The 235,000-nt window shown below is 42.8% G+C and overlaps 3 protein-coding genes and 3 long non-coding RNA genes across 10 annotated transcripts; 2 read left to right on the plus strand and 4 right to left on the minus strand.

Moving 5' to 3' along the window:
- Positions 1 to 16,763: 16,763 nt before the first annotated feature.
- Positions 16,764 to 22,206, minus strand: LOC138371608 (uncharacterized). The gene is made up of 2 exons (XR_011230547.1): positions 22,069 to 22,206; positions 16,764 to 20,971 (listed from the first exon to the last, which is right to left on the minus strand). It is a non-coding gene; the product is annotated as an uncharacterized lncRNA (long non-coding RNA).
- A 13,327-nt stretch (positions 22,207 to 35,533) lies between these two features.
- Positions 35,534 to 159,022, minus strand: LOC123756149 (uncharacterized). Of its 5 annotated transcripts, none has more exons than XM_069336554.1 (10): positions 158,895 to 159,022; positions 135,696 to 135,898; positions 134,723 to 134,864; positions 124,895 to 124,945; positions 124,458 to 124,580; positions 124,012 to 124,134; positions 104,515 to 104,631; positions 104,024 to 104,197; positions 103,474 to 103,560; positions 35,534 to 35,993 (listed from the first exon to the last, which is right to left on the minus strand). In XM_069336554.1, the coding sequence occupies exons 1-10, from the start codon at positions 159,010 to 159,012 to the stop codon at positions 35,956 to 35,958; spliced, it is 1,176 nt and encodes a 391-aa protein (XP_069192655.1). In that variant the 5' UTR covers positions 159,013 to 159,022; the 3' UTR covers positions 35,534 to 35,955. The 5 variants fall into 5 exon arrangements, with proteins under 5 accessions (XP_069192655.1, XP_069192654.1, XP_045595166.2 ...); XM_069336553.1 differs by having other exon boundaries at positions 124,422 to 124,580; XM_045739210.2 differs by lacking the exon at positions 158,895 to 159,022 and adding an exon at positions 158,509 to 158,664.
- On the plus strand, positions 118,705 to 120,377 carry LOC138371609 (uncharacterized). Its single transcript, XR_011230548.1, has 3 exons — positions 118,705 to 119,655; positions 119,792 to 119,918; positions 120,299 to 120,377. It is a non-coding gene; the product is annotated as an uncharacterized lncRNA (long non-coding RNA).
- A 10,895-nt stretch (positions 159,023 to 169,917) lies between the features above and the next one.
- Positions 169,918 to 176,168, plus strand: LOC123756148 (uncharacterized). The gene is made up of 4 exons (XM_069336556.1): positions 169,918 to 170,072; positions 171,727 to 171,932; positions 172,752 to 172,860; positions 174,287 to 176,168. Exons 1-4 carry the CDS (start codon positions 169,970 to 169,972, stop codon positions 174,634 to 174,636), a joined length of 768 nt encoding a protein of 255 aa, XP_069192657.1. The 5' UTR covers positions 169,918 to 169,969; the 3' UTR covers positions 174,637 to 176,168.
- Positions 176,169 to 179,236: 3,068 nt separating this feature from the next.
- On the minus strand, positions 179,237 to 184,603 carry LOC123756147 (uncharacterized). Its single transcript, XM_069336557.1, has 11 exons — positions 183,795 to 184,603; positions 183,346 to 183,450; positions 182,961 to 183,190; positions 182,577 to 182,755; positions 182,128 to 182,245; positions 181,801 to 181,892; positions 180,750 to 180,957; positions 180,446 to 180,616; positions 179,981 to 180,165; positions 179,493 to 179,728; positions 179,237 to 179,340 (listed from the first exon to the last, which is right to left on the minus strand). Exons 5-10 carry the CDS (start codon positions 182,207 to 182,209, stop codon positions 179,501 to 179,503), a joined length of 966 nt encoding a protein of 321 aa, XP_069192658.1. The 5' UTR covers positions 182,210 to 182,245; positions 182,577 to 182,755; positions 182,961 to 183,190; positions 183,346 to 183,450; positions 183,795 to 184,603; the 3' UTR covers positions 179,237 to 179,340; positions 179,493 to 179,500.
- A 244-nt stretch (positions 184,604 to 184,847) lies between these two features.
- On the minus strand, positions 184,848 to 186,828 carry LOC138371610 (uncharacterized). Its single transcript, XR_011230549.1, has 3 exons — positions 186,699 to 186,828; positions 185,537 to 185,608; positions 184,848 to 185,069 (listed from the first exon to the last, which is right to left on the minus strand). It is a non-coding gene; the product is annotated as an uncharacterized lncRNA (long non-coding RNA).
- Positions 186,829 to 235,000: the final 48,172 nt, after the last annotated feature.

Below are 235,000 nucleotides of genomic sequence, written 5' to 3' on the forward strand. Positions count from 1 at the left end.
GTAGCAGAGAACTTGAAGCCATGATTGGTGGCCCAAGACGACACGGCATCAATCGCAAGTTGAAGCCGCCGCTGAAGGAGATGCAAACCATCACCCTGACAGCAAAGGGTAAGATCGTCGACATAGAGCGCTTAGAAGATGCCAGAGGGAAGGGAGTTAAGAAGACCATTGAGGGAAACAAGGAAAAAATAGTAGTGCTCAGAACAGTACCTTGGGGTACACCGTATTGCTGAAAAGAGGCAGAGAGAGTGGTACCAAGCCTCACCTAAAGGAACGACTAGAAAGGAAGCTTTGGAGGAAGAGAGGGAGATTACAACGAAGGCCAAAAGAACGAAGTTGTGACAGAATATGGTATCTTGTTATCTTGAGGTTATCTTGAGATGATTTCAGGGCTTTAGTGTCCCCGCGGCCCGGTCCTTGACCAGGCCTCCACCCCCAGGAAGCAGCCCGTGACAGCTGACTAACACCCAGGTACCTATTTTACTGCTAGGTAACAGGAGCATAGGGTGAAAGAAATTCTGCCCATTGTTTCTCGCCGGCGCCCGGGATCGAACCCGGGACCACAGGATCACAAGTCCAGTGTGCTGTCCGCTCGGCCAACCGGCTCCCCTATCAACAAGTGGTGTCCTATGCATTTTCTAGGTCAAAAAGAACAGCAGCAATGGAGGTCTTCGCAGCAAAAGCAGTACAAATATAGACCTCCAAGTTCACCAACACATCAATCATGCTGCGGCACTTGAAAAAACCAAACTGAGAAGGGCAGAGGTGGTGATACTGTAGTGTTCTAAGAGCCACATCAGACGGACATTGACCATACGTTCAAAGTGTTTGCAAACGCGACTCGTGAGGGCAATGGGGTGGAAGTCCTTAGGAGATATCCCCAGAGACCCCAGTTTCCGAACAGGGAGAACAACTGCATCGAGCCAGCCCTTGGGGACTGACAACACCTCCCAGACATGGTTATACAGATTAAGTAAATACTGAGATGTGCACGGAGGGAGATGACGAAGCATCTCATAATGAATGTCATTCGAGCCCGCTGCCGTAGAACCGCAGTGGGCCAGAGCAGACTGAAGTTCAAAGAGAGAGGAGAGATCATTATAGGGAAGTCGGAGATGAGTGCAGAAATCGAAGGGGTAAGATTCAAGGATGGGCTTATGAAGAAGGAGGGATTAAGGAAGGTGAGAACTGGAGCTAACAGCCGAAAAGTGGGAACCAAGGTCAGTCATGATCGTCACTGGATCCGCCATAAGAATACCACAGATGTGAAGGACCGGCGAGACATCGGGAACAAACTTATCCACTATCTTGCAGATTTTCTTCCAGATTTGCAACAGAGGAGTATCGAACATAATGGTAGAAACATGAGATTTCCAACTCTCATGTTTAGCTGTACGAATGGTCCTACGGGCTGCCGCACTTGCCTTCCTAAAACAAAATAAAAGAATCAGCCGTCTGCCGGCGTCGGTATTTCTTCCAGGCTGCATGCTTACAGTGGACAGCTCGAGCACAGTCTGCAGTTCACCAGGGAACACACTTCCGCGTGCCCCGGGAGGTAGAGCGAGGAATAGAGCGGAGGGCAGCATCGAAGACGGTGTTATGAAAGAGGAGGAGGGCTCCAGGGAGAGGCAGAGTGGAGAGGTTGGAAAAAGTAGCACGGAGGATTAATAGATTCCAGTCAGCCGAGACAAACTGCCACCTAGGGAAGGAGAGGGGTGGGTGAAAAGAGAAAAAGGTAACAAGGATGGGGAAATGGTCACTGTTACGGAGGTTATCAAGAACCCGCCATGTGAAATCTAAGTAAAGAGACGACGTGCAGAGAGAAAGATCAAGACAGGATAGGGTGCGAGTGCAGGAGTCCACATGAGTGGGTTCACCAGAATTCAGAAGAGACAGGGAAGAAGAGAGGACAAACGGTTCGAGAAGGCGGCCTCGGGTGTTTGTCAGAACATCACCCCAGAGGGAATGTCGACAGTTGAAATCACCCAGCAGGAGCACAGGCTCCGGTAAGGAGTCCAAGAGGTGCTTAAAATCAGGAAGAGAAAGCAAGACATTTGGGGGGAGATAAATGGAACAGAACGTATGTCTTTACTCACAAAGATACAGACTGCAGAACATTGGATAGGCGACTGGAAAAGTAGGGGGACGAAGGGAATATCAGTATGAATCAAGAGAGCAGTAGAGTTATGGGCCCCAGCAAAAGGCGAGGGGAGGGGGAAGAGAGAGAAAGGAATAACCACGAAAGTGACCGGCACAAGCACCAAGCATTGGCTCCTGGAGACATACACACAGCGGTGAAAACTGTGTAATCAGAAGTTAGAGTTCATGGAAGTTGGCATAAAATCCCCGAATATTCCATTGAAGGATAGACATTATCAAAAGGAGAGAGGACAGCAACAGAGAACAATGAAGAAACAAAGGTAAAGAAGAACACAGCATATTAAAGAAGTTCAGGATCAGGATCAGGATCAGTGGGCATGGGTAAACTTAGTAAGGACGATGGGGTTAAGGGAGCAGGAGGACAGACCAAGATGGATGGACAGGGTCCGGAGTAGTAAGAGACAACGGAGAGGGGCGGTCAAGGACAGCAGGGGGAGGGGGGGGGGGCTGAAACAGGGGATCGCTCCTCAGCAAGGGCAACAACCGAGAGAGAATTGGAAGCTAAAAGAACCTCCATAGCTGGGACAGGGGGCCCAACCTCTGAAATAGGAAGGGACGTAGTGACAGAGTCGGAGGTGGGGGGGGGGGCGAGGAAGAAAGCGACGCCGTCTTACCCACCGGGGAGGAGGGAGAGGAGCTAGGTGTGCCAGCAACAACATACTGGGCGACAGACTCAATTGTCTCAACAGGAGAGGAACGGGAGCGAACAACATGAAGACTGCTGGGAGAATGATGGACAACAGCCTGGACAGACAGGCGGCATGGAAGGTCAAGGGACAGGTGGGAGGGCTGGGAAGAACATAAGAACAAAGGCAACTGCAGAAGGCCTATTGGCCCATACGAGGCAGCTCCTATTTATAACCACCCAATCCCACTCATATACATGTCCAACCCATGCTTGAAACAATCGAGGGACCCCACCTACACCATGTTAGGCGGCAATTGGTTCCACAAATCAACAACCCTGTTACTGAACCAGTATTTACCCAAAGTCTTTCCTAAATCTAAACTTATCCAATTTATACCCACTGTTTCGTGTTCTGTCTTGTGTTGATACTTTTAATACCCTGTTAATATCCCCTTTGGTATGTCCATTCATCCACTTGTAAACCTCTATCATGTCACCCCTAACTCTTCACCTTTCTAGTGAATGCAACTTAAGTTTTGTTAATCTTTCTTCATATGAAAGATTTCTAATTTGGGGAATTAACTTAGTCATCCTACGCTGGACACATTCAAGTGAATTTATATCCATTCTATAATACGGCGACCAGAACTGAACTGCATAATCTAAATGGGGCCTAACCAGAGCAAGATATAGCTTAAGAACCACACCAGGTGTCTTGTTACTAATGCTGCGATTAATAAATCCGAGTGTCCGATTTGCCTTATTACGAACATTCATGCATTGATCCTTTTGTTTTAAATTCTTACTAATCATAACTCCCAGATCCCTTTTGCAATCCGACTTCGCAATCTCAACACCATCTAGTTCGTATCTTGTAACTATCATCATTACCTAGCCTTAGAACTTTACATTTATCAGCATTAAACTGCATCTGCCAATCCTTTGACCATTTCAAAACCCTATGTATATCAACTTGAAGTGATAGTGAGTCCTCCTCCGAATTAAGAATGAATGGGGAATGGGGAAAGACGGGAAATAAGACACAGGAGACACGGCAGACTGGGAAGGAAGGAGGGGAAACACCAGATGGAGAACCAGGAGGATCCCGTGGTTCATAACGGAAGGGAACAGGTGAGGGGGTGGTGGGCGTATCTGGGTCTAAGGCCTGGAAACGGTTGTGGGACTGAGAAAGGAGGGAAGGGCGAGGAGAGGTGGAACGCACAACATGAGCATAAGATACGTTAGCAAAAGTGGAGTCACGGCGGACTTGGTGCCTTACTTCAGGAAAAGACAAACGAGTGCGGTGCTTCAAATTTGTAGTGTATACACTTGCAGGAGAAGGTAAGGTGGGCATCACTGCAATTAAGGCATTGAGCCTGAGGAAAAGAGCACTCAGCCTTAGAGTAACCCAAGTCCCCACACATGGGGCATAGACTCAACACACTTGTGCATTTGAAGGCACCATGCCCAAATTTCCAGCACTTATTGTAAAGCCTAGGAGAGGGAATGTACTCCTGAATCTCGCACATCACGCACCAGTAAGAATTATAGAAAGCGGAAGGGTCCCTGCCATCAAAAGTGAATTTCACAACTCGAAGCAGTTGACGACCACGACTACGAGGAGGTCGAGAATCAACCTGGAGGACACCCTTGAAGCCTTGGGCTTCAAGGATATGTTTAATATCCTCGTGGCAGTATTTCAGGTCCCGAACACCAGTCACAACATGGTGCGGGAGAATAATAGTGCCAATACTGGCATTTAACCGGGCTTTTTTTGAGATCCTAACGAGGGGTCTCTACAATGCTGGACAATGCGGCTAAGCGGGCAGCTGCTTACTGAGAAGGAGCAGCAATGACACATGTACCAAATTGGGAGGGGTTAAAAGAAACAGAGGCATCCCCCAAATCAACAAAGTGTTTATGGAGAAAGAAATCGTCAGGAAGAGTAGAATCCATATGGGTGTGATCAAAGTATTTAGTCCATGTAGTAATAAGTTGTAAGTTGTAGTAATAAACCATGTAATAATAAGTTTTACGAATAAGTTAAGTTTTACGAAACGCGTTCAAGTGTCGCGTCAGACTAGAAATAAAAATTAATTTTGGAGAATTGATTTTTCAGTTACCATCAACAGTGAAAAGAAATATTAGAAACATTGAGAAAATTCGTGTTAGAATTATTAATCTTACTCTTTTGGTCATATTTAATAATATATGTCTACAGGAAAGACTGCTACCAAAATATACTTTAATATATATATATATATATATATATATATCACCCTTCCCACCTCACTCAAATGTAGATATAATATCAGAGAGACGTAAGTTCTAATCAGTTGTGTATTTGTGAAGTCTTTGAAAATGTAATAAGTTTTACGAAACGCGCCCGTGTCGCGTCAGACTAGAAATAAAAATGAATTTTGGAGAAGTGATTTTTGATTTACCTCCAACAGTGAAGCGTAATGTACGAAAGATTGAGAAAATTCGTGTTAGAATTATTAATCTTACTTTTTCGGTCATATTTAATAATATATATATATATATATATATATATATATATATATATATATATATATATATATATATATATATATATATATATATATTATTAAATATGACCGAAAAAGTAAGATTAATAATTCTAACACGAATTTTCTCAATCTTTCGTACATTACGCTTCACTGTTGGAGGTAAATCAAAAATCACTTCTCCAAAATTCATTTTTATTTCTAGTCTGACGCGACACGGGCGCGTTTCGTAAAACTTATTACATTTTCAAAGACTTCACAAATACACAACTGATTAGAACTTACGTCTCTCTGATATTATATCTACATTTGAGTGAGGTGGGAAGGGTGATGTGGCATTAACACAAGACAGAACAGGAGGGGATATTAATAGGGTATTAAAAGTATCAACACAAGACAGAACAGAAACAATGGGTATTGAATAGAAGTGTTTGTAGAAAGCCTATTGGTCCATATTTCTTGATGCTTCTATATTGGAGCGGAGTCTTGAGGTGGGTAGAATATAGTTGTGCAATAATTGGCTGTTGATTGCTGGTGTTGACTTCTTGATGTGTAGTGCCTCGCAAACGTCAAGCCGCCTGCTATCGCTGTATCTATCGATGATTTCTGTGTTGTTTACTAGGATTTCTCTGGCGATGGTTTGGTTATGGGAAGAGATTATATGTTCCTTAATGGAGCCCTGTTGCTTATGCATCGTTAAACGCCTAGAAAGAGATGTTGTTGTCTTGCCTATATACTGGGTTTTTTGGAGCTTACAGTCCCCAAGCGGGCATTTGAAGGCATAGACGACGTTAGTCTCTTTTAAAGCGTTCTGTTTTGTGTCTGGAGAGTTTCTCATGAGTAGGCTGGCCGTTTTTCTGGTTTTATAGTAAATCGTCAGTTGTATCCTCTGATTTTTGTCTGTAGGGATAACGTTTCTATTAACAATATCTTTCAGGACCCTTTCCTCCGTTTTATGAGCTGTGGAAAAGAAGTTCCTGTAAAATAGTCTAATAGGGGGTATAGGTGTTGTGTTAGTTGTCTCTTCAGAGGTTGCATGGCTTTTCACTTTCCTTCTTATGATGTCTTCGATGAAACCATTGGAGAAGCCGTTATTGACTAGGACCTGCCTTACCCTACAGAGTTCTTCGTCGACTTGCTTCCATTCTGAGCTGTGGCTGAGAGCACGGTCGACGTATGCGTTAACAACACTCCTCTTGTACCTGTCGGGGCAGTCGCTGTTGGCATTTAGGCACATTCCCATGTTTGTTTCCTTAGTGTAGACTGCAGTGTGGAAACCTCCGCCCTTTTCCATGACTGACACTACAGCCGAATTAAAAGCAAAGGTCAACAAACTGATCGAAACTGTGAACGCCAAGAAATCCGGACTCCACCTGCCAAAGATCATTGGGGAATATAAACCTGGATATGCGTATGGAAATGTCAAGACGCACAAGCCTGGAAACCCACTTCGGCCAATCATTAGCCAGATACCCACACCCACGTACAGACTGGCGAAGCGACTCAACGGCCTGCTGACTCCTTATGTTCCTTGCGCCTTCAGCCTGAAGTCTCCAAAGGAATTTGTGGACTTACTGCGGGGCACACGGGCCACAGGGATAAGAGCCTCGTTGGACGTAGAATCGCTGTTTACCAACGTACCTGTGGACGGGACAATCGGAATGATAGCCGACAGAGTGTATCGTGATCCAGCCTGTACTCCTCTTGACATGCCAGAAAGTATTCTGAGGAAACTACTCCAAGCTTGTACTAAAGAGGCACCCTTCTTGAGCCCGGATGGGCACATGTATAAGCAAGTAGATGGGGTCGCCATGGGTTCTCCCCTAGGTGTCCTGTTTGCAAACTTCTACATGGGTACCATCGAGCAAAAAGTCTTAGTCAACATGAACTTGAAACCGGCCATATACTGCAGGTATGTTGACGACATTTTTACACAGTTACCTGATGTCAGACATCTGCAGGAGCTGAAGGAGGCATTTGAGCAGAGTTCCGTGCTGCGTTTCACTTACGAGACGGAAAAGGATGGGAAGCTGCCTTTTCTAGATGTAACAGTCATGGAAAAGGGCGGAGGTTTCCACACTGCAGTCTACACTAAGGAAACAAACATGGGAATGTGCCTAAATGCCAACAGCGACTGCCCCGACAGGTACAAGAGGAGTGTTGTTAACGCATACGTCGACCGTGCTCTCAGCCACAGCTCAGAATGGAAGCAAGTCGACGAAGAACTCTGTAGGGTAAGGCAGGTCCTAGTCAATAACGGCTTCTCCAATGGTTTCATCGAAGACATCATAAGAAGGAAAGTGAAAAGCCATGCAACCTCTGAAGAGACAACTAACACAACACCTATACCCCCTATTAGACTATTTTACAGGAACTTCTTTTCCACAGCTCATAAAACGGAGGAAAGGGTCCTGAAAGATATTGTTAATAGAAACGTTATCCCTACAGACAAAAATCAGAGGATACAACTGACGATTTACTATAAAACCAGAAAAACGGCCAGCCTACTCATGAGAAACTCTCCAGACACAAAACAGAACGCTTTAAAAGAGACTAACGTCGTCTATGCCTTCAAATGCCCGCTTGGGGACTGTAAGCTCCAAAAAAACCAGTATATAGGCAAGACAACAACATCTCTTTCTAGGCGTTTAACGATGCATAAGCAACAGGGCTCCATTAAGGAACATATAATCTCTTCCCATAACCAAACCATCGCCAGAGAAATCCTAGTAAACAACACAGAAATCATCGATAGATACAGCGATAGCAGGCGGCTTGACGTTTGCGAGGCACAACACATCAAGAAGTCAACACCAGCAATCAACAGCCAATTATTGCACAACTATATTCTACCCACCTCAAGACTCCGCTCCAATATAGAAGCATCAAGAAATATGGACCAATAGGCTTTCTACAAACACTTCTATTCAATACCCATTGTTTCTGTTCTGTCTTGTGTTGATACTTTTAATACCCTATTAATATCCCCTCCTGTTTTGTCTTGTGTTAATGCCACATCACCCTTCCCACCTCACTCAAATGTAGATATAATATCAGAGAGACGTAAGTTCTAATCAGTTGTGTATTTGTGAAGTCTTTGAAAATGTAATAAGTTTTACGAAACGCGCCCGTGTCGCGTCAGACTAGAAATAAAAATGAATTTTGGAGAAGTGATTTTTGATTTACCTCCAACAGTGAAGCGTAATGTACGAAAGATTGAGAAAATTCGTGTTAGAATTATTAATCTTACTTTTTCGGTCATATTTAATAATATATGTCTACAGGAAAGACTGCTACCAAAATATACTAATATATATATATATATATATATATATATATATATATATATATATATATATATATATATATATAATATATATATATATATATATATATATATATATATATATATATATATATATATATATATAATATATATATATACTGTATATGTATGTATGTATGTGTATATATATATATATATATATATATATATATATATATATATATATATATATATATATATATATATATATATATATATATATATATATATATATAACTGAAAACTCACACCCCAGAAGTTACTCTGAAGTGACCAGTTGCGTTGCTCCTGGGAGTATGGGTTCGAGTCACTTCTGGGGTGTGAGTTTTCAGTTGCATATTGTCCTGGGGACCATTCAGGCTTGTTCGCATTTGTGTTCCTCACGTGTGCCCCAAAGAATGAGGTGATTTGGTAAAATGCTATGCCCAAGATTACCATCCGAGTGCCGGCGGTGGGGTGGTTCAAATAGCTTCGGCTATCACCTCATTATGTCCGGTCGTGATGGTCAAGTGGATTAAGGCGTCTTGTACATACCAGTTGCGTTGCTCCTGGGAGTATGGGTTCGAGTCACTTCTGGGGTGTGAGTTTTCAGTTGCATATTGTCCTGGGGACCATTCAGGCTTGTTCGCATATATATATATATATATATATATATATATATATATATATATATATATATATATATATATATATATATATATATATATATATATATATATATGTCGTACCTAGTAGTCAGAACTCACTTCTCAGCCTACTATTCAAGGCCCAATTTGCCTAATAAGCCAAGTTTTCCTGAATTAATATATTTACTATAATTTTTTTCTTATGAAATGATAAAGCAACCCTTTTCTCTATGTATGAGGTCAATTTTTTTTTATTGGAGTTAAAATTAACGTAGATATATGACCGAACCTAACCAACCCTACCTAACCTAACCTAACCTATATTTATAGGTAAGGTTAGGTTAGGTAGCCAAAAAAAAGTTAGGTTAGGTTAGGTAGGTTAGGTAGATGAAAAAACATTAAGAACGCACTTCTCGGAATACTATGCAAGGCCCTATTTGCCTAATAGGCAAAGTTTTCCAGAATTTATATAATTTTCTTTTTTTTTTTTCTTATGAAAGGATAAATCTGTCCATTTCATTATGTATAAGTTAATGTGTTTAAATTTGAGTTAAAACTAACATAGATATATGACCGAACCTAACCAACCCTACCTAACCTAACCTAAGCTATCTTAACCTGACCTAAACTAACATAACTAAGTTAATAAATTATGTTCCTATTATAATAATAATATTTAAAATAAACCAATAGTAAACAATTTATTGAAAATAAAGAAAATCACTTGGCCTATTAGGCAAATCGGGCCTTGCTTAGTAGGCCGAGAAGTGTGTTCTGGCTACCAGGTATATATATATATATATATATATATATATATATATATATATATATATATATATATATATAATATCAGTCTCCGTGGTGTAGTGGTAAGACACTCGCCTGGCGTTCCGCGAGCGCTATGTCATGGGTTCGTATCCTGGCCGGGAAGGATTTACTGGGCGCAATTCCTTAACTGTAGCCTCTTTTTAACGCAACAGTAAAATGTGTACTTGGATGAAAAAACGATTCTTCGTGGCAGGGGATCGTATTCCAGGGACTTGCCCGAAACGCTACGCGTACTAGTGGCTGTACAAGAATGTAACAACTCTTGTATATATCTCAAAAAAAAAAAAAAAAATATATATAATATATATATATATATATATATATATATATATATATATATATATATATATATATATATTAGTATATTTTAGTAGCAGTCTTTCTTGTAAACATATGTTGTTAAATATGACCGAAAAAGTAAGATTAATAATACACAAATTTTCTCAATATTTCTTATGTTTCTTTTTACTGTCGATGGTAATTGAAAAATCAATTCTCCAAAATTCATTTTTATTTCTAGTCTGGCGCGACGCTTGAACTCGTTTCGTAATAACGTATTACATTTTCAAAGGCTTTAGTTTACAAACACACAACTTGTAACCTGAAAACACTTAACAGAGTTTTACTAATTCTAACGCTAAACAGCTTGTCTTATATACTCGCATTTGGGTGAGGTGATATGTTGAAACAGTTTTGGATGAGGTGAACAAACTTTTGACCAACACAAGACAGAACACGGTTGAAGGGGTATAAATTGGATAAGTGAAAGGGAAGAATTGAAGTAACTGCAAAGGGCCTATTGGCCTATACTTCCTCTTGATGCTTCTATATTGGTACGAAGTCTTGAAGTGGGTAGAATATAGTTGTGCATTAATTGTCTGTTGATTGCTGGTGTTGACTTTTTGATGTGTATTGCCTCGCAGATGTCAAGCTGCCTGCTATCGCTGCATCTATTGATGATTTCTGTGTTGTTTGTCAAGACTTCTCTGGTGATAGTCTGGTTGTGGGAAGAGATTATATGTTCCTTAATGAAGCCCTGTTGCTTATGCATTGTTAATTGCCTGGAAAGAGATGTTGTTGTCTTTCCTATATACTGTACTGAGTTCGTTGGGGCTTACAGTCCCCAAGTGAACATTAGAAGGCATAGACGACGTTGGTCTCTTTTTAAGGCATTCTGCTTTGTGTCTGGTGAGTTTTTCATGAGTAAGTTGGCCGTTTTTTTGGTTTTATAGTAAATCGTCAATTGTATCTTCTGATTTTTGTCTGTAGGGATAACGTTCCTATTAACAATAACTACTGCATTTGATTTATCAGCTTTGGTAATGTGTAATGAACTCTCTTTTTTGAGATTTTTGAACGCATAATAAATCAAATGATAAATCAAATTTGATAAATCAAATGCAGTAGTTATTATGAATAAGGATGACTATGTCCGAAAAATGTTGTTACTCCTGGAAGACAGGGATACTTAATTATTGATTAATAGAGATCCTACTGAAAAAGTGATTGCACATTTTAACAAAACTCTTAAAACTGTGTGTAAAGGCGATAAAGTGTTGATATCTAGGCTAACAAGTCGATCCCCCTCTCTACCTTACATGTATGGTCTTATAAAAACTCATAAGCCACATAATCCGGCAAGGCCGATTATTAGTTCAGTTGGTTCGGCGGCTTATAAACTCTCTAAGTGGTTAGTCAAAGTTTTGTCCCCTATAGTTGGTACTATTTCCAACTCACACTTGACAAACAATGTGGACTTAGTTAATAAGCTATCCACACTGAATTTAAATTTTGATTTTAAACTAATAAGTTTCGACGTGACCTCTTTATTCACTAAAGTACCTGTTGATGATCTGTAAGAATTCCTACGTGAGGAACTGCCCAAATATAATTTGAGCTTGCAGACCAACAAAGTATTGGAACTTATCAAATTGTGTATAAAAGACAATTATTTTAGTTTTAATGGAAAATTTTTCAATCAAACATTTGGAATGGCGATGGGCAATCCTCTTTCCCCAGTTTTCAGCAATTTGTACAGTATATGGAATTCTTCGAAACAAAAATCTTATTCAGGATTATCCCTGCCAATGTTGTTTGGTTTAGGTATGTTGTTGATATTTTGTGCTTATGGCCGTGTGACAAAGACCTGATAGTTTTTCTTAATGAACTTAATTCTTTGGTACCTTCAATAAAATTCACTTGTGAGACTGAGGAGAATGGTACTCTTCCGTTTCTGGACATTATGATTCATAGTCACTAGAAAGTTCAAATTTAATGTGTATAGGAAACCTACCAACGTGGGGTCGTATGTTCATTTTCATTCCAATCATCATAGTAAAGTTATACAGGCAGTATTTTCAGGAATGTTTCTACGAGCTTTGAGGGTATGCAGCCCTGAGTTTTTTGATGGAGATTGCTAAAATATATGAAATTGGGAAGAGTTTACAATATCCGAAGAGGTTTTTGGATTTCTCGTTTGAACAAGCCAAGCGTACGTTTTATAATCACGGCCCCAAGGCGAAACCAGAAATTATTAACTCATTGGTGGTACCATATGCGAGTGGACTTGAAAAATTGTCTCTGATTTTTAAGAAACTTAATATAAATTTGGTGTTCACTAATAGTACGATCAAATCCAATTTAATAAAAAACTCCCCTGATACAGCAGGTTGTATGTATTCAATTCCCTGCAATGATTGTGATTTTATGTACCTTGGACAAACAGGAAAGTCCTTACAATTGCGGTTGTCACAACATGCTTATAGTATTAGAACTGCCCAAATGTCTAATGCATTGTATCTGCACACGAGTTTATGCGATCACAATATTAACTGGAATGGGGCGAAAAGCATTACCAATTGTGGTGGTTTTGTGGAACGGAATTCGATTGAGTCTGCTCTAATCAGTCAATGTCCAAATCTTCTTAATGTTAGTACTGGTATGTACAAACTTGATCCATTTTTAAGTTATAATATTGCACAACAGTTTAAGAAAAAACTCTGATATTGAAGCTTACAATGTCTCGTTACAAATTTATATTCATATATTGTGTGTTCATGAGGCTTTTCTTTAATCTTTCATCCTTATTCTCTGACCGCTTAATCCTCTTTGACCATTCTAAGCTAAGCTATACCTGTTTCTGGTTAATTCTTTCCCTAGAGATGGGTGGTCAGGTTCCAGGTGTTGGCCTGTATCCTCTCTCTTCCCTTAGTTAGTCTGGTGTTGACAAAGGCTTTAACAGGCCGAAACATTCACTTTCTTTCATATTTCTCTGTGGATTTTCCATATTATATATATATATATATATATATATATATATATATATACATATATATATATATATATATATATATATATACATATGCGAACAAGCCTGAATGGTCCCCAGGACAATATGCAATGTTAGTACTATATATATACATATTATATATATATATATATATATATATATATATATATATATATATATATATATATATATATATATATATATATATATATATATATGGCACAACTCTCCTAAACACGAGAGTGAAGTATACAACTTTAGAACACTTAAGTGTTAAAAGTGTTTAAGTGTTCTAAAGTTGTATACTTCACTCTCGTGTTTAGGAGAGTTGTGCCTTAAGCATAGACACAGTGTTCTCCCATATTAACAGGGACTTGATGAAATAAACGTATAAATGACCCCTCACTTGCTCTAGTGCTCTTGGGAGGTGGTGATCTTTGGGGTATATAAATACTCCGAAATTACCATCTCTTTTAAGGGTCTGAGCAGGTGGTGGAGCGGGTTAAGGCGTACCTGTTATGCCAGTTGCTGGAAGGCTTCTGTGCTGGCTAGGGTTCGAGTCTCCTGGTGGGAAAGTGTTCTAAAGTTGTATATTATATATATATATATATATATATATATATATATATATATATATATATATATATATATATATATATATATATATATATACTGTATATAATATTATATACATTGTGTATGTATGTATATATATATATATATATATATATATATATATATATATATATATATATATATAGATAATGAAACAATTTTGTTTTGTTTTGACTGCTATTGTATTTACTGTCCTGCCACAGAACCTTAAAAGCATAAGACCACCTGTATGTGTAGCCAAACAATACATGTATCAGAGATGTGTAGTTCAGTGGTCTACTCACTATCGAAAATCCCAGGTTCTATCCCTGGATGGGACAAATGGTTGGAACTTTTCCTTTCACCTGATGCCTCTGGTCACCTAGTAGTAAATCAATACCCAAATTATGCAACTGTTTTAGTTTGCATCTTGGAAAAGGTCAAAAGTCTTGGGGCAAGAGGAGACCTCAGTACAAGCCTAAGCGCAGAATCCTATTCCCGACAACTTGAATTATTACACAAGATTGCTGTTTAGTATATTCAACAAACTTGAATTAAATAAATTAAATATTTTTATTTATCTGCTAGAAGCTAAATATGATTAAGGTGCAAAAATTTCAGACATTTCATTTTTTACATCCAAATGAGTTATGTCATGAAACATAAGTTTAGATTCACCTGTACACTATATATCTCTGAATGGCTCAATTTTCATACAGTGTAAGATGTAATGATCTGTTATGTCCCTGTCTTTGTCCACACATTTTGGTAGATAGGAGTTAATAAGGAAGCTTGCATAATAAGAAATATTAGTGTGGTATTATGGTCAGGAAATTAGGTGCTTCTTGCTTTACTTTTTATGGAGTACAAGTTGAGCATATATAATTAATTTTGGAGGTCTATATTTAAAGAAGTCTTAGTTACTTAACTAAGGCAAAGTGACTATCAAAAATATTTCGGTTTTGGGTGTTCATTTTTATTTATATATACAAGAGTCCTTACATTCTTATACAGCCACTATAGCACCCAGTGTTTAAGGCAGGTGTTGTAATCCACAAGTTAGTAGGGATTATTAGCTAGAGGATCATTACTACAACACTTAACGAATGATGATTGGAAGTACATGTTAAGTAGACAGACTATGGATCACATATCTAAGAAAGGTCAAAGGGATTAAGACCGCAGTTGTTAGCCAAACTAATAATTCCTGGAAAGAGGACTCAGGCTTCTAGGAACAAGGTTACCACTTCTAGGGATAAGGATAATCGGATTATACCTTCCTTGAGAGGCTTGGTGAAATGTTTGAGGCCATGGTTGACTGGAGGCAGTCTTGTTGTGGGAGTGGAACTGGCAAGTCCTCCGAGGTCTCCGTTTGTGGCAGCAGCGAAGTGTAGCAGACAGCTATGCGAGAGCCTGATGTGATCTTAGTGACTAAGTTAAGAGTCACTATGATGCAGTATGTGAGTATTGAATGAAAGACTAACCGGGTGTGTGGAGCGTTGTAGTAATCATTCCGTATTAGGGACTTAGGCGGAAGTTACGAGTGCAAGTGGTGACCGTGGAGGTCAAGTGGTCTATGGGGATTGGAAGTGTATTTACCTAATAGAGTATGTTAATGTTATTATTTGTCAGAGTCTATTCTTTGTAATTAAATGACAAAACCCGACGGCCTTTAAATACCTTCCATATGTTCACTCATTGTGTTCCAGTACAAACCTAGTGATATGCCTCAAGGGTCTGGTGTGTGTAGGAGTACACAGTGGTAGTAATGGTTGCTGAGGCAAGGTGTTGTGTTGTGTAATCGCTGTGTTCGGAATGAACCGGGGTTCAGCGTCACGACACAGGTCCTTAATCCTAATTTGTTCCCCAGAATACGACCCGCCAAATCTTTTAACAACCTGGCACCATTTCACTACTAGTTGAACATAGGCTACAGTTAAGGATTGGCACCCCCAGTCAATCTTCTTCGGCCAAGATATGAACCCAGGCCAAAGCGCTCGCAAAATCGAGTGGTTTACCACTATGCCATAGAGACTGCACTTCATATGTTCAGTAACATCCTTGTATGAAGCATGTTCAGGAATTTGAACAAAGAAGCTGAAGATTGAATTTGTTAATGTTTAGATAGCCGACTTGTGCTGGGTGATGCTGTAAGAGATGCTGTCAGTTGGTGGTTCACTCACAGGTCTCTTAACTACTTTAATCAGTTCTCCATTGTTCATCCAGTAAGTTGCCTCTTGATTTTTATTTCCAATATTTATCACCTGCTCATAAATAAGTGCTACATAGCCTTCCTGGTTTGGTGCCTTCTTTTGATAATTACTTGCTTGCTCATAAATCAGCACCACATTCACTACCCCTCATTATTCAGTTACAGTACTCTGGTATCAATTGGTGGTCATCTAGGTTCTGAAGCTAAATTAGGTATTAGTTATAATGTTGAGCAATGCAAGGTAGTACTACAAATGCTTGTTTATAATCTTTTCAAAGATTTCATAATATTGGTAGATTTGATTTAGGTATTTAATTGTTTTTATCAGAAATAGCACATGCCTCAAATACTGAAATTAGCCTTGTTACATTTTTAATATATCAGAGAATATTTGTGATTGAAGAGAGTTGAAGGGCAAAGTAATGGCTCATGCACATGAGTATTTGTTTTATAAAATTATAATATGCCTACTGAAGCAGACACTTTGCTTCAAAGATTATAGACTTTAGGTGTCTTGTGTTTGATATCTGATATGATATCTTGGAGTAAATGTTCTCAGGAAAACTATGCAAAGTAGTGGAACTGTTTATTGCAGTTTCATTTATGAATAGTGTCACTTACCACTTAATTATCAAAATGGACATCAATGAACATTAATATCTACAAAAGAATTGTCTATAGATCTAGATGCAGAGCCCATTTTCAATCCATGTTATCCATACCAACACAATGAATTATGGCTTTTAACATTATTGATTTCGTGCCATATTAGCCCAGCAAGATATTTAAAATGTGTTACAGGGGCACCAGCATCCCTACGACTGGCAGTGTCTGAGGAACTGATCGGCAAAAGGCATAAGGTGGGGACAGCTACCAATGAGATATGCAGTATGTGTCAAGGTCGGTTTATATCTCATAAAAAGTTAGTCCCAACTGATGAAAAGAAACAACTGAATGTGGAGATATGAGACATAGAATAACATGAGAGAGATAGCATTACGACTTGTGTACTGCCTTACTTTTCTTGACTGATGATATGACTCCTAATACAACAACACGAAGACTTCAGAGGTGTACAGAAACACTATCTCTTCACATCCAACCAAATGCCTCAAAAGAATTTTTCTCAGGGCTGAAAAGTATAATGTTCTTCACAGGAAAGATTAGTATTCTTTGCACTCTGCCCAACTGCTCCCATTAACCTTGTGCAGATGATTTGTTTCTTGGGACCAATATTAGCCAATTTGATACTGAAGCTTTATTCTTAACAAATATGTACAAACCATTACAATTCTTTGTGGACTGTACAGGTGTACAGCCATAAAAGACTATCAGAATAATTCATGCTTAATTTATTTTTTAGGATAACTATTCACAAAAAAAAAGCTAACACCTAAACAGTTTACTTGATGCCTAATATAAATGATTAACGATGTGATCTTTGATACAGCCTTGTTGATTGTGCAGTCAGATGCTTTGAAAGAGATGTTTTTCCTAAATACTGAGAGCGCTGAGGCTGATTGTCCCCAAGTGAACATGAAAAGGCATAGATGATAGTCGTCTCTTTCAAGGCATTTTGCCTGGTATCGGGAAACTTCATGAGTAAGTTCGCAATCTTCTTGTTCTTGTAGTAAATTGTGAACTGTACTTTCCAGTTAACATACAACAACAATCTTAATACACAGACAGGACAACAACACAAAGACAGGGATCATCATTTCTACACAATCAGACCATCACCAGAGATATCTTAACCATCAACAACAAAATAATGAACAGACACAATGACAATGCGAGATTAGACTTAGCCAAGTCACTACGTATCAAGCACTCGCATCCAACCATCAACTAGCCTACTCTTAGGTACACCTTACATTCCTCAAGACCAAGAGAGACCATCCTCCTCACACAACACCTACTGCACCAGCTCACATTGACTATGTATTCTCACTTCACATCATCCTACTTGGTATATATAATGTACAGTGGTATGTCGGTTTAAGAGTTTAATCCGTTCCTGGAGACAGCTCGTATTCCGAAAACTCGTAATCTGAAGCTAATTTCCCCATAAGAAATAATGGGAAATGAATTAATCTGTTCCTGACTACCCCAAAAATCTCACTTCAAACTAAATTTTATACCTAATTCATCTAAATAAACCTACAAAACTATGTTCAAGTTATTACTTACCCTTGCTGATGAATGCTGTAGGCGTATGGAAGATGGTAAGGAGGGGGGAAGGAGAGATGTGGTGGATATGGATGACACTATGGATACCACTTCTTTTTCTAAATTTTTCAAACCATCCCCTGCTTGCCTTAAAGTCTATCGTATCTGCACTCGTTCCAGGGGTTTTCTTTACAAGGTCTTCATGCAATACCCTGGCTTTCTCACAAATGATGGCCTCTGAAACACTATCGCCCGCTAACTCCTTGTTGTGTATCCAAATTAATAACAACTTTTCCACTTCAAGTATTTGTGGTCTTTATTTTGTGATCGTTCTTACGCCTTTTGCCAATATAGCACTCATAATGTCCTTTTTCTTGCTAAGTATAGTGCATATCGTTGACATGGCTTTGTTGTACTGCCTACAAAGTTCAACAACACGTGTACCATTTTCATGCTTCCGAACGATCTCTCGTTTTTCCTCTATTATCCTCACATGTGCTTTCTTGCCTTGATCCTTACCACTGGCTTTCTTGGGACCCATGGTGAGATATATAATAAAAACTTTTATGGTCAAATGACCATAAATCCAACAAAACACTGAAAATCCGGGTGAAGAATTGACGTGGGATAGTCACTGGGCGCCAGGCACTGATAAACTGAGAGGTGAGGGGCGACGATCGCCGTACCACCACGCACTAGTTCGGCCTGTATGGGTATCGACAAACTCGGATTCCGAGGTAACCCTCGCCTTCCGAGGCACATTTTCCGTGGAAATCCTGCTCGTATTCCGAAAAACTCGTATACAGGGACACTCAGGGAGGCCAAGACCGTCAGTAGTTTCAAAGCGTTATATGACAAAGAGTGCTGGGAAGACGGGACACCACGAGCGTAGCTCTCATCCTGTAACTACACTTAGGTAATTACTCGTATTCCGAGGTACCACTGTACTTTCATCAGTTATAAATTTTATTCAGGCCAAGTTACAGCCCCGCTCCTGTGCCAGATAAGTCCACTACGGGTTCACCATAGCCCGTGCTACTTGGAATGTTTTGTGCCCAGTAGCTGAATCTATAACAACAACAACAGTTATAAATTCACTGCCAAGTATATGTTGGAGAGAACTTCAATGAAAGGCATTTTACAGTGACACATGTCAGACCAAATAAAATGTAAAATGAACTTTAACCCTTAAAATGCAGCTATTGAAATATGGCCATACCTGCCTATGCACAATAAAAAAAAATGTATGTATATATATCTTCTTACAATTGTGTACAAAATGGAAATAAATAATTATAAAAGAAGGCGCTAAGCCAGGAAGAAATCGCAAGTTATTCAAAAGGTTACGCTAAATATCACTCAAGATGAAAATACAAGAGAAGGACAAAGTGAATGATATAAGAGGTATCGGATTCACCAATGATTTTAAGACAGAGACCCAACCCCTGATGACAATAGGAAAACACTACACATGAACATCCTGAAAATGAGGTCAATTGGCAAGGTGTTAAAGACAAAAGGACTAAGTGGGACAAAAGGGAGGAGTATATTGGTCCATTAAATAACGATGGGGTCAGGCGGGTGTAACCAATATGTAACCTAGCCAAAGCCAACTCTCAAAGTGTATTACAGTGGTAAGAGAAAGGTCACCCTTTCTCCTTCCTCCAAGGTCACAGTTTATTACCTGTAACACCATCCCAATGATCTTGCCAACAGTTGCGGATAGCAACATGAATAACCAAGAAGAAATATGAATATGGAACCCCATTCCAGGATATGTTGCTTCCTTAGCAATGGCGGCATCGGTGAACTCATTCGAGCGAATCCTAATATGGCCACAAATCCAGCAAAATTTGACTGTCTTGTATCTAGGGTCGCGGTAGTACATTCTCGATGCACAAACGAGAATTCCGGGTGGGACAGAAATGGTTGGGTACATTTCATTTCACCTAATGTCTTTGTTCACCTAGCAGTAAGTAGGTACTCAGGAGTTAGTGAGCTTGTTGTGGGGTTGCATCATGGACGGGGTCAGTAATTCGACATGGGGGGGGAGGAAAAAGAATCTCAATATAAGCCTAATGTGTATGAATACACTCTGGCTTCATGTCTCCAGACACAATAAATTACAATAAATTATCTGCCAGAGATAAGAAACAGCCAGTATTGGATTTCAGCTACCACAGGATGCAAATGACTATAAGATTCCAGAGCCATGCGAGCACTCCGAGAGTCAACAGCAATGACAAAGGAGTATTGACAGAAAGCAACTAGCTATTCTCCAGAGTTATATGGCACATATAGGTCCAATCAGGAAAAATAATGGAGTACCTGACACAGTCAGCCAGCTTAGTCCCATCAGTGAACAGAGCAACAGAGTCTGAGCAAGATGAAAAATGTTCCAAGGAAATGGCTTCTCAAGATAGTAGAGAATATATAAGCTTTCACCAAGTGGGTCAGGGTCCTACAAAATTTCACCAGACGGACCCTCCACAGAGGCAAAGCAAGAACAACACAGGTGAGACAATGCTAATGCAAACTGAGAGAATCTTGCAAACAAGCCATGCTTGTAGTGAGAGGAAGGCGGGGGAGGGGGGGGGGGAAGAGCCAAGTACCTACCTACCTTGAGGCTACCTTGAGGTGCTTCCGGGGCTTAGTGTCCCCGCGGCCCGGTCGTCGACCAGGCCTCCTGGTTGCTGGACTGATCAACCAGGCTGTTAGACGCGGCTGCTCGCAGCCTGACGTATGAGTCACAGCCTGGTTGATCAGGTATTCTTTGGAGGTGCTTATCCAGTTCTCTCTTGAACACTGTGAGGGGTTTGCCAGTTATGCCCCTTATGTGTAGTGGAAGCGTGTTGAACAGTCTCGGGCCTCTGATGTTGATAGAGTTCTCTCTCAGAGTACCTGTTGCACCTCTGCTTTTCAACGGGGGTATTCTGCACATCCTGCCATGTCTTCTGGTCTCATGTGGTGTTATTTCTGTGTGCAGGTTTGGGACCAGCCCCTCAATTATTTTCCACGTGTAAATTATTATGTATCTCTCCCGCCTGCGCTCAAGGGAGTACAGATTTAGGCTCTTTAGTCGGTCCCAGTAATTTAGATGTTTTACTGAGTGGATTCTAGCAGTAAAGGATCTCTGCACGCTCTCTAGGTCAGCAATTTCTCCAGCTTTGAAAGGGGCTGTCATTGTGCAGCAGTACTCCAGTCTAGAGAGCACAAGCGTTTTGAAAAGTATCATCATCGGTATAGCATCTCTAGTGTGAAAAGTTCTTGTTATCCAACCTGTCATTTTTCTTGCAGTTGTGACGGCTACTTTATTGTGTTCTTTAAAGGTAAGGTCTTCCGACATGAGTACACCCAGGTCCTTTACATTGCCTTTTCGTTCTATGTTATGATTTGCCTGCGTTTTGTACGTGGTTTCTGTTTTTATATTTTCAATTTTTCCGTAGCGCATGAGCTGAAACTTATCCTCGTTGAATACCATATTATTTTCTGTAGCCCATAGAAAGACCTGATCTACATCTGATTGGAGGTTTGCCGTGTCCTCTATGTTGCCAACTCTCATGAAAATCCTAGTGTCATCTGCAAAGGATGATACAGTGCTATAGGTTGTGTTCTGGTCTATGTCCGATATGAGGATGAGAAAAAGTACTGGAGCAAGCACAGTACCCTGGGGGACTGAGCTCTTCACGGTTGATGGGCTGGATATTACCTAAGGAGTAATGGCCAAAGAAAAGCACAAGTGGGAGTGGGGACGTTGGAAGAACCACACAAAGTAGCGAAGATAGTAACAATCATGACGATCCCATAGAGACAGGATGCCAGTTTCAACATAGAACTCTGGGTGGGGTATAAATGAAAGGCACCAGAGCTGAGGCTCATCCCAGTATGGTGTAGAGCATCATGACGATGAAGGGTCGAGGGAGAAGCTGAAGAACAGGTAAGGTAGCCATAATTGAGTTTAGACAGAACAGGAGAGGAGTGTAAATAAAGGAATGTGCACCTATCAGCTCCCACGAAGTATAGGAAAAGACCTAAGTAAGGTAAGGTCTTAGAGCATTTAACTTGAAGGTGAGCAACATAGGGTGACCAAGATAAATGGGTGTCAAAGATCAACCTAAAGTGTTTGGTAGTATCCTTATATATAAGGAGATTACCACAGTGTGACAACAGGGGGACGAGGGATGGTATGCCTCCAAGTAAAAGTTATAGCACAAGCCTTAGATGTAAAGAACTTAAGAGTTAAGACTTGTGGCCCAGGAAGACACATTATCAATTGCAAGTTGAAGGTGACTGTAGGAAAGAGGGGTCATCACCATGACAGCATAGGGTGAGATCGTCAATATAAGGGGTTGAAAAAATGACAAGGGGAAGGCAGAAAGATCATTCAAAGCAACCAGAGTAGTAGTGCTCACAACATGACCTCGGGGAAAACCATTAAAATTTGAAAAAAAAGTTACAGTAAGCAGCACCAACCCTCACTTGGAACGAGTGACATGAGAGGAAACCTTCAAGGAAACGCAGGACATTGCCACAAGGTTCAAAATAATTTATCTGGGCTAGAATATTGTATCAGGTGGTGTCATAAGCTGTCTTCAGATGAAAAAACTGCCACAACATAGGAATTCACAACAAAGGCTGTATGAATGTAGACCTCAAAGTCCACCAAAATATTTATCATGCTGTGACCCTTGCAAAAATCAAATAGGAAGGGGAAAAGGTAGCCATGTTGTTCCAGAAACCACATGAGATTCACATTAATTATACGCTCAAATAGTTTGCAAATATACATTTTAAGACAGTGGGATGAAAACCATTAAGGAAGGAAACCTGGAAAAGGATCATTTACCTGGAAAAGATCAAGGAAAATGGGGGTACCTTTGACAAGCCACCAGCTTCCTGTCCTCATTGAGGTAACTAGGGTTAGTGGCCCTCAGGTAAGGTAAATCAGGAAGGTCCCTGAAGTATCAGGCATCCTAATAGGAAAAACAACCACCATGAGTCAGTCATCATGGACCAAAGAAGATGCCTAAATATCATTAAAACCTTGCAGCAAATACTGCAAGGAGCACAGAGGGAGATGATGAACATTTCATGATGAACACCATCCAAGCCTGCCGCTGTACACTTGCAGAGGGACAAGGCAGACTGGAATTTGGGAAGGGCAAAAAGATCATTACTGGGGAGGTGGAGGCGAGTGTCTGAATCCAAGGGTTGAGAGCCAAGAATTAAGGGGCTTACAGGTAAGACGCTTACAGGTAAGGCAGGTAAGGAATGGAGGATGCCGGAATTAACCTATGAGAAGTGCGAGCTTAATTTGTTCGCGACTAGCATTGGATCCATCACAAATGAACGACAGGCGACAAGTATGGAACAAATTTCTCTGCAATCTTATGGATCTTCCTCCAGATGCAAGGGAAAGGAGTGGTAATGGAGATATTGGATCTCCAACACTTATGTTTAGCCATACGGCTAGCCCTATGGCCACAGCACTCACCTTCCAAAGCAAAAGACTGAGGTATATTCCAGCACTATGCCTCTTCCAGGCTGCCTGCTTACAGCGCACATCCTGAGCACAGTCTGCATTACACCGAGGAACACACTTCCACACACCACAAGAGTCACAGTAAGGAACAGAGCGGACTGCAGTGTCCAGTATGGCATTATGTAAAGGAGACAGCAGCATGAGGGGGAGAGATCAGATGGGCAGGGAAGAGAAGCATGGAGAGAGAAGAGATTCCAGTGTATTTTATCAAACTGCCACCGAAGAGGAGAGAGGAGAGCAGAAGGAAAAGAAACAAGGATGAAAAAATTATCACTATTATGAGTGCCATCAAGGACTCTCCAAGCCTCGTAGATACAGGTAAATAGGAGGAGGAGCAGCAGAGAATGGTCGATGTAGGAAAGAGTGCGAAAGCTGACATGAGTCGACTTGCCAGAATTCAGAAGAGACAAAGGAGAAGGGCAAAAGGTTCCAGAACGCGGCCTTGGAAATTTGTAAGCGACGTCGCCACAGAGGGTGTAACCACAGTTAAAATCACCCAATCACAGGCTCTGGCAATGAGAATAAAAAGATCCTTGAGACCAGGACACCCTATCAGAACATGAGGGAGATACTGTATATGGAATACCAGGAATCTTCCTTTCCAGGTGGGCAAGGTTTGCCCTTTTCCTTCTCCCATCCCTTGCATCCGGCTCCAAAACATCTGAGGGTCATACTGCATGTATAACCCTGCCTTGACCCACCTTGCCTTAGCATGTATAATCCTGCCTTATTCCACCCAACCTTGTGAGAGAAGGCAGGGTGGGACTTTAGCTGATGCAATGAGCTGGGGTGAACAGAAATCTCTTCTAGACTGGTCAGGGTCACCACACAAAGGGCAAATGGACATCTCTCTTCTGCACTTCAAGAAACTTTGTCCATAATATCCAACATCTGTTGCAGATGTATAGAGCAGGAATGTATTCCTGACTTGGGAGGGGGGGGGGGTGTTGGTGGCCTTGGTCCACACCCCCTCGTTCTTCCCCTGCTGTGGTACACCCTGAATGTAGCATCGGGCACTGGCAAGAAATATGGAAAAGGGAAGGGTCCCACCATCAAAAATGATCTTAACTATGATCACATAAGTTATCAGTATGATCACACACAACCCCTAAGGGATTGATTTAATGTTAATGATGACGAGTGAACATGTTAACCTGGAGGACAGAATAATTCTGGGCCTTGAGGATATATTGAGCATCCTCAGGCAGTTATTTGAGTTCACTAGCTCCAGTCACAACATGGTACAGACTCCCAATGCTGACATTTAATTATACATTTTTGAAAAGAGAAACTGGTCTCACCAATGCAAAACAAAGTAGCTAGGCAGGTAGTTGCCTCCTGAAAAGGCTGCAATGATGCATGTTCCATTCAGGATGGGGTTAAAAATACAGATATCTATAGTCAACAGGGTGCTTATGCATGTGCAAATATATCAGGGCATGTACGTTCAACATGACAAACATGAAAATACTTAGGCCGTGTAGTGGAGGCCAAATTGATAATGGAATGTAGCAGTGTTTGAAGGAATCGTGTGTGTTTGAGAGCGATGATGGCATTGTGATTCCCCATTAAGGGGATGAAAGGCGCAACTGTCATAACAAAAGATGGAGCCACACAACAGGGTAGTCACCACTGGGCACTTGGAGCTCAACCCTACCAAGGAAGAAAGGATCCATTAGAGTAGATAAAAGCAGCAGCTTGGTTCAAGCCCAATGTAGCCAGGGATACAGAGCCTGATCTTCAATCACTTTCAGACTCGGTCTGGTCATCCTCCCCACAAGCCTGTGTTTGATAATTCGTTTTAGTTACCTTGCATCACTGTTTCCAAAGTTTGGGCTCCATAATCAAGGAATACCAACTACCACCCAGCAAGCAAGGCTGAACGCTGACCATTACATGAAGGAGTAAGCCGTCACAAGAAGGGGCGGGCCCCCCCTATTTAACATGGGAATCCTACTGCATCGTATATCTCCTACACTGGTTCAATGACCTCTTTCTCCCGTCTGGACACCCAAATAGCCTTCAAGGGACAGCCGTTTAAGGGCGACTCTTCCAGTGGGATGTCCGGTGATGAAAACCAGAACTGAGGTAACCTCACCAGCCCTAGGGAGTACTGTACAGTGGCACCTCCATTTACGAATTTAATCCATTTCCACAGACAGTTCCTAACCCAAAAATTCATGACCCGAAACAAATTTTCCTAAACGAAATAATGTAAATTGAATTAATCCGTTCTACACTTCCAAAAATTTTAACTTCAAATACATTTCATACCTAATTCACACAAATATTTAGTACTATAGTATGTACAAGTTACAGCTTACCTTTACTGATGACTCTTGTTGGCGTATGGAAGATGGTGAGGCAGGGGGAAGGAGAGGTGTTAAGTGTTTGGAAGGGGAGTCCCCTTCCATTATAACATCAGGTACTGATGATTTCTCTAGGGTACTCTCTCGCCTAGTTTTGCAGGAATACCACTGGGAACTTGTTTGGCTCACTGCTTGCTTGTCTTACTAAGAATATGTCTAAAGACATTTGTTTTTCCCTACAATATAACATTTGTCTGTAGTGAGACTTCACATTGTCTTTCATAAGGTCAATGAAATGGCCGGCTAAAGCTTTATCTCAGCGAGTCTTTTCAGCAAAACTTTTCAGTTCTTCCCATACTGCACACATTTTCTTTAATAATGAGGAAGAGACAACCTCTACTTCTTCCTCCTCCCTTGAAGATTTGTTGTACTGCCTAGCTAGTTCAACAACCCATATACAGAGCACCACTTGGTTTCCGAACCCCTTGGAGAAAAGACCCGTCGGTTAACATGTAAGTTCGTATACAAGAAATGGAGGAGAAAAATATAAAAAATTCATGTCAAAACTCTAGGGGAAAAATCGACAGGTTCATAACGTAAATGCGACCATATTTTGTTTGTACTCACCAATAATTGAAGTCTTGATCCACTTATGTTGATGATCGATGTTGATGAAGCATAGTTATTTACATGGAAGAGGTGGGTGGTGGATGTTGGTGGTGTTGGGTTGACTGGGTCAACATGCGATGAGTCAGGTGCAGGTGATGCAATGCGAGCTTTCTTGGAAGCCATTGCAAAAGACTCTGTAATTGACATTTGTTTCATTCCCTTGACTTTTGTTTTTAAAAACTTCATATACAAATTGTACCGAGTCATCATGTCCTTAATTTCAAACTCGCTGTTACTCGTGTCCATAAATGCCAGAATGTCTTAAAAATTTTCTGAATTTTTTCCATATTACATTTTTCCTTTAACGTTTCTTCATCCTCTTCCTCTCCATCTTCTTCATTGCACTCTTCTGGCTTTTTTTTTTGCTGTACTTACTAATTCTATAATTTCATCATCAGTCATGTTTCGATTGTTTGGGGCTTCTTCATCAAAATCTATCCATCTATGTCATCTTCTATTGTTTCAGTCACCAGTTCTGCTCTCAGCTCAGGGGACTTAATCCCCTTGACATTGGCTAGGAGTTCCACTCTTAATTTTTTCCTCTCGCTAACTTTCTTCACCGCAAATCCTTCAAAATCTGCCTCCTCATCTTCCTCAGGAAACAGACTTGACGTGGGCCAAAGTTTTTTCCAACCATTTCTTAGTGTTGTCTGCTTTACCTCATTCCATGCACTAGTAATAGTCCAGATAGCTGACTTTATTGTGAAGACTTTATAAAAGTCCTTAATTGTTCCAAGCTGATTATTAAGACGTCTGGCAAACATCCTCTTGTTGTGGTGTTTAAGGTTCTTAACACTTTCGCGCTCTCGGCGCTCAAAAAAAATCAATACCCCAGATGCTTTCGGCACTTCGCGCGCCTACGCGGTAAGACCGAAAAGTGTACACTCTTTTGACTGTCCTGACAATAATTGAAGGCGCACGTATTTAAATTTGGTATCACTGTGTTTGCAATGAAATTGTCTATAAGAGCATACCTATAAAATGCCGCCCAAGCATAAGGAGTATCAACACCAAATAAAAAACTATGCAGATCACTCGACGAGAGCGCCAAACAGCAACAAAATGTTTCCACTCTCTTAATGGTTGCGAAGCCTACAGTTGTCTTACATCGCTAATTTTGGTATCATTGGAATCGCAATAAAATTCTCTACACGGACATATGCATATGAATGTTTAATATAGGTAATTGCCCACCCGCAAGAGTGTGTGAAGTGGAGAGTAGTTAGCCGCGAGCGCACTAGCGAAAACACAGGGGGGAAATCATGCTTGGAAAGTTTATACGTTTCCTGACCCTACTTTTCTATGTACGTATTTCTTTTTTATACCAATGTGTTCACAATAAAATTTTCTATAAGATGAACTGTATAACATTTGTACAAAGCATGTGTAAGAGAAGCGCCAAATATAGAACCACGTCGCTCAGTATGCGTTCGCGGCAGAAACGAACGCATTGTTTTCGTTCGTTTGATGTTTGTCATGTTTATACTTGTTGAAACATTTTATAATTTGTATGACAGTGATCGCAGTAAAATTCCCTACACAGACATATACATAACACATACAAATATTTCCCACGTGTTGGATATATCAACGGCTAAAGGGAACCCACTGCCACACGCTCACCACACCCCCAAACATACTTTGTGTATTTTTTTTTTTACTCATAGAAGTTTATGTGATATAATATTCATTCTGGTACCAAAAAATTCGCAAATAAATTCTCTACAAAACAAAAGTATCCCCATCCATTTCGGTTAAAAAATGGAATTTATAGAAATATTTTTACGATGGACGAGAAAAGTAGGCTGTTATGCGGAATCGTAAGAAAAAACGGCGACGAGTTACAGTGGTACCTCGGAATGCGATTGTCCCTGTATGCGAGGTTTTCGGAAGGCGAGGTGTATTTACTCCAAAAATTTTTCTCGGAAGGCGATGGTTACTTCGGGAGGCGAGTTTGGACGCGTGTTTGTTGATACGCGTACAGCCGACCTAGCGCGTGGTGGTTCGGCGATCGTCGCCCCTCCGCCCCTCAGTTTATTATTGTCTCGCGCTCAGTGACTACCCCCACATCAATTCTTCTCGCGGATTTTCAGTGTTTTGTTGGATTTTTGGTGATTTGTCTATACAATTTGTTATTATATATCTCACCATGGGTCTCAAGAAAGCCAGTGGTAAGGATAAAGGCCAGAAAGCTCATGTGAGGATGACAATAGAGGAGAAACAAGAGATCATTCGGAAGCATGAGAACGGTACACGTGTTGTTGAACTATGTAGGCAGTACAACAAAGCCACATCAACAATATGCACTATACTTAAGAAGAAAAATGAGATTATGGGTGCTAAAGTGGCAAAAGGAGTAAGAACATTAACGGCACAAAGACCACAAATACTTGAAGAAGTGGAAAAGTTGTTATTAATTTGGATACACGACAAGGAGTTGAGGGGTGATAATGTTTCGGAGGCCATTATTTGTGAGAAAGCCAGGGTGTTGCACGAAGACCTTCTAAAGAATACCCCTGCAACGAGTGATGCAGATAAGAAAGAGTTTAAGGCAAGCAGGGGCTGGTTTGAAAAATTTAGAAAGAGAAGTGGTATCCATAGTGTTACAAGGCATGGGGTTATGTGATGTGATTATGGAAGGGGACTCCCCTTCCAAACAGTAACTCCTCTCCTCCTCCCCCCTCCTCCTCACCATCTTCCATACGCCTACAGCACTCGACAGCAAGGTAAGTAATAACTGGAACACAGTTTTGTAGGTTTATTTAGATGAATTAGGTAAATTAGGTATAAAAATTTAATTTGAGGTGGGGTTTTTGGGGTAGTCAGGAACGGATTAATTCATTTCCCTTTATTTCTTATGGGGAAATTAACTTCGGAATGCGAGTTTTCGGAAGGCGAGGCGTCTCCAGGAACGGATTAAACTCTTATTCTGAGGTATGCCTGTATCTCTAATCTAAAGCGCGAAAGTGTTAATTATTCCTTGATCCATGGGTTGGATCACTGAAGTTGTATTGGGTGGCAAGAACGTTCCAATAATATTGCCATTTACAAGCTCATCACCTCGTGGATGCGTTGAACTTTTATTTAGCAACAGCACAACTTTGCTGTTTTGCGGGAGACCAACACTTTTCAGGTGCTCCTTCACCTCGGGTACAAAGTTCTTATTAAACCACTCGACAAATATTACCCGAGACATCCACGCACTTGGCTGGTCCTTATAAATCACAGGGAGGCACCTGGCTGACTTTAAAGCCCTGGGTTTATTACTAATTCAATCAAGTAATTTTAATTTGTGTGTGCCAGCTGCATTTGCACAGCACAACAAAGAAATTCTGTTTGTTCTGTTTATAACCATCTGAAGGATCGTCCTCACCACTATGAGCCATCATGTCTGTGGGTAGCATACGCCAGTACAAACTCTGTCTCATCAGCATTATAAATTTGCTCTGGAGATAAATTTTGTTCCTGTACCATCTCCACAAATTTACTTACATACTCATCAGCACCAACAATATCAGCAGATTGTCTTTCACCATGCACTTTAATGAACCTAATGCCATGACGGGTTTTAAATCTTCTGAACCATCCATCACTGTATACACACTTTTGAGTAATTTTCATTGCTTGGTGAAATTCACGCATCTTTTCCACGAGCAGCCAGCCTGCCACTGGCTTCTTCGTCACCTCACATCTCTGTTTGTACCACTCCCACACTGCGTTATCAACACACTCCACTTTTGCTTTACTTACTACCTTTCTATTTTGTATTGCCTTATCACTTTCACTTCTAGAGAAATAGTAAAAAAATGATAGGCTTAGCCTTAAAAAGATCAAGAACAGTACTTTTACTAATGCAATTAAAATTACAATTAAAATTATAATTAACACTTTCCGGCTCTTGGCGAATGTAAAAAAAACAACCGTAAGTGCTCCCGGCGTTTTGCCGCGTAAGCGTAAAAACAAAAATGTGTATACTCTTTTTACTCTCATGACCTTAGTTCTCGAGCTACGTATTTCATTTTGGTACCAACGTGTTCGCAATAAAATTCTCTAGAAGAACATCAGTAAAAAAAGTCACGAAACGTATAGGGATACCAGCACCAAATAAATAACTACGAAGATGACTCGCCGTGAGCGCCCAACAGCAACAAAATGTTTTTACTCTTGGGATTGTTATCACCTCCACACTTGTCCTACAGCGTTAATTTTGGTATCAATGGACTCGCAATGAAATTCCCAACACAGTGATGTGAATATAAGCGTAGAATAATGATTGCGGCCCGCCCGCAAGAGTGTGGGAAGTGGTGAAATTGTTACCCGGTGACGGGACGACGCACGGCGCTTTGAAAGTTTATACTTATTTCATTCTCATGACATTATTATTCTATGTACGTCATTCATTTTTGTGTCAATGTGTTCGCAATAGAATGTTCTATGAGCCCATAGGTAAAAAAGATCAACAAAGCGTAAGATAGAATAGCGCCAAATATAAAACAACGCTGGAACATATCAGTGAGAGTCAAACACACACGAAATGTTTTTACTTTTGTTATGTTTGTGAACCTTTCATGAACTTATTGTACCATGCAGCCTATTGGTGAGAAAGAGAGCCTCATGGCGCGCAGTTTGAAACAAACCCAAAGTAAATCGGATAAAAATTGAATTTTATACAAATATTTTAAAAGAGCACATAAGTTTATGTCCACTATGCGGGAGCGGGTAGGCGACAGGACGCCGGGGTGTGTCCTCATCCCGCGAAAGTGTTAAATTCAGCGCACACGACACTTCTCGGGACACCGCTCTCCACTTTCTTAATTATTTCAACTTTCTTCTCAAATGTCATCACTGACCTCTTTCTTTTATGTAACCCGTTTGTAGATGCTTTCACTGACACTATGCGTGCATTTGGAGTCGACATGCTGATATGTAAAACAAAGTCACAGAATGAACACTCCAGTCTTGTGACAAATTCAAACAATGGGAACAATAGGCCATGAATCTGTGACGTCACAGGTTTGCCCACTGACTGTCAGGCGGCGCCTGACACAGTCAGTGGGCAAACTAAACCATCTCCCACCCACCCACCACCATGGGCCGGCACGACGCTTGGCAGACCTCTTCCTCACCCGAACTTGGTTCATGTAGGGTAACCCCAACCCCAGCCGGCTTGAAGCTTGGCGGACTACTTCCTACCTGAACTTAGTTCGTGTAGCGTGGCTCCCAACCCCAATCGGGAAACTGGAAGTTTCGGATAACTAAAGTTCGGGAACCAAGTGGTGCTCTGTACCATTTTCATGTTAACAAATGATGTCTTGTTTTTCCTCTAAGGTCATCCTCACATGTGTTTTCTTAGGTTGAACCTTACCACTGACTTTTTTGGGTCCCATGGTGTGGTATATAATAATTACTTTTATGTTTAGAAACCAAAAAAAGCTGAAAACAATTAAATTCTTTACATAGAATTCAAGCGCGATCGTCACTAAGCGAGAGCCACTGGCAAACTGAAACACGAGCAACCGTGCCACAAGGAAGCACACGCTCGGTCGCCCATACGCGTATCAACAAACTACATAACTCGAGGCAAAGTTCATAACCCGATTCAAATTTTACTTAGAAATTGGGCTCGAACCCGAAAAATTCATAAAGAGGGGCATTCGTAAGATGAGGTGTCACTGTAGTATATATGCACCCTCATCATAGCAAGACATAGCTCTAGAGGAAGTCGCAGGTACAATGCCTGGAGAGGGGCAGTAGAGGGAGCTGAGGCAACCCTACTGACCACAGGGAGTTGTACACGAGTCCTCTCACCATTACAAGAAGTAAAACTCTCGAGAGGGGCTTTCCAAGTGAAGGCCAATAATAATAATAATTAATAATACAGTAATAATAAAAAAAGAGAAGATTCATACAAGAATCATTGATCTAACTCAGTCATTCATTTTTAATAACATGCCTACAAGAAAGACTTACTAAAATATACGAACTATATCTATATATGTATGTATGTATGTATGTATGTATGTATGTATGTATGTATGTATGTATGTATGTATATATATGTATATATATGTATATATATATGTATATATATATGTATATATATGTGTATATATATATATATATATATATATATATATATATATATATATATATATATATATATATATATATATATATATATATATATATATATATATATATATATATGTCGTACCTAGTAGCCAGAACGCACTTCTCAGCCTACTATGCAAGGCCCGATTTGCCTAATAAGCCAAGTTTTTCTGAATTAATATATTTTCTCTAATTTTTTTCTTATGAAATGATAAAGCTACCCATTTCATTACGTATGAGGTCCATTTTTCTTAATTGGAGTTAAAATTAACGTAGATATATGTCCGAACCTAACCAACCCTACCTAACCTATCTTTATATGTTACGTTGGGTTAGGTAGCCGAAAACGTTAGGTTAGGTTAGGTAGGTTAGGTAGTCGAAAAAACATTAATTCATGAAAACTAGGCTTATTAGGCAAATCGGACCTTGCATAGTAAGCTGAGAAGTGCGTTCTGGCTACTAGGTACGACATATATATATATATATACACAGTGGTGCCTCGATTAACGAATTTAATCCATTCCGGCACCGAGCTCGTCATGTGAAACACTTGTCTTGCGAAACAACAACACTGTCGTCGAAGGCATTCGAGAACCAGTGGGAATGCTAGGAAGCACCAGTGTGGTTTGCTCGTTAATCGAGCGAAAACTCGTCAATCGAGACGAATTTTCTTCGAGTGGCTCACTCGTTACTTGAAATGTTTGTAACTGGATTCGCTCGTCATTCGAGGTCCCACTCTCTCTCTCTCTGTTTGTGTGTCTGTGTGTGTGTGTGTGTGTGTGTGTGTGTGTGTGTGTGTAATTAACTAAGTGTAATTACCTAAGTGTAGTTACAGGATGAGAGCTACGCTCGTGGTGTCCCGTCTTCCCAGCACTCTTTGTCATATAACGCTTTGAAACTACTGACGGTCTTGGCCTCCACCACCTTCTCACTTAACTTGTTCCAACCGTCTACCACTCTATTTGCGAAGGTGAATTTTCTTATATTTCTTCGGCATCTGTGTTTAGCTAGTTTAAATCTATGACCTCTTGTTCTTGAAATTCCAGGTCTCAGGAAGTCTTCCCTGTCGATTTTATCAATTCCTGTAACTATTTTGTATGTAGTGATCATATCACCTCTTTTTCTTCTGTCTTCTAGTTTTGGCATATTTAATGCTTCTAACCTCTCCTCGTAGCTCTTGCCCTTCAGTTCTGGGAGCCACTTAGTAGCATGTCTTTGCACCTTTTCCAGTTTGTTGATGTGCTTCTTAAGATATGGGCACCACACAACAGCTGCATATTCTAGCTTTGGCCTAACAAAAGTCATGAACAATTTCTTTAGTATATCGCCATCCATGTATTTAAATGCAATTCTGAAGTTAGAAAGCATAGCATAGGCTCCTTGCACAATATTCTTTATGTGGTCCTCAGGTGATAGTTTTCTATCTAGAACCACTCCTAGATCTCTTTCTTTATCAGAATTCTTTAAAGATTTCTCACATAATATATAGGTTGTGTGGGGTCTATGTTCTCCTATTCCACATTCCATAACATGACATTTATTAACATTAAATTCCATTTGCCAAGTGGTGCTCCATATACTTATTTTGTCCAGGTCTTCTTGAAGGGCATGACAGTCATCTAAATTTCTTATCCTTCCTATTATCTTAGCATCATCAGCAAACATGTTCATATAATTCTGTATACCAACTGGTAGATCATTTATGTACACAATAAACATCACTGGTGCAAGAACTGAACCCTGTGGTACTCCACTTGTGACATTTCTCCATTCTGATACATTGCCTCTGATTACTGCCCTCATTTTTCTATCAGTCAGAAAATTTTTCATCCATGATAGAAGCTTACCTGTCACCCCTCCAATATTTTCCAGTTTCCAGAACAACCTCTTATGTGGAACTCTGTCGAAAGCCTTTTTTAGGTCCAGATAGATGCAGTCAACCCAACCATCTCTTTCCTGTAATATCTCTGTGGCTCGATCATAGAAACTGAGTAAATTCGATACTGTGTGTGTGTGTGTGTGTGTGTGTGTGTGTGTGTGTGTGTGTGTGTGTGTGTGTGTGTGTGTGTGTGTGTAATTAAAATAAAATAAAAATTATATATATATATATATATATATATATATATATATATATATATATATATATATATATATATATATATATATATATATATAATATATATATATATTATATATATATATATATTATATATATATATATATATATATATATATATATAATATATATATTATATATATATATATATTATATATATATATATATATATATATATATATATATATATATATATATATATATATATATATAATATATATATATATTATATATATATATATATTATATATATATATATATATATATATATATATATATATATAATATATATATATATTATATATATATATATATTATATATATATATATATATATATATATATATATATATATATATATATATATATATATATATAATGAAATTTTCAATATTTACAAAATAATAATTAAACTTGGACACATAATAAACAAGTTTACATCCTTAATGTTCTCAATTTACTGAATTCTCTTTATATTTGTACCTAAACAATAAATTTTTGCCATAGTTTATTTGAACTTAAAAGCCATCAATTGATGGTAACACTTCACATCTGAGCTGCTGTATGCTGCTGGCAGGCACATGCTAACACAAAATATTACAATGCCTGCAGTATTATTGACCATGCTTTAGAAACGTTTACAATTAAAAATTATGATATTTTCTTCTAGGTCAAATCCAGTCCTTTGGCAAAACTTGTCATTATCTTCCTTCCTGACTAGGTGTTCTATACGCCTTGCCAATCTTGATGAACAGCTCCCAGACTTCTTTCAACCATGTCTACCATCTGGTTCCAGTCCATTCATGTGTTTATCATCTCACAGATTGAGAAGGCATTTTTAATTTTGTTGTCAACTCTTTGCAGTCTCATCCTGAATACCAGTACATGCTGAAAATTATGAACAAAATATATTTTTACTTAGATAAATTAAAGGAATGTCAAATAGATTAATATTGATTATTGCTGCGAGTGGCAGCTGGTTGATAGTAAACCCCAATATTAAACATGTTAATGATCTAACTCTTTGTGGTCATATTCAATGACACATCTACAACAATGCCTGCTTCCAAAATGTACTAATATACATACATACACACACACACACATACACACATACATACATACATACATACATACATACATACACACACACACATGGAGAAGTCAAAATCTAAACACCACTGTTGAATGTAATGAAATGCCTCCTCCTGGGGGAGCCTCGGTGGCACCGAGATAGCGCCATACACACATCAAATCAGCCTTGGGAGTCCTTAAATACTCTATCATGAGACCAGAAGCCAGAAAACCTGGCTCTTTACAGAGGCACAGGGAGCAGTGGATTTTCCAACAAAACAAACCCCAGAAAGGAAGTGAAGCAAAACAGACATCAAGGTTTAAAGTAAACAAACAAACAAACAATGCAGCAAAATCAGCAAACACTCCATCCAGGTGATAACACCAACAGAGCTGCTCATTGCCGATGTAAATAATAATCAGACTGGAGCCCAAGAAAAAATTCTTCACCAGGAAAGGAGAAAATTGCAGATGAAGATACTGCCCATGGAGCCAAAACAACAAAAACCCCTGCTTCCAGAGGAGAGCATCAAGCATCCCAACCCTACAACAGGAAGCAAGGGCCAAGCAAAGCCTTGAAAAATTAAACAAGAACCTAAGACATGAACAACAACCAAGGAGGCAAAATAAAACAAACACCTAATTCAAAGTTCAAAATGGATCAGGAGGAGAAAGCACAGACTGAAGGTGACAAAATATGCACAAAACAACTTACAAAAAGAGATGGAGCCGTAGAAAGACGCCCAGGTTCAGATACTGAGCCAGAAAGGCGGAAAACTAAGGAACCGGAAGGATCACCCTATCAACATAAGGCTCCAGTCTGGACAAAATTTGGAGCAATAGCTAAACAAGAGGGAATAAATGGAAGAACCCCCACCACGACCAATCCAGCTGAAGGGCATCATCAACGAGAGCTTCGCAATCAAGAAATGGAGCCACTTAGCCAGATCCAAGCCAATATGAAGAGGTCCACTTCCAAAAATAACTTGTAGAGCCAAAAGAAAGACACATAGAAGTTTACTCTGTGGAAATGAAACGCAAACTGTTAAAAAATGAAACGATTGTTCAAAAGAATGTTGAACACATCCCTGTGAACTGCATGGAGAACCAAACCTTGAGAATCCAGAAGAGAAGCGACTTGCTGAGCCCAGCTACAAAAACGAAAGGACCAAAGCAAACCCTCTGCGATTCAGACACCGAGTCATCAGGAAGCAGCTGGAATGGAGCCAGAGAATGGGACCTGGAGGGATATGAACTTGCTGCATGGCCCACCATACTGCCTCAAACTTGTGAGCCATATTGTGCACCTAAAGGATGAACTAACCCATTCACCCTGGGAAGCCTAGGGTAATGCACATCACACAGATCCAACCCTGAGATGAGGCATCCGTAAACATTACAAGCAATAGAGGAGAAAATCCCTAGAACCTGTCACAGAGGTCGAGGGACACCGACCAAGTAATAACCCTACTACACTAGGCAGACCTGAGCCAGTGAGATCACGTGAAAGATCAGACCTGGATGGGAAAAACCATACCTTAAACAGCAAAAACACATAGTATAGCTTATGAGTCTCCATACACGAAGAAAAATTAGGACACCCAGGAAAGATAGGTAATCTAACCATCCCAGACTCCAACCAAAATGCAATGACTGAAAAGAGCTGCAGAGCAGAAACAGATCCAAGATTCCCAAAACTAGAGGAGTGGCTGAGGAACCCCACCATAGTAGGTCCAGGGAGACTACCCAAAGGAAACCAGAAATGCAGGACCAGGAGCCAGCTACCGAGAAACTGACCTCTCTGTATTTCTACCTCACAAAGCAAAAAAAAAAATAGAGGGGGCCAAACACGACAGTGTTTGCCCCCCTCCCCTCATTTTAAATGAGCTGAAGAGAAGTCTGCCATTTCCTTCTGAAAAAAACAGCGTTGAATGTAATGAAACGCCATTTTCTGGGTGAGTCCCAGAGGCTCCCCGGAGCTATCCATGGCTGATATGGATACCCTAACTATTTTGCATCAGTCAATGTGGGTGGAGTTCTAGACCTACCGGGGACCACGAGCCAGAACCTGGCCCCCTCAGAGAGGCACAGGAAGCAATGGCCCATAGAATTGCACATGTGAGTTGGAGCATTCTATATCTGCCATCGACCAGGACAGGCACCCAGAAAGGTAAGCGCCACAAAACGAACCCCTATTCTGGTTAACAACAAAATTCGACAAACGAGTGGACAGAACTCCCCCAGAAAAACGAACTAACAAGCATGATGTCACACGACATCATGCTTGTTAGTTGGAGGGTCAACACTTGCAGGGTCATCATTGGAGGGTCAACACTTGCAGCAGAGGAGCTCCAGCATATTTCAACAATCCTAAGTATTGTAGTACAGGTTGATGGTAGTGAGTGGTGTCCCAGAGAACATAAAGGTATAGTGCTCTTGAAAAATAGGTGAGATAACAGGAAAGTGCTAAGGGAAGTGAAAAATCGGATGAGAAAAAGTTGCCCTAGTGTTTACAGTGCAGAGAAGAACATTCAAGATGGCCACTGGCAAGGGGAAAAACAAAACAGAGCTTGATTTTGAGGGATTCAATGAAGAAAGCATTGATATTAGTAGTCTACATAACAAGTTGGTAAATTTAGATACTATAGTGAACTCTCATGTAGAAATAATTAGTAAATTGAAAGAAAGTAATGACCATTTGAATAGCAAAGTTTTATGTCTTGAGGGTTTAGTGAAAGACTTGCGCAAGGATAAGAATCAATTGGAAACAAATTGCAAAGCCATGGAAGAAGAAAATAAACTCTTAAAAATAGCTTTGGAAGAAGTTAAAGTAAATTTAAACATAAATGACTACAATAGGTTAGGCAAGGAAATTCAACAGGAGAAACAGCTTTTGTCAGCACAGATGGAGGAAGTTACACAGGGAATAGAACAGTGCAAGAAAGATATGCAACTCACTTATGCACAAGTGGCCAAGGAGAAGGAAAAAATAGAAGAAGCAGTAAAGGAAGTCAAACACTGCAGCAACCAAGATAAAACAAACATTAGGCTAGAAGTGAGGAAAGAATTGGCATCTAACCCGAAGTTGTTGCAAAACACAGTTGATCGGAGTAAGTCCCTGATCATTTTTGGCTGCAAAGAAAAGGCGATAACATCTAGGTCAGAAAGAGCTGTAGAAGAAGCTAAAGTAGTAGATAAAATTGTTGGCCTCGTGGAAGGTCTTACAAACAGAGAAAATGTGTGCGACTACAGGAGAATAGGCAGGTACGTAAAAGGGAAAGATCGACCTTTGAGGATCACCCTAAACGGTGCCAAACAGATGGAAGAAGTACTAAGGAATGCTAGAAAATTGCAAAGGGATGAGGATGGGAAAGGGTGGTCGTTAAGACGAGATCTTTCAAAAGAAGATAGAGAGAAGCTGAAACTGAACCTCGCCGAGGCAAAACATTTAAATGAGAGCAGGAATGAAGAAGAAATAAATTATTTTTTCTACAAAGTGATAGGGGTAGGCAAACCAGTAAAGTGGTACATAAAGGCAAACCAACAAAATCAATAGAGAGAGGGGGAGTGAAGAATAAGGAGAGGGGGAACAAGTTCCTGAAGATTGCATACACCAACATAGATGGAGTGAGATCGAAGATACTGGAGTTAAGTGATGTAATACAGCTGCAGACACCAGACATTGTTGCACTCACGGAGACAAAACTTGAAGATGTAATTTTAAATGAGGTCATATTCCCAAGGGGCTACTCAATTTGGAGACGGGACAGAAAAATTAGGAAAGGCGGTGGCGTTGCTGTGCTGGTAAAAGAACACCTAAAGGTGAAGGAAATAATGACTGCCAATCCACAAGAAGTTGACATAATAGCACTAGAGATCTGCTATGAGGATGATAAACTAATGATGATAAATGCATATAGTCCACCGCCAAGCAGCACATGGTCAAAGGAGGAGCTAGATAGTAAACGTGAAGGTCTTATAACAATAATGAGAGAGATTATAGCGAGAGCGGATAACGATAGATCACGACTGTTGATAGTCGGTGACTTCAACTTGAAATCCATAGACTGGGAAGCATATGAAGCTAAAACAGAAGATTTTTGGACCTGTAAATTTGTAGACCTCATCCTGGAAACATTCTTGTATCAACATGTTAAACAAGCTACGAGGATGAGGGAAGGGGACGTTCCCTCCATGCTAGATTTGATATTTACCAGGAAGGAGGAAGAGATATTTGACATTCAGTACCTTCCTCCCTTGGGTAAAAGTGACCATGTCTTTTTGGGAATAAAGTATGCAATGCGTTATAAGCTGGAAGAAAATAAGGAGGTTGAAGCAGTTGAAAAACCAGACTTCAGGAGAGGACATTATGGTGACCTTAGAAATTTTTTTAGTGAGTATAATTGGACAGACTTGATGCTAGGCAAGGAAGTGAATGAGATGTATGGCAAGTTTTGTGAAATATATGATAAAGGCACAAAAAAATTTATACCAAAACAGAGATGCAGAACTAGGAAACAGGATTGGTTCAATAGAAATTGCGAGAGGGCTAGAGACCGAAAGACACAAAAATGGAATCAATACAGGAAGAGGCCGAACCCCCAAACATACCAGCGATACAAAGATGCGAGAAACAACTACACGGCAGTGAGGAGAGAGGCAGAAAGAAATTTTGAAAAAGGGATTGCGGACAAATGTAAAACAGAACCAGGTCTATTCTATAAATTCATAAACAACAAATTGCAGGTAAAGGATAATATTCAGAGGTTGAAAATGGGAAATAGATTCACGGAAGATGAAAAGGAAATGTGTGAAACACTAAACGAAAAGTTCCAAAGTGTGTTTGTACAAAATGAAATCTTTAGGGAACCAGATACAATAAGAATTCCAGAGAACAACATAGAACACATAGAGGTGTCTAGAGACGAAGTGGAAAAAATGCTCAAGGAGCTCGGTAAGAACAAAGCAGCTGGCCCAGATGGCGTTTCACCATGGGTTCTGAGAGAATGTGCATCTGAGCTCAGCATTCCACTTCACCTGATCTTTCAGGCATCCCTGTGTACAGGAATCGTAGCAGACGGGTGGAAACAGGCTAACATAGTTCCAATCTACAAAAGTGGCAGCAGGGAAGACCCCCTCAATTATAGACCTGTATCATTGACAAGTGTAATAGTGAAAGTATTGGAAAAACTAATCAAAACTAAATGGGTAGAACACCTAGAGAGAAATTATATAATATCAGACAGACAGTATGGTTTTCGATCTGGAAGATCCTGTGTATTGAATTTACTCAGTTTCTATGATCGAGCCACAGAGATATTACAGGAAAGAGATGGTTGGGTTGACTGCATCTATCTGGACCTAAAAAAGGCTTTCGACAGAGTTCCACATAAGAGGTTGTTCTGGAAACTGGAAAATATTGGAGGGGTGACAGGTAAGCTTCTATCATGGATGAAAAATTTTCTGACTGATAGAAAAATGAGGGCAGTAATCAGAGGCAATGTATCAGAATGGAGAAATGTCACAAGTGGAGTACCACAGGGTTCAGTTCTTGCACCAGTGATGTTTATTGTGTACATAAATGATCTACCAGTTGGTATACAGAATTATATGAACATGTTTGCTGATGATGCTAAGATAATAGGAAGGATAAGAAATTTAGATGACTGTCATGCCCTTCAAGAAGACCTGGACAAAATAAGTATATGGAGCACCACTTGGCAAATGGAATTTAATGTTAATAAATGTCATGTTATGGAATGTGGAATAGGAGAACATAGACCCCACACAACCTATATATTATGTGAGAAATCTTTAAAGAATTCTGATAAAGAAAGAGATCTAGGAGTGGTTCTAGATAGAAAACTTTCACCTGAGGACCACATAAAGAATATTGTGCAAGGAGCCTATGCTATGCTTTCTAACTTCAGAATTGCATTTAAATACATGGATGGCGATATACTAAAGAAATTGTTCATGACTTTTGTTAGGCCAAAGCTAGAATATGCAGCTGTTGTGTGGTGCCCATATCTTAAGAAGCACATCAACAAACTGGAAAAGGTGCAAAGACATGCTACTAAGTGGCTCCCAGAACTGAAGGGCAAGAGCTACGAGGAGAGGTTAGAAGCATTAAATATGCCAAAACTAGAAGACAGAAGAAAAAGAGGTGATATGATCACTACATACAAAATAGTAACAGGAATTGATAAAATCGACAGGGAAGACTTCCTGAGACCTGGAATTTCAAGAACAAGAGGTCATAGATTTAAACTAGCTAAACACAGATGCCGAAGAAATATAAGAAAATTCACCTTCGCAAATAGAGTGGTAGACGGTTGGAACAAGTTAAGTGAGAAGGTGGTGGAGGCCAAGACCGTCAGTAGTTTCAAAGCGTTATATGACAAAGAGTGCTGGGAAGACGGGACACCACGAGCGTAGCTCTCATCCTGTAACTACACTTAGGTAATTACACTTAGGTAATTACGACACACAAGGGTGTCCCAGAGAACATAAAGGTATAGTGCTTTTGAAAAATAGATGAGATAACAGGAATGTACCAAGGGAAGTGAAATAGTGGATGAGAAAAAGTTACCCCTAGTGTTTACAGTGCAGAGAACAACATTCAAGATGGCCGTCTGCAAGAGGAAATACAAAACAGAGCTTGATTTTGCTGGATTCAGTGAAGAAAGCATTGAGATAACCAGTCTATACAACAAGGTGGTAAAATTAGATACTATTGTGACCTCTCATGTAGAAATAATTAGTAAATTGAAAGAAAGTAATGACCATTTAAATAGCAAAGTTGTATGTCTTGAGGGTGTAGTGAAAGACTTGCGCAAGGATAAGATTCAATTGGAAACTAATTGCAAAGCCATGGAAGAAGAAAATAAACTCTTAAAAATAGATTTGGAAGAAGTTAAAGTAAATTTAAACATAAATGACTACAATAGGTTAGGTAAGGAATTTCAACAGGAGAAACAGCTTTTGTCAGCACAGATGGAGGAAGTTACACAGGGAATAGAACAGTGCAAGAAATATATGCAACTCACTTATGCACAAGTGGCCAAGGAGAAGGAAAAAATAGAAGAAGCAGTAAAGGAAGTCAAACACTGCAGCAACCAAGATAAAACAAACATTAGGCTAGAAGTGAGGAAAGAATTGACATCTAACCCAAAGTTGGTGCAAAACACAGTTGATCGGAGTAAGTCCCTGATCATTTTTGGCTGCAAGGAAAAGGAGATAACATCTAGGTCAGAAAGAGCTGTAGAAGAAGCAAAAGTAGTAGATAAAATTGTTGGCCTCGTGGAAGGTCTTACAACCATAGAGAATGTCTGCGACTACAGGAGAATAGGCAGATATGTAAAAGGGAAAGATCGACCTTTGAGGATCACCCTAAATGGTACCAAACAGATGGAAGAAGTACTAAGGAATGCTAGAAAATTACAAAGTGATGAGGATGGATGGGAAAGTGTGGTCGTTAAGACGAGATCTTTCAAAAGAAGATAGAGAGAATCTGAAACTGAACCTCGCCGAGGCAAAACGTTTAAATGAGAGCAGGAATGAAGAAATCAATTCTTTTTTCTACAAAGTGATAGGGGTAGGCAGGCCAGTAAAGTGGTACATAAAGGCAAACCAACAAAATCATTAGAGAAAGGGGGAGTGAAAAATAAGAAGAGGGGGAACAAGTTCCTGAAGATTGCATACACCAACATAGATGGAGTAAGATCAAAGATACTGGAGTTAAGTGATATAATACAGCTGCAGACACCAGACATTGTTGCACTCACGGAGACAAAACTTGAAGATGCTATTTTAAATGAGGTCATATTCCCAAGGGGCTACTCAATTTGGAGACGGGACAGAAAAATCAGGAAAGGCGGTGGCATTGCTGTGCTGGTGAAAGAACACCTAAAGGTGAACGAAATGGTGACTGCCAATCCACAAGAAGTTGACATAATAGCACTAGAGATCTGCCATGAGGATGATAAACTAATGATCATAAATGCATATAGTCCACCGCTAAGCAGCACATGGTCAAAGGAGGAGCTAGATAGTAAACGAGATGGTCTTTTAACAATAATGAGAGAGATCATAGCGAGAGCGGATAACGATAGTTCACGACTGTTGATAGTCGGCGACTTCAACTTGAAATCTATAAACTGGGAAGCATGTGAAGCTAAAACAGAAGATTTCTGCACCTGTAAATTTGTAGACCTCATCCTGGAAACATTCTTGTATCAACATGTTAAACAAGCTACGATGATGAGGGAAGGGGACGTCCCCTCCATGCTAGATTTGATATTTACCAGGAAGGAGGAAGAAATATTTGACATTCAGTACCTTCCTCCCTTGGGTAAAAGTGACCATGTCTTTTTGGGAATAAAGTATGCAATGCGTTATAATCTGGAAGAAAATATGACGGTCGATGCAAATGAAAAACCTGACGTTAGGAGAGGACATTATGGCAACCTTAGAAATTTTTTTAGTGAGTATAATTGGACAGACTTGTTGCTAGGCAAGGAAGTGAATGAGATGTATGTCAGGTTTTGTGAAATATATGATAAAGGCACAAAAAAATTTATACAAAAACAGAGAAGCAGAACTAGGAAACAGGATTGGTTCAACAGAAAGTGCGAGAGGGCCAGAAACCAAAAGACACAAAAATGGAATTAATACAGGAAGAGGCCGAACCCCCAAACATACCAGCGATACAAAGATGCGAGAAACAACTACACAGCAGTGAGGAGAGAGGCAGAAAGAAATTTTTAAAAAGGGATTGCAGACAAATGTAAAACAGAACCAGGTCTGTTCTATAAATTCATAAACAACAAATTGCAGGTAAAGGATAATATTCAGAGGTTGAAAATGGGAAATAGATTCACGGAAAATGAAAATGAAATGTGTGAAACATTAAACGAAAAGTTCCAAAGTGTGTTTGTACAAAATGAAATCTTCAGGGAACCAGATACAATAAGAATTCCAGAGAACAACATAGAGCACAGAGGTGTCTAGAGACGAAGTGAAAAAAATGCTCAAGGAGCTAAATAAGAACAAAGCAGTTGGTCCAGATGGAGTTTCACCATGGGTTCTGAGAGAATGTGCACCTGAGCTCAGCATTCCTCTTCAACTGATTTTTCAGGCATCCCTGTATACAGGAGTTGTAGCTGATGTGTGGAAAAAGGCTAACATAGTTCCAATCTACAAAAGTGGAAGCAGGGAAGACCCCCTTAATTATAGACCGGTATCATTGACAAGTGTAATAGTAAAAATATTGGAAAAAATAATTAAAACTAAATGGGTAGAACACCTGGAGAGAAATGATATAATATCAGACAGACAGTATGGTTTTCGATCTGGAAGATCCTGTGTATCGAATTTACTCAGTTTCTATGATCAAGCAACAGAGATATTACAGGAAAGAGATGGTTGGGTTGACTGCATCTATCTGGACCTAAAAAAGGCTTTCGACAGAGTTCCACATAAGAGGTTGTTCTGGAAACAGGAAAATATTGGAGGAGTGACAGGTACGCTTCTAACATGGATGAAAAATTTTCTGACTGATAGAAAAATGAGGGCTGTGATCAGAGGCAATGTATCGAACTGGAGAAATGTCACAAGTGGAGTACCACAGGGTCCAGTTCTTGCACCAGTGATGTTTATTGTCTACATAAATGATCTACCAGTTGGTATACAGAATTATATGAACATGTTTGCTGATGATGCTAAGATAATAGGAAGGATAAGAAACTTAGATGATTGTCATGCCCTTCAAGAAGACCTGGACAAAATAAGTACATGGAGTGCCACTTGGCAAATGGAATTTAATGTTAATAAATGCCATGTTATGGAATGTGGAATAGGAGAACATAGACCACACACAACCTATATATTATGTGAGAAATCTTTAAAGAATTCTGATAAAGAAAGAGATCTAGGGGTGGTTCTAGATAGAAAACTATCACCTCAGGACCACATAAAGAATATTGTGCGAGGAGCCTATGCCACGCTTTCTAACTTCAGAATTGCTTTTAAATACATGGATAGCGATATACTAAAGAAATTGTTCACGACTTTTGTTAGGCCAAAGCTAGAATATGCAGCAGTTGTGTGGTGCCCATATCTTAAGAAGCACATCAACAAACTGGAAAAGGTGCAAAGACATGCTACTAAGTGGCTCCCAGAACTGAAGGGCAAGAGCTACGAGGAGAGGTTAGAGGCATTAAATATGCCAAAACTAGAAGACAGAAGAAAAAGAGGTGATATGATCACTACATACAAAATAGTAACAGGAATTGATGAAATCGATAGGGAAGATTTCCTGAGACCTGGAACGTTAAGAACAAGAGGTCATAGATATAAACTAGCTAAACACAGATGCTGAAGAAATATAAGAAAATTCACTTTCGCAAACAGAGTGGTAGACGGTTGGAACAAGTTAGGGGAGAAGGTGGTGGAGGCCAAGACCGTCAGTAGTTTCAAAGCGTTATATGACAAAGAGTGCTGGGAAGACGGGACACCACGAGCGTAGCTCTCATCCTGTAACTACACTTAGGTAATTACACTTAGGTACACTTAGGTAATTACGAGCCACGCCGCATGTCTGTGCAGCTCCCCCCCCCCCCTCCACGGGAGGGGGGAAGGGGGAGCCCCAGACCCCCGTGCCGGCAATCCCCGCCCCAGTTCTGAGGCTGGATATCAAAACCGCGAAAAAACCCGCCGACCAGAGGGCAGGAGGGTGCCGGGAAACCTCTGGGACTCGCCCAGATATTGGCGTTTCATTACATTCAATGCTGGTTTTCTGGGGGAAGCTCCTACGGCTCCCCGGAGCTACTTCACCAAAGACTACCTAAGAACACAAGGGGAAAAACCCGGGAGGCGGTCGGTGCACCACTCCTCAACACGAAGTAGAGACAACAACCCATGGACCCCTCCAGAAGCAGCAGGCACAGTATGCACCAGAAAAAGGGAGAATGGCTGCAGACAAAGAAACCTATGACCACGACCATAGGAGCCAAAAACCACTGCGCCTGAAAAGAGCATGAAGCTCTGCCACACGACCCCCAGAGGCCAATGCCAACATAAAATGAGAGCCGAAGCAAAGCAAACTTGAACCGAAGGGGCCACAACAACCAAGGAGAAGAAAAACAGGAGAGCACCCTGTCCAAAGACCAGGACGGCACAGGCAGTGCATGAGCAGGCCGGAGGTGAAACAACGCATGAGACAGCCTGCGAATGGTGCAGAAGGAACATCAATACCGAAAGCTAGCAGCAGAAACCAAGGTGCCAGATCCAGGAACGGCCCCAAATGCCTCTACATCCTCCGCAAGCCAATCCTATGACAGCCCCAGGAGGGAAAAGAAACGCAGGACCAAAACCAAAATGCCACTAGCGTGCAATACCACCGCCACAAGTGCAGCCGACAGGGAAGGAACCCGCAAAAGGAGCCACCCCGCACCAACATCCCGCAGAAGGGCAGGAGCGAAAAGACTCATTAAGAGGAGCAAAATCGCCCCCAGGAAAACGAGTAGCGCCGAGACAGCGCTAAGATATATGAACAAACGAATAAGGCCAAACACCCAGAAGCTGCCTGGAAGAGGACCCACAACCCCCAGAAAGGACCGGAGGGAAGCTCAACCGAATGACTACAGACGTACCAGAAAACGGGAAGGAGCAAAACCATCCCGAACCTTCGAGAACAAAAATAAGCAAACACAAAGGACGAAGGCACAAAAACCCCGTCGCACCCGAGACCAAAAGGCATGCAGAAACCCCAAGAAGAGGAGGACATGACGGAGAAGGCCCGTCCCGGAAAAAAGGGGCGAAGACCGTAGAAAAGCACCCACCAACAGGAAGGAAGCAACGGGCACAATGGACAAGGAAACCGAGCCCAGGGAGGGGCCGACACCCACAAAGCACGTGCGGAAAGGGGGAACGGAAAAAACCCCACACCACAAAACCGCAAGCCCCGCCCAGAGGGGTAGAAATACCCCGGCGGGGACCAACGGGGCCTGAGGCCCCTCACGTTAGCTTTCCCCCCCAGCCCCGGGAAATCACCCTGCAGGCCCCGGGGCCGAGCTGACCCCCCCAAGCCCCATCGTCAAGGAAAACCCCGGGGCCGAGCTGACCCCCTAAAGCCCCAGCGTCAAGAAAAACCCCGGGGCAGCGCTGAAAAACACTAAGGAAGGGAGCCCACTAGGCTCCCTTCCGCTGTTCTGGAGTGCTGCTATGGGGAAGTCACGAGGTTTTTCCCTGCATTTTAGGGTGGGGAGCCTCCTTCGCCGCTCCCCTCCTCTCCAGCATGGGCGCCCTGGCCGCCTCCGGCTGCTACGTTCTCATAGGCTTGCGTCATGGCCCTTCAGCGCCTATGTTCTGCAGGTGAGTTGGTGCGGTCTGGCGTCTCCTTAGTCCTGACGCTGTTTTTGTTTTTGGAGGTAGGAATCGGTGTACATACGTTCAGGGCCCCGCCCTGAACGTAATGAGTTCGGGGCCCCGCCTCCACCTTGTTCCACGGTGCAACGGGTGCGGGTGCCTGTTCGGTGGTACGTTTTCCTGTGTCGAGGGTTTTTGTGCTCTCCTCCTTGTGCTTGTAGGATTGGGTTCTGGCTCTTTGGTTCTGCCTCTCCCCTGTCGTTCGCCTGACGGGTGGATTCTGTGCTTCATGGGCGCTCTCTTCTCTGCTCTTGGGGCTGTGTATGGGGTCAGCCCAAGTTGGGCTGCCTAATGTGTTCCTTCGATTGCCTGTTACACTGCACACGTTTCTTCTACCGTCTTTGTGGCTCGGTTAGGTACAGTGGTACCTCGGAATGCGAGTGTCCCTGTATGCGAGTTTTTCGGAAGACGAGCAGGATTTACTCCAAAAATATGTCTCGGAAGGCGAGGGTTACCTCGGGACGCGAGTTTGTTGATACGTGTACAGGCCGACTGGCGCGTGGTGGCATGGCGATCGCGCCTCAGTTTACCAGTGTCTCGTGTCCAGTGACTATCCCACCTGAATTCTTCACAAGGATTTACAGTTTTTTATCGTTTTTTTGGCCATTTGAGCATAAAAGTTGTCATTATATATCTTGCCATGGGTCTCAAGAAACCCATTGGTAAGGTTCAACCTAAGAAAATAGCTGTGAGTAGAGGCAGTAGAGGATGTCCCTTCTTGATTTAGAAAATGTGTTTAGTATGGGAAGAACTGCAAAGTTTTGTTGAAAAAACTCACCCAGATAAAGCTGTAGCAGGCCGTTGCATTGACCTTTTAAATGATAATGTGATGTCTTACTACAGACAAGTGTTAACATGTAGGGAAAAACAAGTGTCATTAGATAAATTCTTAGTAAAACAAGCAAGTCCTAGTGGTATGCAGGCAATATGTGCCAGAGTGTGCATACCAGTGAAGTCCTCACTGCCTGATGTGATAATGGAAGGGGACTCCCCTTCCAAACAGTAACTCCTCTCTTCCTCCCACCTCCTCACCATCTTCCATACGCCTACAGCATTCAACAGCAAGGTAAGTAATAACTTGAACATAGTTTTGTAGGTTTATTTAGATGAATTAGGTATAAAAATTTAGTTTGATGAGGGATTTTTGGGGTAGTCAGGAATGGATTAATTCATTTCCCTTTATTTCTTATGGGGAAATTAGCTTCAGAATGCGAGTTTTCGGAATACGAGGCGTCTCCAGGAACCAATTAAACTCTTAAACTGAGGTATGCCTGTACTCTGTTTCCACCTGTGTCCCCTTGTGTGCCACTCGTGTTACGATTTATCTTTATCTTCCCTGTCGCTTTCTCGGAGTGTGGGGTGACGTTTTGCTGCGGATTTGGTACTGTGGCTGCGTGAAGGGGTTGGTTGTGGCTTTTTGTTCGGCCCTTCCGTGCTCCCTCTGGTGCCCTCCTTCCTTGCCGGTCTTGCTGTGCCGGGCCTGGTTTTTCCATGTTATTTGGATTTTCTGTCCTGTCTTCGTTGTCCTCGCCTAGTTGTGCTGGCTGGGGATGAGCTTGGGGTCTTAGTCTCGCCCCTCGCCTATCCTCCGGTTTCGGTTCAAGTTCCAGAGCCCTGTGGGCTTCCTTCCTTAGTGTTTTTCACGGCTGCCCCGGGGTTTTCTGGGGGGAGCCCCTACGGCTCCCCGGAGCTATCCATGGCTGATATGGATACCCTAACTATTTTGCATCAGTCGATGTGGGTGGAGTTCTAGGCCAACCAGGGACCACGAGCCAGAACCTGGCCCCCTCAGAGAGGCACGGGGAGCAATGGCCCATAGAATTGCACATGTGATTTAGAGCATTCTATATCTGCCATCGACCGGGACAGGCACCCAGAAAGGTAAGCGCCACAAAACAAACCCCTATTCTGGTTAACAACAAAAATCGACAAACGTGTGGACAGAACTCCCCCAGGAAAACGAACTAACAAACATGACGTCACACGAGCCGCGCCACATGTCTGCGCAACTCCCCCCCTCCCCGGGAGGGGGAAGGGGGAGCCCCAGACCCTCGCGCCGGCGATCCCCGCCCCAGTTCCTCGGCTGATGGGATAATGCACGGTCGTGTGGCTCCAGCTCCAGTCTTGTCTCAGTGCTGTGACTTGTTTGCAGTGCTGCTCTTACAGTGGTCGTGTGAGCTGGGAGTAGTATTCTCAGGTACTCGGGCTGCATGTGCTTAGGGTCACCTTCCCTGAGTGCCCTGTAAGTACCCCCCTTGGGGCTTGGGGTTGCCTTCCACAAGTCACCTTGGGTCTACCTCTGTTGGCTTTTCGCTGCTTTGTATTTGGCTGCCCCGAGTGTTTGGGGGTTTTCCTCCCTTGTTTACCTTGGGGTAAGTGGTAGTTATAGCACTGGTGGGGCGCAGGGTACTGTGTAGCTAGTTTTCACCTATAACAGCGGCCGGCTCTGTTCCCTCTGGGTACGTTGTCCACTTGTGTGGTTTTTCTTTTATATTTGTTTTTGCCTGATAGGGGGTCTGCCTTGTGTCCCCCCCCCCCTTTATATTAGGGTCGTTTGTGTGGTGGCTCCCCCTGTTTCGCCCTCACAGGTGGACACGTCCCGTGGGTTCAGCTTTAGCAGTTTGCTTGGTAGTTTGGGGCGCCGGTTAGCAGTGCCCTGCCTGGGATAACCCTTAGCAGACCCAGTCTAGGAGCTCTGGGAAACCCCCCGGGGGCTCTCGGGTCCGATAGTGGAGACCCTTGCGTCCCCTCTCGCTTTGTGTGAGTTGAGGGTTGCTCTGTCCCCTTGTCTCAGGGCGACTCTCATTGTTTTTGCCTCCATCATGCTGCCTGTTGGGTCAGTGACACATTCGACCCTATTACAATTAGTGAACATGGTGAGTACAATTTGAGTACAATTAGGTGAGTACATGGAGGGTATGCATACCCTCCCAGAGGGTATAGACTCGTTTCTCTCAATGTTTGCTGATGATGCAAAAATTATGAGGAGGATTGACACAGATGATAGTAGGAGGCTACAAGATGACCTAGACAGACTGAGTGAATAGTTCAACAGATGGCTTTTAAAGTTCAACCCGAGTAAATGCAAAGGAATGAAACTAGGCGGTGGAAACAGGCGGCCAGACACAGGATACAGAATAGGAGATGAAGTACTTAATGAAACGGACAGAGAGAAAGATCTAGGAGTTGATATCACACCAAACCTGTCTCCTGAAGCCCACATAAAAAGAATAACGTCTGCGGCATATGCGAGGCTGGCTAACATCAGAACAGCCTTCAGGAACCTGTGCAAGGAATCCTTCAGAATCTTGAATACCACATATGTAAGATCAATCCTGGAGTATGCGGCCCCAGCATGGAGCCCGTACCTTGTCAAGCACAAGACGAAGCTGGAAAAAGTTCAAAGGTATGCCACTAGACTAGTCCCAGAAATAAGAGGCATGAGTTACGAGGAAAGGCTGCGGGAAATACATCTTAAGACACTGGAAGACAGAAGAGTAAGGGGAGACAATCACTACCTACAAAATTCTCAGAGAAATTGACAGGGTAGACAAGGATAAACTATTCAACACTGGTGGTACGCGAACAAGGGGACACAGGTGGAAACTGAGTACCCACATGAGCCACAGGGATGTTAGAAAGAACTTTTTCAGTGTCAGAGTAGTTAACAGATGGAATGCATTAGGCAGTGATGTGGTGAAGGCTGACTCCATACACAGTTTCAAATGTAGATATGACAGAGCCCAGTAGGCTCAGAAATCTGTACACCAGTTGATTGACAGTTGAGAGGCGGGACTAAAGAGCCAAAGCTCAAGCACAAATAGGCGAGTACAAATAGGTGAGTGTACACACATAATAAATTATGTGAGAAATCTTTAAAGAATTCTGATAAAGAATGAGATCTAGGGGTTATCTTGAGGTTATCCTGAGATGATTTCGGGGCGTTTTTTTTAGTGTCCCCGCGGCCCGGTCCTCGACCAGGCCTCCACCCCCAGGGAGCAGCCCGTGACAGCTGACTAACACCCAGGTACCTATTAGGTAACAGGGGCATAGGGTGAAAGAAACTCTGCCCATTGTTTCTCACCGGCACCTGGCGAGAAACAATGGGCAACTCAAACTCGACCGACCGGGTGGTTCTAGATAGAAAACTATCACCTGAGGACCACATAAAGAACGTTGTGCAAGGAGCCTATGCCACGCTCTTTAACTTCAGAATTGCTTTTAAATACATGGATGACAAAATACTAAAGAACTTGTTCACGACTTTTGTTAACCTTAAACTGCGCATGGCATATATATACGCCATGAGTAACATGTCCCACAGTGCGCATGGTCTATATATACGTCATAGGGTGCCGGGCACGATTCGAATGGCCCGCGGCTAGATGGGGTTCACATCAGCTTCCTCAGGGCTCTTGTAAACAGACTCCATGTTTAAAAAAAGTTGTGGGCAATATTCACCAGTGTGAGAGCCACAGTACCGTTGGAACAACCAAGGCTGGCGCATGCAGCATGAGCTAACAGCATTGCTGTTCAGCTTGTGACCACAGCAATCGCCTAAAAATGTCAAAATAAATATGTAACTGCTATTATTTAGCAATGACAATATTACAGATGACTCCTGACTGTGATAAAAATGACCAGGATTGTGATAATAGCAGGATAATTAGCACTGTGTGGTAGTAGTAATGCTGTCGGGGAGGGAGGGAGATAGCGTCGTTTACTGACTGTGTGACCACCTGTTATTGTCTGCATTCACCATACCAGCTCAGTGGTTATCTATGGTGAACACAAATGTAGATTCTTATATATAATGTGTGAATTAGTGTAAAAACAGCAAAATGATTATGTTGGGAGGAGCCATTTGGGTGACGGAGGTGGCGTCGTCTGCATGACTTGTCTAGCTGTGTAAAGGGTGGCCACTATGCACCCTACAAGCTTAGGTGTCCAGTTACGGTGCATACAACATGTAGATACTTACATATAATGTGTGTATATAGTGTAATAACACCCCAAACAGTATTGTTGGGGAAGAAATTTAGAGCGCCTGACCTTGAATGAGTGAGGGAGGCAGCTGCCAGCTGACTGTGAGTGTGGCGATGTCTCTTAGTTCCTGAACTAACTATATCAGCTTAGGTGTAAAGTTATGGTGAACAAAACATGTAGATACTTATATATAATGTGTGTATATAGTATAAAAACTGCAGAACTATTTGTTTATTGTTTTATGAACGTAATAATTGAACCACTAATATGAACACCATACTTTTGAGTATAGCGATGATTCACACATTTTATTATATAAATCTATCATACTACACACTATTGAATAATACTACAACAAAAAACTAAGAAAAAATAAATCAGAGACATTGAAATAATTAGGTAATAATATCTTTGTGGCAACTCCCACCTGTCAGCTCGGGTGACGCTGACCGCCGCTGACGACCGCTCTGCCAACGCCCACATTTTACCAGACTTTCTTAGCCTATTGCGCCCAAAATATGTCGCCTACAATTTGTTTTTTTCCCGGGCTCAGGAAACACAAATTAACATTTTTAGAAAACAAAAAAAAATTTAGAATTTTTTTTTTTCTTGAGCACAGGGGTGTAAATCTCCTCAGGACCCCTTAGCAGCTTAAGGGTTAAACAATGTTGAGCCTGGCAACATTGCTTGGACAGACTGCCTGTGAAATAATATAACTCAAAGCAAAGCATGGTTTACACAGGAGATCTTTCTTGGTTTCATGACGCGTTCTGCAAGGAAGTTCGTGACGAAGTTAACACTATCGGTCACCGGACAGGCGCGTGGACAACTTAGGGGTCATGCACCCGACGTGCGGGTGAGCGTGCGGGTAAGCTCGTGGTGACACCTAAATGTGTATACTCGTTTCAGCTTTCTCACCTTAATTCTCGTGCTACGTCGCTCGTTTTGGTATCATTGTGTTCGCAATTAAATTCCCTACAGGTGTGTATAAATATAATGTCCAAAAGCCTGGCGTGACTCCCAATAGCAAAGCCTAAAGTCGGCAAAAGTCACCCGTGAGTGCACAAAATCAGTAAAATGTGCATACTCGTTCCATTTTTCTCACCTTAATTCTTGTGCTATGTTGCTCGTTTTGGTATCATTGTGTTCACAATTAAATTCCCTACAGATGTGTATGAATATAATGTACAAAAGTTTGGAGTGCCTCCCCGCAGAAAAGCCTAAAGTTACCAGTGAACGAGCACCAATTTGTACACTGCAACCTAACCCTTAACATGCTCGGGGTTTAACCCTCAAACCGCGCTTATCATATATAAATGATATCAGTGACAAAACCGAAACCGCGCACATCATTTATATATGATTTCGTGTCTAGCGCTATAATTTAAACGCCCCGCCTGGGATAGGGGCAGCTATAGTACAGCCAGAACCGATAGTTGCCAGATGCCATCTAGAAAAAAAATCCAGGCCAATATTCTTGGGTGTTACTGCGTCAGTATTGAGCAAGCCACCAAGGCTGGCGCACGTAGCACGAGCTCACAGCACCGCTGTCCAGCTTGTGACCACAGCATCGCCTACAAATATCATAATATAAATGATACTGCTATTATTTAGCAGTGATAGTATTACTGAAGCCCCTTGACTGTGATAAAACTGACCAGGATTCTGATAATAGCAGGACTGTGGTGATATTTAGCGCTGTGCTCCATGGAGGGAGGAGTAATGCTGTGGGAGGGAGGGTTGTGGCGTCGTCTTCTGACTGTGTGTGGCCACCATTTATTGACTGCACTCGCCATACCAGCTTAGTGGTTCGCCATGGTGAACACAAATGTAGATACTTATATATAATGTGTGTATAGTGTGAGATAACAGCGAGAGGAGTAGGTTGGGAGCCGCCATTTTGGTGAGGGAGGAGCGTCGTCTGCACGACTTAGGATGGTGTTTACTGATGGCCACTATCTTGAGATGATGTTATCTTGAGATGATTTCGGGGCTTTTTTAGTGTCCCCGCGGCCCGGTCCTCGACCAGGCCTCCACCCCCAGGAAGCAGCCCGTGACAGCTGACTAACACCCAGGTACCTATTTTACTGCTAGGTAACAGGGGCATAGGGTGAAAGAAACTCTGCCCATTGTTTCTCGCCGGCGCCTGGGATCGAACCCAGGACCACAGAATCACAAATCCCGCGTGCTGTCCGCTCGGCCGACTGGCTCCCGACCGACCAACTATGGTCTTTGGGCACCATACCAGCTTATTTGTTTAGGTATAGTGAATAAAACAGGTAGATACTTATATATAATGTGTGTATATAGCGTAATAACACCACAAACAATATTGTTGGATGACAAATATTAGTGCGTCTGGCCTTGAGGGCGGCCACCGATCAGCTGACTGTGTGAGTAGCTACGTCTTATGGCCTTCACTCACCATACAAGCTTAGATGTACAGTTATGGTGAACAAAACATGTAAATACGTATATATAACATCAGTGTATAGTGAATAAATACAAAAGAGTATTGTGGGAGGTGAATGAGGGTAAGTGAGGTGGTGTTGAGGGAGGGAGTGGCAGTGAGTGGCTCGCTGGTGTTTGGTGTTTCACTCCTCGTTGCTTTTTGACTCACAAGACCAACTTAGTAGTTCGTTATGGTGTACAAAACATGCAAATACTTATATATAACCCGTGTATATAGTGTAACAACAGCAAAACTATTTGTTTATTGTTTTATGAACATAATAATTGAATCACTAATATGCACACCATAATTTTGAGTACAGCGATGGTTCACACATTTTATAATATAAATATACCACAATTCACTGTATGGAATAATATTACTGCAAAAAAAACTAAGAAAAAATCAATCAGAGACATTGAAATAATTAGGTAATAATATATTTGTGGCAACTGCCGTCTGACAGCTCGGGCGGAGTAGACCTCGTCTGGCGAAGGCTCTGCCAACGCCCCTTTTTTGCCACACTTCCCTACCCTATTGCGGCTAAAATATGCCACCAACGATTTTTTTGTTATTTTTTCCGTGATCAGGGAACAAAAATGAACACTTCTATAAGACGAAAGAATTTTTGGGAATTTTTTTTTTTGTTACGCCTGTGGGTGTGAATTCCATTTGGGCCCCTAGCGGTTTGAGGGTTAATATCCTGTCATCCCCACAGGCGCATGTCATTTTGAAAAAAGAAAAAATAATTTTTTCTTCCTAACCTGTTAATTTGTGTTCACTGATCACGGGAAAAATAATAAAAAAATCGTAAGTGGCATATATTGCCCGCTATAGGGCGAGGAAGTCTGGCAAATTATAGGCGCTGACTCAGCATGCATCCCAGGCGGTCTGTTGCTCGCCAGCTGTCAGGCCGGAGTTGCCACAAAGAGATAATTCCGTAATTATTTCAATATGTCTGATTGATTTTTCATAGTTTTTTTGCTGTAATATTATTCAAGAGTGTGTAGTTTGATATATTTATATAATAAAATGAGTGAATCATTGCTATACTCAAAAATATGGTGTGCATATTGTTGATTCAATTATGTTCATCAATCAGTGAACAAATACTTTGTCGGTTATTACACTATAAGCACAGGTTATATATAAGTATCTGCATGTTTTGTTCACTATAACGAACCACTAAGTAGCTATTATGAGTCAAAAAGTAATGAGGAGTGACCGCCGTGTACCAGCCAGCCACTCCTGCCCTCCTTCCAGTCATCTGACTCACCCACATTCTCCTCCCACAATACTGTTTTTTTTATAATTCACTATATACAGACGTTATATATAAGTATCTACATGTTTTGTTCACCATAACTGTACATCTAAGCTTGTATGGTGAGTAAAGGCACAAAGAGTAGGACCTCACACAGTCAGCTGATGGCTGCCGCCCTCAAGGTCAGACGCACTAATATTTCTCCTCCAACAATACTGTGTGGTGTTATTACGCTATATACACACATTATATATAAATATCTACCCGTTTTATTCACCATACTTGTACAAATAAACTGGTGTGGTGCCCAAAGACCATCGTGGTAACCAGTAAACAACACCGTCGTCTGCACGGTGGCGTCGTGCAGACGACACCACCGCCCTCACCAAAATGGCGGCTCCAAACCTTCTCTTGCTGTTTATACCCTCTATACACACGTTATATATAAGTATCAACATTTGTGTTCACCATAGCGAACCACTAAGCTGGTATGCTGAGTGCAGTCAATAAAAGGTGGCCACACACAGTCAGAAGACACCGCCACCAGCCTCCCTCCCACAGCATTACTCCTCCCTCCATGGCGCACAGCACTAAATATCACCACAATCCTGCTATTATCAAAACCCTGGTCACTTTTATCACAGTCAGGGGTCTTCTGTAATAATATCATCGCTACATAATAGCATGAACAAGTATATTTTGGCATTTTTAGGCGATGCTGTAGTCACAAGCTGAACAGCAGTGCTGTTAGCTCATGCTGCGCGCGTCAGGCTTGGTTGCTCACTCAATACTGAGGCCAATAACACCCGAGAGTTTGGCCCACGATTTTTTTTTAAAATGGTGTCTGTTTACAAGAGCCCTGATGAAGGTGTGGTGAACCCCGTGTATCTGCGGGCCGTTTAAATCTTGCGTAGTACTCCAACACTTCATATGACGTGATGCGCAGTTGACTGGAACAACGTCCAACACGTCATTTGACGTGATGCGCACTTTAAGGGCTAATGTGTATACTCGTTCAGTTTGATAACATCAATTTTCGTGTTACATCTTTCATTTTGGTATCAAATTGTTCGCAATAAAAAGGCGCGTATTTTAAAACTAGTCCCATAATAATAGAGCAATAACTGGAATTTTAACAAATATTTTAATTCTGGAAGCTCATCATCACAAAATTATTTATATCTTTCCAGTGTTCTGACAAATTTTTGTGTTACATCTTTCATTTTGGTATCAAATTGTTCGCGACGTAAAGGCGCGCATTTTAAAACTAGTCCCAACATAATAGCACAATAAATAGAATTTTAACAAATATTTTAAAATTTTGACCAAAAACCTATTTATAATCATACAAGTGTTCGGACAAAGTTTCATGTCACATCTTTCATTTTGGTATCAAATTGTGCGCATTCTAAAGGTGATTATTTTGATACTATCCCTAGGTCGATTGGATAAAAAATGAATTTTATACAAATATTTTTGTAGTGGATGCAAGTCCAGTCCAAAGTTAGGATTCAAGAGAAAAATAATGGATGAGAGTCCGGTCCAAAGTTACCGATAGTGTTAAGAAACTCAAAGTGATGCCAAGCGAAGTTCGGGCTTTACTGTTGCTTGATAATGCGCCTGCCCACCCCAGAATTGACACGTTAACCTTCAACCAGTGAAGCCTCATAGGCAATCCAAGAGCCTTCAACCAGTAAGGCTTCAACAGCTGGTAGTCAAAACTAACTTTGCCTCATGAACTGTACAGTAATTTTAAGTTTTAATTTCAGTGTTGTGTTAGAATAGGTTACGTAAATTGTCAAGAGTTCTTAATTTCAAGATGTGTACCATCAATCAAGAGGATGAACTACAACAAGGTAAGTTGAGGTTTCTAGCTGCATATTTTATATTTGTATGTGGCAATTCAAATTATGTTGTTTGTGGTATAAAAATGTTTGGAAATGGTCACTTATGGACTTCCGCGGTGAAAAAGTATGTTAATCTGGAAAACGTGCTAATCCGGCTGGGGGCCCTTCCCATATAGTTCGGATTAGCGGGTTTATACAGTATAGTGTATATCAGTCCGATAGGTCCAAGGAACCGGAGGGGCTCCCCACAGAAACAACACCTTCCAAAAGCAATCCCTAACCGAAGGGGCCACAACAAAGCAAGGAGAAGATAGAAAACAAAGAACACAGTCCAAAGACCAAGATGGCTCAGGCGCCGCATGAGCAGGCCGGAGCAAACATGCACATGAAAGTTTGCGCAACAGAGCGGAAGCAACATCCACCCTGAAGGCAAGCAGGAGCGGCTCTGCCAACGCCGTGCGATAAGAATCTGACAGTATTAGGCATGAGATGCCGATCCAGAAAAAGCCAAGAAAGAAAGAACAAAACAACCTGGTTCGAAATCAACGAAAACCACCGAAGATAAAGAAAGTGATGGAAAGACCACCAAGAAACATCGTACTATTGCTGGGAAGAAGACTGCAGATGGGACTCCATCAAAGAAGCCACTGATAACCCTATCAATGGCAATACACATGCGTCAGAATGTGTCTGACTACACACTAAACATCTGAAAGACCAGATGCGTAGTGCAGAGCAGTAAGGTGAACCAGCAAGGTACCTCACTGGTCCGATCTGTTGGAAGAGGAGGAGCCACGGAAAAATGCCTGGGTTCAGACACCAAGCAAGCAGTACCTGAAACCAAGGCTGGGCCAGCCACCATGGAGCCAGGAGAACCACCCTTCCCTGATAGGATTCCAAGTGAACCCAGGACCTGGAGCAACAGCTGGACTGGGGACAAGAGGTACAGGAACCCCCCACCTCGACCATTTCTGCTGGAAAGCATCTACCACGACAGCCTCGCAGTCAGGGACCAGTGCCACGTACAATAGGAGATGCCAAGACCCCACTGACATGAAGAGGTCCACCTCTGGATGCCCGAATGTCCGGCAAAGCCATAGGAGGCTCCTTGGAGGCGGCATTGACCATCTACTCCGTGAAAAGAAGAATGAAGTGTAACAGACCATCTGCCAGAACAATGGACACACTCTGAATATGAACAGCACGGAGAGCAAAACCCCAAGAACTCAGCAGATGAGCCACCCGAAGAGACCAGTCCCAAAGTACAGACTGAAAGGACATCCCCCCTTCAGTTTGAAGGGGGAGGTCCGAACACCCTTGTCTATGAACACATCCGAGCTGAGAGGTATGAGCTACGAGGAGAGACTACGGGAATTAAACCTCACTTCGCTGGAAGACAGAAGAGTTAGGGGGGACATGATCACCACATTCAAGATTCTCAAGGGAATTGATAGGGTAGATAAAGACAGGCTATTTAACACAAGGGGCACACGCAAATGCATTAGGAAGTGATGTGGTGGAGGCTGACTCCATACACAGTTTCAAGTGTAGATATGATAGAGCGCAATAGGCTCAGGAATCTGTACACCTGTTGATTGACGGTTGAGAGGCGGGACCAAAGAGCCAGAGCTCAACCCCCTCAAGCACAACTAGGTGAGTACATCGAGCAAGAGAAGAGGTAGGCACCATGGCAACAAACCCTGAAAAACCCGACGAGGAAGCTGGTGACGTAGGAACTGATACAAGGACACCAGGGATCGAACCCAGTGATCGCGAGAGTGGCAAAAGAGGCTGCCCCGAAGATACCAAAACAGCCTCTGAAGCCAAATCCTGCCCAGCGGCTAAACCACCAGAGCAAAGTTCAGGCTCCCCCACAGCTGCTCAAGTAACCTCCAAGTAACCCGAGTCTCCCCTCAAAAATACCTGAAGGTGGGATTGCAGCCAGAGCAAAGCTACAGAAGGGAGAGAAAGGGACACAGTCCGAGAATCCCATACTAGGTCAGCCAAGTTCGAACCTAGGATAGAATCCACTGGGACCTCCGCTACTTTATCAGGAACCCGAACCTGGTAAGCTGGGAAAGAACCAGACCCTTGGCTGGCAGACAAGCAAACCAGCTGGGACCCCACATCAACTAGTTGTCAAGGCAGGCTACCAGCCAGGAAGACACCAAAACCTCGAAACACACCCGATCAGTGTAAGAGGAACCGAACTAAAAAAGAATAAAACGACATCAAAAAACCAGCGTTGAATGTAATGAAACGCCATTTTCTGTGTGTGACCAGGAGGCTCCCCGGAGCTTACTAGGCTGATATGCTGATGTCAGACTTTGGCATCAGTCATGTGTATGGAGCTCTGTGGGCCTACCGGAGACCATGAGTCAGAACCTGGCCCCCTCAGAGAGGCATGGGAAGCAATGGCCTATAGAAACCCCATGTGGTTGGAAGCATTCTATGTCTGCCATCGACTGGGTCAGGCACCCAGAAAGGTAAGCATCCCAAAACAAACCTCTATTCTGGTGAAAATATTGCTACCAAAAGTCGAATAAGTGGATAGAAACTCACCTAAAAGAACGAGCAAACGTGCATGACGTCACACGTCACCGCGCCGCTGTCTGCGCAGCTTCCCCTTCCCCCTCCCGGGGAAGGGACCCCCGACATGGGGGTCCCAGACCCCCATGTCGGCTATCCACCCGTCAGTTCTGAGGGTGGATGTCAAAAACACGCGAAAAACTGCCATACGGAGGGAGGGAGGGAGGGATGGATGGATGCCGGGGAGCCTCCGGGTCTCACCCAAAAAATGGCGTTTCATTACATTCAACGCAGGTTTTCTGGGGGGAGCCCCTTCAGCTCCCCGGAGCTAACTACCCACAGAGGAAAAACATAGGGACTTACCCAGGAGGTGGTCGCTGCTCACTCCTGAACTCGAAGTCGAGACAACTGGCTGCAGCCACCGACCCAAAGCGACACAGGCAGGACTAGGCCCAGGAACGTTCACGAGGTAACAAGCAGCCAGGACCCTGTTCGACCGCAAAAAGCCCCGTGCCCGAATGTCAGCCCAGGACATGTTGCCAAAGACAGCAGAATGAGCAGCGAACTTACAAACATCATGGGCACGGGGATAGACCACAGGCTGGCTGGACTTAGCCCTTAAACCGCGCAAATCATATATATATATGCTTTCAGTGGCAAAACCGAAACCGCGCACGTCATATATATATGATTTTGTGTCTAGCGCTATAATTTAAACGCCCCACCTGGGATAGGGGCAGCTATAGTGTAGCCACGACTGATAGATGCCAGATGCCACCTAGAAAAAAATCTGGGCCAACATTCTTAGGTGTGAGAGCGTCGGTATTGAGCAAGCCACCAAGGCTGGCGCACGCAGCAAGAGCTCACAGCACTGCTGTTCAGCTTTTGACCACACCATCGCCTACAAATGCCATAATATATATGATCATGCTATTATTTAGCGATGATAGTATTACAGAAGACCCTTGACTGTGATAAACCTGACCAGGATTCTGATAATAGCAGGATTGTGGTGATATTTAATGCTGTGCTCAATGGAGGGAGGAGTAAGGCTGTGGGAGGGAGGGTTGTGGCATTGCCTTCTGACGGTGTGTGGCCACCTTTTATTGACTGCACTCACCATACCAGCTTAGTGGTTCGCTTTGGTGAACACAAATGTTGATACTTATATATAACGTGTGTATAGAGTGTAATAACAACAATAGGAGTAGGTTGGGAGCCGCCATTTTGGTGAGGGAGGTGCATCGTCTGCACGACTTATCATGTTTACTGGTGACCACTATGGTCTTTGGGCACCATATCAGCTTATATGTACAGGTATGGTGAATAAAACGGATAGATACTTATATATAATGTGTGTATATAGTGTAATAACACCACAAACACTATTGTTGGAGAAGAAATATTAGTGCGTCTGGCCTTGAGGGCGGCCGCCACCAGCTGACTGTACGAGTAGCTACGTCTTCGTGTCTTTACTCACCATACAAGCTTAGGTGTACAGTTATGGTGAACAAAACATGTAAATACTTATATATAACGTCTGTGTATAGTGAATAAATGCAAAAACAGTATTGTGGGACGAGAAGGAGGGCGAGTGAGGTGTTGTTGAGGGAGGGAGTGGCAGCAAGTGGCTGGCTGGTCTGTGGGTGTCACTCCTCGTTGCTTTTTGACTCACAAGACCAACTTAGTGGTTCATTGTGGTGAAGAAAACATGCAAATACTTATATATAACCTGTGTATATAGTGTAACAACAGCAAAACTACTTGTTTATTGTTTTATGAACATAATAATTGAATCACTAATATGCACACCATAATTTTGAGTACAGCGATGGTTCACACATTATATAAATATATCACAATTCACTGTATTGAATAATATTACTGCAAAAAAACTAAGAAAAAATCAATCAGAGACATTGAAATAATTAGGTATTAATATATTTGTGGCAACTGCCTCCTGACAGCTCGAGCGGAGTAGACCTTGTCTGGCGAAGGCTCTGTCAACACCCCTTTTTTGCCAGACTTCCCTACCCTATTACAGCTAAAATATGCCATCTACAATTTTTTTGTTATTTTTTCCGTGATCAGGGAACAAAAATGAACACTTCTATAAGATGAAAGAATTTTTTGGATTTTTTTTTTTTGTTGCGCCTGTGGGTGTTAAATCCATTTGGGCCCCTAGCGGTTTGAGGGTTAATAACCCTGCGGACGACTTGGGAGACCCGCACCCGCGGTCAGGGAAGAAGGGGAACCGGATCAACCCAAAGCGCGTCCCTGGAAACAGAAGCCGTTGCGCGCAAATAACGGTGAAGAGCCACAACCAGACACAAAGCATGATGCACCCACGATTTGACCAACCAAGCATCAACAACCCACGGACCCCTCCGGAAAGCAGCAGTCTCATTCTTCGCCAGAAAAGAAGGAGATGGCTGCAAATGAACAAAACCATCATGAAGACCGAAGGAGCAGAAACCCCTGGGCCGGAGGAGAGCATGAAGCTCCCCAACCCGCCCCCCAGAGGCCAATGCCAACAGAAAAAGAGCCTTGGAGAAACAATCCTGAACCGAAGGAGCTACAACAAACCGAGGAGAAGAAAGAAAATGGAGCACTCTGTCCAAAGACCAGGACGGCTCAGGCGGTGCATGAGCAGGCCGGAGGTGAAACAAAGCACACGATAGCTTGGAAAGCGGCACAGAAGTAACATCAATACTGAAAGCAAGTTGAAGCGGCTCCACCAGCACCACGCGATACAAGGCGACAGTGTTAGGCATAAGGTGACGGTCCTGGAACAACCAAGAGAGAAAAGACACCACCCTAACAGAAAGTGAAGTACAACGACGAAGACGCAAGAAGAAGAAGAAACAGAAGGACAGCCAGGAAACTGCCGTACTGCCGCCGAGATGAAGCCCGCAGGTGGGACACTAACTAGGAAGCCACCTGATCACCATAGAAATGATGATTAACTCGAGTCAAAAATACCATATGCGAAGACAAGGAGAATATCGAACCAGCCACACGACATTCCGGTCTGATCTGCTGGAAGAAGCGGAGCCGCGGAAAAACCTCCGGGTACGGACACCGAGCAAGTAACACCTGAAACCACAGCTGGGCCGACCACCACGGGGCCAAGAAGACAACTCTGCCCTGGTAAGTCTCCAAGCAAGCCAGGACCTGGAGCAACAGGTGAACCGGGGAAAAGAGGTACAGGACCGACACCTCGACCAGTTCTGCCGAAAGGCATCGACCCCAACGGCCTCGCAGTCGGGGATGGCGCCACATACAGGGGAAGGCGCCGCGACCACGCTGATGCGAAGAGGTCCACCTTGGGGTGACTGAACGTCTGGCTGAAGGAATCTGCGTCAACCGTCCATTCCATGGAGAGGGGAACAAGATGAAACAGGCCATCGGCCAAGACGTTGGACGCTCCCCGCACGTGAACTGCCAGGAGAGCCAAACCACGAGAACTCAGCAGACGAGTCACCCGAAGCGACCAGCGCCTAAGAGCTAAGGACCGCATCGAACCCCCTTGGTTCAGACAATGAACCACCAGGAAGCAGTCCAAATGGAGCCAGATCGTTGATCTGCGGGAGACCCGAATCCTCCGAAGAGCAAACCACACTGCCGCGAACTCCCGCACTGTCCTGCTGCAGTGGGCTCGACGGAAGGATGGACCCCACTGTCCCTGGCCGGCCTGGTGAGGACTGGTCACAAAGCCCCGGCCAAGAGATGACGCGTCCGTGAACACATTGAGCGAGGGCTCGGGCAGGCGCCAAGACACTGAACCCCGAAAAACCCAAAGAGGAAGCCGGTGATGCAACAGCTGACGCAAGGACCCCGGGGGACCGAATCCAGCAATTGCGAGAGAGGCGAAAGGGATGTCCCCGAAGGAACCAGAACAGCTGACGAAGCCAAACCCGAACTGGCAGGTAGACCATAATCGCGAAGTTCAGGCTCCTGCACAAACCCTCAAGCAACCGCCGGGTGACCCGGGAGCCCCCCAGATACAGGTGCAAGTGGGCCCGCAGGCACAGGAGAGACTCCAGAGGGAGAGACAAGGAAGCGGTCCAAGAGTCCCACACAAGACCCAGCCATGTCCAAACCCAGGAGGGAACCAGATGGGACTTCCTCCAGTTCACTAATAACCCGAACCCAGCGAGCTGGGAAAGAACCAAATCCCTGGCTAGCAGACAACTGGACTGGCTGGGAGCCCAAACCAGCCAGTCGTCGAGGTAGGCCAACACCCGAATACCTAAGACACACAGACGGGCCACTATGACCCATGTAAGGTGTGTGAACACGCGAGGTGCCAGGTTCAACCCGAATAGGAGACAACAAAAGCGGTAACCTTGATGCCCCACAACAAACCCGAGCCAGTCCCAAAACCCCGGATGAATTGGGACGTGCCAATAAGTGTCCCAGAGGTCCAGGGACACCATCCAAGAGCCCGGCTCCAACAGGAGGCTAACCTGGGATAGCGTAGTCATCCGAAAGGAGGGGCAATGAACCCAGGGGTGCAGACGGGACAAGTCCAGAATGAACCGCAGGTCCGCACAGTCCCATTTCGGCACTGGGAACAGACGAGAAACCCATCTGAGGGATGCCGTCGTTTCGACCACGCCCAAGCGAACCTACTCCAAGATGAGGAGACAGAGCGCTGGGGAAGAGGCCTGCCCCACCAGCCCCGAACCTCCTGAAGGAGGAGGGGCCACCCAACGCCACCTCAGGCTGAGAGAAATGACCCAAAACGCCCACAAATCGTGGGACCAAGCGTAAGTGAACAGCGCAAGCTTCCCCCTATCGCCCTGCCTGTGGGGCGAACATCTAAACGGCTGGCACCCCTTACGAGATCCAGAACCTCGCACAGAGCGAACACCGCACTGACCAGACGGAGGCGGGTCCGAAGGTAGGGTTGAACCCGAACCCGGCACCTGTGGCCTACCACAACGAGAAGAACTCCGAGCCCTGACACGACCCCTCCGGGAAGGTCCCCCTCGGGACCCCCGGAGAACCAACAAGTCAGACATAGGCCTACAAGTAGCCAAAGCAGCCTGAATTTACTGCGCCACTGCAGAATCCTCAAAAAGCAGAGGACAAAAAGGCGAAGACATCCTAAGAGCCACAGCCTAAGCCAATTACAGGGAGGAGGCAAGCACCGCCTGCAGACACGCAAACTGGGAAGCATAGAACAGGGAAACTGCGTCCTGCAGAATCGGCGCAAACAGCTTCAGCAAGGCAGACGATGAGCGAGGCGCCAAGCCCAAGACACCGGACCCCGGAATGGCCCCAAGCGTCCCCACATCCTCTACAAGCCAGTCCGAAGTCAGCTCCAGGAGGGAAAAGAAATGCAAGACCGAAGCCAAAAGGCCACAGCCACGCATGTCTCCAGCAACCTGAACAGTCGAAAGGGAGGGAACCTGCACATGGAGCTGCAGAACGCCAACATCCTAGGGAAGGGCAGGGGCAAACAAGCACTCATTGAGGTGCTCAAGTTCACCCCCCCCCCCCAAGGAAAACCTGAACCACAGTCAAAGCCTTGCACCACTCAAATGTGCGGGAACAACAGAAGGAGTGTTAAACCTCCAAAGCAAAGACAGGACAGTCCACCAGCCAGGACGACTCTGGAACCTCGTAATGGACCCAGAAAGAGAACAAAGTCTTAAACCTGAAAGACGACGAATCCATCACCGAGGCATAATCCGGGTCAAGCAGGAGGTAAGCCACCGTCTGCACCGCAGACGGTTGGATGCGGGAAGCCAAAATCCTCCAGAAAGACAGAACAGATGCACCCGAGGGGACACAGAACCGAACCCGGGGAGGAGCAGACACCAAATCCAACTCATACGCAGAGGGGGAAAAAGAGAGCCCCCCTCCTTGTAACAAAAAGCCCCACTCCGAGGGTAGAAAACCCCAGGCGGGGTCCAGCGGGGCCCAAGGCCCCCAAGTCAGCCCCTCCCCAGCCCCAAGATCCCCCTCCACGAGACCCGGGGCCGAGTCGTCCCCCAGAGCACCGGCCCCTAAAGAAAAGGCTGGCACAGCCAGGAAAGCCGAAGAGAAAGGGGCTCACTGGTCAGACCCAGAGGCTTCAGCAGGGAGATCGGACTCGAATGCCTCCGTCACTACACCGGAAGGGGCATCCCCAGAAACAGCCCGAGACTCAAGACCATCTAACCCCAGCCTGACTCCGAAACCCTTAGACATTTCGGAGCCGGAAGCAGGGGGGGGGGGGGAAGGGGACCAGAATGAACTACAACAGGGAAAGGACGAGGGGACGCAGACTGAACCAAAGTCAAAGCGACCCCGACCCCCAAGTCCAGGTCCCTATAGGCAAAACGGGATAGCCTCGGAGGCATCCAGGTGAGCAACCAACCTAGCGCGTTGCAACAACCTAAAGCGCACATGCAACACCTGCACCGCCTATACCCATAGATCATCATCATGAGACTGGGTAAACTGAGTCACCAGCAAGCAACAGAACTTGCAGAACTCCGGGTCGAAAGTGTCACCGACCCAACAGGGCGTGACGGAGGCAAAAAGGGTCACCCTGAGTCAAGGGAACCAAGCAACCCTCGAACTCGCACGAAGTGAGAGGACCACCATCGGACCCACGTGCCCCCAAGGGAATTCCCAGGGTCCTGAGCACTTAACGTAACTCACGCCCAGGTAGACCCAGGCAGGGTATTGCTAACCAGTGCCCAAAAATACCGAGCAATTTTCTAAAGCTGAACCCTAGGGACGTGTACACTCACGGGAACCTAGCAGGGGGGCTCCACCAGAAGAGAACCGTGTGCAGGTCATGCACAAAAATGTGGGAAACAAGGCAGACCCCCCAACAAGGCAAAAAACCAGCGTTGAATGTAATGAAACGCTATTTTCTGGGTGAGCCCCGGAGGCTCCCTGGAGCTTATCGGGCTAATGTATGTTATATTAGACCGGGACATTAGCTAGGGAGTTCAGACCTACCAGGGACCAGTGCCAGAACCTGGCCCCTTCAGAGAGGTTTCAGGAAGCAATATCCCTGGAAAACCCCTTTGTGGTTGGGGTTTTCCCTTATCTGCCATCGACCGGGGTTAGGCACCCAGAAAGGTAGGCATAACAAAACAAACCCCACATGGTAAAAAACTAAAACAAAAAACCGAACAGAGAGGTAGAAACTCCCTACAATAACAAGGAAACAAGCAAACATCACACTTTACTGCCGCGCTGATCGTCCGCGCAGCCCTCCCCACCCCGAGAGGGGGAGGGGGAGCCCCGGACCTACCACGCCGGCTGCCAAGCTTCAGTTCGGAAGCCAAGCTTCAACCAAAGCGAAAAAAATGCCGACCAGTGGGAGGGAGGGTTGCCAGGGAGCCTCCGGGGCTCATCTAGAAAATAGCGTTTCATTACATTCAATGCTAGTGTTCTGTGGGGAGCCCCTACGGCTCCCTGGAGCTTCATACCCAAAGAGAAAGAAAAGAAAGGGCTAACCTGGGAGGCGGCCGCCACAAACTCTGCAACGCGAAGCCGAGACAACAGGTTGCAACCTGCGACCCAAGGCAACAAGAACGCACAAGAGCAGACGCATAAAGAATGGGCGGCCAAGAACCTGTGAGACACTCAAATCCTTGCGCCCGAAAAGAGCCCTAGACATTTCTAACACAGCAGCAAAGCTGCAAACGTCTGAACAGCACAGGCGCAAAGACAGACCGCAGGCTGGAAGAACGAAAAACTCTGCGGACGACCTGGGAGACCCGAGCCCTGAAAACAGGGAATGAGGGGAACCGGATCAACCACAGCGCATCCCCAGACACGGTACGCAGGCAACGGCAAAAAGCACAACCGGACAACACAGGACGCACCCCCGGCCAAACCAATCAAGCATCAATAACCCAAGAACCCCTCCGGAAAGCAGCCGTCTCGACTGTCGCCAGGACGGAGAAAGGCTGCACACGTTCAAATCTACCACCAGTACCAAAGAGCAGAAACCTGAACCGAAGGGGATACCACAAACTGAGGAGAAAATAAGAAGGCACCCTGATCAAGGACCAGGACGGCTCAGGCGACGCATGAGTAGGCTGGAGGTGAAACAAAACACGAGAAAGCGTACGAAACGTCATACTGTCGCCACGACGAAGCTCGCAGGTGGGACTCCATCAACAAAGCCACCTGAACACCACAGAGATGGTGATACCCACGTCAAAATACCAGACGCGAAGAGCCGAGGAGAAGGCCGAACCAGTCACGTACAGGACTGATTCGACCTGCCGAAAGAGACAGAGCGGCGGGAAAACGCCCCGGGTTCGGACACCTATCAAGCAGCGTCTGAAAATAAAGCTGGGCCGGCCACCAAGGAACCATAAGGACTGCTCTCGTGGGAATGGGCTGCAACCGAGCTAGAACCCGAAGCAACAGCTGGACCGGGAGAAGAGGAACAGGTACCCCCACCTCGACCAGTCCTGCCGAAAAGCATCCACCGTGAACGCCTCGTAGGTGGGTAAGGGCGCCACATAAAATGGGCGACGCCTAGACCACGCCGACTCGAAGACGTCCATGGCCAAGAGTCCATACGTCCGACAGAGCCAACAAAACGAGTTGGCGACGACTGGCCAATCCGCGAACAGAGGAATGAACCGAGACAGCTGTCCACCAGGACGCAGGACACACCCCGGACATGAACCTCACGGTTAGCCAAACCCCGAGAATCCAGCAAATGAGCCACTACGGTACCAACCCCAAAGGTCAACACCTAAGAGAAACCCTGTGGTTCCGGCAAGAACCGCCAGAGAGCAATCCGAACGGAGCTAAATGGTAGTGCACCAAGTGACCCAAACCCTCCGAAGCGCAAACCAGACAGCCACGAACTCGAACTGTGCTATCAGCCCAACGGACGGACAGACTCCACCATCCCTGGCCGACCTGGTGAGCACTGGTCACAAAGCCCCAGCCAAGAGATGACCCGTCTGTGAATACATAAGGCGAAGGCTCGGGGAGGTGCCAAGGCACGGAACCCTGAAAACCCCAAAGAGGAAGCTGGTGACGCCGCACCAACACAAGATCCCCGGAGAAACGAACCCAACGAATGCAAGAGGCGGAAGGGGAGTCTCCGAAGGAACCAAACAGAGGCCGAAGCCAAACCCTACCCTGCGGGCAGACCAGCACATCGAAGTTCAGACTCCCGCACAACTGCTCAAGCAACCACTGAGCAACCCGGGACCCCCTTATGTACAGCCGAAGGCGGGACCACAGCCAGAGTAACACTTCTGGAGGGAAAGACAATGAGTGGCCCAATAGCCCTAAACAAGGGCCAGGTCCGAACCCGGGACGGAAACAGATGGAATGGCTTCCAGATCACCAGGAAACCAAACCTAGCGATCTGGAAAGAACCACACCCCTGGCGAACAGGCAAGTGGACTGACTGGGAGCCCACACCAGCCAGTCGTCAAGGTAGGCCAAACACCGAATCTCAAGCAGACTCAGACAGGGCACTAAGAACCGGTAAAGATGCAAAAAATACACCAAGTGCCAATTACAAAATAGGGAAGGTAACAAAAGCAGCAAGCCTGAAGCCCCACCACCAACTGTGCCAGTCCCGGAAAACTGGAGAGGAACGCGCCAAGAAGTGACCTGGAGGTCCAGGGCCACCATCCAGGCACCCGGCCCCAACAGAAGCCAGACAGGAGACAACAGTCCTCCGAGGAGGGCATAGAATCCAGGGCACAGACTGAAGAAGTCCAGAAGAACCGCAGATGCGAAAGGCCCATGACTGCAAAGAGCAGACGGGAACCCCAGAAGGATGGGGCGGATCGACCACGTCCAACGCACCCACTAAGATGACATGATGAAGCGCATGGGAAGAAGCCCACCCCGCCAGCTCTGAACCCCCCCAGAGGGGGAGAAGCCGTCCACCAACACCACCAGAGGCCAGAAGACAACCAAAAGCGCCCACCAACAGCGGGACCATGCGAGAGACAACAGAGTAAGTTGCTCCCCCAGCGCCCCGTCAACAGAGAAGGGAACAGAACCCCTTCCGAAAGAAAAAGTACACACACACATATACACATTCTGTATATACACATACATATACATATACACATACACACAAGGTATGTTACACACATGTGTATACACATGTGCACACACACACAGCATACACATACACATGCGTACACATACACGAGCGGCAGAAGAGATGAAAATCATAGAGAAAATAGTAGGTTTAGGAGAAGGCTCAAAGGAAAATGTCAGTGATTTTAGAAGAATAGGAAAATATGAGAAAGAAAAGAACCGCCCCTTAAGGGTGACCTTTAATGGAGTGAAAAACATGATGGAAGTGCTAAGAAATGCCAGGAAACTGCAGAGTGATGAGGTTGGCAAATTTTGGTCAATAAGACAAGACCTATCCAAGGAAGACAGAGAAAAGCTGAAAATGAACTTAATTGAGGCAAAACGTCTAAATGGGGATAGAAATGAAGAAGACAGAAATTCTTTTTTTTACAAAGTGACAGGGACTGGAAAGCTTGTGAAATGGTACATAAAAACAAAGCAACAAGATCAGTAGTGGAAGGGGGAGTAAGGAGCAAAGGAAAAGGGAACATGTTTCTGAAAATTGTATATACCAACATAGATGGAGTGAGGTCAAAAACTTTGGAGTTGCAAGATATAATAAACCGCTTAGGGTCCCAGATATTGTTGCATTATCAGAAACGAAACTTGAAGGAAATATAATAAATGAAGTCATATTACCAAGAGGCTACTCAGTTTGGAGACGTGACAGGAAAACTAGGAAGGGAGGAGGAGTGGCTGTACTGGTGAAAAAACACCTGAAGGTAAAAGAGTTAATATTTGAAAACCCTCGAGATATTGACATAATGGCATTGCAGGTCTGGAATCAGGATGATAAGCTGATAATTGTAAATGCCTACAGCCCACCAGCAAGCAACACGTGGACAAAGGAAGAACTGGATGACAAACGAGAGGGCCTCATAGTGGTTATGAGAGATATTATTGTACAAGCAGATAAAGATAAATCACGACTGTTGATACTGGGGGACTTCAACTTTAGAGCAATAGACTGGGAGGCCTATGAAGCAAGAACGGAGGACTTTTGGACATGCAGATTTGTGAACCTCATTCTGGAGACATTCTTGTATCAACACATAAAGCAAGCCACAAGAATGAGGGAAGGAGATATACCGTCAGTACTGGATCTAGTATTCACCAGGAAAGAAGAAGAGATTTTTGACATCCAGTACCTTCCTCCATTGGGAAAGAGTGATCACGTCCTGTTAGACATTAAATATGCTTTAAGATATCATCTAGAAGAAAATGGGGACATTGAAACAGTTGATAAACTCGATTTAAAGAGAGGCAACTATGGGGAACTTCGAAATTTTTTTAATGAGTGTAATTGGACAGAATTGTTGCTAGGCAGGGAAGTAAATGAAATGCCAAATTTTTAAAACTATACGAGGAAGGCACACAAACATTCATACCAAAACAGAGATGCAGGACCAGAAAACAGGATTGGTTCGACAGAAATTGTGAGAGGGCAAGAGACCAAAAGACACAAAAATGGAATCAGTATAGGAAGAGGCCAAACCCCCAAACATACCAGCGATACAAAGATGCGAGAAACAATTATACAGCAGTAAGGAGAGAGGCAGAAAGAAATTTTGAAAAAGGGATAGCAGATAAATGTAAAACAGAACCGGGCCTATTCTACAAATTCATAAACAACAAATTGCAGGTAAAGGATAATATCCAGAGGTTGAAAATGGGAAACAGATTCACGGAAAATGAAAAGGAAATGTGTGAAACATTAAATGAAAAGTTCCAAAGTGTGTTTGTACAAAATGAAATCTTCAGAGAACCAGACACAATAAGAATTCCAGAGAACAACATAGAGCGGATAGAGGTGTCTAGAGTTGAAGTGGAAAATATGCTAAAGGAGCTCGGGAGGAACAAAGCAGCTGGCCCAGATGGCGTTTCACCATGGGTTCTGAGAGAATGTGCATCTGAGCTCAGCATTCCACTTCACCTGATCTTTCAGGCATCCCTGTGTACAGGAATCGTAGCAGACGTGTGGAAACAGGCTAACATAGTTCCAATCTACAAAAGTGGCAGCAGGGAAGACCCCCTCAATTATAGACCTGTATCATTGACAAGTGTAATAGTGAAAGTATTGGAAAAGCTAATCAAAACTAAATGGGTAGAACACCTGGAGAGAAATGATATAATATCAGACAGACAGTATGGTTTTCGATCAGGAAGATCCTGTGTATCGAATTTACTCAGTTTGTATGATCGGGCCACAGAGATATTACAGGAAAGAGATGGCTGGGTTGACTGCATATATCTGGACCTAAAAAAGGCTTTCGACAGAGTTCCACATAAGAGGTTGTTCTGGAAACTGGAAAATATTGGAGGGGTGACAGGTAAGCTTCTATCATGGATGAAAAATTTTCTGACTGATAGAAAAATGAGGGCAGTAATCAGAGGCAATGTATCGGAATGGAGAAATGTCACAAGTGGAGTACCACAGGGTTCAGTTCTTGCACCAGTGATGTTTATTGTGTACATAAATGATCTACCAGTTGGTATACAGAATTATATGAACATGTTTGCTGATGATGCTAAGATAATAGGAAGGATAAGAAATTTAGATGATTGTCATGCCCTTCAAGAAGACCTGGACAAAATAAGTATATGGAGCACCACCTGGCAAATGGAATTTAATGTTAATAAATGTCATGTTATGGAATGTGGAATAGGAGAACATAGACCCCATACAACCTATATATTATGTGAGAAATCTTTAAAGAATTCTGATAAAGAAAGAGATCTAGGGGTGGTTCTAGATAGAAAACTATCACCTGAGGACCACATAAAGAATATTGTGCAAGGAGCCTATGCGATACTTTCTAACTTCAGAATTGCATTTAAATACATGGATGGCGATATACTAAAGAAATTGTTCATGACTTTTTGTTAGGCCAAAGCTAGAATATGCAGTTGTTGTGTGGTGCCCATATCTTAAGAAGCACATCAACAAACTGGAAAAGGTGCAAAGACATGCTACGAAGTGGCTCCCAGAACTGAAGGGCAAGAGCTACGAGGAGAGGTTGGAAGCATTAAACATGCCAAAACTAGAAGACAGAAGAAAAAGAGGTGATATGATCACTACGTACAAAATAGTAACAGGAATTGATAAAATCGACAGGGAAGGATTCCTGATACCTGGCACTTCAAGAACAAGAGGTCATAGATTTAAACTAGCTAAACACAGATGCCGAAGAAATATAAGAAAATTCACCTTCGCAAATAGAGTGGTAGACGGTTGGAACAAGTTAAGTGAGAAGGTGGTGGAGGCCAAGACCGTCAGTAGTTTCAAAGCGTTATATGACAAAGAGTGCTGGGAAGACGGGACACCACGAGCGTAGCTCTCATCCTGTAACTACACTTAGGTAATTACACTTAGGTAATTACATACACTTTAAAAGAAAAGTACAAGTCGCCGACCAGTGGGCAGAGAGCACCACGCCGGCCAGGCAAAGAAGGCACAAAACTGCATCAAAAGGCCCACCTTGACAACAAAACCTCAAAGTCCCAGCACGATCACAACATGTGCCAAGACCCAAAAAGATCAGTCTGCAAGCCAGGAAGACCCCGGAACTCCAGAAGGCAGAACCAGGTCACACAAGGAAACAAAGCCCTCTGAACCCACAAAGGGGGCCCAAGAGGAAGAAACCTCTGGAACGAAACCAAAGAACCCAAAGGAACCCAGAATCGAACCAGGGGGAGCCGAAACAACCACATTTGCCGGCGGAGAACACCCCAGAAAGGCAAAGCACAGCCCCCAGACAGAACCCCCAGGGAAACGGTCATAACAGACCAAAAACCGAGGGACAAGGTGTTGGAGCAAGCATAACAGCCAGGGACACTGAGCCCAAACCCAAGGGCCCAGACCCAAAACAGACAAAAAGGGAAACCCGGCGTAAAATCAACACCCAAACGTTCCCAGAGGAACAGGAAACGGGCAGAAAACACCAGAAAAGCAATGAAACAACAACAGGAGAATAAAACCCCTGAAAAAAGGTGAAAACTCACCCAAGAAGCTCGCTCGCACACCCAGATGCATGTAAACAAACCGTAACGCCGCCCTGGTGGCCACGCCGGGAAACCGGCAGACGAAAATGGCCACCAGACAGAGGGCTGTGACCGACACTTAAGATACGAAAACACGCCAGCAAAAGTGGGAAGCAAGCAGACTGGATGGGCAAAAAACTCCGCCCAAAAGCAGAAAACCCAGGCAGGGGCAAACCGCCCCAGAACTGCTAGCAGGCATCCCCACAGCCCTGGGAACCAGCAACAGAGGCCCCTGGGGCAGAGCCGTCCTCCAAGCCCTCCGCCCTTAAAGAAGAGCAAGAGTCCATGGGAAAGGCAGCAAGAAAGGGCCGCTGGTAACACCCAGAAGCCTTGGCAGGAGGAACAGGCTCGAAAACCTCCGTCCCCCAACCCGAACGGGGCAGCCCCTGAAAACCGCCCGAGTTTCGGCCCCAACTAAACCCCGCCCCGACCCGGAAACCCGCAGATGGTTCGGAGCCGGAAACAGGGAGGGAAAGGGGCGAACATCACCTAACCAAAACGGGGCGGCCTCGGGGCATCCGAGTGGGAAACCAACCTAGCATATTGCAGCAATCTAACCTAGCTTGCAACACGGATGCCGCCTGTACTCTGAACAGTAATAACATCAGGAGAGTACTGGAGAACAAGTAGAGAATCTCTCGCAAGACTCCGGGTCAAGGTGTCAGTGACCCAACAGGCAGCATGATGGAGGTAAAAGTGGCGACTGTCACCCGGAGACAAGGGCACAGCAACCAACGATCCCATACAAGACGGGTTGGAATCCGGAAGACACATTCAATGGTCCCCCGAGCCCAGACAAGGGTTTCCAGGGCCCGTAGGCTGACTGCTACGGGAGGCCCGGGCAAAGTGTTGCTAACCGGTTAAGAAACCCAAACATAACAAGAGGGTAGAGGATAGCACTGAAAACCCCTGCGACGTGCACAATCACGGGGCCCTAGCAGAGGACCGCCAAACACTACCAGTGGAACTATAGCCACACTAGGCAGACCTCCACCAGGCATGAAAATAAAAACAAAAGAAAAACCCCGCAAAAGTACACCGTCTCCAGAGGCAACAGGAACCGGTCGCCGCTTAGATGGCAGGCTGTGCAACACCTTGACACCCTAACCAGCACAATACCAATCCCTACCCAGGGCCAAACAAGGGGCCCCAGCTGCCCCAAGGGCAAGGGAAATGCCGAGCAGCAAGAACCTCTACGGGAATGGTTCCCGAATGCCCCAGGCAAGATAACCCCGTTATGCAAGGGCAGTACTCACAGGGCGCTTAGGGAAGTCAGCCACTAAGCGCATGCAGCCCCAGCACTGATGAGGTACTCCTGGCCACCGCACAACACAACACACGGCAGTGAACGCCACACAAGGCAAACACCGCCTAGGAAACTGAGGCCAGAGAAGCGTCTATCCCAGATGACATTAGCTTACGAACTGAAGCTTGGCAGCCGGCGCGGTAGGTCCAGGGCTCCCCCCCCCTCCCCCTCTCGGGGCAGGGAGGGCTGCACGGACGATCGGCGCGGCAGTAAAGTGTGATGTTTGCTTGTTTCCTTGTGATTGTAGGGAGTTTCTACCTCTCTGTTCGTTTTTTTGTTTTAGTTTTTTACCATGTGGGGTTTGTTTTGTTATGCCTACCTTTCTGGGTGCCTAACCCCGGTCGATGGCAGATAAGGAAAACCCCAACCACAGAGGGATTTTTCAGGGCCATTGCTCCCTGAAACCTCTCTGAAGGGGCCAGGTTCTGGCGCTGGTCCCTGGTAGGTCTGAACTCCTTATATTAGACCGGGACATTAGCTAACATACATTAGCCCGATAAGCTCCAGGAAGCCGTAGGGGCTCCCCACAGAAACACACACAAAAACAAAATCCTGCAAGAGGACAACGCACCCCAAGGAACAGAGCCTCTCGCTGTGAATGGTGACAACTAGATGCGCAGTACCCTGCGCCCTGCACCAATGCAAAACTGCCTTTTACCCTAAGGTAAACAAGGAAGACAAAACCCCCAAGCACCCAAAGGGCAGCCAAAAAACCGAGCAGTGAAATGCCCCAGCAGAGGCAGGCCCCGAGGAACTTGTGGAAGGTAACCCCAAGCTCCAAGGGCAGTACTTACAGGGCACCTAGGGACGATAACCCTAAGAGCATGCAGCCCGTGTACTGTAGAAGGATTCCTGGCTCTCGCACACCTGGAAAACAGCCACCACACTCAAAGCACAGTGCTGGAATCATTGGAGCCAAGCACATGACCTTTGCCTCTAGCATCAGTCTTAGAACTGACAGGTGGATAACCGGCGTGGGGGGTCTGGGGCTTCCCCTTCCCCCTGTTGGAAATAAACCAACATTTAATTACCATTGTATGCTAGGCATAGTATATACTAATTCTAATTTGTAGAATTAACATAAATTAATATTTTCCTATCCGCGCATCATTTACCAAATTCTTCCCACATAGAGGGACCGTATTGCATCAGATAATACACAGCAGAGGTACAGTGGCACCTCGACTTACGATTGCCCCTACTTACGATAATTTCGAGTTACGATGTAAATTTCATCGAAAAATGCGACTCGACATCCGATGGTGTCGTCGACTTCCGATATTTGTTGGTACACATTCGGGTCGACCGAGCACGTGGTTCCCGGTCATGCGGTCCGACCTGCCTCAGTTTACTACAGCTGCCTGCTTAGTGACGATCGCCCCTATAAGAAATTCCGCGTTTGTGGTGATTTTTTGCATTTTGAACATTAAAGTAATTATTATATATCACACCATGAGTCCCAGGAAAGTCAGTGGTAAGGCTCAACGTATGAAAACCCATGTAAGGATGACCATAGAGCAGAAACATGAGTACAGAATGTCTCTTCCTCAACAATTAAGAAAATGTGTACAGCATGGGAAAAATTGCAAACCTTTGCTGAAACGACTCACCCAAATCAAGCTGCAGTAGGTCGTTGCCTTAACCTACTCAATGACACTGTGATGCATCATTACAGACAAATGTTAAAACGAAGGGAAAAACAAATGTCTCTTGACAAATTTGTAGGGAGACAGACAAGCACTGAACCACAACCAGGTCCTAGTTGTATTCAGGCAAACGTAGGAGAGAGTAGCCCAGAGAAAACATCACTGCCTGATGTGATAATGGAAGGGGACTCCCCTTCCAAACAGTAACAACTCTCCTCTTCCCCCCTCATCACCATCTTCCATATGCCATCAAGAGCCCTCCATAAAGGTAAAATCAACTTAGGTACTGTATTGTAGTTAGAAAAAAACATTGTATTCAGTAAAAAATGTATTTGTATGTTAATATTTTGGAGGGTGGGGAATGGATTAATTCAAATCCCTTTATTTCTTATGGGAAAAATCGCTTCGACTGACGATATTTCAAGTTACGATCCGTCTCTGGGAATGGATTAGCATTTTAAGCCGAGGCCCCATTGTATAAGTATTGTCAACATGCCAGAGAATTGAATAATATTCTCGTCTTTTGTCAGTATTCTTTACAAGAATTAATACCTGACAATATAACAACTAGTGATCTAATAATAACGAGTTATCAACTAAAGGATCACTATATAACAGTTTATCTGTTATCTTAAACTAACATGGAGGCAGCAGAAAATTCTCTCCATTTCTCTATTAATAAGAATACTCTCCATTAATAAGAACACTGTTCATATTAATTATTATTTGACGAGAATTGAAATAATATATAACTCCCTATAATTGCAACCCTATTCTCATTAATTTATTAAGTAGAGCAATTACAAGGAAAAAGAATTTTCTGTTTCTACTGAAATATGTTGCGCGTGCACGGCGAGACAGGTTGAGGGAGGAGGAGGGGAAGTCTTTGACCACGAGACACCGTGACAGCCACAAGCACAGAGAGAGGGGTGACACTTTCGCAAGCTACGCGATCGGCCATTGCTATTAATCGGCCCCGGAGTGCATAATTACTCCATTAGCGATCCAAGGATTGCATCAGCGGACAACAATTACATTAAGTGGTTTGGTTTTAGTGTTCAGAGCTCTTAACATGTAAACTTTATCCTTAGTACGTCATTACACCACACACACTCCCTCCTCTAAACACAAGTACGTTCCCAGTGAACCTAATTTAACCCTTCTATTAATCCATAGTGACATTATCTACTGTGTGTAAACAATTTTTACACCATATTGGGTTTCCAGCGTGTGTTGAAGCAGCCCGAGGTGAGACAAATTCCCACGCCACGCTAGAAGGTCACGTGTTCCAGCAGGTTCTAGATGACGCCGTCGCCCAACCACGCTACCGTTCACTGTTACAGCTAAGCAGCTGATTTTTTGTTAATTTACTAATTAACTTCTCATAGATTATTGAGATTTAATAATACTGCGAATTTATATTTCATTTATGAGAGCTAGGAATTTAATCATATTTCTTATAGCCTCATGAATTTTTAGATAGGAACAATTTTCTTGTCTAACATTTATTACAATATAATCTTGTCATTAACCAAATTATTGAATACTTATACAAATTATATTTCTTAGTAAATCTTACTAATTTCTTTCAAGGAAGAACCAGCCTCGATTAAGTGTACTAGGAGTAATTCAGCTTCTAGTATTAACCCCCAATTGTGAAGTTTGGGAATGTTCAACTCTTCAATAATAATTATCCTTACAGTCCATTAATGTCTAACAAATAATTCTTGATAATTACATTATCCACAGGCACTGGTATCTCAGTCCATTTTATTACACTAGTTATCTGTTTCCCTTTTCAGTAAAAATAGGGTGGTGCTTCGAATAATTCGAATCAATCAACTAAATATCATTATATTAACCCTTAACATGCTCGGGGTCTAATATCCTGCCATCCCCACAGGCGCATGTCATTTTGAAAAAAAAAAAATGTTATTTTTTTTTCTAATCTGTTAAGTTCTGTTCACTGATCACGGGAAAAAAAAAAAAATTCTATTGTACTGTACTTACTTTTGTTGCAATAGAGCCGGAAAGCTCAGTGATGACGTCACAATCTGCATGTTCGCTCATGCAGTACACGCCCCAGAGGCGTTGCGCGCGGTCCTCAAACAGCCAGTTGCCACAAATATATTTTCGTGCTATTTATTTACAATGTCTAAGCGCATTTTATCCAATTTTTTTCACTAATTGTGTTTCAAATACTGTTTGAACATATTTTGTATCAATAATTGTTGCATATTTGAGTATACACAGGCGCACACAAATGTTTTCAATTACGGCAATATAATATGTCATTACAGTCTATTATATTGTATGTTCTGCTTATATTTGTATATATTTACACACACGCACACGCTATCTGCTTATATGTTTACATATTTACACACTCGCACACGCTATACACACTTTGAAGCACACTTAGAAGTTTTCTAGACTGTGGTAGTCATTGAAGCAGTCGACAGCACATAATGGGATACCACACGTTTCACACCATGTTTGCACAAGCTTCCGTTTCTTGTCTCTACGTGTCGTTGTTTTACACACCAAGCAATCACGTTGGGCTATTGCACGCTTCCCAGCTGGTGGCAAATACTTGAGTCTGTGTGCTAGGAAGCCTTCAGTATGAGCGAGGCGTGGAGTACCAGCATGCTGTAACAGTGGGTTTATGATGGGCCGCTGAATACCTGGGACATCTTTTGCAAACTTTCCTAATAACTGTATTGCAGCATCAAATACAAAGTCACGGAAAGTGGGCTTACGTCCAGTTCTCACAAGGTACATGTTGAAACAGTTCAGCATGCTCATGTCCACAAGATGGAAGAACACTTTTTTCGTCCACCTACATGTCTTCTGCACACACACTGCAGTGCCAATCATCATGTCTGATTTATCAATCAACCACATGTTGATATTATAGTCTAAAACACAGTCTGGCTTATATAGTGGTGCGTTTGTTTTATGGCTCACTTTCCCACTGTTCACCATTGTTCCATCATGAATTGTTGTCAACAAGTTCACCTCTCTTTTGTCTTTCCACCGAACTGACAGAATGTTATCACTTTTCCTTCTCTGACACTCACCAACTGCAATGTCGTTGTCAAACACAGGCATTTTCCTTCGTTGTGGCTTTACTGTACCAACCAATCCGGTTCTATTTTCTAGCAAGAACCGAGCTAGCAAGGGACTTGTATAGTAATTATCCGTGTATAAAATGTGTCCCTTGTTCATCCACGGAGCCATGATTGTCTTCACTACACTCCCCGAGAATCCATGTTCGTCGTTACCGGGAATGTCTACATCACTAGCCGAGTACAGAATCATGTGTAACACGTATCCTGTCTCACAATCACAAAGAACAAAAAATTTCAGGCCAAATCGGTTTCGTTTTGAGGGAATGTACTGTTTGAATGGAACACCTCCCTTGAAAAGTACGAGAGATTCATCAACCACCAGCTTCTGTGCTGGTATGTAAAAATCTCTGAATTTTCCAATAACATCGTTCATGTAGTGCCTCACTCGCCACAGTCTATCATCAGGTGTTCGGTCCTGAAAACTTCCAAAATGTAGACACCTGAGGAGTATCTGAAACCTGTCTCGTGACATATATTTCCCGAATAAAGGTGTTGGTATTGTCTTGTCCTTGCTCCAATAGTCACTTATTGCATGTTTGTGATGGTGCTTCATCAACAAACAGAGTGCCAAAAACACATACATTTCCGCAACTGTGGTATTTTTCCAACGCTGCAGTCGTGAAGATTCTGTGATTTCCCTCTCAATCAGGTAAGCAGCATGCAGATTCGTTTGGTGTACAATGTATTCCATGAGTGGTTCATCATAGAATGCTGTAAAATATTCCATCTCAGCCATGTCCTCAACTTGATTAGGGAAAAGGTTTGTAATCCCTACATCTTTATCGTCAAAGTGAGGAATATTAGGAATAAAATCGTCACCATCACTCCACTCAAGTACACCAGGCGTCCTGTGAGATGCAGAGGAAAGACGGCGAGGAAGCGATGCATACCGGCGACCAGGAGCTGAATACCGTCTGCGAGAAGCACGGCGGCTACGTGCACGTGAGGTGGGTGCACGTGAGGTGGGTGCACGTGAGGTGGGTGCACGTGAGGTGGGTGCACGTGAGGTGGGTGCACGTGAGGTGGATGCACGTGAGGTGGATGCACGTGAACACGAGGGTCTTGGTCCCTCATGTGGTGCCATGCGGTGGCGCTTGGCTGGGCGAGATGCTGCTGACGCGACAATTTCTCGCCCAGTTACACCACTGGTACCAGCCACAGGCTCAATAAAACTATTATCTGAGTCACTAAACCCAGAAAAGGAGTCACCTCCCTCTGACTCGTCACCCTCAAACAGAAAATATCCACAGGAACTGTGAGGTCGTGGTAGAATTGGGGTAGAAACTGGCCGAGGAGGCATGGGTGAGCGTAGAGGCCTCGCCATGGCATGGCGAGCATTGTCACTCTCACTGCTGCTGCTACTATCACCCGACAACTGTGTATAATCCTCATCGTTGTCTGAATTATCAAACACACTTTCTTCACCTTCAGAGAATAATTCGTGGGCTATTTGCTCTGGGGTGAGGGACTGAGTGGTGCGTGCCCGTGAGGCGTTTGACCGTGCGCTCGCCATGGTGACTCTCGCTAAACTGAGGCCTCCCGTGCCTTCGGTTCGTGAGCGGGAATTTTTTTCAAAATGACCGCTGTTTACTAGAGCCCCTGGGCAGCATATGGGACCCCCAGCTACACCGCGGGCCATTCAAATCGTGCGCGGTACCCATAATCGTCATATGACGTGAAGCGCAGTTGACTGGTAAAACGATTTACACTTCATATGATGTGATGCGCACTTTAAGGGTTAAGAGTTAGCTTTCCTTCACAACACCCCCTCCCGAGGAGAGGGGAGCTGCACGGACAGCGGCCTGGCGACGTGTGACGTCATGCTCGTTTCTTTTAGGGGAGTTCCATCCACTTGTTTGGTAGCAATATTTTCACCAGAATAGGGGTTTGTTTTGGGATGCTTACCTTTCTGGATGCCAGACCCGGTCGATGGCAGGCATAGAAGGGTCATTCCATCTCAAATCACCAAAAAGTCACCTATGGCTCCCACTCAATCCTCTCCAAATGCCATGAAATTTTGTAGTAAGATAGCCTTAGACCCCAAATGACACTTTGCAAAATATTAAGAGCTGAATCTGGTTTGGTTCTTAAATAACAGGTCTGTATTCAATGGGCTCTTGTCCCGTTAAAGCTTAACACTTTCGGCCACGAACGACGCAGCATTGTGTAGTTTTTTTATTAGACGGAATTCCACGAACGACGCAGCATTGTGTCGTTTTCGGCGGCAAATTGGCGGCGGCTTCGTGAGGGGCACGGTTTTGGACATTATACGCATATACTCTGGTAGGGAATTTCATTGCAAACACAATGATACCAAAATGAAAGACCTAGGACCAGAATTGAGGTAAAAAAGTTGAAAAGAAAACATTTTATTGCTCTTTATTAGCGCTCACTGGGGTAACGCTTCGTCACTTTCTCTGTTTGCTGTGGGTGGTATGCCTGGCTTTTGGATTTTATATATGCATATAGTCCTGTAGGGAATTCTATTGCGAACACAATGATACCAAAATGAAAGACCTAGGTCGAGAATTGAGATGTCCAAAGTGAAGAGAGTGAACATATTTTATTGCACTTGCGCGCTCCCGGGTAACACGCTCTCACTTTCTCGGCGAGCTTCATATGCATTTAGTTCTGTAGAGAATTCTATTGTGAACACATTGATATCAATTTGAAAAACCTAGGACGAGAATTGAGATGACAAAGTAGAAAAGAGTAAACACTTTTCAGTATTACCACGCTCTCTAATGTAAAGAGAGGAGCCTTGGGGGTGGCGCAGCACTCTCTTTCTGGTAACCTTGGCCCACTTTCATCTTGTCGACGAGGCATTATATGTATATACTCCTGTAGAGAATTTTATTGCGAACACAATGATATGAAAATGAAAGACCTAAGACCAGAATTGAGGAAACAAAGTTGAAAGGAGTATACCATTTTATTGCTCTTGATTAGCCCTAACAGGGGTAACGCGCTGTCACTTTCTCTGTTTGCTGTGGGTGGTACACCAGGCTTTTGGAGTTTAGATGCATTTACACATTTAGAGAATTCTATTGCGAACACAATGATACCAAAATTAAAGACCTAGGATGAGAATTGAGGTGACCAAAGTGAAAACAATGTACACATTTTATTGCTCTTGCGCGATCCCGGGTAACTCGCTCTCACTTTCTCTGTTTGCTGCGAGGGGTAAGCCGGGCTTTTGGAGTTTATATACATTTACGCCTCTAGAGAATTCTATTGCGAGCACATTGATACCAAATTGAAAAACCTATGACGAGAATTGAGGTGACAAAGTTGAAAAGAATATACACTTCGCAATAGTACCACGCTCTCTAATGGAAGGCCTGGAGCTCTTTTCTCGGAAACTGCGGCCTGCTTTCATCACGTCGGCGGGTGGAGCACCCTACATTTTTTTACATTATATGCATATAACCCTGTTGGGAATTCTATTGCGAACACATTGATACCAAAATGAAAGACCTAGGACCAGAATTGAGGTGACCAAAATGAAAAAAATTTACAAATTTTATTGCTCTTGCACGATCCCGGGTAACTCGCTCTCACTTTCTCTGTTTGCTGCGGGTGGTAAGCTGGGCTGTTGGAGTTTATATGCATTTACGCCTCTAGATAATTCTATTGCGAACACATTGATACCAAATTTAATATCTTAGGACGAGAATTGAGGTGACAAAGTTGAAAAGAGTATACACTTTTCAGAATTACGGCTCTCTCCCTCGCCCTCCCGGGAAACGCCTATCCCCACCTGGGGTAATGTGGTGCTCGCGGGCCCAAAGTGCGAAAGTGTTAAGTACCACAAAAATTACCAACTTTAACCCATTTGTTAACCCTCAAACCGCTAGGGGCCCAAATGGAATTCACACCCACAGGCACAACAAAAAAAAAAAATTCCAAAAAATTCTTTCGTCTTATAGAAGTGTTCATTTTTGTTCCCTGATCACGGAAAAACTAACAAAAAAATCGTAGGTGGCATATTTTAGCCGCAATAGGGTAGGAAAGTGTGGCAAAAAACCAGCGTTGAATGTAATGAAACGCCATTTTCTGGGTGAGTCCCGGAGGCTCCCCGGAGCTATCCCAGGCTGATATGCTAATGTCAGACTTTGGCATCAGTCATGTGTATGGAGTTCTTAGGCCTACCGGGGACCACGGCCAGAACCGGGCCCCCTCAGAGAGGCAAGGGGAGCAATGGCCTATAGAAGCCCCCGTGTAGTTGGAAGCATTCTATGTCTGCCATCGACCGGAACAGGCACCCAGAAAGGTAAGCGCCCCAAAACAAACCCCTATTCTGGTTAAAATTGCTACCTAATACCGAACTAGTGGATAGAACTCCCCAACCGAAAACAAGCAAATTAGTGTGACGTCACACACTGCCGCGCCGCTGTCTGCGCAGCTCCCCCCTCCCCGGGAGGGGGAAGGGGGAGCCCCAGACCCCCCGCGCCGGCTACCCACACCTCAGTTCTTGAGGCTGGATGTCAAAAACGCGAAAAACCGCCGACCGGAGGGAGGGAGGGATGCCGGGGAGCCTCCGGGACTCACCCAGAAAATGGCGTTTCATTACATTCAACGCTGGTTTTCTGGGGGGAGCCCCGTCGGCTCCCCGGAGCTAACTACCCACAGACAGAAAAAGAGGGACTTACCCGGGAGGCGGTCGTCGCTCACCCCTCAACTCGAAGCCGAGACAACTGGCTGCAACCGCCGACCCAAAGCAACACAGGCCCGACGAGGGCCAGGGACATTCACAAGGTAGCGAGCAGCCAGGACCCTGTTCGACCGCCAAAATCCCCGCGCCCGAATATCAGACCAAGACATATTCCCAAAGACGGCAGCAAGAGCCGCGAACTTACGAACGTCATGGGCACGGGGATAGACCGCAGGCTGGCTAGACCTAATAACCCTGCGGACGACCTGAGAGACCCGAACCCGCGAACAGGGAAGAAGGGAAACCGGATCAACCCACAGCGCGTCCCCGGACACAGAAGCTGTGGCGCGCAAATAACGGCGAAGCGCCGCAACCGGACACAAAACATGATGCACCCCCGGCCTGACCAACCAAGCATCAACCACCCATGGACCCCTCCGGAACGCAGCAGTCTCATTCTTCGCCAGAAAAGAAGGAGACGGCTGCAAACGAACAAAACTATCACCACGACCAAAAGAGCAGAAACCCCTGCGCCGGAGGAGAGCATGAAGCTCCCCTACCCGACCCCCAGAGGCCAAAGCCAACAAGAAAAGTGCCTTGGAAAAACAATCCTGGACCGAAGGGGCCACAACGAAACGAGGAGATGAAAGGAAAGCGAGCACTCTGTCCAAAGACCAGGACGGCTCAGGCGACGCATGAGCAGGCCGGAGGTGAAACAATGCACGAGACAGCTTGCGAAACGGCGCAGACGTAACATCGATACCGAAAGCAAGCTGAAGCGGCTCCGCCAGCGCCGCACGATACGAAGCGACAGTGTTAGGCATAAGATGACGGTCCTGAAACAACCACGAGAGGAAGGACAAGACCACCCGAACAGACAAGGAGCTAACACGACGAAGACGCAAAAAGAAACGGAAGGACCGCCAGGAAACTTCATACTGCCGCCGAGAAGAAGCCCTCAGGTGGGACACCAACAAGGAGGCCACCTGATCACCATAGAGATGATGATAGACTCGAGTCAAAAAACCATACGCGAAGACTCGAGGAGAAGATCGAACCAGCTACGTGACGTACCGGCCCGATCTGCTGAAAGAGGCGGAGCCGCGGGAAAACCCTCGGGTTCGGACACCGAGCAACCAGCGCCTGAAACCAAGGCTGGGCCGGCCACCAAGGGGCCAGAAGGACAACTCTCCCCTGGTAAGTCTCTAAGCGAGTCAGGACCTGGAGCAACAGCCGAACTGGGGGAAAGAGGTACAGGAACCCCCACCTCGACCAGTCGAGCCGAAAGGCATCGACCCCGACGGCCTCGCAATCGGGGAAGGGCGCCGCATAAACGGGAAGACGCCGCGACCACGCCGACGCGAAGAGGTCCACCTCGGGGCGCCCGAACGTCTGGCAAAGCCAACGGAAGGACTCGTCGTCGACCGTCCACTCCGTGGAGAGGGGAACGAAGCGAGACAGGGCGTCGGCCAAGACGTTGGACACGCCCCGTACGTGAACCGCCAGGAGAGCCAAACCCCGAGAACTCAGCAGACGAGTCACCCGAAGCGACCAACCCCAAAGAGACAAGGACCGCATCGAACCCCCGCGGTTCAGGCAATGAACCACCGGAGAGCAGTCCGAATGGAGCCGAATCGTCGATCCGCGGGCCACCCGAATCCTCCCCAGAGCAAACCACACTGCCGCGAACTCCCGCACCGTACTGTGAGCTCGACGGAAGGACGGATCCCAACGCCCCTGGCCGGCCTGGTGAGCACTGGTCACAAAACCCCAGCCGAGAGACGACGCATCCGTGTACACATCGAGCGAGGGCTCGGGTAGGCGCCAAGGCACTGAACCCCGAAAAACCCGAAGAGGAAGCCGGGGACGCAGCAACCGACGCAAGTCCCCCGGGGGTCGAACTCTGCGATCGCGAGAGAGGCGGAAGGGGGAACCCCGAAGGAACCAGAACAGCCGTCGAAGCCAAACCCGACCCGGCGGGTAGACCACCATCGCGAAGTTCAGGCTCCCGCACAGCCCCTCGAGCAACCGCCGGGTGACCCGAGGGCCCTCCAGAAACAGACGAAGGCGGGACCGCAGCCGCAGGAGAGACTCCGGAGGGAGAGACAAGGAGGCGGTCCGAGAGTCCCACACGAGACCCAGCCAAGTCCGAACCTGAGAGGGAACCAGATGGGACTTCCTCCAGTTCACCAAGAACCCGAACCCGGCGAGCTGGGAAAGAACCAAATCCCTGGCTAGCAAGCAAGCTGACTGGCTGGGAGCCCAAACCAGCCAGTCGTCGAGGTAGGCCAACACCCGAACACCTAGGAGACGCAAACGAGCCACCACAACCCGTGTAAGGCGTGTGAACACGCGAGGTGCCAGGTTCAAACCGAACGGGAGACAACGAAAGCGGTAACTCAGACGCCCCACTACAAAACCGAGCCAGTCCCTGAACCGCGGATGAATCGGGACATGCCAATAAGCGTCCCGGAGGTCCAGGGACACCATCCAAGCACCCGGCTCCAAGAGGAGCCGAACCTGAGACAGCGTAGTCATCCGAAAGGAGGGGCAATGAACCCAGGGGTTCAGACGGGACAAGTCCAGAATGAACCGCAGGTCCGCGCAGTCCCGTTTCGGAACCGGAAACAGACGGGAAACCCATCTGAGGGACGACGTCGTTTCGACGACGCCCAAGCGTACCCACTCCAAGACGACTCGACAGAGCGCAGGGGAAGAAGCCTGCCCCGCCAGCCCCGACCCCCCAAAGGGGGGAGGGGCCACCCAACGCCACCGCAGGCCGCGAGACACGACCCGAAAGGCCCACGAATCGTGGGACCAGGCGCGGGCGAACAGCGCAAGCCGCCCCCCCATCGCCCCGTCAAAGGGGCAAACCGCGAAAGGGCCGGCGACCCTTACGAGACCCAGAACCCCGCACAGCGCGAACACCGCGCCGACCAGACGAGGGAGGGTCCGCAGGAGGAGCCAACCCCAAACCTGACACCAGAGGCCTACCACGACGAGAGGAACCCCGAGCCCTGGCACGACCTTTCCGGGAAGACCCACCCCGGGACCCCCGGAAAACCAACAAGTCCGACATCGGACGACAAGCCGCCGACGCAGCCTGAATAAACTGCGCCACGGCCGACTCCCCAAACAGGAGAGGACAAAAAGGTGAAGAACGCCTAAGAGCCAGAGCCCAAGCAGATTCCACGGAGGAACCCAGCACCGCCTGCCGACACGCGAGACGGGAAGCATAGAACAGGGAAACCGCATCCCGCAAAATCGGCGTGAACAGCTTCAACAAGGCAGCCGACGAACGCGCAGCCGAGGACAAGGTGCCGGACCCCGGGACGGACCCAAGCGTCCCCACATCCTCCACGAGCCAATCCGAAGACAGCTCCAGGAGGGAAAAGAACCGCAAGGCCGAACACAAAAGGCCCCGAGCGCGCAAGTCCTCCGCCACGAGCGCCGCCGAAAGGGAGGGAACCTGCACATGGAGCTGAATAACGCCCACATCGCGGGGAAGGGCAGGGGCAAACAAGCACTCATTCAGGTACTCAAGTTCACCCCCCAGGAAAACCGGAAGCACCGTGGAAGCTTCCCGCCACTCCAGCGCGCGGGAACGACAGAAGGAATGCCAGGAATCCAGACCAAACAAGGGGCAGTCCGCTAGCCAGGATGACTCCGGAACCTCGTAACGGAGCCAGAAAGGGAACGAAGTCCCAAACCTGAACGTGGACGGATCCATTTCCGAGGCATAATCCGGGTCACGCAGGAGGTAAGCTGCAAAGGCCGCGCGCACCACACCAGGTTGGATGCGATAAGCCGAAAACCTCCTGAAGGACGGAACCGACGTACCCGGGGGAACACGGAACCGTACCCGGGGAGGGGCCGACACCAAATCCAACTCGTACGCAGAGGGGGGGAAAGAAAACCCCACTCCTTGTAACAATAAGCCCCGCTCAGTGGGAAGAAAAACCCAGGCGGGGTCCAGCGGGGCCCAAGGCCCCCAAGTCAGCCCCTCCCCAGCCTCGAGGTCCGTCACCACAGGACCCGAGGCCGAGTCCTCTCCCCAAGCCCCGACCCCACAAGACAAGGACGGAGCAGCCGGAAAAGCTGGAGGAAGGGGGGCCCACTGGTCAGACCCTGAAGCTTCGGCCGGGAGACAAGACTCGAATGCCTCTGCCGCCCCCCCGGAAGGGGCAACCCCCGAAGCTGCCCGAGTCTCGAGATCAAGTAACCCCTGCTCCGACCCCGAAACCCTCAGACGCTTCGGGGCCGGAAGCAGGGGCGGGGGACCAGAACGAACAGAAGGGGAAGGACGAGGAGGTGCGGACTGAACCAGGATCGAAGCGACCCCCACCCCCAAGTCCGGGTCTCGAAAAGCAAAGCGGGGCAGCCCCGGGGCATCCGGGGAAGCAACCAACCGAGCGCGTTGCAACAGACGAAACCTAGACTGCAACGCACGTGCCGCCTGTACCCGAATAGAATCATCAGAGGATTGGGTAAATTGAGTCACAAGCAAGCAGCAACACTCACAGGACTCAGGGTCGAAAGTATCACCGACCCAACAGGCAGCGTGGCAGAGGCAAAAACAATGAGGGTCACCCTGAGACAAGGGGACCGAGCAACCCTCAAACTCGCACACAGCGAGTGGGGACTCCGGGGTCACATCCATCGGACCCACGCGCCCCCTAGGGGATTCCCAGGGTCCTGAGCGTTTACTTTAAGAGGACTCGCGCTCAGGTAGTCCCAGGCAGGGTGCTGCAAACCGGCGCCCAAAACTACCAAGCAAACTTCTAAAGCTGAACCCCAGGGACGTGTACACTCACGGGGACCTAGCAGGGGGCGCCACCGAGGAGAACAGTGGAAGGGCAAAAACAAACTGAATAAAATGACAGAACCCCCCACCAGGCAAAAAACAAAAAGAAAAACAAAACCCCGCAAGAGGACAGCGAACCCCAAGGAACAGAGCCGGCCGCGATGTCGGGAATTACAAGCTGAGCAGCACCCTGCGCCCCTACCAGTGCAAACTGCCTCTTACCTGCCGGTAACAAGGGAGAACAGAACACCCAAGAGCCCAACAGGCGGCCGAAAAACCGAAAGGTAAAACGGACCAGCAGAGGCAGACCCCGAGGAGCCTGTGGAAGGTGGCCCCAAGCCCCAAGGGCAGTACTTACAGGGCACCTAGGGAAGGCAGCCCTAGGCGCATGCAGCCCGAGTACTGAAGATAACTCCTGGCTCTCGCACCCACAAAACTAACACCACACTCAAAGCACAGTGCAGTAGCGACACCGGAGCCAGAGCACACGACCACCGCCAATAGCATCAGCCTCAAGAACTGAGGTGTGGGTAGCCGGCGCGGGGGGTCTGGGGCTCCCCCTTCCCCCTCCCGGGGAGGGGGGAGCTGCGCAGACAGCGGCGCGGCAGTGTGTGACGTCACACTAATTTGCTTGTTTTCGGTTGGGGAGTTCTATCCACTAGTTCGGTATTAGGTAGCAATTTTAACCAGAATAGGGGTTTGTTTTGGGGCGCTTACCTTTCTGGGTGCCTGTTCCGGTCGATGGCAGACATAGAATGCTTCCAACTACACGGGGGCTTCTATAGGCCATTGCTCCCCTTGCCTCTCTGAGGGGGCCCGGTTCTGGCCGTGGTCCCCGGTAGGCCTAAGAACTCCATACACATGACTGATGCCAAAGTCTGACATTAGCATATCAGCCTGGGATAGCTCCGGGGAGCCGACGGGGCTCCCCCCAGAAAAGGGGCGTTGGCAGAGCCTTCGCCAGATGAGGTCTACTCCGCCCGAGCTGTCAGACGGCAGTTGCCACAAATATATTATTACCTAATTATTTCAATGTCTCTGATTGATTTTTTCTTAGTTTTTTTGCAGTAATATTATTCCATACAGTGAATTGTGGTATATTTATATTATAAAATGTGTGAACCATCGCTGTACTCAAAATTATGGTGTGCATATTAGTGATTCAATTATTATGTTCATAAAACAATAAACAAATAGTTTTGCTGTTGTTACACTATATACACAGGTTATATATAAGTATTTGCATGTTTTGTACACCATAACGAACTACTAAGTTGGTCTTGTGAGTCAAAAAGCAACGAGGAGTGACCGCCAAACACCAGCGAGCCACTCACTCCCTCACCACCACCTCACTCACCCTCATTCACCTCCTACAATACTCTTTCTGTATTTATTCACTATACACAGACGTTATATATACGTATTTACATGTTTTGTTCACCATAACTGTACATCTAAGCTTGTATGGTGAGTAAAAGCCACAAAGACGTAGCTACTCACACAGTCAGCTGATCGGCAGCCGCCCTCAAGGCCAGACGCACTAATATTTGTCCTTCAACAATACTGTTTGTGGTGTTATTACGCTATATACACATATTATATATAAGTATCTACCTGTTTTATTCACCATACCTGAACAAATAAGCTGGTATGGTGCCCAAAGACTATTGTGGTCACCAGTAAACAACATGATAAGTCGTGAAGACGACGCCACCGCCCTCACCAAAATGGCGGCTCCCAACCTACTCCTCTTGCTGTTTATACCCTATATACACACGTTATATATAAGTATCTACATTTGTGTTCACCATATCGAACCACTAAGCTGGAATGGTGAGTGCAGTCAATAAATGGTGGCCACACACAGTCAGAAGACGACGCCACAACCCTCCCTCGCACAGCCTTACTCCTCCCTCCATGGAGCACAGTGCTAAATATCAGCACAATCCTGCTATTATCAGAATCCTGGTCAGTTTTATCACAGTCAGGGGGCTTCAGTAATACTCTCACTGCTAAATAATAGCAGTATCATATATATTATGGTATTTGTAGGCGATGCTGTGGTCACAAGCTGAACAGCGGTGCTGTGAGCTCGTGCTGCGTGCGCCAGCCTTGGTGGCTTGCTCAATACTGACGCTCTCACACCCAAGAATGTTGGCCTGGATTTTTTTTCTAGGTGGCATCTGGCAACTATCGGTCGTGGCTGTACTATAGCTGCCCCTATCCCAGGCGGGGAGTTTAACACTTTCGCGCTCTCGGCGCTCAAAAAAAATCAATACCCCAGATGCTTTCGGCACTTCGCGCGCCTACGCGGTAAGACCGAAAAAGTGTACACTCTTTTGACTGTCCTGACAATAATTGAAGGCGCACGTATTTAAATTTGGTATCACTGTGTTCGCAATGAAATTGTCTATAATAGCATACCTATAAAATGCCGCCCAAGCATAAGGAGTATCAACACCAAATAAAAAACTATGCAGATCACTCGCCGAGAGCGCCAAACAGCAACAAAATGTTTCCACTCTCTTAATGGTTGCGAAGCCTACAGTTGTCCTACATCGCTAATTTTGGTATCATTGGAATCGCAATAAAATTCTCTACACGGACATATGCATATGAATGTTTAATATAGGTAATTGCCCACCCGCAAGAGTGTGTGAAGTGGAGAGTAGTTAGCCGTGAACGCACTGGCGAAAACACAGGGGGGGAAATCATGCTTGGAAAGTTTATACATTTATGCGTTTCCTGACCCTACTTTTCTATGTACGTATTTCTTTTTTATACTAATGTGTTCGCAATAAAATTTTCTATAAGATGAAATGTATAACATTTGTACAAAGCATGTGTAAGAGAAGCGCCAAATATAGAACCACGTCGCTCAGTATGCGTTCGCGGCAGAAACGAACGCATTGTTTTCGTTCGTTTGATGTTTGTCATGTTTATACTTGTTGAAACATTTTATAATTTGTATGACAGTGATCGCAGTAAAATTCCCTACACAGACATATACATAACACATACAAATATTTCCCACGTGTTGGATATATCAACGGCTAAAGGGAACCCACTGCCACACGGCCGCCACACCCAGAGCCACACCCGCCACACCCCCAAACATACTTTGTGTTTTTTTTTTTTTTACTCATTGAAGTTTGTGATATAATATTCATTCTGATACCAAAAAATTCGCAAATAAATTCTCTACAAAACGTATATAATATAACTTCTTATAGATGATAAAAAATTCCAAATAGGTGTACTTACCCTGTCTATGTTGATTGAAGATCAACAGTTGAGCATTTTTTCTTCACTCCACCATCTTCAGGCTTCTGATCCTGAAGTTGCTCATCTGATGTTTCTTAGGTGGAGTGAAGCTGTTGCCGGTGGTTATTTTTTCTCCACCCAAAATATCTTTCTTCGGTGGTACCTTGTGTAGCAAGGCGCAGCGCACAGTGCCACATCAAAAGTTTTACATCCATATATCACGTCCCTCCTTTTGCCAGACTTGAAACAAACACGGCATCTTCTTTTTTTAGCCAAGTGCACGAGTTCATGCGTCAACTTGTAGTTGAGACGTTGTTCTGAATCTATAATTCTTGTATTTCTTGGATGCACTGAGGAATATTGTCTTCTACAGGAACCACCAAACTTGTAGTAGAATCTTCTATGAAATCAGAAACATCAAGTGGTTCTATGTCCTCAATGTCCATTTCAGAATTTGTGGTTGATGAGTGGGCTTGAGGTGTTGAGGTGAACAGAGGACGCCTTGCACCAGATGGCCCGGGTGTTGAAACTGCCGCGTCAGCAGGAGGAGCTGCGCTGGCATCTATGTCGGGAACATGTGGTATGCTTGTTGTTGTTGGCCATTCCTCGCTGTTTCACGCCAACCTACCTACCTTATGCTGAGTCATAAGGCTAAGGCCAATCTGAGAGTATCCCCATACATTTCGGTTAAAAAATGGAATTTATAGAAATATTTTTTTGATGGACGAGAAAAGTAGGCTGTTATGCGGAATCGTACGAAAAAACAGTGACTTGTTATCTCTAATCTAAAGCGCGAAAGTGTTAAATTATAGCGCTAGACACGAAATCATATATAAATGATGTGCGCGGTTTCGGTTTTGTCACTGATATCATTTATATATGATATGCACGGTTTGAGGGTTAAATCACTTCTATTGCCTGTAGGAGTGTGAAATTTGAAATACCAGGACAACTTTTGGTGTAGAATAACGTAGTGTAATCAAAAAAGCAGTATGGGTGGCTATTCAGCTATCTATCCATGCTAAAATCACTGTCAAATTTTGTCACGAGAAATTTGGACCCCAATTTGGAGACTCATCAGCAAAAGGTCTAAACGCCATGATCTTTTGCAACGATGTATATAACAAGCACAATATTATGCAGTGATGCAATAGCAACTCTGTTGTATCCATATGTCCAGAGGTGGCCCACTTGAAAGTTGGCCAAAAAAAATATATGTGCAAAACTAGCCAACTTTCAAGGCAAAATATCTCAATATGCGTCATTCCCAATTTGGTTTTGAATGACACCATTGGATAGAGCAGATTTTTCTGTACTAGAGTAACTTTTATTTAGGTTGGGATTTGAATTCCTAGTTCAGCCAGAGGACTCTGAAAATGACATACCTTGGTGCGATATCGAAAAAATGAAATTATGATTCTCCATCTTCTTTGTGTACTGATCATGATTTTTTCTTTCCATTCTTTCCGGGACACATTCGACTAAATTTTTCATCCTCAAAAAACTGTACTACCCTTTCCTTCACTTTCTCAGGAACTGACTTGCCCTGCATTTTCTTAGGAATTGCTAGTATTCCCTGTTCTTCTTTCAGCTTCCTAGCTTTGTGAACCATGTATTCTGAAACTTTGAATTGCTCCATTGTCTTTTTGATAGACCAGCTTTGTGGCACGAGGGTTAGGATTTGTATTTTTTCTTGGCGCTTTGCTACATGGAATTTTAGCTTCATTTCTTCAAAGAGTTTATTGAAGTCTTGGCAATTTGTGCACTGTTGGCTAGAGCTTGGTACCAACAGGTTTTGGCAATCAATATTTCCAATTGCAGCAATCTGCTCGGCAATTATTTCCTGTGCTTGGCTAATCTTACGCTTTGCATAACCATGCTTATCCCTTGCACTAACTCATTGATATTTAATAGGTAAGATGCCTAATACTGATAAACTTGTGTTTACACTTTCACAGATTTCTATATTATCAGCTGGGCCATCAGATTCAGCAGAGCTGGACTCACTTACCTGCTTACTGTCGAACTCCTTTCAGCATGATGTGCACAACTTTTGACCAGGCTTAATACTGACTTTCAGCATATCTGACATTTTCTCTGCAGTAGCTACTGTGATTTGTCGCAAATCTTTTCGCTTTACATTGCATTTCTTCTCTAAGAGATTGCAGCAAGTTTTTGCAAAAATTCAAATTTCATCAACAGCAAAGCTTCATGATGGAGGCATACTTGAGATTCTCCATCCAAGTTCAGTTCACTTTGCTTTGCAATCAGTTTTTTATCTTCTGCACTATACTGATTTAGAAACTTCAAGCCTTTGTTGGGAGTGTAGGTTGTCAAGTGACATTCAGAAGAGCCACACTCATGGCTAGCAATAGCACATGCCAATAAACCAATGGAATCCTGATTCATGACATATCTGTAATCGAATTCAAATCAAATTATTAAACTAACTGAATACAGTAATTTCAAGTGAGACCTGTAATACATTAATATTAACACTTTCGCGCTCTCGGCGAAGGTCACTCAGCCAACCGTATGTGCGCGCGGCGTTTTTATCGCTTAAGCGTAAAAACAAAAATGTGTATACTCTCTTTACTTTTCTGACCTTAGTTTTCATGCTACGTATTTCATTTTGGTACCAACGTGTTCGCAATAAAATTCTCTAGAAGAACATCAGTAAAAAAAGTCACGAAAGCTATAGAGATACCAGCATGAAATAAATAACTACGAAGATGAGTCGCCGTGAGCGCTCAACAGCAACAAAATGTTTTTACTCTTGGGATTATTATCACCTCTACAATTGTCCTACAGCCTTAATTTTGGTATCAATGGACTCCCAATAAAATTCCCAACACGGTGATATGAATATAATCGTAGAATAATGGTCCCGGCCCACCCGCAAGAGTGTGGGAAGTGGGCGCACTGTTACCCGGTAACGGTGACCGGACGACACACGCGCGAAACGTTGCTTTGAAAGTTTATACTTATTTCACTGTTCTGATATTATTATTGTATGTATGTATGTCATTCATTTTAGTGGCAATGTTTTCACAATAGAATGTTCTATGAGCTAAATTATACTACACAAACTTGGACCAAATAGGTGTACTTACCAAGGGAAGGCTGGTTGTGGAACAGTAAGTTGAGCATTTGTTCTTCACTCCACCTTCTTCAGGTTCTTCATTCCTGAAATTGCTCAACAGATGGTTTGTAGGTGGAGTGAAGCTGTTGCGGGTGGTTACTTCTTCACCACCCAATACACCTGTTTCCGGTGGTAATTGGTGTAGCAGGGAACAACACAGAGTGCAACACCACAGGTCTTGCATCCATAGTTCGTGTCCTTCCTTTTACCGGACCGTGCGCATGCATGACACTTGAGACGTTTGGGCAGTCTGTAAATTTCATGTTTCAGTTTGTAGTTCATGCGATTTTCTGAATCAACAATAGGGCGGCCAGGTCCTCTCGCTGGAGGTGTAACAGGAGTTGCAGGAGAGTCAGATTCATCTGACAAAACAGTTTCGTCAACTGGCAGTGTGGCAGACATGTCAGGTTCAGATTCGTTGTCTGCTTCATCTTGAGGTGGTGTAGTGAACAAAGGCCGCCTCACACCAGATGGTCCGGGAGTTGGCATGGCGTCAGCATTGGCAGGAGCTGTGTCATCATTTATGTCTGGAGCGTGCCGCAAGTGTTGAGATGATGATGTTGTTTTAGGCCACTCCTCTGTGTCCCAGTGCAATAGGGCCCAGATTGCCACTTCGTGGAACTGTAGCAATGTTAGCTTTTTTCGATCAGTTGTGTTGTATTTGTACAAAACATAGGCATTATGCAATGCCATTTGCAGGAAATAAAAGGTAATCTTTTTGGTCCACTTGTGAGTTTTCCTGGTAAAATGGTAATATTTAACCATTTGATCGAAGTGGTCCACACCTTTCATGAACTTATTGTACTCGCAAATTGCAGTCGGTTTGTTCACTGTTACCTGTTGTATTCCACTTGTTCCGTCTCGGTTGCGAATTCGCTTCCTTCGCTGAACTCGCTGAGTGTCTGCATTGTGGATGTTGGTAATGATTGAAACCACTCGCTTGTCTTTCCACAGGAGAATGAAGGTATTATCTTTGCGGCGGTATACTGTGGTATCCAGTGGAAGTTTACCCTTGGCTAGAGCTTGCAATACCTTTGGGGCGCCACGTAGCATTCTAATTGTGCCACATGTGTACACCCCAAGTTCTCTCAATGTTTCTGTTAGGGTAACCGAGTTGTAGTAATTATCCATGTACAAATGGTAACCCTGGTTCACTAAAGGCTGCATCAACCCCGTTACTGTATCCACTATCGTCTTACCAATACCTGAGTATACGTCAAAGTCATATATGTACCCAGAGACAGATTCAGCAAGCATATAAATTTTCACACCATACTTGTCTGGTTTGTTTGGATTGTACACTTTGAAGGATAGTCGGCCTCGCCATGCCATTGTACCCTCATCCAAACACAACTCTTTCTTGGGAATGTAAACTTGAGCAAACCTCTCTTTCAAGTAATCCATCACTGGTCTCACTTTTATCAACTTATCACGATTGTTCGCGGGCACTGCATTGGTATTGAATGTGTGGAAAAACTGGTTTATATGCTGGAATCGTCTGGACGGCATGAACAAGCTGAAGAAACGAGCATGCCATGGCTTTGCTGTTTGCCAATACATCCTCATAGTTGGGAGCCTAATTATGCCCATCAATATGAACAGTCCTAGGAATCGCACCATTTCACTCACCTTCACTGGGGTCCAAATATCTGATACATTTTCATTGGCCATCCGGAATAACTGTGAGGCGTACAAATTTGTTTCAACGGTAAAGAACTCAAGGAGGGCACGCGTGATGAACAATTGAATATAAGCCAGTGCACTAGTAGGCTTGGGAATTTTCAGTCCAGGATTTCCAGTAAAATCATCAACAACTGGAGAAGTATTGCTACGACTCCAGCCCTCACCAGCCCCAGCCTGCCGAGTACGTACTGTACGTGTACGCCTTTCAGCAGGCTCGAATGAATCCTCATCACTTTCCTCATCACTTATACTTTCAGAATCACTTGGCGCAATTTGTCGTGTGTTCCTACGACAAGTAACATGTCTGGTAGCTACTTTTCTAGGTAGCCTAGATGCACCACGTGTGCGCCGAGATGGAGGAGGAGGGGGTCGCGGTGCCTCCTCTTTCTCGGTGAGGGCCTCAGTCTCCTCATCACTCGTTGCCGTATCATTCCCTCTAGCTCTAGGTACACTATAATCGTTGTGGGTTCCAAAATCTTCCTCCAATACCTCTACATCACCTTCAGCTTCTGATAAATCCTCCACAAGGCCTGGAATTTTCGTTGGTGTGAGCTTCACTCCGCTCCACTTCTTAAAAATTTGGGTTATTTTGTCCACTCTCGATGACCTGGAGGCTTCCTTGGGCGTAGAAGTGCTTGGGCCTTGACTTTGATCCATTTTTGATGAAGTAATTGGGTATAATCCACACGGAAACGGGTAAAAATGCTCGAGTTTGGCGCGCGAGGGGAGCGTGATCGACTCACGACACGTGACACGAAAACAATGGGCCCGTCACGTGACCGGGTAGGCCGACGCGCCAGGCGGCCTAGTGGTGAGAAAGAGAACTTCATGGCGCGTCGTTTGAAACAAACCCCAATGAAATCGGATTAAAATTGAATTTTATACAAATATTTTAAAAGAAGACTAACTTTATGTCCACTATGCGTTTACGTTAGACGAAACCGGACGCGCCGGCGCGTCCAGATAGCGCGAAAGTGTTATTGCTTTATTTATTTGTGTAATTATTGCAAGTAAATACACAAATAAGTAAACAGTAATGTTTGACCTGCTGATACGATACTACAAAGATGTAAAGTACTCCAAATGTACTCACTAGAAAGAAGACGAGAGAGATATCAAATAATATACACCTGGAAGATACTGGAGGGCCAAGTACCAAATCTACACAGTAAAATAACAACGTACTGGAGTGAACGATATGGAAGAAAATGCAGAATAGAACCAGTGAAGAGCAGGGGTGCCATAGACACAATCAGAGAACACTGTATAAACATCAGAGGTCCCCGGTTGTTCAACACCCTCCCAGCAAGCATAAGAAATATTGCCGGAACAACCGTGGACATTTTCAAGAGGAAACTAGATTTATTCCTCCAAGGAGTGCCGGACCAACCGGGCTGTGGTGGGTATGTGGGCCTGCGGGCCGCTACAAGCAACAGCCTGGTGGACCAAACTCTCACAAGTCAAGCCTGGCCTCGGGCCGGGCTTGGGGAGTAGAAGAACTCCCAGAACCCCATCAACCAGGTAACCAGGTAAAGATAAATATAGAACAGGAACCTAAAATAGCACTGATTGTGTAATAATAATTCTGAATCCCACACCCAAAAATGTTCTACCCATTGAAGCTTAAAATTTTTCCAATCAGTCTGGATATCAATTTGCTAGCAGTTATGATCAGTGCACAAAGAAGATGGAGAATCATAATTAGATTTTTTCGATATCGCACCAAGGTATGTCATTTTCAGAGTCCTCTGGCTGAACTAGGAATTCAGATCCCAACCTAAATAAAAGTTATTCTTGTACAAAAAATCTACTCTATCCAATGGTGTCAATCAAAACCAAATTGGGAATGATGCATATTTTGATATTTTGCCTTGAAAGTTGGCTAGTTTTGCAGAAATTTTTTTTTTGGCCAACTTTCAAGTGGGCCACCTCTGGACATATGGATACAACAGAGTTGCTATTGCATCACTATATAATATTGTGCTTGTTATACATTGTTGCAAAAGATCATGGCGTTTAGACCTTTTGCTGATGAGTAAGTGGTCTCCAAATTGGGGGTCCAAATTTCTCAACAAAATTTGGCAGTGATTTTAGCATGGACTGGTAGCTGAATGGCTACCCAAACTACTTTTTTGATAACACTGCTGTATTCCACACCAAAAGTTGTCCTGGTATGCCAAATTTCACACCTCTCTGGGCACTAGACATGATTTGATAAAGGGTCAAAGTTGGCCTTTTTTACGATGTGTACGCATTAACAGGATGAGAGCCCATTGAACATGGACCTATTATTTAAGAACCAAAGCAGATTGAGCTATAATATTTTGCACAATTTCATTTGGGGTCTAGGTCTACTTTAATACAAAATTTTATTAGATTTAGAAAGTGTCGAGTGAGAGGCCTTTGGTGAATTCACATGGAATGACCCCCACTGCGGAGGTAGTCCCAGAATAACCTATGGAAGATAGCCCTAAACTGCAAGGATAGCACTTACAGGGCACCTAGGGAAGATGACCCTAGGCACATGCAGCCCCAGTACTTCTGGAATTACTCCTGGCTCACACACCACAAGGTACAGCACTGCTCAAGGAATGGGGCCAGAGTCGATCGACCTCTACTCAACACCACAACCTCAGAACTGGGGTTGGGTAGCTGGCATGGTAGATCTGGGGCTCCCTTTCTCCCCTCCCGGGGAGGGGGAAGCTGCGCGAACAGCAGCGCAGCAGCTGTAGTAACGTCATGCTTGTTTGCTTGTTTTCTGATTGGGGAGTTCTGCTTGCTACTTTGGCTTTTGGTTTGCAATTTTTAACCAGCTGTAGTTTGTTTTAGGATTCCTACCTTTCTAGGTGCCTGACCTGGTAGATGGCAGACATAAACTGCTTCCAACCACATATGGATGTCTAACGGCCATTGCTCCTTGTGCCTCTGAGGGGGGGGCCAGGTTCTGGTTCGTGGTCCCCGGTAGGCCTAGAACTCCATCGATTGACTGTGTCCACGGTCTAATATATATTCACATCAACCCAGTATAGCTCCGGAGAGCCGGAGGGGCTCTCCACAGAAAAATTATACAGTATTCATTTTTTTTTTTTTACCAGTACAAAACATCCATGCAAAAGACGGATGCATCTGATGTGAGGGTGCATAAATCACGCCTGCAAACACGATAAAACGAATTCAAAAAGGGAAGGAGGGGACAAAAACCCTTTCCATGAAACAACAATCTCTGCCCAGAAGGCACAAATGCCCAAGCAGGGGCAAAAGTAGCCCAAGCGTTCCAAGCAGACTACCCCAAAGCCCCGGAAACAACTGACACAGCCCCCGGGGCAGAGCCCCCTCTTCCACGTCCACCACCCTTCAAGAAAAGGCAACATCCAGGGAAAAAGCTTCCAAGAAGAGAGTCTGCTGGGTTGACCCAGAAGACTCGGCAGGAAAATTGGGCTCAACCACCTCATCGCCCGAATCAGAAGGGCGTGGAGGAGGTTGCTTAAACTGTATGAATGTATTGTATATTATATGGCATGGTATTATTGCAGGACATAACTGTACTGTAATTATTTGATCAATAAAGCCACAAGTCTGGCAAGGCATTTGATTATCTAACTAGCCAACAGGGATCACACTGTTCAGTCCTTCCAGAAAACTAATGTTGGAAGACTTCCATCCCAATTCCATCCAGACCTGTCATCTGGACAAGATTCTTGTATCATTAATCTTCTATAATTGGAAATTTCCTTGAGTATTTTTTGTTAGGGTAAAATATATGACATACATATTCATATAGTCATCATATTTTTTAAATCCCTGCACTGCACACCTGTTTCATGTGGCAACTTCATGGTACAGGGGGTTAATAATGAATGATATACATTAATTGAAATCATATAAAAATATGAAACTATCAAAATGAAAACTATCAGTGAAAATTTTAAAAACATTAAAATATTGATAAATTCAATTTTTTTTCCACCTCCCATCAAGCATCTTAAGGCACTATTTGCACCTCAGAGGTTAAACCCTTAAGAATGTGACATACCATTATAATTTTTGGGAAACATCTCTGCAGCAGGCATGGGAGACTCCACAATTAAAGAATTGACAGGGAAAGGATTTGAGGGTGTGCCTAGTAATAGAAACAAATAAATGGTATGTTATTATCACTAGTTATTAACTATCACATTTAATAATAATAATAATAATAATAACAATAATAATAATAACAATAATAATAATAACAATAATAATAATAATAGAAGTAGTAGTAATAATACTGTAATTCATTGTATCGGGGGACAGACAGCCAGTGTGTTTACATGCGTTAGGTCCCCCTTTCCGAGGTCAAATTACTGACCTACCAGGATGCAACTCCACAACAAGCTGACTAACTCCTGGGTACCTACTTACTGCTAGGTGAACAGGTGCATTAGGTGATAGGAAATGCTCCCAACCATTTCTGTCCCATCCGGGATTCGAACCAAAAATTCTCAATTGTGAGTCGAGAATGAACAATCACATTTAAACATAGCCCTTAATAATATTATTGAAATGTCATTCAATTAGTCAAGTGACATATATCTTGCCATTACCTTTAGCTCTGCTTTTCCGACCACTTGAACTGCCACTGTATTGCAACACCGCTGTTCGCGGCTTTTTCCCTTTGTTGCAGGCGTCGTACGAGGCCTGCAGCTTTGCTATCTCCTCTTCAAACTGTTTCATTTTCTGTTTGTATTGTAACTCTTGTAGACTTTTATAGAAGTCATCTGAAGAGAGATACAGAATAACATGTACTGTACATAGAATGTTAATGAAAATATATATGCCAATAGAGTGAATGCTGCACTTTAAATGCAGAAAAGACAGGAAAAAATTGCTCGTTTGCAAATATTGGTGAGCGAGTTGGAAAGATTTCAATAATGTGAAAGGCTACTCTGTGATAATAGGCTATAAGAGGAAACTTTGTCTTAAGTATATTTATTATAAAATATGATTTGCTTTAATAAATCATGATTAATTAATCAATTATATCAATAATATTAATTTTCAAGATTTTGTATAAAAAATATATAATTGAGCCTACCGGGCAAACCAGAACGATTATCAGGATCATTAGTTTCTTCGTGATTATTTTTTTCTCGTCTCTTCCTTTTTGTCGGCTGATATATCGGTGCAATATCTTCCTGTTGAATACTGTGTGCTGAAAAATATAATACAGTAAAATTTTTAAAATATTATACAGTACAAATACAGTAAAATTTCCCCATAAGAAATAATGGGAAGTGAATTTCCATTCCTGACTCCCCAAAAAATTCATTTCAAACAAATTTTATACTTAATTCACCCAAATCTTCACTACAAAAGTATGTACAAGTTATTACTTACCTTTACTGATGACTCCTGTTGGCATATGGAAGACGGTGAGGAGGGGGGAAGGAGGAGAGGTGTTACTGTTTGGAAGGGGCGTCCCCTTCTATTATAACATCAGGCAGTGAGGACTTCTCTGGGGTACACACTCTAGCACGTTTTGCCTGCATACCACTAGGACCTGCATCTGGCTCACTGCATGATTCTCTCATGGTTTTTCTTGAAGATAGTTTTTCCCTTTTTTGCAACACTTGTCTGTAGTGAGACATCACATTGTCATTAATAAGATCAATGCAACGGCCTACTAAAGCTCCATCTGGGTGATTCTTTTCAGCAAAACTTTGCAGTTCTTCCCATACTGCACACATTTTCTTAATTAATGAAGAAGGGACATCCTCTACTGCCTCCTCCTCCTCCCCTGAAGATTTGTTATGCTGCCTAGCTAGTTCAACAACACGTGTACCAATTTTCATGTTTATGAATGATCTCTTGTTTTTCCTCTAAGGTCATTCTCACATGTGTTTTCTTGCCTTGAACCTTACTACTGCCTTTCTTGGGACCCATGGCGAGATATATAACAAATTTTATGTTCAAACAGCAAAAAAATCCAAAAAAAGAAACTGTAAATCCTTGCAAAGAATTCAGGTGGGATAGTCACTAGGCGGGAGGCACTGGAAAACTGAGGCATGATCGCCGTGTCACCATGCGCTAGGTCGGCCATATGTGTATCGACAAACTCGTATCCCGAGGTAAAGTTCGTAACCAGATTCAAATATTCCGAAGAAATCCGGCTCGTAACCGAAAAGTTTGTAAAGAGGGGCATTCGTAAACCGAGCTACCACTGTACAGTACTTCTAAAAGTTTTAACACTTTCGCGCTTTAGATTAGAGATAACTCGTCGCCGTTTTCTCTTACGATTCCGCATAACAGCCGAGTTTTCTCGTCCATCGAAAAAATATTTCTATAAATTCCATTTTTTAACCGAAATGGATGGGGATACTTTTGTTTTGTAGGGAATTTATTTGTGAATGTTTTGGTACCAGAATGAATATTATATCACATAAACTTCTATGAGTAAAAAAAAAAATACACAAAGTATGTTTGGGGGTGTGGCGAGCGTGTGGCAGTGGGTTCCCTTTAGCCGTTGATATATCCAACACGTGGGAAATATTTGTATGTGTTATGTATATGTCTGTGTAGGGAATTTTTCTGCGATCACTGTCATACAAATTATAAAATGTTTCAACAAGTATAAACATGACAAACATCAAACGAACGAAAACAATGCGTTCGTTTCTGCCGCGAACGCATACTGAGCGACGTGGTTCTATATTTGGCGCTTCTCTTACACATGCTTTGTACAAATGTTATACAGTTCATCTTATAGAAAATTTTATTGCGAACACATTGGTATAAAAAAGAAATACGTACATAGAAAAGTAGGGTCAGGAAACGTATAAACTTTCCAAGCATGATTTCCCCCGTGTTTTCGCCAGTGCGCTCGCGGCTAACTACTCTCCACTTCACACACTCTTGCGGGTGGGCAATTACCTATATTAAACATTCATATGCATATGTCCGTGTAGAGAATTTTATTGCGATTCCAATGATACCAAAATTAGCGATGTAGGACAACTGTAGGCTTCGCAACCATTAAGAGAGTGGAAACATTTTGTTGCTGTTTGGCGCTCTCGGCGAGTGATCTGCATAGTTTTTTATTTGGTGTTGATACTCCTTATGCTTGGGCGGCATTTTATAGGTATGCTCTTATAGACAATTTCATTGCGAACACAGTGATACCAAATTTAAATACGTGCGCCTTCAATTATTGTCAGGACAGTCAAAAGAGTGTACACTTTTCGGTCTTACCGCGTAGGCGCGCGAAGTGCCGAAAGCATCTGGGGTATTGTTTTTTTTTGAGCGCCGAGAGCGCAAAAGTGTTAACATTTATGCTTAAAACATTCGTAATGTATTCCTCAGGGCAGTGATTCTCAACATTTTCCAACATAGTAGCCACTTTATTAAGGCTTCACAGTCCAGCACTTGCAACACTAATACAAGGATAAAGTGTAGTACAGCATTTCCTTTACCACATGAAATTGATTTCAGCACCCCCAGACTAAGAAATGCTGCATAAGGGTAAAGGTTGCATCATTCATGACAGTTTGCAAATGGATACTAACTCCTAACGTGCTGTAATGAGTTGAAATGGAGAACACTAATGTGAATACTTCTCAACACTAAATACAATGCGTTGACAAATGAATACAGTACACTACTTGAACACTGGTGTTGACGGACGGACGGACGGCCTGACTGACTGACTGACTGACTGACTGACTGACTGACTGCACTGACTGACTGCACTGACTGACTGCACTGACTGACTGCACTGACTGACTGACTGCACTGACTGACTGACTGCACTGACTGACTGACTGCACTGACTGACTGACTGCACTGACTGACTGACTGCACTGACTGACTGACTGCACTGACTGACTGACTGCACTGACTGACTGACTGCACTGACTGACTGACTGCACTGACTGACTGACTGCACTGACTGACTGACTGACTGACTGACTGACTGACTGACTGACTGACTGACTGACTGACTGACTGACTGACTGACTGACTGACTGACTGACTGACTGACTGACTGACTGACTGACTGACTGACTGACTGACTGACTGACTGACTGACTGACTGACTGACTGACTGACTGACTGACTGACTGACTGACTGACTGACTGACTGACTGACTGACTGACTGACTGACTGACTGACTGACTGACTGACTGACTGACTGACTGACTGACTGACTGACTGACTGACTGACTGACTGACTGACTGACTGACTGACTGACTGACTGACTGACTGACTGACTGACTGACTGACTGACTGACTGACTGACTGACTGACTGACTGACTGACTGACTGACTGACTGACTGACTGACTGACTGACTGACTGACTGACTGACTGACTGACTGACTGACTGACTGACTGACTGACTGACTGACTGACTGACTGACTGACTGACTGACTGACTGACTGACTGACTGACTGACTGACTGACTGACTGACTGACTGACTGACTGACTGACTGACTGACTGACTGACTGACTGACTGACTGACTGACTGACTGACTGACTGACTGACTGACTGACTGACTGACTGACTGACTGACTGACTGACTGACTGACTGACTGACTGACTGACTGACTGACTGACTGACTGACTGACTGACTGACTGACTGACTGACTGACTGACTGACTGACTGACTGACTGACTGACTGACTGACTGACTGACTGACTGACTGACTGACTGACTGACTGACTGACTGACTGACTGACTGACTGACTGACTGACTGACTGACTGACTGACTGACTGACTGACTGACTGACTGACTGACTGACTGACTGACTGACTGACTGACTGACTGACTGACTGACTGACTGACTGACTGACTGACTGACTGACTGACTGACTGACTGACTGACTGACTGACTGACTGACTGACTGACTGACTGACTGACTGACTGACTGACTGACTGACTGACAGAACTGACTGACTGACAGACAGAACTGACTGACTGACTGACAGAACTGACTGACTGACTGACAGAACTGACTGACTGACTGACAGAACTGACTGACTGACAGAACTGACTGACTGACAGAACTGACTGACTGACAGAACTGACTGACTGACAGGATTGACTGACAGGACTGACTGACAGGACTGACTGACAGGACTGACTGACAGGACTGACTGACAGGACTGACTGACAGGACTGACTGACAGGACTGACCGACTGACTCTCTCTCTCTGTTTCTGTGTAATTACCTAAGTGTTACCTAAGTGTAGTTACAGGATGGGAGCTACGCTTGTGGTGCAAGCGTAGCTCCCAGCTACCCGTCTACCCAGCACTCTTTGTCATATAACGCTTTGAAGCTACTGACGGTTTTGGCCTCCACCACCTTGTCACTTAACTTGTTCCAACAGTCTACCACTTTGTTTGCGAAAGTGAATTTTCTTGTATTTCTTCATCATCTTTGTTTAGTTAGTTTCAATCTATGACCTCTTGTTCTTGAAGTTCCGGGTCTCGGGAAATCTTCCCTATCGATTTTATCAATTCCTGTTACTATTTTGTACATAGTGATCATGTCACCTCTTTTCTTCTGTCTTCTAGTTTTGGCATATTTAACCCCTTAACTGCGTTGCCTCCAAATATGACACGCATAGTGCGCAGAAAATAAATTCTCTGGAAAAAATTCTTTTGATTTTTTAAAGTGTCAAAAACCCTTCCCTCAGTATGGGAATGTAAAAAAAAAATTGAAATTGTACTTACTTTGGCTGCTATGTGGTCCGTAAGTTGGCACGTGACGTCATCATTCCCCATTCGCCTGTGACGTACACTCCCGGGGCCAGTAGGGCACCTGGGGCGGGGCGCATGAGTTGCCGTGAATATATTTTTGTTCATTTTTTGTGCACAGTTCCAAATACATTTTATTTGTTTTTACGTGCTAATCCTATGTATAATGAACACGTTCACTATATTATGGCAGTAAAACATCCATATTGTCCAAAGACACTGTGTTACGTGCATGACACTTATGTACACATATGCTGCACTTATTTACTATGTATCATGCTAATTTATGTATATATACAATCTATTTACGCACTATACACTGTCACACACTATATACATTCACCATCAACACACTCAGAACACCTCGAGTGAGAGATGCCACACCCAGCCAGTCTCCCTCGCTCCAACATCTTACTCGCCAACATTGCTCCTCCCACCATTCTGTTATTGTTCTTATTACACTAATTACACATGTTATATATACCTATCTACATGTTTTATTTACCAGAACTATGCAAGTAAGCCGGTATTGTGTCCAAACAGTACATTTGCCACCATACACTGCATGAAAAATCATACAGCAGACGACGCTATGATTACTACATAACCTCCCTCACCAAAATAGCTCCTCTCAACATTCTCCTGTTGCTGTTATTACACTATATACACACTGTATATACACATGTACATATGTGTTGCCCATAGCAAACCACTAAGCTAGTATGGTGAGCAAAACAAGAGTGGCTGCCACACACACACACACACACACACACACACACACACACACACACACACACACACACACACAAATGAAAAGTTCCAAAGTGTGTTTGTACAAAATGAAATCTTCAGAGAACCAGACACAATAAGAATTCCAGAGAACAACATAGAGCGGATAGAGGTGTCTAGAGATGAAGTGGAAAATATGCTAAAGGAGCTCGGGAAGAACAAAGCAGCTGGCCCAGATGGCGTTTCACCATGGGTTCTGAGAGAATGTGCATCTGAGCTCAGCATTCCACTTCACCTGATCTTTCAGGCATCCCTGTGTACAGGAATCGTAGCAGACGTGTGGAAACAGGCTAACATAGTTCCAATCTACAAAAGTGGCAGCAGGGAAGACCCCCTCAATTATAGACCTGTATCATTGACAAGTGTAATAGTGAAAGTATTGGAAAAGCTAATCAAAACTAAATGGGTAGAACACCTGGAGAGAAATGATATAATATCAGACAGACAGTATGGTTTTCGATCAGGAAGATCCTGTGTATCGAATTTACTCAGTTTCTATGATCGGGCCACAGAGATATTACAGGAAAGAGATGGCTGGGTTGACTGCATCTATCTGGACCTAAAAAAGGCTTTCGACAGAGTTCCACATAAGAGGTTGTTCTGGAAACTGGAAAATATTGGAGGGGTGACAGGTAAGCTTCTATCATGGATGAAAAATTTTCTGACTGATAGAAAAATGAGGGCAGTAATCAGAGGCAATGTATCGGAATGGAGAAATGTCACAAGTGGAGTACCACAGGGTTCAGTTCTTGCACCAGTGATGTTTATTGTGTACATAAATGATCTACCTGTTGGTATACAGAATTATATGAACATGTTTGCTGATGATGCTAAGATAATAGGAAGGATAAGAAATTTAGATGATTGTCATGCCCTTCAAGAAGACCTGGACAAAATAAGTATATGGAGCACCACTTGGCAAATGGAATTTAATGTTAATAAATGTCATGTTATGGAATGTGGAATAGGAGAACATAGACCCCACACAACCTATATATTATGTGAGAAATCTTTAAAGAATTCTGATAAAGAAAGAGATCTAGGAGTGGTTCTAGATAGAAAACTATCACCTGAGGACCACATAAAGAATATTGTGCAAGGAGCCTATGCAATGCTTTCTAACTTCAGAATTGCATTTAAATACATGGATGGCGATATACTAAAGAAATTGTTCATGACTTTTGTTAGGCCAAAGCTAGAATATGCAGCTGTTGTGTGGTGCCCATATCTTAAGAAGCACATCAACAAACTGGAAAAGGTGCAAAGACATGCTACTAAGTGGCTCCCAGAACTGAAGGGCAAGAGCTACGAGGAGAGGTTAGAAGCATTAAATATGCCAAAACTAGAAGACAGAAGAAAAAGAGGTGATATGATCACTACGTACAAAATAGTAACAGGAATTGATAAAATCGACAGGGAAGACTTCCTGAGACCTGGAACTTCAAGAACAAGAGGTCATAGATTTAAACTAGCTAAACACAGATGCCGAAGAAATATAAGAAAATTCACCTTCGCAAATAGAGTGGTAGACGGTTGGAACAAGTTAAGTGAGAAGGTGGTGGAGGCCAAGACCGTCAGTAGTTTCAAAGCGTTATATGACAAAGAGTGCTGGGAAGACGGGACACCACGAGCGTAGCTCTCATCCTGTAACTACACTTAGGTAATTACACTTAGGTAATTACACACTAAAAAATTCAAAAGGTGACACCCCTAGGGTCAACACTTGCAGCAGAGGAGCTCCAGCATATTTCAACAATCCTAAGTATTGTAGTACAGGTTGATGGTAGTGAGTGGTGTCCCAGAGAACATAAAGGCATAGTGCTTTTGAAAAATAGGTGAGAGAACAGGAAAGTGCTAAGGGAAGTGAAAAATCGGATGAGAAAAAGTTGCCCTAGTGTTTACAGTGCAGAGAAGAACATTCAAGATGGCCGCCGGCAAGGGGAAAAACAAAACAGAGCTTGATTTTGAGGGATTCAATGAAGAAAGCATTGATATTAGCAGTCTACATAACAAGTTGGTAAATTTAGATACTATAGTGAACTCTCATGTAGAAATAATTAGTAAATTGAAAGAAAGTAATGACCATTTGAATAGCAAAGTTTTATGTCTTGAGGGTTTAGTGAAAGACTTGCGCAAGGATAAGAATCAATTGGAAACAAATTGCAAAGCCATGGAAGAAGAAAATAAACTCTTAAAAATAGATTTGGAAGAAGTTAAAGTAAATTTAACCCTTAAAGTGCGCATCACGTCATATGACGTGCTGGACGTTGTTCCAGTCAACTGCGCATCACGTCATATGATGTGTTGGAGTACTACGCAAGATTTAAACAGCCCGCGGATACACGGGGTTCACCACACCTTCATCAGGGCTCTTGTAAACAGACGCCATTTTTTTAAAAAATCGTGGGCCAAACTCCCGGGTGTTATTGGCCTCAGTATTGAGTGAGCAACCAAGCCTGACGCACGCAGCATGAGCTAACAGCACTGCTGTTCAGCTTGTGACCACAGCATCGCCTAAAAATGCCAAATTATACTTGTTCATGCTATTATGTAGCGATGATATTATTACAGAAGACCCCTGACTGTGATAAAACTGACCAGGGTTCTGATAATAGCAGGATTGTGGTGATATTTAGCGCTGTGCGCCATGGAGGGAGGTGTAATGCTGTGGGAGGGAGGCTGGTGGCGATGTCTTTTGACTGTGTGTGGCCACCTTTTATTGACTGCACTCACCATACCAGCTTAGTGGTTCGCTATGGTGAACACAAATGTAGATACAGTATCCACTCAATTTAACGGCCTCTTTTATACCGATCTGCCGGTATTAACGACCGGTTTGGGAGACCGGTATCTGGAGCCTGCTATACCGGTCTGCGGTCGATATTACCGACGGTCGGTATTGGGTTTGTTGTGGCATCAGCGTCCCCTCACATGGTGACCAGGCCACCGACCTGGACCGTCCAGAGTCATATATTACATCTTAATTTTCTTTTAAAATGATTCACTTTAATGAAGAAAATTGTAAATTATTGTTAATAAAATATTTTGAAACAGTTTTTATTAAGCAAAAGTCTTTGTTTTCTTATTAAATACCTTTTATAGTATAGGCACTAGGTATTTTTTTCCCCACGGACCTAGAATGTACTCCGCCGGGCCATGTGTTCCCATTGTTTACTGTGAACTCGCGCGGCTAGCTTCAATTGTGATGGATATTACTGTACTGTAATTATGATCTTCTTTTTAATTTACAAAATGCCAAAAGTTACCCAAAGGAAGCGCCTGACGGTTGCACAGAAGCTGGAGTTAATTAAGAAACTTGATAAAGGATATTCTCATGCACGAGCAGCAGCAGAGTTTAACATCGGGAAAAGTACAGTAAGTGACATCAAGAAACAGAAGGATACTCTATTAAAATATGCCTGAAAATAAGTGTACATACAATATGTACCCTGTATACAATATAAACAATATAAAACAAGCGCTGCAGAGGATGACGTAATCTTCACAGCTTCGTAATCTTCAGCTTCATTAAAAGTAAGTTAATTTACCAATTTTATTATAGTATTACAAGATATTAATTGTTTTTTTTCAACAAAAGCTACATATTAGTCTCTGCAAATGTATATTCTATCGTCAGCAGAGAAAAGGTGAGCTCAAAATATTTCGTCTTGGCTAGCTCTCAGTGACAAGGCTCGATCGCCATTGTTATGGCATGGCCGCCACAGCCTGTGTTGTAACATTAAAAATACATTACCTGCACTGTTCAGGGTAAATCAAAACACATCTCTAAAATATTATTGAGAAAATATTAACTTGCTGATTGGTACATGAAATATTTTGCAATACAAAGGAATGAATCAATTTTTTCTCACCCATCTGGGCTTGATCAGACCGTGTTCACACATCATCCATGCAGCAGCCAACAACTGGCTTAATCGTCGGTGTGGCACTAAATTGGAATGCAATTACACAATGAACTTTATTTAATTTTAGTTATACAGTATAAAATATATCCTACCTGAATGTTACTTGAAAAATTACCCGACCCGACTTAACTTCGGAAATAACGGAGCTCCGGAAATAACGACTAGGGCTCAGCCCCATATAGGCCGTTAAATTGAGTGGATACTGTACTTATATATAACGTGGGTATAGAGGGTATAAACAGCAAGAGAAGGTTTGGAGCCGCCATTTTGGTGAGGGCGGTGGCGTCGTGCAGACGACGCCACCGTGCAGACGACGCCACCGTGCAGACGACGCCACCGTGCAGACGACGCCACCGTGCAGACGACGCCACCGTGCAGACGACGCCACCGTGCAGACGACGCCACCGTGCAGACGACGCCACCGTGCAGACGACGCCACCGTGCAGACGACGCCACCGTGCAGACGACGGTGTTGTTTACTGGTTACCACGATGGTCTTTGGGCACCATACCAGTTTATTTGTACAAGTATGATGAATAAAACAGGTAGATATTTATATATAACGTGTGTATATAGCCTAATAACACCACACAGTATTGTTGGAGGACAAATATTAGTGCGTCTGGCCGCCGATCAGCTGACTGTGTGAGTAGCCACATCTCTGTGCCTTTACTCACCATACAAGCTTAGATGTACAGTTATGGTGAACAAAACATGTAGATACTTATATATAACGTCTGTATATAGTGAATTATAGCAAAAACATTATTGTGGGAGGAGAATGAGGGTGAGTCAGATGACAGGAGGGAGGGCGGGAGTGGCTGGCTGGTACACGGCGGTCACTCCTCATTACTTTTTGACTCATAATAGATACTTAGTGGTTCGTTATAGTGAACAAAACATGCAAATACTTATATATAACCTGTGCTTATAGTGTAATAACCGACAAAGTATTTGTTCACTGATTGATGAACATAATTGAATCAACAATATGCACACCATATTTTTGAGTACACCAACGATTCACTCATTTTATTATATAACTATATCAAACTACACACTATTGAATAATATTACAGCAAAAAAAGTATGAAAAATCAATCAGAGACATTGAAATAATTCGGTAATTATCTCTTTGTGGCAACTCTGGCCTGACAGCTTGCGAGCAACAGACCGCCTGGGACGCACGCTGAGTCAGCGCCTATAATTTGCCAGACTTCCCCGCCCTATAGTGGGCAATATATGCCACTTACGATTTTTTTATTATTTTTCCCGTGATCAGTGAACACAAATTAACAGGTTAGAAAGAAAAAATATATTTTTTTTTTTCAAAATGACATGCGCCTGTGGGGATGACAGGATATTAAACCCCAAGCATGTTAAGGGTTAAACATAAATGACTACAATAGGTTAGGCAAGGAAATTCAACAGGAGAAACAGCTTTTGTCAGCATAGATGGAGGAAGTTACACAGGGAATAGAACAGTGCAAGAAAGATATGCAACTCACTTATGCACAAGTGGCCAAAGAGAAGGAAAAAATAGAAAAAGCAGTAAAGGGAGTCAAACACTGCAGTAACCAAGATAAAACAAACATTAGGCTAGAAGTGAGGAAAGAATTGGCATCTAACCCGAAGTTGGTGCAAAACACAGTTGATCGGAGTAAGTCCCTGATCATTTTTGGCTGCAAAGAAAAGGCGATAACATCTAGGTCAGAAAGAGCTGTAGAAGAAGCTAAAGTAGTAGATAAAATTGTTGGCCTCGTAGAAGGTCTTACAACCAGAGAGAATGTGTGCGACTACAGGAGAATAGGCAGGTACGTAAAAGGGAAAGATCGACCTTTGAGGATCACCCTAAACGGTGCCAAACAGATGGAAGAAGTACCAAGGAATGTAAGAAAATTGCAAAGTGATGAGGATGGGAAAGGGTGGTCGTTAAGACGAGATCTTTCAAAAGAAGATAGAGAGAAGCTGAAACTGAACCTCGCCGAGGCAAAACATTTAAATGAGAGCAGGAATGAAGAAGAAATAAATTCTTTTTTCTACAAAGTGATAGGGGTAGGCAAACCAGTAAAGTGGTACATAAAGGCAAACCAACAAAATCAATAGAGAGAGGGGGAGTGAAGAATAAGGAGAGGGGGAACAAGTTCCTGAAGATTGCATACACCAACATAGATGGAGTGAGATCGAAGATACTGGAGTTATGTAATACAGCTGCAGACACCAGACATTGTTGTACTCACGGAGACAAAACTTGAAGATGTAATTTTAAATGAGGTCATATTCCCAAGGGGCTACTCAATTTGGAGACGGGATAGAAAAATTAGGAAAGGCGGTGGCGTTGCTGTGCTGGTAAAAGAACACCTAAAGGTGAACGAAATAATGACTGCCAATCCACAAGAAGTTGACATAATAGCACTAGAGATCTGCCATGAGGATGATAAACTAATGATAATAAATGCATATAGTCCACCGCCAAGCAGCACATGGTCAAAGGAGGAGCTAGATAGTAAACGTGAAGGTCTTATAACAATAATGAGAGAGATTATAGCGAGAGCAGATAACGATAGATCACGACTGTTGATAGTCGGTGACTTCAACTTGAAATCCATAGACTGGGAAGCATATGAAGCTAAAACAGAAGATTTTTGGACCTGTAAATTTGTAGACCTCATCCTGGAAACATTCTTATATCAACATGTTAAACAAGCTACGAGGATGAGGGAAGGGGACGTTCCCTCCATGCTAGATTTGATATTTACCAGGAAGGAGGAAGAGATATTTGACATTCAGTACCTTCCTCCCTTGGGTAAAAGTGACCATGTCTTTTTGGGAATAAAGTATGCAATGCGTTATAAGCTGGAAGAAAATAAGGAGGTTAAAGCAGTTGAAAAACCAGACTTCAGGAGAGGACATTATGGTGACCTTAGAAATTTTTTTAGTGAGTATAATTGGACAGACTTGATGCTAGGCAAGGAAGTGAATGAGATGTATGTCAAGTTTTGTGAAATATATGATAAAGGCACAAAAAAAATTTATACCAAAACAGAGATGCAGAACTAGGAAACAGGATTGGTTCAATAGAAATTGAGAGAGGGCTAAAGACCAAAAGACACAAAAATGGAATCAATACAGGAAGAGGCCAAACCCCCAAACATACCAGCGATACAAAGATGCGAGAAACAACTACACGGCAGTGAGGAGAGAGGCAGAAAGAAATTTTGAAAAAGGGATTGCAGACAAATGTAAAACAGAACCAGGTCTATTCTATAAATTCATAAACAACAAATTGCAGGTAAAGGATAATATTCAGAGGTTGAAAATGGGAAATAGATTCACGGAAGATGAAAAGGAAATGTGTGAAACACTAAACGGAAAGTTCCAAAGTGTGTTTGTACAAAATGAAATCTTTAGGGAACCAGATACAATAAGAATTCCAGAGAACAACATAGAGCACATAGAGGTGTCTAGAGACAAAGTGGAAAAAATGCTCAAGGAGCTAAGTAAGAACAAAGCAGTTGGTCCAGATGGAGTTTCACCATGGGTTCTGAGAGAATGTGCACCTAAGCTCAGCATTCCACTTCAACTGATTTTTCAGGCATCCCTGTGTACAGGAGCTGTAGCTGATGTGTGGAAAAAGGCTAGCATAGTTCCAATCTACAAAAGTGGAAACAGGGAAGACCCCCTTAATTATAGACCTGTATCATTGACAAGTGTAATAGTCAAAATATTGGAAAAAATAATTAAAACTAAATGGGTAGAACACTTGGAGGAAAACGACATAATATCACACAGACAGTATGGTTTTCGATCTGGAAGATCCTGTGTAACGAACTTGCTCAGTTTTTATGATCGAGCCACAGAGATTTTACAGGAAAGAGATGGTTGGGTTGACTGCATCTATCTGGACCTAAAAAAGGCTTTCGACAGAGTTCCCCATAAGAGGTTGTTCTGGAAACTGGAACATATAGGAGGAGTGACAGGTAAGCTACTAACATGGATGAAAAATTTCCTAACTGACAGAAAAATGAGGGCCATAATCAGAGGCAAGGTATCGGATTGGAGGAATGTCACGAGTGGAGTACCTCAGGGTTCAGTTCTTGCACCGGTAATGTTCATTGTCTACATAAACGATCTACCAGTGGGAATACACAATTACATGAACATGTTTGCTGATGATGCTAAGATAATAGGGAAGATAAGAAACTTAGATGATTGTCATACCCTTCAAGAAGACCTGGACAAAATAAGTATATGGAGCAACACTTGGCAAATGGAATTTAATGTGAATAAATGCCATGTTATGAAATATGGAATTGGAGAACATAGACCCCACACAACCTATAAATTATGTGAGAAATCTTTAAAGAATTCTGATAAAGAAAAGGATCTAGGGGTGGTTTTAGATAGAGAAATGTCACCTGAGGACCACATTAAGAACATTGTGCGAGGAGCCTATGCTACACTTTCTAACCTTAGAATTGCTTTTAAATACATGGATGGAGAAATACTAAAGAAATTGTTCACGAGTTTTATTAGACCAAAGCTGGAATATGCAGCGGTTGTATGGTGCCCATATCTTAAGGGGACATCTATGCTCAAATCCGAAAATTTCCGAAAATTTCCGAAAAATTCTGAAAAATACTACAACATTCTGGCAACACTGTGGTCCAAACCGTTTTATATTATCTTGAAAAATAACGTAATTAGAGTCAAATTTCCCGCTGCAAGATTCTCCATTCCGGTTCTTGCGGCCTGGGTGCGCCGTGGGGTATTGCGTCTTATGTTGTAGCTGTCTAATATTTCGTAATAGCGTTGAAAATAAAGTGTGATGCATAAAACAAATATAAACTGACTCATTGGCAACAGTCTCGTGTGAGAGAGGGCTGGGATTACTGGCATACAGTCAGTCACTCTGTGTGTCCCTCAGCTGGCGGATCTATCGTGGACACGCGCTCACAATATCTCCCAGAATTATCAGTATTTGTGCTATTTTTACTGCAAAATGACGTACAAAACGAAGATGAGGAAAACTGAAAGCTAAAAGCATGCTAGCTGCCCATAGAAAGTGCGAGCTGGCTAGAATCCGTGGATTACGCACTTTGACGAGTGAAGATCGAGGAGGCCTCTCAGCCGCGAGTGTGAGGAACTTGTCGCAGCCCGCTACCCCCCCCCCCACAATCCCACCCTCTGCCACCGCACATTCTCCACCTTCTACTCCAGGTCTTGCACCTGCTACTCCAGATGTTCCACCTGCTACTCCAGATGTTCCACCTGCTACTCCAGGTCTTCCACCTGCTACTCCAGGTCTTCCACCTGCTACTCCAGGTCTTCCACCTGCTACTCCAGGTCTTCCACCTGCTACTCCAGGTCTTCCACCTGCTACTCCAGACGTTCCACCTGCTACTCCAGACGTTCCACCTGCTACTCCAGACGTTCTCGCTCTTGATGTTGCAGGGCCCAGCACCTCAAGTGCTGTTGCAGTCGTGTAATGGTAGAATTTGCCATGGCAATGACAGCTGTCAACTATAACGCTGGGAATGTGATGGGATCACTGAACAACCTCCTCGGTCTACCACAAAGTGACGTACGGGACTGGTACTTGAACAAAAAGGACAAGGATATGCAGAGACCAACGAGACCCACAACCAAACCAAGAAAGGCCCCTGAGGGAGCTGACCCCGGCTATGGCGCAGGTGCCTACTAGTGCCACTTCAGTGCCACCTTGAGGACCCATATTTCTGACCAATTATATTAGGTTAGTATGTTTTAGTGTTATATTGCGATATTACTTCATATATATTTGTACATATAAAACTGGTGGCAAATATATATATATATATATTTATTATTTTTTTTTTTTTTTTAATATTTTTTTTTTTTTTATTTATTAGGCGATCTGCATGGAACTTGCACACCTTACTGAACTCATGCCTATCTACAAGGGTGCAAATTTTGAATGATATCGGTCAACATCAACCTCAGCTAAAGGTGGCTGAACTTTAACCTCCGTTTGTGCAGGTAAATATTTTACAATTTTATCTGATTTCACAGACTTTATTTATTATTCAATTTACATGAAACTTGCACATTATATGTAGAGTTTATGCCTCTAAAACATTGTGGTGGCTTTTCTTTCTACGCAGATTTATTGATTTTATAAATGTTTATAAATATCATATTCTTGCATAGGATTTTTGGGAAATTTACAAAATCTGTATTATTGCACTAAATACATCTGGGATAAAAATCCACCAGACAAATCTTTATTATATAGTAAGGTCATAGCTAAGTGTCATAGAACTGATTTCGGTTCACAATTGTGGGCTGTGAAATGATTTGAACATTGTTACAAAATTGTCTAAAAAAAAATTTTTATTTTTTTCTCCCTCTCTATTTAGGCTGCGATGCTGAAACTTGGCCCAGTTGCAGCACCTTTCACATGTATCAGAATAATAAATTTTCAATGCCCTAAAACAACTTTTAATTTTCATCTAACAAACCCCTTAAGAAGCACATCAACAAACTGGAAAAGGTGCAACGACATGCCACTAAGTGGCTCCCAGAACTGAAGGACAAGAGCTACGAGGAGAGGTTAGAGGCATTAAATATGCAAAAACTAGAAGATAGAAGAAAAAGAGGCGATATGATCACTACGTTCAAAATAGTAACAGGAATAGATAAAATTGATAGGGAAGAATTCCTGAGACTCGGAACTTCAAGAACAAGAGGTCATAGATTTAAACTAACGAAACAAAGCTGCCGGAGAAATATACGAAAATTCACTTTTGTAAACAGAGTGGTAGACGGTTGGAACAAGTTAAGTGAGAAGGTGGTAGAGGCCAAAACCGTCAGTGGTTTCAAAGCATTATATGACAAAGAGTGCTGGGGAGACGGGACACCACGAGCGTAGCTCTCATCCTGTAACTACACTTAGGTAATTACACACACAGAGGCTACCTCAATTCTCTCCCTCCCTCACCAAAATTCCTTCTTCCACAATACTTCGCACAACGCTAATTATAACCACAATCCTGGTCACTAATTCCTGTAAATGAATAATTGACCACACGTTTATTTTGAAAAGGAACCTAAGAAATCATTTGAAGATTCCTAGATGGACGAAATAATGCTGTGGTGCTGTGGCTAGCGCTGTGAACATCGTGAACAGCATTGAATCACTGATATTTGAACATTGTACCCAGTCATTATCACACTCAGGCTCTTCTATAACACTATCATGGCTAAATAATACAAGTTATATATATATTTTGACATTATTAGGCGATGCTGTGGTCACATGTTGAACAGCAGTGCTGTGCGCTCATGCTGCGAGCGCCAGCCTTGGTTGCTCACTCACTACTGAGGCTCTGACACCCGGCAATGTGGACCACGATTTTTTTTAAAGATGACGTCTGTTTACAAGAGCCCTGAGGAAGCTGATGTGAACCCCATGTAGCCGCGGGAGTTTTGAATGGAACGTGAAAAATACAAATATCCGGAGGCACGTTGCGCAAACCAGACATGAGCCTGCAGGCGCGTTGCGCAGTTTAAGGATTAATGCCTCTAACCTCTCCTCGTAGCTCTTACCCTTCAGTTCTAGGAGCCACTTAGTAGCATGTCTTTGCACCTTTTCCAGTTTGTTGATGTGCTTCTTAAGATATGGGCACCACACAACCGCTGCATATCCTAGCTTTGGCCTAACAAGTCGTGAACAATTTCTTTATGTAGTCCTCAGGTGATAGTTTTCTATCTAGAACCACCCCTAGATCTCTTTCTTTATCAGAATTCTTTAAAGATTTCTCACATAATATATAGGTTGTGTGGGGTCTATGTTCTCCTATTTCACATTCCATAACATGGCATTTAACATTAAATTCCATTTGCCAAGTGGTGCTCCATATACTCATTTTGTCCAGGTCTTCTTGAAGGGCATGACAATCATCTAAGTTTCTTATCCTTCCTATTATCTTAGCATCATCAGCAAATATGTTTATATAATTCTGTATACTAACTGGTAGATGATTTATGTAGACAATGAACATTCTTGAGGTTATCTTGAGATGATTTCGGGGCTTTTTAGTGTCCCCGCGGCCCGGTCCTCGACCAGGCCTCCACCCCCAGGAAGCAGCCCGTGACAGCTGACTAACACCCAGGTACCTATTTTACTGCTAGGTAACAGGCGCATAGGGTGAAAGAAACTCTGCCCATTGTTTCTCGCCAGCGCCTGGGATCGAACCCAGGACCACAGGATCACAAATCCAGCGTGCTGTCCGCTCGGCCGACCGGCTCCCCAGTACATTACCTGTACATGTACTGTGGTATTCCACTTGTGACATTTCTCCAGTCCAATACATTGCCTCTGATTACTGCCCTCATTTTTCTATCAGTCAGAAAATCTTTCATCCATGTTAGAAGCTTACCTGTCACCCCTCCAATATTTTCCAGTTTCCAGAACAACCTCTCATATGAAACTCTGTCGAAAGCCTTTTTTAGGTCCAGATAGATGCAGTCAACCCAACCATCTCTTTCCTGTAAAATCTCTGTGGCTCGATCATAGAAACTGAGTAAATTCGATACACAGGATCTTCCAGAGCGAAAACTGAACTGTCTGTCTGATATTATATCATTTCTCTCCAGGTGCTCTACCCATTTAGTTTTTATTATTTTTTCCAATATTTTCACTATTACACTTGTGAATGATACAGGCCTATAATTGAGGGGGGTCTTCCCTGCTGCCACTTTTGTAAAATGGAACTATGTTAGCCTTTTTCCACACATCTGCTACAATTCCTGTACACAGGGATGCCTGAAAGATCAACAGGGATGCCTGAAAGATCAGTTTAAGTCGAATGCTGAGCTCAGATGTACATTCTCTCAGAACCCATGGTGAAACGCCATCTGGGCCAACTGCTATGTTCTTACTTAGCTCCTTGAGCATATTTTCCACTTCATCTCTAGACACCTCTATATGCTCTATGTTGTTCTCTGGAATTTTTATTGTGTCTGGTTCTCTGAAGATCTCTTTTTGTACAAACACACTTTGGAACTAATGTTTCACACATTTCCTTTTCATTTTCCGTGTATCTGTCCCCCATTTTCAACCTCTGAATATTATCCTTTACCTGCAGCTTACTTTTAGTGAATTTATAGAAAAGGACTGGATCTGATTTACATTTGTCTGCTATATCATTCTCAAAGTTCCTCTCTGCCTCTCTCCTTACTGACGTGTAGTTGTTTCTTGCACCTTTGTATCACTGGTATTTTGGGGGTTTGGCCTCTTTCTATAATGATTCCATGCTTGTGTCTTTTGATCTCTGGCCCTCTCGCAATTTCTGTTGAACCAACCCTGTTTGCTAGGTCTGCATGACTGTTTTGGTATGAATGTTTGTGTGCCTTCATCATATATTGTGCAAAATTTGGCATATCTACATTTGAAACTGTGTATGGAGTCAGCCTCCACCACATCACTTCCTAGTGCATTCCATTTATTAACTACTCTGACACTGAATAAATTCTTTCTAACGTCTAATGTGTCTTTCTTTCCAATGTGATGTCTTACTACAGACAAGTGTTAAAATGTAGAGAAACACAAGTGTCTTTAGACAGATTCTTAGTAAGACAAGCAAACAGTGAGCTACAAGCAGGTCCTAGTGGTATGCGGGCAAAACATGCCAGAGTGTATCTCAGAGAAGTCATCACTGCCTGATGTTATAATGGAAGGGGACTCCCTTTCCAAACAGTAACACCTCTCCTTTTCCTCCCTTCATCACCATCTTCCATACGCCATCAAGAGTCCTCCATAAAGGTAAGATACACTTATGTACTGTATTGTAGTTAGAGAAAAAAAATTGTATTCAGTATAAAATGTATTTGTAAGTTAATATTTTGGAGGGTGGGGAACTTATTAATTTAATTTCCTTTATTTCTTATGGGAAAAATCGCTTTGACTAACGATATTTCGACTTACGATACGTCTCTGAGAACGGATTACCATCGTAAATTGAGGCCCCACTGTACATACATAAGTGATTATTAATGTTAATTAATATTAATTAATTAAGTGATTATTAATTTGTATATAAAGGATTATGCAGAAGCCAATTTGCTGTACCTTGATCCAAACTGCAACTGCTTGTGTCAACAATTTCCAGGAAGTGTAACGGGTCTCGATCAGGAAGGCAGTTTTCATCTTGTTGATAATTCATTGATGTCTCATCCTCACCACCAGCACATACTGAACATTACAAGAAAAAAAATTACTTTTAATATATAAAATGTATATTAATTAATGTCATACTATCAACTGAATTTGAAACATGACAATAAATGCACCAGAGTCTGACACTTGCCTATTGAAGTGATATACCAGTTCTGTACTAAGCATAAATGCAACGAGAACAGTGCCTTTATAATTTAATAAAAATTAAATGCTGTACAAGAGAAATGTAATTGTGTAACCCTACAATATTTATAAATAACATATATATAATTATGAGTAATGCAGACAGAATTTGTTATTACCATTATCACAACTATTGCTATTCATCCTTTGTTCACCTTTACTTCCATTTGTCTTCCTCTTGTTTTTATTTATGCTCGAATCTTCTTGTGGTTGAGAAATGTTAAACATGAGACTGTCTTGAGCGCCTTCCTCCCTCTCATCTCCGTCCAGAATACACGCTGAACAACACATTTTGATTATTTAAAACACAAAAGATTTTCTGCAATATGTGTTAACATATGCCACAACATCAACTGAATGTGTTTTATATATATATATATATATACAGTATATCATAATACACTAACTAGGTCAGCAATTTCAAGGTGCAGGTGCTCATGTAGTTTAGCTTTGTTCCCTACTCTAAAACATTTCATATCACTTCTCTAGTAAAGTTGGAAAATTAAAAAAAAAATTATATTAGACTAATTTCGGATCACTACTTTTGATTACCATGAGCACCACAGACTATTCATCCCATTAATTCCATTACCTGCATTCCGTTTAGAACTGTTATCATTTGCTTGCTTCTCCTGAGTATGTGCTGAAAAATATGAAAATCATGGATTATATATATTTTCATTTGACTCCCAAAGTGCAGCTATGATTAATGGTAACACTACCTGTCTGCAAAATAAAACAAAACAGTGTTGACTGTAATGAAATGCCTCTTTCTTGTAGAAGCTCAGTGGCTCCCTGAAGGTAGCTTATCAAGAGTGCTCCCCTACAGTTACATCAGCCATAAGGAGTCCTGTTTGGCCTACCAGGGATCAGTCACAACCTAGCCCCTCAGAGGTACTGGGAACAGGGGATTGTTACAATCACCCTGAGAAAACGTCCAGAAAGTATGCCAAGCAACACAGACAACTGCAAGATTTAAAGAAGATAAAGCCCTGAAACAGCCAAACGACTCTTGCAAACGATTCATTCAGAAACTAGCACCAACCCCTTAAAAGTTATGAATGGACACCAACAGGTGCCACCACGACTGAAAGCTCCTGGCTTCCATACCATCTTGGCCTCAGTTCAGAGCTGAAGCATCATAAACTGATGCCCTGGTAGAGAAAAAGGGAGGGGAAGGGAATGGAATTAGGCAGCCTCCGAGGAACAACCAGAACGATTCATTTCCTTACATTCAATGCTGGGTTTTTGGAGGGGGAACCCTTGGAGACTTCCTGCAGCTAACCAAACACACAACAAGAATAGGGCTTACAGGAATGAGAGGCCGCAAACACTAGGAAAAAGAAGAGAACCCATGTCAAGAGACAAGGCCCTCAGCAATACATGACCGATTGGAGCCAGGAATACTGACTAAATATCAGGATACCAAACTCCTGTTAGAAAGCCAAAACCCCAGAGCCTAAGTATCATACCAGGACATGCTGGAGAAGATTGCAGCAAAAGCTGAGGATTTGTGACTATCATGGGCCTAAGGGCAGACTACAGGTTGGCTAGATTTAATGAGACTGAGGACAAACCTGAGAAATGCAAGGCATGGAACAGGGAACAAAGGAAATTGGCTCAACCAACAAGTCATATACCAAAACAGAACCAGTGACACAAGTAGCAGCAAAGATCCACCATCAGATGCAATAAATGATGCATCCCAAGCCGACGCACCATTTGCCTAAGCATCAATCACCCAAGGAACCCTCCAGAAGCCTGCTGTCTCGTTCTTTGCCAGAAATAGAGAAGGCAGCAAACAAACCACCACCAGAATCAAAGGAAAACAACCCCTGCTTGCAGAGAAGAGCCTGAAGCTCCCCAGCCCTAAAGCAGAGGCGAAAGCCAACATGACAAAGATATCACAAGCCGAAGGGGAAACCGCATACTGAGGTAAAGAGACAAAACCAGAACCAAGTCAAGAGACCAGGATGGCTCACGAGCAGAATGACTGAAGTCATTCTGACTGAAGTCCCAAACTAGGCGCAGCCAAGTCCAAAACCGAGATGGAACCACTCAGGAAGAGAAAAAGAGAAAGCACCCAGTCCAATGACCAGGACAGCTCAAGCGGCGCAAGAGCAGGCCGTAGGTGAAAAAACTCATGAGATAGCTTGCAGAAAGGAGCAGGATTGACATCCTCCTTGAACGCAAGATGAAGCGGCTCCACCAGAACCGCACGATACGAGGGGACAGAATTCAGCATAAGATGATGGTCCTGCAACCCGTTCTCGCAAATTTAATAAGTCAATATTGACTTATTAAATATGTGCATAGGTGACATACTTAACATAATAGATACCCTTAAAAAGATTCATAGAAAACACCGACCTTACCTAACCTTGTTAGTATCTTAAGATAAGCATCTTATTGCTTCATAATTACAATTATTACCTAACCTATAATAGGTATAGGTTAAGTAATAATTGTAATTACGAAGCAATAAGATGCTTATCTTAAGATACTAACAAGGTTAGGTAAGGTCGGTGTTTTCTATGAATCTTTTTAAGGGTATCTATTATGTTTAGTATATCACCTATGCACGTAGTTAATAAGTCAATATTGACTTTACGAATTTGCGAGAACGGGTTGGGTCCTGACACAGCCAAGAGAGAGAGAGAGAGAGCAAAACAATTTGATCAGAAATTGAAGACAACCTACGAAGAGACAAAAAGTGATGAAAGGACCAACAGGAAACTTCATACTGCTGCCAAGGCGAGACACGCAGGTGGGCCACCATCAACGAAGCCACCTGCTCACCATACAAGTGATAATAAACACGTGTCAGAAAGACCAGACGTGAAGATCAGAGGAGAAGAGCAAACTAGCCACATACCGGACTGAACCAGGCTCTGCTGAAATAGGCGGAGCCACAGAAAGAACCCCAGGTTTGGGCGAGCAATGCCTGAAACCAAGAGTCCAACAGGACTACTTTTCCCTGGTATGTTTCCAACCGACCCAGAACCCAAAGCAACAGCTGGACCGGAGGGAAGAGGTACAGGTAACCCCACCTTGACAAGTCCTGCCAAAAGACAACGAAACCGATGGCCTCGTGTCAGTCGGGGAAAGACACCACATATAACAGGAGATGCCACGACCACCCTGACGCAAAGAGGTCCACCGTTTGGTGCCTATACATCCAGCAGAGCCAACTAAAGGAGTCGGTGTCAACCGTCTATTCTGTGGACAGGAGAATGACCTGAGACGGGCCGTCCGCCAGGACATTGGGACACTCACTGGATATGAATCACTCGGAGAGCCAAATCCCAAGAATCCAGCAGACAAGTCATCTGAAGAGACCAGCCCCAAATAGCCAAGGACTGCATTGAACCCCCGCAGTTCAAACAATGAACCACTGGGGAGCAGTCCGAATGAAGCTGCATCGTCGATCCACGGGTGACACGAACCCTCTGAAATGTGTCACCCGCCACATTTCCCGTAATGAAAGCCACGCCGCTGCGAACTCCTGCATCGTGCTGTGAGCCCAATGGAAGAATGGACCCCACCGACCCTGGTGGGCATGGTGAGCACTGGTCACAAAGTCTCAGCCGAGAGATGATGCATCCATGAACACATCGAACGATGGCTCAGGTAGGCACCACGGCACTGAACCCCGAAAATACAGAAGAGGAAGCCGGTGACGCAGCAGCTGATGCAAGGCCCCCGGGGAACAAACCCAGCGATCGTGAAAGCGGCGGAAGAGACGTCCCTGAAGGAACCAAAACAGCCGCCAAAGCCAGATTCGACTCGACGGGTAGACCAGCACGGCGAACTTCAGAGTCCCGCACAACTGCTCGAATAACCGACGAATGACCTTGGTGCCCTCCAGAAACAGCCGAAGGCAGAAATGCAGCCTTAGCAACGCTGCTGGAAGGAGTGACAAGGAAGTGGTCTGAGAGTCCCACACAAGACCCAACCAAGTCCAAACCTGAGAGGGAACTAAAAGGGACTTTCTCCAGTTCATCAAGTACCCGAACCCAGCGAACTAGGAAAGAACCAAATCCCTGGCGAGGAGACACATGGATCGGCTGGAGGTCCAAACCAGCTAGTCGTCAAGATAGGCTAGAACCCGAACCCCTAGCAGACGCAAATGGGCAACCACGACCCAAGTAAGGCATGTGAAAATGAAAGGAGCCAGCCTTCCATTTAAGCCAAATGAAAGGCAACGAAAGCAGTAAGCATGCCACCCCACAACAAAACCAAGCCAGTCCCTGAACCCCGGATGAATCGGGACATGCCAACACATCCCGATTCTAGACGTCAACACCTCTGGGTCCGATCCAGGACCCAGAGGTCCTGACACACCATCCAAGTTCACACCATCCGGCTCCAAAAGCAGCTGGACCTGGAACAGAGTGGTCAACCGAAAGGCGGGGCAAAAGACCTAGGGGTTAAGACGGGCCAAGTTCAGAATAAACCTCAGATCCGCACAGTCCCCTTTCAGCACTGGAACAGGCACGAAACCCATCTGAGGGTTGTCATCATTTCGACCACGCCCAAGCGTACCCACTCCAGGATGACCTGACAGCAAGCAGAAGAGGCAGCCCCGCCAACCCCGAACCCCCCGAAGGAGGAGGAGCCGCCCAACACCACTGGTGGCCGGAAAAAACGACCCGAAACACCCACGAATCGTGGGACCAGGCATGGGCAAACAAGACAAGCCTCCCCCTCCCCCCCCATCGCCCTGTCAACAGGGCACACCACAAAAAGGCCGACGACTCTTATAAGAAGCCAAACAACACGCAGAGCAATTACTGCACTGACCAGACGTCTTCAGCTCTGAAGGGGGGACCAGCCCCAAATCTGGCACCACTAGCCCACCACGACCAAAGGAACCCCGAACCTTGGCACAACCCTTTTGGGCAGGACTCCCGCGGCCTTCCTGGAGAACAAACAAGTCCGACATGGGACGGCAACTAGACGAAGCCGCCTGCAAATACTGCACAACCTCAGACTCTGCAAATAGTTAACGGGCAAAAAGAAGCCGAAAATCGAAGAACCAGGGGCCCAAGCAGATTCCAAAGAGTGAGCAAGCACTACCTGGCGGCATGTGAGCCAAGAAGCAAAGAACAGAGAGACCGCTTCTTTCAGAATTGGTGCAAACAACTTCAATAAGGCAGCCGGCGCCTGAGCTACCGAGGCAAGCGCACCGGACGCAGGCCCAGATGCAGAAAAGGGGATCCACAGTGCTTCCACATCCTCCTTAAGCCAATCCGAAGACATATCAAACAGGGAAAAGAAGTGCAAGGCCGAAGCCAAATGCCCATGGGCACGCAAGTCCTCAGCTACCAAAGACGCCGAAAGGAGGGAAACCTGCACGTGAAGCAATAGCTGACCAATATCTTGAGGAAGAACGGGCAAACAAGCACACATTGAGATGCTCAAACTTGCCCCCCAGGTAAACCTGAACCACAGTAGTAGTAGTTTCCCGCCACTCAAGCATGCGGAGTACGACAGAACGCATGACACATCCACAACAAAAAGGATGGGCAGTCTGCCAACCAGGAAGACTCCAGCACCTCGTTATGCACCCAGTAACGAAAATAGGAACCAAACTCAAACGAAGAAGAATCCATTATCGAGGTGAAATCCGCGTCTGCTTGATGGGGTTCTGGGAGTTCTTCTACCCCCCAAGCCCGGCCCGAGGCCAGGCTTGACTTGAGAGTGTGGTCCACTAGGCTGTTGCTTGGAGAGGCCCGCAGGCCCATATACTCACCACAGCCCGGTTGGTCCGGCACTCCTTGGAGGAAACAATCTAGTTTCCTCTTGAAGATGTCCACAGTTGTTCCGGCAATATTTCTTATGCTCGCTGGGAGGATGTTGAACAACCACGGACCTCTGATGTTTATAGTGTTCTCTGATTGTGCCTATGGCACCTCTGCTCTTCACTGGTTCTATTCTGCATTTTCTTCCATATCGTTCACTCCAGTACGTTGTTATTTTACTGTGTAGATTTGGGACCTGGCCCTCCAGTATTTTCCATGTGTATATTATTTGGTATCTCTCTCGTCTCCTTTCTAGCGAGTACATTTGGAGAGCTTTGAGACGATCCCAATAATTTAGGTGCTTTATCTCGTCTATGCGTGCCGTAAATGTTTTCTGTATTCCCTCTATTTCAGCAATCTCTCCTGCTTTGAAGGGGGAAGTGAGTACTGAGCAGTACTCAAGACGGGACAACACAAGTGACTTGAAGAGTACAACCATTGAGATGGGATCCCTGGATTTGAAAGTTCTCGTAATCCATCCAATCATTTTTCTGGCCGACGCTATATTTGCTTGGTTATGCTTTTTTTTTTGTCTCTCAGGAAGTACGAAGCAATAGCCTCCCAGTTATCCTCAGGTGTGATGCGGGAAGCCGAAAACCTCTGGAAAGAGGGAACCGAGGAACCCAAGGAAACCCGGAACCGAACTCTCATCAAACTCGTACAGGGAGGGGGGAATAAGAAACCCCTCCCCCCTTCCCCCTTCAACAACAAGCCCTGTGCTGAGGGTACCAACACCTAAGCGGGGTCAAATGGGGACCATACTCCTCCCCAGCCAACTCCTCCCCAGCCTCCAAGTCAGATGCAGGTCAGGAGCCGGGGCAGAGCCAGCCTCCAAACCCTCTGCCTCTGGAGAAAAAGCAGAGTCCACCGGAAAAGCAGGGAAGAAGGGGGCTCCACTGGTCCAATCCAAAAGCCTCGGCAGGAGGAACCAGTTCATATGCCTCTGCCTGAACCGGAATGGGCAGCCCCCGAAACCGCCCGAGTCTCACCGAAATCAATACACACAGAAATCACAATAGCACGATGTATCAAATGAACAAATAAACAAATATCAAGGCCCTTGTCAAGGCCCTTGTGGATTTGTTTATTTGATATATCATGCTATTGTGATTTGTGTATAATGAAGTAGGGGCATAGAGGTAGAACATTTGGTTGACAGAGTATTCCCCCATGCATTCCCCAAATGCACGGGGGAATTGTGTGAAACTGACATTGTGCTTCGGAAAAGCTTCAGGATCCTAGTGAGGGTAGCAGCGCTCCAGGATGCAATTCTTTTGACCATGTGGTAGTACAATTGACTAAGGTGCGTCTGGGAACATGCCGTACGTAAGTTCGAACCCTCATCAAGGCCCTTGTATATTTGTTCAGATTCAGGAATTCTGGAAGAGATTCAGCTATTCTTTAAAAGATCGGTTTGTAAGGTAGGATTGAAAAAATCCAGATATTCTTGGAAGGATCTAGGAAAAGCTCAATGACAAAATTGTCCTGGTATCACTCATATTACACCTGTATATGGGAAAGTGGGTGCATCTATAAAAATTGGAAATAACAGGGTGGGCATGGGTGACGCTCAGCTACTATTGGATACGCTATTGTATCTGCTCGCTGTATTGTACTCATTGTTGCTCTATCACTTGCATCCGACCCTTGTGTAAGGTCCTTATTGTGCCCAGCTTCTTTAATATCATGACCCTTATTTTCTTTAACAATAAGGTCTGAGTTTCAAGGACAGAGAGCGATGTTTCAACACCGTGTCAGACAGGAGTTGGGAGCCAGAGGCACGTGCACCACCCATGGTTGCTCACTTGAAACTGATCCAGCTAGCAGCCCTAGGGAATTCTAGAAATTTTTTCCAAGATGGTTGCCTCTCACTGGAGGTCCCAGGAGTCCATTTCGTACTCAACCAACAGCGCTCCCATTTTGAATGGGCACGAGATCTTGAATTGGTGTTTTTTCGGTTTTAGCCGAACGAGTTTTCACAGCCAGTGCAGCAAGAGAGGTTAAGAGGCATTAAATATGCCAAAACTGGAAGACAGAAGAAAAAGAGGTATTATGATCACTATATACAAAATAGTAACAGGAATTGATAAAATCGATAGGGAAGATTTCCTGAGACCTGGAACTTTAAGAACAAGAGGTCATAGATATAAACTAGCTAAACACAGATGCCAAAGAAATATAAGAAAATTCACTTTCGCAAAAAGAGTGGTAGACGGTTGGAACAAGTTAGGTGAGAAGGTGGTGGAGGCCAAGACCGTCAATAGTTTCAAAGCGTTACATGACAAAGAGTGCTGGGAAGACGGGACACCACGAGCATAGCTCTCATCCTGTAACTACACTTAGGTAATTACAGTGGTTAAAAGCAAATAGCAGGTAAAGGATAAAATTCATAGATTGAAAACTGAAAACAGAAACCTGTTTTCCTTTTTCATTCTTGAAAAATGAAAAAAAAATATGTGAAACACTAAAGCAGTTCCAAAATTGTGTGCAAAATGAGTTTTTCAGTGAACCAGACAATAGAATTCCAGAGAACAGAGTACATATAGGTCTCTCGAGAAGAAATAGAAAAAATGCTCAAAGAGCTGAGTAGGAACAAAGCAGTTGGCCCAGATGGAGTTTCACCTTGGGTTCTGAGAGAATGTGAATCCGAGTTCAGCACTCCACTTCAATTTATTTTCAGTCGCCTTTGTCAGAAACTTCAGACAGCATATTACTAACCCCTACATACCAGATTGAGTAGTTATGTCAGGCAATTACTAACTTTGCGAAGAAAATGTTCCTAGAGACTCTTCAGAAATAATGGAGGAGTATTGCATCAGCCAATGTCGACGAATCTAATAAACTTGTTAGTGAACGTAACTCTTCCTGTATACAAGTTAAATTTACTAGAAAACTCTTATTAAAATCAGATTCAATATCAATATCACAGATTTTATCTGTGAATAAATAAATATCATCCTTCCCCCACAGATAATAAATTTAGCTGAAAATTAGACGCTACCAGAATCTTGAGGAAGGAGAGGCGGGTGACGCCACGGTACGCCAGAGCTTACACAGACCTCCAAGCCGTGCAGACATGTCAGGATGCGTTCCTGATTACAGGTGCATACATAGTATTTCCTGCAATTCGTCCTTCAGTATCTTCAGAATCCATCTAAGCCACAAATTCGCTACTTGGGGAGTATTGTACCCTGGACCAATAGTAAGACTGATATTGCTTTGGCCATAGTAATATATAGTTTTTGTGGTTTCAGTTATGAAGCTGGCGAGGGACCTATCAAAAGTAAGCTCATTTCTCGCTAGAGACAATCTTTTCTGTTAATAACGCCTTAGTTTACTGCTGGTATTATAATCTAACCATTTCAGAGGTAAAATTTGGGAGGAAGAAGAGACTACCTACAAGCATCAATTCGACCCTAGTACCCTGATGCCATTATATTCTAGAATCTTCGACGTGGCTTCTCTTGATCAGGTCGGGTGTATGAATGCAGTACTAATTAGCCTGATGCTACATCCATAAGAGAGGGGATTTCTTGAGCCTGTAATCAGGCCATTCCTACGTTTAAGCTAAGGCCTTAAATTCTCCGTACTAATAAGTATATTAACAAGTAGAAGAAGTAGTAGTATTCTATTGTTACTCAATTTATATTGATATAGACTATATACATACATAAATAATCCCGCAAATTATGTGCAAAGGGTAAACCCAGTAGGAGATCAGTTAATATATTCTACTTTATCATAAAGTCCACTTAATCCAATAAATAAATACAATAACCACCTGCTGGGAAAATCCCCACAGCCTTTGTGTGTAAGTCTTGGCAGACATATGGAAAAAGGCTAACAAAGTTTCAATCTACAAAAATGGTAGCATGGGAAACTCTAAATTACAGACTTGTATTGTTGACAAGCATAGTACAGTAGTCAAAATATTAGAAAAATAATTAACACCAAATGGCTAGAACACCTGGAGAGAAATTACATTAACAGACATTTTGGTTTTAGATCAGAAAGATCCTTTGTGATGAATCTGCTTAGTTTCTATGACAGACCCAGAGAGATTTTACAGGAAGGAGATAGTTGGGTTGACTGCATTTATCTGGACTTGAAAAAAGGCTTTCAATAGAACCCCACAAGAAGAGGTTGTTTTGGAAACTGGAACATGCTGGATGAGTGACAGACTTCTGACATGAAAATGAGGGCAATAATCAGGTAATTTTTCAGACTAGAGAAATTATACCAGTAGAGTACCACAGGATACAGTTCAAGCACCAGTAATGTTCATTGTCTACATAAACAATATTCAGAGGGAATACAGAATAATATAAATATGTTTGCTGATGATGCCAAGGTACTAGGGAGGATAAGAAACTTCAACATTAGTCTTGCCCCTACAAGAAGACCTGGACAAAATAAGTGTATGGAGTAACAACACTTGGCACATGTTTCATGTGTGAAAGTTGGGTGAGGCTAGCCCCAGGCATCTGGCTTCTTACTATGAACAATGGCTTCTTACTATGAACAAACAGGCATTCTGTTTTATACACAAAGGGATACACATATATGAAGAAAACTAATGAAGAGGTCAATGCAAAATAAACAAAGGAAATATTTACCAAGGTAAAACCAATCGATTAAATTTTTTTCCGTCTCTTTTGACAGGCCACTCCCTGGCAAGATACTTTTAATTGTTCTTTGACCGCAGGCTTTATAATATACCGTAGCAATATGGTAGCCGCCGCCTCTCAATTTGGAGCTCTGAAATAATATAACAGTTCACAAATTAGAATAAATGTTGTTCTCTTCAGAAAACAGTGAGAGACAGATGAAATCAATTAAAAGAGAGGGCAATATTTTCTAGTACTGTACAGTACAACAATGAATATAACGAGTGATCACATGACTTTAGCTCTCATCTTGTAACTATACTATTTACATATTTATTAAAATGAATAACAGCCCCCTAAACCCCCTGATGTCCCGGGTTGGTTATAATCAGTATATTAAAGACCTCGGCACATCTGGTTCATTTACTTACTTGTGAGTACTTAAAGGAACCAGGCGAAGGTATTACCTCCATAGTAATCACCTCGATACATATATATTGACCTATGTGATGCTCTGAAGGCTTATAAGTTTCTAATAATAATGTATTGGATGCTTGTTTTGAACATTGGTTTACTAACTAATCTGAGGACACGTTGCTAAACCCATTCTCTTGGTCCTCTCCCAACTATACAACAATATTAACTTATTACATACTTGTTTGACCAAAAATTTTATTGAAAAATAGTTTATTCATAACTTAGTTTTCCTCTACATATCTTTTTACATACGTTGTTAACTATGTAAATCATTAATATTTATATGGCATTACAGTATAGTACAGAACCTAATGAAAATTAAAAATATATAGTATACATACATTTTTAGTACCAAATAATAAAAAATACAAATGAATGCATTATCATCATTTAATGACTATATCTATAACTATTATTCTGCTATAAGTTCAGCATCAATATATTTTGAAAACAATTTGGTATGCTTCTAATTCCTAAGACAGTACTGTATACGTGCCATACTTACATGTTTCTTAATAGCCGTTAGTGATCTGCTCAGAATTTTATAATTAGCAGCTCTTTTCCCCATCTCCTCTTGACGAGCCTCCTTTTCTTGCTCCGCTTTAAGTCTAGCCTCAAAAAAGCTGTAGCCACAGTTACAAACATGTCTACGAACATTTACGAGATCACTACAATTTGGACAATACCTCTGGAAGCGTTGTTTCAAGCCTGAAAAATTAGAGTTATTTGAGGCATCATAGAGACAACTTTTAGTGAACACTGCAAAACTTAAATGATTTTAATTATAATGAATATTTAGCCATTATTGGGAAAAACATTTATTAAACTCTTTAGGGAATGTAAAGGCACTCTCATAGCAATAGTCACCAGTTACAGAACATTATGTTAAAAACTCAACACAATGTAATACAACACCTCTTTCTGGTGAGCCTAAGTCCTTTCAACATGCCTGAGTCCAGCCATGTTGTGATAACCCAGTTCATACACCAAGAAGACTCCCGACCTGCGAGCCCAGACACCTAGAAAGTGGGGAGGGACCAAACAACTCCACTGCAGACAGAGGGAAATGACCAGAAAGGCCCACAAAGCATGGGGCCAGAAGTCGGCAAAAATGGAGCAGGCCAAGAAGCATGCCACTACCACCTCCCGAAGAATACAGGCTGGCACCATGGGAAGGCCATCAACGTAAGCACTTCTGGCCACAAGGCCTTCACACCCAAGACTGAATCCTGCAAATCCGTCCCCTCATAGAGCTGGCCAATAACTCCATGAGCCAAAAAAAAAAAAAAAGTGTTGAATGTAATGAAACGCCATTTTCTGGGTGAGTCCCGGAGGCTCCCCGAAGCTTTCCCAGGCTGATATGCTAATGTCAGACTTTGGCATCAGTCATGTGTATGGAGTTCTTAGGCCTACCAGGGACCACGGCCAGAACCGGGCCCCCTCAGAGAGGCAAGGGGAGCAACGGCCTATAGAAACCCCCGTGTGGTTGGAAGCATTCTATGTTTGTCATTGACCGGATCAGGCACCCAGAAAGGTAAGGGCCTCAAAACAACCCCTATTCTGGTTAAAATTGCTACCAAAAGCCGAACTAGTGGATAGAATGCCCCAACAGAAAACAAGCAAACTAGTGTGACGTCAGACATCGCCGCGCCGCTGTCTGCACAGCTTCCCCCTCCCCAGGAGGGGGAAGGGGAAGTCCAAGACCTTTCACGCCGGCTACCCACCTCAGTTCTGAGGGTGGATGTCAAAAACACGAAAAAAACACCGACCGGAGGGAGGGAGCCTCTAGGACTCACCCAGAAAATGCCGTTTCATTTCATTCAACGTTGGTTTTCTGGGGGGAGCCCCGTTGGCTCCCCGGAGCTAACTACCCACAGAAGGAAAAAGAGAAAACTGGCTGCAACCGGAGACCCAAAGCAACACATGCCCGACGGGGCCAAGGGACATTCACGAGGTAACGAGCAGCCAGGACCCTGTTCGACCGCCAAAAACCCCGCGCCTCAATATCAGACCAAGACATATTTCCAAAGACGGCAGCAAGAGCCCCGAACTTATGGACGTCATGGGCATGGGGATAGACCGCAGGCTGGCTGGATTTGATAACCCTGCAGACAACCTGGGAGACCCGAACCCGCAAACAGGGAAGAAGGGAAACCGGATCAACCCAAAGCGCGTCCCGGGACACAGAAGCCGTGACGCGCAAATAACGGTGAAGCGCCGCAACCGGACACAAAGCATGATGCACCCCAGCCGGACCAACCAAGCATCAACCACCCACGGACCCCTCCGGAACACAGCAGTCTCATTCTTCGCTAGAAAAGAAGGAGACGGCTGCAAACAAACAAAACAATCTCCACGACCAAAAGAGGAGAAACCCCTGCGCCAAAGGAGAGCATAAAGCTCCCTGACCCGACCCCCAGAGGCTAATACCAACAAGAAAAAAGCCTTGGACAAACAATCCCGGACCGAAGGGGCCATAATGAAACGAGGAGACGAAAGATAAGCGAGCACTCAGTCCAAAGACCAGGACGGCTCAGGCGGCGCATGAGCAGGCCGGAGGTGAAACAAAGCACGAGACAGCTTGGGAAAGGCGCAGACGTAACATCGATACCGAAGGCAAGCTGAAGCAGCTCCGCCAGCGCCGCACGATACGAGGCGACAGTGTTAGGCATAAGATGACAGTCCTGAAACAATGAAGAGAGAAAGGACAAGACCACCCTAACAGACAATGAACTAACACAACAAAGACGCAAAAAAGAAACAGAAGGACCACCAGGAAACTTCATACTACCGCCGAGAAGAAGCCCCCAGGTGGGACACCAACAAGGAGGCCACCTGATCACCATAGAGATGATGATAGACTCGAGTCAAAAAACCCATACACGAAGACTCGAGGAGAAGATTGAACCAGTCACGTGACGTACCGGCCCGATCTGCTGAAAGAGGCGGAGCCGCGGGAAAACCCTCGGGTTCGGACACCGAGCAAGCAGTGCCTGAAACCAAGGCTGGGCTGGCCACCAAGGGGCCAGAAGGACAACTCTCCCCTGGTAAGTCTCCAAGCAAGTCAGGACCTGGAGTAACAACTGAACTGGGGGAAAGAGGTACAGGAACCCCCACCTCAACCAGTCGAAAGGCATCAACCCCGACGGCCTCGCGATCGGGGAAGGGCGCCGCATACACGGGAAGGAGCCGCGACCACACTGACACAAAGAGGTCCACCTCGGGGCGCCCGAACGTCTGGCAAAGCCAACGAAAGGAAGCACCAGAAACAGACAAAGGCGGGACCGCAGCCGCAGGAGAGACTCCGGAGGGAGAGACAAGGAGGCGGTCCTTGAGTCCCAAACGAGACCCAGCCAAGTCCGAACCTGAGAGGGGGACCAGATGGGACTTCCTCCAGTTCACCAAGAACCCGAACCCGGCGAGCTGGGAAAGAACCAAATCCCTGGCTAGCAAGCAAACCGACCGGCCGAGAGCCCAAACCAGCCAGTCGTCAAGGTAGGCCAACACCCGAACACCTAAGAGACGCAAATGGGCCATCACGACCCGCGTAAGGCGCGTGTACACGCGAGGTGCCAGGTTCAACCCAATCGAGAGACAACGAAAGCTATAACTCAGATGACCCACGACAAAATCGAGCCAGTCCCGGAACCTCGGATGAATCGGGACATGCCAATAAGCATCCCGAAGGTCCAGGGACACCATCCAAGCGCCCGGCTCCAAGAGACAACGTAGTCATCCGAAAGGAGGAGCAATGAACCCAGGGGTGCAGACAAGACAAGTCCAGAATGAACCGCAGGTCCGCGCAATCCCGTTTCGGGACCGGAAACAGACGGGAAACACATCTGAGGGACGACATCATTTCGACGACGCCCAAGCGAACCCACTCCAAGATGACCTGACAGAGCGCAGGGGAAGAAATCTGCCCTGCCAGCCCCGACCCCCCAAAAAGTGGGGGGGGGGCCACCCAACACCACCACAGGCCGACAGACACGACCCGAAACGCCCACGAATCATAGGACCAGGCGTGGGCAAACAGCACAAGCCTCCCTCCCATCGCCCAGTCAATGGGGCAAACCGCGAAAGGGCCAGTTCCCCTTACAAGACCCAGAACCCCGCATAGAGCGAACACCGCGCCGACCAGACAAGGGCGGGTCCGAAGCAGGAGCCGAACCTGACACCAGTGGCCTACCACTACGAGAGGAACCCCGAGCCCTGGCACGACCCTTCTGGGAAGATCCACTCCGGGACCCCCGGAAAACCAACAAGTCCGACTTTGGAGGACAAGCCAACAACACAGCCTGGATAAACTGCGCCACGTCCGACTCCTCAAACAGAAGAGGACAAAAAGGCGACAACAGCCTAAGAGCCAGAGCCCAAGCAGATTCCACGGAGGAACCCAGCACAGCCTGCCAACACGCGAGACGGGAAGCATAAAACAGAGAAACTGCATCCCGCAAAATCGGCATGAAAGGCTTCAACAAGGGAGCCGACGAACGTGCTACCGAGGACAAGGCGCGGACCCCGGGACGGACCCAAGTGTCCTCACATCCTCCACGAGCCAATCCGAGGACAGCTCCAGGAGGGAAAAGAACCGTAAGGTTGAAGCCAAAAGGCCCCAGGTGCGCAAGTCCTCTGCCTCAAGCGCTGCCGAAAGGGTGGGAACCTGCACATGGAGCTGAACAACGCCCACATCACGGGGAAGGGCAGGGGCAAACAAGCATTCGTTCAGGTACTCAAGATCGCTCCCCCAGGAAAACCTGAATCACCGTGGAAGCTTCCCACCACTTCAGCACGCGGGAACAACAGAAGGAATGCCAAAAATCCAGAACAAAGGGGCAGTCCGCTAGCCAGGAACACTCCGGAACGTCGTAAAGGAGCCAGAAATGGAACGAAGTCCCAAACCTGAACTCGGACTCCATTTCCGAGGCATAATCCAGGTCATGCAGGAGGTACACTGCAAGGGCTGCCCGCACCACACCAGGTTGGATGCGATAAGCCGAAAACCTCTGGAAAGACGGAACCGATGCACCCGGGGGAACACGGAACCGAACCCGGTGAGGGGCCGACACCATATTCAATTCGTACGCAGAGGGGGGAAAAGAAAACCCCACACCTTGTAACAACAAGCCCCGCTTAGAGGGAAGAAAAACCTAGGCGGGGTCCAGCGGGGCCCCAAGGCCCCCAAGTCAGCCTCTCCCCAGCCTTGAGGTCCTTTACAGCAGGACCCGGGGCCAAGTCCTCTCCCCAAGCACCAACCCCACAAGACAAGGATGGAGCAGCCGAAGAAGCTAGAAGAAAGTGGGCCCACTGATCAGACCCAGAAGCTTCGGCCGGAAGACAAGACTCGAATTCCTCTGCCGCCCCCCGGAAGGGGCATCCACCGAAGCTGCCCGAGTCTCGAGATCAAGTAACTCCTGCTCCGACTCCGAAACCCTCAGACACTTTGGGGCCGGAAGCAGGGTGGGGGGTGGGGACCAGAACGAACAACAGAAGGGGAAGGACAAGGAGGTGAGGATTGAACCAGGATCGAAGCGACCCCCACCCCCAATTCCGGGTCTCGAAAAGCAAAGCGGGGCAGCCCCGGGGCATCCGGGTGAGCATCCGGGTGAGCAACCAATCGAGCGCGTTACAACAGACGAAACCTAGCTTGCAACGCACGCGCTGCCTGTACCCGAATAGAATCATCAGAGGATTGGGTAAATTGAGTTACAAGCAAGCAGCAACACTCGCAGGACTCAGGGTCGAAAGTATCACCGACCCAACAGGCAGCATGGCAGAGGCAAAAACAATGAGGGTCATCCCGAGACAAGGGGACCGAGCAACCCTCAAACTCGTACACAGCGAGTGGGGACTCCGGGGTTACATCCATCGGACCCACGTGCCCCCAGGGGATTCCCAGGGTCCTGAGCATTTACTTTTAAAGGACTCCCACTCAGGTAGTCCCAGGCAGGGTGCTGCTAACCGGCGCCCAAAACTACCAAGTGAACTTCTATAGCTGTACCTCAGGGACGTGTACACTCACGGGAACCTAGCAAGGGGCGCCACCGAGGAGAACCGTGGAAGGGCAAACACCAGTGGAATAATAGGGCAGAACCCCCCACCAGGCAAAAACAATAAGAAAAACAAAACCCCGCAAGAGGACAGCGAACCCCAAGGAACAGAGCTGGCCGCTATGTTGGGAATAAAAAGCTGAGCAGCATCCTGCACCCCTACCAATGAAAACTGCCTCTTACCTGCAGGTAACAAGGGAGAACAGAACACCCAAGAGCCCAACAGGCGGGCAAAAAACCGAATGGCAGAATGGACCAGCAGAGGCAGATCCCGAGGAGCCTGTGGAAGGTGACCCCAAGCCCCAAGGGCAGTACTTACAGGGCACCTAGGGAAGGCAGCCCTAGGCGCATGCAGCCCGAGTACTGAAGATAACTCCTGGCTCTCGCACCCACAAAAACAAACACCACACGCAAAGCACAGTGCAGTAGCGACACCGGAGCCAGAGCACACGACCTTCGCCTATAGCATCAGCCTCAAGAACTGAGGTGCGGGTAGCCGGCGTGAAGGGTCTGGGGCTCCCCCTTCCCCCTCCCGGGGAGGGGGGAGCTGCGCAGACAGCGGCGCGGCGACATGTGACGTCACACTAGTTTTCTTGTTTTCTGTTGGGGAGTTCTATCCACTAGTTTGGTTTTTGGTAGCAATTTTAACCAGAATAGGGGTTTGTTTTGAGGCGCTTACATTTCTGGGTGCCTGATCCGGTCGATGGCAGACAGAATGCTTCCAACCACACGGGGGTTTCTATAGGCCGTTGCTCCCCTTGCCTCTCTGAGGGGGCCCAGTTCTGGCCGTGGTCCCTGGTAGGCCTAAGAACTCCATACACATGACTGATGCCAAAGTCTGACATTAGCATATCAGCCTGGGAAAGCTCCGGGGAGCCGACGGGGCTCCCCCCAGAAATGCATGACTGTTGTAAGGTGCACATGATACAAGTGGTCACCTACAATAAGGGATCCAGAAAGCACAAGTAGATGTGCATGGAGCTGCCACTTACCCACATCCTTGGACAGCGCCAGAGCAGTCAGTCAGTCCTCAAATGGAGAATAAGGAACCCTGCCCAAGAACACATGAAAGACAGTACTGTACTTACCTTCCCATCATGATGAATGATGCAGCAGCCAAGTGCAATAAAGACTATGTACAGAGTTCAGATATCAGTAAACACAATGCTGGTTATGATGTTCACAGCAAGAGATGTTCACAGCATGTTATATCTATGTATCTACATTCGTGTTCACCTTAACGAACCACTAAGATATTTACAACACATAGCCATAGTCTCTTGCATCTTTGCCTACCTGCCAAACCCATAAATGCCAAAACTGTTTTTAAGTTTTAAAATCTAACTGAAAAGATCATCAAGGCAAATGGGGGGGGGGGGGAACCTTCGACAAGCCATCTGCTCCCTGTCCTTGTTGAGGCCAATAGGGTTAGGAGCCCTCAGGTAAATCGGGTAAATCTACACATGAAATGTGACCTTATGTTCAATTAGAAAATAAACTTGTGGAAAATTATTTATATTAATGATTTAGTGTCCACAAATCTGTTAATAGCAGTGTATGTGTCTAGAATTAGTCATGTGCATAATATACAGTACTGTACATCATAATGCCATCTGTTGCATCCGGTTGCATTGTCTGCTGACATCGTCTACCAGTAGTGTGTGTATGTGGCACTACGCTGTGTTTGGATTTCATTACCACACACCCACCAGAATTGCTTACTGCTTCATTATGGTGAATAAAAATGTAGTTATATATAATGCATGTACAGTACATGTATATAGTGTAATAATAGCAAATACAGTACAGGTACAGTACTGTATATATTGTTCAAAGAATATAATATGGTGCGTATATTAGTTACATAAAAAATCTATGCACACCTATGATCTGTATGTTCTGTGATACATTATTGTCAGTTCATTGCACCACTGAACTTTAAAAAACCAGCGTTGAATATACTGAAATGCCAGTTTCTGGGTGAGCCTCCGGAGGCTCCCTAATTTAGCGCTATCTGAACTGATATACAGTGGTACCTTGGGTTTGCGAACGCCCGTTTATGAACTTTTCGAATTACGAGCTCGATTTGTTCGGAAAACTTGAATCGGGATACGAACTTTACCTCGGGATACGAGTTTGTTGATACGCATACGCCGACCTAGCGCATGGTGGCACGGTGGTCGCGCCTCAGTTTACCGGTGCCTCACGCCCAGTGACTATCCTGCCTGAATTCTTCGCAAGGATTTACAGTGTCTTTACGGATTTTTGGCTATTTGACCATAAAAGTTGTTGTTATATATCTTGCCATGGATCCCAAGAAAGCCAGTGGTAAGGTTCAAGGCAAGAAATCACATAATATCAAATTCTGCTTTCAGACAACACACAGCCCCCTTGTTTAACTCCCTAAAAATGCTAAACATAATCTCACTCCATAAATTCTCTTGTGTCAACTACATTTACAAAACCCTGTTCTTAAATGCAAATCCTGCTCTGAAACTCTTCCTGGACAGATGTAATAGGACCCATTATCACCACACCAGAAATAAATATCTCTTTGATATCCCCAGAGATAAACTTAATCTGTGTAAACACTCTATGCAAATAAAGGGACCCAGTTTATGGAACTCACTCCCTACTGAATTGAAAAGCTGTCCAACTTTTACATCATTCACAATCAATACTAAAAAGTACCTAATTTCATCTTCATAGTTTTTCACTTTTTGCCTTAAAATTGCACTGTATCTATTGCTACCCAATCTCCCAACCTTTATGTTCCCAATTTGAACATCTTTACGATTGTGATCATTGCTGTCTTCTTATATGTGCTGCCAATCTGTGGTATGGTGTTTATAAATCTTGTTTATCTGTATCTTTTGCTACCCAGTCTCCCAATCTTTATGTACCCAATCTGAACATCTTTACCATTGTGATCATTGCTGTCTTATATGTGCTGTCAATCTGCTGTATGGTGTCTATTAATCTTGTTTAAATTACTAATCAAGCTGTCAATGTAATCAATCAGAGCTTTAATATAACAATGTGCTTTAATATACTTACTAAGCTCTCTCATCTCATTTTTCTCTTGCAATGTATCTTTATCATTTATCAATTCTGATAGAAATTACCTACTTGAAATTATCTGTTAGATTAACCCTTAACATGCTCGGGGTCTAATATCCTGCTATCCACACAGGCGCATGTCATTTTGAAAAAAAAAAAAATTTTTTTTTTTTGCTAATCTGTTAAGTTCTGTTCACTGATCACGGGAAAAATAAAAAAAAAATTCTATTGTACTTTTGTTGCAATAGAGCCGAGAAGCTCTGCGATGACGTCACAATCTGCATGGTCGCTCATGCAGTACACGCCCGGGAGATGTTGCGCGCGGTCCTCAAACAGCCAGAGTTGCCACAAATATATTTTCGCGCTATTTATTTACAATGTCTAAGCGCATTTTATCTAAATTTTTTTCACTAATTGTGTTTCAAATACTGTTTGAACATATTTTGTATCAATAATTGTTGCATATTTGAGTATACACAGGCGCACACAAATGTTTTCAATTACGGCAATATAATATGTCATTACAGTCTATTATATTATATGTTCTGCTTATATGTTTACATATTTACACACTCGCACACGCTATACACACTTTGAAGCACACTTAGAAGATTTCTAGACTGTGGTAGTCATTGAAGCAGTCGACAGCACATAATGGGATACCACACGTTTCACACCATGTTTGCACAAGCTTCCGTTTCTTGTCTCTACGTGTCGTTGTTTTACACACCAAGCAATCACGTTGGGCTATTGCACGCTTCACACCAGGTGGCAAATACTTAAGTTTGTGTGCTAGGAAGCCTTCAGTGTGAGCGAGGCGTGGAGTACCAGCATGCTGCAACAGTGGGTTTATGATGGGCCGCTGAATACCTGGGACATCTTTTGCAAACTTTCCTAATAACTGTATTGCAGCATCAAATACAAAGTCACGGAAAGTGGGCTTACGTCCAGTTCTCACAAGGTACATGTTGAAACAGTTCAGCATGCTCATGTCCACAAGATGGAAGAACACTTTTTTCGTCCACCTACATGTCTTCCGCACACACTCTGCAGTGCCAATCATCATGTCTGATTTATCAATCAACCGCATGTTGATATTATAGTCTAAAACACAGTCTGGCTTATATAGTGGTGCGTTTGTTTTATGGCTCACTTTCCCACTGTTCACCATTGTTCCATCATGAATTGTTGTCAACAAGTTCACCTCTCTTTTGTCTTTCCACCGAACTGACAGAATGTTATCACTTTTCCTTCTCTGACACTCACCAACTGCAATGTCGTTGTCAAACACAGGCATTTCCCTTCGTTGTGGCTTTACTGTACCAACCAATCCGGTTCTATTTTCTAGCAAGAACCGAGCTAGCAAGGGACTTGTATAGTAATTTTCTGTGTATAAAATGTGTCCCTTGTTCATCCACGGAGCCATGATGGTCTTCACTACACTCCCCGAGAATCCATGTTCGTCGTTACCGGGAATGTCTACATCACTAGCCGAGTACAGAATCATGTGTAACACGTATCCTGTCTCACAATCACAAAGAACAAAAAATTTCAGGCCAAATCGGTTTCGTTTTGAGGGAATGTACTGTTTGAATGGAACACGTCCCTTGAAAAGTATGAGAGATTCATCAACCACCAGCTTCTGTGCTGGTACGTAAAAATCTCTGAATTTTCCAATAACATCGTTCATGTAGTGCCTCACTCGCCACAGTCTATCATCAGGTGTTCGGTCCTGAACACTTCCAAAATGTAGACACCTGAGGAGTATCTGAAACCTGTCTCGTGACATATATTTCCCGAATAAAGGTGTTGGTATTGTCTTGTCCTTGCTCCAATAGTCATTTATTGCATGTTTGTGACAGTGCTTCATCAACAAACAGAGTGCCAAAAACACATACATTTCCGCCACTGTGGTATTTTTCCAACGCTGCAGTCGTGAAAATTCTGTGATTTCCCTCTCAATCAGGTAAGCAGCATGCAGGTTCGTTTGGTGTACAATGTATTCCATGAGTGGTTCATCATAGAATGCTGTAAAATATTCCATCTCAGCCATGTCCTCACCTTGATTAGGGAAAAGGTTTGTAATCCCTACATCTTTATCGTCAAAGTGAGGAATATTAGGAATAAAATCGTCACCATCACTCCACTCAAGTACACCAGGCGTCCTGCGAGATGCAGAGGAAAGACGGCGAGGAAGCGATGCATGGAGCTTCATGGAGCATGACCAGGAGCTGAATACCGTCTGCGAGAAGCACGGCGGCTACGTGCACGTGAGGTGGGTGCACGTGAACACGAGGGTCTTGGTCCCTCATTTGGTGCTATGCGGTGGCGCTTGGCTGGGCGAGATGCTGCTGACGCGACAATTTCTCGCCCAGTTACACCACTGGTACCAGCCACAGGCTCAATAAAACTTTGATCTGAGTCACTAAACCCAGAAAAGGAGTCACCTCCCTCTGACTCGTCACCCTCAAACAGAAAATATCCACAGGAACTGTGAGGTCGTGGTAGAATTGGGGTAGAAAATGGGCGAGGAGGCATGGGAGAGCGTATAGGCCTCGCCATGGCATGGCGGTCATTCTCACTTTCACTGCTGCTGCTACTATCTCCCGACAACTGTGTATAATCCTCATCGTTGTCTGAATCGTCAAACACACTTTCTTCACCTTCAGAGAATAATTCGTGGGCTATTTGCTCTGGGGTGAGGGACTGAGTGATGCGTGCTCGTGAGGCGTTTGACCGTGCGCTCGCCATGGTGACTCTCGCTAAACTGAGGCCTCCCATGCCATCGGAGCGTGAGCTGGATTTTTTTTCAAAATGGCCGCTGTTTACTAGAGCCCCTGGGCAGCGTATGGGACCCCCAGCTACACCGCGGGCCATTCAAATCGTGCGCGGTACCCATACACTTCATATGAAGTGAAGCGCAGTTGACTGGTAAAACGATTTACACTTCATATGAAGTGATGCGCACTTTAAGGGTTAAGGACCTGCCCGAAACGCTGCGCGTACTAGTGGCTTTACAAGAGTGTAATTACTGTACTATCCAATGTATTCTCACAAACCCAATGTACCTTCTAGTATATATATAAATAAATAAAACAAATAAATAAATAAATAAATGTGAGAATGACCATAGAGGAAAAATAAGAGATCATTTGTAAGCATGAAAGTGGTACACGTGTTGTTGAACTAGTTAGGCAGCATAACAAATCTTCAGGGGAGGAGGAGGAGGCAGTAGAGGATGTCCCTTCCTTATTAATTAAAAAAAATGTGTGCAGTATGGGAAGAACTGCAAAGTTTTGCTGAAAAGAATCACTCAGATAAAGTTTAGCAGGCCGTTGCATTAATCTTTTCAATAAAAATGTGATGTCTCACTACAGACAAGTGTTGCAAAGGGAAAAACAATCTTCAATGGAACGTTTCCTTGTGAGAAAATCAAGCAGTGAGCCACAACCAGGACCTAGTGGTATGCAGGCAAAACATGCCAGAGTGTACTCCAGAGAAATCTTCACTGCCTGATATTATAATGGAAGAGGGACTCCCCTTCCAAACAGTAACACCTCTTCTCCTCCCCCCCCACCTCACCATCTTCCATACGCCAACAGGAGTCATCAGCAAGGGTAAGTAATAACTTGAACATACTTTTGTAGTGAAGATTTGGGTGAATTAGGTATAAAAATTTACTTTGAAGTGAAGTTTTTTTTGGGGGGTCAGGAATGGATTAATTCATTTCCCATTAAGTATTTCTTATGGAAAATTCGCTTCGTTTTATGAATTTTCAGGTTACAAACAGTCTCCAGGAACGGATTAAATTCTTAAACCGAGGTACCCCTGTAGTGCTAAATTAGTTGGGGTCATCAGTGAGAGAGTCCTTTAGCCTACCGGAGACCACGAGCCAGAACCTGGCCTCCTCAGAGAGCCACAGAGAGCAATGGCCTATGAGCACTTTACATTTAAAGTGTCATAATTGCCATCGAACGGGAAAGGACCCAGAAAGGTAGGAGAATCAAAACAGACCACTGTCTGGATAACAATGCAAGCTGTGGTCTCAAAATAGCAAAATATTCCCTCCCCCCCCAGAAAGAAAACCAAACAAGCAACATATCATCCAACTAGCCCCCACTCATTAGCGCTACCCCTCCTTTCCCTTGCAGGCAGGGGGAGCTAACCCGGGTGAGCTGGCAGCCCCACCCCAGTTCTTGAATCATGAAAACCGCCGACCGAAGGGATGTTGGGTGTCAGGAAGCCTCTGGGGCTCACCCAGAGACTGGTATTGCATTACATTCAATGCTAGTTTTCTGGGGGAGCCCTGATGGCTCCCTGAAGTGAACTACCCACAGAGAAGACAAACAGGGACTGACCAGGAAGGCGGCCAAATCGCAGGTCTCAATGTGAGGAAGAAAGATACGGCTGTAACAGGCATCCCAAGGCCACACAAGGCCGTGAAGGAACAGGGACGTTCACAAAATATGTGGCGGCCAGAACTCTGTTCGACCTCCAAAACACCACACTCGAATATAATCCCAAGACATACTGTATTACCAAAAACAGCCAAAAGAGCGGCATACTTTCTCACCTCGCCAGTGCGAGGGTAGACTACAGGCTAGCTAGATTTAATAACACTGCAGACAACCTGAGAAATACGAGCCCTGGAACAGGGAACCTGGGAAACCGGATCAACCCAAAGCGCGTCCACAGACAGAACCAAGGGCCTGCTGGTAGCGACGTAGAACTGCAGACGGCTGCAGACAAATAAAATAACCAAGAGGACCAAACAAACAAACTACCCGGTACCGGAGAAGAGCGTGAACAAATCCACAAGGGCTGTAATGAGGGTTGAAACTTACACACGGGATGTTCAAAGATGTGCCTTAGTCAACGGTACCACGACATGGTAAAAGAATTGCAACCTTGGGGGCTACTGCCCTCACTAGGATCCCGAAGCTTCTCGAAGCCCAATCAAGGTTTCACATAATTCTCCCATGCACCCGGGCTCTGTCAACCAGATGTTCTACCTCTTTGACCTTACTTCAATGTACACAGAAATCACAATGTGATATCTCAAATGAACAAATTCACAAGGGCAAATCCACGTTATATATGGCTCTTGTGGATTTGTTAATTTGATTTATCACGTTATTGTGATTTCTGTGTGTAAGGGCATGAAGCTCCCCAACCCGACTACCCGAGGCCAAGGCCAACAAAAACAGAGCCTTCCAAAAACAATCATGAACCAAAGAGGCAACCACTAACCAAGGAGAAGAAAGAAAAGCAAAAACACAGTCCAAAGACCAAGCAGGATCAGGCGGCACTTGAGCAAGCCGAAAGTGAAAAAATGCATGAGAAAAAACAAATCCACAGGAGCCATAATAGGGTTCGAAGCTATGCTCTGGGTGTTCCCATATGCATGCTCTAGTCAACTGCGCCACAACATGGTAAAAGAATTGCAACCTGAAGTACCTCCAAGTAGAACTACTGGACGACAGAGCCCGAGTGCATGGAGAAATTGTGTGAAACCCCGGTGTGGTTTCAGTGGAAGCCTCGAGATTCTAGTGGGTGCAGTAGTACACCAGATTGCAATTCTTGCACCAAGTCGTGGCACAGTTATCTTGAGGTTATCTTGAGATGATTTCGGGGCTTTTTAGTGTCCCCGCGGCCCGGTCCTCGACCAGGCCTCCACCCCCAGGAAGCAGCCCGTGACAGCTGACTAACACCCAGGTACCTATTTTACTGCTAGGTAACAGGGGCATAGGATGAAAGAAACATTGTTTCTCGCCAGCGCCTGGGATCGAACCTAGGACCACAGGATCAGAAGTCCAGCGTGCTGTCCGCTCGGCCTACCGGCTCCCCCAGTTGACTAAAGCGTGCATATGGGAACACCGAGCGCATTGCTTCAAACCCTCATCACAGCTCCTATGGATTTGTTCATTGATATACCACGATAATGTGATTTCTCTGTGTACGAGAAAACTTGTGAAGCGGGGCAAAAGTGACATCCACCCCGAACACAAGCTGCAACGGCTTTGCCAATGCTGCACAATAAGAAATGACAGTATTAGGCATGAGATACCAATCCAGAAAAAGCCAAGAGAGGGCAAAGCCAGGTCCGACACAGAGGAAAACCGACGAAGAGAAAGAAACAAACACCACCAACCTCATACTGTCGCTGAGATGAAGACCGCAGGTGGGACACCATCAAAGAAGCCACCTGATCACTATACAACTGGTGATACACACGCGTCACAAAAACCAGATACGTATTGCGGAGCAAGAAGGTGAACCAGAGAGGTACTTCACCGGCCCGGCCTGCTGAAAAAGACAAAGCCTTGGAAAAATTCCCAGGTTCAGACACCAAGCAAGCAGTGCCCGAAACCAAGGCTGGGCTGGCCACCATGGGTCCAGGAGAAGAACTCTCCCTCGATAGGATTCCAGCTGAGCCAGAACCCGAAGCAACAACTGGACTGGGTGGGGAAAAGAGGTACAGGAACCCCCACCTCGATCAGTCCTGCCGAAAAAGCATCCACCATGAGAGCCTCGCAGTCGGGCAACTGTGTCACATACAATACGAGGCGACACAACCATGCTGACACAAAGAGGTTCACTTCTGGGCATCGGTACATCCAACAAAGCCAAAGGAAGAAAGAGCCGTCAACCGTCCATACCGTAGAAAGAGCAATGAAGCATGACAGGCCACTCGCCAGGACCTTAGACACACCCTGTACGTGAACGGCAGAGAGAGCTAAACCCCGAGAAATTAGCAGAAGATCTACATGCAGCAACCAGCCCCAAAGAGCCCCAGCTTAGAAATGCCAGGAAATTGCAGTGATGAGGATGGCAAACTTCGGTCAATAAGACAAGACCTGTCAAAGGAAGATAGAGTAAAGATGAAAACAAACCTCGAAGTAAAACATCTAAATGGAAATAGAAATAAAGAAGAATGAATCTTCTTTTTTCTTTCTACAGTGTTTGGGACTGGAAAGCTAGTGAAATGGTTCATAAAAACAAACCAACAAAATAATTAAAGGAAGGGGAAGTAAGGAACAAGGGGAAAGGGAACATGTTCCTGAAAATTGTATATACCAACATAGAAGAAGAGATAAAAAATATTGGAGCTAAAAGATATAATTCAACTTAACCCTTAAATTGCGCATCGCATCATATGATGCTTTGACCGACTTGCAGAAAATTGCGCATCACATCATATGATGCTTTGGAGTACTACGCAAGATTTAAACGGCCCGCGGATACACGGGGTTCACCACGCCTTCATCAGGGCTCTTGTAAACAGATGCCATTTTTTTTAAAAATAGTGGGCCAGATTCCTGGGTGTTAGAGGCCTCAGTATTGAGTGAGCTACCAAGCCTCATGCACGCAGCATGAGCTCACAGCACTGCTGTTCAGCTTGTGACCACAGCATCGCCTAAAAATGCCATAATATACTTGTTCATGCTATTATGTAGCAATGATATTATTACAGAAGACCCCTGACTGTGATAAAACCGACCAGGGTTCTAATAATAGCAGGATTGTAGTGATATTTAGCGCTGTGCTCCATGGAGGGAGGAGTAATGCTGTGGGAGGGAGGGTGGTGGCATTGTCTTCTGACTGTGTGTGGCCACCTTTTATTGACTGCACTCACCATACCAGCTTAGTAGTTCGCTATGGTGAACATAAATGTAGATACTTATATATAACGTATATATAGAGGGTATAAACAGCAACAGGAGTAGGTTGGGAGCCGCCATTTTGGTGAGGGTGGTGGCATCGTCTGCACGATTTATCATGTTGTTTACTGGTGACCACTATGGTCTTTGGGCACCATACCAGTTTACTTGTACAAGTATGGTGAATAAAACGGGTAGATATTTATATATAATGTGTGTATATAGTGTAATAACACCACAAACAGCATTGTTGGAGGAGAAATATTAGTGCGTCTGGCCTTGAGGGCGGCAGCCAGCTGACTGTGTGAGGTCCTACGTCTTTGTGCCTTTACTCACCATACAAGCTTAGATGTACAGTTATGGTGAACAAAACATGTAAATACTTATATATAACGTCTGTATATAAAAGCAAATAACAGTTTGGTGGGTGGAGAATGGTGGCAAGTCAGGTGAGGTGAGGTAGGGAGGGTGTGGCAGCCAGTGGCGGGCTGCCACTGGCTGCCACTGCCACTCAGCATACCAACTTAGTGGTTCGTTATGGTGAACACGAATGTAGATACTTATATATAGTGTCTGTATATAGTGAATAAAAGCAAAAAAGTATTGTGGGAGGAGAATGTGGGTGAGTCAGGTGACTTGAGGGAGGGAGGAAGTAGCAGCCAGTGGCGGGCTGCCTCTGCCACTCAACATGCCAACTTAGTGGTTCAGAATCTTGAGGCTGCAGAATCCAAGTAAGTTCAGTAGAACTTCTGGCTTCAATTCTTTTACCATGTCGTAGCTCAGTCGATTAAGGCAGCGTCTGGGATGATTTAGGACGTAGATTCGATTCCTCGTCACGGCCCTTGTGGATTTGTTCTTCAGTCTGTTACTGATGAGATCTTCAAGGAGGATGAAGAAGGCAGTGAAGAACCAACACCACTGACCACGAAATACAGTTTACTCATGACCTATGTTGACGGATTAATAATTTTTTCATCCAATTGTGCTCATCCAGAAGTTAGAAACATGTATCAGTACCCAAGACGAACCAAAGAGCTGATCATACAACAGGCCAATAAACACACAAGGCAAACTAAACTTGATTCTTATATGGTACGAAAATCAAAGTAAGTGCCTTCGACCAGTAAGGCGTCACAGGCAAGGTAAGCGCCTTCAACCAGCGAGGCCTCACAGGCAACCCAAGTGCCTTCAACCAGTGAGGCTTCAGCAGCTGGCAGTCAAAACTAACTTTGCTTAATGAACTGTACAGTAATTTTAAGTGTTAATTTTAGTGTTGTGTTAGTATAGGTTATGTAAATTGTCAAGAATTCTTAACTTCAAGATGTGTGGCATCAATCAAGAAGACGAACAACAACAAGGTAAGTTGAGGTTTCTAGTTGAATATTTAATAATCATATGTGGCAAGGCAATTCAAATTATGTTGTTTGTAGTATAAAAATAGTTGGAAATGTTTGGGCTCAGAGGTGAAAAAGTACTATTATCCAGAACACGTGCTTATCCGGCTGGGGGTCCTTCCCACATAGTCCGGATAATCGAGTGGAGACAGTATTCCCAAGGGGCTACTCAGTTTAGAGACGTAACACTAGGAAGGGAGAGGACTGGCCGTGGTGGTAAAAGAACATGAGAAGGTAAGAGTTAATAATCGAAAACCCTCAAGAAGTCGACATAATGGCATTAAGGGTCTGGAATCAAGATAATAAACTGATAATTGTAAATACATACAGCCAATCAGCAAGCAACACATGGACAAAGGAGGAACTAGATGACAAATGAGAGGGCGTCATAATGGTCATGAGAGAGAATATAGTAAAAGCAGATAAAGATAAATTACAATTGTTGGTACTGGGAGAATTCAACTTAAAAGCAATAGACTGGGAGGCCTACGAGGCAAGCACAGAGGACATTTGGATAGGCAGATTTTTTAAATTCATTCTAGAGACATTCATGTATCAACCCTTCAAGCAGGCCACAAGAATGAGGAAAAGGGATGTTCCGTCAATCCTGGATCTAATATTTACCAGGAAAGAAGAAATTTGACATCCAGTACCTTCCTCCCTTGAGAGAGTGATCTTGTCTTGTTGGAAATTAAATATGCTGTGCGATATAATCTAGATGCGAATGGGGACATTGAAACCGTTTGTAGCGAGTAATCCTTATACTCGCTCCATTATCTCATTATCTTAATGGCATAACTAATTAGCACTAATTACAAAAGCTACAAACCTTTCCCCAATTACAGGTAATACTCTTCTCATCTGGTTGGAAGGAGCTGAGGTGTAGTCACCATATAAGCAAGCAATATGAGAATAGCAAACAGTATAATTTCCAGTGAGTCAGACACAGTAACTGCAGTACAGACACTTTGGATTTACCTCACCTCATTATTTATTTATTTATTTATTTATTTATTTATTTATTTATTTATGCATATACAAGAAGGTACATTGGGAATGTGAGGATACGTAATATGGTAATTACAGTCTTGTAAAGCCACTAGTATGCACAGCATTTCGGGCAGGTCCTTAATCTAAGAAAATTTTAAGTAGGTAAATACTTGCAAAATTTATAGACAAAAAAAATGATAACAGTTACATGGAATGAAAAAAAGATGAGAGAAAATTGTAGGTACAGTATATTAAAGCACATAGGTAGCTAAGATTGATTGCAATGACAGCTTGAATGGTAGTTGACAAAAATTGGTAGGCACAATACAGCAGAAACAATATAAGATTCAACCTCAAGAATGTAGCACTCGGCGTGTACAGTTCTAACCGATCCAAGATGCTGCAGCTTCAACACAGAGCAGACAGCAGACTACGACCGCATCGAGCTACAACGCTCTCGCTCCCTGAGTTCACACACTCACAATTCCCAATCAAGCCGCCACCCTCTCCCACATAGAGCTCAGTGATTCCGGCCTCACTCAGCTCTCTGCTCTGCTCCAAGCTCTGTCTGAACGTCTACGACAATGCCACCAACCGACTACTGTAATCAAGACTACTAAATAAATATGAAACTCACTAAACACTGTGTATCTAATCTACCCAACTACGTAACATAATCGTACGTTACAAGTTGATAAACTCCATTTAACGAGTTTAATTGGACGGACTTGTTGCTAAGCAAGGAAGTAAATGAGATGTATGCTAAATTTTGCAATATATATAAAGGTGCACAAACATTCATACCAAAACAGAGATACAGGACCAGAAAACAGGACTGATCCAGCAGAAATTATGAGAGGGCCATAATGTTCCAAAGTGTGTACACAAAATGAGGATTTCATAGAACATGACCCAATACCAATTCCAGAGCATGCCATAGAATACATAAAGGTATTTCAAGATGAAGTGCAAAATTTACTCAAGGGGCTAGGAAGAAATAAAGCAGATGGACCTGATGGAGTTTCACTTTGGATGCTACGAGAATGTGCAACTGAACTGAGCATTCCACTCCAATTAATTTTCCAGGCATCCTTGTGCACAGGAATCTTAGCAGATATATGGAAAAAAGCCAACATAGTACCACTCTATAAAAATGGCAGTCGAGAGGAACCTCTAAATTATAGACCCGTATCATTAAGAAGTGTGGTAGACAAAACACTAGAAACAATAGTTTCTAGTGTTCTCTAGGTGTTCAACCAAATGGATTGAACACCTAGAGTGTAAGGACATAACGTTCAAACAGTATGGTTTCGAACTGGAACATCTTGTATAACAAATCTACTAAAAATCTACTTAGTTTTTATGATAGTCACAGAGATAATACAGGAAAGAGATGGTTGGGTTGACTATATCTGGACCTAAAAAAGGCTTTTGACAGTCTCACACAAGATGCTGTTCTGGAAACCGGAACAATGCTAGGGGGGGGGGGGGACAGGGAGACTTCTGACATAGATGAAAAATTTTCTAACCGACAGACAGATGAGGGCGATAATCAGAGACAATGTATCAGACTGGAGGAGTGTTACTAGTGGAGTACCACAGGGGTTCAGTTCTTGCACCAGTAATGTTCATCGTCTACATAAACAATGTACCAGAAAGAACACAGAATTATTTGAACATGTTTGCGGATGCTAAGAAACTGGAGAAGTTAGGAGATTGTAATGCCCTTCAATTCAATCTAGATATAATAAGTGCTCGAGTGTAAAGTGGCAAATGGAATTCAATGTTAATAAATGCCATGTTATGGAATGTGGAATTGGGGAAAATAGACCTCACACACTACTTACAAATTATGTGGGAAGGACTTTGACCTCTACTAAAGAATGAGATCTGGGGGTGGTTTTGGCTAGTAAGCTGTCGCCAGAAGAACACAAAGAACATTGTGAGAGGAGCGTATGTGCACTTCCCAACTTCATACTTGCTTTAAATTATATGGATGGTGAAATACCAAAGAAACGGTTCATCAAACTCAAATTCAATTGTTTATTCAGGTAAAGTACATATATACAAGGTGTGATACAAATATTGATGGATTTATAGATAGAGCTAGTACATACAATGCCTAAAGCCACCATTACGCAAAGTGTTTCGGGCAGGAAAAACACTAAAGACTAAATCTTAATACTAATTGAGATTAAAGTATAAATTGTGTTGAAAAAATAAAAAAATAAAAAAGGGGGGGAACATTGCAGAAAAATAGCAAAAAAATACAATTTGGTCAACAAACAGCATTGTTTAAAAATAGCAGACATGTGTTGACATTTTAGGGGTAAGATAGGTTACAGGGCGTTGTAGTGCTTAGCTTTTATCTTTAACTGGTTGGGAGAGGTACAGTCTTTAACATGATTGGGAAGATCATTCCACATTCTGGGTCCTTGATTTGTAGAGCATTTCTAGTTTGATTAAGTCATACTCTTGGAATATCAAAAAGGTATTTGTTTCTGGTGTGGTGCTCATGGGATCTGTTACAACCTTCTATAAAGCTTTTAAGGTCAGGATTGACATTACAGTTCAGCGTTTTATATATATATATAATACAAATGAGAGGATGTACAGTGACTTAATATCTAACATATTCAGAGATTTGAGTAGGGGTACCGAGTGATGACTGGGGCCAGAGTTGGATATTGTCCTAATAGCAGCTTTGTGTTGAGTAATTAGAGGACGTAAATGATTTTGGGTTGTAGAACCCCAAGCACAAATACCATAGTTGAGATAAGAATAGATGAGAGAGTAATAGAGCGTCACCAGGGCAGGGCGAGGTACATAATATCTGATCTCAGAAAGAATGCCAACAGTTTTTGAAACTTTTTTGATATATTTAGAATGTGTCCCTGGAAATTCAGCTTGTGGTCAATGAGAACACCAAGGAATTTGCCATCTGGTTATTGTTTATCCTGAGATTTATTTGATTTGAGGATTTATTGCCAAACAAAATATAGAAAGTTTTGTCAATGTTGAGGGTGAGTTTGTTGGCAGTTAGCCAAAGATGGACTTTATTTAGCTCAGTATTTACTGTGGCATTTAGAGCAAGAGTGTCAGGACTGGAGTAAATGAAGGTTGTGTCGTCAGCAAATAGAATGGGTTTGAGGTGTTGGGAGGCATTTGGAAGGTCATTAATGTAGATGAGAAAGAGGAGAGGGCCAAGTATGCTGCCCTGAGAAACACCAATGTTGATGGGTAGGGTGGGAGAAATTGAATTATTCACAGAAACATACTGGAGCCTGTCAGTTCGTGACTTTTGCGAGGCCACAATTGGAATATGCAGCAGTTGTATGGTGCCCAAATCTCAAAAAGCACAAACTGGAAAAGGTGCAGCGGTATGCTACAAAATGGCTTCTGGAACTGAAAAATAAGAGTTAAGAGGAGAGACTAGAGGTGTTAAACATGCTAAAACTATAAGATAGAAGCAAAAGAGGTGATATGACCACCACTTACAAAATACTAACACGAATCGACCAAACTGACAAAGGTATTCCTAAACCAACGCCATCACAAACAAGAGGACACAAACTCAAGCTAAGGAAACAAAGGTGCCGAAAAAACATTAGAAAGTTTTCTTTAATAGAGAGGTAGACGGTTGGTACAAGTTAGGCGAGAAGGTGGTGGAGCCCAAAACTGTCAGTATTTTCAAAGTGTTATATGACAAAGAGTACTGGGAAGACGGGAGACCACAAGCGTAGCTCTCATCCTATAACTTCACTTCGGTAATTACGCACAGCACCCTAGGCTAGCGTGTTAGCCACTAGAGCCTATGTATGGTCAGTATAAATCTTGCCAATTCTTCTATTCACTTTAAAAAAATTCTGGTAAATGCCCTCAAACTAAATATTAACATTTTTGTCTAGGGTCAAATGCACTGTAGTAGGCCTCTATAGAATATATTTGTAATTGTTTTGCACATAACTGTGGGACGAGTGGGTGTGGAATGAGGGGGACAATGTGGTGTTTTTATAATTCATATAGGCCTAGGCTAACATTTCCATGTTAGTAACTACTCAAATAATTCATCAGTACTCCTTGGATTTGACTGAACCTATATAGCGACTCTTCACTCCATACAAGTATTTGAGGCAGACTTATTTAACTACAGTGAAGCTCACTTGGTTTGTTAGTAGCCATGGCGATGGGTGAGTGAGGGTGTGAGGGGTGAGGGGCGAGGTGTGAGGGGTGAGGTGTGAGGGGCAGTCCACTACTCAGCCCGGCCGCCATCACACTAAGCCATTGTTTACTTCTCTCCTCAACATTGCACTAACAACTGCCATCTCTATTATATTATCTTATCTGATAATATATTAAAGTACATATAAATATTCCTTGTATTCATAGAGTACACAAACAATATACAGTATTCATAAAGTTCATAAATGGAGCTGGGGAAAAGCAGATGCTGGGTCAAACATTAGAGGAATAATTCAACAAAATTGTACAGATGCCTTAACACTCATTTTTTAATTTCTATTTTTATTTTAAATAAAACATGATTTACCTGAATTTACCTGAAGGCTACCATCTCTATACTTGCTTCGACAGTTGCACAAAGTCGCCGGCTTAATATAATTTTTTTTCTTTTTCTTTAATATAAAGCTTAGGTTGAGGTGGCGCATCGACCGCTGCTTGCTGGCCAGTTCTATGTTTTTACGCATACATCTGTGGCGGCTTCACCACCTCAACCCAAGTTCAGTTTAGTTCATTTATTATGCACCCTATACCCATCTTGTGGGTGGTAGTGGAAAGGGTTACAGAGGCACATAATATGCTCAAAGACTGAACCCAAAAATTAATTTAGTTCAGCAAGTTACACCTTGATGAGCGTGTTACTTTAAATGTTAACAGTTTTTTGACCGTTACGAATCGGCAGGTAGGCGGTTCCATGGGTTAAAAACCCTGTGGGTGAAAAAGCATCTCAGTTCTCAGTCCTACATTGTACTCATCTATTTGTGAATTTTGTAACTAGCTCATCAAGATTGTAACTTGCTTAGCTAAATGAATTGTGGGGTTCAGTCCCTGAGCCCATTATGTGCCTCTGTAACCCTTTCCACTACCGCCCATAAGATGGGTATGGGGTGCATAATAAATGAACTAAACTAAACTATCTACACTTGAAACTGTGTATGGAATGTGCTTCTACCACATCACTTCCTAATACAGTCCATTAATTTCCACCACTCTGACACTAAAGAAGTACTTTCTAATATCTCTGTGCCTCATTTTGCACTCAATTTCCACATGTGTCCCCTAGTGCGTGTGCCCCTTATTTATTTATTTATTTATTTATTTATTTATTTATTTATTTATTTATTTATTTATATACAAGAAGGTACATAAGAACATAAGAACAAAGGTAACTGCAGAAGGCCTATTGGCCCATACGAGGCAGCTCCTATTCTATAACCACCCAATCCCACTCATATACTTGTCCAACCCGTGCTTGAAACAATCGAGGGACCCCACCTCCACAATGTTACGCGGCAATTGGTTCCACAAATCAACAACCCTGTTACTGAACCAGTATTTACCCAAGTCTTTCCTAAATCTAAACTTATCCAATTTATATCCATTGTTTCGTGTTCTGTCCTGTGTTGATACTTTTAATACCCTATTAATATCCCCCCGGTTATGTCCATTCATCCACTTGTAAACCTCTATCATGTCACCCCTAACTCTTCGCCTTTCCAGTGAATGCAACTTAAGCTTTGTTAATCTTTCTTCATATGAAAGATTTCTAATTTGGGGAATTAACTTAGTCATCCTACGCTGGACACGTTCAAGTGAATTTATATCCATTCTATAATATGGCGACCAAAACTGAACTGCATAATCTAAATGGGGCCTAACTAGAGCAAGATATAGCTTGAGAACCACACCAGGTGTCTTGTTACTAACGCTGCGATTAATAAATCCAAGTGTCCGATTTGCCTTATTACGAACATTTATGCATTGATCCTTTTGTTTTAAATTCTTACTAATCATAACTCCCAGATCCCTTTCGCAATCCGACTTCGCAATCACAACACCATCTAGCTCGTATCTTGTAACTCTATCATCATTACCTAACCTCAGAACTTTACATTTATCAGCATTAAACTGCATCTGCCAATCCTTTGACCATTTCAAAACCCTATCTAGATCAACTTGAAGTGATAGTGAGTCCTCCTCCGAATTAATTTCCCTACCGATTTTCGTATCATCGGCAAATTTGCAAATGTTGCTACTCAAACCTGAATCTAAATCATTAATATATATTATAAACAACAGAGGTCCCAGGACAGAGCCTTGAGGCACTCCACTTACAACATTTTCCCACTCTGACTTGATTCCATTTATACTAACTCTCTGTTTCCTTTGGTATAGCCATGCCCTAATCCAGCTTAATATAGCACCCCCAATACCATGAGACTCTATTTTTTTAATCAGTCTTTCATGTGGCACTGTATCAAAAGCTTTGCTAAAGTCAAGGTATACAACATCGCAATCCTTACCACTATCAACTGCCTCAACAATGCTAGAATAAAAAGATAACAAATTTGTTAAACATGAACGGCCATTTATAAAACCATGTTGCGACTCAATTATTAATTTATGTTTTTCAAGATGAAGACGAATTTTATTTGCTATTATAGATTCGAGTAACTTTCCCACAATAGACGTTAGGCTAATTGGTCGATAGTTAGACGCAAGTGATCTATCTCCTTTCTTAAAAACTGGTATCACATTAGCAACTTTCCAAAACTCTGGCACTCTGCCTGACTCTATTGATTTATTAAATATGGTTGACAGTGGGTCACAAAGCTCCTCTTTGCATTCTTTAAGCACCCTAGCAAACACTTCATCCGGCCCTGGGGATTTGTTTGGTTTGAGTTTTACTATTTGTTTAAGAACATCCTCCCTGGTAACTGCTAAACTCGTCAACCTGTCCTCGTCCCCACCCACATAGACTTGTTCGGCTGAAGGCATATTGTTAAGTTCCTCTTTAGTAAATACAGATACAAAATATTTATTAAAAATACTACTCATCTCTTCATCACTATCTGTTATTTGACCTGTCTCAGTTTTTAATGGACCTATCCTTTCCCTAGTCTTAGTACGATATAACTGAAAAAACCCTTTAGGATTTGTCTTTGCTTGCCCTGCTATGCGAACTTCATAGTTTCTTTTTGCTTTCCTTATCTCTTTTTTAACATTTCTAACCAGTTGTACGAATTCCTGTTCTAAAGTGACCTCCCCATTTTTAATCCTTTTGTACCAAGCTCTCTTTTTACCTATAAGGTTCTTCAAATTCTTTGTTATCCACTTTGGGTCATTAGTATACGATCTATTCAATTTGTATGGTATACTACGTTCCTGTGCTTTGTTTAGAATATTCTTAAATAAGTTATATATTGAATCCACATCGAAATCCCCATTTAAGTCACCTATCGCTGGGTTCATGTCTCGCTCCAAGACCGGCCCACACCCCATACCCAAGCCTTTCCAATCAATTTGACCCAAAAAATTTCTTAGGCTATTAAAATCAGCTTTTCGAAAATCTGGCACTTTAACAGAATTTTCTCCTACTGGTCTATTCCATTCTATGCTAAATCTGATTTCTTTGTGATCACTGCTCCCTAGCTCACTCCCTATTTCGATGTCATTAATTTGCGTTTCCCTGTTAGTTAACACTAAATCTAAAATATTATTTTCCCGTGTTGGTTCCTTAATGTGTTGCGTAAGAAAGCAATCGTCAATTAATTCTAGAAAATCTTCTGCTTCACTATTCCCTGTTTTGTTCAACCAGTTTATTCCGCTAAAATTAAAGTCACCCATGACATAAATACTGTTAGATCTAGATGCTCTAGATATTTCATCCCATAGATGCTTTGCTTCCATTCTGTCTAAATTTGGTGGCCTATATATTACTCCTATTATAATATTATTAGCTTTTTCGTTTAATTCAATCCAAACAGTTTCTGTGTGTGGCTCTGTTTTGATTCCCTCTTTGAGACTACATTTCAAATTGTCCCTAACATATATGGCTACTCCACCTCCTCGTCTAATATATCTATCTGTGTGAAATAGTTTAAATCCATATATTTGATATTCAGCTAATAGTTCTCTATTTTCTACATTCATCCACGTTTCGGTAAGTGCAATAATATCTATTTTTTCTGTGCAGACAAGAGCATTTAATTCGTTAATTTTATTTCTTAGACTTCTACTGTTAGTGTAATATACCCTAAGTGAATTGTTATTTTGCGGACCTTCTCTTTCCCTGATCGTTTTGCCAATTCCTTTCTCCCACAAACACATACTTTTATTACCTCCTTCCTCCAAATCAATTCCCATACCTCTATCTACTAACAGTTTAAACCCAAACAAACACCTCTAACCACTTCTTCTAGCGAGTTCGCAACAGCAACAACCCCAGCTCTCGATAGATGCACCCCATCACGAGCATACATTTCATTTCTTCCATAGAAGTGTTCCCAGTTGTCTATGAAAGATATTGCATTTGATTTGCAATATCTTTCCAGCCGGCAATTGACACCAAGTGCCCTCGATATCCATTCATTTCCCACTCCCTTTCTTGGAAGAATGCCACATATGATCGGGATTCCCCCCTTGCTCCTAACTAACTCTATGGCTGTTTTATACCTCTGAATCAGTTCCTCACTCCTGACTCGACCAACATCATTTCCTCCCACGCAAATGCAAATAATGGGATTGTTCCCATTACCAGCCATAATATCATTCATGTTGTTAATAATATCACCAATGCCAGCTCCGGGATAGCAAACCCTTAACCTGTTCCCCCTATCTCTAGCACAAAACGTTCTATCCAAATACCTTATCTGGGAATCTCCCACAACTAATGTTTGCTTAGGTACTTCCTTTACTTTCTGAGGGGCCTGCGCTTCCTTTCTCTTCGTTGCTTTCCCTTTTGCGCGATCCACAGTCTCTCCACAGCACTCGTCCTCCAAAACGTCAAATGAATTTGAAGTTGCTATGGCGTTTGAAGGCGGCTTTATCAAAGTCTTCTTAAGGCCCCTGTCTTTCACAACTCTCCAAGACGAGGTCCCTTTACTGCTGGTCTCCTCCTTCGTTACTTCTCGTTGTTTTTTAAGCTGACGCACCTCCTCCCGCAGAGAGTCCAACTCTGTCCTCAGGGCTCCCACTAGAGTCACCAGGTCCTTCACTACAACTTCCATATTGCTATGATAATATAACAACACTCAGGAGCTCCGGTTAACACAACCTCTCACTGTGACTTCACCTGACCGACCTGTGACTTCACCTGACCGACGAGGTACATTGGGTTTGTGAGAATACATAGCATAGTACAGTAATTACACTCTGGTAAAGCCACTAGTACGCGCAGCGTTTCGGGCAGGTCCTTAATCTAACAGATAATTTTAAGTAGGTAAATTCTATCAGAATTAATAAAATGATAACAAATACATTGCAAGAAAAAAAATGAGATGAGAGAGATAAGTAAGTATATTAAAGCACACTGGTATATTAAAGCTCTGATTGATTACATTGACAGCTTGATTGGTAATTTAAACAAGATCAATAGACACTATACAGCAGATTGACAGCACATATAAGAAGACAGCAATGATCGCAATGATAAAGATGTTCAGATTGGGTACATAAAGATTGGGAGATTGGGTAGCAATAGATACAGTGCAGTTTTAAAGCAAAAGGTAAAAAACTATGAAGATGAAATTAGGTACTTTTTAGTATTGTTTTTGAATGATGCAAAAGTTGGACAGCTTTTCAATTCAATAGGGAGTGAGTTCCATAGACTGGGTCCCTTTATTTGCATAGAGTGTTTACACAAATTAAGTTTGACTCTGGGGATATCAAAGAGATATTTAATTCTGGTGTGGTGATAATGGGTCCTATTACATCTGTCCAAGAAGAGTTTCAGAGCAGGATTTGCATTTAAGAACAGGGTTTTGTAAATGTAGTTAACACAAGAGAATTTGTGGAGTGAGATTATGTTTAGCATGTTTAGGGAGTTAAACAAGGGGGCTGAGTGTTGTCTGAAAGCAGAATTTGTTATTATTCTGATAGCAGATTTTTGCTGGGTGATGATGGACGTGAGGTGGTTTGCAGTGGTTGCATGAACCCCATGCACAGATACCATAATTAAGATAGGGATAGATTAGTGCATAATATAGAGAGATGAGAGCAGAGTTAGGTACATAATATCTGATTTTGGAGAGTATACCAACTGTTTTAGAGACTTTCTTAGTTATGTGTTGTATGTGGGTGCTGAAGTTGAGTCTCTTGTCTAGGAATAGGCCAAGGAACTTGCCATCATTTTTATTGCTAATGTTTACATTGTCTATCTGAAGCTGAATTGCATTTGCAGATTTGCTTCCAAATAAGATGTAGTAGGTCTTTTCTATGTTAAGTGTTAGTTTGTTGGTTGACATCCATATGTGGACTTTTTTTAGTTCATTATTAACAACATTATTTAGTGTATGTGGGTTGGGATTAGAGTAGATGAGGGTAGTATCATCAGCAAACAAAATAGGTTTCAAAATGTTAGAGACATTAGGCAGATCATTGATGCAAATAAGAAATAAGAGAGGTCCCAAAATGCTGCCCTTGTGTTAAATAGCCTGTCTTAATCTACCCTATATTATAGACTGTGGGTTGGTTGGTGTTGTCGTCGTTGATCCTTCTCTATGGATAACCCAACCCACAACTCGGTAGAGTGCTTATACTAGGAGATCACCCTTGACGCTTCTGGTTCTTGGAGAGGGGCTCAACGTCACACGTTTAGGGGATGCGGCTCCAACATTTAGCCTCGTTGTCACGTGCACACACCCACTCGAGCCGCTGTGACTCCCCACTCTCTCCTTAGGTGATATGATCTCCTCAATCCCCTTTTTGACTTATTAGTATTACCTTTTACCCTGTCCACGGCAGTGGTTCTTGGTTCTTTCTCTCTCTCTCTCCTTCTTTACTACCTCCTGGGAAGCCTCACTAGGACAAGGGCAAACACCAGCAAATTGGGATACATTTACTGGACAAAGCACATACACGATACATACACACATATAATAATAATGAATCCTATACTCTATAATATCACAATCAGGTTGCACTCCAACACCATCAGAACTCTATTATCAGCTTATCAAGTGGTATCCTATCTCCTGGTTCACCACCTGATACTATCAACCTCCTCAAGTTGATCAAGTCTACCTACACTGTTGCACCATCAGCAAGATAACATATATATATAGAAAATCAGCATTTGAATGCAATAACATATACCAGTATAAATGTTCATTGATACACAACAATGATTAATCGATCACTGTCAGTCCTCGAGCACATACATCTGTAGGTAATCAAGCCTACGACTGCAACTCTAAGCTTCAGAATAAATCACTCCTTGACATAAGAATGCAAACAGTCACTCACCTCTCACTGCGTCTTGCACGCTAATGACAACCAAACACTATCAACTCCCTATAAGTAATCCACCAGAACTTCCCCTTCCACCTCTGGAAGTTCACTACCCTAATATCCTTAGGTTCTTCCGGGCTTCACTACCAGGATCCTCTGCAGCTCCTCCAGGCTGCTATCATGAAGTTTCCTTGAGCAACTACGGTGCTTCACCCTTCTGCTAGGGTCCTCCACAGCTCTCTTGGCTGCTACACCATGAAGTTTCCCCGAGCAACTATGGTGCTTCTCCACCTCTACAGAAGCACGTGACACTCCTCTTCACTGCTGCTTCTCCTCACAGCTCGAGGTCCTCTGCTCCACTACCTTTGGAGTCTCGTCAATTACTTCATCTGCTGGCTTCGAAGTTCTCAGCAACTTCTTCCCCAAAGAACAAACCACAGATTAATTGGTCGAGGGCGCTTTCCCTCTGACGGCGTCTGGTCAGGGCGCTCCCACGGCCCACAATAATGCTTCTGGGCGATTTAATATCTGCTCGTCGACCAGGACTTGAGACCACAACGTTCCCAGCTCGATTCCACAGCTGGTACGTCCGCACACTTCTCTTCTCTTCGAGATATATCACTAGGGGTTCCCTTCTGGCGGGAGCTCAAACGGAGCGCGGCTTCCCCTGCGATGTCTGGCACTCAAGTGAGGTCAAGGTCCTCCGGAAGCGAGCCTCACGCCTCCAGCAAAATGTCCACATCTCCTAGCCAGTCATTTATCTATTTTCTTCTGCATTGCCCATAATCTCAAACTGTTATACATATCCAACCAGCCATTTTACATATGGGTTATCACCTCAATATTTGCTAGACCTTCTAGTTAGGTCAGGCTTGCTGAATAACTCTCAAGAAGGGAGACTCGTTTCTCCTGCAGGCTGAGATCATAACACTCCCCTCCCCTTATTTTTGAGAGTTATTCCAGTGGCTAGGCTCGAGATAACGCATCAGCCACTACATTGTCTCGCCCTCTTATGTGCGTTATCACCAGGTCATACTCTTGGAGCGATAAAAACCATCTGGTTAATCTCTGGTTTGCATGCTTCATTTTCTTCAGGAAAACTAGGGGATTATGGTCTGTATACACCGTTACTGGGTGTCCTCCCCCACTCACATACACTTCAAAATGTTTCAATGCCATCACCAGGGCCAAAGTCTCTTTCTCGACTGTACTGTACGACCTCTGGTGCTTAACGAACTTCTTCGAGAAGAAGGACACGGGGCGGTAAATTCCATCATTCTGCTGCGTCAGTACAGCTCCGGCCCCTATATCACTGGCATCTACAAATAACGTAAACGGCGCTTCAAAATCTGGCGACACTAGTACAGGTGCCTCAGTCAACAGTCTTTTGGTCTTCTCAAACGCTTCTTGTGCTGTTCCATTCCACTCCCACTTCTTGCTCTTTGATAGCAAACTCGTCATAGGAGCGGCTATGGTGGAGAAATTTTCACAGAACTTCCGGTAATACCCAATCATACCGAGGTATCTCAACAATTCTTTCTTACTCCTGGGCACCGGGAAGTTGTCAATGGCCTCCACCTTTGTTCTTACCGGAGCAACCTCGCCTTGCCCTACTATATATCCAAGGTACTCCAGGCGGGCTCTCCCGAACTCGCTTTTTGCCAAGTTGATCGTCGTGTTGGCCTTCTCCAACCGATCGAACAAATCTAAAAGCCGATCCACGTGATCCTTCCAGGAATCAGCGAACACCACAATATCATCGATGTACACTGCACATCCAGTCGCGCCTTGTAATACCTGATTCATTACTCGTTGAAAACAACTACCACTATTCTTCATTCCGAACGGCACCACTTTATATTGGTACAAGCCGTCGGGTGTCACGAACGCTGAGATCCTCTTGGCCTCCTCGGACAGGGGAATCTGGTAGTATCCCTTCAACAGGTCTATCTTCGAGACATACCGTGCACTCCCAATCCGATCTATGCAATCGTCAATGCGCGGTATCGGAAACGAGTCAGCGACCGTGAGTGCATTCACTTTCCTATAATCGGTACAGAACCGGTACGTGCCATCACTCTTCTTCACGAGGAGGCACGGCGAACTCCAGTCACTGTCGCTAACCTCTGCTAAGTCGTTATCTAGCAGATACTTCACTTCTGCTCTCATTGCAACCCGTTCTCACACAAGACAGTACATATATGACTAGTGCTTAAAGTCAATATGTGGAATGTGATTTAGTACATATGTGATATATTCCCAGTTAACTTTTTTACCAAGGCTCAAACTCTTCCTCACGTACCAATTTACGTCTCACAGTACTCGTCCATCAACGTAGATAGCTGAATAGTCGTGATTGGTTCAATTATAACGAAAATTGTAGTTTTCAGGTCCCACATGGGTTGTGAAATTCACCTACTATTGTCCATGCTCTTATAATATTACAGATCAGCTACATCCTATTGAAGGCTCGTAGTTTTGTTTTGAGAAATATTAGTTGTTCTTAGTAAATTATAATAAGCACAATAAATTATTACATAGAATAAGTGCTTCACCAATCAATATTATATACTATAGTTTGTGCTTTAGAAATCTTTAAAGAATGTTTTGTAGGAACGCTAACAGAAAACGATGTTATGTTGGAATGTATATAGGGTAAACTACTGCAAACAGGATGGTATGGTGTGGATTATTGGAAACTATAGGATTAGTATAGGGTCCACTACCACCTGTTAGGTGGGTAAGGGGTCCAATAACACCCGCAGGATGAGTATGGGGGTCACATCCACCCACAGGAATGGTATGGGGATCACTTCCACCCACAGGAAGGGTATGGGATCCAATACCATCCACTGGATGTGTATTGCGTCCACTACCACCGACAGGATGGGTATGGGCTCACAACCACCCACAGGATAGGTATGGGGTCCAATACCACCCACAGGATGAGTATGGGGTCCACTATAACCCACAGGATGGGTATGGGGCTCCAACCACCCACAGAATAAGTATGGGGTACAATAACACCCACTGGATATGTATGGCATCCATTGCCCCCACAGGATGACTATAGGGTACAGTATCGCCCACAGGATTAGTATATAGGGTTCACTGCCGCCCACAGAGTCGGTATGGAGTCCACCGCCACCCACAGGGTCGGTATGGGGTCCACTACCGCCCACTGGGTCGCTATGAAGTCAACTACCGTCCACAGGGTCGGTAGGGGTCCACTACCGCCCACAGGGTCGGCAGGGGGTCCACTGCCACCCACTGGGTCGGTAGGGGGTCCACTGCCGCCCACAGGATCGATAGGGGGTCCACTGCCGCCCACAGGGTCGATATGGGGGGGGTCCACTACCGCCCACAGGATCGATAGGGGGTCCACTGCCGCCCACAGGGTCGGTAGGGGGTCCACTGCCGCCCACACGTTCGGTAGGGGTCCACTGCCGCCCACAGGGTCGGTAGGGGGTCCACTGCCGCCCACAGGATCGATAGGGGGTCCACTGCCGCCCACAGGGTCGATAGGGGGTCCCTTACCGCCCACAGGGTCTCTATGAAGTCAACTACCGCCCATAGTGTTTGTATAGTGTCCACTATCGCCCATAGTGTTATTATGGGGTCCACTACCCCTCATAGGGTCGGTATGGGGGTCCATTACTACCCACAGGGTGTGTCTGGGGTCTATTTTGGCAATACTGCTTTTCCAATCTCATTTGTTGTTCAATGTAAAATATTTGTTGCTCGACTTGCAACAATTTATATATATATATATATATAGTATAGTGCCTTTGCAATAATGTACCAATGTGTGTATTTTCATAACTCGTTTTAAATTGTTGAAAAATAAATAACTACATTGTGAATGCAAGTCAATGTTTACATGCTAAATCAGAGTTGCCAGATTCCGCTTAAAATAGCAAATTGTGCTTATTTTCAAAGCTTGAGAATTTAGCTTTAAAGTAGTTAAAAAACTACGAATTTCGCAATTTGCTATGTACTTTAGTGTACTATTTTAAAATAAGGTTGGTTTTTAAGCTGCAAGTCATATGAATCTCAAAAAAAGTATATTATTAACAATCTTATCTCCATAGTTCACTAGTTTCTGTAAATCAGATCTGGTAACTGTAGGCCAAGTACTGGTAGACTCAAGACACAATGTGTGTTGAAGCTATTCTCTTTGAAGAAGTCATCTCGACAGGATCTTCCAGCTCCAGCTATAAAACTTCACCAAACATGGATCTACCTAGTACATCAAATGGTAAGAAATTACTAAACTGTAGTAAACTGAATCTGACACTGTCATATATATATATATATATATATGTATGTGTGTATGTATGTATGTATGTATGTATGTATGTATGTATATATATATATATATATATATGTTGTACCTAGTAGCCAGAACGTCGTACTCGGCTTACTATGCAAGGCCCGATTTGCATAATAAGCCAAGTTTTCCTGACAGTATATTTTCTCTAATTTGTTTTCTGATGAAATGATAAAGCTACCCATTTCATTATGTATGAGGTCAATTTTTTTTATTGGAGTTAAAATTAACGTAGATATATGGCCGAACCTAACCAACCCTACCTAACCTAACCTAACCTATATTTATAGGTTAGGTTAGGTTAGGTAGCCGAAAAAGTTAGGTTAGGTTAGCTTAGGTAGGTTAGGTAGTCGAAAAACAATTAATTCATAAAAACTTGGCTTATTAGGCAAATCGGGCCTTGCATAGTAGGCTGAGAAGTGCGTTCGGGCTACTAGGTACGACATATATATATATATATATATATATATATATATATATATATATATATATATATATATATATATATATATATATATATATATATATATATATATATATATATATATATATATATATATATATATATATATGAGGGGTACCACCTCTGGTGCAAGTGTAGGGACCCATAGCCTCGGAGAAGAAAATAAAGAGTACTCAGAGAAGACCTTGTGGATCCTCACTGAACACTTTCATATTTTCTTCTCCTACCACCCTTATTCTTTTGGTATGTGTGTATATTTATCTAACTTTATTTGAAAACGTCATTACACAAAAAAAGTTACAATATTGATTATATATATATATATATATATATATATATATATATATATATATATATATATATATATGTCGTACCTAGTAGCCAGAACGCACTTCTCAGCCTACTATGCAAGGCCCGATTTGCCTAATGAGCCAAGTTTTCCTGAATTAATATATTTTCTCTAATTTTTTTCTTATGAAATGATAAAGCTACCCACTTCATTATGTATGAGGTCATTTTTTTTTTATTGGAGTTAAAATTAACGTAGATATATGACAGAACCTAACCAACCCTACCTAACCTAACCTAGCCTATCTTTATAGGTTAGGTTAGGTTAGGTAGCCGAAAAAGTTAGGTTAGGTTAGGTTAGGTAGGTTAGGTCGTCGAAAAACAATTAGTTCATGAAAACTTGGCGTATTAGGCAAATCGGGCCTTGCATAGTAGGCTGAGAAGTGCGTTCTGGCTATTAGGTACGACATATATATATATATATATATATATATATATATATATATATATATATATATATAATTTTTTTTTCTTCCAATAATATAGTATTCGCTTGAAATTAACAGCCTGGTCAATCAGGCTGTTGGATTCAACTCCTCTCAGTTTTGTTATACGAGTTACAGCATGGTTAATCACATCCAAAATTAAAGTTATTTCCAGATGCAGTCCTAAAATTTTTAACATTGCTCTCACTAGTGTTAATGTAGATTATTTCATAATTTAAATAATATATTTAATTACTGTAGTACATTTTAACAACAATTTAACTTATAATTTTTGCAGCATAGGTCATTTGAATATAAGTATTTTATTAGAAACTATTTCCTTCAGGTCTTCAGGGAAAATTCTTGAGGAGATGCACAAACTGCAAACAATGTGTGCATGTCCGAAGCAATGTTTGCAAGTTCTGCCAGTGTGACTTCCGAAACAGTAGAGAATTAATGAAGAAAGAAGAGGAAGCCCGTTTTCTACTTAAAGGCAAGAAGGCTTTAGAACGAAATACAGCAAGCCGGGTTCTACGAAGGATTGAAAATCAGGTATTGAAGTTTGTCTACATCTGTTGTATTCATTTGTATTCTTCTTATGCTGAACTTGCTTGATAAGGTATAGAATCAACATGAATAATGCTGTACAGTACTTACATACTATTTGTTTATTTATTTATATACAAGATAGCACACTGGGATTATGAGAGTACATAGAATTGATGTTTTTACATTCTTGTAAAGCCACTAGCACACATAGTGTTTTGGGCAGGTCCTTAATCTAACAGATAATTTTAAATAGGCAATTTAAAGCTTAAATGGAAAAAATTGGCTGGTACATTGTAAGAAAGTATCACAAAGATTACTATGTACATTAAAGTAAAATTTGAGGGTTATCAACATATAAATTGTAGCATAATTTGAGGAATATTTCAAGGTATAATATAGTAAGATATGCATTCAATATAACAATCATGATATAAGGTGATAGCAATGATTACAATGGAAAAGTTGTATGGTTTAGGCACATATATTCTGGCATTGGATTTCATAAGATACAGTGCGAGTTTAATACACTAGTTAGGAAACTATCAAGAAAAAATTTAGGTACTTTTTGGTTTTATTTTTTAAAATGGCAGAAGTTGGACAGTTTTTAAATTTGTTAGCAAGTTAGTTCCATAGACAAGGTCCCTTTATTTGCATAGAGTATTTACACAGAATAACTTTGACTCTGGGGATATCAAAGATATTTATTTCTGGTATTGTGATTCTATTATGGGTTCTATTGCACATGCCCAGCTATGCTTCAAACATTTATTTTGTTGCATTTTCCCAGATAGTGTTATTGTTTAAATATTATTTGCTTTTCAGCTAACATATCTGCGTGGCTGTGGGTATGAATCAATCGTTATCTATTACAAGAAAGGACCAGCACGACAAGAAGAGGACAAGAAGATCTTCACCACTAACTTCTTTTTGTGTAAGTAGTTCACATAATATATAAATATATCACCACCTATTATTTTCTCTCATATATATATATATATATACATATGTATATATATATATATATACATATGTATATATATATATATGTCGTACCTAATAGCCAGAACGCACTTCTCAGCCTACTATTCAAGGCCCGATTTGCCTAATAAGCCAAGTTTTCCTGAATTAATATATTTTTTCTAATTTTTTTCCTATGAAATGATAAAGCTACCCAATTCATTACGTATGAGGTCAATTTTTTTTATTGGAGTTAAAATTAACGTAGATATATGACCGAACCTAACCAACCCTACCTAACCTAACCTAACCTATCTCTATCGGTTAGGTTAGGTTAGGTAGCAGAAAAAGTTAGGTTAGGTTAGGTTAGGTAGGTTAGGTAGTCGAAAAAACATTAATTCATGAAAACTTGGCTTATTATGCAAATTGGGCCATGCATAGTTGGCTGAGAAGTGCGTTCTGGCTATTAGGTACGACATATATATATATATATATATATATATATATATATATATATATATATATATATATATATATATATGTATATATATATGTATATATATATGTATATATATATGTATATATATATGTATATATATATGTATATATATATGTATATATATATGTATATATATATGTATATATATATGTATATATATATGTATATATATATGTATATATATATGTATATATATATATATATATATATATATATATATATATATATATATATATATATATATATATATATATATATATATATATATATATATATATATATAATTTCAATTCAATCATCTCTGTCGTTGATGTATATGGCAAAAAGTGTGTGGCCCAATACAGCACTATGTCTTAACGTAATGGGTCCAAGGGCCCATAAGGTCTCGACAGCATTAAGGGCCCTTTAGCAAACCAGTGTGCTGGTGCCCCTATGACACCCATGACGTCTTTGTATCATTTCAAGTTTGTACATGTACTTCTTAAGATATGGGCACCATACAACTGCTGCATATTCTAGCTTTTGTCTAAAAAAATCATGAACAATTTATTTATTATTTATCCATGAATGCCAGAACTAAACCCTGTGGTACTCCACTCGTGACATTTCTCCAGTCCAATACATTGCCTCTGATTACTGCCCTCATTTTTCTATCAGTTTGAAATTTTTTAATCCATGTTAGAAGCTTACCTGTCACCCCTCCAATATGTTCCAGTTTCCAGAACAAACTCTTATGTGGAATTCTATTGAATGCCTCTTTTAGGTCCAGATAGATGCAGTCAACCCAACCATATCTTTCCTGTAAAATTTCTGCGGCTCGATCATAGTAACTGATTAAATTTGTTACACAGGATCTTCCATTTCAAATTTTTTTATTTTTTATTTTTATTTTTTATTCCAGCACGCACAAGGAAGCTTGATGCAGATAAACTTACATTAGGATCAGAAGGTGATAGCGATAATGCCCTGGAAAAAAATCCTGACGAGCTACAAGTGCAGCAGGTGCATAAAGTCCAAAAGGTACCGCAGGTGCAAGAAATTCAACAATTACAAAAAGTTCCGCAGGTGGAACATTTACAAAAAGTTCCGCCGGTGCAACAAGGGCTACCATTAGCAATCCTTCAGAAACAGCAAGAAGTACAAGTAGTAAAATTTGAACCACAGGGAACTACACCAGGAAAACAGTGTAGTAACAACGGAATGGGAATTTTAAAATACCTGAGGAAACAGGTAAAAAAGGACAAACAATAGAAATGGTTCCTTACACATTATTTGGTAGTTTATAGGTATTTTACTTATAATACTTTATATTATGTCTACAGTTTATAATTTAGTTTACAGTTAATTTACTTTTCAACTTCCATATCTTACATGAAGGATTTTTACTGTTTTTCATTTTTAAAACCTTATTAGTATCATTTATAGTTTAGTGTCAATTCACTTATAATACAATATATGGAATAATTTACTAAATTCATTTAACTATAATAAATTTAAATAAACATTTTTACCCCAGGATGAGTTTCAGTCACCCTACCCAAAAAATTAATGTTTCTTTATTACTAATCTTGTGAGAGGTAGCTTATTGTGCAGCCCATACTCATTCTGTGAGTGTTAGTTTATTGTGCACCCCATAGTCATCATGTCACCCAAGCCTGCTGCAGCTGCACCTGAGGGGTGGTGTAGGGAACCATTAGTGTACTATTATGATTTGAGAGAGAATGCTCTGTGGACAGAGCATCAATATGGCTTAAGGCATTGAGCTTTGCCTCAAGATGAAGCTTGGGCTGATCTCTGATTTGCTTCTTGGGAGTCTTCATTTACGTGCACCCCATACTCAACCACTTTGTAGTAATTAATTGTGCAACCCATACTCATCCTGTTACCAGTAGTTTGTGCAACCCATACTTATCCTGTGATCCCTATCCCTCTACTTCAAGTCCCTCAAGGGGCGCACGAATTCAGTTTGGCATACTGCATCCTGCCTTCCCATCCCTAGCTACTGACCCATCACAATATTTTATTTTATTTTATTTATATATATACAAGTAGGTACATTGGGGTTGTGAGAATACATTGAATAGTACAGTATTTACAATCTTGTAAAGCCACTAGTATGCGCAGCGTTTCAGGCAGGTCCTTAATCTAACAGATAATTTTAAGTAGGTAATTTCTATCAGAATTGATAAATGATAATAAATACATTGTTTACATACATACATTACAAATACATACATATAAGCTCAAAAGCTTCATTGAAGGTTGTAACAGAACCCATGAGCACCACACCAGAAAAAAATACAGTTTTGATATTCCAAGAATACGACTTAATCAAACTAGAAATGCTCTACAAATCAAGGGACCCAGAATGTGGAATGATCTTCCCAACCATGTTAAAGACTGTACCTCTCTCAACCAGTTTAAGATAAAAACTAAACACTACCTAATAAATTCACTAACCTACCTTACCCCTCTATTGTCAACCCATGTCTGTTATTTTTTTTTTTTTTTTAATCAACACTGTTTGTCAACCTATTGTATTTGTGCTGCTTTTTCAGTCATGTTCCCTCTTTTTTTTATCTTTATTTGTATTTGTTCTCAACACATTTTATTCTTTATGCTCAATTAGTATTAAGTTCTAGATATTAATGTTTTTCCTGCCCGAAACGCGTTGCGTAATAGTGGCTTTAGGCATTGTATGTACTAGCTCTATCTATATATCGATCCATTAATGTAACATTACTTGTATGTATGTACCTTACCTGAATAAACATATTTATTTATTTATTTATTTATTTATACAAGTTTAACTCTGGGGATATCAAAGAGATATTTATTTCTGGTGTGGTGATAATGGGTCCTATTGCATCTGTCCAGGAAGAGTTTCAGAGCAGGATTTGCATTTAAGAACAGGGTTTTGTAAATGTAGTTGACACAAGAGAATTTATGGAGTGAGATTATGTTTAGCATGTTTAGGGAGTTAAACAAGGGGGCTGTGTGTTGTCTGAAAGCAGAATTTGATATTATTCTGATAGCAGATTTTTGCTGGGTGATGATGGACTTGAGGTGGTTTGCAGTGGTTTGCAGTGGTTGAACCCCATGCACAGATACCATAGTTGAGATAGGGATAGATTAGTGTATAATATAGAGAGATGAGAGCAGGGTTAGGTACATAATATCTGATTTTGGAGAGTATACCAACTGTTTTAGAGACTTTCTTAGTTATGTATTGTATGTGGGTACTGAAGTTGAGTCTCTTGTCTAAGAATAGACCAAGAAACTTTCCATCATTGTTATTGCTAATGTTTACATTGTCATCTGAAGCTGAATTGCATTTGTAGATTTGCTTCCAAATAAGATGTAGTAGGTCTTTTCTATGTTAAGTGTTAGTTTGTTGGTTGACATCCATAAGTGGACTTTTTTTAGTTCATTATTAACAACATTACAGTATTTAGTGTATGTGGGTTGGGGTTGGAGTAGATGAGTGTAGTATCATCAGCAAACAATATAGGTTTCAGAATGTTAAGAACATATACATCCTGCCTTCCCATCCCTAGCTACTGACCCATCACAATATACATCCTGCCTTCCCATCCCTAGCTACTGACCCATCACAATATACATGTAGTAGAGTGTTTTCTGTAGGCAATTTTCTAATTATACAATCATATGTTGCCCTCAGCTCTCCTATTTCATACATACTTTTTTTCTTTTGCAAGGGAGTAATTACTACATCTACATTACAATCCTCCCATGGTGGTGTAAATTTTCTCTTGGGCACAGCAATACACTCTGAAATAACATCATACTTAATAACATTAGAACATAAGGTATTCATATATGCTCTTTTCTTCATCATACATTGTTCAGTACTTCCCACCTTTTGAACTGAGAGGACCAATTCATTAGCTCCCCCACCTCTCATTAATCTAATGGCAGAAGCTACATTTATCTCTGCAATTCTATCCCCAATACTCTGCAGATTCAACTCCATCCTGATTTTCTCAATCATAGCATTTCTTGGGCATCCTAAGATAATTCTCATGGCTTCATTTTGTACCTGTGGGAGGTTGGTGCTGGGGTTACTGTGGGAGGTGTACTGTGTGAGGTTGGTGTTGGGGTTACCTGTAGGAGGTGTACTGTGGGAGGTTGGTGCTGGGGTTACCTGTGGGAGGTGTACTGTGGGAGGTTGGTGTTGTGTACTGTGGGAGGTTGGTGCTGGGGTTACCTGTGGGATGTGTACTGTGGGAGGTTGGTGTTGTGTACTGTGGGAGGTTGGTGCTGGGGTTACCTGTGGGAGGTGTACTGTGGGAGGTTGGTGTTGTGTACTGTGGGAGGTTGGTGTTGGGGTTACCTGTGGGAGGTGTACTGTGGGAGGTTGGTGTTGTGTACTGTGGGAGGTTGGTGTTGGGGTTACCTGTGGGAGGTGTACTGTGGGAGGTTGGTGCTGGGGTTACCTGTGGGATGTGTACTGTGGGAGGTTGGTGTTGTGTACTGTGGGAGGTTGGTGTTGTGTACTGTGGGAGGTTGGTGCTGGGGTTACCTGTGGGAGGTGTACTGTGGGAGGTTGGTGTTGTGTACTGTAGGAGGTTGGTGTTAGGGTATTCACCTAGTATATCTTGTTTCTGGGTGTACTAACCTAGTATATGTTGCGTGTGTGTGTGTATACTCACCTAGTCTCACCTAGAATATCTTGTGTGTAAGTTCTCAACTAGTACTCACCTAGTATACCTTGTATGTGTGTATTCACCTAGTATATCTTGTTTCTGGGTGTACTAACCTAGTATATGTTGCGTGTGTGTGTGTATACTCACCTAGTCTCACCTAGAATATCTTGTGTGTAAGTTCTCAACTAGTACTCACCTAGTATACCTTGTATGTGTGTATTCACCTAGTATATCTTGTTTCTGGGTGTACTAACTTAGTATATGTTGCGTGTGTGTGTATACTCACCTAGTCTCACCTAGAATATCTTGTGTGTAAGTACTCAACTAGTACTCACCTAGTATACCTTGTCAGACCTTGCCTATACCCTATACAGACCTAGTGTGTGTGTACGATCATATGTGGCATTCTTCCAAGAAAAGGAGTTAGAAATGAAACGGTATAATCAGATCCTTTTATACAACACATTGAGAAAGAATAAAGGTTAAGTGTGGTATCAGTAAGATTTACACACTAGTCCACACTTGCGTGGACTAGTGTGTAGAAATGTAGTTGGTGGACCTGTGGTCAGGGTGGCTCCAGAGGTAGGGTGTCAAATTTCAGTGTTTATGGCAGGGTAAGGGAATGGTCGTCGTTGGTCTTGTGATTCAATATTTTCTTGTTGTCGCTAAGTTACACTTTTTCAGGTCTATATAGTACAATGGCCAGTCCTCATGTACCTAGTAATTATGTACCTTAAATTATGTACGTAAATTATGTAATTATGTTCATGTACCTAGTAGCTAGTAGTTATAGTGTCAGTTGGGGGTTAATGGGCCAGGCCGAGTGTGCCTGTGCCCCACAAATATCACCCTTATTGCTGACTAGTTGGTATAACGGCTTTTCCCAAACCTCTCTCTCGCCAGAATTATACTGACATGTGAATATCTTTGGCAGTTGATGAATCCTAAATATAAATAATAAATGTTCATGTTTTTTATTAATGGGTTTAAGTATTCCCTTTGTAAGCAAGGGATTGTTAAGCCTTTTGGTTATGCTTACAAAAAAGTCACAGGACAGACATTATCAGCAGCAGTTATAAAATTGTCAATAGCAGTTTCATTGTGCAGCCTAAAACTTAACTCCCTTGACTCTAGAGGTATATATATTAGGTTTAGGTTAGGTTTTTTTAATTAAACCAGCCAGGATGAGTGAAGCCATGAAGGGCGTTTTTATTAATTAAAACACCCAAATGTTGGGTGCTTCAGGTGTTGTTCCTCTTGGATGATCTTGTACCTCTCTGTCTCACACCTGTAAGAATGAGTGATATGGTTAAGGGGGAAACAAAGTGCAGGCAAGGCAATGGAGGCCAGTAGTAATCTTAGGGCTAGGATAATTAGAAATTAGAGAAATTAAGTAAGAGAAATTAGCAAGAGAAATCAGGTAAAATTTATTATACTTAACTTTTGTATCATGAGTTTAGTAGTAAATCTTCATCTTCATCATCATCATCTTCACTGTCACAAAGCTCCAGGTAGGGCTCGGAAACATCAACATCCTCTTCCTGGTATCCAAATAAACGCTTTGCATCACTCAGCTTGTCAGAACACATCTTTTGCCCTTGCTTCAAAAGAGCCAAGATTCCACTCTTATTTTTGGTTGATAGGTGCTTCTCTTCAATAGTGTACTTGTTAGGATCCTGTAATATATAGACTATTTAATGGGGTTTAAGACATTTACAAATTTCCCTGAAAATACTAAAGAAATTAGAATAAATAAATAAAGTTTTCGGTAAAAGTTCAAATATATGTAAAACACACCAGTACAGTATATGAAAACCATGGAATTGTCTACCTGTCAAAGTTGTAAATAGCAAGACAAGTATAAAATTCTGCTGGATAAATGTTTATGAAGAACTGAATTGCAACACACATTTAGGCTGTTAGCTTACCTTGCTTAGATATGAAGGAAAAATTCCACATAACAACTCTTCAGTATGTTCGGTTAAAATCTCTCTCTTATTCTTGTAATATGCGAGATAATGCAGCATTTCTTGAACAGTGTGTTGTTGCTCTTCTCTGGATCTCTTCTGAAGCTCCACATCTTCTACTGCCTTCTTTTTTTGAGCAAGGGACACTAATAAAAGAGGAAATTTATATTTACTGCAAGTAAACTACAACTCAATTTAATGTAATTACAGTTTAGGTACTTGCATTATACATACTATACATAGTTTATTGTGCAGTATCAACCTGATAAAAACCTACGGATTATGATACTGCACCTATTTTACAAACAGTAGTGATGATATTTTACTTCAAAAATAAGTAAAGCTTATCCATTATGCATGCTAAATGTTAGTTATCTTGATAAGGCCGAATTGTAACCCCTGATAAAATGAGATGTAGTTACATACCATTTTGGCTATGATGAGGCAATAAATTGTGCCATGGCAGGATACCTTCTATTGCATCCTTTTCACTGAGAATTTCAGAGTTTTCACTATTGTAGATTTTTATGAAGCCTTGAAGCTTTTTCCTATCACACTCATTTCTGTGCCGGAGGGAAGAGCGCATTTTACTGGATGCTGCAAATAAAGTTTTTTGGCTGAAAGTTTTAAAGTTGTTAAAAAAATTTCCTCATCATTTACCTACATAGAAATTATAGACAAGAGCTAAATAGAAATTGCTTCAGAGTTAACAAAGAAATAGTAAGCCTACCTGCATCAGTGGCAATCAGATTTTTGCGATGCCTGATAGAGTCTGCAACTGCCTCGATAGAATATTTTATGTTCTTCGAGGTTGTTCCAGTGTTTAACTCTAACTCCTTACAAATCATTTGTAGGTCAGATCGCCATTCTTGAATCAATGACTTTTGAACATCAAGTTTGTCGATCTCATTTGAAACTGTTATTTCCGTCTCTCTGGCCTATTTGAAAATATAATAAATTTAATGAACAAATCACATTAACCATGATGAGTGGTTCGAACCTATGGGCTTGGCATTCCCAGATGCTTGCTGTAGTTGAATGCGCCACAACATGGTCAAAAGAATTGCAACCTAGGGTACTAATGAACCCACAATTCAATTTTTGTTAATTATGCACCCCCATACCCATTCCATGGGCGGTTGTGCATGCAGTTTCCCATGTACTTGGTCTGTGTCCTCCAGTAGTTTTACCTCTGATGGCCCTTTCAATACACATAGAATTCATATTATTGTGATATATCAATACATGGAGAAAGACATTGAAATGGGGGCATCAAAGGCAGAACTACTGAATGACAGAGACCGAGTTCATGGGGGAATTGTGTGAAACCTGGTTTGGCTTCAGTGGAAGCCTTGGGATCCTTGTGGGTGCAGTAGTACTCCAAGTTGCAATTCATCTGACCATGTCGTGGCGTAGTGAACTAGAGCATGCATCTGAGAGCACTCAGTGCATGGGGTTCAAACCCTCATCACAGTTCCCGTGATATATCACGATACTGTGATTTCTCTGTGAACACATTTGATATATCTCGGAATCATACATTTAGGTTAATTAAATACTATATACTTTATACAAATTAACCTTATTGATATATTGAAAAAGTTCAAGCAGTTAATTCAAGGAAATGGTCGCTAATTTATAATGGAAAATATATGTAGTACATGATCTGAACACATAACTAACCTATAAATGCATTATAATACCTTTCACATATAAATGCATTATAATAAGTTTCAAAATAAATACAAATAAATAAAATAAATATATATTATTTTTAGTACCTTTCTGAGTCGAGTAACTAATGCACGAGCCAGTCCATCAATTTTTCGATGGTTCCAAAAGACTGCACCCTCTGTGAGTTCTTCTGTTCTTTCTGAGAAAAATATTTATAGCAATGAACATCTTGAAGAGCATAGATTAATAACAGTTTCATAACATACCTTTACTCACCAAGACCAACTCAAGTTTGACCAATATGTTTTCATTCTTTTATTGATTATTTGAGGGAGTTGATACTTATTGAATACTGAATACAAATCGCATTATACTGATTACAGGGCAGGTAAAATAATAAAAAACTTGATCAGATGAACCATATAAACAAATACCAGCTTTCAGCATGTTTTTAGTTGTAGAGTTGTATCGTGAGAGGTATGCAAACACTTGCTCTGCCTCTTCCCCTAAAGTCATGCCACTTCCTTCTTGCCACCGCCCTCCATACAATACCTTTAACATAAAAGTATACAGTAAAAAAAAATTCAAATTATTGTACAAAAATTAAAAGCCTATGAAGAATTCTGATGCACTGCTAAATTTTACATAAAACAAAAATTTACATGGTGTTAGATAAATAAAATGATGATATGGATGCAATTGAAAGGCAAACTATAAAGACATACTCAGTTAAAAAATATGTCATATGACAATGTATATTTATATGTGCATACTTTATTTATAAGAACATTAATTTGAAGACAATATAATTCATTATAATATAGTGTGTGTAGAGAACAAAAGAATACTATACATTAAGTATCTGTAAAGCACATTTTATTACCTCCCAACTTTGTTGTAACGATACAGCTTCTTGTTGCCATCAATATGTACTGCTAAAGGGGTTTTATCACAAGCAGGACACTCATTGTCAGCTTCTCCTCTAATTTTTCTCAGCTCATATTGCTGGAATCGCCATTCGAAGAACACTCTCTTCGAAGTTATATAATTAATGGGTCCAATCTGGGAATAGAATTTTTTAGATGGTGACATTTAAAATGCATATTATGACATAAGATAAATAAACAAAAAAAACATTCCATTTTGTGTTTGAACAAAATTAAAAACTAATTATTAATAAATGAATATACATTACTACAAAATTTTGATAATTTTTGTATTGAAATATAAAACTGAAAATATTAAGAATAACGGTATCAAAACATACACGCCCACGAGAAGCACCAAAGGATTCCAGTGCAGTGACTAATGCCCGAAATGATGTTCCAGGACAATTTCTTTTTATATGGTGCCATGATTCAAGCAGACTGGTGCTGTAGAATGTGCTGCTCTTTCCTAATGATGAATAGAAACCAGACTTGTGCATGGTCTTGCCTAGTTGTTGATGCTCATATCCACAGTGGCATGTATAGATTGGAGTATAGAGGTCATACCTTCCTGTAGTTTAAAATACAGTGCATTGAGTGGTGTGGCGACTTGCTAAAATAGTGATGTAAAAATTAACATTTATAGCAACAAAAATTTCAAAATGTATTGTGATTCAGGAATATCCGGTAATGGAAATAAAAGGGTAAATTTTAAAGTTTATTTACCCATTATAGTGATGAAGATGCAGAGATTGCTGGAGCTTGAAATTTTAAACTTGCAATCTGTGCAGTTGGGGCAAGAATTTGGTGGTTGGGCTGGTACAACAGGTTCTGGTAACAAAGAAAAGGAAGACAGTTTGACAAAATGAGTTTTATGGAAAAGAATTTCAGACTGAATATTTCATTGTTTCTTGATTGTACAAAATATTGACATTATTCTCCAGATAATGACTGAGAAATTCACAGAAAAGAAACAATCAGACGATTAAATCAATCTATAAAACCAAGTGTCAGGTTTAAACTTTAAGACTTCTCCAAATGTTGTAATGACTGAAATGAAACATTTATTCATTTTATTTTGTTATACCAAGATAATCGTAGCTCTAGACTGGGATTGGGAAGTAGAAGTAATCTCGGAACAAAGTACGGATTTTATACAGGTATCGTATACTTACTCCAGTGAAAGATATTTCCTTCAGGGCACACAGTTTGTGTCGGGTCTAATGGCTCATAAAAGCCATTTTTCCAATATAATCTGTGGTGGAAAGGCATGAGAAAATGTTGCATTTGGTCACAAATGTGACACAAAAATGCAAAACAGTCTTCACATTTGATGCTTGCCTCACAATTTGTACATTGTACACAAACTTTACCTGATGAAAAAAGGGGTAATTATTTATACTAATTTTAAATACTGTATACCTAACATTTTAAACAATCTGAAGTCTAAATGTATTAATAGAGTGTCATTAATATGCATATGATGCTTATTATACAGTATAACCTTAATGAACACAGCAATATTTAATTTACCTTTATCTGGAACACCCAACTCAGACAATGTCCAATCGAACAGCATTGCCCTGCTTTCTCCCCAATTAATCTCTGCATTTTTTCTTCTTTTTTGCCAGTCAGAAACACTTGGCTGAGAATCTTTAATTTGTTCAAGTTCTGCAGCAAGTACTTTGAAATATGGGATTACAAATTAGTAAGAAAAATTTGTAAGTGAAAGGAATGATTAGTATAATATGTTAAACAAAATTTCATAGGCATTAAGCACAATTTTGGTACATAATATTTATGACGTGTGTCCATTAAATAAACCCTCATTTAAATACCAACAAATGATGTTGGGACATACCAACATCAAATGATTCCAAAGTTTCTTCACCAGCTGCCAAATAACTTTGAGTGTACGTTCTGCCACTAGTAGAATAGCCCGCATTTTGAATGTGTGGTGGTGAAAGTATAGCAGGCAGAATGTCTGGGTGGCACATTTGAAGATTTAAGCATGGTACATAATTGCAAATTGTATACAAGTATTAATATTTTCAGACAAATCTCAAGATATTACTATAACTAACTTTATGCTACCAAGTTGTTCAGTGTTATAGTAATTTAATCTCCATAATTGTCTAGCATACACTTAAAAATAGGCAACAAATATTATTGGAAAGTACACAAATAACAGCTGTAGAAATATTGTTAAGAAAATAATAGAAGATTACCATCAGATTGGGGTGCAGCTGGTCTTTGTTTTGAATTAATGTGTGATACATCCTGTATGTTATCTTTTTTCTGTTTCTTGTTTGTCACCTTTATTGAGTTTGGTTCCTCCACGTTTAAGAGTCTCTTCAAGTACTCATTTCTTTGTATCATTGCAGCACGTGCTTTCTGGTACTCACGTTCAAGATGTTCTCTAGTCATCACTGCTATTCTCCGGTGAAATTCTGAAGAGAAAATAATACTGTTCGAAGGAAAAGTACAAGAACAAAACAAGAAAATTATGCTTATGCAAAATTATGCTACAATGTACCTATTAATAATCTTAAAATTTGCTACAAATTTCCTACTTATAATTATGTGTTAAATTATGGACTTTCCCATAATGATATGCATGTTAGTGGCATTACCTATACTGCCTACCTGGAGCCCCCTAGAGAGATAGTGACACAAGTTAAGGTAATCCCTTTAGTAAGGTGCTGGGTCAACATAAATAAGCTATAACTAATAAGGACACAAATCAATATGTTCATTTAACAGTGGTATTAACATTTATATAAATATAGCTAAGAATAAGTTTTTACAAGTGTAACAAAGTGAAAGAAATGTATGAAAATTTTGATGATATATTAAAATGCTCATTGATTGAACTTGTCTTCCTATATATAAAGTATAAAAATAGTAAACACAGTACCATTATTGTTGTCTGTAGTTATTTTTGGAACATCTGGTATGTACAGCATACTGTCAAAATCCGATGATCTATCTGAAAAATTGATTGGTAGCGTAAATATTTGAATTCATTGCATAGCCTTTTATACAAACAAAAAAGAAAAATTGTACAGAAAAGCTAACACAACATTATAACACCTTTCTGTGGTACTTTCTATGGTACAAAAGAAAACAAACCTTAATTATAAAGGAAAATAAACTGACAGAAGAACTATGAATACTGCTGAAAATACTTTCCACAAAATATCTGAACCAAGGGATAGTACCCCGAGATTTGAAATATGAAAATTTCACCCTTACAGTATTTAAAAAAAAAGCAGAAAGAGTTAAGCACAAAACTAATGTCCAATCAGCTAGGTATAACACATCTGCAAGCTCATGGCGAAAATCCTAAGGGAGGGAATCATTTACCATCTTTCAGTGAACAATCTTATTCAATCGACACACCATGGTCTTCTTAAAAACAGATGCTACCTTATAAACCTCCTCACTTTTGGGACATGGTAACATGGTACTCAGATAAAGGGTTTCCGGTGGATGTAGTATACATGGATTATGCTAAAGACTTTAATAAGGTACCACATGGAAGACTAGCAAGGAAATTACAGGTTCATGAAAAAAATTGTAAAGTGCACAAAACAATAGTTAAAACAAAGAGAGCAAAAGGTCATACTAAATGGGAATGAATATGAAGAAATGTGTTAAGTTGAGTACCTCAGGGGTCCATTTTTAAGTCTAAAATATTTTTCATATATTGAACATCTATGATATAGAAAAGAATATAATCTAATCAACCACATCCTCATATTTGCAAATGCCTGGCATTTCACGAGCACTTTGTCCGGGGTTTATATTCTAGCCGGGGAGGATTTACTGGGTTAGGCTAACCTAACCTAACTTAACCAAACCAAACCAAGTATCTCAAGTTACAAATATCTCTGGGAATTCATATTATCTGCTGTTGTAGAATTGACAAAATGGACAGTGTCAACAAAATTATTCCCACATACTCCGTCACTATGTGATGGAGTACACATAGAATAGGGACTGAATTGTCCCTGACAGGGACAATTCTGTAACAAATGTTCTAGCATAAAACTTTGTACAGTTTAGTAATTCCTTACCATTTGATGTACTAGGTAGATCCATGTTTGGTGAAGTTTTATAGCTGGAGCTGGAAGATCCTGTCGAGATGACTTCTTCAAAGAGAATAGCTTCAACACATTGTGTCTTGAGTCTTCCAGTACTTGGCCTACAGTTACCAGATCTGATTTACAGAAACTAGTGAACTATGGAGATAAGATTGTTAATAATATACTTTTTTTGAGATTCATATGACTTGCAGCTTAAAAACCAATCTTATTTTAAAATAGTACACTAAAGTACATAGCAAATTGCGAAATTCGTAGTTTTTTAACTACTTTAAAGCTAAATTCTCAAGCTTTGAAAATAAGCACAATTTGCTATTTTAAGCGGAATCTGGCAACTCTGATTTAGCATGTAAACATTGACTTGCATTCACAATGTAGTTATTTATTTTTCAACAATTTAAAACGAGTTATGAAAATACACACATTGGTACATTATTGCAAAGGCACTATACTATATATATATATATATATATATATATATATATATATATATATATATAAATTGTTGCAAGTCGAGCAACAAATATTTTACATTGAACAACAAATGAGATTGGAAAAGCAGTATTGCCAAAATAGACCCCAGACACACCCTGTGGGTAGTAATGGACCCCCATACCGACCCTATGAGGGGTAGTGGACCCCATAATAACACTATGGGCGATAGTGGACACTATACAAACACTATGGGCGGTAGTTGACTTCATAGAGACCCTGTGGGCGGTAAGGGACCCCCTATCGACCCTGTGGGCGGCAGTGGACCCCCTATCGATCCTGTGGGCGGCAGTGGACCCCCTACCGACCCTGTGGGCGGCAGTGGACCCCTACCGAACGTGTGGGCGGCAGTGGACCCCCTACCGACCCTGTGGGCGGCAGTGGACCCCCTATCGATCCTGTGGGCGGTAGTGGACCCCCCCCCCCATATCGACCCTGTGGGCGGCAGTGGACCCCCTATCGATCCTGTGGGCGGCAGTGGACCCCCTACCGACCCAGTGGGTGGCAGTGGACCCCCTGCCGACCCTGTGGGCGGTAGTGGACCCCTACCGACCCTGTGGACGGTAGTTGACTTCATAGCGACCCTGTGGGCGGTAGTGGACCCCATACCGACCCTGTGGGTGGCGGTGGACCCCATACCGACTCTGTGGGCGGCAGTGAACCCTATATACTAATCCTGTGGGCGATACTGTACCCTATAGTCATCCTGTGGGGGCAATGGATGCCATACATATCCAGTGGGTGTTATTGTACCCCATACTTATTCTGTGGGTGGTTGGAGCCCCATACCCATCCTGTGGGTTATAGTGGACCCCATACTCATCCTGTGGGTGGTATTGGACCCCATACCTATCCTGTGGGTGGTTGTGAGCCCATACCCATCCTGTCGGTGGTAGTGGACGCAATACACATCCAGTGGATGGTATTGGATCCCATACCCTTCCTGTGGGTGGAAGTGATCCCCATACCATTCCTGTGGGTGGATGTGACCCCCATACTCATCCTGCGGGTGTTATTGGACCCCTTACCCACCTAACAGGTGGTAGTGGACCCTATACTAATCCTATAGTTTCCAATAATCCACACCATACCATCCTGTTTGCAGTAGTTTACCCTATATACATTCCAACATAACATCGTTTTCTGTTAGCGTTCCTACAAAACATTCTTTAAAGATTTCTAAAGCACAAACTATGGTATATATTATTGATTGGTGAAGCACTTATTCTATGTAATAATTTATTGTGCTTATTATAATTTACTAAGAACAACTAATATTTCTCAAAACAAAACTACGAGCCTTCAATAGGATGTAGCTGATCTGTAATAGTATAAGAGCATGGACAATAGTCGGTGAATTTCACAACCCATGTGGGACCTGAAAACTACAATTTTCGTTATAATTGAACCAATCACGACTATTCAGCTATCTACGTTGATGGACGAGTACTGTGAGACGTAAATTGGTACGTGAGGAAGAGTTTGAGCCTTGGTAAAAAAGTTAACTGGGAATATATCACATATGTACTAAATCACATTCCACATATTGACTTTAAGCACTAGTCATATATGTACTGTCTTGTGTGAGAACGGGTTGCTCATTGCCGCTGCTTTCTCCGGGTTAACTCTGTAAGGGTGCTGCTTGATGGGCTCAGCACTCCCTACATTCACTTCGTGCACCGTTCCGCGGTGTCTTCTAGGCACGTCCGTGAATAACGACTTATTCCTCCGTAGGATCCCCACTAGCTCCTGGCGTTGGTCATCCTCCAAATGACCCAGACTCTCACCTATCTTGGCCAGGCTTTCTGTATTTGATATCTTCGCGCCATCGGCCCTCTCTAACTTACAGTTCTCCTCTTCTATCCCTTTGCCGTCTCCTCCACACAGCACCGTCGCCTGCAATGGGGTTTCCATCGGTTCTTCATCGCCTAGAGGCTTATCTCTGTCATAGTACCTCTTCATCATGTTCGCGTGGCAAACCTGTGACTTCCTCGGACGATCTGGCATGTGGATTACATAATTCACATCCCCTAATGCCTTCTGGATGGTATATGGTCCACAAAATCTCGACTCGTATATACTTCCTTTTACCGGTAGCAGGACTAACACCTGATCTCCTTCTTGAAATTTCCTGCCCTTCGCCTTCCTGTCGTGGTACCTTACCATCTCTGCCTGGAATGTCCTCAAATTTTCCTTGGCCAAATCTCTGGCCCTAGAGAGTCGCTCTCTAAAAGTCTTCACATATTTTCCCACGTCCACCTTAGGCCTATCCACGGTGAGCTGCTCCTTCAGCGCGCCCACTGGGCTCCTCACGGAGTGTCCGTACACCAGTTGAAATGGGGTGAATCCGAGTGATTCTACTACCGCATCCCTGATGGCGAACAACACGGATGGTAATGCCTCGTCCCAACTACTCCCTTCCTCAGCGCAGTATATCCTCAACAAGCTCTTTAGCGTTCCATGGAAACGCTCCAATGCTCCCTGCGACTGAGGGTGATACGGTGACGAGCGCACTTGCTCTACTCTCCATCCTTTCACAGTTTCCCTAAACAACTTCGACTGGAAGACACTCCCCTGGTCCGTCTGGATAACCTTGGGCATTCCTACCCACGCAATGTAGTTCTGTAGTCTATCCAGAACGGCTCTCGACGTCACTCTTCTCAGAGGGATTGCTTCAGGGAAACGGGTGGCCGTGCACATTATGGTCAGTAAGTACTCGTGGCCTTTTCTGGTCCTCGGCAACGGACCTACACAGTCTATCAAGACTCTCTCAAAAGGCTCGCCAAATGCCGGTATGGGCTTTAAGGGTGCCTTTGGTATAGCTGGAGCCGGCTTACCTGCACGTTGGCACGCCAAACATGTCCTACAATATTTCTTTACCTCCTTCCACACGTTCGGCCAGTAGAAGTGCTCCTGCACCTTATTTAAGGTCTTCTTCACCCCCAAGTGCCCTGCCATATCTACGGAGTGGGCTAGTTCTAACACAGCCGCCCTAAACTCCTTCGGCACTAACACTTGGTGCTTCTCCAACCATACCTTATCTGCGCCGGCTTTGTCCGGTCGCCATTTCCTCATTAGTACATCATCGTCCAAGTAGTAATACACGGGGGACTCCGGACATGAATTTCCCCCTTTTGCCTCCCTGATTAGATCTATAAACTCCTCTTTCTGAGCCCTAATCAGGTCCGCTCGGTTCACGCTGAACTTTTCAGGTAGGGTCATTTTCACTTCCTGTCTCCTCGAATCCTCATTCTTCTGAGCTCGATCTTCGTCGAACAGCCCAGACATGTCCATGTTGACCTCCTCCCTTGGTGGAGTCGACACTGCCATATCATCTCCAATGTCTTCCTCGGCGTCTACGTCCGACTCTGTCACTACACAGGCCGGGTATACGATGACTTGACTGTCCTCTGCCTCATTTTCAAGGATGCTGGCTAGATCTATCTTGTCTGGCGTTCCACTTGTACCGCAGTCCTTCTGGTTCACCTCCGGCACAGCTTTTACTATCAGCTCTGGCAGCACCTTGGACCCACACAAGTCGTTCCCCAGGATCACTTGGACTCCTGGAACAGGTATGTTGGGGCACACTCCCAACATCACCTCCGCCGACAAATAATCTGACTTCAACTGGACAGCACACACGGGCATGTCACTCTTAGACAACAACCCATGAACCTTTATCCTCCTACTGCCAGCTAACAGTCGATCATTTCTTATTAGGCCTCTCAGAATCAAGCTCTGATTGGCACCAGTATCCCTGAGGATACTAACCTCCACCTCGGGTTGACCTTCTATGCCGACCCAACCTTTACTAATGAACGGCCTATACCGCTCGTTCATCAAATCTACCTTCTGTGGTTTGTCTTGTTGTACCTCAACGAACTTCTTCCGGGGATCACATGTGGTCAGGGTCACGACTCTCTTGCCCTGCCGACAATCTCGCATCATGTGACCTGATCTGTTGCACTTGTAGCATCTCATTTGGGAGAAATCCCTCCTATACGCCCCCGAGTAGCTCTGACTCTGCCCACTCGTATTGGAGTTCCTCGGGCCAGATGTACTACTCATACTCTGTGGAGCTTCATTGGACTCTTGTCTCCTCTGCACACTTTTATTTTCCTGCTTACCTCCAGCAGGCGGACTCGGCAACTTTCCTTCCTGGGGCTTAAAACTAGCTGGTCTGCTTGTCTGCCCCCCAAAACTTCTTCCTCCCCAGACTCCATTGGATCTGCCATTGCTGCGTCTCACCTCGCTTCTCACTCTGTTCTCCCTCAAGCTCTTGTACGCTTCAGTAATCATATCTGCCCTATCTGCGGCATCTTTCACCTCCTTTATCCCTGCTTCTTGGATCTTGAACTTTGTTTCGGGATGCATCATCTCCAAGAACTTCTCCATGACCATCAGTTGCTTCAGGTCAGCGTAAGATCCAACTCCAGCAGCCTCAATCCACTTCTGGAATCGTCTTTCCAGATCCCTTGCTGTCTCAGCAAACGTACATGCTCCAACTTTGATCATCTCTCTGAAGCGCTTCCTATAAGCTTCTGGGGTTAACTGAAACGAGCGCAATATGCTGCTCTTTACTGTGGCGTAATCCTGGCACTCTTCCAGTGACAATTGGGTGTATGCCTCCCTGGCTGCACCGGTCAATCTTAACTGAACCAGCTGGGCCCATTCCTCCTGTGGCCACTCCTTGATACTGGCTACTTTTTCAAAATGCTCGAAGAAGCTCTCCGCCTCTTCGGGAACAAACAAGGGAATGTCCTTCTCCCTAACCCTAACATCTGGTGGGTGTGATACCTGGGTGGTGCTCTCTGGCAATCCATGTTCGATCCTTTGCTCAGCCAAGGTTCTATTCGCTTCTATCTGCATTTGTTTTGTTCTCTCTTTTTCTTTTTCGACCTGGGCTTTTTCTTTTTCTTGTTCCAACTCCAGTTCCCTTATTCTGGTTTTCTCTTTTTCTTTCTCCACCTCTAGTCTTGCTTTCTCTTTTTCTTTCTCCACCTCTAGTCTTGCTTTCTCTTTTTCTATTTCCAGTCTGGTTTTTTCTTTTTCCTTCTCGGCTTCATTTTTCATCTGGAGTTCCAATTTCATCTTTTCCAGCTGGAACTGTCTCTCCTCACGCTGTTGTTGGATCTGGAGCTCTAACTGGAATCTCTCCAAGCTCCTATTTCGGCTACTCCTACTACTGCGGCTACTCTTGCTGCTCCTACTCGATCCCTGGGATCTCACGTCATCCTGCCCATCATCCTCCTTTCCACTTTCAGCTCCTTTTTGGGCTCCTTGCTCTGCCGCTTCATTTTTGGCTCTTAACTGCCTCAGGATCTCATCCTTCATCCCAGCTACTTTAGATGCTTTCAACCTAATGCCACATTTTTCTGCTATTCGTTTCAATTGATCCCTCGTGCAACCTTCCAAGTCCTCAGGCTTGCCTGACTCCACAAACGCTTGCACCTTATCCATCTTGTCCTGTGAGTCTTCCCAAGAGAGAGAATATACACCTGCGGTCACACAGTTTATTTCAGCAAGGGTGTACAAATCCACTCTTGGACAGGGTGTGGGTGTGTCAGTTCACTCTCCCGGACACAGGCCCCCAATTTATTATAGACTGTGGGTTGGTTGGTGTTGTCGTCGTTGATCCTTCTCTACGGACAACCCAACCCACAACTCGGTAGAGTGCTTATACTAGGAGATCACCCTTGGCGCTTCTGGCTCTTGGAGAGGGGCTCAACGTCACACGTTTAGGGGATGCGGCTCCAACATTTAGCCTCGTTGTCACGTGCACACACCCACTCGAGCCGCTGTGACTCCCCACTCTCTCCTTAGGTGATATGATCTCCTCAATCCCCTTTTTGACTTATTAGTATTACCTTTTACCCTGTCCACGGCAGTGGTTCTTGGTTCTTTCTCTCTCTCTCTCCTTCTTTACTACCTCCTGGGAAGCCTCACTAGGACAAGGGCAAACACCAGCAAATTGGGATACATTTACTGGACAAAGCACATACACGATACATACACACATATAATAATAATGAATCCTATACTCTATAATATCACAATCAGGTTGCACTCCAACACCATCAGAACTCTATTATCAGCTTATCAAGTGGTATCCTATCTCCTGGTTCACCACCTGATACTATCAACCTCCTCAAGTTGATCAAGTCTACCTACACTGTTGCACCATCAGCAAGATAACATATATATATATAGAAAATCAGCATTTGAATGCAATAACATATACCAGTATAAATGTTCATTGATACACAACAATGATTAATCGATCACTGTCAGTCCTCGAGCACATACATCTGTAGGGAATCAAGCCTACGACTGCAACTCTAAGCTTCAGAATAAATCACTCCTTGACATAAGAATGCAAACAGTCACTCACCTCTCACTGCGTCTTGCACGCTAATGACAACCAAACACTATCAACTCCCTATAAGTAATCCACCAGAACTTCCCCTTCCACCTCTGGAAGTTCACTACCCTAATATCCTTAGGTTCTTCCGGGCTTCACTACCAGGATCCTCTGCAGCTCCTCCAGGCTGCTATCATGAAGTTTCCTTGAGCAACTACGGTGCTTCACCCTTCTGCTAGGGTCCTCCACAGCTCTCTTGGCTGCTACACCATGAAGTTTCCCCGAGCAACTATGGTGCTTCTCCACCTCTACAGAAGCACGTGACACTCCTCTTCACTGCTGCTTCTCCTCACAGCTCGAGGTCCTCTGCTCCACTACCTTTGGAGTCTCGTCAATTACTTCATCTGCTGGCTTCGAAGTTCTCAGCAACTTCTTCCCCAAAGAACAAACCACAGATTAATTGGTCGAGGGCGCTTTCCCTCTGACGGCGTCTGGTCAGGGCGCTCCCACGGCCCACAATAATGCTTCTGGGCGATTTAATATCTGCTCGTCGACCAGGACTTGAGACCACAACGTTCCCAGCTCGATTCCACAGCTGGTACGTCCGCACACTTCTCTTCTCTTCGAGATATATCACTAGGGGTTCCCTTCTGGCGGGAGCTCAAACGGAGCGCGGCTTCCCCTGCGATGTCTGGCACTCAAGTGAGGTCAAGGTCCTCCGGAAGCGAGCCTCACGCCTCCAGCAAAATGTCCACATCTCCTAGCCAGTCATTTATCTATTTTCTTCTGCATTGCCCATAATCTCAAACTGTTATACATATCCAACCAGCCATTTTACATATGGGTTATTACCTCAATATTTGCTAGACCTTCTAGTTAGGTCAGGCTTGCTGAATAACTCTCAAGAAGGGAGACTCGTTTCTCCTGCAGGCTGAGATCATAACACCTATCAGTTCCTTTTAGAATCTTGTATGTGGAGATCATGTCCCCCTAACTCTTCTGTCTTCCAGCGATGTGAGGTTTAATTCCTGTAGCTTCTCCTCGTAGCTCATATCTCTCAGCTCGGGTACTAGTCTGGTGGCAAACCTTTTAATTTTTTCAACTTTAGTCTTATCAGAATAAACACAAAACGTTTTCTGACGTTTATATATAGTAGCAGAATGGTGACACTCTAACGATCTATATAATGACGTCTTTTAAGCGTATAAAATACGTAGATTTCAGTCATTTCAGATAGTGCATGAATACGTGTGTGTGTATAATTACCTAAGTGTAGGTAATTACACTAATTACCTACACTTAAATTAAAGAACCTACCTAATTAAAGAACCTCTTGTTCTTAAAGTTCCAGGTCTCAGGAAATCTTCCCTATCGATTTTATCAATTCCTGTTACTATTTTGTATGTAGTGATCATATCACCTCTTTTTCTTCTGTCTTCTAGTTTTGGCATATTTAATGCCTCTAACCTCTCCTCGTAGCTCTTGCCCTTCAGTTCTGGGAGCCACTTAGTAGCATGTCTTTGCACCTTTTCCAGCTTGTTGATGTGCTTCTTAAGATATGGGCACCACACAACCGCTGCATATTCTAGCTTTGGCCTAACAAAAGTCGTAAACAATTTCTTTAATATATCGCCATTCATGTATTTAAAAGCAATTCTGAAGTTAGAAAGCGTGGCATAGGCTCCTCGTACAATATTCTTTATGTGGTCCTCAGGTGATAGTTTTCTATCTAAAACCACCCCTAGATCTCTTTCTTTATTAGAATTCTTTAAAGATTTCTCACATAATATATAGGTTGTGTGAGGTCTATGTTCTCCTATTCCACATTCCATAACATGGCATTTATTAACATTAAATTCCATTTGCCAAATGGTGCTCCATATACTTATTTTGTCCAGGTCATCTTGAAGGGCATGAGAATCATTTAAGTTTCTTATCCTTCCTATTATCTTAGCATCATTAGCAAACATGTTCATATAATTCTGTATACCAACTGGTAGATCATTTATGTAGACAATAAACATCACTAGTGCAAGAACTGAACCCTGTGGTACTCCACTTGTGACATTTCTCCATTCCGATACATTGCCTCTGATCACTGCCCTCATTTTTCCATCAGTCAGAAAATTTTTCATCCATGTTAGAAGCTTACCTGTCACCCCTCCAATATTTTCCAGTTTCCAGGACAACCTCTTTTGTGGAACTCTGTCGAAAGCCTTTTTTAGGTCCAGATAGATGCAGTCAACCCAATCATCTCTTTCCTGAAATATTTCTGTTGTTCGATCATAGAAACTGAGTAAATTCAATACACAGAATCTTCCAGACCGAAAACCATACTGTCTGACTGATATTATATCATGTGTGTGTGTGTGTGTGTGTGTGTGTGTGTGTGTGTGTGTGTGTGTGTGTGTGTGTGTGTGTGTGTGTGTGTGTGTGTGTGTGTGTGTGTGTGTGTGTGTGTGTGTGTGTGTGTGTGTGTGTGTGTGTGTGTGTGCGGTCATCTTTTAACCTCCTACTATCTTCCTCTGTTTTAATCCTCATAATTTTTGCATCATCAGCAAACAATGAGAGGAACGATTTTATACACTCTGAGAGATCATTCGTATATATTAGAAAGAGTATAGGTCCAAGGACTGAACCCTGCGGGACTCCACTGGTGATGTCTCACCAATTTGAGACCTCACTCCTTACAGTGACTCGCTGTCTTCTGTTGCTTAGGTACTCCCTTATCCAAAGGAGTACCTTCCCTTTCACTCCTGCCTGCATCTCCAGCTTTTTCGGTAGCCTCTTGTGTGGTACTGTGTCAAAGGCTTTCTGGCAATCCAAAAATATACAGTCTGCCCACTCCTCTCTGTCTTGCCTGATTTTTGTTGCCTGGTCGTAGAATTCAATTAATCCTGTGAGGCAGGACTTGCCATCCCTGAACCTATGCAGATTATGCTTGTTTTGATGCCTGAAAGAAAACTTGGGGGGCTTAAAAAATTGCAGAACGAAGTCTTGAGGATAATCCTTGGGTGCCCTGTACCACAAAGATACTTAATATGAGAAAGGAACTTAATATTCTGAGCGTTGTTGATCGTGTTACTAAAATTAACTGTCAAATTGGTATAAAAATGCTTAGGCTAACTCATCCTAATCCTTGCACAGAAGCCCTCCATAATTTCTTTATTGAAGATCAGCATTGTTCCAAATGGATAACAAAAACTGGAACTCAACTCAGAATGCATGGGGTTCATGATTTGTACCAAGAGAAACAACAACGGCACTTTCCTGCACAATGGGAGGTTACACCCTTTCCAGTTTTAATCCCTCCCTTTCCACCCAAGAAGCAAATTAGAGATCAGCCCAAGCTTCGTCTTGAGGCAAAGCTCAACGCCTTAAGCCATATTGATGCTCTGTCCACAGAGCATTCTCTCTCTCAAATTATATACACTGATGGTTCCCTACACCGCACCACGGGTGCAGCTGGAAGTGCAGTTGTTCTGACAATGGGCGACGGCTTGTACTTTGAGTGGGGAGTACGTATAAACAATTGGGCCTCTACCCTTCAGACCGAACTATTTGCCTTGATCCTTGCACTGAAATGTGTACAAGTCTCCAAACTTGATACATTAATTGTAAGTGACTCCTTATCATCCTTAAATGCTCTCAACTCTTTGACCTTGGATTGTCAATGAGCAATCTGAGAGCAGCAGTACACCGAGAACTTCAACAAGATCTTGTAGATCTGAGGCAAAGTGAAATTGACACCAGTAATTCCATCTATCATCATACTATCATGCAAGAGGAGCCACACATCTATGGATCATCCAATAAAATCAGCAGACTTCTAGATGTTACTACTGCTCGGCTTAGACTCGGTTACAAGTATCTCTGGGAATTCTCATTATCTGCTGATGTAGACCTGACCAAATGTAAACTGTGTCAACAAAATTATTCGCACACACTCCGTCACTCTGTGATGGAGTGCGAAAAGATACGTGAATTTAGAGACAATTCTATAACCAATGTTCCAGCGATGTGTAAATATTTCATTCAAAATGATCTGCTGCCAGAAATTTTAGCCAAATATCCCCAGTTTGCTAACTGTAGGTAGTAACTGAGTGATTGTAACCTATCCACCGCTGCCCACTGGATGGGGGGCGGTGTGCAGGACAAACATATAAATTTTGACACTAGCTCTCCACATATGTCAGTTGCTTAATTTAGAACCTGTACTTGAGGTCGATCTCGAACCCATTGTTGATGTGACGACTTATATTGAATTTTGTAACTAGCTCATCAAGATTGTAACTTGCTTAGCTAAATGAATTGTGGGGTTCAGTCCCTGAGCCCATTATGTGCCTCTGTAACCCTTTCCACTACCGCCCACAAGATGGGTATGGGGTGCATAATAAATGAACTAAACTAACTAAAACTAACTGAACCCATGCTTTGTTGCGAAGTTCTTTCGTTCCAGATGTCCCACTAGCTTTCTTCGCACAATCTTCTCCATCAGCTTGCATGGTATGCAAGTTAGGGACACTGGCCTGTAGTTCAGTGCTTTCTGTTTATCCACCTTCTTGTATATCGGGACTACATTAGCCGTCTTCCAAATTGTTGGCAGTTCCACTGTTACCAGTGATTTGTTATACACCATAGAGAGTGACATGCTCAGTGCTATCGCTCCTTTCTTCCTTCAGCATCCAAGGGAAGATTCCATCTGGGCCTATAGCCTTTGACACATCCAAATCTAGCAAGTTTCCTTACTTCCCCACTGGTAATCTCAAACTCTTCTAATGGGTCCTGGTTAACTATTCCTTCTCTTATATCTGGAACTTCTCCTTGCTCTAATGTGAAGACCTCCTGGAATTTATTATTCAGTTCTTCGCACACTTCCTTGTCATTTCAGTTTATAGTGAATCTGTCTGCCCCTATTCTCAATTTCATTACCTGTTCCTTTAATGCTGTTTTTCTCCTGATGTGGCTGTGCAGCAATTTAGGCTGAGTCTTTGCCTTGCTTGCAAGGTCATTTTCATATTGCCTTTCTGCCTCTCTTCTCAACCTGACATATTCATTCCTGGTACTCTGGTATCTTTCTCTGCTCTCAAGTGTCCTGTTATTTCTATAGTTTCTCCACGCATTTCTACTTTTATGCTTGGCTAGCCTGCATCTCTGATTAAACCATAAGTTTCTCATCTCCATTTCATTGTTTTCTTTTTGGACCGGGACAAACTTGTCTGCTGCCTCCTTACACTTCTGTGTGATGTAGTCCATCATGTCTTGGGCCGTCTATCCTCTTAGCTCTGTTTCCCATGTTATATCTGTTAGGAATTTTCTTATCTCCTCATAGTTTCCCTTTCGGAATGCCAACCTTTTGTTTTCAGTACCCCTCCTCGAGTTCATTAACCCTTCTTCAACCATATACTCATATGTCAGTACACTGTGGTCGCTCATTCCTACTGGGGCCTCGAAACCGATTTCCCTTATGTCGGGGTCGTTCAGAGTGAAGACTAGGTCGAGTCTCGCTGGTTCATCGTTTCCTCTCATCCTTGTGGGTTCCCTGACATGCTGGCTTTAAAAGTTTCTTGTCGTCACCTCCATTAGTTTAGCTCTCCACGTATCTTCACCACCATGCGGTTCCTTGTTCTCCCAGTCTATCCTTCCGTGATTGAAGTCCCCCATGATGAGCAGATGGGATCTATTTCTTTTTTTTTTTTTTTTTTTGAGATATATACAAGAGTTGTTACATTCTTGTACAGCCACTAGTACGCGTAGCGTTTCGGGCAAGTCCTTAATCCTATGGTCCCTGGAATACGATCCCCTGCCGAGAAGAATCGTTTTTTCATCCAAGTACACATTTTACTGTTGTGTTAAACAGAGGCTACAGTTAAGGAATTGCGCCCAGTAAATCCTCCCCGGCCAGGATACGAACCCATGACATAGCGCTCGCAGAACGCCAGGCGAGTGTCTTACCACTACACCACGGAGACTGCGAGATTTCTACAGGCAGCAGAGGCTGCCCTCTCAATTATAGTGTTAACTGCCATGTTGTTGTTGTCATACGCTTGCCTGGATCTTCTGTCATTTGGCAGAGGGTTATATATCACTGCTGCTACTACTACTCTTGTTCCTCCCATTGTTATGGTGCCTGTGATGTAGTCTCTGAAACCCTCTCTGTCCGAGATAACCATCTCCTTGAAACTCAATTCCTTTCTCATTAGTAGAGCCACTCCACCTTCTCCCCTTCCGTCCCTCTCTTTCCTTATCACAATATAGTTCTGGGGAAACCCCACATTTATTATGATTCCTGAGAGTTTTGTTTCTGTGAGTAAGATTAGTGAGGCTCCAGTATGTTTCTGTGAATAATTCAATTTCTCCCGCCCTACCCATCAACATTGGTGTTCCTCAAGGCAGCATACTTGGCCCTCTCCTCTTTCTCATCTACATTAATGACCTTCCAAATGCCTCTCAACACCTCAAACCAATTTTATTTCCTGATAAAATACCTTCCTTTTCAACCTTCAACCTTCATTTTCTCCAGTCCTGACCCTCTTGCTCTGAATGTTAAAGTGAATACTGAACTAAATAAAGTCCATCTTTGGCTAACTGCCAACAAACTCACCCTCAACATTGACAAACCTTCTATATGTTGTTCGGTAATAAATCCTCAAATCAAGTTAATCTAAGAACAAACAATATCCAAATTAGTAACAAAGTAGATGGTAAATTCCTTGGTGTCCTCATCGATAACAAGCTGAATTTCCAGGGACACATTCAAAATATAGCCAAAAAAATTTCTAAAACTGTTGGCATTCTTTCTAAGATCAGATATTATGTACCTCGCCCTGCCCTGGTGACTCTCTATTACTCTCTCATCTATCCTTATCTCAACTATGGTATTTGTGCTTGGGGTTCTACCACCCAAAATAATTTACGTCTTCTAATTACTCAACACAAAGCTGCTATTAGAACAATATCAAACTCTGGCTCCAGACAGCACTCAGTACCCTTACTTAAATCTCTGAATATTTTAGATATTAAGGCACTGCACATTCTCTCATGTGTACTGTATATATTTAAAACTCTGAATTGTAATGCCAATCCTGACCTTAAACGCTTCCTAGAAGGTTGTAACAGAACCTATGGGCACCACACCAGAAACAAATACATATATGATGTTCCAAGAGTGCGAATTAACCAAACTAGAAATCCTCTGCAAATCAAGGGACCCAGAATGTGGAATGAATTTCCCAATCACGTCAATGGCTATACCTCTCTCAACCAGTTAGAGAAAAACTAAGTACTACCTAATAAACTTCATGTAACCTACCTTACCCCCTAAATGTCAACCATGTCTTGCTATTTTCAAACAATACTGTTTGTTGACCAAGTTGTTTAATTGCCGATTTCTGCCATTCCCCCCCCCCTTCCCCTTTCAACACAATTTATACTTTAATCTCAATTAGTATTAAGTTTTAATCTACGTGTTTTTTCCACCACATCTTGCCCGAAACGCTGTACAGCATGTATTAGTGGCTTTAGGTATTGTATGTACTAAATATATCTATAAATCCAACATTATGTTTGTAACTCATCTTCTATGTATGCACTTTTACCTCCCCGAATACCAATTTTATGTAATCTCACCAACTCATTGTTCTACATGATGTTCATCTACCAAACCGTGTGAATCTTCATAAACAGCGACGGACTGCAGCAGCATGTAGGTTTTATAGAAATAATATTTGCACAAAGACTGTCAGTGTCTGGTTAAACAACTGGCTGACCTCCACACAGGCAGAACTAGCGGCACTACAACTAGCTACCAGTACATTAAAAAACATTGGAGGAGGAATAATATTTTGTGATTCTAAGTCTGCTCTTCAAGCAATCGAAAACTTAATAATAATAATAATAATAATAATAATAATAATTTTTATAATTTTTATTTAGGTAAGGTACATACATAAAGAGATTTTACAAAGTTTGTTGGCTTTATAGATAGAGCTAGTACATACAATGCCTAAAGCCACTATTACGCAAAGCGTTTCGGGCAGGAAAAACATTAATGACTAAAGCTTAAAACTAATGGGTAAAAAGAATAAAATGTGTTGAGAACAAATAAAAATAGAGGTAAAAGAGGGGGGAACATTGTTGAAAAAGCAGCACAAATACAATTACAAATTATTACAGAAAATTACATTCAAACAGCGTGGATTTGAAAAACAACACAACACTTCTGGAAGATCGACAGCAAGAACCTCATACTACCAATTATAAATGATCTAATTGCTGCACAGAGTAAAGGGTCTCGAATCTCTTTTATATGGATACCTTCACACATAAATATAACCCATCATAATGAGACAGACATTGCAGCCAAATTAGCGTGCAACAAAGATGAAGTTGAATTAGATCTAGGTATCCCCAAAAACTGTATTGGTCCAAACACTCAGGTCTGATAGGAAAGAAATTACTGATTCCCAACGACCTGAAAGTACTAGTATAAAAAGCTATTATTTGTTCAGATCTGAAACCTATATCTATGGGCAGTACAAAACGTCCACCAGACTGTGCGACACAGTGGTTGCAAGGATCAGGTTGGGTTACCGTTACCTGTGGCAGGTGGCTACAGGTGACGGATCTCCCAATCCTGAGCACTCCAGGTGCAAACTCTGTGAGCAGGAACTGCGGTATGATCTCCCACACTACTTCACCGAATGCCCAGTTATTAAACCTTTCAGACCTGTTGGCATGAGGTACCTGGAGCTTTGCAATTACTTTATTCACTCTCGTATTCTTGAGGATATCCTCATATTGCACCTAAAATTTGCCAGTGCAGGCTACTAAACATATGGCCCTGTATGACTAACTATCGTGCGAGATGGGGACTTTTATTACCATTGCTTCCTTATTCACTTTTGTGTTGATGATATCCTCAAAATGCATCCGGAGTCTGCCAGTGCAGACTGCCTATTACATGCCTCTGTATGACTAACCATGCTGTGTGATGGGTATTTTTTAGCATCACGTAGTTAGCTTTTTTGCCACACTGTACTCCACGTCATATAGTTTAGGGTAGCTGCACTAATGCAGATGAACCTCATGTACTGATAAAAAACAAAACAAGAAATAACCTTTCTCCAAGAGGATGTTAGAGCTCGTCGAGGTAGCCTACAACAGCTGCAACATGACTTAAATGATCTCTGTGAGGAAAATACGCGGCTGAAAAGTAATGAATCCATCAAAAAACAAGAGGAAGCTCTCAACAAAATGAATGTATGTATCAGTACTCTAACCGCCCAACATTCTTTCTCCCAGGACGAACAAGACCAGCTGCTTGACTCTGTTGTTGTCGCGGCTCAATCCATTCCTATTGAAAGTGAAGGTGAGAAGTGTATTGATATAGTACATGCTCTTATAAAAGACGAATTGCGTTATAGTCTCGACAAATCGGACATTATTGCTGCCTACAGAGTAGGCAAAAAGAATCCATCAGGACAAAACCAGAGAAAAATTCGCTTCAAGTTAGCTACTCAGTCCATAAAATCTAGTCTTGTCCGGACAGCTGCATCCCAACGAAAGGGAATCTACATCAACGAGTGCTTGACTAGAAAAAGACAGCAACTCCTCCACCGCCTGCGTCAAATCCGTAATCAGAACCCAGATGTGATTCATCAGTGCTTCGTTAGAGATGGCATGATAAAAGTGAGAAAGACTTCTGAAGGTAAAATGTTTACAATTGCTAATGAGGATAACCTCAACACTTTCCTCTCCCAATGTGGTTTGTCTCACCGGATTATTCCTATCAATGACTCAACATAATTACCCCCCCCCCCCCTCTTGTCACCTAGTGCGGGCTAGGTATCCAAAGGCTCTTTGTTACACTGTTTTTTAAATTAAATTTTAGTTTTATTGATATTAGTCATTTATTGGACTTAATTGAGTACACTAATATTTTATTTAATTCTTATTAATTATAGGACCATAAGTAAACTATTTATAGTTAATTATCATTAAGATTTAATTTGCCTATGTTTATTATTCAATTTTTTTCTTTGCTTTCATTATTACCCAGGTTGCCTGGCTTTGCCATACTCCCTTACTCCATAGTACCCCCTGGCTTTGCCTGTGTCTCAAATTGCAAATTATTACTTTCAGTGTACCTGAGAATACTTGTAAGCAATCTACCTCATTTTTTTGTTCGTTTTCGTGTTTGTCTTGTATAGTCTTGTATATATTTATATTTGTCTTCCCTTTTATATCAAAAGTTGTTTATTTTGTAATTGTATTTTTTGCCTTGTTTTCCTACAACCAGCCCTCTTATGCAAACAAGTATAGACCCAGAACTAAACCTCTTATCCACTATCTATGACAATCATCACTTTAATGATCATAATTGCAGATATTTTACAGCACATGATGTAAACAATGTATTAACACATAATCACAAGAACTCTATAATTAACTTAAATGTAAGATCTCTAAGCAAACACTTTGATGACGTTAGTGCCTTGATTGAAACTATTGGCAACAAATTCTCTTTTGTTATACTTAGTGAAACGTGGTTAAAAGAGGATACTACTCAACTCTTTAACATGCCAAACTACTCAGCAATTCACAACTGTCGACCAGTTCAGAGAGGTGGTGGTACTGCTCTTTACTACCACCAAGAACTGACATGCTTAAAAGTAAATAGAACTAGAGACTCCTGTGGGGAGTATATCTTTGCCTGTTTCAGAGTCAAGGGTGGCGAAGATGTCCAGACTGTGGGAGCAGTCTATAGAATTCCTAACACTGATGTGTCCGAATTCAACTCTAACCTTAGAAATCTAATACTAGATAACAAACTGAACAAAAACCATCTAATTATAGCAGGGGATTTTAATATTGACCTCTGCTAGCCTGATAACCCTCCTGCTGCTAGTTTCCTCAACTGTATGAATTCTTGCTTCCTCATACCCTTAATCACTAGACCTACTAGAATCACTGATAGTACTGCCTCTGCTTTTGACCACATCTGGACTAACATAATCTCTCCACTTACTTCAGGGATAATCATTGATAGGACCACAGACCATTACCCATCATTTCCCCTAACCAACATTAATAAACCACCTATAGATACAAGGAAGATAAGCTTTAGGCTGCACAATGAAACTTCTATAAGCAACTTTTCGGAGAAACACAAAGGTTGTTAGAGTTGGCCGGGATGGATGCCTTGTTAAGGGGTTTGTTGCCCTTATTTCCCTGCGCAGTCACATTTTTAGGAGACATGATTGGTTAGAATGGACTGGGGGTATATGTTGTGAAGAAACTTGCGTCAGACAGCGCGGTGGCGGGCAGCATGGACTGATACTCACAGCCGTAGAGGATTGTTTTGAAATTTGTTTGAGATGGAATGAGTTGATTTTGGTCGGTTACTTTGGTTTTGCTATAACATGCTTGGACTCCATGTACTTAGCTGCCTGTGGGTGGCGGTCTACATCATCTGGCGGTAGTTTAAGGGCTGAAATACAGCTTAGAGTGAGGAGCGTAGCGTGTACTCAACCGCGTCAGACGATCAGCCCCAAATGAACCATACAAGTACAATACGATGTACTTGACTGCTGTAAATCCTCTCAACAGTGTAATAGGTCTGCTAACTGGAAAGTACAGAAAATAGACGTCGAAATTGTACCCCTCAAGGTGAAAAAGATTCATAATGAACCGGGACAATTACGATGTTTGTATGGAAGCATGATATTTCGGTTACCAAGAGGCAACAGTTTACATGTATATTGCGACGGATCGGTGGCGGAGGATGGCAGGCCAGGGTGTGGTGTCCTAATAAGGGAATATACTGAGTTTGGGACTATGGACAGGATAATTGAACTCCGTCTTAGTAATTATATATCATCCACACAAGCTGATCTGCAGGCCATTCTGCGTGTTTGGAGGAAGTACGTCATGATGACAAAAATGTTTTTGTATTTGTCGATAGCCGAGGAGCACTGGAGTCCTTAAACAGTCGAAGCCCAGTCTTCATGTCCATAGTTGAGGATTGTAAGAAAAGAATAATTGAGATACAGCTGAAAGGTCATAGTGTGAAATTCATGTGGATTCCATCTCATGTTGGAATAGTGCTCAACGAGGTAGCGGATGACTTGGCCAAACGTACCACATCAAAACCACAAGTTGACATTGAATGTGAATTCACAATGAGACAAATCAGAAGCAAAATCAGAAATATTCAGGCACAGGCAGAAGTGGAGAGGAGAAGTATAATGTATGAGAGAAGTCAAACCATGCAACACTACATGTATGTGAGTCAAAACACCCATTTCACTTATGGTAAAAAGAGAAATGCTTGGAGTGACTCTGTGTACATGCGGCTCAGGCTTGGGTACAAATGTTACTGGGAATATGGGATAGGTGTTCATGATAATGACACGAAGTGTAAACTATGTGGTATGTTAAGGTCTCACACCCTTGCCCATTATGTTCTTGATTGTCCGTTGATTAATGTATATAGAAACACTGAGATAAGGACTGTTCCTGAACAAATAGCCTGGATGCGTCACAACGGAAAGGTTGACGATATTCTTGAGAGATATAAGAATTTTGCACCAAGACTGTAATTTTTTGTTGAATTATCTGCAAGTCCGTTGCAAATTGTCTATACAGTATATACCTAGGTCATAAAAGTATTTGTGTGTACGTCTGATACCATACTACTTGTGTAAAGGAGGAAATGTATATGTTTATCTCTCAGAATGTTTGGTAATATGTTTATTGTTTGTGATGTGTGTCTATGTATGTATTAACACGATGTACTGAACGGGGTGAGAATAGCTTGAGCTACCTCATCCTTTTGTGTGTATTTTACCTCAATAAACTTATTTTAATTCAATTTCAATTTCAATGACAGACAGACGACAATTGATCTAATCAATTTCAATCAAAACATTTACAGATGTTTATGTTACTTAGTAAATCCAATTACGTTGCTATGTCTCCAAGGCATTCAAATCCCAACACGGTAAACTACGTTAACACTCTGTCAACACAGACAGTCAAACAGATCAAAACAAGTCAATGAAGTCAGCAGCAGCTTACGGGTAATTAGCAATCCCTGAGTAACCGCTCAAGGTCTTGTTGTAACACGGGGAGGGTTTCTCGAATTATCTTTCCTTCTTCTTTTCCCCCTCTACCCGTATTCTTACTTTTTATTCTCTACAAGGGACTCCAAAACTTTTACTAAAGCCGACTCCGCGCCACGTGGTCCTAAGACGATTGACCGACTTAGGATTCTACAACCCGTATGACGTGACATAGGCTTTGAGCAAAACCCTAGAGTCGCCTCCGCCGTCACCACCAGACCAGTAACACAGAGCAATGATCGAGGTCTGGATCGATCATGCTAATTAATCAACCTTGGGGCTTGATCCCCACTATTACCGATGACCTTGGAAACTTAGAGTGTGGAATTAATTACACGGGAATGATGAATTCCGACTCGATGTTAGAATCGGCGCCCAATTCAACTCTGCCTCGTGTGGATCACGTGACCAGGACAAGTTCACATAAACACATGGAAATAATAAAAATGCAAATTATTAACTAATTAATTTATTAAAAGAAAACTAAAACAAAATCTAAATATGTTCACTCCATGTCACTTTAACACTCCCTACTTGACCTGAACGGCACTGAATTGACTATCCCTATAAATAACAATAGCAACTATACCTTGGGCAACCAGCTAGATGTTGGGGGCTGGTCTTGGGAGAGGTAAGATGGTTGACCTCTCCCAGTTGATCTGGAGTTCACACTGATCTCTCCTCGTCTGGTCTTCCCCAGACTAGAGCATTGTATCCTTCCGCATCGCTTACCAAGTTCCTTAGCCAGGTTTAAGTTATAACAATTAACCTCTGTTGTACTTAATTGATCCAGACTGGTTGAATTATTTTACTGAAGTTAAATTACACAAGCATCTAACGGCAGAGCTGTTCCCGATCACCAAAATGGTTATTTGAACTTTGAGAAATAGTGGACATGTCAACTCTGATGACCTATGACCGCCGGTCACTCGCGCCTTACAACTTAGATCTGATTCGTGACGTCACTGATGGTGACTTAACTCAATAATTAGAATACTCTTGATATTGTACCCAGTAATATTATACAATACAATTTTAATACAAAATGAATAAAGGCTAATTTCTCTAAATAAGTGAATACTATAGAATGGTTCATTATACGAAGCTATGAACAAGGCGTCGATTATTTTCACCGCGAATTCCCTGGGGGTCAGGTCCCGGGTCACCACGCGGGCCCAGCTTCCCATTCTCTTTTGTCGATAAACCTCTCTGGATAATTCTTACAACCAGCCTAGTTTGTTACATTGTCACAACTTGACAGATGAACTTGACTCACGAATAATCTACGTTAACGCACGGCGATCACTGAGACCGCTTGACAAACGCTGATTAGTCAACACGATTGCTAATCACCACGTACTAATCAACGCTAATCAATTACGTTAATCACGATAATAATCACGATAATAATCACGATATAATCACGATAATTACGATAATCAATTTCAATATTGACCGGGGTCTTCAAAATAACCCTCAAGTCGACTATTTCCGTAACAGCATGCACTCCTGTATGCTAATCCCCACAATCACCAAGCCCACCCGAGTCACTCAAACATCTGCCACTACCCTGGATCACTTATGGACTAACATAACAGCTCCCCTTACATCTGGGGTAATCTATGATAGAACAACTGACCACTATCGTACCTTCCTCATAGCAAACATGGATACAATACCTCCAGAAAGCAAGAACCTCTCATTCAGGCTACACAGTGAATCAGCTTTAGGCAATCTCTCTAATGCACTTCACAATATTAACTGGGAATCTGAATTCAATAATACACAGGATATAAACTCATTAACTAACCTCTTTCTCTCCAAAACTTTAAGCCTTTACAACACTCATTGTCCCCTCCTTACCAAACAAGTAACTGACAAAAGAAAAAAACAATCCGTGGCTCACAAGTGGCATAATCAAATCAATCAACAAAAAACATGAATATGAAAAGAAATTTAGGTTTGGCCTAGTTACAAAGGAAGTAGTTAAGAGGTACCCATCAGTGCTTACCAGTATCATAAGAAAAGCCAAACTTTCATATTATGAGACTAGATTCAAAGAAGCAAAAGGCAACATGAAAAGCACATGGAATACAATCTCTAATATCCTAGGAACAAAACAACACTCTCACAACCAGATAATACTCTCTAAGGATGGCTTTACACCGTCAACTGATTTAGAAATGGCAAATGAATTTAATAGCTTCTTTTCATCGGTTGGTGCTAACCTTGCCAGTAAAATCCCACAGACTCAGACACATATCAACACATATCTCTCAGGCAGCTATCCAAACTCTCTTCTCCTTTCACCAGTCAGCCCGTCAGATGTTGTGTCCATCATACACTCACTAAAAACCAAAGCTGGGAACATCAGTGAAATCCCATCCATTGTATACAAGAGCGCCTCCCATGCCCTTGCGCCACCTATAGCTCTGCTGTTCAACAAATCCCTTGAGTGTCATACCTTCCCTGATATTCTTAAAAAAAGCAAGAGTAACGCCAGTTCATAAAGGAGGTAATCCGGCAGACATAAACAATTATAGACCAATATCAAACCTACCCATACTATCAAAAATATTTGAAAAAATTATCTACAAACAGCTCTACTCCTACCTCGTAAAATTCGACATTCGTAACCCCTGTCAGTTTGGCTTCCGCTCCCAAAAGAGTACCAACGATGCAATTATTAGTCTCCTTGATATAATTTACTCAGCCCTTGACAAAAATGAGTTTCCGATTGGACTCTTCATTGACCTGAGAAAGGCCTTTGACACTGTTAATCACAATTACCTCTTACGTAAACTCCATCATTATGGAATCCGAGGCCATGCACTGGACTATATCCAATCCTATCTTAGTGATAGACACCAATGTGTAACCATCAATAATATAACCTCTCCCACTCTACCAATAACCGTTGGAGTGCCACAGGGCAGCATTTTGGGACCTCTCTTATTTCTTATATACATCAATGAACTGCCTAATGTCTCTAACATTCTGAAACCTATTTTGTTTGCTGATGATACTGCCCTCATCTACTCTAACCCCAACCCACATACACTAAATAATGTTGTTAATAATGAACTAAAAAAAGTCCACTTATGGATGTCAACCAATAAACTAACACTTAACATAGAAAAGACCTACTACATCTTATTTGGAAGCAAATCTACAAATGCAATTCAGCTTCAGATAGACAATGTAAACATTAGCAATAAAAATGATGGAAAGTTTCTTGGCCTATTCCTAGACAAGAGACTCAACTTCTGCACCCACATTCAACACATAACTAAGAAAGTCTCTAAAACAGTTGGGATACTCTCCAAAATCAGATATTGTGTACCTAACTCTGCTCTCCTCTCTCTATATTATGCACTAATCTATCCCTATCTTAATTATGGTATCTGTGCATGGGGTTCAACCACTACAAACCACCTCAAGTCCATCATTACCCAGCAAAAATCTGCTATCAGAATAATAAAAAATTCTGCTTTCAGACAACACTCAGCCCCCTTGTTTAACTCCCTTAACATGCTAAACATAATTTCACTCCACAAGTTTTCTTGTCTCACTTACATTTACAAAACCCTGTTCTTAAACGCAAATCCTGCTCTGAAACTCTCCCTGGACAGATGTAATAGGACCCATTATCACCACACCAGAAATAAATATCTCTTTGATATCCCCAGGGTCAAACTTAATCTGTGTAAACACTATGCAAATATAGAGACCCAGTCTATGGAACTCACTCCCTAATGAATTGAAAAGCTGTCCAACTTTTGCGTCATTCAAAAACAAAACTAAAAGGTATCTAATCTCATCTGCATAGTTTAATTAACTTTGTTGCTTTAAAATTGCACTGTATCTATTGCTACCCAATCTCCCTATTTTTATGTACGCAATCCGAACATCTTTACCATTGTGATCATTGCTGTCTTCTTATATGTACTGTCAATCTGCTGTACGGTGTCTGTTAATCTTGTTTAAATTACCAATCAAGTTGTCAATGTAATCAACCAGAGCTTTAATATACCAATGTGCTTTAATATACTTACTAATCTCTCTCATCTCATTTTGTTTCTTGCAATGTATCTGTTATCATTTTATTAATTCTGCTAGAATTTACCTACTTAAAATTATCTGTTAGATTAAGGACCTGCCCGAAACGCTGCGCGTACTAGTGGCTTTACAAGATTGTAAATACTATGCTATTATTCTCTCTAACCCAATATACCTTCATATGTATAAATAAATAAATAAATAAATAAATAAATAAAAATAAATCAATACACTAACTTCTCACACAATGAACACTAATTTACATCGACTTATCACAAAATAATGAACACTAAGTTAACGCCGGGTCACGTAGACCATATGCAATACAGTACACAGTACAGTACGTAACCACAACACTGAAAACACAACACACTGACACTGTGTCAATAAAACAATAATGGAATGCACACATTACTCTTACTTGTTAATTACAGCATATCCTCTGGAAGTAGGATAAGAACGGCATGGACATGGTTAAACACACAGTGGTGGTATAATACTGAGACCACACTACAATTACAACAACAACAATACAATTTTATTTAGGTAAGGTACATACATACAATAAATATTTACAAGGATTGTTAACTTATAGGTATAGCTAGTACATACAATGCCTAAAGCCACTATTACGCAAAGCGTTTCGGGCATTCGGGACTAAACCCAATAAACTTTTAGCATTCGGGACTAAACCCAATAAAACACAACAATGGACACACAGTCGCTAAATGTGTAATAATGTAGTGTAAGATGACAAACACACTTAAGGTCCAGTTACAGTAATCACACAGAATAGTTGTAGTAGGACTTTACCTATCGTGCTTCCTCGGGAATCGAACTCGGTCCCGTGGAGGGATTATGGAGAACGAACACTGAATGGCTGATTAAGTCAACACTCGGAATTTGGCACGGACGAATGATACAGAGAAAATAGTTTGAGTACTCACGTTAATTACCGGTAATGACATACACTGTCGTCAACATCCACACTCACTGATTCCTCTGCTGTTGATTGAAACTGGAGGTGGCGGAGTGAGGTGAGGGGTGAGGCGGCGGTTGAGGCTGCCTCAGGGTAGCGAGGTGAGGTGCTCGAGGGGAGCGAGGCTGCCTTGGACCCTAGGCGGCGGCGGGCTGAGGTAGCCGTGCGTGCAACGCTAAGAGCGAGAATACCTTGGCTTCTGTTAAGAATTAATGGTCTGCTATGTGGGGTCTCTAGTATTATTATGTAGGGTCAGCAGTTACAATCAAGATGTATCCCAAGTAATGGAGATCTTAAAGGCCCAGCCCCCAATAAAAACAGAAAACAGTATGAACTATAGTGGCTTCCAAAAAGCTCAGCCTAGAGGTGGATCATTGATCTCCTACACAGGAAGAATGGATACTCCTTTAAAACTAACTTACTTATTTATTAACCCCTTAACAACCCCCCATATACATTAAATAACAATAACAATAATTACTTTACCACACTATCTTACGTTAAAAGCCTTGGTCCACGTAGGCAAGATACAAGGTTTTACAATTAGCACAAGCTAGGGTAAAGTCTACTAGTGAAGAACTTGAAGCTTGAGGCAGCTTAGGGTAGTGAGCCCACGTGGGGTACCCTAACACAACACAACACTTAGGAGTACCCAAAACACTGGCAAATACTACCCCAGGTCTACACAAGTCTTACAATTCCAGAGTAGGCACGATTATATACAAAGTACTTATCTTAGTGGTTACAGGAAGTTAAGGTAAAGGAAAGAAGTAGAAGGAAGGGTAGAGGGGTGCAGAGCAACTCAGTAGAGATGTTGACACCACGAACGCCAGCCAGAGAAGGAAGCCAGCCTCGATGCTCAGCTTTCTCCAGCTCACTCGCTGCTGGCCGACTACTCAGCTAATCGTACAGCAGCCCTATATCCAAGTTTACTCAGATCTACTTTACTAATACTTTCTAATCATTTGTAAACATAGTTGATGCCTATTTTATTAATTAATAATCAACCACAAGCTCAGTCTTTAAATGCTCTGTGAGAAACAAGAATCGTCTTATGTCTGGCAGGGAAGATACAAACAGACACACGTTGACAAGCGCATCAAATAATATAAAGTAGTTTATTTAGCTCAATTTGACCTCTGGTTTCTAACTGAGTAACCCAGGGTCGTAACACTCCTCCCCCCTTTCAGAGAAAAAAAAATGTGGCTACTAGAATAGTAGTCATATTTTTTTGTAAGAGTATACAGAGAATAAAAAGGAAAATCTATGACAAAAGAAAATCAATCAAAAACAACAATTTCTCTGCAAGAAAAGTACAAAGGAATTCTCCGAAAGAAAAAAAACACATAAAAAAAAAAACAGGGAAGTAAATAAATTTGACACGGAATATTTAATGTCACAGGAGAACCTACAAAAAAAAAATAACTAAAGCATGACAGTTGGTATATGACTTCCTGTGGCTTAGATGAATGTTACTCAGGTAACCGGGACAGAGCGTTGGCTATCACGTTGAGCCGGCCCGGTAGGTGGATTATGGAAAGATTGAAGTCCTGTAGGCCCACCTGAGGATGCGTTTATTTTTTCCTTCATCTGATTCATGAATACTATTGGGTTATGGTCCGTGTACACTTCCACTATATTACCTGTGAGGTAGACTTCAAACTTTTTACATGTTAACACAAGCGCCAACGCCTCTTTTTCTACCACTGAATAATTGCGTTGCGCCTTGTCAAATTTCACAGAGTAATAATATACTGGGTGTTCCACTTGATCATCCCCAGTTTGCAACAACACTGCACCAGCACCCGAGTCAGATGCGTCAACATGAATTTTAAGTGGTTGGTCGAACCTTGGACTAGCAAGCACTGGGGCGGAAGCTAAGATCAATTTCATATTTTTAAATGCCTCTGCACAGTCTGATGACCACTTAAATTTAACGGCCTTCCGCAACAAGTCTGTGAGAGGAGTGGCAACACTGGAAAAGTTCTGACAAAAGCGTCGATAGTACGCACACATACCGATAAACCTTTGAATGTCCTTTTTAGACTAGAGCACGGGATACTCCAGAATGGCACTGATTTTATCTTGCCAAGGTAACACTTTTCCTTGGACCACTTCATAACCAAGGTACGTCACTGTGCCTTGGCCAAAATGACACTTTTTTGCATTTAAGGTTAGATTTGCATTTTTCAAAACTGTGAACAACTGGCATAACCTAGCAATGTGGTCAGCCCGATTACTATCAAAGAGCACAATGTCATCTAAATACGCCCGACAATTTGGCACATTAGCGAGCAAAGAGTTCATTAGCCTCTGGAACATGGCAGGAACATAACGCAAGCCGAACGGTAACACTTGATACTCAAAAACACCATCGGGTGTTATGAATGCAGTTAGTTGTTTAGCACGTTCAGTGAGCGGGATCTGATAATACCCCCTCGAGAGGTCGAATTTCGAGACGTACGTGGCGTTCCCTATTTCGTCGATGCAGTCTTCGAGAAGGGGCAGCGGATAGGCATCTACGATGGTCACCTTGTTGAGCTGCCGATAGTCGGTGCATAATCGCCAGGAGCCGTCTGGTTTGGGGACCAAAAGGCAGGGCGAGCACCAAGAGCCCTGGCTCAGCCGGATGAGGCCGTGCTGGAGCAGGAAGTTGACCTCTTTCCGTACGATGGCCTTCTTTTCCGGACTCATTCGATAGGGTTGAAGGCGAATGGGGGTGTAGTCCGTCAACTTGACATCATGGTAAATGGCATCAGTCTGGGTCGTAACCTCCCCGAACAGACTGGAGAATTCGTCAAGCAACGACTGCACCTCTTCATGTTGGGCCATCTGCAAATGGGTCAGTCCCTCCTCCACAGCATTCACAGAACTAGAATTATTGAAAATGAGATTAGTTGGGTCCCCAGAACAATCATCCCCTCCCTCACTGGAAATGGAAACATTGGTTAGTGCAATGGGCCTGGGGCCCTGGAACTTCTTCAGCTGATTCAAGTGTATGAGCATGTCTTTCATTTTGGTATCAATGTGTTCGCAATTGTATCTGCTGGCATTTTACCCTTTGCTTGGATCTGAAGGGTTTTAGGCTCACCACGATGCAATCTGATAGTACCACACGTGTATATACCTATCTTCAAGCAGCAATTCACTCATTCAAACCGACTTATAATAGTTATCCATATATAAATGGTAATCTTTGTTCTACCTGTTAACCTGTCATATGAAGAAAGATTGTCAAAGCTTATATTACATTCTCTAGAAAAGCAAAGAATTAGGAGTGACATATGGTAGAGGTGCACAATGGGATGAATGGACATAACAAAGGGGACATTAATGGGGTATTAAAAGTAGCAACACAAGACAGAACTCGAAACAAAGTGTAAAAATTGGAAAAATTTAGATTTAGGAAAGAACTGCATGGGTAAATACACTGGGTTTGTACCTTAAGGTTCATGTATGCAATATTACAGAGTTCCAGTTAAGTCCCATGCATGCAATTAATTTATGTTATGTTTATGTTTTTTATGTTAAAATGTTTTTGTTGATTTGTTTGTATATTTTCATACGTAAAGCATGCTTACCGTCTTATTCCAAGTTTTATGATAACTTTACAAGGTTTAAAACATAAAGTTCAATATATATTCTGGTTTTCATACAGGAATTATGCGTTAATATAACATCATAATAACGTAATGATGTCGTGTAAATAACGTTATACTGACGTCATATAAATGTTATATTTATGTTATAAGAACGTAAATTGGATAGCTTTACAGAAAGTAAACAAAAAAAACTAAATGTTGACTGAAAATTATTTATTCTTAAATATAAAGCATGAAAACATTATAATACCATAGCATTTACTATTATTTTTAAATTTTTACATAAATCTTAAAAAACTGTGTCTCAAGAATATATGTTTTTAGTTATATCCTTTGGTTTTAAGAACGTCAGATATACGTATTTATGTCAAAAGTTACAGTATTACCTTTGTGGCACCATTTAAAAACGTCCACAAACGTTCTGTGTTTGCTGGGATATGACGAGAATTGAGGTAACCAAAGTGAAAAGAGTGTTCACATTACATTGCACTAGAGTGCTCCCGGGTTACTTTCTCTCACTTTCTCTGTTTTGTGCGGATGGTACGCCGTGCTTTTGGAGTTTATATGCATTTAAACCTGTAGATAATTCTATTGCGAACACATTGATACCAAAATGAAAGCCCTAGGATGACAATTGAGGTGACCAAAATGAAAAGAGTGTATACATTTTATCGCTCTTGTGCGCTCCCTGGTAACACACTCTCGCTTTGTTTGTTTGTTGCGGATGGTAAGCCGGGCTTTTGGAGTTTATATGCCTTTAGTCCTGTAGAGAATTCTATTGCAAACACATTGATGCCAAATTGAAAAACCTAGGATGAGAATTGAGGTAACAAAGTTGAAAAGGGTATACACTTTTCAGTATTATCACACTCTCTAATGTAATGAGAGTTGCCTGAGGGTGGCTCAGCTTTCTTTTTCTGGTACCCTTGGCCTACATTCATCTTGTCGGCGGGTGGAGCGCGCTGCTGTCTTTGACATTATATGCACAAAGTTCTGTTGGGAATTCTATTGCAAATGCATTGATACCAAAATGAAAGACATAGGACGAGAATTAAGGTGATAAAGTTGAAAAGAGTATACACTTTTCAGTATTTCCGCACACTACCAGGGAATGTCCCAAAAAAAAATGGAGAGAGTGGAGGGGTAACTTGCCCAAAACGCGAAAGTTTTTGGGGAGATTAACTTTCGTTCAATACTATTATGCAAAAGGAGCCACACATCTATGGTTCATCCAATAAAATCAGCAGACTTCTAGATGTTACTACTGCTCGGCTTAGACTCGGTTACAAGTATTTCTGGGAATTCTCATTATCTGCCGATGTAGACCTGACCAAATGTTAACTGTCAACAAAATTATTCGCACACCCTCCGTCACTATGTGATAGTGAATTCAGAGACAATTCTATAACCAATGTACCAACGATGTGTCAATATTTCATTCAAAAAGATCTGGTACCAGAAATTTTAGCCAAATATCCCCAGTTTGCTAACTGTAGGTAGTAACTAAGTGATTGTAACCTATCCACCGCTGCCCACTGGATGGGGGGCGGTGTGCAGGACAAACATATCAATTGTGACACTAGCTCTCCACATATGTCAGTTGCTTAATTTAGAAACTGTACTTGTGATCGATCTCGAACCCATTGTTGATGTGACGACTTATACTGAATTTTGTAACTAGCTCATCAAGATTGTAACTTGCTTAGCTAAATGAATTGTGGGGTTCAGTCCCTGAGCCCATTATGTGCCTCTGCAACCCTTTCCACTACCGCCCACAAGAGGGGTATGGGGTGCATAATAAATGAACTAAACTAACTTTAAGGCATCCTGAAAGAAAGCTTGGAGGGCTTGAAAAATTGCAGAACGAAGCCTTGAGGATAATCCTAGGGTGCCCTCGTACCACAAAGATACTTAATATGAGAAAGGAACTTAATATTCCGAGCGTTGTTTATCGTGTTACTGAAAATAACTGTCAAATTGGTATAAAAATGCTTAGGCTAGCTCATCCTAACCCTTGCACAGAAGCCCTCCAGAATTTCTTTATTGAATGTAAACATTGTTCCAAATAGATAAATAAAATTGGAACTGAACTCAGAAAGTATCAGATTTATAATTTGTACCAAGAGAGACAACAATAGCACTTTCCTGCACTGTAGGAAATTACACCCTTTTCAATTTTAATCCCTCCCTTTCCATCAAAGGAGCAAATTAGAGATCAGTCCCAGCTTCGTTTTGAGGCAAAGCTCAACGTCTTAAGCCATATTGATGCTCTGTCCACAGAGCATTCTCTCTCTCAAATCATATACACTGAAGGTTTCCTAGAGCGCCCAACGGGTGCAGCTGGAAGTGCAGTTGTCCTGGCAATAGGATATGACTTATATTTTGAGTGGGGAGTCCGTATAAACAACTGGGCCTCTACCCTTCAGACTGAACTATTTGCCTTGCTCCTTGCACTGAAATGTGTACAAGTATCCAAACTTGATACATTAATTGTAAGTGACTCTTTATCATCCTTAATTGCTCTCAACTCTTTAAGACATAACTGTAACATGCTTGTGTCTGAAGCTAGACACAAATACAATAACAACTTGAGGAACCTTATCATAAACAATAATCTCAACAAAAATCACATAGTTCTCAGAGGTGATTTCAATATTGACCTAGGGCTACAAAATAGCCCTCAAGTAGACTATTTCCTCAACAGCATGAATTCCTGTATGCTCATCCCCACAATCACCAGGCCCACCCGAGTCACTCAAACATCTGCGACTACCCGGGATCACTGATGGACCAGCATAACAGCTCCTCTTACATCAAGTATAATCACTGACAGAACAACTGACCACTATCCTACCTTCCTTGTAGCGAACATGGCCATAACACCACCAGGTAACAAGAAAATTACCTTTAGGTTACACAGTGGAGCGGCAATAGGCAATCTCACAAATGCCCTCCACAATGTAAACTGGGAATCTAAATTTATCAATACACAGGATAATAATTCGTTAACTAGCCTCTTCCTTTCCAAAATTTTAAGCTTTTACAATACTTATTGTCCTCTCCTCACCAAGCAAGTAACTGGCAAAAGGTTAAATAATCCCTGGCTCACTAATGGCATACTTAAAGCAATCGACAAGAAACATGAATATGAAAAAAAAACTTAGGATTGGCCTAGTTGGAAAAGAAGTAGTTAAGAAGTACTCATCAGTGCTTACAAGTATAATAAGAGGAAAGCGTTCCTATTACGAGAATAGATTCAAAGAAGCAGAAGGCAACATAAAAAGCACATGGAGAGCCATCTCTACCATCCTAGGAGCTAAACAACATTCACATAATAAGATAAAAATCTCCAAGGATGGTTATACACCTGCAACAGATCTTGAAACAGCAACTGAATTTAATAGCTTCTTTTCATCGTTTGGTGCTAACCTTGCCCGAAAAATCCCAGAGACTCAGACATGTTACCACATATCTTTCACGCAGCTATCCAAACTCTCTTCTCCTCTCTCCGGTCAGCCCTACAGATGTTGTGTCCATCATTCACTCGCTAAAAACCAAAGCTAGGAACATTAGTGAAATACCATCGATGGTACACAGGCGTGCCTCCCATGCCCTTGCACCATCCATAGCATTGCTGTTCAACAAATCCCTAGAGTGTCATACCTTCCCTGATATCCTTAAAAAAGCAAGAGTAACGCCAGTTCATAAAGGAGGTAACACGGCAGACATAAATAATTACAGACCCATATCGAATCTACCTATATTATCAAAAATATTTTTTTTTTTTTTTTACAAACAGCTCTACTCCAATCTTGTAAAATTCAATATACTAAGTCCCTGTCAGTTTGGCTTCCGCTCCCAAAAGAGTACCAATGATGCTATTGTTAGTCTGCTTGACTTAATCTTCTCAGCCCTTGACAAAAGTGAGTTTCCAATTGAACTCTTCATCGGCCTGAGAAAGGCCTTTGATACTGTTAACCATAACTACCTCTTACTTAAATTCCACCATTATGGAATCCGTGGCCTTGCCCTAAACTATATCCGATCCTATCTTAGTAACACACACCAATATGAAGCCATCAATGATATAACCTCTCCCACTCTACCACTTACCGTAAAGGTGTCACAGAGCAGCATCCTAGGACCCTCCTGTTTCTTATATACATCAATGATCTCCCTAATGTCTCTAACATACTTAAACCTATATTGTTGGCTGATGATACTACTCATCTTCTCTGACTCCAACCCACTCCTGTTAAATAATGTTGTAAACAATTAACAAAAAAAAGTCTACTTGTGGATGTCAACAAACAAACCTCACACAAAACATAGAAAAAACCTACTATATCTTATTTGGAAACAAATCAACTTATTTGGAAACAAATCGGTTGCACCTGCGGGGTATCACGTGATGGCTTGAGTTCTTCTAACTCGTATCTTCATTGTGTGACGTCTATCAGCGCCCTGCGATTACTGGATTCTGCGACGGTAACGTTAGAACGGCTTAGAGCCCCTTTAGCTGGCTGCTCCTTGATGTAGGCAGGCAAATTACCCTGTTCTGGGCGGAACAAGACAAGACCACGTCCACCTAGGACAGAGCTTCAGGACAGAATACCCGCCTTTGGGTGGGAAGAGCCTGGGATGCCGGCTCCCCTTGTTCTTCAAGACGGCCAATCAGGTTCGAGGGTCGGCCGATGCCTCGTGCCTCACCCAATGGCGAAAAAGACCAGCTGGTGACGTCACGTCACCGGCAGGGAAAACCGTTACCACTTGAAACAATGCCTGGCTCTCACTCTCTTTCTCCTTCCCTTGTCTCTAAGCGAAATGAGACCAGGACTCAGGCAAAACCTTTAACTATTCATCCAGAAATGCTACAGCAACGATAGTTCTTTGGACAGCTGAAGGCATCTGCTCTCTAAAGACACCTAATTTTGACCTTCTATCTCCGATACTAAGGGAGATAGATTTTTGTGCACGCTCGTGCACTCTCTGAAATTTTTTAAGGCCAAAATATCGATTTTCTCCTTTTATCTACTATGTGTAAGCTAGCTCAGAGGGGCACTCTCTGACATCAGCTTGTTCATGTTTTCGAATAATCCTGATATTCTTGGCAAACAACTTAATGGTACAGCTTGAGTGTTTTGCACACACCATGGGGAGCTGACTCCTTGAAGTGCAGATTAACTAGTTAGGTGTGCAAAACACTTTTTTCTGGGTAGGCTGAATCAGCTGGGAACAGGACCACACCAGACTTTTTCTCAACAGTGCAAAGGCTTCCCCCTTATTCGGGGCATGGCAAAAGATTGTATATATATACCCCCTCTATGATAGTTAGCAGAGAGAGAGAGAGTGCTGAGGGGCTGGAGGAAAAGAGGCAGTGTGGGCCGCAGGTCATCAAGTGGGCCTCAGGAGACAGACTGAATTCACCCAGGTCGTAGAGCAGGATCTAGAAGGTAATATGTGTGATCTTTGATATTTTCCATGTGTGATTTCTGAACAATTGCCAATGTTAGGGTAGGGACTTACAGTATTTTTTTTTGGTGAATATCATATTTTGTTCTCAATAAACCCATGTTAATCTTTCCATGTGTCAATTAATGGACCCTCCTATCCTCTGAGTTCAGTTTTGTTAACAACTGGTCATTAAGTAAAAAATCTAGAGGAGAACTCTCAATAGCCAAGCAATGTTTCTTGCCTTATTGCTTTATATAACTGACAGGCAAAATGTTGGCAGTGGTAAATTAATAAATTCTCTGTGTAGCATTTCCTTGAGAAGTTACCTTTGGTTCCGGTTGTAATCATTTGTGATTACAACCGTATTATACCATATTTCAGTTCATATTACATTGCATCTAAACTACCAGTATTTCAATAACGAGTATCACCACATTTTAACTCAATAAAGTGCTACCAAGTGCAACCAGTAGGAAGTGTTACGCTGTATTAATTAATAATCTAGTGTTACAATATAATACTAGTGTTACAGGTCAAACAGACAAGGGTCTCACACACACACACCCTACCCACCCCATACTCCCACCCGTCAACCTCCCCCATACACACTCAATCACACACACTCCATGATTTGAGAGTGTTGTAAATCAAATCAAATAAATCAAATTTAATCAAATAAATCAAATCAAATCAAATAAATCAAATAAAATGTAAATGTAAATCAAATCAAATCACTCCATGATTTGACTCCATGAGAGCACAAGCTCCATACACGGAACTCTGACAGCAGATGGGAGGAAGATTGTGATCTTGGTAATCTACAATCCCCCACCAAACAGTAGAAGACCCAGGCAGGAGTATGATGACAACAACAAGGAATGCATAGAGGAACTGCAGAAGGCAGAAACCTTGGGTCACAGAATGAGAGCGAAGCTGCTGGTCATGGGGGACCTAAATCATGGAGAGATAAATTGGGAATCAAGGAATCCCCATGGCGGGGAAGAAACGTGGTGAGCAAAGATAGTAGATGTTATAGACAGGAATTTCCTAACACAATATGTGAAGGAAGACACAAGGAAAAGAGGAGGGGATACACCGAGCCTGTTAGACCTGATTTTCACCCAGAACATAAAAGACATAAAAAATTTGGAACATGAAATATCTCTAGGGGCCAGTGACCATTGTGTCCTAATATTTAACTATATGATGGAACTCAAACGTGTGACCATGGCACAAGAGGTCTGGGAAAAAAGAGTTGACTACAGGAAAGAGTTCTACAGGAGGATAAGGGACTATCTGGGAGAAGTGCTATGGGAAGAAGAAATTAGAGGAAAAATAGTCCAAGATATGATGGACCTAGTAACATGGAAATCCCAGAAGGCCGAAGAGAGATTTATACCAACAGTAAAGGAAAAAAGTAAGAGGTAATATAATAACTCATGTTTTAATATACAGTGTCAGGAAGCAAAACTGAGAAGCAGGAGGGAGTGGAGGAAGTACAGAAGACAAAGGACAGAGGACAATAGGATAAGATGCAACAGAGCTAGGAACGATTACATTAACATAAGAAGAGCATCAGAAAGAAATTATGAGAATGATATGGCGATCAAAGCGAAAAAGCAACCTACATTACTTCTTAGCCATATAAGAAGAAATAAGAAGAAAGATGTCGGTGAACGACCAAGTGACAAGTCTAAGGAAAACAGAGGTATCGATTTTCTGTCACATACAGAAAGTGACAATGAAATCTGCGAGGCACTGAATGCCAGTTTCCATGGAGTGTTCACAACCGAGTCTGAGCAGCTCCCATTGTTAGAAGAGATTACCGCTAGATGGAAGACTATCAGATATAGAGGTGACAGCAGGGGAGGTAATGAAACAGTTGACAACACTGGATGCAAATAAAGCGGTTGGAGCAGACTAAGTATCACTGTGGGCACCAATAGAGGCAGCGCATGCCCTCAGCGTGCCCCTGGCAAGGATCTTTAATGAATCACTTATGTCGGGAGAATTGCCCAATTGCTGGAAGAGGGCAAATGTTGTACCGATTTTCAAGAAAGGTGATAGGGAGGAGGCACTATAGACTTGCATCACTGACAAGCATCCCCTGTAAAATACTTGAAAAAATAATTAGGCTAAGACTGGTTGCACACCTTGAGAACATTAGATTTTAAACAAACATCAACATGGGTTCTGGAAAGGGAAATCTTGCCTAACAAACCTTTTGGAATTATATGATAAAACAATGAGGATAAGGCAGGACAAAGGAGGTTGGGCAGACTGCATATTTCTGGACTGCCAAAAAGCCTTTGATACAGTACCGCACATGAGACTGCTATTCAAACTTGAGAAGCAGGCGGGAGTGAGCGGAAAGCATGGGGTAAGGAACTACCTAACAGGAAGGAGCCAGAGAGTTACGGTAAGGGGCGAGAAGTCGGACTGGCAAACAGTAACGAGAGGAGTACCTCAAGGATCGGTGCTCGGACCAATTCTATTTCTAATATACATTAACGAAATGTTTATAGGAGTAGAATCTTACATGTCGATGTTCTCGGATGACGCAAACCTGATTGCGTCATCCGTGACGCAAAGTTGATGAGAAGAGTTGTGAGAGATGAGGATTGTAGGATCCTCCAAGAGGACCTGAACAGGATGCAGAGATGGTCAGAGAAATGGCTACTGGAGTTCAACAGGAACAAATGTAAAGTTATGGAAATGGGACTAGGTGATAGGAGACCAAAGGGACAGTACGCAATGACGGGGATCTTCCTACCTGTGACGACGCGAGAAAGAGACCTGGGAGTGGATGTAACACCTGATCTAACTCCTGAGGCACAAATAAATAGGATATCGACAGCAGCGTACTCTACACTGGCAAAAATTAGAACAACATTCAGAAACCTAAGTAAGGAGGCATTTAGGGGCTCTTTACATTGTCTACGTGAGGCCAGCCTTAGAGTATGCCGCCCTCATCATGGAGTCCCCACCTGAAGAAACCCATAAGGAAACTGGAAAAGGTTCAGAAATTTGTGACGAAACTCGTCCCAGCCTTACAAGGGATGGGGCATGAAGAGCGCCTGAAGGAACTGTGCCTTTCGACACTAGAAAAAGAAGGGAGAGGTAGGATATGACAGGAACGTATAAAATACTCAGGGGAATTGACAGAGTGGACATAGACGAAATGTTCACATGGAATAGTAATAGAACGAGGGAACATGAGTGGAAGCTGGAAACTCAGATGAGTCACAGAGATGCTAGGAAGTTTTCTTTTAGCGTGAGAGTAGTGGAAAAATGGAATGCACTGAAGAAGCAGGTTGTGGAAGAAAATTCTATTCATAGTTTTCTAACTAGGTATGATAGGGAAATAGGATCGGAGTCGTTGGTGTAAACAACTGATGGCTCGAAAGGCGGGATCCAAGAGTCAATGCTCGATCCTGCAGACACAAATAGACGAGTACACACACTCCCATACACTCACACACTACCCCCCTCTTCCCCACCCCCATCTATCACAAAACACTCTTCCCACTCCCCCTACACTTGACCACATAAACACACACACACACACACACACACACACACACACACACACACACACACACACACACACACACACACACACACACACACACACACACACACACACACACACACACACACACACACACACACACACACACACACACACACACACACACACACACACACACACACACACACGCACACACACATACACGCACACACACACACACACACACACACACACACACACACACACACACACACACACACACACCACACACACCACACACACACACACACACACACACACACACACACACACACACACACACACACACACACACACACACACACACACACACACACACACACACACACACACACACACACACACACACACACACACAGGAAGGAAGGGAAGGGGAAGACATCAAAGTGGCGAGATGTCACCAGCGGAGTCCCACAGGGCTCAGTACTTGGACCCATCCTGTTTCTAATATATGTGAACGATCTTCCAGAGGGTATAGACTCATTCCTCTCGATGTTTGCTGATGATGCAAAAATTATGAGAAGAATCAAGACGGATGAAGATAGACAGAGACTACAGGATGACCTGGATAAACTGGAGGAATGGCCTAGAAAATGGCTGCTGAAGTTCAACTCTGGAAAGTGTAAGGTGATGAAATTAGGCGAAGGGAGCAGGAGGCTGAACACAAGGTATCATCTGGGAGGGGAAATCCTGCAAGAATCAAATAGAGAGAAGGATCTGGGGGTTGATATCACACCGAACCTGTCCCCAGAGGCCCACATCAATAGAATATCATCAGCGGCATATGCTAGACTGGCCAACATAAGAACTGCCTTCAGAAACTTGTGTAAGGAATCTTTCAGAACCCTGTATACCACTTATGTAAGACCAATCCTGGAGTATGCAGCTCCAGCCTGGAGTCCATACCTAGTTAAACACAAGACAAAGTTAGAGAAGATTCAGCGGTATGCCACCAGGCTCGTCCCGGAACTGAGAGGATTGAGCTACGAGGAAAGGCTAAAGGAGCTGAACCTCACATCCCTGGAAAACAGAAGAGTAAGGGGAGACATGATAACCACCTACAAAATTCTCAGGGGAATTGACAGGGTGGACAAAGACAAACTCTTCAGCACGGGTGGGACACGAACAAGGGGACACAGGTGGAAACTTAGTACCCAGATGAGCCACAGAGACGTTAGAAAGAATTTTTTCAGTGTCAGAGTAGTTAATAAATGGAATGCACTAGGAAGTGATGTGGCCGACAGCAATCACAAAACATGATTGCTGTCGGTGTTCTTGAGGATGGGTGCTTTGTTAGGAGATTTGTTGTTCTTTTTTTCTCCCTGCGCAGTCTTGCTTTTGAGAGACATGGTTAGTTGAGTATGGTATTGGGAACATGTTGAAGCTGGAACTTGCATCAGGCAGCGCAGAGGCGGGCAGCAGGCACTGGCACTCACAGCAGGAGAGGATTGTTTTAAATTTTGTTTGCGATGGAGTGAGTTGATTGGGTTGGTTACTGTGGATGTGTTTTGACATGCTTGGGCTCCATGTACTTAGCTGCCTGTAGGTGGTGCTCTACATCATCTGGGGGTAGTTTAGGGGCTGTAATACAGCTTAGAGTGGAGAGCGCAGCGAGCACAAGTCTCCGTGTAGTAGAGTTCTCCTTGAGCTTTTCTGATTTTCTGACTTGATATAAGATGATAGCAGTGATTACAATGGTAAAGTTGTTTGGCATAGGTACATATATTGGGGGAGTGGGTAGCTCTAGATACAGTGCGAATTTAAAGCACTAGGTTGGAAACTATGAAGATGAAATTAGGTACTTTTTGGTTTTATTTTTGAATAACGCAAAAGTTGGGCAGCTTTTCAATTCGTTAGGGAGTGAGTTCCATAGACTAGGTCTCTTTATTTGAATAGAGTGTTTACACAGATTAAGTTTGACTCAGGGGATATCAAAGAAATATTTATTTTTGGTGTGGTGATCATGGGTTCTTTTACACCTGTCCGGGAAGAGTTTCAGAACAGAGTTTGTATTTAAGAACGGGGATTTGTAAATCTTTATTCCTGTCTGAAGGAGCTTTTGAGCCTCTGATGAGGAAGAACATAGGATCTTGGTGTTCTTAGTATTTGGAAAGCGGAAAATCTCATGGACAAATATCACAAAGATATTGTTTCTATTGCTAATGTCCTGCTTGAGTAAGGGAGCGTTAGAGAAGGCACCAGTAACAGTTCTGTCTACATTGTGGACAAGAAGGGAACATTTTGCCTTTTGTTCAAAGGTCCAGGTAGGCTGAAGGTGAACTTACAAGATTTTGTCAGAAGTCTCAGGTAGGAAACATTGGTATACATCATCTTCAGTGGGAAGAAGGTATTTGAAATGCTTGGTGCTAGACTTTATGTGACGAGAGAGTCCAGTGTTGGTGACTATGGGAAAGGTGAATACAGTTAGTGGAAGTGCAATTTTATTTTAATTATCAGTGGAAATCGTCAAGCCTTTAGACTTTTTAGCACTTGGAAAGTTAAAATAAGGATTTGGGATGGAACAGGGGTAAAGAACGATGCCCAACCACGTGGACGGTCGGGGATTGAACGCCATCCTGCATCTTCCACTCAAAGTGGCTGAGTAGTGGAAGTATAAGTGGGTGTGTCACCAGTGTAGGTAACCCGCAGACATATCGCCTTAATGATGAACTGCCCACCAACTGTCCCGTGTTTTGAAACCAATGACTGCATGGCCCATGAAACTTAGTGGGGGTCAGTGTGTAGGCCAGGTCAAGGATATGACCTGAGGGTCCCACCACGAACAAACACCGGGTAAAGGAAGGTTACTACCCCCAGTTATGGTGCGCTCGCACTATCAAGAGATTCCACTACTGGCTCGGCAGTGTCAGAAACTTAAGAAAATTAAGACGAGGAAAAAAAGAATGCACCTTTGCCATGACGCATCTGCAAAAGGTGAACTATCGACTTTTCTCCTGAGCCTGTTCTGGGTGGAAGTGGGGCTGTTCCCCTCAAGGAAGTCCGACCTTAACACAAGCACATTAGACAATGCAGGAAGATGCTGCGAGAAAGATATGACTGCTTAGGACGAGTGTTGGCTGGGAAGTGCTTGGGTCTTCTCTAATACTTGTAGAGGCAGGAAATGAGCTGGCTTGCATCGACGTGCTCGTCTAGGCTGGAGAATACAGCGGCTGTAGAACAGCGAGACGTGGCTGGCTTGCTATACAGCTGGCGAGCTGAAGAGGACTCACCCAAGTAAAGAAATCCAGAAAGTTATCAGGAATATTGGTGGAGTAGGCGTGCATAGCGCTCAAGCAACGGCGTGACTCGGCCTAAGTCACACTGCAAGCGAGCGAGACGAGTGCTTCCTCTTTCAACGTTGCCGACGAAAGATGTCCATTCCTGTGCAGGGCTGGGACGTTTCTGGCTGGCTGGTGGACGCTGCAGCTTCAGGGCGGTTGCCGTCGGTGGACGTGTTGGAGGTGGAGGAGACATGTCTGGACATGTCTGGTGGGCAAAGATGTAAAATTGCCGTGTACTCACCATTGCAGACGAGACAACGTTGATAGTCAGCAGTGTAGACTTAGTAGTGTTGGTCATGAGCAAGATTCTACACTTAGCTTCGCTTTGTGGGCGCTTCCCGGTATAATGAGAATATTAGTAGCATTTAAATCATTGTTTATCTCCAAATAATGTTCCTTCTTCTTAAGGTCGCGTGGTGTTGTGATACAAAAGCATCCGAATCCGTTGGTGGTAGCGAGGACCTCCGCGGCTGCCGTGGTGAAAGTCACCCTCAAGGTCAGACGTTGGTTCTCGTTGCTAAAGAAACTACTTCAGATTTAGAAGAACTAAGAAATGGCTAGAGACCTGAAAGCTTCAGTACTAAAAGCTATGACAAGCTTTGTAATAATAGGTATTTGTATGGTGAGCACAGTAGCCGCACCAGGTAATGTGATGTAGTCATTGCACGAATTAGCCTTGACTATAGGCACATCTGGCAGGTTAGTGAGGCTGAGCCACTACCAGAACATTCATATTGTAAACTCTGTGACAAACCTTAAATGCGTTCACTAGAACATTATATTGTTGAATGTGAAACCGTAAAAGATTTTAGACCTGATGTATTGTACCACCAACTGTGTAACTATTTCATTGAATCTGGTGTACTGGACGACATCCTAGCAATATATCCTAAATTTGCTTGTCCATTTTAAAGAATAAAGAACAATTTTATTTATATTATTATTTTTAAGCTGCATCTCTTACCAAGGGATGGGTTCATCCCTGCTCTTGTGTGGCAGTGCACAATAGAAAGTTGAATTTACATATTCGAGTATTTCCTTTAATTAGGATGTATTATTAACAGTGAAGTAGAAAGCTTCTCTAATCAACTTGCCTTGCAGCAACCGGGTCCACGCCAAGCGAGGTACTAGGCTGTCTCATCTTCAGGCAACAATTTTGTCAGACGCAATACGCCGTCAGGAGTGTGGCAGTTAACTTCACACCTCTCACTATTCACAGCTAAGCTGTATATGTTAATGTAGATACTAATAATGTAGACATTTTAATGATCTCCCATTGAGATCCATGTTACTAGCCACTGGTAGTAATACTAGTCTATCGTAGTATCTTGAGGCCCATTCACCTCTAATTATTATTGCCCAATTTTGCAATTACTTATTTCATTTACTTCAGTGAACGAACCACAGTGAAATGATGTCAGGGATACAATAACCTTTGACATATAACCCCCCATTTTAGGTGAGAAGATTTGACTCATAAATTACAGTCCCTTTAATATTCAAGATAATAATTATCAATAATATCCATAGGACACTAGTTCATAGATCTAATAGTAAACCACTTGCTTTACCCAGTTTCCGCTTTTCCTTTAAAAAGTGGTGGTCCTTCGCAGCTTTCGAAATTAGCATCAATTTAAATGAATTACATGAATCAAGTTTTCCCTCACTGACTCCTTCCAAGTGCTATATAGTCGTAATGGCTTGGCACTTTATCCTGATAATTAACTTCCCTTCCCTCTCCTTGCGTGGGTGGTGGTGTTGATAATCTGCAGGAGTTCATTCCTAGTGAATCTTGGTCCCCTCGGAGTCATATTTTCAGCTTGCAGATCATGGTACAGTGTACCTTGTACCATTAGCGAGGGTCGGAGCCGAAGCAACACAGCTGGCACCCCCTCAACGGCCACAGTGTCGATGTGAATATGTTTCCTCACTCTCCGTGGGGCTTAGGAGTTCGCTGGTGAGGAGCAGTCACTGACACGTCTGGCAGCAACGCCCGCTCCACCTTTCATCACTCTCTGTGATCCTCTGGTATAGATAACTACATAAATAACTACATATATATTTATATACTAGGGGGAGTCTGTCTCTGTTTCTTTCTCGCTCTTTCTCAGTCCCTGTCTGTTTGTCTCTCTCTCTCTCTCTCTCTCTCTCTCTCTCTCTCTCTCTCTCTCTCTCTCTCTCTCTCTCTCTCTCTCTCTCTCTCTCTCTCTCTCTCTCTCTCTCTCTCTCTCTCTCTCTCTCTCTCTCTCTCTCTTTTATAAAATAAATAATAGTCTACCAGTACCGTGCGGTACTGGTAGACTATTGGAAGGAGCTTAGTGCTGGGAAATATTAAAAATTTAATAGTTACCCCATTTACTTTGAGAAAGGGAGCAGAGCTTGAGAACCCCGTGAAGCTGTGGGGAGTGTCTGTTTTACGCAGCTATGGGCAAAGTATGGTATCACAACTGTGTGCTTGTTTATGGTCAGTAATAGTGTTAACTGCGAGTACCACTTAGAGGAAATTTCTGTTAATTTTCCCAAGATCAGTGAATAATGGTTCATATCACTATAAGGAGCAACTTTCCTCCGTTTTATGAGTCGTCGAAAAGAAGTTCCTGTAAAACAGTCTAATAGGGGGTATAAGTGTTGTGCTAGTTGACTCTTCAGAGGTTGCTTGGCGTTTCACGTTTCTTTTTATGATGTCTTCAACATAACCGTTAGAGAAGCCATTGTTGACAAGGACGGTTATGTTGAAAACATCATAAAAAGAAAGGTGAAACGCCATGCAACCTCTGAAGAGTCAACTAGAACAACACTTGTACCCGCTATTACACTGTTTTACAGGAACTTCTTTTCGACGGTTCATAAAACGGAGGAAAGGGTCCTGAAAGATATTATTGATAGGAACGTTATCCCTACAGACAAAAATCAGAAAATACAATTGACAATTTACTACAAAAACAAGAAAACGTCCAATCTACTCATGAAAAACTCTCCAGACACCAAACAGAACACTTTGAAGGAAACCAACGTTGTCTATGCCTTCACATGCCCACTTGGGGACTGTAAGCCCCAAAGATCTCAGTACAGAGGCAAGACAACAACGTCTCTTTCTAGGCGATTAACAATGCACAAACAACAGGGCTCCATTAAGGAACATATAATCTCTTCTCTGAACATATAATCGGGAGTCTGTATGGACTGCAGGCTGGAGCTGCATACTCCAGGATTGGTCTTACATAAGTGGTATACAGGGTCTTGAACGATTCCTTACACAAGTTTCTAAAGGCAGTTCTTATATTGGCCAGTCTAGCATATGCCGCTTATGATATCCTTTTGATGTGGGCCTCTGGGGACAGGTTTGGTGTGATATCAACCCCCAGATCTTTCTATTTGACTCTTGTAGGATTTCACCTCCCAGATGGTACCTTGTGTTCAGCCTTCTGCTCCCTTCGCCTAATTTCATTACTTTACACTTTCCTGAGTTGAACTTTAGCAGCCATTTTCTAGACCATTCCTCCAGTTTGTCCAAGTCGTCCTGTAGTCTCTGTCTATCTTCATCTGTTTTGATTCTTCTCATACTTTTTGCATCATTAGCAAACATTGAGAGGAATGAGTCTATACCCTCTGGAAGATCGTTTACATATACTAGAAACAGGATGGGTCCAAGTACAGATCCCTGTGGAACCCCGCTGGTGACATCTCGCCACTCTGATGCCTCCCCCCTCACCGTTACTCGCTGTTTCCTATTGCTTAGATACTCCCTTATTTACTGGAGCACCTTACCTTTTATTCCTGCCTGCTGCTCCAACTATTGTAACAGCCTTGTGTGAGGTACTGTGTCAAAGGCTTTCTTACAGTCCAGGAAAATGCAGTCTGCCCACCCTTCTCTTTCCTGCCTAATTTGTGTTGCTTGGTCATAGAATTCTATTAGGCCTGTGAGGCACGATTTACCATCTCTGAACCCATGCTGGTGGTGTGTTACAAAGCTGTTTCCCTCCAGATGCTTTACGAGCCTTTTCCTCACAATCTTCTCCATCACCTTGCATGGTATACAAGTTAGGGAAACTGGCCTGTAGTTCAGTGCCTCTTGCCTGTCACCCTTTTTTGTAAATTGGGACTACATTAGCTGTCTTCCAGCTTTCCGGAAGGTCTCCCGTTTCCAGTGACCTGTTATACACCATAGAGAGTGGCACACTTAGTGCTTCTGCACCTTCTTTTAGAATCCACGGTGAGATTCTGTCAGGCCCAACAGCCTTTAACACATTCAGCTCCAACAGATTCCTTTTGACCTCATCACTGGTGAGGTAAAATTCCTCCAAGGTTGTACGGTTTGCCTCCTCATTTAGTGCAGAGACCTCTCCTTGTTCTATTGTGAAGACCTCCTAGAATCTCTTGTTGAGTTCTTCACACACCTCTTTGTGTATCTGTTCTCTCCTTTTCTCAGTTTCATCACTTGTTCCTTCACTGCTGTTTTCCTCCTGATGTGGCTGTGGAGTAGTTTTGTTTGGGTCTTAGCTTTACTCGCGATGTCATTTTCATACTGTCTCTCTGCTTCTTTTTTCACTCTGATGTACTCATTTCTGGCCCTCTGGTATTTCTGGTATTTCTCCCTGCTCTCTGGTGTTCTGGTGTTCCTGTTGTTTCGCTGTTCTTTTACTCAATTGCTTATGTGATGTAACTATATAACCTGAGCTTGTAAAAGCACCTTCATCACCATCAGTGATTAAGTGCTTAATTGCACACTAGTTTCTCTATCAGCTATCTCACGCTGTCAGAGTAAAAGAGACAAATGTATGTTAATGCATGTGTGTGTGTATATGTATGTATATATGTATATGTACGTATATGTGTGTGTGTGTATGTATATGTATGTGTATAAAGTATATATGGAAGCTGATCAGAATTACATTTCACCTTTGTAAATGCACATTAATGACACTATGTAAAATACACATCGAACATTTTATGAAGGGCAAACGTAAATCTGTGTATCTATGTATTTACGTATGTAGGTTAGTTTAGCATTTTAAAAGCACCGAATCACCTTCTGTGGTTGATTGTTCAATAAACCCTTGAACTATATGTTTAACACATCTCTAACCCTGTCCATGGAGGACAGAAGAATATGTATATATTCTGGTTAGCACTGTAAATGTGTGGCCACGTCTGTGGTAGAAAATAATAATAATAATAATAATAAAAAACTCAATTGCTTCACTGCTGCACATTCCTGGTTGAACCACGGATTCTTCTGTTGCTTTTCATTTTTCACTTTTTGGACTGGGATAAACCTGTCTGCAGCCTCCTGACACTTCTGAGTGACATAATCCATCATATCCTGTACAGTATTTTCTCTGAGTTCTGTTTCCTATGGTATTCCCATTAGGAAGTTCCTCATTTCGTCATATTTTCCTCTTCGGTAATTTAGTCTTTTTCCTTGCAATCCCATCCTTAGATAGGTTATTCCTACTTCTACCAGATACTCAAATATCAATACACTGTGGTCACTCATTCCTATGGGGGCTTCATATTTGACTTCCCTTATTTCTGAGTCAGTTAAGGTGAATATCAGGTCGAGTCTCGCTGGTTCGTCATTTCCTCCCATTTTTGCGGGGTCCCTTGACATGTTGTCTCAGAAAGTTCCTTCTACTCACTTCCAAAAGTTTAGATCTCCATGTGTCTTTACCTCCATGTGGGTCCCCATTCTCCCAGTCTATCTTTCCATGATTGAAATCGCCCATGATTAAGAGTCTGGATCCATTCCTGCAGGCAACTGAAGCTGCTCTCTCTATTATGTTAATGCTAGCCATGTTGTTTCTGTCGAACTCTTGTCTGGGTCTTCTGTAGTCTCAGAAGACTACAGAAGATATTATTGATAGGAACTCTCTATTATTTAATGGAGGGTTGTAAATGACTGCCACTATTATCTTAGGTCCACCCATTGTCATAGTTCCTGTTATGTAATCTCTGAATCCGTTGCAGCCCGGAGTTTCCATCTCTTCAAAGCTCCAGTCCTTCCTTATCAACAGAGCCACTCCTCCTCCTCTCTCGTCCCTCTCTTTTCTTACTATATAAAAGTCCTTTGGAAACACCATTTGTTATGACTCCTGACAATTTTGTTTCTGTGAGTCCTATTACATCTGGGTTTTCTTCCTGCGCCTTTTCTGCCAGTTCACTTGCTTTGTTAGTAATCCCATCGATGTTTGAGTACATTACCTTGAAGCTCACTTTCCTATATCCATTTTCACCCACCCTCCCCACTAGTGCAGGAAGCTGTTCCATGGGCATTGTTGCTTGGGTAGGCTCATCCTCCTGTCGGGTAGTTACCAGGGGTTCTGGGGAGATGGGGGGTGGGGTGGGGGTGGGAAGGAGGGGAAGGGGGTGGATGGCTTAGAACTGGGGTGGGGGATGAAGGACTTAGTTCGTGTTTGGGCCTGGCTTGGGGCAGGTGGAAGACCAAGGGGGTGGGAGGGAAGGGGGTATTCGGGGTAGGGAGGGAGGGTAGAATTGGGTGGAATGGTGGAACTCCCCACCTATAGAGTGATGAGTTGGGATGTTGCAGTCTCCTCTGGGGTTCCCTAGTTGCTGGGTTGGGGTTCCACACTCCCCCCCTGGGATTGCTGGGTTGGGGGTTGAGGTTCCCTGGCTCCCTTCCCTCAGCCTGCGCCTTTTCCTTGCATCTACTGCCTGTATTATCTCTTTCCTGGTCATGTTCCTGGTCACACATGTACTCACCTATTTGTGCTTGCAGGATCGAGCATGGACTCTTGGATCCCGCCTTTCGAGCCATCGGTTGTTTGCAGCAATGACTCCTGTCCCATTTCCCTATCATTCCTAATATTAAAAATATGAATAGTGTTTGCTTCCACAACCTGTTCCCCAAGTGCATTCCATTTTTCCACTACTCTCACGCTAAAAGAAAACTTCCTAACATCTCTGTGACTCATCAGAGTTTCCAGCTTCCACCCATGTCCCCTCGTTCTGTTATTAGTACGTGTGAACATTTCATCTATTTCCACTTTGTCAATTCCCCTGAGTATTTTATGTGTCCCTATCATATCTCCTCTCTCCCTTCTTTTCTCAAGTGTCGTAAGGTTCAGTTCATTCAGACGCTCTTCCTATCCCATCCCTCGTAACTCTGGGACAAGCCTCGTCGCAAACCTCTGAACCTTCTTCAGTTTCCTTGTGTTTCTTCAGGTGGGGGCTTCATGATGGCGCGGCATACTCTAAGACGGGTCTCACGTAGGCAGTGTAAAGCGCCCTAAAAGTCTCCTCACTTAGGTTTCTGAGTGAAGTTCTAATTTTCGCCAGTGTAGAGTACGCTGCTGTCGTTATCCTATATATATGTGCCTCAGGAGTTAGATTAG

This window comes from Procambarus clarkii, chromosome 36 (assembly GCF_040958095.1).
Source record: "Procambarus clarkii isolate CNS0578487 chromosome 36, FALCON_Pclarkii_2.0, whole genome shotgun sequence".
In the NCBI taxonomy this organism is placed as follows: Eukaryota; Metazoa; Arthropoda; class Malacostraca; order Decapoda; family Cambaridae; genus Procambarus; species Procambarus clarkii.

Excerpts from the sequence above, each read along its gene's own strand:
- LOC123756149 (XM_069336553.1), bottom strand. The coding sequence starts at position 159,012 with ATGCGCCACCTCAACCTAAGCTTTATATTAAAGAAAAAGAAAAAAAAT. Across the intron at positions 135,899-158,894 it reads TAGCCTTCAGGTAAATTCAG|GCTTGAAACAACGCTTCCAG; the intron begins GTAAATCATGTT and ends CTAATTTTTCAG. Across the intron at positions 104,632-124,011 it reads CAGTTGCAGTTTGGATCAAG|CACACAGTATTCAACAGGAA; the intron begins GTACAGCAAATT and ends TATATTTTTCAG.
- LOC123756148 (XM_069336556.1), top strand. The coding sequence starts at position 169,970 with ATGTGTGTTGAAGCTATTCTCTTTGAAGAAGTCATCTCGACAGGATCT. Across the intron at positions 170,073-171,726 it reads TCTACCTAGTACATCAAATG|GTCTTCAGGGAAAATTCTTG; the intron begins GTAAGAAATTAC and ends TATTTCCTTCAG. Across the intron at positions 172,861-174,286 it reads CACCACTAACTTCTTTTTGT|CACGCACAAGGAAGCTTGAT; the intron begins GTAAGTAGTTCA and ends TTTTTATTCCAG.
- LOC123756147 (XM_069336557.1), bottom strand. The coding sequence starts at position 182,209 with ATGACTTTAGGGGAAGAGGCAGAGCAAGTGTTTGCATACCTCTCACGA. Across the intron at positions 181,893-182,127 it reads TAAAAACATGCTGAAAGCTG|AAAGAACAGAAGAACTCACA; the intron begins GTATTTGTTTAT and ends TATTTTTCTCAG. Across the intron at positions 180,617-180,749 it reads TCTGATTGCCACTGATGCAG|CATCCAGTAAAATGCGCTCT; the intron begins GTAGGCTTACTA and ends CTTTATTTGCAG.